The following is a 288,358-nucleotide window of genomic DNA, read 5'->3' on the forward strand; positions in this document are numbered from 1 at the left end:
CAACAGCTTAAAGTGACACTAAAATCAAAATGAAACATTCATTATTCAGATAGAGTATGTCATATAAAAACAACAACTTTGCAGTACACTTCCATTATTAAATCTTGCACAGTTCAGCTCCCACTGAGCACGTACAAAAGTATATGTATGTGAGTCTGTGATTGGGTGATGGCTGTCACATGATACAGGGGGTAGGCTACGTAAGAAATGTTTAAACTTGTTTAAAAATAACTGCTTTTTATTTGAAATTCTGTTGCATTGTCTTTTTATTATGCATTTGTTGGTCATGCAATTCTACTGTATTTAATGGTCCTTTAACTGTCAACCTTAAGACACTATGCGCTATGGGCCAAATTGTGAGTGGCACGCTGTTTCACACAAGCGATATCAGGTTTATTGCAGCTGTCGGAAGAAGTGCTCGTATTACAAGTTGAAAGTAAATGCGAAACCCGTGGTTTACACTAGAATCATTACTGCAACCTCAGAGCTCTGGTTAACTGTTACGCAAGACAAAAATGTGTCACAAAACAAATCAAAATACATTTAACAGTACAGTCACACTCATAATAACACTATCTGATAAAAAATATTTAAAAAAAATAGGGCATACTAAAGTTATAAGGGCTCAATGATATGAGGTACCAGGTGTTAGAAAAAAGGCTACAAAGGGATTTAACATAGAGATATATACATATACATGTCTAATATATATATATGTATATATATGTGTACATACATATGCATTTATATATTTACAGACAAATATACACATATAAACACATACATATACAGGTAGCCCTCAGTTTACGCCGGGATTAGGTTCCAGAAGGAATGTTTGTAAATCAAAACCGCTGTAAATTTCTTACGTAGCCTACCCCCTGTATCATGTGACAGCCATCACCCAATCACAGTCAATGGGAAGTGAGGGAGTTAGGTTCCAGGCCCCTCTCAAAATTGTCATAAGTAACATCTAATACATTATTTTTAAAGCTTTGAAAGGAAGATTTTAAATCCTAAACAGCATTATAAACCTAACAATATAGATTGTATCATCTTCAAACTGTTTAATGAACAAAAACATTTGCTAAACATCACCTAATAAAATAATTACACAACAGACTGCATCATCATCAAACTAAGTTTAATGAACAAAAACGTTTTTTTACTTGCATTTTTCTGCAATCAGTTCTTTGCATTGTTAGCATGTTACATAATATTGGGTCTGCACCTATTCTATGCATTTCAATCTGCAGTGAATAAGCAGTTAGGCACCCTCACCTCAAGCTGCTGGACAGGAAGATAACAGGGAAGTGGCTGCTAGATAGCTAATGTCTGTTCTGTGTACACAGATCAATTTTAGACCTGTTAAGATGCATAACTTTGCTGCAAAACAAGCGGACAGCTCCACCTACTGGCTATTTTAATTAGTGCACATGACTGGAAAAAAAAGGTTGTTATTCTGAAACGGCACAAATTGAACAAGCGTAAACCGAGGGCCACCTGTATATATATATATAATATAGACATATATAAGTGCATTGGAGTCCTTTGCAGTAAAGTAGGTGGAAACATGTAAAAGCATATTTATGCAATATTAATATTTAATAAAGTGTTATACTGTGCATTTACTGTAAATATTTCAATGTTCCTATATATATATATCTATATATATTGTATACCTGCATATATATAAATATATAGGTATAGATATATATGTTACAAAAAAATCATATATATATATATATATATATATATATATATGTATTTATGAATAAATATAACATATTCTGCAATGTGAAGAACATTGGAATGTGAAATATTCATATTTTTATGTTGGGCTAGTGCACTTGTGAAAATACAATCAGGTTTGTACGTGATTAGGGTGCTAGATTTTTCCTACTTTTCTTGCTCCATTGACTTCTATAGGGAAAATATTAACGCGCTTACTTTTACTTTCAAATTGTAATACACGTGCTACCCGACACAAACAAAAAGCTTACTTCTAGCACAGTTAACACAAGAGCAGGAGTGGAAAATGCCGCTCCACTCATAATCTAGCGCTATATCCCACTGCATTATACCCTCATTGTCAGCAAAAATGTAGTCAACATTACTTAAACTGCTTAAGAATTTTCAATAATCTCTCAAGGAGCCTTTCATCCAGCCTCACTGGAGCAGCTCACAGACCAGATGAGCTTTATTGAATCTAACTCAGTATTACATAAGGTCCAATGACATTTTATTTACATGCAGATGCTAAGCAAGTTTGTATATAGCAATTGTTAATACAAAAGAACATGCTACAATTTTTTTCAATAGTAACAACAGTAAAGTTGCTGTATTTGTACATCACATTTACAAAAAAATAGTTCTCATGACGTCTCCCTGTATCTGTGAATCACCATTTCTTTACAATATTTTTCTTTTCTGACACATATATACACACACACATATAAATATATATATATATATATATGTACTGATGGTGCATAACACTATATCTTTTTTCTTTATAGTCCAAGTGAAGGACTCTGCTGCAGTGAGAGTTGTTACTACAAGTCAGAAGGAGAAAACTGTCAGAATGAAACAGAATGCACATTTGAGAATAACTGCACAGGTGTATCTGCTAAATGTCCAAAACCTACTGTAAAAGATGATAATACTTTGTGCAACTTTGGAACAAGAATATGCACTCAAGGGGTAATTTTGTAACTTTTTGCTACCTAGATTACAATAATGTTAAATGTAGATGGCGCAGGTCCTGAAAGATCACTTTGGATATGTAGATATTTCTGCGAACAAAGGAAATAGGCTTGACGTATATATATATATATATATATATATATGCCAAAAGGTGCAGTATACTCACTCCATAAAATCTGTAATGTCGGCCAATCTGAAAGGGAGCCCCTTGGAATATGTAATACAGTCAAACTGAAGAAAAGGGAAAACTCCAATAAAGAAAGGGTAAGGTACTCTGTATATAAACAAGTAGTAACTTACTCCATTAAAATCCAAATTCCAGCGATGTCACAGAAAAGAGCAGACAAAAACAGATAAAGATTGCTATGCTGAGACAAACATTGCTGGTTTGTCATCGAGACAACACATGACAATCATGTGACACACTCAGACCTGAAACGGAACAATTTATATACAACTACCCGATTGAGGACTTAAACATGTAAACATTTTCATTGGTTGTTATTATATTTTGTGATTGGTTCTTTGTTTTTACCCAGGTAATACCGTTCTAATAACATTTATATATATTTAAAGTAGATTGGCGACATAGCTTATTCATTTGAATAATAAATTGGATATTTTTATGGTTAAAAACAAACATACTTTTAATTCTCTAATTTGTGAGTCCAATTTCCGGTTAATCCGGAATTTAGAACATATGCCACCTGTATTTAAACCAGCAATGTTTGTCTCAGCATAGCAATCTTTATCTGTTTTTATCTGCTCTTGAGAAAGACGTTTTATTGTTGAAACGCATTGAGCTGAGCTAAATATTAAAAGTTTTGTTCATTTTTATAGACACCACAGTGTTTTTGGCTGTTTCTTTGCTGTGACATCGCTGGAATTTGGATTTTAATGGAGTTAGTTACTACTTGTTTATATACAGAGTACCTTACCTTTTCTTTATTGGAGTTTTCTTCAGTTTGGCTGTATTACATATACCAAGGGGCTCCCTTTCAGACTGGCCGACATTACAGATTTTATGGAGTGGGTATACTGCACTCTTATTATTTGGCATATATATATATATATATATATATATATATATACGTCAAGCCTATTTCCTTTGTTCGCAGAGATATCTACATATCCAAAGTGATCTTTCAGGACCTGTGCCATCTACATTTCACAAGATTCCCTTTTAAAGTCTTTTGGGAGAGACTGCAAGAAGGCAGCGGTCCACTGTTAAGGAGAGTATCAGTTCTTTGTCATTTTGTAACAGATTTTTTGTTTTAAGATCTAACATTATCTATACATTTCTTTTGCTAGATTACAATAAGTTAGAACTGCTATATAAAACATTGATTATATTGACTCCCATCATTTTCTAAATCATTGTAATCCATAAGGAATGCTACAGTTTTAATTAATGAAGATATAATAACAAAATCTAGTTAGGGACAGTAAACAAATTGTACTTACAAGAAGCTTTTTTTTGTATTGCAATAGAATGTGATTAACTTGTATCTAAGCCTCTCCAGACTGCCCCATTATTTCAGTTCTTCTGACAGACTTGCATTTTAGCCAATCAGTGCTCACTCATTGGAAAATCCACATGAGTGAGCACAATGTTATCTATATGGCACACATGAACTATCGCTGTCAAAATGCACTTAGATAAGAGGCGGCCTTCAAGGCCTTAGAAATCAGTTTATGAGACTACCTATGTTTACCTTTCAACAAAGAATACCAAGAGAATAAAGCAAATTTGATGATAAAAGTAATCTGGAAAACATCATTTATACTTACCTGATAAATTATTTTCTTTCCTGGCATGGAGAGTCCACAAATCCATTCAATTACTAGTGGGAATTCAACTCCTGGCCACCAGGTGGAGGTAAAGAACACCCCAGCAAAGCTTCAAGTATCCTCCTACTAGCCACAACCCCCAGTCATTCTAAGCTTCAAGATCATGTAACCTGTTCCAAAGTGGTCTTCATTATTATCATATATATATAACATCACTTCAATTAGTACATTTAGTTAAAGCTTGAACAACCAATTAAAAAAGTAATTAACTAATCCTAGACCTTAGCTCCTTCTTAATCCCATTAACTCAAATAATTGGGCCAGTAAAATAAAAAAGAAAACAGTGATCTCTCAACCAAGCAGTCTGCAACAAGTAAATGATGTACCCTTGTTGTAAACTTGCTGACAAATTAAATGGTTACTCAAAAATGGGGCAAATTCATTATTATATTTCTTACTGAATAATTAGCTAAATTATCGGATCTGGTAATTATACTCACCTAGATTACGAGTTTTGTGTTACGGTTTTAACTCTGAAAAAATGGCCATTTCAGTGTAAAAACAGTAACACAGCCATTACGAGTCTTGTCAGTATAGCTATACTGCAAGCATTTAAGCCTGTAACGCAACGTCAATCCCACACTCAAAAAAATGACATTTTTGCACTACTAAAAAAAAATTGTCTAAAATTACAAAAAATAACAAACACTACATTTCGAAAAATAACAAACAAAATTATCCAAAATAAAAACAATTACACCTAATCTAATAGCCCTATACAAATAAAAATGCCCCCCAAAATAAAAAAACCCTAGCCTACAATAAACTACCAATAGCCCTTAAGAGGGCATTTTGTAGGGCATTGCCCTAAAGAAATCAGCTCTTTTACCTGGAAAAAAAAACAAAGAACCCCCAACAGTAAAACCCACTACCCAACCAACCCCCCAAAATATAAAACTTAACTCTAACAAAAACCTAAGCTACCCATTGCCCTGAAAAGGGCATTCGTATGGGCATTGCCCTTAAAAGGGCATTTAGCTCTTTTACATTGCCCTGAAAAGGGCATTCAGCTCTTTTAAAAAAGCCCTAATCTAAAAAAAAAACACCCTAAAAAAGTAAAAAAAACCTTAACACTAACCTCCGAAGATCTACTCACAGTTTCTGAAGTCCAGAACTCCATCCTGATCCAGGCAGCGAAAAGTCTTTATCCAGGCGACGAGAAGTCTTCATCCAGGCGGCATCTTCTATCTTCATCCAGATGGCATCTTCTATCTTCATCCCGGCGGCGTCTTCTATCTTCATCCCGGCGGCGTCTTCTATCTTCATCCCGGCGGCGCAGAGCAGATCCATCCTTGAACACATCCGGCATGGAGCGTCCTTTTCATACGGTCACCGCCGTACACTGGATCTTCAATGCAAGGGAACCTTTTCAAAATGGCTTCCCTTGCATTCCTATTGGCTGATTTGATTCTTGAAATTCAAATCAGCCAATAGGATGAGAGCTACTGAAATCCTATTGGCTGTTCATATCAGCCAATAGGATGAGATCTACTGAAATTCTATTGGCTGATTTGAATAGCCAATATAATTTCAATAGCTCTCATCCTATTGGCTGATTTGAATTTCAAGAATCAAATCAGCCAATAGGAATGCAAGGGACGCCATTTTGAAAAGGCTCCCTTGCATTGAAAATCCAGTATACGGCGGTGACCTTATGAAGAGGATGCTCCTTGTCGGACGTATTCAAGGATGGATCCCCTCCGCGCCGCTGGGATGAAGATAGAAGATGCCGCCTGAATGAAGATAGAAGATGCCGCCTGGATGAAGACTTCTTGCCGCAGGATGAAGATGGATGTCCGGACTTCAGAAACTGTGAGTGGATCTTCGGGGGTTAGTGTTAGGATTTTTTTCCTTTTTTTGGGCGTTTTAGATTAGGGTTTGGGCTTTTTTAAAAGAGCTGAATGCCCTTTTCAAGGCAATGTAAAAGAGCTGAATGCCATTTTAAGGGCAATGCCCATACAAATGCCCTTTTCAGGGTAATAGGTAGCTTAGGTTTTTGTTAGATTTAAGTTTTTTTATTTTGGGGGGTTGGTTGGGTGGCGGGTTTTACTGTTGGGGGGTCTTTGTATTTTTTTACAGATAAAAGAGCTGATTTCTTTAGGGCAATTCCCTACAAAAGGCCTGTTTAAGGGCTATTGGTAGTTTATTGTAGGCCAGGGTTTTTTTTTTATTTTTGGGGGGCTTTTTCATTTTTATAGGGCTATTAGATTAGGTGTAATTGTTTTTATTTTGGATAATTTTGTTTGTTATTTTTCATAATTTAGTGTTTGTTATTTTTTGTAATTTAGTATTTTTTATAATTTTAGACTTAAATTTGTTTAGTAGTGTTAGGGATTTTTAATGTGTAATTTAGTTTTTTTAATTGGTAGTTATTTTAATTTTAGTATAATAGTTATGTTAGGTTATTTGTTAGCTTAAACTTAGGTTTTTTAATTTCACAGGTAATTTTTTATTGATTTTAAGATAGGGATATTGTAATTTTAATATAAAGTTAGGGGGTTGTTAGGTTTGGGGTTAATAGTTTAATTTAGTTTTTTTGCGATGTGGGGGGCTGGCGGTTTATTGGTTAATAGGTTTATTTAGTAGTGGTGATGTGGGAGGCCAGAGGTTTAGGGGTTAATAACATTATTTAGTGGCGGCGATGTCGGGGAGCGGCGGAATAGGGGTTAATAGCTTTATTATGGTGTTGGGGTGCGGGGGAATAGGGGTTAATAACTTTATTATAGTGGCGGCAATGTCAGGGAGCGGCGGAATAGGAGTTAATTACTTGTATTAGTGGTGGCGATGTTGGGAGCGGCAGATTAGGGGTTAATAACTTTATGTCGGTGTCGGAGATGTCAGGGCGGCAGAAGGGTGTTTAGACTTGGGGTTTATGTTAGGGTGTTAGGTTTAAACGTAACTATTTTTCCCTATAGACATCAATAGGATTGCGTTACAGAGCTTTTCATTCTGAGCTTCAGGTGTTAGAAAAAAAACTAACACTCTCTCCTCAATGATGTCTATGGGGAAAGTGTGCACTAGCACGTCAAAACACCCTTTGGCTTTTGTGCGGTATGGAGCTTATCGCCACCATATCGCACGAACAAGGCGACTTTTTTAGAAACTTGTAATGGCAGCGATATGGAGGGTGAAATAACGGAACTTTTTTTGCGTTCGCTTCGCACCCTCTATAGCGCAAAACTTGTAATCTAGGCGACTCACTGTGCATTCAACAATACCTACCAACATGATCCTCCACAAAACATGCCACTTAGATCGTGTTACCTTCCCAATACAGCCCCAGCAGCTTGTTCTAGTTTACATAACCTTTATGTTTTATTTTTCCTTTTTTCTTTTAATAAAAGGTATGCCGTCAATCAATCTGTTTAAAGTTTGGTTTAGAGCAATGTGATTGTGAAAGTAATTCCATCTACGAAATGTGTCAGCTTTGCTGTAAGAAACCAGGTAAGATTTTTTTTTGTACTTTTGATTGAATGCATTTTAATTCTGGATTCACTGAAATACACACCATTTCCTTTAGTTGCAGTATTTTTTTCTTTCATGAATCAGATGGAGCATGCAATTTTAAGCAACTTTCTCGTTTACTCCTATTATCCATTTTTCTTCGTTCTCTTGGTATCTTTATTTAAAAAGCAGGAATGAAAGCTTAGGAGCCGGACAATTTTAGATTCAGCACCTGGGTAGCGCTTGCTGATTGGTGGCTAAATGTAACACCACCAATCAGCAAGCACTATCCAGGGTTCTGACTAGGGATGGGCGAATGTTTTGCAACATTTGAAAAATTAAACTAATTTTAACACATTCGTTTGAATGTTTGCACAACATTCTAACATTCGTTTAGTGTAAAAGTATTTTTACTGCTTTCTTTAAATGTAATATTCGATTTGAATTTTTCTAATAATTCGATTAGAATTATGCAATATTTATAGTAACATAGTAGATGAGGTTGAAAAAAGACCGAAGTCCATCAAGTTCAACCTATGCAAATCTAAAATACTTACAAAAAGCTCCAGTTAAAGACGAAAATGTATCCAAGCCATTTTTAAATGTATCTAGGGTATTGGCATTCACTACCTCCTTTAGTAATGAGCTCAACAATTTTATTGCTCTTACGGTGAAAAATTTTTTCCGTTGCAGGAGATTAAATCTCCTTTCCTCCAACCTTAAATTGTGACCTCTTGTCACAAACAATTTTCTTGTAATAAACAGAGCTTCTGCCATCTCTGTATATGGGCCTTGAATATATTTATATAAAGTAATCATGTCACCTCTCAAGCGCCTTTTTTCTAAACAAAACAGACCCAGTTTGGCTAGCCTCTCCTCATATCTTAAATTCTTCATTCCTCTGATTAGCTTTGTGGCCCTTCTCTGAACTTTTTCTAGTTCTGCAAAAAAAAATTTGTGATCGGTCCCCAGAACTGCACTCCATACTCAAGGTGAGGTCTTACCAGGGATTTATATAGTAACAGAATTATGATTCCATCCATCTTCAGCTTGTTATCTATTACTACTCCCAAATCCCTTTCCTCCTCTGTTTGGCTAAGTCTTATCCCATTTAAATAATACGTTGCCTGCTTATTTTTACTTCCAAATTGTAGAAACTTGCATTTTCGCATATTAAATCTCATTTTCCATTTACCTGCCCATACTTTTAATTTTTGCAAATCCCTTTGTAATGAAAGTTCATCCTGCTTTGACCTAATGACCTTACTTAACTTAGTATCAACTGCAAAAATAGAGATGTCACTATTTAATCCTTGCTCCAAGTCATTTATAAAAATATTAAAAAGAACAGTGCCCAGTACTGAACCATAGGGGAATCCACTGATTACCTTTTTACAATCTGAGTATGATCCATTCACTACTACTCGTTGCTCCTTATCTTTTATCAAGTTATTTATCCATGAGCTAACATTTTCAGCTATTTCCAGTACATTCATTTTGTGCATTAATCTCCCATGTGGCACTGTATCAAATGCCTTTGCAAAACCTAAGTATATCACATCAACTGATTCCCCATTATCTATATTTTTACTTACTTCCTCATAGAATCTAATTAGATTAGTCTGACATTATCTATTTCTCATAAAACCATGCTGATTTGAACTCATAATCTTGTTTACACAAATGTGCTCATCAATATAATCCCTTATAATCCCTACAAATATCTTCCCCACTATTGATGTCAGACTAACTGGTCTATAGCTTCCTGGATCATCCCCGCTTCCCTTTTAGAAGAGTGGCACCACATCATCTTTATGGGGTACCATGCCTGAGGATAATGAGTCTTGAAAAATTAAGAGTAGAGGTTTGTCTATAACACTGCTATATTCTCTTAACACCCTTGAGTGCCTTCCATCTGGGCCTGGAGTTTTATTTACCTTAATATTATACAGTTTTTTCCTGATATCCTCTATACATAACCCAGTTAATGGTATGTGCTTGCATGTTCTAGTTTGTTCCAAAGTATTGTCCATTGGTTCCTCTCTTGTGTATACTGAAGAAAAAAACTGGTTTAGTACCTCAGCCTTCTCCCTCTCACTGTTAACCATGCTACCCTCCACCTATTTTAATGTACCTATATTGTCCTTCTTAGATTTTTTGCTATTTATTTACTTAAAGAACCTTTTAGGGTTAGACTTAGAATCCTTTGCAATTCATTTTTAATTTTTTCATTTTTGGCTAATTTAATTGCTTTTTTGCATGCTTTGTTATATTCCTTATAAATAAGGTATGTTGAGTCTGTACTATTTTCTTTGAATAATTTAAATGCCCTACGTTTTTTCCTAATTTCTCTCAACACATTTTTATTTAGCCACATTGGCTTGGATTTTTTATTTTTTATAACCATATGGTATTTATTGATATGTATATTTATTTAACAAAGTTTTAAATGTTATCCATTTAACTTCTGTATTTTTATTAGAGAATACTTTGTCCCAATTTATGTGATTTAATGATTTCCTTAATCTTTGAATTTTGCTTTCTTAGAATTAAAAGTCTTAGTTAAACCTTTAAGACACTGCTTATGAAAAGAGATTTCAAATGTGACCATGTTATGATCACTGTTACCCAAACATTCTTTGACCAATCAGCCACCAGCAGGGGGGTGTCAATCAACCCGATCGTACTCGATCGGGTTGAATTGTGGCGATCTCTGTCCGCCTCATCAGAGCAGGCGGACAGGCTTGTGGAGCAGCGGTCTATAGACCGCTGCTTCATAACTGCTGTTTCTAGTGAGTCTGAAGACTCGCCAGAATCAAGGGCCCTCAAGCTCCGTTCGGAGCTTGATAAATGGGCCTCAAGAAGTTATCCCTGAGAACATTTAAAAATCTATCCCCCTTAGCTGAATTACTAGTTTCATTGGCCCAGTTTACATCAGGGCAATTAAAATCTCCCATAATTACAGCACTGTTATTAGCAGCCTTACCTATTTGCATTAGTAGTTGAGTTTCCTCCAGGTCACTAATATTGGGGGGCTTGTAGCATGTTCCTATTAATATTTTTTTAGGATTTTCCCCCCACTCTTTATTTCAACCAACAGGGTCTCTACTTTCTCACTTGTATCATATCTTCCCTCATTGTAGGTTTAAGGTTAGGTTTACTATTCCTCCACCCCTTTTATTATTCCCGTCCCTCCTAAATAATGTATACCCCTCTAAGTTAACTGCCCAGTCATGTGAATCATCCCACCAAGTGTCAGTTATACTGATAACATCATAGTCCTCTTCTGCAACTAAGAGCTCCAGCTTCCCTATTTTACTTGTCATGCTTCTTGCATTTGTTGTCATACATTTAATTTTCATGTGCTTTCTGCTGCTACTTGGTGTGCTTTCCTCCATATTTTCTAATGTGACATTTCTTAAAGGGACAGTTCACCCAAAAATGTTCTCCCCTTTAAATTGTTCCCAATGATTCATATTACCTGCTGTAGTGTTTTAAATTGTTTACAAGTAGCTCCTGTACCCCTATTTTGGCATTTGAAATAGCTGATTTAGTCTGTGGTATCACAACCTATACTGAAAGTTTCTATACTGGAGTATATTCTATTGAATAGCCTAAGTAAACACAGCCAGCAGAAGAGATTACACTCTCAGTGAGGGGCATGATAAGTAATAAAATGATAATTTTCCATTGTTCTCTCTAAGTATTGAGTTTTGGTTTTCTAGACAAATATAAGACAAGGAAGCAAGTTTGTGTACATAAAAGTGATAACATAATGAGATCTGATATTACCTGCAAGCTCAACCCATTGTAATAGGCTGTGGTTTAAAAGCACAAAACCAGCTACTTCATATACACAAATAAACCGAAAACTGCAATTTCTCATAAATTTTATACTCTGCAGCTGTTATAACAAGTCATTGAAAATACATTCTTATAAAAACAATTTAACAGTGTACTGTCGCTTTAACCCCTTAGTGACCGGACCACTTTTCCATTTGTTGACCGTCTGGGACCAAGGCTATTTTTGCATTTCTGCGGTGTTTGTGTTTAGCTGTAATTTTTCTCTTACTCATTTACTGTACCCAAACATATTATATACCGTTTTTCTCACCATTAAATGGACTTTCTAAAAATACCATTATTTTCATAAAATCTTATAATTTAATATAAAAAAATATATAAAATATGAGGAAAAAATGGAAAAAAAAACACCTTTTCTAACTTTGACCCTCAAAATCTCTTACACATCTACAACCACCATAAAACACCAATGCTAAATAGTTTCTAAATTTTCTCCTGAGTTTAGAAATACCCAATGTTTATATGTTCTTTGCTTTTTTAGCAAGTTATAGGGCAATAAGTACAAGTAGCACTTTGCTATTTCCAAACCACTTTTTTTCAAAAACATAATTTATGTAAGAACTTACCTGATAAATTCATTTCTTTCATATTAGCAAGAGTCCATGAGCTAGTGACGTATGGGATATACATTCCTACCAGGAGGGGCAAAGTTTCCCAAACCTCAAAATGCCTATAAATACACCCCTCACCACACCCACAATTCAGTTTAACTAATAGCCAAGAAGTGGGGTGATAAAAAAGTGCGAAAGCATATAAAATAAGGAATTGGAATAATTGTGCTTTATACAAAATCATAACCACCACAAAAAAAGGGCGGGCCTCATGGACTCTTGCTAATATGAAAGAAATGAATTTATCACGTAAGTTCTTACATAAATTATGTTTTCTTTCATGTAATTAGCAAGAGTCCATGAGCTAGTGACGTATGGGATAATGACTACCCAAGATGTGGATCTTTCCACACAAGAGTCACTAGAGAGGGAGGGATAAAATAAAGACAGCCAATTCCTGCTGAAAATAATCCACACCCAAAAATAAAGTTTAACGAAAAACATAAGCAGAAGATTCAAACTGAAACCGCTGCCTGAAGTACTTTTCTACCAAAAACTGCTTCAGAAGAAGAAAATACGTCAAAATGGTAGAATTTAGTAAAAGTATGCAAAGAGGACCAAGTTGCTGCTTTGCAAATCTGGTCAACCGAAGCTTCATTCCTAAACGCCCAGGAAGTAGAAACTGACCTAGTAGAATGAGCTGTAATTCTCTGAGGCGGAGTTTTACCCGACTCAACATAGGCAAGATGAATTAAAGATTTCAACCAAGATGCCAAAGAAATGGCAGAAGCTTTCTGGCCTTTTCTAGAACCGGAAAAGATAACAAATAAACTAGAAGTCTTACGGAAAGATTTCGTAGCTTCAACATAATATTTCAAAGCTCTAACAACATCCAAAGAATGCAACGATTTCTTCTTAGAATTCTTAGGATTAGGACATAATGAAGGAACAACAATTTCTCTACTAATGTTGTTGGAATTCACAACTTTAGGTAAAAATTCAAAAGAAGTTCGCAACACCGCCTTATCCTGATGAAAAATCAGAAAAGGAGACTCACAAGAAAGAGCAGATAATTCAGAAACTCTTCTGGCAGAAGAGATGGCCAAAAGGAACAAAACTTTCCAAGAAAGTAATTTAATGTCCAATGAATGCATAGGTTCAAACGGAGGAGCTTGAAGAGCTCCCAGAACCAAATTCAAACTCCAAGGAGGAGAAATTGACTTAATAACAGGTTTTATACGAACCAAAGCTTGTACAAAACAATGAATATCAGGAAGAATAGCAATCTTTCTGTGAAAAAGAACAGAAAGAGCAGAGATTTGTCCTTTCAAAGAACTTGCGGACAAACCCTTATCTAAACCATCCTGAAGAAACTGTAAAATTCTCGGTATTCTAAAAGAATGCCAAGAAAAATGATGAGAAAGACACCAAGAAATATGTCTTCCAGACTCTATAATATATCTCTCGAGATACAGATTTACGAGCCTGTAACATAGTATTAATCACAGAGTCAGAGAAACCTCTTTGTCCAAGAATCAAGCGTTCAATCTCCATACCTTTAAATTTAAGGATTTCAGATCCTGATGGAAAAAAGGACCTTGTGACAGAAGGTCTGGTCTTAATGGAAGAGTCCACGGTTGGCAAGAGGCCATCCGGACAAGATCCGCATACCAAAACCTGTGAGGCCATGCCGGAGCTACCAGCAGAACAAACGAGCATTCCTTCAGAATCTTGGAGATTACTCTTGGAAGAAGAACTAGAGGCGGAAAGATATAGGCAGGATGATACTTCCAAGGAAGTGATAATGCATCCACTGCCTCCGCCTGAGGATCCCGGGATCTGGACAGATACCTGGGAAGTTTCTTGTTTAGATGGGACGCCATCAGATCTATTTCTGGAAGTTCCCACATTTGAACAATCTGAAGAAATACCTCTGGGTGAAGAGACCATTCGCCCGGATGCAACGTTTGGCGACTGAGATAATCCGCTTCCCAATTGTCTATACCTGGGATATGAACCGCAGAGATTAGACAGGAGCTGGATTCTGCCCAAACCAAAATTCGAGATACTTCTTTCATAGCCAGAGGACTGTGAGTCCCTCCTTGATGATTGATGTATGCCACAGTTGTGACATTGTCTGTCTGAAAACAAATGAACGATTCTCTCTTCAGAAGAGGCCAAAACTGAAGAGCTCTGAAAATTGCACGGAGTTCCAAAATATTGATCGGTAATCTCACCTCCTGAGATTCCCAAACTCCTTGTGCCATCAGAGATCCCCACACAGCTCCCCAACCTGTAAGACTTGCATCTGTTGAAATTACAGTCCAGGTCGGAAGCACAAAAGAAGCCCCCTGAATTAAACGATGGTGATCTGTCCACCATGTTAGAGAGTGTCGAACAATCGGTTTTAAAGATATTAATTGAGATATCTTCGTGTAATCCTTGCACCATTGCTTCAGCATACAGAGCTGAAGAGGTCGCATGTGAAAACGAGCAAAGGGGATCGCGTCCGATGCAGCAGTCATAAGACCTAGAATTTCCATGCATAAGGCTACCGAAGGGAATGATTGTGACTGAAGGTTTCGACAAGCTGCAATCAATTTTAGACGTCTCTTGTCTGTTAAAGACAGAGTCATGGACACTGAATCCATCTGGAAACCCAGAAAAGTTACCCTTGTCTGAGGAATCAAAGAACTTTTTGGTAAATTGATCCTCCAACCATGATCTTGAAGAAACAACACAAGTCGATTCGTATGAGATTCTGCTAAATGTAAAGACTGAGCCAGTACCAAGATATCGTCCAAATAAGGAAATACCACAATACCCTGTTCTCTGATTACAGACAGAAGGGCACCGAGAACCTTTGTAAAAATTCTTGGAGCTGTAGCTAGGCCAAACGGCAGAGCCACAAACTGGTAATGCTTGTTCAGAAAAGAGAATCTCAGGAACTGATAATGATCTGGATGAATCGGAATATGCAGATATGCATCCTGTAAATCTATTGTGGACATATAATTCCCTTGCTGAACAAAAGGCAAGATAGTCTTTATAGTTACCATCTTGAACGTTGGTATTCTTACATAACGATTCAATATTTTTAGATCCAGAACTGGTCTGAAGGAATTCTCCTTCTTTGGTACAATGAAGAGATTTGAATAAAACCCCATCCCCTGTTCCGGAACTGGAACTGGCATAATTACTCCAGTCAACTCTAGATCTGAAACACATTTCAGAAATGCTTGAGCTTTTACTGGATTTACTGGGACACGGGAAAGAAAAAATCTCTTTGCAGGAGGTCTCATCTTGAAACCAATTCTGTACCCTTCTGAAACAATGCTCTGAATCCAAAGATTGTGAACCAAATTGATCCAAATTTCCTTGAAAAAACGTAACCTGCCCCCTACCAGCTGAGCTGGAATGAGGGCCGCACCTTCATGTGGACTTAGAAGCAGGCTTTGCCTTTCTAGCTGGCTTGGATTTATTCCAGACTGGAGATGGTTTCCAAACTGAAACTGCTCCTGAGGATGAAGGATCAGGCTTTTGTTCTTTGTTGAAACGAAAGGAACGAAAACGATTATTAGCCCTGCTTTTACCTTTAGATTTTTTATCCTGTGGTAAAAAAGTTCCTTTCCCACCAGTAACAGTTGAAATAATGGAATCCAACTGAGAACCAAATAATTTGTTACCCTGGAAAGAAATGGAAAGTAGAGTTGATTTAGAAGCCATATCAGCATTCCAAGTCTTAAGCCATAAAGCTCTTCTAGCTAAAATAGCTAGAGACATAAACCTGACATCAACTCTAATAATATCAAAAATGGCATCACAGATAAAATTATTAGCATGCTGAAGAAGAATAATAATATTATGAGAATCATGATCTGTTACTTGTTGCGCTAAAGTTTCCAACCAAAAAGTTGAAGCTGCAGCAACATCAGCCAATGATATAGCAGGTCTAAGAAGATTACCTGAACACAGATAAGCTTTTCTTAGAAAGGATTCAATTTTCCTATCTAAAGGATCCTTAAACGAAGTACCATCTGACGTAGGAATAGTAGTACGTTTAGCAAGGGTAGAAATAGCCCCATCAACTTTAGGGATTTTGTCCCAAAATTCTAATCTGTCAGACGGCACAGGATATAATTGCTTAAAACGTTTAGAAGGAGTAAATGAATTACCCAATTTATCCCATTCTTTGGAAATTACTGCAGAAATAGCATTAGGAACAGGAAAAACTTCTGGAATAACCACAGGAGCTTTAAATACCTTATCCAAACTTTTAGAATTAGTATCAAGAGGACCAGAATCCTCTATTTCTAAAGCAATTAGTACTTCTTTAAGTAAAGAACGAATAAATTCCATTTTAAATAAATATGAAGATTTATCAGCATCAACCTCTGAGACAGAATCCTCTGAACCAGAAGAGTCATCAGAATCAGAATGATGGGGGGGTAGTTATCAAGCCGTCAACCTCAAATACGCTGGAATTCCGCAGCGTATTTGTGGCGAGGCTGATTCGCCTTAGTTATCAAAGGCTCGAGACCGGCAAAAGTAGAATTTTGTGACGTAAGCTTCGATCCGCCGGACTCAGTCCGACACAGATCGATTCTTACGTCACTCCAGATGTTCCGCACACAAGTGCGGCACATTCTCACTACTTTTGCTAGCTATCAAAAAACTAGCAGGTACGCTCGGCACTTTTACGGCCCAGCGTACCTGGTTTTCAAAGCGCCACCCCTGGAGGCGGCGGATCCCATAGGAATCAATGGGAGTCTGACCATAGCGAAAGTACAAGTTCGCTGCTGACAGACATCCCATTGATTTCTATGGGAGCTGTCTACACCTAACACCCTAACATGTACCCCGAGTCTAAACACCACTAATCTGTGCCCCCTACACCGCCGCAACTAAATAAAGTTATTACCCCCTAAACCGCCGCTCCCGGAGCCCACCGCAACTATAATAAATGTATTAACCCCTAAACCGCCGCTCCCTGAACCCGCCGCAACCTATATTAAATGTATTAACCCCTAATCTGCCCCCCCTACACCGTCGCCACTGTAATAAAATTATTAACCCCTAAACCTAAGTCTAACACTAACCCTAACGCCCCCTAACTTAAATATTAATTAAATACATCTAAATAAATTAACTCTTATTAACTAAATGAATCCTATTTAAAACTAAATACTTACCTTTAAAATAAACCCTAATATAGCTACAATATAAATAATAATTATATTCTAGCTATCTTAGGATTTATTTTTATTTTACAGGTACCTTTCAATTTATTTTAACCATGTACAATAACTATTAAATAGTTATTAACTATTTAATAGCTTACCTAGCTAAAATAAAGAGAAATGTACCTGTGAAATAAATCCTAACCTAAGTTACAATTACACCTAACACTACACCATACTTTAATAAATTATTCCTATTTAAAAATAAATACTTACCTGTAAAATAAACCCTAAGATAGCTACAATGTAATTAATAATTACATTGTAGCTATTTTAGGATTTATATTTATTTTACAGGTAACTTTGTATTTATTTTAGCTAGTTAGAATAGTTATTAAATAGTTATTAACTATTTAATAACTACCTAGCTAAAAGAAATACAAAATTACCTGTAAAATAAATCCTAACTTAAGTTACAATTAAACCTAATACTACACTATCATTAAATTAACTAAATAAACTACCTACAAATAACTACAATGAAATACAATTACATAAACTAACTAAAGTACAAAAAATAAAAAAAGCTAAGTTACAAAAAATAAAAAATTAAGTTACAAACATGTTAAAAATATTACAACAATTTTAAGCTACTTACACCTAATCTAAGCCCCCTAATAAAATAACAAACCCCCCCAAAATAAAAAAAATCCCTACCCTATTCTAAATTACATAAATTTCAAAGCTCTTTTACCTTACCAGCCCTTAAAAGGGCCATTTGTGGGGGCATGCCCCAAAAAGTTCAGCTCTTTTGCCTGTAAAAGAAAAATACAAGCCCCCCCCAACATTAAAACCCACCACCCACATACCCCTAATCTAACCCAAACCCCCCTTACAAAAACCTAACACTAATCCCCTGAAGATCATCCTACCTTGAGTCGTCTTCACTCAGCCGAGCCACCGATGGAACTGAAGAGGACATCCGGAGCGGAAGAAATTAATCCTCCAAGCGGCGCTGAAGAAATCTTCCATCCGATGAAGTCATCATCCAGGCGGCGCTGAAGAAGTCTTCGATCCGGCCGATGTCATCTTCAAAGAGGCGCTGAAGAGGTCTTCTATCCGGGCGAAGTCATCTTCCAAGCCGGGTCTTGAATCTTCCTTCCGCCAACGCGGAACCACCTTCTTCACCGACGGACTACGACGAATGACGGCTCCTTTAAGGGACGTCATCCAAGATGGTGTCCCCTCAATTCCGATTGGCTGATAGGATTCTATCAGCCAATCGGAATTAAGGTAGGAAAAATCTGATTGGCTGATGGAATCAGCCAATCAGATTGAGCTCGCATTCTATTGGCTGTTCCGATCAGCCAATAGAATGCGAGCTCAATCTGATTGGCTGATTGGATCAGCCAATCGGATTGAACTTGAATCTGATTGGCTGATTCCATCAGCCAATCAGATTTTCCTACCTTAATTCCGATTGGCTGATAGAATCCTATCAGCCAATCGGAATTGAGGGGACGCCATCTTGGATGACGTCCCTTAAAGGAGCCGTCATTCGTCGTAGTCCGTCGGTGAAGAAGGTGGTTCCGCGTCGGCGGAAGGAAGATTCAAGACCCGGCTTGGAAGATGACTTCGCCCGGATAGAAGACCTCATCAGCGCCTCTTTGAAGATGACATCGGCCGGATCGAAGACTTCTTCAGCGCCGCTTGGAGGATTAACTTCTTCCGCTCCGGATGTCCTCTTCAGTTCCATCGGTGGCTCGGCTGAGTGAAGACGACTCAAGGTAGGATGATCTTCAGGGGATTAGTGTTAGGTTTTTGTAAGGGGGTTTTGGGTTAGATTAGGGGTATGTGGGTGGTGGGTTTTAATGTTGGGGGGGGTTGTATTTTTCTTTTACAGGCAAAAGAGCTGAACTTTTTGGGGCATGCCCCCACAAATGGCCCTTTTAAGGGCTGGTAAGGTAAAAGAGCTTTGAAATTTATGTAATTTAGAATAGGGTAGGGATTTTTTTTATTTTGGGGGGGTTTGTTATTTTATTAGGGGGCTTAGATTAGGTGTAAGTAGCTTAAAATTGTTGTAATATTTTTAACATGTTTGTAACTTAATTTTTTATTTTTTGTAACTTAGCTTTTTTTATTTTTTGTACTTTAGTTAGTTTATGTAATTGTATTTCATTGTAGTTATTTGTAGGTAGTTTATTTAGTTAATTTAATGATAGTGTAGTATTAGGTTTAATTGTAACTTAAGTTAGGATTTATTTTACAGGTAATTTTGTATTTCTTTTAGCTAGGTAGTTATTAAATAGTTAATAACTATTTAATAACTATTCTAACTAGCTAAAATAAATACAAAGTTACCTGTAAACTAAATATAAATCCTAAGATAGCTATAATATAATTATTAATTACATTGTAGCTATCTTAGGGTTTATTTTACAGGTAAGTATTTAGTTTTAAATAGGAATAATTTATTAAAGTATAGTGTAGTGTTAGGTGTAATTGTAACTTAGGTTAGGATTTATTTCACAGGTAAATTTCTCTTTATTTTAGCTAGGTAAGCTATTAAATAGTTAATAACTATTTAATAGTTATTGTACATGGTTAAAATAAATTGAAAGGTACCTGTAAAATAAATATAAATCCTAAGATAGCTAGAATATAATTATTATTTATATTGTAGCTATATTAGGGTTTATTTTATAAGTAAGTATTTAGTTTTAAATAGGATTCATTTAGTTAATAAGAGTTAATTTATTTAGATGTATTTAATTAATATTTAAGTTAGGGGGGCGTTATGGTTAGGGTTAGACTTAGGTTTAGGGGTTAATCATTTTATTACAGTGGCGGCGGCGTAGTGGGGGGCAGGATAGGGGTTAATAAATTTATTATAGGTTGCGACGGGTTCATGGAGCGGCGGTTTAGGGGTTAAACTATTTATTTAGTTGCGGAGAGGTGCGGGATCAGCAGGATAGGGGTTAATAATTTTAAAATAGAGGGCGACGGTATAGGGGGGGCAGGATAGGGGTTACTAGGTATAATGTAGGTGGCAGCGGTGTCCGGGAGCGGCGGTTTAGGGGTTAATACATTTATAAGACTTGCGGCGGGGTCTAGGAGTGGCGGTTTAGGGGTTAATACATTTATAAGACTTGCGGCGGGGTCTAGGAGCGGCGGTTTAGGGGTTAGTAACTTTATTTAGTTGCGGGGGCCTCCGGGGGCGCCGGTATAGGGGGTAGAACAGTGCAGTTTAGTGTGAGTGCTTAGTGACAGGCTAGCAATAAAGCTGGGAAAAAGCCGAAGGGCAGCGAGATCGGATGAGTGATAACTGTCACAGTCCGCTGCTCATCGCCCCGCGGCTTTTTGACAGCTTTATTTGATAACTTAGGCGAACGTATTCAAGGTCCGCGGCAGCGAAGGTAGGCGAGCTTAGGCGGACGTATTGGGCCGGCGAAGCCAGAAAAGTAGACGGCTTGATAACTACCCCCCTTGATGTTCATTTAAAAATTCATCTGTAGGGAGAGAAGTTTTAAAAGATTTTTTACGTTTACTAGAAGGAGAAATAACAGACATAGCCTTCTTTATGGATTCAGAAACAAAATCTCTTATATTATCAGGAACATTCTGCACCTTAGATGTTGAAGGAACTGCAACAGGCAATGGTACTTTACTAAAGGAAATATTATCTGCTTTAACAAGTTTGTCATGACAATCAATACAAACAACAGCTGGAGGAATAGCTACCAAAAGTTTACAGCAGATACACTTAGCTTTGGTAGATCCAGCACTAGACAGCGATTTTCCTGTAGTATCTTCTGACTCAGATGCAACGTGAGACATCTTGCAATATGTAAGAGAAAAAACAACATATATATAAAGCAAAATTGATCAAATTCCTTAAATGACAGTTTCAGGAATGGGAAAAAATGCCAAAGAACAAGCTTCTAGCAACCAGAAGCAATGAAAAATGAGACTTAAATAATGTGGAGACAAAAGCGACGCCCATATTTTTCGCGCCAATAAGACGCCCACATTATTTGGCGCTTAAATGCTTTTTGGCGCCAAAATGACGCCACATCCGGAACGCCGACATTTTTGGCGCAAAATAACGTAAAAAAAAAAAAATGACGCAACTTCCGGCGACACGTATGACGCCGGAAACGGAAATGAATTTTTTGCGCCAAAAAAGTCCGCGCCAAAAATGACACAATAAAATAAAGCATTTTCAGCCCCCGCGAGCCTAACAGCCCACAGGGAAAAAGTCAAATTTTTTTAAGGTAAGAAAAAATGATTAAATCAAATGCATTATCCCAAATATGAAACTGACTGTCTGAAAATAAGGAAAGTTGAACATTCTGAGTCAAGGCAAATAAATGTTTGAATACATATATTTAGAACTTTATAAACAAAGTGCCCAACCATAGCTTAGAGTGTCACAGAAAATAAGATTTACTTACCCCAGGACACTCATCTACATGTTTGTAGAAAGCCAAACCAGTACTGAAACGAGAATCAGCAGAGGTAATGGTATATATAAGAGTATATCGTCGATCTGAAAAGGGAGGTAAGAGATGAATCTCTACGACCGATAACAGAGAACCTATGAAATAGACCCCGTAGAAGGAGATCACTGCATTCAAATAGGCAATACTCTCCTCACATCCCTCTGACATTCACTGCACGCTGAGAGGAAAACCGGGCTCCAACTTGCTGCGGAGCGCATATCAACGTAGAATCTAGCACAAACTTACTTCACCACCTCCATCGGAGGCAAAGTTTGTAAAACTGAATTGTGGGTGTGGTGAGGGGTGTATTTATAGGCATTTTGAGGTTTGGGAAACTTTGCCCCTCCTGGTAGGAATGTATATCCCATACGTCACTAGCTCATGGACTCTTGCTAATTACATGAAAGAAATTAGCGCTAGTTACATTTGAACACTGATATCTGTCAGGAATCCCTGAATATTCATTCAAATGTATATAATTTTTAAAAGAAGACAACCTAAGGTATTAAACTTGGGGTATTTTGACTTTTTTCATGCAACCAATTTACCACCAATCTATGCTAAATTTTGAGAAAAAAAAAAAAATTGATTTTTTTGACAAAATAGCAATTTTAGAATACATTTACTGAAAATGTTAAGGGTTACTGCCAAATAACACCCCAATATGTCTTCAGCAGCATCTCCTTAGTACAGTGATACCACCTATGTATAGGTGTGTCGGTTTCTCTGGGGGCTAAAAGGCCTTATTTGTAGGGGACACATTCCAGTTTTCCAACTTGAAATTTTCACATCTGTTATCATGCACCCATGTCCTATTTGGGACATTTCTGAAGCCAGCCAATGTAATTTACCCCCATCAAACCATATATTTTTGAAAAGAAGACACCCTAGGGTATTTCAAATGCTGGTATTTTAACACTTTCCATGCACTAATTCAACCAACAGTCTTTATCAAACTTTTGGGTAGTCATTTTTTTGTGTTATTTTTCACACACATTCTACTTTAGGCATGGATTCTCAGTTCCTGTTATGTGTTACTGCCAGAAAACACCTCAATATGTGTTCAACAACATCTCCTGAGTACAGTGATACCACCCATGTATAGGTGTGTTGGGTTCTCTGGGGGCTAAAAGGCCTTATTTCTAGGGGGCGCATTCCAGTTTTTCAACTTGGAATTTTCACTACCCATGCCCCCATGTAATATTTAGGACATTTCTGAAGCCGGCCAATGTAATTTACCCCATCAAACCATATATTTTTAAAAAGTAGACACCCTAGGGTATTTTAAATGCTGGTATTTTAACACTTTGTATGCACTAATTCAACCACCAGTCTTTGTCAAACTATTGGGTATTCATTTTTTTGTGTTCATTTTCACACACGTTGTACTTTAGACATGGATTCTTAGCTCCTGTTATGTGTTACTGCCAAAAAAGACCCCAATATGTGTTCACCAACATCTCCTGAGTACAGTGATACCACCTATGCATAGGTTTGTTGGCTTGTTTGGGGGGTGCAATGCCAAATGTCTGACATGCATTTGTGATTTTTTTTTCACATTTAACATATTTTCTTTGCCTATCGTCTTTTTTGGGGGGTCTTTTTACATACCCCAATTTATTTGTTTTCCATGAATGTGCATATATTTCAAAAGTTGACACCCCAAGGTATTGTATATAGTGTGCTGTGATGTCTTTGAAGCAACCGTTTTAGCCAAAAAAATGGAGAAAATGTATGGTGGTAATTTTTCAATTTTCATTTTTACACACAAACACACACACACACTGCTTTTTGACTATGATTTAGGAGAGACTGTTGTAAGTTATTGCAAAAAAATACTTTAGGTTGTTTTCTGCAAGGCACCCTGAGAACACCTATGTCCCCCATCCATAGGTTTGACAGGGGTTTTTAAAGAAAAGAAAAAAAAAAACAGCCCCAATTTTAGAAAAAAAGTAGTGAAATGTAAAAATCTGGAACAGTAAAAGTAAAAAAAAAAAACAACCAAAAAACAGTAAACATAACCAAAAAACTGCAAATGTATTTATTTTTTAAAAATTGACCATTGTATGGTACCGCTTGAAACAGTCCCCAATGCAGAGTGCAGGCTGTCCAGGGCAATCAGGACAGTGATATATGGTGTCCCTTCTCTACCCCCTCTTGGTACAGACTCTGCATTTTTTTTGTGGTTTCTGCTTTGCGGCAGTAGGGGGGATTTTAAAAATAAAATGGGTAGCCCCAACTCTGCTCTCTCCCATCACCGCCCGGGGAGCAGGTGCATCATGGTACAAAATCCCCGAAATGATCTGGAGCTGAAACTGTAAAAAAGTCTGTTTCATTCTGGGGTTTGCTTTTTTGAACAAAAAAGCATTGTGGGTTGCAATCTGCATTAGGTAAATTGCAACCTTTTTGTACCAGGCCCTTGTCTTCCGCATAATTAGGTAAGGCTGCAGCAGCTGATCTGCCAGATCAACCCCACCCATATGCCGGTTATAAGATTTGATGCATACTGGCTTCCTTATGATCTCAGCTCTGCCACGTACAGAAACCGCCACCGTCCTCTCATTGTGGATGGTGGTAAGAAGGTATACATCCTTCTTGTCTCTGTACTTAAGTGCCAACAGCTCCTCTTGGCGCAGAGCTGAGGTCTCCCCCCTTTGTAGCAGGGTGCGTACAAGTTGTCCTGGGAAACCTGCACGGTTCTTTTTAATTGTACCGCAAGCTACTGTATCAAAGCAATACAGTAGCTTGAACAAAAGGACAATTGTATAAAAATTGTCTAAGTACAAGTGATACCCTTTGTTCATTAGGGGTAATATCAGGTCCCAGACAATCTTGCCAGTGGTTCCCATTTGTTCTGAGCAACCTGGAGGGTCAAGGTGGCTATCCTTTCCCTCATACACCCGGAAGGCCTGAGTATACCCACTGTCGCTCTCACAGAGCTTATACACATTTACCCCATACCTGGAACGCTTGGAAGGAATATACTGCTTAAATCCCAGCCTTCCCTTATACTTCATCAGGGATTCATCAATGCATATATTCCTTCCAGGTGTATAAGCCTCTGCAAACCTGGCAGAAAAGTGGGTAATCAGGGGGCGGATTTTATACAGCCTGTCAAATTGGAGATGCTCCCTAGGGGGGCACAGGCTGTTGTCGCTGAAGTGCATGAAATGCAGAATCATTTCATACCTCTTCCTCGACATAGTCTGGGAGAAAATGGGGGTAGAGCAGATGGGGCTACTGCTCCAGTAGGAGCGAACAGAGGGTTTCTTTATGATGCCCATCAGCATAGTCAATGCCCAGAATTTTTTAAATTCTGGCACATCGACGGGGGCCCATTGCTGCTTTGCCAAATATGTTTCAGGCTTTGCAGCACGGTACTGATGGGCATATAAATTAGTTTGGGCGACAATGTTCCCCAATACATCATCGCCCAGAAACACCTCCAAAAACTGTTGGGGGCTAAAACCTGCCACATCTATATTTATTCCAGCATTTGCTGTGAAGGGTGGGATATCTGGCCTCTGGAGATTAGGCATTACCCACTCTTCAGCGGCAATGGCAGCAACACACCTCCTTCTGGCAGGGGGGCTAGCAGGGGGGCTGGTAGGGGGGGGTAGCAGGGGGGCTAGCAGCCACAGATACATCACTATCAGTTGAGACTGAATCTAGTGATGTATCTGAGCACATGGCAGGGTCAAAATTGGGGTCTGAGTCAGACATAGAGACATCTGACTCTGACGCAAGGATGGCATACGCCTCCTCAACACTATATGTTTTCTGTGACATTATTGTATCTGTCACAGAAAAACAAATTAAATTAATTAGCTAAATGGCAAGCTAGGGGTTAATGGCTCTGAAAATTAAATTAACTAAATGGCCTTTGGGTTTTTAAAAAATTACAACAACAAAATTAACCCCTAAAAAATGCACAGACAGCAAAAAAGTACAGCTATGCTACTGCCAGTGATTTATAGCGATCACTGGCAAGCTAGGGGTTAATGACTCTGGAAATTAAATTAAATTATCTAAATGGCTATGAAAAGAGCCTTTGGTTTTTTAAAAAAAATTACAACAAAAAAATTAACCCCTAAAAAAATGCACAGACAACAAAAAAAGTGCAGCTGTGCTAATGCCAGTGATTTATAGCGATCACTGGCAAGCTAGGGGTTAATAACTCTGGAAATTAAATTAATTAAATTAAATTAACTAAATGGCTCTGAAAAGAGCCTTTGGCTTTTTAAAAAAAATTACAACAAAAAAATGAACCCCTAAAAAAATGCACAGACAGCAAAAAAAGTGCAGCTATGCTAATGCCAGTGATTTATAGTGATCACTGGCAAGCTAGGGGTTAATGGCTCTGAAAAGAGCCTTTGGATCTCAAATTTTTTTAACAAATATAATAAATATAGCTCTCTCTGCTAAATACAGGTCTCTCTCCAACAAAATCGCAAGTGAGGAGAGGGAGGGAGATCCACACTGATCAGTGTCAATATTTACAAATATTGACATGATCAGACAAATGGGGTATTTTATTTTTTTAATGGGTGGGAGGCTCAGATTGGGTGACCCTAGCTTGCCCCTATGATGAGGCAGGCTAGGGACACCCCCAGAGGCCCCATGATGCACTGGGCATCGCCATCTTCGATGTCCTGTGAAGGGGGAGGGGGGGGGGCTATTTAGGGCTGTTTTTATTTTCTTCTGTTTTATTTTTTTATATTTTTATTTTATAACTAAGTGCCTCGACCCACTGAGGCACTTAGCACACAAGCAGAGCATCGGAAGCGTGTCCGATCGCTTCCGATGCTCTGCTGAACTGCCGGGCTCCACTTGGAGCAAAACCGGAAGTGATCACTTGTGGGGGAGTGATCAATCCGGTCCCGGTACTCGTAAACAGTATTGCAGGGATGCTGTAAGAGCGGCTGGAAGCGATCTCGATCGCTTCCAGGGCTCAGTTTAGCCAACGACGTACGCCATACGTCCTCAGGCGTAACTGTATTTTTTTGCAGGACGTATGGCGTACGTCGTCGGTCACTAAGGGGTTAAGTCATCCCTTCCTTGAGATATTATAGGAGTGACATATTCACAGACTGATCTCTCTGTTCTATTGTGTTCTAACTGACCCTCCCCCCCTTTGCCTAGTTTTAAAGATTCTCTAAACGTGCTACCATCCTTTCCCCCAACACACCTGCACCCATGTCATTCAGGTGCAATCTATCCTTACTGTACAAATTGTACCCAAGCGAAAAGTCGGCCCAGTGCTCTAAAAAGTCAAACCCCTGGCAAATCTGTTGGGGTGTACCAGCTCAGAACTGGCCTGTCTCTTCCGCTTACCTTTACTTTGCCCTCTAACTGTGACCCAGCTACATTCTGGAGTCTCCTCATCTGAATCCTCCCCATTACCACTGATAGAACCATTAAAAACCAGCTCAGTCCTATCCATTTCCCTTTCAAGTATCTGAATTTTATGCAGTGTTGCAATTCGTTCCTCCAGAACTCCAATACGAGTTTCTAAAGACACAATATGCTCCCAATTGCCACAGACATATAGTCCCTGAAGTGGCTGCTCCAGTAATGCAAACATGTGGCAAGCTGTACACTGAATGAGATTCTCACACATACTTACTAAAAGGTTTAACTTAAAAATATAAAATAATTATATTTCCCTTCCAAATCCTTGTTTGCCTAACTACCTTGTTTAGCTAACTGCTTACTTAAACAGACAATCTTACTTTAACAGATAATCAAAGCAGCAGACCCTCTCTTTGAAAATTTTGAATTTACATATTTGTAATAGTATTTCTAATGCTTTCTTTAAATGTAACATTCAAATTTATATATATATATATATATATATATATATATATATATATATATATATATATATATGTATCTATTATGAATCAATTTACTAAATTCCCTACCACATGAACTATTGAATTTCTAAATAGTATTTGTTAAATTGAATGTTACAAAAATTTCGAATATGGACATGATTTAATCTAATTATGAACATTCGAAATCGAAAGTGAAATTCGAAAACTGCAAATAGCTTTTGATTATAGAATTTTTAAGAATATTTGTTCACATCAACATTCGATTACGTAAATCAAATTTCTACAAAAACATTCGTTCTAACATTCAAATTCAAATATAAACACAATTGCCCAACCCTATTGATGAACCAAAAATGGGCCAGCTCCTAAACTTTCATTCCTGCTTTTTCAAATAAAGATTCCAAGAGAACCGAGAAAAATTGATAATATAAGAAAATGAGAAAGTTGCTTAAAATTGCATGCTCAATCCGAATCATAAAAGAAAACAAATTGGGTTTAGTATTTCTTTTAGTCTTGTTGGAATTTGGATCAGGCTGCACACATAACTGAACCACAGGGACCTTAGTCTGTGGTCACAAACCTTTCCATTAATAGCATTCAATTTAATTTTAATTCATTTTTGTTTTTTTCACGGATTTTATTGCAATTATAAATCTAAGACATTTTTATGATTTCCACTTATAGGGTCATATAAGATGAGTGTGAACATTTTAAGAACGCATCAACACATTGTTTGCTGAAAAAGTCAGAATCTACACACTACTTTTCTTATCTGTAGAAGGCATTCTGGACTTTTTACTAGACTAGACAAGACTTAACCCTGTCTTTGGTTAGCATTGCTTTGCAGTTTATTATCTTATCTGGTCTCTACTGAAGCCAATTAGGAAAAAATATGTGGTAGAATTAGGCTTATGAAGTCTGAAACATGCACTTCCAGTACTCTTTTTTTACTACATATAATTCAACATTTCATATTACAACCTACAATTGTTTACTATATTTTTAAAGTTGTTCATTTATAAACTATAAACATTAACAGGAAGCCATTTTAGTCTTGTGTAAAACAAATGTACATGTTTTTAAAGGTGTAACGTTCTTGATTTTCAGGAGATGGATATTACTGTAAAAGTACATCTTCTGCAGAACTGGAACATTATTTCAAAAAAACTCTTATTCAACTTCCTCCTGGATCACCATGTGGAAAAAGGCAAGGGTACTGTGACAAGTTTCATATCTGTCGGCTTGTGGATGCAGATGGACCCATTGCCAGACTTAAAAATTCTTTCCTAAAATTAAATGAGATAGACGACATAGCAACATGGATGAAGGTAACTAAGCAGGAATTCATCTAAAATATTTCACTGAGTCTTTTTATATATTAATTTATACGTAATGACCAAGATTACAATACACATATTAAAGGGATAGTAAAGTCCAAATTAAACGTTAATTATTCAAATAGGGCATGAAATAATAAACAACTTTCTAATTTACTTTTATAATCAAATTTGCTTTTGTTGAAATAAGGAGTCTGCAGAAGCTTAGATACAAGGAAATAACAGAGGTAAAAAGTATTTTTCTATAACAGTGTTGGTTATGCAGAACTGGGGAATGGATAATAAAGGTATTTTCTTTTTCTATCTTTTTAAACAATACAATTGTTGGTGTTTACTATCCCTTTAATATGAATGATTTATTAAGAAGTTACAGTCCTGCAGTTATATATTGCTGCTCTCAAGAAATTACATTAGAGGTTCAGAAATTAAAACGTGTTCAAGGCAGATCACAATACATTGGGCTTAATGATCTAAAATTCCTCAGCATGACGATAAATATCACACTGACTCTGACATGGGCAGACTTCACTGAATGATCTAAAAAAAGGTACAGAATCTACATTTGTTGATCCCACTTATTAGGGCTACAAGACTAATTTCACAATAGAAATATAAAGAACCATTTTAATTTTGCGTTCTTGTTTACAATTTTAACTTTTTTTTCCATAAAAGACTATGGGCTAGATTACGAGTGGGGTTCTATTTATCGCTCCCAATTGCACGCTATCTCCGCTAGAAGTAAGCTTTTTGCGCACACGTCTGGTACTGCTCGTATTACAAGTTGAAATTAAAATGTTTTAGCTTGCGCCTGCAAAAGGACGAAGTTAGAATATCGCGACCGCAATAACGTATTTCCCCATAGGCTTCAATGGAGCATGAAAAGAGGGGGGGGGGGGGGGAACGAACACCCAACAAGTCGGACAAACCTGGTCACATTTTCTCAAGTGCACTAACCCGAAATGAAATGTTAATATTTAACATTCCAATGTTCTTCACATAGAATATGTTCTTTTTAATTATAAATACACACACACACATATACATATTATTTTTTGTATATATATATATATATATATATATATATACACACACACACAGTATCTCACAAAAGTGAGTACACCCCTCACATTTTTGTAAATATTTTATTATATCTTTCCATGTGATAACAATGAAGAAATTACACTTTGCTACAATGTAAAGTAGTGAGAGTATACAGACTGTATAACAGTGTAAATTTGCTGTCCCCTCAAAATGACTCAACAGCCATTAATGTGTAAACCGTTGGCAAAAAAGGTGAGTACACCCCTAGGTGGAAATGTCCAAATGGGCCCAAAGTGTCAATATTTTGTGTGGTCACCATTATTTTCCAGCACTGCCCCTTGGGCATGGAGATCAACTAGAGCTTCACAGGTTGCCACTGAAGTCCTCTTCCACTCCTCCATGACAACATCACGGAGCTGGTGGATGTTAGAGACCTTGGGCTCCCCCCACCTTCTGTTTGAGGATGCCCCACAGTTGCTCAATAAGGTTTAGGTCTGGAGACATTCTTGGCCAGTCCATTACCTTTACCCTCAGCTTCTTTAGCAAGGCAGTGGTCATCTTGGAGGTGTGTTTGAGGTTATCATGTTGGAATACTGCCCTGCGGCCCAGTCTCCGAAGGCAGCGGATCATTCTCTGCTTCAGTATGTCACAATACATGTTGGCATTCATGGTTCCCTCAATGAACTGTAGTTCCCCAGTGCTGGCAGCACTCATGCAGGCCCAGACCATGACACTCCCACCACGATGCTTGACTGTAGGCAAGGCAGACTTGTCTTTATACTCCTCACCTGGTTGCCGCCATACACGCTTGACAACATCTGAACCAAATAAGTTTATCTTGGTCTCATCGGACCACAGGACATGGTTTCAGTAATCCATGTCCTTAGTCTGCTTGTCTTCAGCAAACTGTTTGCGGGCTGTCTTGTGCATCATCTTTAGAAGAGGCTTCCTTCTGGGACAACAGCCATGCAGACCAATTTCATGCAGTGTGCGGCATATGGTCTGAGCACTGACAGGCTTCCCCCCCCTTCAACCTCTGCAGCAATGCGTCTATTTGCCAAAGACAACCTCTGGATATGACGCTGAGAACGTGCACTCAACTTCTTTGGCAGACCATGGCGAGGCCTGTTCTGAGTGGAACATGTCCTGTGAAACCACTGTATGGTCTTGCCCACCGTGCTGCAGCTCAGTTTCAGGGTCTTGGCAATCTTCTTATAGCCTAGGCCATCTTTATGTAGAGCAACAAATCTTTTTTTCAGATCCTCGGAGAGTTCTTTGCCATGAGGTGCCATGTTGAACTTCTAGAGACCAGTATGAGAGTGTGAGAGCCAAACTTAACACCAAATTTAACACACCTGCTCCCCATTCACACCTGAGACCTTGTAACACTAACGAGTCACAGGACACCGGGGAGGGAAAATGGCTAATTAGGTCCAATTTGGACATTTCCACTTAGGGGTTTAGACAATTTAGACAATATTGGCTGTGTTTTGAGTTATTTTGAGGGGACAGCAAATATACACTGTTATACAGGCTGTACACTCACTACTTTACATTGTAGCAAAGTGTAATTTCTTCAGTGTTGTCGCATGAAAAGATATAATAAAATATTTACAAAAATGTGAGGGGTGTACTCACTTTTGTGGGATACTGTATGTGTGTATATATGTATATATATATATATATATATATATATATATATATATATATATATATATATACACACACACCTATACATATAAATATATACATATAGTATGTATATATATATATGTATATATATATATATATATATATATATATAGGAATATGTATTTACAATTACTTAGAACATGTTCACTTATGTGAAGAACATTGGAATGGGAAATATTAACAGTAGAAACTCAGATTAACACTTTATTAAATATGAATATTGCATAAATATGATTTTTCATGTTTTCAGCTACTTGACTGCAAAGGGTTCCAATGCCTATTTGTGTGTACATATGCATTTATGTGTTTATATTTGTGTAATGTCTGTAAATATACATCTTTAGACATGTATATGTATGTACAGTCATGGCCAAAAATATTGGCAACTCTGTATTTCTGTCAGATAATGCGCCACTTCGCTCAGAAAATGTATGCAATTGCAAATGTTTATGCATTTTCATGTTTATTTATTTTGTTTGTATTGTTTGACACAAAAAAGTTGAGAAAAAAATAAGCCAAATCTGACACATTCCACACAAAACTCCAAAAATGGACTGGACAAAATTATTGGCACCTTCTCAAAATTGTAAGAAATAATTGCATTCCAAGTTTGTGATTCTCCTGTAATTTGTAATTAAATTCACCTGTATCAATTAACAGGTGCTGACAAAATAGAAATCACACCAGCAACAAGTTCAAATGGTGAAAAATTGACTCAACCTTTCTGTTGTGTGTCTGTGTGCCACACTGAGCATGTAGAAGAGAAAGAGCAGCAAAGAATTGTCTGAGGATTTGAGAACAAAAATTTTGGAAAATCATGGACAATCTTAAGGTTACAAGTCAATCTCCAGAGATCTTTGGAGATCACAACATTGTCAAGAAGTTTACAGCCCATGGCAAAGTAGCTAATCTCCCTAGATGTGGAAGAAAGAGAGAAATTGGTCAAAGATTGCAACAAAGGATTGTTCAAATGGTGGATAAAGAACCTCATCAACTTCCAGACAAATTCAAGCTGCCCTTCAGGCACAGTGTACAAATGTGTCAGCTCGCACTATACGTCGCCATCTGAATGAAAAGGGACGCTATGGTAGGAGACCCAAGAGGACCCCACTGCTGACACAGAAACATAAAAAAGCCAGATTGGAGTTTGCCAAAACTTACCTGAGGAAGCCAAAATCCTTTTGGTAGAATGTGCTGTGGACAGACAAAACAAAATTACAGCTTTTTGGTAAAGCCCATCATTCTACTGTTTCAGAAAAAGAAATTAAGCTTTTAAAGAAAAGAATGCAGTCCCTAAAGTTTAACATGGTGGAGGTTCACTGATGTTTTGGGGTTGCTTTGCTGCTTCAGGCACTGGATGTCTTGACTGTGTGCATGGCATTATGAAATCTGAAGACTACCAAAGAATTATGTGGTGCAATGTAGGGCTCAGTGTCACAAAGTTGGGTCTCCATCAGATGTCATTGGTCTTACAGCAGGACAATGACCCAAAGCACACATCAAAAAGCACCCAGAAATGGTTTAAGACGAAGTGCTGGAGAGTACTGAACTGGCCAGCAATGAGTCCAGATCTCAATCCCATAGAGCACCAGTGGAGAAATCTCAAAACAGCAGTTGGGAAAAGAAACCCTTCCAATCTGAGAGACCTGGAGCAGTTGCCGAAAGAAGAGTGGTCCAAAATTCCAGTAGAGAGGTGTAAGAAACTCATTGATGGTTACAGGAAGCGATTGATTTCAGTTATTTTCTTCAAGTGATGTGCTACCAAATATTAAATTTTGGGTGCCAATAATTTTGTCCAGTCCATTTTTGGTGTTTTGCATGGAATGTGTGAGATTTGGCTTTTTTTCTCCACTCCTTTGTGTCATACCAATACAAACAAAAGGAAAAAAAAAAAAAAAAAGAATGCCTAAACATTTGTAATTTCAACAATTTGTTGGGCGAAGTGGTGCATTATCTGACAGAAATGCAGGGATGCCAATATTTTTTGGCCATGACTGTATCTCAATGTTAAAGCCCTTTGCAGCCTTTTTTTCTCTAACACCTGAGACCTCAACACAAGTATTAACTTTTTTCTCCCCATTAGCAGTATAATTATTACAGTGATTAAAATAAAACTACATAGTAAGTAGACCATGGGCCATGCGATGTGTCCATCTCCAGACACTAGTATGAATGACTATTTCAACTTCTGCCCTTGGAATAGTACTGTGTAAAACATTGACCTATTCCAATATAAGTTAGGTGCATAGTGCTGCAAAAAACAATAGTGTAAGTAGAGTGCAGCATACTTAGCTCATGTACAAGATCTTTATCAGGTATTATTGCCCAGACATGGAAGAAATAAGCCAGAAGACATCCAACAGTTTAGGCAGTGGTAGATGCAGCTTAGGGTTTGAGATGAAGCTTAAGGTTTGCTTTCCACATTACACTTAGAATTTTTAATTTTGATGTATGCAGGTGTTATGCTGTTTTTAGCTTTATAGTTGAATATGGAAGCCTTTGTGATTCGGATAGAGCATGCAATTTTAAGTAACTTTCTAATTTACTCCTATTTTCAAATTTTCTTCATTCTCTTGGTATCTTTATTTGAAAAGCAAGAATGTAAGTTTAGATGCCGGCCCATTTTTGGTGAACAACCTGGGTTGTTCTTGCGGATTGGTGGATAACATCACCCACCAATAAACAAGTGCTGTCCAGGGTCTACACCAAAAATTGTCTGGCTCCTTCGCTTAGATGCATTCTTTTTCAAATAAAGATAGCAAGAGAACGAAGAAAAACTGATAATAGGAGTAAATTAGAAAGTTGCTTACAATTGCATGCTTTATCCGAATCACAACAGAAAAAAAAATGGGTTCAGTGTCCCTTTAAGCACACAACATAAGAGTGTATATTCATTACAAAATGCACCTATATAAAATTGTATTTGTTCATTTTTTCAATGTTCTCCAAAAGTAAAACTCTGTACTTTGCATTTTTAGAATCATTGGTGGGCCATCCTTATTATTATTTTAACAATTTCTGCCATAATGGCTGGAACAGTGTTTATCTTTGGGAGAACCGTGGACTCTGAAATAGGTAACAATGAAAAATAGAATGTTTCTTTGAATTGTCAATTTTTTTTTGTTTTGTTAAGCAAGACAATAGTATATCCTTGTGCAAATTAATTTAATCAGGCAAGTTCAAAAATGTATTTTTAAGAATGTGACAATAAAGCCTGTGGGGCAAAAAGTCCCATTAGAATGCTCCACTTGATAATATCAACTGTATCATAGATTACACCATATACGATGTCATAAATGACATCCTCAAATGAATAACCTATGACGTCATAACACTTACCCAAATGCATAACATGAAATTTCACATATGAAATCAGGCATTTTACAACTTAGCAAGACTACACTGGATTATCAGCAAGGGCTGACCCTGTTTGAAAAACCTCCTTACGGCTAGCCCTAGTCAAAAAGGATGATCTTCCTGGTGTCATTCTGAAGTAATCAATGACTCCAGATTAGTCATAAAAAGCCATTCTGAAGTATGCCCACAGGCTGAAATATTTAAGTGAGATGACTCTAGAGAGTCATTCGCTGGCTTTTCATGCTTGTGAAGTAATCAGTAAAGTGATCTGCTAATCATTCTAAAGTCATCACCCAGAATTGTTTACCTTAGCTAACCACTTTACAAGCCTGATGATTTTTGATGATGTGCAAATTACTTCTAAAATAGTTTGGTGATTATCAAATGACTCCAGGATGGTATCTAAAGTATTCCTTTTTGTCTTGGGAGTGTACCTTATCATTGTGTAATACCACAACAATAAAACATTGCCCTATTTGCATTGGTACTGGCATTTATGCCATAATCATGTGGCACTGACCATTCACTGGTAAAGCACTCTACATGCATTTCTAACTATCCGTCATTTATGAGGTTAAAGTTAACACTATGGGGCCGATTTATCAATGTCTGTCCGACATGATACGCTGTAGCATATTATGTCCGACATTATCGGAGCTTGATAATTCGGCCTCTATATATTCTCTTGATCTAGCAATATAATACATATTACAGTTATTGCTTATAAATATTATTATAATATATTTATTGTCTCCAAAATGTAATCTCATGTGAATTGACACAAAATTAAAATATTGGGTGTAAAAGCTGTCAATCAAAGACAAAGGACTTAGTACTTAAAAAATAGGGATGATAATAAATGGTTAACACAAAAATATGTAACAAGGTTGGGGAGTGGAACTGGTAGAGGAAGTCATCATTTTGTTAATAATTTTTGTTTTTCTTAATTAAAAGCCAATTTGCGCCTTTTTAACTCATTCTTTGTCCTGGCAATGGACTGGTAAAAATAAATGGGTAAATGTATGCTTGTTGACACCTTAGAGCAATCAGGAGGGGTGCTGATTGAGATGCATAAACACGGTTTCTAAATATATACAGAAACCAAATATTTATGTATGTACTATGTTCAGTACCATTCTTTATTCTTTGCATTATCCTGTCTTGATTCATTAAACAAATTAAAAACAAAACAAAAAAAAAACAAAAAAAGGTTTTTAGGTGAAGATGGAAATGGGTAAATTGAAATGGGTAAATTTCTTCTTAGAGAATCTGATGATCACAAGCTCGTTGAAATGAAGAAAAATCACGCAAAATCTTTTAAATTTATTTTTGAACATTAGAATGTAATATGTGTCTTGCGCCAATAACAAAGATGGTGCAGTAGTGTGAGGGGGAGGTGAGGTGGGTGGGTCTGTGTAGAGGGTTCCATACACTACAGGAATTTAAACAATATATCCCTAAACTGCATACTGTCTGCAAGTACCTAAGATGGTGGTGGCCAGTCGGGGGGTGAGGGAGGGAAGAGAGCTATTTTGGAGGGATCAGTTAGTGATCAGGGGATGGAAGGTGTCAGGTGGGAGGGTCATCTCTACACTACAACTAAAATTAACCTTACACGCTACCTAATTAACTCCTTCACTGCCAGGAATTTCAGAAGTGTGGTGTGCAGCTGCAATCAATGGCGTTTAAATCGCCAAAAAAAATGGCAAAGCCAAGCATGTCTGCTGTTTCTAAACAATGCTTTTACAACCATTTGTCTTATGACTGTAGTAGTATAAATAATTTCAGTGAGAAACCTAAAGTCTAGTTAGTTGTTTTTTTTTTGGTTTTTTTAATATCATTGCATTTGGCAGCAAAATGGTGTCATGGAATATACCAAAATGGGCCTAGATCAATTCCTTAGGTTGTCAACTAAAAATAATTATATATGATAAAAAACAAAAAAAAACATGGCTCTATTTCTGTTTAAATGGAGTGATAGCAAAAATGCTAAAAATTATCCTTTACTTTGGTCAAGTTTTTCTCTGAAACTGAAGGGGTTAAAATACTGTTTCACTCTTTGAAACCTCAACAAATTCAAAAGGGCTAAGTTTGCAGACTTCCTTATTTTATCACTATCTATGGACTCAAAATATTCCATATCTTATCTCTACATGTATATACAAAGTCCAAATACTTACATTATATACTCAGAGCTTGATAATCTAAAGCTCTCTGTGCTGGCGAGAATATTAAAGAATGCTCACCAGTACTTCTATTTCACTGGTGGAATGATCTAAAGCCACTTTTTACCCTGAAAACAGGATGTCTCGCTAAGTGCACAATAAAATTCGTATTTTAAAGACCATACAAAAACAAATAATTGAACCAAGCAGGGAAAACCCAAAATTTATGCTTACCTGATAAATGTATTTCTTTCTTGACACGATGAGTCCATGGATTATCTAATTACTATTGGGAAAATCACTCCTGCCCAGCAGGAGGCAGCAAAGAGCACCACAGCAAAGCTGTTAAATATTACCTCCCTTCCCTCTAACCCCAGTCATTCGACCGAAGCAAAAGAGAGAAAGGAAGCAACAAGGTGCAGAGGTGTCTAAAGTTTATAAACATACCAACAACCTGTCCAAGGAACAGGGCGGGCCGTGGACTCATCGTGTCAAGAAAGAAATACATTTATCAGGTAAGCATAAATTTTGTTTTCTTTCTAATGACACGATGAGTCCACGGATCATCTAATTACTATTGGGAATCAATACCCAAGCTAGAGTACACAGATGATAAGGGAGGGACAAGACAGGGAACCTAAACTGAAGGCACCACTACTTGTAGAACCTTTCTCCCAAAAGAAGCCTCAGCCGAGGCAAAAGTGTCAAATTTATAGAATTTTTAAAAAGTGTGAAGAGAGGACCAAGTTGAAGCCTTGCAAATCTTTTCCACAGAAGCTTTATTTTTGAATGCCCAGGAAGAGGAAACAGCCCTCGTAGAATGAGCCGTAACTCTCTCAGGAGGCTGCTGTCCAGCAGTTTCATAGGCAAAGCGAATGATACTCTTCAGCCACAAAGAAAGAGAAGTAGCCGTAGCTTTCTGCCCCTTGCGTTTTCCAGAGAATACCACAAACAGAGCAGAAGAGTGACGAAAATCCTTAGTCGCCTGTAAAAAGAACTTTAATGCACGCACCACATCCAGATTGTGCAAAAGCCGTTCCTTTTGAGAAGAAGGATTAGGAAACAAGGAAGGAACAACAATCTCCTGATTAATATTCCGGTCTGAAACTACTTTAGGGAGAAACCCTAACTTAGTATGCAAAACCACCTTACCCGAATGAAAAGTAAGGTAAGGAGATTCATACTGTAAAGCCGAGAGCTCTGACACTCTACGAGCAGATGAAATAGCAACAAGAAACAAAACTTTCCAACATAACAACTTAATATCTAAGGAATGCATAGGCTCAAATTGAGCCCCTTGAAGAACCTTAAGAACTAAATTAAGACTCCTGGAGGAGTAACAGGTTTGAACACAGGCCTGATCCTGACCAAGGCGTGACAAAACGATTGCATGTCTGGGACGTCTGCCAGACGTTTATGTAACAAAATAGACAAGGCAGATATTTGACCCTTTAGGGAGCTTGCCGATAAACCCTTCTCTAAACCTTCTTGAAGAAAGGATAGGATTCTAGGAATTCTGACTCTACTCCAAGAATAGCCCTTGGATTCACACCAATACAGATATTTACGCCATATCTTATGGTAAATCTTTCTAGTCACAGGTTCATGAGCCTGAATCATGATCTCAATGACCGATTCTGAAAAGCCACGCTTGGATAAAATTAAGCATTCAATCTCCAAGCAGTCAGCTTCAGAGAAACTAGATTTGGATAAAGGAAGGTCCTTGCTAAACAGAAGTCACCAAGGTGGAAGAGATGACATGTCCACCAGGTCTGCATACCAAATCCTGCAAGGCCACGTCGGTGCAATGAGGATCACTGACGCCTTCTCCTGCTTGATTCGAGCAATGACCCGAGGTAGAAGAGCGAACAGAGGAAATAGGTATGCGAGACTGAAATTCCAAGAAACCACCAGAGCGTCTATCAGTACAGCCTGAGAGTCCCTTGACCTTGACCCGTACCTCGGAGGTTTGGCATTCTGCCGAGATGCCATGAGACTCAACTCCGGCTGACCCCACTTGAGAATCAGGCTGGAAAACACCTCCTGATGGAGCTCCCACTCCCCTGGGTGAAAGGTCTGCCTGCTCAGGAAGTCCGCCTCCCAGTTGTCCACTCCTGGAATGTGGATCGCCGACAGACAGCAAATGTGGGTCTCCGCCCACTGAATGATCTTGGCTACCTCTGTCATGACCAAGGAACTCTGAGTTCTTCCCTGATCGTTGATGTAAGCCACTGAGGTTATATTATCTGACTGGAACCTGATGAACTGGGCCGAGGCTAACTGAGGCTAGGCCAGAAGAGCATTGAAGATTGCTCTCAGTTTCAGAATGTTTATGGGTAGAACAAACTCCGAAGGAGTCCATGTTCCCTGAGTCTTTAGAGAGCCCCAGACTGCTCCCCATCCCAGAAGGCTGGCATCTGTTGTCACAATCACCCAAGAGGGTCTGCAAAAGCAGGTCCCCTAGGAGAGATGATCCTGAGACAACCACCAAAGTAGAGAATCCCTTGTCTCCTGCTCCAGCTGTAATCGCAGAGACAGATCCGCATAATCTCCGTTCCACTGCCTGAGCATGCTTATCTGCAGAGGTCTGAGGTGGAAACGGGCGAACGGGATGATTTCCATTGCCGCTACCATCAGCCCGATTACCTGCATGCACTGAGCCACTGATGGCTGAGGAGAGGACTGAAGAGCAAGAATCGAAAATCTTTGATTTCCTGACATCTGTCAGAAAAATCTTCATTGATACGGAATCTATTATGGTTCCCAAGAAAATTACCCTTGTATTTGGAACTAAGGAACTCTTTTCCAAATTCACCTTCCATTTGTGAGACCACAGGAAAGTTAATAACATTTCCGTGTTTGATCTAGCTTGTTGAAGGGAAGGTGCCTGAACCAGAATGTAGTCCAGATAAGGTGCCACAGCAATGCCTCGCAATCGGAGCACCGCTAGCAGGGATCCCAGAACCTTTGAGAAAATTCTGGGAGCTGTGGCAAGACCGAATGGAAGAGCCACGAATTGGAAGTGTTTGTCTAGAAATGCAAACCTTAGAAGCTTGTGATGGTCCCTGTGGATGGGAACATGCAAGTACGCGTCCTTTAAATCCATGGTAGTCATAAATTGACCCTCCTGGACCAAAGGAAGAATGGAACAAATAGTTTTCATCTTGAAGGACGGCACTCTGAGAAATTTGTTTAGACTCTTGAGATCTAAAGTTGGTCTGAAAGTTCCCTCTTTTTTGGGAACCACAGATTGGAATAGAACCCCACCTTTCCTGCATTGGGACAAGAACTATCACTCCCAAGTCGGAGAGGTCCCGTACAAAGTGTAAGAACGCCTCTCTTTTTGTCTGGTCTACAGATAATCTTGAAAGCAGAAATCTGCCCCTGGGAGGAAAGGTCTTGAACTCTAGCTTGTATCCCTGGGAAACTATGTCCACCGCCCAGGGATCCTGCACATCTCGAACCCAAGCATGAGTGAATAATGAAAGTCTGCCCCCTACAAGATCCGGTCCCGGATCAGGGGCAGGCTCTTCATGCTGTCTTTGACTCAACAGCAGGCTTTTTGGATTGCTTTCCCTTGTTCCAAGACTGATTGGGCCTCCAGGAAGGCTTGGACTGCTCCTGCTTAAAGGAGGGAGTGGAAGGATTTCCCTTGAAATTTCGAAAGGAACAAAGATTACTCTGATGTACTTTTTGTTTATTTTTCTTATCCTGAGGGAGGAAATGTCCCTTTCCTCCAGTAATATCAGAAATTATTTCCGTCAAACCAGGACCAAACAAGGTCTTTCCCTTGTAAGGAATCGCCAAAAGTTTAGACATGACACATCCGCAGTCCAAGATTTTAACCATAAAGCTCTGCAAGCCAGAATGGCAAAACCTGAAATCTTAGCTCCCAGTTTAATAACCTGAAGGGAAGCATCTGTAATAAAGGAGTTGGCCAACTTCAGGGCCTTAATCCTATCCTGGATTTCATCGAGGAGAGTGTCTGTCTGAATGGATTCAGACAGTGCATCAAACCAATATTTGGCCGCACTAGTGACCGTAGCGATACAAACTGCGGGTTGCCATTGTAAACCCTGGTGTACATACATCTTCTTGAGTAACCCCTCTAACTTTTTGTCCATAGGATCCTTAAGGGAATAACTATCCTCTATTGGAATAGTAGTTCTCTTGGCTAGTGTGGAAATTGCCCCTTCCACCTTAGGTACCATCTGCCAAGATTCCTTGATAGAATCTTCTATAGGGAACATCTTTTTAAATATGGGAAAAAAGGGATACCCGGTCTCTCCCATTCCTTAGCAATGATTTCTGTAGCCCTATCTGGTACAGGAAATACCTGCGCCATGGAGGGCACATCAAAATATTTGTTTAGTTTACTAGATTTCTTAGGATTGACTACGACAGTGGTGTCGGAGTTGTCCAGGGTAGCTAAAACCTCCTTAAGTAACAAACGGAGGTGTTCTAGCTTAAACCTGAAGAATACAACTTCAGTATCAGGAGGAGGAATTACACTGTCTGAGATTTCACTTTCAGATGCTACCGAAATATAGTCCTCCTCAGGCTTCTGGGAGTGTGTATTTGAAATAGCAACAGCTGTGTCAGTAACCTCACTTACTGATTGTTTACTTTGCCTCTTGCGCTTTCCCTGCAGCATGGGAAAAGCAGACAACGCATCAGAAACCGCAGAGGACATGAGAGAAGCGATGTCTTGCAAAGTAACTCCAGACAGAGTAATAGAGGAAACGGAGGGCACTGGCTGTATGGATGCTACGTTTTGGGACACCTGAGGAGAAAGCTGCGGTATATTTTGAAAATTGTCAGAAGGCTCCTGAACAGCATCCGCCCTGGACAATATTGGCTCAGAAAAAAGTATTTTCCTATAATGTAAAGTCCTCTCAATACATTAGCATAAAAACATAAAGAACATGTAACATCTTGCAGGGCCTCTTGGTCCATCTTTATTCATCCCAAACAACTGAATAATAAGATAGAATTTTGATATTTTAGTAAAAAAATACCTCACAAAAAAACGTTACTGTTCCTTTAAATATTTTAAAATAAACTGCTTTATTTTTTAGCAATAAAATAAAATGACATAAGTAGCAATTAAATGCTCCGGACACCCTTACACCTCAGCTTAACTTTGCTGAGGTGCTTATCTGTCTAACACCGGAGGTTATGGGCTGTTAGATGATCTGGACTCAATCTATTTAATGTGGAGATGAAGTCCACAATACTTGTCAAAAATGAAGACAAAATGTTCTGTGTCACAGAACACTGGAACTATGAGGAGAAAGTGCGCAACAAATTTTTGGCGCTTCCGTTAGCCCCGCCAATCGTGGGCGTTACCAGAAAAAAACTTCCCTCATGTTTTTTAACCATAGTATGCCGTTTAAATGATACGCAAGTTAAAAACACCACCTCTGAGTCTGCTCCTCGTCCCCAGTGCCTGCTATTACTGCCCAAAATAATTATTCTCCAAGTCACAAAAGAATTATTATAATCTGTACCATTATATAATGTGTTTTAAAGTGCCATCTTTAATTCTGAATGTATCCCCAGAAAATAAAAAGTCAGCACTTACCTTTATGCAGCTGCCCGGCAGCAAGGCAGCTCACTAGGTTTGAGAGGCAAGAATAGGGCAGCATCAGTATATGGGAGGCGCAGTGAGAATTATGTCCCACAAGTTCAAATTGCTTGAAAGCCACCACTGCTCTACTGAAGAGACTGATATGGACTACGGCTACACCCTAGAACAAAGCAGCACAATCTTGCACTACTTAAAAATAATAATAAAATATTGCTTGAAGAATCTTTTACTAACACCTAACTTTACCACTTTCTTGCTCTAACGTAGGCAAAGAGAATGACTGGGGTTAGAGGAAAGGGAGGTGATATTTAACAGCTTTGCTGTGGTGCTCTTTGCCACCTCCTGCTGGGCAGGAGTGATATTCCCAATAGTAATTAGATGATCCGTGGACTCATCGTGTCATTAGAAAGAAAAGGAAATTTATGCTTACCTGATAAATGTATTTCTTTTATGATATGACGAGTCCACAGATTTCATCCTTACTTGTGGGATATTGCCTCCTGGTCAGCAGGAAGTGGCAAAGAGCTCCACAGCAGAGCTGCATATATAGACCCTCCCTTCCCTCCCCCTCCAGTCATTCGACCGAAGTTAGGAAGAGAAAGGAAAGGCCAAGGAGCAGATGTGACTGAAGCTAACAAAAAATAAAAAATATAAACCTGTCTTTTGAAAATAACAGGGTGGGCCTTGGACTCGTCATATCATAAAAGAAATACATTTATCAGGTAAGCATAAATTTCCTTTTCTTTTACAAGATATGACGAGTCCACGGATTTCATCCTTACTTGTGGGATATAATACCAAAGCTATAGGACACGGATGAAAGGGAGGGACAAGACAGGGACCTAAACTGAAGGCACCACTGCTTGAAGAACCTTTCTCCCAAAAACAGCCTCAGAAGAAGCAAATGTATCAAATTTGTAAAATTTGGAAAAAGTATGAAGAGACGACCAAGTTGCAGCCTTGCAAATCTGTTCAACAGAAGCATCATTTTTAAAAGCCCATGAGGAAGCCACAGCTCTAGTAGAATGAGCTGTAATTCTTTCAGGAGGTTGCTGTCCAGCAGTCTTGTATGCCAAACGAATGATACTCTTCAGCCAAAAAGAAAGAGAGGTAGCCGTAGCTTTCTGACCCCTACGTTTCCCAGCAAAAACCACAAACAAAGAAGATGTTTGACGAAAATCCTTAGTGGCATGTAAATAAAACTTTAAGGCACGAACTACATCCAAATTATGTAGCAGACGCTCCTTCTTAGAAGAAGGGTTAGGACATAGTGAAGGAACAACAATTTCCTGATTAATATTCTTGTTAGAAACAACCTTAGGAAGAAAACCAGGTTTGGTACGTAACCACCTTATCAGCATGGAAAATAAGATAAGGTGAATCACATTGTAAAGTCGAAAGCTCAGAAACTCTGCGAGCAGAAGAAATAGCAACCAAACATAAAACTTTCCAAGATAATAACTTCATATCTATGGAATGCATGGGTTCAAACGGAACCCCTTGAAGAACTTTAAGAACTAAATTCAAACTCCAAGGAGGAGCAATTGGTCTAAACACAGGCCTGATTCTAGTCAGAGCCTGACAAAAAGATTGAACATCTGGAATATCTGCCAGACATTTGTGTAGCAAAATGGTCAAAGCAGAAATCTGTCCTTTTAAGGAACTTGCTGACAACCCTTTCTCCAAACCTTCTTGGAGAAAAGATAAAATTCTGGGAATCTTAACTCTACTCCATGAGTAACTCTTGGATTCGCACCAATAGAGATATTTACGCCATATCTTATGGTAAATCTTTCTAGTAACAGGCTTACGTGCCTGGATCAAGGTATCAATAACCGAATCAGAGAATCCCCGCTTACATAAAATCAAGCGTTCAATCTCAAAGCAGTCAGCTGCAGAGAAACTAAATTCAGATGATGGAAGGGTCCCTGAATGAGAAGGTCCTGCCTCAATGGAAGCGTCCACGGTGGCAGAGAGGACATGTCCACCAGATCGGCATACCAAGTCCTGCAAGGCCACACAGGAGCAATGAGAATCACTGATGCCCTCTCCTGTTTGATCTGAGCAATCACCCGGAGGAGAGCAAACGGTGGAAACACATAAGCTAGGTTGAACGACCAAGGCACTGCCAAGGCATCTATCAGTTCGGCCTGTGGATCCCTGGACCTGGATCCGTATCTTGGAAGTTTGGCATTCTGTCGAGATGCCATCAAATCCAATTCCGGTCTGCCCCACCTGAGAATCAGGGTAGCAAAGACCTCCGGATGAAGATCCCATTCCCCCCGGATGAAATGTCTGTCTGCTCAGAAAATCCGCTTCCCAGTTGTCCACTCCTGCGATGTAAATTGCTGACAGAAAACAAGAGTCAGCCTCCGCCCACCGAATTATCTTGGATACTTCTGTCATCGCCAAGGAACTCCTTGTTCCACCATGATGATTGATGTAAGGCCCAGTCGTGATGTTGTCCGACTGAAATCGGATGAACTTGGCCGAGGCCAATTGAGGCCAAGCTTGAAGCGCATTGAATATTGCTCTCAACTCCAGAATATTTATGGGAAGTAGAGACTCCGCTCAAGTCCACACTCCCTGAGTCTTCAGGGAATTCCAGACTGCCCCCCATCCTAGTAGACTTGCATCCATTGTCACAATTACCCATGAGGGTCTGCGGAAGCACGTCCCTTGGGACAGATGATCCGACGACAACCACCAAAGAAGAGAGTCTCTTGTCTCCTGATCCAGATCTGAGGAGACAAATTTGCATAATCTCCATTCCACTGTCTGAGCATGCTCACTTGCAGAGGTCTGAAATGAAAACACGCAAACGGAATGATGTCCATTGCTGCTACCATCAATCCGATTACCTCCATGCACTGAGCCACTGATGGCCGAAGAGTGGACTGAAGGGTTCGGCATGTCTCCAGAATCTTTAACATTCTGACTTCCGTCAAAAAGATTTTCTTGGCTACGGATCTATTACAGTTCCCAGGAAAGGAACCTTTGTCTGTGGAATTAGTGAACTCTTTTCTAGATTCACCTTCCACCCATGAGTCCTTAGAAAGGACAGAACCATGTCGGTATGAGACTTTGTCAGTTGAAAAGAGGACGCCTGGATTAGAATATCATCTAGGTAAGGCGCCACTGCAATGCCCCGCGGTCTGAGAACCGCTAGCAAAGACCCTAGAACTTTCGTGAAGATCCTGGGAGCCGTGGCTAGCCCGAAGAGAAGAGCCACAAACTGAAAATGTTTGTCGAGGAAGGCAAACCATAGAAAACGGTGATGATCTCTGTGGATAGGAATGTGAAAATATGCATCCTTTAAGTCCACGGTAGTCATATATTGACCCTACTGGATCAATGGAAGAATTGTCCGAATTGTTTCCATCTTGAAGGATGCGACTCTGAGAAACTTGTTTAGACTCTTGAGATCTAAAATGGGTCTGAACCCCTGCCCCTGTTCCTGAATTGGAACGGGACAAATTACTCCCATAGTGGAGAGTTCTTTTACATAACGTAAAAGACTGGGGGGAAATTTTTGAATTCTAGTTGATACCCCTGGGACACGATCTCTAGTGTCCAGGGATCCTGAACATCTCTTGTCCAAGCCTGAACAAAGAGAGAAAGTCTGCCCCCTACTAGATCTGGTCCCGGATCGGGGGCCGCCCATTCATGCTGTCTTGGGAGCAGCGGCGGGCTTCTTGGGTTGTTTACCCTTGTTCCAAGCCTGATTGGGTCTCCAGACGGGCTTGGACTGTGCAAAGTTCCCTTCCTGTTTAGTCGAAGAGGAAGAAGAGACTCCCCTGAAATTTCGAAAGGAACGAAAATTACTCTGTCTCCTCTGTTTGGACGTCTTATCCTGAGGGAGGAGATGACCCTTACCTCCCGTAATGTCAGAAATGATCTCTTTCAATTCAGGCCCGAATAGAGTCTTTCCTTTGAAAGGGATAGCCAATAGTTTGGATTTAGAGGATACATCCGCAGACCAGGATTTTAACCATAAGGCTCTGCGTGCCACAATAGCCAAACCTGCATTCTTAGCCGCCAACTTGGCAATCTGAAAGGCGGCATCCGTAAGAAACCAATTGGCCAGCTTAAGGGCCTTAATTCTATCTAATATCTCATCCAAAGTAGTCTCAGTCTTAAGAGACTCTTCTAGGGCATCAAACCAAAAGGCAGCCACAGTTGTAACTGGTACAATGCAGGCCGTTTGTTGCAATAGAAACCCTTGATGAACAAACAGCTTCTTTAGGAGACCCTCCAATTTCTTATCCATAGGGTCTTTGAAAGCACAACTGTCCTCAATAGGAATAGTCGTACGTTTAGCTAGAGTAGAAATGGCCCCCTCCACCTTAGAATTCGTTTGCCAAACATCCCTAATGGTGTCAGGTAAAGGATACATTTTCTTAAATATAGGGGAAGGAGAGAACGGTATACCCGGTCTTTCCCATTCCTTAGTAATAATTTCCGAAATTCTTTTAGGAATCGGAAAAACATCAGCATAAGTAGGGACCTCCAAATATCTGTCCATCTTACACAATTTCTCTGGAGGGACTACAATAGAGTCACCGTCATCCAGGGTTGACAAAACCTCCCGCAACAACAGGCAAAGGTGTTCAAGCTTAAATCTGAAGGACAACACGTCTGAATCTGTCTTGGGCAATGCACTACCTGAGTCAAGCAGTTCTCCTTCTGATAAAACCTCCCTAACTTCCCTTTCAGATTCCTGGGAGGGAAGATCAGAGATCGCCATCAAGGCATCAGAATTTGCATGGACTACCTGGGTCTCTATTCTATTACATTTACCCTGTAGTACTGGCAACTTAGATAACACCTCTGTAAGGGTTGAGGACATAACTGTAGCCATATCCTGTAGAGTGAATGATGCAGACACTGATGAAGAACATGGTGTTGCTTGTGTGGGCATTATGGGCTGAGACACTTGTTGAGATTTATCCTGAACCTCATCCTCCTGAGTACAATCATTATTATCATCAGACAAGAAAATTTGTTCTTTACACTGTAATGCCCTAGTTATACATGAGGGACAAAGTGTAACAGGGGGTTCCACAATGGCATATAAACACATGAGGCATTGACTAGGTTCATCCATCATAATAAAGTATTGAGTACTGTATCTTTAAGACTCAAAGTACTTATAAAACCGTCTTTTATTTAAATGACAAATAAATCTGTTTCTTATATTGCAAAGGAGAAGCTCTTAGAGATAAATCTTCCCTCTTACCCGTGTATTATGAATTTGGTATCCACAATAATAAGGCATAAACTGTCTTTAATGCACTATAAAACCGTTTTTTATTTTTTAAAAGCCTCGTCACCCTCTGCTGCGGCTCCTACCTGCACCTGAAACCGGAACAAAAAATTACCACATACGCATCCGGAAGAACAGGCTAGAGGCTGTAGACTATTACACTAACACCAACTGAACTGCGCTATGAAAACGCGTGAAGACTAGCTCCGCCCCTCGTGGGCGTAATGTAACATGCTCCCTGAAACTAAACAACATCCGCCATTAACTGGAGCAAAAAGTACTTGTATGCACTCCGGAATAAACAGATAATATCAACGTACTGTTTACTGATAAGTCTTGTGTCTCCAAACCATCTATTTAGCCTCATAACATATAGCCCCCACACAACTCCCTAGCGCTTCAGGGCAAACACGCCTGAATGTCCAGCAAGCCTATACACAACATTCCCGTTTCTCTCATAATAAACTTTATTCAGAGCACTTGGTGTCTTTATGACATATTGTGTATGTATACCAGCGCTTCTAGGTCATCAGTCTCTAGAATGTCTGGTTCTGTCACTGCTGTATTTACATACCAATCCCCAGCATAAGGAAAATACAGTCCATCTGATTCTGTTTTCTTCCCCAGAAAAATAAGAACTGCACTTACCTTTATTCCGAGTCTTCACAGTGTCTAGAGGTGCCCTTTCATATCCTCCTGAGGTCCTGTGAAGCAGAAAAAGTCTTAGTTAAGATTTTCTAAGACTTTGTACAGTAACGCAGCACAATTCTGGGAGGCACAGTGGAGACAAAAATCCACCAGTTCGCACAGTCTAAAAAGACCACTTGAAGCTGCTCTGTAAGAAAATAGTACACTTTGGAACCATTTAACAACAAAAAAATTCTTGATTGAAGAATCTAAACTAAAAACCTCACTTTACCTCTTCCTATCACTAACACAGGCAAAGAGAATGACTGGAGGGGGAGGGAAGGGAGGGGCTATATATGCAGCTCTGCTGTGGAGCTCTTTGCCACTTCCTGCTGACCAGGAGGCGATATCCCACAAGTAAGGATGAAATCCGCGGACTCGTCATATCTTGTAAAAGAAATTGTATTGTTAAAGGGACAGTCAACACAAAAATTGTTATTGTTTAAAAAGATAGATAATGCCCGTATTACCCATTCCACAGCTTTGCACAACCAACATGGTTATATAAACATACTGTATAACATTTAAACCTCTAAATTTCTGCCTGTTTCTAAGCCACTAAAGACAGCTCCATGATCACATGCTTTTGTATTTGCTTTTCACATAAGGGGAAGCTAGTTCATGTGAGCCATATAGATAATATTGTGCTGACGCCCATGGATTCTAACAACACAGCACTAATTGGCTTAAATGCAAGTCAATAGATAAAGTCATGTGATCAGGGGGCTGTCAGAAGGTGCTTAGAAACAATGTAATCACAGAGGTAAAAAGTGAATTAATATAACCATGTTTTCTGTGCAAAACTGGGTAATGGGTAATAAAGGGATTGTTTATCTTTTAAAACAAGACAAACAATTGAGTTGACTGTCCCTTTAAGGTGCATCAAAAATCATAACAGAAATCATGTTTTACCCAAAATTAAAAATTTGTCAGCAAATTACAAATCATATTAAATATACTCAGCATAAATCGTAATTTTAGTACACTGGATGTGAAAAAATCACTTTAAAATTCGTACTTATAAGTACAAAATACAAAGCGTAATTGTTGTTTTTTTCCATAAAATGGTCTGGACATGGGTGTTCCATGGGCGTGTATGATATTGTCTCTCTAATCCCAGCAAAATTCTGTAAAGATTTTTGCACTAGAGATCTCACAGTTTTTCTCGCAATGTAGAAGAAAATGTAGCAAGCTTTTCTCAAAACACTCAAAATACTTATAACTCTAATTGAAAAACACATGCATATGAAAATATAGGTGATTGTAAGATGCTATACGCAGAAAGCAGCATAATGTGATTTATATTGACTGTTAACTTTCCTCTATGTGCAAAGTATTCCTATCCAGCAAGCTCCATTACTTTAAATAGGAGCCATCTCGCCACTCACAGGGACTGCGCCTTTTTTATGATCATTCTACCAGGGCCGCCCCTGCGAGGGTCGTCAAGAAAAACCATATCTGAACCCATGAAGTTTAGATCATCGAGCCCTTAGGGAGAGCAATTGAAAATGTTAGTACCCTATTTCTTCCACCCATCCACTGCAAGTGTCATTTTTGCTGCTGGCTCTTGTTTATATAATTTTTCTGTAGACATTACTGCAGTATAGAAAAGTTCAGTATAGGAACTATTTGTAATCAATGTAATACCTGCAAGCAGGTAAATAGGATCATTAAGAACGCAATTCTAAAGTACACTCTCTCTTTAAAAATCAGTAATATAAATTCCACATGACATGGATTATATATTTCCATCACATTAACATTTCCACCGGGAATTATAAGTGGCAACATTTTTATGGTGACTTTAAGAGAGTATACCATATATATGACCTCAGTGAGCAATTACTTTCTAGTAAAAGAAACCTTTTATAGCGCTTATATATATGGGTTTTCAATAATTACTAACATAAATAACAGTTCTTACAATAAAGCATTGTTGTTATTTTGTTTATACAATAAAGCAGGGCCGCCATCAGGGGGTGACAGGGGTGACTCCTGTCAGGGGCCCAATGAGCCAGGGGGGCCCCATGAGGCAAGAACTAAAAAAAAAAAATTTAAATTTGGGCAGCCACCAGTGGGTACTACAGCAGAGTGCTAATTGAGCATGGGAAATGTTATTGTAAGGAGTAAAGTATTAGCATTTGAGAGGATTTCTTAGTGTGCACTAAACCACTATGCGCAGTGTGAGACAGACTTGGCACTTTGTACAGTGTGTGCCTGAGTCAGACGGCAGATCACTTTAATTTGCAGAGGAGGTAGGACTTACTTAGCAAATGTTTTTTTTTCTTTGTGCAATTTTGGATTGTAACTTCAGTGTGGTAGTAGTTGTTTGGTGGGGCTAGGGGTCCATAAAAACACATTTTTTTAGCAGCAGTGTATTTATGATTATTTTGACAATGCTGTAGAAATTCTATATTTAAAAACACGCAGAAATGTTTCCTCCTCAATACACAAATGGTAGATGCCCTTTTGGCAGATATGCATTATATATATTACATTCCAGTTTACTGCCCCTTTATGCAAGGACTTTCCAGATGCAAGGAGGCATTTTATCTAAGATTTTTACATCTGCATAAAATTTTATACTCTCAGACTAAGATTGCTCAGTGTTTGAAAAACTGTTCAGTTTACACTACAGTTGACTTAATTTTGAAATACATACCAACAAGCCTAAATCCTGCATTTAACCAGATCTAATGTTATGAGTACCACAGCTTATGGTCCCACCAAGACCATATAGAGTACAGCATTTTCAAAATCCATAAGTACAGCTGACAGCTGGGAAAATTTGTACACTATATTTGAAGTGGTGCTCTTGGTTGGGGAAAATGGGGAAAAAACAAACAAACAAACATATGTCAACCTTTTAAATGTACTTTTCTTCATCTAGCCATCTACCCAGCTCATTAATGTACAATTTTGAATTCACAGAATTATTTTTGTTTGCACATTTACAAATATGATTCTTTAAAAAGTGATCTCTTAATTTCTAAAAAATGTTTTATCATGCATGTCACACACTGTTGATTTAGGGGATGCAAGGTGCATAAATGTTTCCTCCTGTGAGTGTTTCTGTGGGTGTCTGTGTTTATGTCTTTGTGCTTTGGTTTGTGTCTCTATGAGTGTGTATGTATTTTTTTATCTGTGGGTCTCTCTGTGAGGGTGGGTGTGTATGTTTGTCTTTGTGTATTTTCTCTGGATGCCTCTGTGAGGGTGGGTGTGTATGTCTGTGTTTTATGTGGGTGTCTCTGTGAGGGTGTGTGTATGTCTTTGTGTGTTTTCTGTGGATGTCTCAGTGAGAGTGTGTGTATGTATGTCTTTCTGTGTTTTTTATGTGGTTGTCTCTCTGTGTGTGTATGTCTTTGTGTGTTTTCTGTGGGTGTCTCTGTGTGTATGCCTTTGTGTGTTTTCTGAGGCTGTCTCTGTTGGTGTTTCCTTGGGTGTATGTGCAAGTTTGAGTTTGTGTGTGTGTGTCCATTGTCTGTTGCTTTTTAGGACATTTTGACCTTACTACTAATTATTCACATCTTTCTACAGACTTTGAGACTAACAAGACCTTTCCAGAAGTAACCAATCCACCATTTAACCTTTAAATGATTGTTTAGGCAGTTCAGGGCCCTTCCTTTCAACCACTGCATGCTGTTGTCATAATTTAGTTGTCATCTTCCTTTACAAAAAGATAATCAGAACTCCATATTTTGTTTTCTAAATCTCCTTTTTTTTACAAAACTGTAGTTTACCTCATTACTTATCAGGTCAATGTAAACAAGTGCTAAGTGTCTGTTTGGGTGTCTGAGTGTGTTTCTTTGCGTGTCTGCTAGAGTGTCTATATGTGAATCCGTATGTGTGAGTGTGTTTGTGTGTTTCAGTGTATGAGTGTGTCTGTGTGTGTGTGTGTGTGTATGTTACTACCTTTACAACATTTTCAAGTTTAAATAGACAATTAAAAATAAAGTGCATATACGTTTTAGTCACTTGGTCAAAAATTGCAAATGTCAAAGGTGGGGAGGGGGGGCCCTGATCAATGGTTGAGTCAGGGGCCCCAAAATTTCTAGTGTCGGCCCTGCAATAAAGTATTGTTGTTATTTTGTTTATACAATAAAGTATTGTTGTACTGCACAATATAACATATTTGCATTTCTAAATTCCAACAGACCTATCATGTTATTGTTTATTTCTTTTGGTTAAGCATATTTTGTGTACATTTCTTTCCTAGGAAAAGAAAAACAAAAAGAATCACGACGACAACGGAAACCGAAAAAGGAAATTGTTTACTGGGAAACAGAAGTTAACGTTGCATCTGCATATTATCAACAAGAGACTAAAATGTAGAGGAGAATAAGTCAAGATAACATCAGAGGATGAAAATTTAAATTAAACTAGAATGTAAACTGGTCACTTTCTGTTAAAGGGACAGTCTACACTAGAATTTTTATTCTTTTCTTTTTACCTCTGTGATTACCTTGTATCTAAGGCTCTGCAGACTGCCCCCTATTTCAGTTCTTTTTGACAGACTTGCATTTTAGCCAATTAGTGCTGACTTCTAGGTAACCCCACATGTGTGAGCAGAATGTTATCTATATGACACACATGAACTAACACCCTCTAGCTGTGAAAACTGTCAAAAATGCATTCAGATAAGAGGCGGCCTTCAAGGGCTAAGACATTAGCATATGAGCCTACCTAGGTTTAGCTTTCAACTAAGAATACCAAGAAAACAAAGCAAAATTGATGATAAAAGTAAATTGAAAAGTTGTTTAAAATTATATGCCCTATCTGAATCATGAAAGTTTATTTTTGACTAGACTGTCCCTTTAAAGGTATTGGAGCATATTGGTCTATACAATACATTTATTGTAAACATATTGTAAATGATTGTCCGTTCTAAGTGAGGGTGAGACTTAAAGGGACATTCCGGTCAAAATTTAAATATACATAGATGCATTACTTTTTTGAATAGAAACATATTTGCAATATACATTTATTGGCAAAAATGCTTCTAGTAAAAGATATAATTGTTTTAGTGTTAAAAATTTTCTCTGCGTGTGCCTGTGAAGAATTGATAGATAATCTCAGTGCACATGATTTTAAATAATACAGCTGCTCAGACCACCAGTGGAGCTTGTATTATGTCAGTAATTAACAAATTGAGTCATTACAAGATGGAAATACATCAGAACGTAATTTAAAATGTTTTTTTTTTACAGTGTGTTCCCAATATTATATAACACATTCAGAACAGTGAGAATCTTCATGGGCAATAAATAAATAAAACTAGTCGGGGCTACTGTCTTTGAAATATTAATATCAATAACATGAAATCTCACCCCCCCAAAAAAAAACACACCAAAAAGCAAAATACACAATTTTTAAAATCACAAGATGAGTTAAAATACATATAATAGCATTATATAATAAAATACATATAAATAAATCTTTGTATATGCAAGTATAATATGCCCACATCCCCACAGCTCCTATAGGTTTAATAGTAAGGTGTTTTTTTTTATCATTATTAACAATGGAGAGCGCAGACATCACAAGTATATAGGTGTTCCGTGGGAATTTCATGACCAGTCCATAGGAGTAATCTGTATTCTAATGGGGAAACATCACCGTTAGTTTCTAATTTTCAAAGCACTGTCCTCCATGTTAGATGCACCTTTTCAGCCATATCCATCTCGCCAGCTTTTCAATGGCGAGATTTTCCATTGTGAGAAATCTATTGAATGTACAGTGAAATTTTAGCCACCAATCAGCACGTGCAACCCAGGTGCTGAATCTAAAATGGGCCAGCTCCTAAGCTTCACATTCTTGCTTTTCAAATAAAGATAACAAGTGAACAAAGAAAAATTGATAAAAGGGGAAATTAGAAAGTTGCTTAAAATTGCATGCACTATCTGAATCATGAAAAAAAAAAAATTGGGTTTACTATCCCTTTAATCAGAACAGAGAGGGTTAGCCCACTTTCTTTGACTATATCCCCAGACCCACGGATTGCGAGAGTGACAAGGACAAAAATGCACTTTCTCGTGGCTCTGATGATGCTTTGATCATCAGGGCCATAGAGAGAAGGATTTGAATATGGACATTATCAGTAAAGTGTGCATGTGTGCTTCTTAGTTTATGGATTAAATACATTTTTATTAGTGTAAAAGTTTTTTTGATTAACGTCATCCAATATGATGATGGAAAACGTCAGTGTGATTTTTCCAAGAGCAAAGCTAATGTTACATTTGAACGCTTCTGGGGGTACTCGGCCATAATTTGTAAAGTTTTCTCCTGTGTTTATCAGGTCCTTTTAGCTGTAGAACCAATATATTGGTTGCTTACATATAGGTTTGAAATGTGGAAATAATTTTGTTCTAAATTACTGTTAGATACCGATATTGCACTCTGGCTTCATGAACTGTGATGTGTTAACTATAAAAATGATGGTAGCTAGAAAAAAACTTCTAGATTTGAAGAAGCTTTATTTAAGAGACTTAAACAAATGCTAAAAACACCAAAATAAAATGCCTCGCACAATAGTTCATGAGAGGCTTACTTCCATTTTAGGTTGAAGCCATACATTTAAAACAACGCACACAATGGGGGTTTAGTCCAAGCCTATATGGATAAAGAACAAATTCTATTGCCCTGCAAACCTACATGAACTGAGTTTTTGTTTTTAAAATGCTTTCCAAGACCACACCCATTTGAAAGAACAGGAGATTCTATTTCAAATGAGGGGTCTTGGAGGTCTGTAGCTAGTAAGGGAACTAAGATAGAGGGCATTGAACAACTGTCCCCCATACAGCTCCCTTAAATGCCTGCCTCTTCCTGGTGCCGCATCCTCTATGACATCACCATGCACTTTATGGTGACATCATTGGCACAGTAGCCTCAGGAGTGCTGCCCACTATACTACCACAATTGTAAACTGAAGTTAGGGGGATTGCAGAAAAGAGCATTGGATTGTCCATCCCCCTTCAGGATCAGAATGGGTAGTCAAGCACACTCAGAGATCTGCATTCTGACCCATTCTTGACCTTTGCATGGAAGCAGTTTAAGGTACCGTAAAGCAAAATGAATCTTTTAGTATTCAGATAGAGAATGTCATTTTAAACAACTTTCTAAACTACTTCTATTATCAAAGTTTATTTGCTCTGATGTTATCCTTTTTTGAAGAGCATACAGTTAGGATCAGGAGCAGCAATGCACTACTAGAAGCTAGCAATTGATTGGTGGTTGCACACAAATGCCTAGTCATTGGTTTACCAGATATGTTCAGCTAGTTCCCAGCAATGCATTCCTACTGAGCCTACACTTCAACAAAGATACCAATTGAACTAAGTAAATTTGATAACAGAAGTTTAATTGCAAAGTTATTTAAAATGACATGTCTGTCTGCAAGTTTCATTTTGACATCACTGTCCCTTTAATATTAAAGGACCATTACATACACAAGTTTCATAATCAACAAAGTGCATAATAAAAAGACAATGCAATAGCAGGGGGGGCGGAGCGAGCAGCCGACCATAATGGCCGCACTTTATTGAAGCTCTGTGAACGGGCCGGGTGTTTTCACCCATAGGAGTGTTAAAGACCGCACATATGGTGAACTTTTAATAACCTTCAGATATACGAAGCATCCAAGCAGATATCTTTAAAACCTAGAGGCCCATTTCTTAGCCTAACACGTGACCGGGACAACCCGACAGGCCTACGGCCCTCACCGCATCAAACATCACGGCACTCCCAATCCTGGAGCTCTCAACGCTGAACATGGCAAGAGCCGGAACCTTACATACAGATGAAGAGGATTGCGCTTAAGATCAGGACGCCCAGAGACACCAGCTCCGCTGGCTGCATAACCTACCGAGACCGGGTCTAGCTCAGCAAATGTCCGGTAAGACGTAGGTGCTAAACGCATCGCCCTAGGCCTAATTTTACTCCTCACAAGCATTCACTTTACAAACGGCTTACTGAATAGCCTCAACACCGTAACCTCAACACCGCTGAATATTGTCTAATCTACATGCATACATACCTCCGCAGACAAACTGAGGTCCGTTCATATAACGTATTTCTGTATTGAACTCCCATTGCTGTTGAACTATGTGCTGTTATTAATCTTATTAAGTTGATGGACTATCCAAAGGCAGGGATTACTTTTGACAAACAATCCCCTTATATATATATGATACAGGAGAAAAAAAGAAAGACCTATGTCAAGATAAAAAGACACAGAGGATGACGCACCTTTAATGCACATGAAAGTTTTTTTTCCCTGCTTGTTCAAAACGTAGAGAGCACCACTACAACTATTTTTCTGAGTGCAGACCTACTGATAGTGCTTGTTCAGTCACCAATTCAGCTTTATCTACGCTGTCATCACCCTACAAACTTAAGTGTCACAGGAAAAGATTCCTTTTTCTTTTGAATGCTTGCCTGATTTTGCACTCTACTAGCTACTTTGGTGGTGCAGCCTGGGCCTGTTCTGCACTGACTTTCTAATTCTGGGGCTCAGTTTTATATATAAAAAAAAAAAAAAAAAAGAGCAGCGCCTTAGATACTGGGAATACATATCCTTCTATAGGGGCTGCGAAGCAGGTCACTTTGGTCATCTGATCCCAAGGCTATTATATCTCCTATAACACGTCTCAGCACATACCCCTGCTCCCTTTCCCGCCATACCAAGTTGTGGCGGGTCATACCCCACTTCCCTTTTACCGTTATCACCCTGTGAGGGTGTACTCCCCTGGGGGTATTGTGCATTGTGATATCTGAGGATAATTATAGAAGCCTACTATCAACCCTAGACAATATGTCGCAAAGAAAGAACACTCGCCAAGATAAACCACAAAAATCATCACAAGCGCAGTACACGCTTTTTTCAAACAAACAGAACCCCTTTCCACAACCAAATCAACAGAACCCCGGATGGCTACTACTGAAGAGGACCAAGACAGCAGCTCATCTATAACTAATGAAGCTGCAGTCACGACTCTAACCCAAGAAGATGACACACCAATAACCTACAAAGCCATAGCAGCCTTAATTGAACAAGCCAAAACATGCATCAAGGACGAATGTGCTGACTTGAAAAAAAGAGATCAATGACCTTGGTCACAGGGTGGACAAATTTGTCTAACATAGCCACTTTGCACTGGTCACTTATAGATGTAGTATAGCAAATTGGACAATTCTACATCGGTCACTTTTATAAGTGAAATCATCATTTATAGACAGATAGAAATATCCGTCACCTAGACCCACTTCCCATAGCCTTTAGTTAGGCGCTTTTTGATATCCAACTACCACACATGTCTTTCAGGGGCAGCTAGGTACCCCATTATCTCAAAGCTTCTTTGGGATTAGCATGAGCGCTGTGAGATAACATCTAAAACAATTAATATGATTATTGATCGTCATTTTTAAATGCTTTTACTACATGGATCCATGTTTAACTAGATTGTTTAACTAGATTGTTTATATTTAATATTGTAATTGTCAAATAAACCAGCCAAATTTGTCTAACATAGCCACTTTGCACTGGTCACTTATAGATGTAGTATAGCAAATTGGACAATTCTACATCGGTCACTTTTATAAGTGAAATCATCATTTATAGACAGATAGAAATATCCGTCACCTAGACCCACTTCCCATAGCCTTTAGTTAGGCGCTTTTTGATATCCAACTACCTCACAGGGTGGACACCCTAGAAGAACATGAGTATGTTGTAGCACAAAAATTGGCAAATCTCTCAACTAACCAGGTACAGCAAACCCAACACATCACAGAACTGGAAGACAAAATTGACGATTTAGAAAATCGCACCAGAAGGGGGAATCTCCGATTTAGGGGGATACCAGAAACAGTTTTAAACAACGAAATACGTGAATATCTTCAGGCCCTATTCACTGACATACTTGGAGATAATCTCCCGGAGAACACAGAGATCCCTTTAGACAGAGCCCATTGGGCACTGCGCCCAAAACCTTCTGAAGACTCCCCTCCAAGAGACATTGTAGTACACTTTCAGAACTATAGACAAAAGGAGGAGATATACAATACTGCCAGAAAAAGACAAGTTGTACACTTTCAGGACCACAAAATCCAAATCTACCAGGACTTATCTCTTAGGACACTGCAGAAGAGGCGCGACTTCCAACCCTTAACCCTTAACATCTCATCTTCGTACACTCCATATCCCTTACTGATGGGGCTTTCCTACGTCTGTTATTGTCATGAAGAATGGGAAAAAAACAGAGTGCTCCTCACCATCTGACATTAACAGATTTTGCAATATCTTAAATATTTCCACACCAGTTGAATCTACTCTTCACTCGCCCCAAAAGCAGAAAAGTGGATTCCTTAACCCTATGCCTCAACGAAGACCAGGTCCAGATACCATTTCTAGGCAGAACAAAAGAAGACAAATCTCCTCCACTAACATGGACACCATGGACACGAACTCTGTCAGATGAGTAATCATATTATGTTATTTTAACACCATTTGTTTCTCTCTCCTTACTTGTCCTATAATGCTGGTCTTGAGCTTTGAAGATGAGCTCCCCAATATCCTCTCTATAATGATCTCCAGTTATATAATTATAGGTAACCAAATGTTTTTCCATATGTTTTATGTATGTGTTATTCTCTTTTTGATGAAATGTTCTCCACACTCTGTCTAATGTATTGGGACTATTTGTGCTAGAGCTCAGAATATCTATTTACCCTTTCGTGCAACTAAGGGGGGCAGAGAAAAGGACTGAATCGAACCCTGTGGAGCCTACATCTCTTACACGTTATGAGGACATTGTATTTCTATTATACAGCGTTCTGCTATGTTATGCATTTAGTTTAATTTACTGTTAATGTTCAAAGTTGACTAAATCCTGACACAATCATACAGGTTATAGGTTAAAAACTACATACACAACTTTTTTGTAACTGTATTTATAGTCCCATGGACAAGTATAGCGACGTATTTTAATGAAGTTGAGTTCATAGCTATACTACCCATCATAGGTCTGTGACTCCCAGAGATTCCCAAATAGAGCCTGAATTTTCGATCCATATAGAGGGGCATACTAACACACTGTAAGACTGCTTGTTCCAGTATAACAAACAATTATGTCACTGCCATATGACATTATGATGTGTTGAACATTGTACTTTTTAAAACTTGGCCCTCTATTAACAATTTCAGTAATGTGTGCTAGCTTAACCGACCATATTCCCACACCTGGTAGCTAGATAAGGAATCAACACGATACCCCTATTGCTATCTTCTCACCACTGTATATGACACCCTAAAACCTATGGTAGTTCTTGAATCAGACCAATTCCGTGAGACACATACTCCTTACTGCTAAATTAATACCATACCACAATAAATAACTTATACATCACCTTTTATCACACTAACACCCGGCCTGTAACAATAGCTCCCAAACTAGAAGTTAGAAATTAAAATTCTACCATACACTCACATCTAAGTTTTAAAAATTATATTCTATTCTACTGCTATTTAAATTATTGTTGTTATAATCATTGTTATCCGCCCTAATATTGTTTTCTAAAGTCATAACCCTCCTCTTCTCCAATCTTATCTAGATTGTCCCCACCTGATTACTCACACCATCACTACCTGCTCCCTCTAACACTATCAGCAGGTACCCCTTTAAAAACCCTTTCCAATATCCCATCTGGTTTCTCTATATATATATTGGTTCAACAGACCTAGACACTTGACACCATGACGGCACCCTCCTCACGCCACAGGGAAGAAACTTTACACATCGCCACACAAAATGTTAAAGGCTTCCTCTCAGCGGAAAAACGCTCTATCGCGTTTCACGATTTCCATAAAAGGAAAATTGACATCATTATGACACAAGAAACACATTTTAAGAAAAATCATGAACCAAATCTATCTAGGAGATATTTTGACCAACACTTCTGTAGCTCAGGTACACATAGGAAAAACGGAGTCAGCATTTCATTTAGACGCAGCTTTCCCTTCGAATTACTACACAAATACTCTGACAGTGAAGGCAGGATCCTAATCCTAGTCGGACTGTGCTATGGCGCTCCAATTACTCTGGTAAATATCTATGCTCCAAATAGACCCACCCCCAATTTCTTTAAACATCTAACTAACGCAATACTAGATATAGCTAAGGGTCCGATTATTGCAGGTGGAGATCTCAACTTCCCTATGAACCCAATTCTGGACACATCTAGTGGGAAATCCTATCTTCGTAATAACACCCTTAAATCTAACTGTATAGCCTTACGAGCTATTAATCTATTCGATACGTGGAGAATGGTGCACACTGACAGGAAAGATTACACCTTCTTCTCACATCCACAGCACACATATTCTAGACTAGATTATATTCTATGTGATCAAACTCTTCTCTCTGCTCTGGTACACACGAAAATAACTCATACTTCTTGGTCCGACCATAGTATGGTTTCTACTAAATTCAAGTGGGCTAGTAAACCTTGCACTACATACAACTGGAGACTCAATGACCACCTACTAACTGACCAAGCAATAGTTGACGACCTTAAAAAATCCTCAGACGAATTCTTTGCTTTAAACAGACCGGAGGACACGTCGTCCGTGAATAATTGGAAGGCATATAAATGTTTTATAAGGGGGGGTCATAATAAAGCATAATGCAACGCAACGCAAAATACATACCGCCCAATTCACGTCCCTGACTAACGATCTAACGACCTGTGAAGCCGCACTTAAAACAGACCCATCTTCTACTTCTAAACTCGCCAAATTGACTGACGCAAGAAAGGCCCTTAATAGATTTTTAGTACAAAAAGCCCACATGAGAGCATTGACCACCAAATCCAAATTTTTTGTAGAAAGCAACAAAGCAGGTCGTCTACTTGCTAGATCCCTTAAAAAGCAAAAACTTTCCAATTTTATTAGAACAATTCGGCAACCCTCTGGTGAAACCACCCACACTAACGAAGAAATTGTTAACTCATTTGTTTCATACTACACTAAACTATACAATATAGTAGATACCTCACCACAGAATAAGAGGGGACTTTTAGATTCGTACTTAGCCACTGTTGACACACCTTCTATTACAGAGGAGAACAAACAATTCTTAGATTCCCCTATTACCCTTCAAGACATCAACTTAGTTATAAAATCTCTACCAAATGGCAAATCCCCGGGCCCAGACGGTCTCACGACGAAATTTTATCAACTTCTACAACAACAGATAAACCCCCATCTTTTATCACTCTATACCGACATAGACCGTGGTATTGTTCTCTCTGGCTCCCTTCTAGAAGCAGTGATCACAGTTATCCCAAAACCAGGCAAGTCTACAGACTTGGTCAGCAATTATAGACCAATTTCACTTATAAATATTGATATGAAAATATACGCTAAAATATTAGCCAATCGTTTGAATTTGATATTGCCTGATATCATCCACCCTGACCAGGTGGGCTTCATTAAAGGAAGGGAAGCTAAGGATAATACAACCAGACTGATCCACTCACTGCAATGCGCACATCATGACCTTTCACCCCTTAGCCTACTCTCTACAGATGCTGAGAAAGCATTTGACAGGGTGGACTGGCAATTTATGTGGTCCACTCTGTCAAAATTTGGCTTCTCTGAGTTATTCATTAATAGAATAAAGGCACTCTCACAATCCGAGCGCAAAGGTTAAAGTAAATAATATCTCTCAACCTTTCCCCATTTCCGACGGGACTCGGCAAGGTTGCCCACTCTCACCCCTATTATTTGCTCTCGCAGTCGAAATATTAGCATTACAAATTAGAAATTGCCAGGGGGCGGAGCCGGCTGCTGCCATGAGTGCAGCGTAAATCCGGAGCTCCGTGCTGGCTATTCATAAAACTTCACTTATTCCATCACATACATGGCCAAATTAACTCAGCAGTCTCCACTAAGATCATTGAAGAAACAGAGCTGATGCACATCATTTAATATTCGGAATAACAGGCAGAATCTGAGACGCAAACCAGCTGCTAAATCTCATCAGGCACCATAACTGAGCGGATCTCCTTCCGCCATTGACCGAAGCGTACCGACCTCCCAGCAGAGCGTGACAAGTGGTCCCCTGACATCAGATTACATCGAACGGTACTGGTACACGGCAGACCAACTTCCAGACCGGGTCCACAAGGAGCGACACAAAAACTCCCTTAGAAGCGCTGCTTCCGCCATTACCGCCGCATCACATCAGCAGCTAAAGGTACGCACCACATTTTTCACATAATTGCCCCTACCGCTGCCCCAGCCTGTTAACTAACCCCCCGGTCACTTACCCAGAGAGACTCAAACAGTTGGAACACCGTTCCAAGCAATAGACCACAGCGCCCGAGCAGCAGCGGGGGAGGGGGGGGCATCCCCACAGAAGCGGGCTGGCCGCCATAACAACTTCTGCACTGAACTACGCCATACTTGCCAGAGACACTCCTGTACCAAAAACTCACATAACAGTGGCAACGCATGAAAAGCACAGCAAGCTCCTCACTATAGAAATACAAAAAAACCGCTAAGCACTGACTATTAGAGACAAGCAGTTCAGACCAGCCTCTGATCACTCAGACATAGATAATTGTAATAAAGGAAGAGGCCTATTTTTGTTTTAAAATCAAACAACTCACCCCCTATACACTCAAGTGTATACCTGAAATATCGCTGCCACAACAGAAAGTTACCATCTGCACGGTCAGACATACAGATTGACAGCCACAAAACAAGCAGAACTAAAGTAACCATACTGGCTGAGCCTCTCACCTTCTCTTCACTATCCTTAAATAACGAAATCCCAGGATAGGCACTTTCAGACATTTGCATCTGAACAAGCACTAACCACCTTCCAGAAGCAGTACAACAAGACCTTGACCTCAAGTGATCTCCCACACCCTCCCCTCTACTCAGTCCACCATCATGGCATCGAGGAGGCTGAAACATGATAAACCCCTGAAAGCATCTGCATTAAAAACAGCTACCATTTCCTCTTATATGCAAACGACTGAGGCATCTGAAGCAAGGGACAAAAGACTCTCTATAGACCAGCAGGCCCCAAACATACCCACATCACAAGATGAAGACACTAATCCTACCTACCTCCTTAATTCTCCAAGGTCTGCCCTCTAAGCAAGACATTGCGGACATTGTCCGTATGTGTATCCGTGAAGAGCTATGGGGTATGAAACAGGACATCCATACTATTGGTCTCCAGGTAGACGCTCTCGAAACTAATCAAGATGAGATAAAAGAAGATGTCCAGTCCATCACTGATCAAGTAACCTCTCATCAAGAAACAATCACCCTACTCCAAGAGAAACTTGAAGACTTGGAGAATAGGAGTCGCAGAAAAAATATAAAGATTAGAGGTGTTCCTGAGAGTGCCCTCCCACGCGACTATCCAGTCTATCTACAGTCCCTCTTTCAACAGATAAAAGAATCTGCCTGCACCATGGAAATCCAGTGGGTACGAGCCCACAGATCTCTCAGACCTAAGCCCCCGGACACTGCACCTCCAAGAGACATCATAATCCGCTTTAAAAACTTCCTAGAAAAAGAGATGCTCTTGAACCAATCCAGGAAGCTACAACCAATTAGATTCTGTGGCAATGTTCTCCAATTCTACCAAGACCTGGCCTCACAAACACTACAGAGAAGAAAAGAGTTTAGCCCACTGACCACCCTCCTTCGCAACAAAAAAATTCCATATAGATGGGGCTTCCCTACGCAGGTCTGGGTACTGAGAAACAACACCAGACTGACATGCAGATCCCCAGAAGAATCAGACTCCTTCTGTAAACAATTGGGGATAGACCTTCCATCGGATGAAGCTACCACACGGAACAAGTTGGGACCCTCAACATCCAGAGACAACAGAGACTCGCTCACACCAGAGAAGACCGCCTCAGGCAGACAGAGCAGAAACCACACTCAGCCACAGTCCCCTCATGCCCACACAGTACCATCACCCACCCCAAAACAAGGCCATGATACTTATAGAGACTCAACCCACTGAACTTTTGATCGTCTCACTTTGTGGACTGAAGTTGAGATAAGTATACAGTGATTACCTCTATACCTGTTTTCTGTTTATTGTCGTTGTATATTGTTTTTTTAATAGCACCTTTGTTTATCAGTGTTGCTGCTGTTATCAGATTATCCTACATTTTGCCACCAGCCGCCCTTGCGGACTAACGGTGAACTGACCCTTGATCTACATAATCTGTAAATGCAGATAGCCCCAACTCACTAGTGTTCGATCTCTGTATATGCAAACTTACGCTGCACTTATTGAGGGGACGTACAGATCTCACCTCATTAGTACCTCCATCTACTGCATCCACAGAACTTACAGCCTTTACAATGCAACCCTATAGCGAAAATAGGAAACCTCTGAGCCATAAACCCAGAGAGCATCTACAAGCGCTTTAAAACACATGCCTTATACAAAGAGGAAATAGCCTCCTGACATATATGATTATGCCATATTTCAATATTTTCAGGCCTCGCTAAACAATGAAGCCATTGAACACTCTGAGTTTAAAAATCTATGAACTACCATCGCAAACCATGGAATAGATAATTAAGGGTATATTCTCTAGAATTAGCCAACAATTCATCCCTTTATGAATGCTCTCAAAGATTACCTATATTAGGCAGAGAGACGAATGTTTGTTTATTTTGTTCATTATGTTTGATATGTTTGTTATGCTTTGTTCTCAGAAAGAACTGTTTTATTGTTACGAAATTCATATGTACCTCTTTGCAACTTCACCACTAGTTACAATAACTACAAGCACACAGACCACTCTCGAGTCTAGCACCAATCTATGCCTTATCACTCAAACACATCATAAGCACCTACAACAGCACAATGCTAACCCCGACAAGTAGCCCGGCCCCTCAGCTGACCCTCCTGATCCAGAATGTAAAAGGGTTTAACTCACCGATAAAGAGATCCAAAGCCCTATCCGATTTAACAAAGAGACACATAGATATTCTTTTCCTTCAAGAGACACACTTCAAGACACAACATATACCTAAATATTTCGGAAAGCACTTCACCACACATTACCACAGTACTGGCCCTACAAAAAAAAATGGAGTGAGCATTCTAATACACAAATCCACCCCCTTCACTATTATCAAAAAAGTCGCAGATCAAGAGGGCCGTTTCCTAGGCCTGATGGGCCTCCTGTATGGGAGGCCTATAACTCTCATAAATATATATGCTCCAAATACTCAACAGCTTCCCTTTTTCCGCACCATGTTCACAAGGATTCTAGATCTATCCAAGGGCCCAATATTTTTATCCGGCGACTTCAATGTACCTATACAGCCCACCATAGATAGCACCAACACAAACATTCAAATCCCCAAGAAACTGTCCAAAGCCATCTGGCAAGGAATGAAAGACCTGACCCTTTATGACACCTGGAGGTTCATGCATAGAGAGAGAAGAGACTACACCTTCTCCCACCCCAACAAGTCCTACAGCAGATTGGACTACATCTTTACTAACCAGAATGGCCTCTCCCACATAATCAGATGCGACATAATCCCCACTTTTTGGTCAGACCACTCATCAGTCCAACTCAAATTTACTTGGCCCAACACTCCCCTCACCCCTTACCAGTGGAAATTAGACAATAGCCTTCTGGAATATCCGGACTCAATCCCCAAACTCACGAAATCTATCGAGGAATATTTTGCCATAAATTCCCACTCAATCGACAACAACTTTGCAATTTGGGAGGCACACAAATGTGTAATTCGGGGGGAATTAATCAAAATCAGAGCCCATCACACACAGACTCACCGCAAAAGATACCATGCACTCACAACAAGATATGCACAACTCGAACACGCACATAAGAAATCTCCGGCAAACGCTGAGATTCTAACCGAAATACAAACAACTAGAGACGAACTAGATAACTTTTTAGATCTGGAATATCAATCACAACGCAGAAAAACGAACAGCATGTTCCATTTCGAGAACAATAGAGCAGGCAAACTTTTAGCCAGGGCACTAAAGAAAAAAAGGTTCAAATCGCACATTCACGAACTACAAAACCCAAAAGGGAGCCCACACCAATCTACCCCAGAGATCCTCCAGGCCTTTCACAAATACTACACCTCACTATATAACCTACAAAAAGGACTACCACGGACTACCCTACCACACTCGCAGAATACATTACAAAATATCCAACTCCGGAATTGACAAACGACCAAAAGAATCAAATTAACCAGCCAATATCCTCACAGGAAGTCCAAATAGCCATTAAATCCCTGAAAATTGGGAAGAGCCCCGGGCCAGATGGCTTTACAGCCAAATATTATAAGACCTTCTCATCTATACTAACACCCTACTTCACCACAATGTTCCATGAAGTAGCCGAATATAATCCCTTTCCACCCTCCATGCTAGAAGCCCTAGTAGTAGTACTCCTGAAACCAGAAAAACCCCCAGATAAACCTGCAAATTTTTGCCCCATCTCCCTCCTAAATTTTGATATAAAGCTCTTTGCAAAAATCATAGCCACAAGGATAAACCTAATCTTACCATCTATTCTACACACTAACCAAGCAGGCTTTACACCTTTCAGAGAAGCCAGAGATAACACCACCAAAATATTAGACCTTATGGAATACACTTCCATCCAAAAAATCCCGTCAATATTCCTTGCCATGGACGCAGAAAAAGCCTTTGACAGGCTTGACTGGTCTTTTCTAAAACAAACCCTGTACACATTTGGCTTTCCCCAGGAAACTGTCGGCAAAATATTTACCCTCTACAACCACCCACAGGCTAAAATGAAATTAAATGACTATTTCACCTCCCTTTAAAATCAATAATGGTACCAGGCAAGGCTGCCCGCTCTCACCTCTCCTATTTATACTGGCAATGGAGGTGTTGGCCATACATGTTAGACACAATACTGACGTTCATGGAATAGAAATTGGACCCGAAACATACAAAATAACCCTATATGCAGACGATATTTTCTTAACGTTAACAAATATCGAGACGTCGCTACCCCCCTTGATTGAAACATTACACACATATGGTGAATATTCCAACTTCAAAATAAATAACACAAAATCCAAATTATTAGCCATTCACGCACAACCAGAGGTAATAAACAACATAAATCAACGATATCACTTCCATATACAACCCAAGGCAATCAAATACCTAGGAGTCCACATCTCACCGTCCATGGAAACCATAATATCTTTAAACTATAAAACCCTTAAGTCGACAATTCAAACCACTCTTAGGACATGGAACCACAAACACCTTTCCTGGCTAGGGAAAATCAATGCAGTAAAAATGATTATCCTACCAAAAATTTTATACTTCCTACAAACTCTCCCAGTCCCCATCCCAGAACACCTCCTATTCTCCTTGCAAAAACAAATCAATTGTTTTATTTGGTCACACAAAAGACCCCGCATTGCCACTTCCACTCTATACCGTCCGAAGGAACTGGGAGGGATAGGAGCCCCAAATTTAACACGATACAGACAGGCAACCTTCCTCACACGAGTCGTAGACTGGTGCAAACACAGCGCGAACAAAGAATGGATCCAATTAGAACAGATACTTTCGGATACATATTGCCTGTGCGGGAATTGTTGGATTCCCAAAGCCCAGCGCAAACTACTCTGCACAACTCCCAGATTAGTACATGAAACCTTCAAGCAGTGGGACAAAATACTCCAGAAACACCCCAAAATCTCCTCCCCATGCTCTCCCTTGACACCAGTCAGCAAAAACACACCATTCTCTTCCAAAATAAACATGGTGGCTGCAACCCAAACCATTCCCCCTCTACAAAGCTCAATCCCGCACCACCTTTTATATAAAGACAGAGGGATCCAACCGCAACAGGTAATTTGCGACACCCTGGGGACACACTTTCAAAACTGGTACACCTATATACAACTAAAACATTATTTAACCACACACCCCTTCAAATCCCAGCTACAAAGGCCCCTCTCTCAATTCGAGGCAATATGCTTCTATCCCCATCCACAAAAGGGAATATTATCATTAATATACAGAATACTATCACAGGTAGCTCACCTGACACCCCCCACATATGTAGCTAGATGGGAGACAGATTTAGAGACTACTCTAGACCCATCAGAGTGGGCAACCATTTATCAACAGATGACGAAAGCTTCCTCGTCCATCTCGACCTTAGAGACATTAAACTACTGAGCCGATGGTACTACACACCTGTTAGATTACACCACTTATTCCCCAGAACAACAACCACATGCTGGAGGGAATGCGGGGAAATAGCAACTTTCGCACACATATGGTGGACATGCCCGAAAGTAATCTCCTTCTGGGGCTCTCTCAAACCAGAAATGGAGAAAGCTCTAGGCACCCCTCTCTCACTCACACCTTGGGTCTTTCTTTTCAACAAATTTCCTAAAGTCCCCTGCAAATTAAAACAAGCACTCCTCACTGTTATGATAAACTCTGCAAAAAGGCTCATCCCACTCAACTGGAAAAAAACAGATTTACCACCCCTAGCTGTATGGAAAACCAAAGTCACCCACTATCTCCAACTGGAGAAATACCATTACATCTGCACAGAACGAATAGAAGAATTCCAAAATATAACCTTTTTATGGGAAGAATATGTGAACAGCCTATAGAAACCCACTCCCCCCTCCCTACCCCTCCTACACATTTCTTAAGACTGGATTTACACAACGAGACCTACACCCCCGACACATATAGGCTCATCTCATGCAATACACACGTACAGCAGTGTCAGCCTACAACAGAAAAGAGGGTGCCAGGGCCATTTTGCTCCTAACCAATATCTACTTTCAGGCATCGGCAGATTGGTGCTCCAAACCTAATCCACCTATAATTACTGATCTCGAGCTCTACTAGCACGTAAATAACTATTGTAAACATAAACGTGTGATTGTAAGGAAGCTTTATCTTTATCTTTTCTTGTAACCAAAGATGTTGATTTGAATGTTTTCCCTCTGTTCTATCTATGTATACCTTGGAAAATTCTTAATAAAGCATTTGAAAAAAAAAAAAAAAAAAAATTAGAAATTGCCAACAGATCCAAGGCCTAAACTTTGGAGATGTAACCCAAAAATGCCTCTTGTTTGCGGACGACGTGATCTTTACTTTGCGGTCCCCGACTACTTCTTTACCTGCCCTAATCCAAATCCTAGAAAACTATAAACAAGTCTCCAACTTCACCATTAACATGGAGAAATTGGGGATAATGCTGATTAATTCAACTCCTCAAGAAATCCTCAATATAACTCAACACACAAAATTTGTACTAACCGATAAACTCAAATACTTAGGCTTAACGATCCCCAAAGATATGCATAAATTATTTCCCGATAATTTCATTAACCTCCAAAATAACATAAAAATTTTATTGGAAAATTGGCATAGGCAGGGACACTTATCCTGGCTTGGACGGATAAACACAGTGAAAATGATGATACTCCCTAAATATCTATATCTTTTTCAAACCCTGCCCATGGCCATACCGAAACCTTTCCTCCATACGCAACAAAAAATGATTAATTCTTTTATCTGGTCGTAAAAGCGTCCTAGAGTAGCCCAACACACTATGTACCTAAGTAAGGAGGATGGGGGGCTGGGTGTCCCTAATTTATTTAATTATTACAAAGCTACACATTTGGCTAGAGTCGTGGCGTGGAACCACGCCAACCCTTTAAAGATTTGGATACAAATGGAGAGTCATCTATCACAGGCTAATCACATGAGAGACTTGCCCTGGATACCTAAGGACTCTAGACCGCATGTCATACAATTTAATGATTATATTAAAACCACCTTGGCTATATGGGATGATGTGTTGACTCATACAAAAGGAGTTTCCACAACAATATCTCCTTTAACCCCTCTACTCCAGTACCACCTATTTCTCAAACATAGCCGCTTTACTCATACACCTGTTAACAAACTCCTTACGGCCTTACCAATATACTTAGTAACCACCCCCTCAGGTGTAAAGGACAGACTCACGCTTAGCGAAGAACTGGGATCACCCTTTCACTGCTGGTACTCTTATTTACAGATCAGACACGCCATTAACCACAGTCCACATAAGGAAACGATACTAAGACCCTTAACTGCTTTTGAACAGTTATGCACCAACCCAAAGATAGGAAAAGCACATCTATTCATGATATACAAAATTCTCAGAGGCTCTTTCCCTGAGAAAAGACCAACATACTTAAAGAGATGGACAGACGAGCTTCACACTGACCTAGACACAGAGACTTGGAGACGATGCTTCCGTCATACACACTCCTCTTTCATTTCCTTGGTCATTTCCGAACTAAATTATAAAATACTAACTCGCTGGTATTTAACCCCACAACGCTTAAGGGTTATATACCCTACCGCCTCCTCCAGCTGCTGGAGGAGATGTGGAGAAGAGGGTACCCTCATCCATATCTGGTGGTCTTGCCCACACTTAAGTAACTTTTGGAACCAAATAGAGAGGCACATATCTAATCTCTTGGGCATTAATATTACACTATCTCCGCAAATCATTCTTCTTAGTCACATCCCTAAGCTCACATGTGCATACCGCAGGAAACTACTTCTATTAATGTTATCGTGTGCTAAGAGATTAATTCCCCGACTGTGGAAAACACAAGAGATACCTACGGTCGCCCAATAGCAATCTGAAGTAAGTCACAATCTTACACTAGAAAAGATGCATTACTGTTATTTAGGTAAACAAGATATGATATCTAACATTCAATTTATATGGGAACAGGGGTCCCATGACCTTACTTAATACGCTTATCCCACAATCTTCATGTAGAATTAAGAACCATATATTACCCTACCCTTGGGGCCTTTGAGACATATACAGAAATAAAGTGACCAGGCGCCAACTAACGGAGGCTAGGTGTAAACGTTAAGATCTAAAAACAGTTCAAATTTAATAACATAAAAACAAATATAAAATAAACAAATGCTAAAAACAATGTTGATGATGTTAAAAAATCAAGCAATATGCACAATTCCTAGTTCATGGATCCATGAAGGTATAGAACTAAACTTGTTACAGTAATAGTATACAAGATACAAGATATGTGATTTAATATATTATTATGAAGGTACAGAACTAAAACTTGTTACAGTAATAGTATACGAGGTACAAGATATGTGATTACTATTTAAGGCTACAGGAGCTATTAATAAGGATAAAATGGTGCAATGTTGTGCAAAAAAATGTGTCCAAATTCAGTGATGTGGTGTCCAAAGCAAATAAAGTTGATATCTAAACACAGATATATATCTGAAAACAGACAAGTTCAAATCAAATTAATCCAAATATGATCAATGTGGAAAAAAAAAAAAAGTGAAAAAAGTAGGTCAAATGTGTAAAACGTTTACATGGGGTATCAGTCCACAAAGTGTTCAAAAAATTCAATTTTTTTTTTATATATATATTAGTGAACGAAAATAATCCAAGTGATGTGTTGGAACCTTTGGTCCTGGTTCTCCTAGTAGAAAGGGGTGGGATCACAGGATAGGGAAAAAACCATGGTGAAAACAAAAATGCAAAAAAAAGGTCGAAAAAATATGTTGAAAAAACCTGTGGAAAGAAAAAGTCTTGATAAAGGCCTAGAGGGGCCGAAACGCGTAGACTGGTAAGCACATTTCCATTGGGAGTTTTTATCTGTGAACCTGCTACACATTGTTTGTATTTTTCTTTCCACAGGTTTTTTCAACATATTTTTTCGACCTTTTTTTTGCATTTTTGTTTTCACCATGGTTTTTTCCCTATCCTGTGATCCCACCCCTTTCTACTAGGAGAACCAGGACCAAAGGTTCCAACACATCACTTGGATTATTTTCGTTCACTAATATATATATAAAAAAAAAATTGAATTTTTTGAACACTTTGTGGACTGATACCCCCTGTAAACGTTTTACACATTTGACCTACTTTTTTTCACTTTTTTTTTTTTTTTCCACATTGATCATATTTGGATTAATTTGCTTTGAACTTGTCTGTTTTCAGATATATATCTGTGTTTAGATATCAACTTGATTTGCTTTGGACACCACATCACTGAATTTGGACACATTTTTTTGCACAACATTGCACCATTTTATCCTTATTAATAGCTCCTGTAGCCTTAAATAGTAATCACATATCTTGTACCTCGTATACTATTACTGTAACAAGTTTTAGTTCTGTACCTTCATAATAATATATTAAATCACATATCTTGTATCTTGTATACTATTACTGTAACAAGTTTAGTTCTGTACCTTCATGGATCCATGAACTAGGAATTGTGCATATTGCTTGATTTTTTTAACATCATCAACATTGTTTTTAGCATTTGTATATTTTATATTTGTTTTTATGTTATGAAATTTGAACTGTTTTTAGATCTTAACGTTTACACCTAGCCTCCGTTAGTTGGCGCCTGGTCACTTTATTTCTGTATAACCACTCTCTAATAGGCGAAAGCTAGGTTTCGCCTCTTCCGGGCATATAGGTGTTAGTTGGCGCTCTAGTAAGACATACATATCTCTAACATCGGCCTTTGAGACATAATCATAACCCTCCAGCACCAGCGATGCGCCAAACCAGATGGGATAATACCTTCCACTTTAAACCCTTTTACCCCAAGCCCTATCCCATTCCCCCAACTAAATTTCTTTTCGCACCCTTTCCCGACTACCTTCATCTAGGTAGGTCCTTTTATGACTCACCGCTACTTTTAGCTAATCTTAAAAATTTCTAAAAATTAGGTCATTGATTATTGACGATTACTGTTTTAGTGAATTGTTACCTTAATGTTGATAAAAGAAATGTACCTACATTGCTTGTTTATCAGTGTACCTATTCTCAATAAAAATCATTTAAACAAAAAAAGACAATGCAATAGCAGTTACTCTGAATTTTAAATGAGCAATAGATTTTTTCCGACATTTTAAAATTTACGTTTTAGTTTGCTGTCCCCCTCTATCATGTGACAGCCATCAGAAAATCACTAACTAATATACAGTCTGAAAACACCTGCTCAGTAGGAACTAGTGCCTCAGAAAGTGTACATATAAAAATACTATCCACAATTTGTAAATGAAAGAAAATTCCGATTATCCTAACTTAATAACGGAATAATCTAGATTTAATTAAACAGACAGACAAATATTTTGCTTATTTTTTTTCCTTTACTACCCAAACAGCCTTTAAAAGCACAATACATAAAAAGAAAACATCAATATTAGAACTAAAAAAAATTGACCAATAAAAATACAGTTGAAATGGTCAGACATAAAATGACCAATCACCAAATGTTATAAATTGTCTAGTATGTAATCTAGAGTATTCCGTCACAGAAGTCACCTTCCCCAGCAGTTGTTATAAGAAAGAGGTTTCCCTGGCTAGCAGCAGAAGACAAGTATCTGTCTCTGAGGAGGTGCTGTCTGTTCTCAGGGCTGTGAGCATTTAGGGTCACTGATTGAGGTCACACACACCATCTAGTGTTACAAAGAGTCTTCCCTGGGATGTCATTCATAATTAGAGGTGGCAGAAAAGGCAAGCTGCCCTTTAACTGAGCAACAGCAGTCTGGGGTCTCAATGGTCACTGAGGTCAGCGGCCTGGGACTTGAGCATGCTCACTGAGATGTGCTCGCTAAAGACTGGCCTATGCAGAAATGGCAGTATATAGTGTTCAAGGGTCCATTAGTTAGAACTTGTGTTTTAACCTTTTGTCTACCAGAGAGGCCGGCAACATTATAGCCTATCCCTTATTTGGCAAGCACAGCAGCCTAAATAGGACCCCTGTTACCTTTGATTATCTTAGGGAAAAAAAGGAAACTATTTGGTACACTCAGAACTCTCCTTTCAACTTATTGAAATAGAGGTCCGTGCATAGCGGCTGACATCCTCTCTTCACAAGCTTAAACATTCCAACCCTGCTTCCCCACAACATCTTCTCCCCAGCCTGTAAATGCAAAAAAGACAGCTACAGCTAGGCCATGGATGCCGGTTTCTTGTTAGTGTTTTCCGCATTTAAATAAAAGGTGGGCAAGGCATTAAATAGCATCATGGTAGTTTAATAAGCCCATAACTGTGGCCGTTAGGACCCCTCACATATGTCATCAAGGTGCAGATCAGGTACTGGTGTAAAAAAGAATCATCCCCTGGCATTGCCATGCATTAGAAGGGCAAGAGTCCCTTCAATATTTAGCATATCAGTTTTCTCTGGCCAGAACGGTGCCTTTCTGTCATCACTGGGTGATGTCACAAAGGTTACCTTCCCCATCAGTTATAAGCCAGCGCTTTCCCTGGCTAGCAGCAGAGGATACGTGTCCATCTCTGAGGGTGGAAGTGCTGTCTGTTGTGCTCAGGACTGTGAGCTTTTAGGGTCAATGACTGAGGTCACAAAAAGTCACACTCATCGACTATTGTTACAAAGAGTCTTCCCTGGCATGTAATTCATTAGAGGTGGCAGAAAAGGCAAACTGCCTGAGTGGCAGCAGCCTTAACAGGCCCCATGTTACTTTTGATAAGCTTAAAAAAAATTCTTTTTTTTTTTTTAATTGACCTCTCCAAACGATAGGTTAAACATTTTAAATTTACATATACCATAACCTCTTTTAATTTGCCAAAATAATTGGTTTGCCCTCATTTAAAAGTTTATAATTGGGCTTTGAAAGAGTAAACATGTAAAGTAGCCTTTACTTATAGAGAATTATCATATTTAGATTTGCCCAAGCTCAGTGACAAGTAGCGAGAACCAAGCAGCTGGCAAGAAATACTTTTAAGAACTTTATAGTAGATACAGTCATCAATAGTGGGCAGCAAGTTTAAAAACAATAATAGGAATGCTATACACAGTGCCTTGGTCTATTCTAGGTTTGTGTATGTTTTACATTGTTTTCTCCTAGTATTCAAGTTCCGGTGTAAACACTATTAGTAAAAATGAAATCACGCGATCTTTGATGCGACTGCGTGATTTCAAGGTTGGGACTGCCTATGCTGCTAAGCACATCCCCTAGGCCGATCCTTGCCTTAATCAAAGGGGGAAGTTGCAAGACCCCTTATATGGAAGGATGTTTCATGCTGCCCTAAGCTAATTTATCATGCCCGTAAACGGGCAAATTTGCAAGTTTGTTGGTGCCAGATAAATAATCAGCCATTATAAGTGGCTGGTTATTGCTACAGCTAGCTCTCTGTAGCAATAAGCGTTAATAAAATTAACCATAGATCAGATCTCTGGTTAATTATATAAATGTCTCCCAAAATAAAGTTTAATGTTCTTTATTAAAAAATAAAGATAGTAGCATCTTTATCTTTTAATAAAATAACCGCAGAAGCAGTTATGAGGGGCTAAAGTTGGCGAGTGTGGGTTGTTTTAAAAAAAACAAAAAAAAAAACAAAAAAAAAAAACACGGCACTAAAAAGTGCCTTTACATTGCGGTCTATGGGAACTGTTTGTTTCCTGTAAATATATACATATATGCTTATATATTTATGTGTTAATATATGTATATACACATAAATATGCATGTATATATTTATATAAATATATATTTACATTTGCTACCGATTGCTGCATGACTTACCCCCCTCGCTGTGCTAGTTCTCATGCCGTGTTTCTCACGGCATAAGAATGAGGCTCCCATTGGAGCCTATGGAACTCTCAAGAGAGGTCGCATTCACATTGCACATAACTTGTAATAGCAGTGCACATTAGCATGCGCATTACTCATTTGAGCGCAAATATAATTTTAGAGTAAGCGATATTTTGTGCTCAATTTATAATCTGGCCTTTAATCTGTGCTTGACAATCCTGATAGCTGGGGAGCCATGGATTCTAATTTTTTTTTAAATATGCATTGGGGGATATCTATCAAGCCGTCAACTTTGTTGCATTTGACGGCACCAATAAGCTCGCCTAACATCGCGGCCGCGGACCTGAATATGATCTCCATATTTATAAAAAAAAGCCGGCAAAAAGTCATGCACCAAGTACGAGGCGATGAGCATCGGACTGTTGTTAACTAACAGTCATCGAGCTCGCTGCTATTCGGCTTTTTACCAACTTTATTTATACCCGGTCACTAAACGCCGCCACTATACTAACCCCTAGTTTAACCCCTATCCTGCCGCACCCGGACCCAGCCGCAACTAAAGTTATTAACCCCTATTCCGCTGCTCCTGGACCCCGCCCCAACTAAATAAACATATTAACCCCTAAATCGCCAGCCCCCCACATCGCCATAAACTAAATTAAGCTATTAACCCCTAAACCTAACAACCCGCAAACTTTACACTAAAATTACAACATCCCTATCTTATAATAAATTAAAAAAAAATTACCTTTAGACTTAAAATAAACTATATTAAACTATTAATTAACCCGCCCTAACTATTATACTAAAATTACATTAAACTAGCATTTAAATTAACTATATTACATATTAAATAAAAAAACCTAACCCTACTCAAATTATTTAAATATACTAATAAAAATTACTAAATTACAAAAAAATAAACGCTAAATTACAAAAGACAATAAACACTAAATTACTAAAAAAAAAACAGTATCAAAAATAAAAACGAATTACACCTAATCTAATAGCCCTATCAAAAAAACAACAAAAAAAGGAAATTTATGCTTACCTGATAAATTGATTTCTTCTACGATACGACAAGTCCACGGATTCATCCTTACTTGTGGGATATTATCCTCCTGCTAACAGGAAGTGGCAAAGAGCACCACAGCAGAGCTGTATATATAGCTCCTCTCTTCTCTCCACTCCCAGTCATTCGACCGAAGGTATAGGAAGAGAAAAGAAAAGCTAAAAGGTGCAGAGGTGACTGAAGTTTTGAAAACAAAAATATAATCTGTCTAAAATGACAGCGAGGGCTGTGGACTCGTCGTATCGTAGAAGAAATCAATTTATCAGGTAAGCATAAATTTCCTTTTCTTCTACTAGATAAGATGAGTCCACATATTCATCCTTACTTGTGAGATACAATACCAAAGCTACAGGACACGGATGAACGGGAGGGACAAGACAGATACCTAAACAGAAGGCACCACTGCTTGAAGAACTTTTCTCCCAAAAATAGCCTCAGAAGAAGCAAAAGTATCAAATTTGTAAAATTTGGAAAAGGTATGAAGGGAGGACCAAGTCGCAGCCTTACAAATCTGTTCAACAGAAGCATATTTTTTAAAAGCCCATGTGGAAGCCACCGCTCTAGTAGAATGAGCTGTAATTTTTTCAGGAGGCTGCTGTCCAGGAGTCTCGTATGCCAAACGGATGATGCTTTTCAGCCAAAAAGAAAGAGAGGTAGCCGTAGCTTTTTGACACCTACGCTTTCCAGAATAAACAACAAATAAAGAAGATGTTTGACGAAAATCCTTGGTCACATGTAAGAAAAACTTCAAGGCACGAACCACATCCAAGTTATGTAACAGACGCTCCTTCTTAGAAGAAGGATTAGGACATAGAGAAGGAACAACAATTTCCTGATTAATATTCTTATTTGAAACAACCTTAGGAAGGAATCCAGGTTTAGTGCGCAAAACCACCTTATCAGAATGGAATATAAGATAAGACGAGTCGCATTGTAACACAGAAAGCTCAGAAAACTCTTCGAGAAGAAGAGATAGCAACTAAAAACAAAAAACTTTCCAAGATAAAAGTTTAATATCTATGGAATGCATGGGTTCAAACCGAACCCCTTAAAGAACATTTAGAACTAAATTCAGACTCCATGGTGGAGCAACAGGTTTAAACACAGGATTGATTCTGACTAAAGCTTGACAAAAAGACATCCGCCAGACGCTTGTGTAGTAAAATTGACAAAGCAGAAATCTGTCCCTTTAAGGAACTAGCCGATAATCCCTTCTCCAATCCTTCTTGGAGAAAGGACAAAATCCTAGGAATCCTAACCCTACTCCATGAGTAGCCCTTGGATTCGCACCAATAAAGATATTTACGCCATATCTTATGCTAAATTTTCCCAGTGATAGGCTTCCGAGCCTGAATCAAGGTATCAATGACCGACTCAGAGAAACCCTACTTAGATAAAATCAAGTGTTCAATCTCCAGGCAGTAAGCTGCAGAGAATTTAGATTTGGATGTTGGAATGGACCTTGAATGAGAAGGTCCTGTCTCAGTGGCAGTTTCCACGGTGGCAGAGATGACATTTTCACTAGATCTGCATACCAAGTCCTGCGTGACCACACAGGTGCTATCAAGATTACCAAAGCCCTCTCCTGTTTGATTCTGGCAATCAGACGAGGCAGGAGAGGAAAAGGAGGAAACACATAAGCCATGCTGAATGACCAAGGTACTGCTAGAGCATCTATCAGTACTGCTTGGGGATCCCTTGATCTGGACCAGTAACAAGGAAGTTTGGCATTCTGACGAGATGCCATCAGATCCAATTCCGGTGTGCCCCATTGACGAATCAATGCCGCAAACACCTCCGGATGGAGCTCCCACTCCCCCGGATGAAAAGTCTGACGACTTAGAAAATCTGCTTCCCTGTTCTCTACTCCTGGGATATAGATTGCTGATAGATGGCAAGAGTGAGTCTCTGCCCATCTAATTATCTTGGAAACTTCTATCATCGCTAGAGAACTCTTTGTTCCACCTTGATGATTGATATATGCTACAGTCGTGATATTGTCCGACTGGAATCTTATGAATTTGGCCAAAGCCAACTGAGCCCACGCTTGAAGCGCATTGAATATTGCTCCCAGTTCCAGAATATTGATAGGTAGTAGGGACTCCTCCTGAGTCCAAACACCCTGAGCCTTCAGGGAATTCCAGACTGCACCCCAGCCCAAGAGGCTGGGGTCCGTTGTCACTATGACCCATGCTGGTCTGCGGAAGCACATTCCCTGGGACAGATGATCCTGTGACAACCACCAAAGAAAAGAGTCTCTGATCTCTAGATCCAGATTTATCTGAGGAGATAAATCCGCATAATCCCCATTCCACTGTCTGAGCATGCACAGCTGCAGTGGTCTGAGATGTAAGCGAGCAAACGGAACGATGTCCATTGCTGCTACCATTAACCCAATGACCTCCATACACTGCGCCACTGATAGCCGAGGAATGGACCGAAGTGTTCGGCAAGTAGATAAGATCTTTGACTTTCTGACCTCCGTCAGAAATATTTTCATGTCTACCAAGTCTATCAGAGTTCCTGGGAATGGAACTCTTGTCAGTGGAACTAGTGAACTCTTTTGTATATTCACCTTCCACCCGTATATTCGTATATTCCACCTGTATATTCACCTTCCACGATGTCCGTGTGAGATTTGGCTAGTTGGTAAGTTGACGCCTGAATCAAAATATCGTCCAGATAGGGCGCCACTGCTATGCCCCGCGGCCATAGAACCGCCAGAAGGGACCCTAGCACCTTTGTGAAGATTCTGGGAGCTGTGGCCAACCCGAAGGGGAGGGCCACAAACTGGTAGTGTTTGTCCAGGAAGGCGAACCTGAGGAACTGGTGATGATCTCTGTGGATAGGAATGTAAAGATACGCATCCTTTAAGTCCAGGGAGGTCATATATTGACCCTCCTGGATAATTGGTAAAATAGTTTGAATGGTCTCCATCTTGAACGATGGGACTCTGAGAAATTTGTTTAGGCATTTGAGATCTAAAATCGGTCTGAAGCTTCCCTCTTTTTTGGGAACCACGAACAGATTTGAGTAAAATCCCTGCCCCTGTTCTAGTTTTGGAACTGGGCAGATTACACCGATGGTATATAGGTCTTCTACACAGCGTAAGAACACCTCTCTTTTTGTCTGGTCTACAGACAAACGTGAAAGATGAAATCTCCCTCTTGAGAGAAAATCCTTGAATACCCCTGGGTCACGATTTCTAATGCCCAGGGATCCTGAACGTCCCTTGCCCAAGCCTGAGCGAAGAAAGTCTGCCCCCTACTAGATCCGGTCCGGGATCGGGGGCTGCCCCTTCATGCTGTCTTGGTAGCAGCAGCGGGCTTCTTGGTCTGTTTACCTTTATTCCAGGTCTGGTTACGTCTCCAGACTAACTTGGATTGTGCAAAATTCCCCTCCTGCTTTGTGGCGGAGGAGGAAGTAGAGGTTCCACATTTAAAGTTTCGAAAGGAACGAAAATTATTTCGTTTGGCCCTCATTTTAACCGTCTTGTCCTGAAGAAGGGCATGACCTTTACCTCGAGTAATGGTCTCCTTTATTTCAGGCCCGAATAGGGACTTACCTTTAAAAGGAATAGTTTGATGACAAGACTTAAGCCATAACGCTCTACGCGCTAAAATGGCAAAGCCTGCATTCTTTGCCGCTAATTTAGCCATTTGAAAAGCGGCATCAGTAAAAAAAAGAATTAGCTAGCTTGAGAACCTTAATTCTATCCAAAATATAATCTAATGGGGTCTCAACCTTAAGAGACTCCTCTAGAGCCTCAAACCAAAAAGCAGCTGCAGTAGTTACTGGAACGATGCACGCTATAGGTTGTAGAAGAAAACCCTGATGAATAAATCATTTCTTTAAAAGACCCTCTAATTTTTTATCTATAGGATCTTTAAAAGCACAACTGTCCTCAATAGGTATAGTTGTACGCTTAGCCAGGATAGAAATAGCTCCCTCCACCTTAGGGACTGTCTGCCAGGAATCCCGAATGGTGTCAGATATGGGAAACGTTTTCGTAAAAGTAGGAGGGGGAGAGAACTGAATGCCTGGTCTATCCCATTCCTTAGTAACAATGTCCCTTTCAGTACATGAGGGACACATTTTAAGTGGGGGTTCCACAATGGCTTCTAAACACATAGAACATTGACTTTCCTCAATGTCAGACATGTTGAAAAAGACTAGTAATAACCACAGTCTTGAAAACACTTTATTTAGTGAAAAAAACAACAATCTGAAAAACGGTACTGCGCCTTTAAGAGTAAAAAAGCGTACAATTTTTCCAAAACTGCTCTAAAATGTTATAATTATCACAATTTTAGTATATATGTGTCTTATCTTGCCAGCTAAGATTGCACCACAAGTAAGAAATGCTCAACCCTTAATGGAAAAAAAAAAAAAAGTTATGAAATTAAGATAGTAACCCCTTGCAGAGCTGTGGCGCCTACCTGCCCTCAGGGGTCTGTTAAGTCACTCTATCCCTTCGTTTAGGCTAAATCTTCAGTTTAGGCCCGCTGGAGCTTGCTGCTTGCATAGGAATGTCAACTGCGCATCTGAGGCATGAAATTAGGCCCCGCCCATGTATAGCGATGTCTCTCTGCCTAGTAAAAACTGCTGTAAAGCGGTCTAGAACCTAGCCATGTGGGTTTGTCATATACCCAATCAAATTTGTAAGCCATGTGAAACCCTCCAGTGCCATCAAATATAAAAACGTTATGTTGCCCTCTAAACATAAAACCGTTTTGTCTCAAAAACATTATGTTACTAGTGTCAACCAATTTTCAGCCCATAACATACAGGTCCCAGTAATACCCCTTCTATCACATGTAGGATTTCTGCTTACCCCTTCCCTTATGGGAACAATGTCAGCCAGTTCTGAAATAACACAGTCTCTCCAGAAAAAAAATGACTGAACATACCTCAATGCTTGTAGCATGAAAAACGTTCACCACACTGAAGCTTCTCAAGTACTCCTCAGCCATTTTGTGGGAACTTCTCTGGATCTTAGTGACAACTGCTAAGATTATCAGTCTCCAGGCAGAAATCTTCATCCATCTGCTGCCTGGGAAAAAATAGCACTCACCGGTACCATTTAAAATAAAAAAGTCTTGCTTGAAGAAAATAAAAACTATCATATTAACACCTCTTTCACTTTACCTCTTCCTATTACTTAGTATAGGCAAAGAGAATGACTGGGGGTGGAGAGAAGGGAGGAGCTATATATACAGCTCTGCTGTGGTGCTCTTTGCCACTTCCTGTTAGCAGGAGGATACTATCCCACAAGTAAGGATGAATCCGTGGACTCGTCGTATCTAGTAGAAGAAAAACCCAAAATAAAAAAAACCCTAGCCTACAATAAACTACTAATTGCCGTTAAAAGGGCCTTTTGCGGGGCATTGCCCAAAGAAATCAGCTCTTTTACCTGAAAAGAAAAATACAAACACCCCCCAACAGTAAAAAGTGGATCATCGGGGGTAGTGTTAGGTTTATTTAAGGTTTTTTTGAGTGGGTTTTATTTTTAGAGTAGGGTCGGGGCATGTAAAAGAGTTAAATGCCCTTTTAAGGGCAATGCCCATACAAATGCCCTTTTCAGGGCAATGGGGAGCTTAGGCTTTTTTTAGATAGGCTTTTTATTTGGGGGGTTGGTTGGTTGGGTGGTGGGTTTTACTGTTGGGGGGGAGTTTGTATTTTTCTTTTCAGGTAAAAGAGCTGACTTATTTGGGGCAATTCCCCACAAAAGGTCCTTTTAAGGGCCATTGGTAGTTAATTGTAGGTTAGGGATTTTTTTTGGGGGGGGGGGGGTTATTTTGATAGGGCTATTAGATTAGGTGTAGTTCGTTTTTATTTTTGATACTGTGGTTTTTTTTGTTTTTTTTCGTAATTTAGTGTTTTTTTTTGTGTTTTTTTATTTTTTGTAACTTAGAGTTTATTTTTTTTGTAATTCAGTAATTTTTAATAGTATATTTAAATAATTTGAGTAGAGTTAGGTTTTTTTAATATGTAATATAGTTAATTTAATTGCTAGTTTAATTGCTAGTTTGATGTAATTTTAGTATAATAGTTAGGGTAGGTTAATTAATAGTTTATTTTAATTCTAAAGGTAAGTTTTAATTTATTATAAGATATGGATGCTGTAATTTTAATGTAAAGTTAGCGGGTTGTTAGGTTTAGGGGTTAATAGCTTAATTTAGTTTATGGCGGTTTAGGGGTTAATACGTTTACTTAGTTGCGGCGGGGTCCGGGAGCGGCGGAATAGGGGTTAATAACTTTAGTTGCAGTGGGGTTCGGGAGCGGCGGAATAGGGGTTAATAACTTTATTTAGTTGCAGCGGCAGATTAGGGGTGTTTAGACTCGGGGCTTATGTTAGGGTGTTAGGTGTAAACTTTACTGGTTTTCTACCATAGAAATCAATAGGATATCTGGCAGCATCGCACTTAAGCTTTTGCTGCTTTCAGACTCCCATTGATTCCTATGGCATCCGTGGCCTCCAGGGTGGCGGATTGAAAACCAGGTACACTGGGCCGGAATAGCCGCAAGCGTACCGGTTAACTATTTGATAACTTTAAAAAAGTATCAAATAGTGCCGAACGTGTATTCGGAACATCTGTAATGATGTAAGCATCAATCTGTGTCGGATTGAGTCCGGCGGATCGTATGTTACGTCATAGATTTCAACTTTTGCCGGTCTGTAGGCTTTGATAACTAAGTCAAATCAAGCTCGCCACAATTACGCTGCGGAATTCCAGCGTATTTGCGGTTGACGGCTTGATAAATATCCCCCATTGCTGGCTCCAAATATGTGTAACTAGCACCTCAATTTTATGTCTGGCTAATATGTCTGATATCAATTTGTCAAGAATTATATGGAATTTGATTGTTTCAATAATAGTACTATATGTAATAATAGTACTATAATAATATATCTATATGTTGTGTGCAATTCATGCTACTTGCAATCCTAATTTTAAACAGTTTCATGCTTAAAAGAACATTATACACTTTGAGTTACTAATATTAAGGGTCAGATTACAAGTGGAGCACTAATTAATGATCCCGCTCGAGCATTAATAGCGCTAGAAGTACGCTTTTTGCTCTTGTATTATGAGTTGAGAGTAAACTGCTTTCACTCGCATGCTAACCCGACGAGCGCAAAAAGTCAAAATTAAAATATTGGATGCATGTTCACGTATTCCCCCATAAAAGTCAATGGAGCAAACTATAGTGGGGAAAAACACCCCACTCTTGCACAAAGCTGATCGCATAATAATATTAATTTTTAATAAAGGTTTTAATTATGTGTTTACTGTAATTATTTCACATTCTAATGTTCTTCACATAGAAGAATATGTTCGATTTATTTATAAATACATATATGTGATTTTTTTTTTGGTACAATATATATTTATACCTATTTATATACAGATATATATATATATATATATATATATATATATAAAACATAATTTATGTAAGAACTTACCTGATAAATTAATTTCTTTCATAGTGGCAAGAGTCCATGAGCTAGTGACGTATGGGATATACAATCCTACCAGGAGGGGCAAAGTTTCCCAAACCTCGAAATGCCTATAAATACACCCCTCACCACACCCACAATTCAGTTTAACGAATAGCCAAGTAGTGGGGTGAAAAAGAAATGAGTAAAAAGCATCAAAGGAATTTGGAAATAATTGTGCTTTATACAAAAAAAATCATAACCACCATAAAAAGGGTGGGCCTCATGGACTCTTGCCAATTACATGAAAGAAAACCATAAAAATTTAAGAATTTACCTGATAAATTCATTTCTTTCATATTGGCAAGAGTCCATGAGTGGAAGTGGAACTCCAAGAAGTGGAACTCCACCAAGAGTCACTGGAGAGAGAGAGATAAAATAAAAAAAGCCATTTCGCTGAAAAAAATTAATCCACAACCCAAATAAAAAAGTTTATTCTCATAAATGAAAGGAAAAACTTAAATCATAAGCAGAAGAATCAAACTGAAACAGCTGCCTGAATAACTTTTCTACCAAAAACAGCTTAAGAAGAAGCAAATATATCTAAATGATAGAATTTAATAAATGTATGCAAAGAAGACCAAGTTGCTGCTTTGCAAATCTGATCAACTGAAGCTTCATTCTTAAAAGCCCACGAAGTGGAAACTGACCTAGTAGAATGAGCTGTAATTCTCTGAGGCGGGGCCTGACCCGACTCCAAATAAGCGTGATGAGTCAAAAGATTTAACCACGATGCCAAAGAAATGGCAGAAGCCTTCTGACCTTTCCTGGAACCAGAAAGGATAACAAATAGACTAGAAGTCTTCCTGAAATCTTTAGTCGCTTCAACATAATATTTATGAGCTCTCACCACATCCAAAGAATGTAAGGATCTCTTCAAAGAATTCTTAGGATTAGGACACAAGGAAATGACAACAATTTCTCTATTAATGTTGTTAGAATAATGTTGTTAAATGTCCAAAGAATGCATAGGCTCAAATGGAGGAGCCTGTAAAGCCTTTAAAACCAAATTAAAACTCCAAGAAGGAGAGATTGATTTAATGACAGGCTTGATATGAACCAAAGTCTGAACAAAACAGTAAATATCAGGAAGCTTAGCAATCTTTCTGTGAAATAAAACAGAAAGAGCAGAGATTTGTCCCTTCAAGGAACTTGCAGACAAACCCTTATCCAAACTATCCTGAAGAAACTGTAAAATTCTAGGAATTTAAAAAGAATACCAAGAGAATTTATGAGAGAAACACCATGAAATGTAAGTCTTCCAAACTCGATAATAAATCTTTCTAGAAACAGATTTACGAGCCTGCAACATAGTATTAAACACAAAGTCAGAGAAACCTCTATGACTAAGCGTTCAATTTCCATACCTTCAAATTTAAAGATTTGAAATTCTCATGGAAAAAAAATCGGACCTTGAAACAGAAGGTCCGGCCTTAATGGAAGTGGCCTAAGTTGGCAACTGGATATCCGAACAAGATCCGCATACCAAAACCTGTGAGGCCATGCTGGAGCCACCAGCAGCACAAACGATTGCTCCATGATGATTTTGAAGATCACTCTTGGAAGAAAAATTAAAGGCGGGAAAAATATAAGCAGGTTGATAACACCAAGGAAGCGTCAACGCATCCACTGCTTCCGTCTGAGGATCCCTGGACCTGGACAGGTACCTGGGAAGTTTCTTGTTTAGATGAGAAGCCATCAGATCTATTTCTGAAAGACCCCACATCTGAACAACCTGAGAAAACACATCCATCTGGATGGAGGGACTACTCCCCCGGATGTAAAATCTGATGGCTGAAATAATCCGCTTCCCAATTGTCTAAACCTGGGATATGAACCACAGAAATTAGACAGGAGCTGGAATCTGCCCAAGCAAGTATCCGGGATACTTCTTTCATAGCTATGAGTCCCATCCTGATGATTGACAAATGCCACAGTTGTGATATTGTCTGTCTGAAAACAAATGAACGGTTCTCTCTTCAACAGAGGCCAAATCACACGGAGTTCCAAAATATTGATTGGTAATCTTGCCTCTTGAGATTTCCAAACCCCCTGCACTGTCAGAGATCCCCAAACAACTCCCAAACCTGATAGACTCGCATCTGTTGAGATCACAGTCCAGGTTGGAAAAAGAGGTCCCTAGAACTATACAATGGTGATTTAACCACCAAGTCAGAGAGATAGTCGAACATTGGGATTTAAGGATATAAATTGTGATATCCTTGAAAAAACCCTGCACCATTGGTTCAGCACACAAAGCTGGAGAGGTCTCATATGAAAACGAGCAAAAGGGGAACACGTCCGATGCTGCAGTCATGAGACCTAAAACTTCCATGCACATAGCTACTGAAGGGAATGACTGAGACTGAAGGCTGCAACCAATTCATTTAGAGACAAAGTCATGGACACTAAATCTATCTGGAAACCTAAAAAGATGACCCTTGTCTGAGGAATCAAAGAACTTTTTAGTAAATTGATCCTCCAACCATGTTTTCGAAGAAACAACACTAGTTGATTCGTGTAAGATTCTGCAGAATATAAAGACTGAGCTAATACCAAGAAATCATCCAAATAAGGAAACACCGCAATATCCCACTCTCTGAATACAGAGAGTAGGGCACCAAGAACCTTAGAAAAGATTGTTAGAGCTGTCGCTAGGCCAAAAGGAAGAGCAACAAATTAGTAATTTGTGTCTAGAAAAGAGAATCTCAGAAACTGAAAATGAACTGGATGAATCAGAATATGAAGATATGCACCCTGTAATCTATGGTGGACATATAATGCCCTTACTGAACAAAGAATAGTCCTTATAATCACCATTTTGAAAGTTGGTATTCCTACATAATGATTAAAAAAAAAAAAAAAAAAAATCAGATCCAGAACTGGCCTGAATGAATTTTCTTTCTTTGGACAATGAATAGATTTGAATAAAACCCCAAACCCTGTTCCTGAAACAGAACTGGCATGATGACTGAAACTCCAGGTCTGAAACACACTTCAGGAAAGCCTGAGCCTTTACTGGATTTGCTGGAATGCGTGAGAGAAAATATCTTCTCACAGGAGGTCTTACTCTGAATCCTATTCGGTACCCCTGAGAAATCTTAATCTGCCCCCTACCAGTTGAGCTGGAATGAGGACCGCACCTACATGCGGACTTAGGGGCTGGCTTGGTTCCTAAAAGGCTTGGATTTAATCCAATTTGAAGAAAAATTCCAATTGGAAACAGATTCCTTGGGGAAGGAATAGGTTTCTGTTCCTTATTTAGTCGAAAGGAACGAAAACGGTTAAAAGCTTTAGAATTACCCTTGAGTGTTATCCTAAGGCAAAAAACTCCCTTCCCCAGTGACAGTTGAGATAATCAAATTCAACTGAGAACCAAATAACTTATTACATTGGAAAGAAAGAGATAGCAATCTGGACTTAGAAGTCATGTCAGTATTCCAAGATTTAAGCCACAAAGCTCTTCTAGCTAAAATAGCTAAAGACATAGATTTAACATCAATTTTGATGAAAAAAATGGCACAAATAAACTGAATAGCATGTTGAAGCAAGCGAACAATGCTAGACAAATCATAATCCAATTCTTGTTGCGCTAATTTCCCAACCAAAAAGTTGATGCAGCTGCAACATCAGCCAAAGGAAATGCAGGCCTGAGAAGATGACCCGAATATAAATAGGCTTTCTTTAGATAAGATTCAAGTTTCCTATCTAAAGGATCTTAAAAAAAGAAGTACTATCTTCCATAGGAATAGTAATACGCTAAGCAAGAGTAGAGATAGCCCCATCAACTTTGGGGATCTTTTCCCAAAACTCCAATGTAATTGCTGGCAAAGGATACAATTCTTTTTTTTAAAAAACCTTTAAAGAAGGAAAAAAAGAAGTACCATGCCTATTCCATTCCTTAGAAATCATATCAGAAATAGCATCAGGAACTGGAAAAACCTCTGGAATAACCACAGGAGGTTTATAAACCGAATTGAAATGTTTACTTGTTTTAATATCAAGAGGACTAGTCTCCTCAATATCCAATAATCAACATTTCTTTAACAAAGAACGAATGTACTCCATTTTAAATAAATAAGTAGATTTGTCAGTGTCAATATCTGAGAAAGGATCTTCTGAATCAGAAATATCCTCATCAGAGGAGGACAATTCAATATGTTGTCGGTCATTTGAAATTTCATCAACTTTATGAGAAGTTTTAAAAGACCTATACATTTATTAGAAGGTGGAATGGCAGACAAAGCCTTCTGAATTGAATCAGCAATAAATTCTTATAAATTCACAGGTATATCTTGTAAATTAGATGCTAAAGGAACAGCAACAGGCAATGTACTATTACTGATGGGCACATTCTCTGCATGTAAAAGTTATCATGACAACTTATTACAAACCACAACCACAGCTGGAGATATAATCTCCACAAGATTACAACAAATGTACTTAGCTTTGGTAGAACTGTTATCAGCCAACAGGGTTCCAACAGTGATTTCTGAGACAGGATCAGATTGAGACATCTTGCAAATGTAAGAGAAAAAACAACAGAAAAATTATCAATTTCCTTATATGGCAGTTTCAGAAATGGGAAGAAAATGCAAACAGCATAGCCCTCTGATAGAGAAAAAAGGCAAGAGGCATATAGGAATGGGGTTTAAAATAATGAAAATATTTACAAATATTTGGCGCCAAGTATAACGCACAAAAAAATTAATTTTTTTTGGCTCTAACAACATCCGGAAATGACACACTCGCGTCATTGAAGACGCAACCTTGTGAAAGGGCTCGGCGTCGGCAAAGACGCCGGAAATGATGAATTTGCGTCATCGAAGGTAACTTCGTGCCAAAAAAATCTTGCGCCAAAAATGACGCAATATACTTTGGCATTTCGTGCCTTCGCGAGCCTAATTCTGCCCGCGTTTTAAAATGACAGTCAATTGCAAAAAGATTATACCCCAGGTAAGAAATAAATGTTCCTAAAAAATGCATTTCCCAGATATGAAACTGACAGTCTGCAAAAGGAAATATACTGAAACCTGAATCATGGCAAATATAAGTACAATCCATATAATTAGAACTTTATATAAATACATAAAGTGCCAAACCAACCATAGCTGAGAGTGTCTTAAGTAATGAAAACATACTTACCAAAAGACACCCATCCACATATAGCAGATAGCCAAACCAGTACTGAAATGGTTATCAGTAGAGGTAATGGAATATGAGAGTATATCGTCGTCCCTGAAAAGGGAGGTAGGAGATGAATCTCTACGACCAATAACAGAGAACCTATGAAATAGATCTCCCGTGAGGAAAACCATTGCATTCAATAGGTGATACTCCCTTCACATCCCTCTGACATTCACTGTACTCTGAGAGCAATCAGGCTTCAAAATGCTGAGAAGCGCATATCAACGTAGAAATCAGAGCACAAACTTACTTGACCTCCTCCATAAGAGGCAAAGTTTGTAAAACTGAATTGTGTGTGTGGTGAGGGGTGTATTTATAGGCATTTTGAGGTTTGGGAAACTTTGCCCCTCCTGGTAGGATTGTATATCCCATACGTCACTAGCTCATGGACTCTTGCCAATTACATGAAAGTAAACAGAATTTATGCTTACCTGATAAATTTCTTTCTTTTGCGATGTACCGAGTCCACGGATTCATCCTAACTTGTGGGATATTGTCCTTCCTGACAGGAAGTAGCAAAGAGAGCACCACAGCAGAGCTGTCTATATAGCTCCCCCCTTAACTCCACCCCCCAGTCATTCGACCAAAGGCCAAGGAAGAAAAGGAGAAACTATAAGGTGCAGAGGTGACTGAAGTTTACATAAAAAAAATACTATCTGTCTTGAATAGACAGGGCGGGTCGTGGACTCCGTACATCGCAAAAGAAAGAAATTTATCAGGTAAGCATAAATTCTGTTTTCTTTTGCAAGATGTACCGAGTCCACGGATTCATCCTAACTTGTGGGATACCAATACCAAAGCTTTAGGACACGGATGAAGGGATGGACAAGACAGGAACCTAAACGGAAGGCACCACTGCTTGCAAAACCTTTCTCCCAAAAATAGCCTCTGAAGAAGCAAAAGTATCAAATTTGTAAAATTTGGAAAAGGTATGAAGCGAAGACCAAGTCGCAGCCTTACAAATCTGTTCAACAGAAGCATCATTTTTAAAAGCCCATGTGGAAGCCACCGCTCTAGTGGAGTGAGCTGTAATTCTTTCAGGAGGCTGCTGTCCAGCAGTCTCATAAGCCAAACGGATGATGCTTTTCAGCCAAAAGGAAAGAGGTAGCCGTAGCCTTTTGACCTCTATGCTTTCCAGCAAAGAAGATGATTGGCGAAAATCTTTGGTTGTCTGCAAATAAAACTTCAAGGCACGAACCACGTCCAAGTTGTGCAACAGACGGTCCTTCTTAGAAGAAGGATTAGAACACAGAGAAGGAACAACAATTTCCTGATTGATATTCCTGTTAGAAACAACCTTAGGGAGGAACCCAGGTTTGGTACGCAAAACCACCTTATCAGCATGGAAAACAAGATACGTTGAGTCACATTGTAATGCAGATAGTTCAGAAACTCTTCGAGCTGAAGAGATAGCAACTAGAAACAGAACTTTCCAAGATAGAAGCTTAATATCTATGGAATGCATGGGTTCAAACGGAACCCCCTGAAGAACTTTAAGAACTAAATTGAGACTCCATGGCGGAGCAACAGGTTTAAACACAGGCTTAATTCTAACTAAAGTCTGACAAAAAGCCTGAACGTCTGGGACATCTGCCAGACGCTTGTGCAACAGAATAGAAAAAGCAGATATCTGTCCCTTTAAGGAACTAGCGGACAATTCTTTCTCCAATCCTTCTTGGAGAAAAGACAAAATCCTAGGAATCCTGATCTTACTCCATGAGTAGCCTTTGGATTCTCACCAAAAAATATATTTACGCCATATCTTATGATAGATCTTCCTGGTGACAGGCTTTCGAGCCTGAATCAAGGTATCTATGACCGACTCAGAGAAACCCCGCTTTGATAAAATCAAGTGTTCAATCTCCAAGCAGTCAGTTGCAGAGAAATTAGATTTGGATACTTGAATGGACCTTGAATCAAAAGGTCCCGTCTCAGTGGCAGAGTCCATGGTGGCAGAGATGACATGTCCACCAGGTCTGCATACCAAGTCCTGCGTGGCCACGCAGGCGCTATCAAAATCACTGAAGCTCTCTCCTGTTTGATTCAGGCAATCAGACACGGAAGGAGAGGGAATGGTGGAAACACATAAGCCAGGTTGAACGACCAGGGTACTGCTAGAGCATCTATCAGTACTGCCTGAGGATCCCTTGACCTGGATCCGTAACAAGGAAGTTTGGCGTTCTGACGAGACGCCATCAGATCCAATTCTGGTGTGCCCCATAGCTGAACCAGTTGAGCAAACACCTCTGGATGGAGCTCCCACTCCCCCGGATGAAAAGTCTGACGACTTAGAAAATCTGCCTCCCAGTTCTCCACCCCTGGGATATAGAAAGCTGATAGATGGCAAGAGTGAGTCTCTGCCCATCGGATTATCCTGCAAACTTCTATCATTGCCAAGGAACTCCTTGTTCCCCCCTGATGATTGATATAAGCTACAGTCGTGATGTTGTCCGACTGAAACCTGATGAATCCGGCCGAAGCCAGCTGAGGCCACGCCTGAAGAGCATTGAATATCGTTCTTAATTCCAGAATATTTATCGGTAGGAGGGCCTCCTCCTGAGTCCACAAACCCGGTGCTTTCAGGGAATTCCAGACTGCACCCCAGTCCAGTAGGCTGGCGTCCGTCACAATAACCCACACTGGCCTGCGGAAACACATTCCCCTGGACAGGTGATCCTGTGACAACCACCAAAGAAGAGAGTCTCTGGTCTCTTGATCCAGATTTATATGGGGAGATAAATCTGCATAAACCCCATTCCACTGTTTGAGCATGCATAGTTGCAGTGGTCTGAGATGCAAGCGAGCAAACGGAACTATGTCCATTGCCACTACCATAAGTCCGATTACCTCCATACACTGAGCCACTGACGGCCGAGGAATGGAATGAAGAGCTCGGCAGGTGGTTAAAATCTTTGATATTTTCATGTCCACCGAATCTATCAGAGTTCGCAGGAATGGAACTCTTGTGAGAGGAATAAGAGAACTCTTTTTCACGTTCACCTTCCACCCATGAGATCTTAGAAAGGCCAACACTAAGTCCGTGTGAGACTTGGCAAGTTGGAAAGTCGACGCTTGAATTAAGATGTCGTCTAGATAAAGCGCCACTGCTATGCCCCTCGGCCTTAGGACCGCCAGAAGGGACCCTAGCACCTTTGTGAAGATTCTTGGTGCTGTAGCCAACCCGAAGGGAAGAGCCACAAACTGGTAATGCCTGTCCAGAAAGGCAAACCTGAGAAACTGGTGATGATCTTTGTGGATAGGAATGTGTAGATACGCATCCTTTAGATCCACGGTAGACATATATTGACCCTCCTGGATCATTGGTAAAATAGTCCGAATGGTCTCCATCTTGAAGGATGGAACTCTTAGGAATTGGTTTAGGATCTTGAGATCTAAAATTGGTCTGAAGGTTCCCTCTTTTTTGGGAACCACAAACAGATTGGAGTAGAAACCTTGCCCCTGTTCTGTTTTCGGAACTGGGCAGATCACTCCCATGGTAAAAAGGTCTTCTACACAGCGTAAGAACGCCTCCCTTTTGAGGCATTCCCTCAAAGAACGCCTCCCTTTCCAATTGAGAAAGATGGAACCTCCACCTTGTAGGAGAATCTTTGAAATCTAGGAGATACCCCAGGAGTCCTGAACGTCTCTTGCCCAGGCCTGAGCAAAGAGAGATAGTCTGCCTCCTACTTGATCCGGTCCCGGATCGGGGGCTACCCCTTCATGCTGTCTTAGTGGCAGCAGCAGGCTTTTTGGCCTGTTTACCCTTGTTCCAAGCCTGGTAAGGTCTCCAGGTTGGCTTGGATAGAGCAAAGCTCCCCTCTTGCTTTGCAGCAGGGGAAGAGGAAGCGGGACCACCCTTGAAGTTTCGAAAGGAACGAAAATTATTTTGTTTGGTCCTTGTCTTATTTGACTTATCTTGAGGGAGGGCATGACCCTTCCCTCCAGTGATGTCTGAAATTATCTCTTTCAGTGAAGGCCCGAATAGGGTCTTACCTTTGAAAGGGATGGTCAAAAGCTTAGATTTAGATGACACATCAGCTGACCAGGACTTAAGCCATAACGCTCTTCGCGCTAAAATGGCAAAACCTGAATTCTTTGCCGCTAACTTAGCAAGATGAAATGCGGCGTCTGTAATAAAAGAATTAGTCAACTTAAGGGCCTTAATTCTGTCCAAAATATCATCTAGTGGGGTCTCCATCTGAAGAGCCTCTTCTAGAGCCTCAAACCAAAAGGCAGCTGCAGTGGTTATAGGAACAATGCATGCTATAGGTTGAAGAAGAAAACCCTGATGAAAAAAATGTTTCTTTAGGAGACCCTCTAACTTTTTATCTATAGGATCAATGAAAGCACAACTGTCTTCAATAGGTATAGTTGTACGCTTAGCCAGAGTAGAAATAGCTCACTCTACCTTAGGGACTGTCTGCCATGAGTCCTTTATGGTGTCAGAAATGGGGAACATTTTTTTAAAAAACAGGAGGGGGAGCGAACGGAATACCTGGTCTATCCCACTCCTTAACAATGTCCGAAATCCTCTTAGGGACCAGAAAAACATCAGTGTAAACAGGAACCTCTAAATATTTGTCCATTTTACACAATCTCTCTGGAACGACAATAGGGTCACAATCATCCAGAGTAGCTAAAACCTCCCTGAGTCATATCTGAATCTGTCTGAGGGAACATCTTTCCTGAATCAGAAATCTCTCCCTCAGACAGCAAATCCCTCATCCCTACCTCAGATTATTGTGAGGGAATATCGGATACGGCTACTAAAGCGTCAGAAGGCTCAGCATTTGTTCTTAACCCAGAGCTACTGCGCTTCCCTTGCAACCCTGGCAGTTTAGATAAAACCTCTGTGAGGGTAGTATTCATAACTGAAGCCATATCTTACAAGGTGAAAGAATTAGACGCACTAGAAGTACTTGGCGTCGCTTGTGCGGGCGTAACTGGTTGTGACACTTGGGGAGAACTAGATGGCGAAATTTCCTTCTGTCTGAGAATCATTTAATGCCAAATTCTTATAAGTCAAAATATGCTGTTTGTAATGTATAGACATATCAGTACAATTGGGACACATTCTTAGAGGGGGTTCCACAATGGCTTCTAAACAAATTGAACAATGAGTTTTCTCAGTGTCTGACATGTTTAACAGGCTAGTAATGAAGCAAGCAAGCTTGGAAAACACTTTATTTAATAAAAAAACACAATTTGCAAAAATGGTACTGTACCTTTAAGAGAAAAAAAGGCATACACAAACTGCAAAACAGGCTAAAATTGCTTCAAAAATTCCGAAATTTTAACAATGTAACCACTAAGCTTTAGAAGGATTGCACCACAAGTAAAAAAGCAATAGACCCCCAAATGAAAAAACCGGATTGATAATTGTCTAAAACCGGTTAAAAACCCCTAAAGCACCTTGCCACAGATCTGCTGTGGCCCTACCTGCCCTTAGGAAGCGATAATATGGGGTTTAAAGCTTCAATTAGTCCCTCAGAAGACTCTCAGGACCTCAGGAGAAGTTGCTTGCTGCTTGTAAATGTAGGCCCCACCCACCTCACTCGATGTTGCTGGGGCCTACACAAAACTAACAAACCCTGCCTGAAAGCCATGTAGGTGATAAACAACCCCAAAGAACCCTCAAGTAAATGTCCCATAAAACAGAAAACGTTACTCCCAGACACAAAAACGTTTGTCCCAAATTCACATAACAAACTGAGTGCCCACCAAAAATTAACCCTTTATACAAGCTACTAAAAACCTCTGATAACACTAGGATTACCGTTTACCCTTCCCCTAATGGGGACACTGTCAGCCTTTCTGAGTTAACACAGTCTCTGCAGAAAATATGACTGAACATACCTCATTGCTGTATAGTAAGAAAGTTTTCCTGTACTCCTCAGCTCATGTGGGAACAGCAGTGGACCTTAGTTACAAATGCTAATATCATCATCCTCCAGGCAGAAATCATCATCTATGTCTTGCCTGAGAGTAAATAGTACAACACCGGTACCATTTAAAAATAACAAACACTTGATTGAAGATAAAATAAAACTAACAGTTTAACACCTCTTTTCTTTACCCTTCCTGCTTAGAGCCAGCAAAGAGAATGACTGGGGGTGGAGTTAAGGGGGAGCTATATAGACAGCTCTGCTGTGGTGCTCTCTTTGCTACTTCCTGTCAGGAAGGACAATATGCCACAAGTTAGGATGAATCCGTGGACTCGGTACATCTTGCAAAAGAAATTTTATATATATATATATATATATGTATATATATATATAGGAAATATATCTTTATAAATACTTAGAACATATCCTGCTATGTGCAGAACATTGGAATGTGAAATATTTACAGTAAATACATAGGTAAAACCTTTATTAAAATTAATAAAATATAAAATGATTTTCAAATGACTGCAGTAAGAAGTACCTGGTATGGTGTTGATTTATAACACTCAAGTTTCCGGAAGGAAGTGTGGCAGAGGCGAATGAAAGTTGGTCTACCCAGGAGTGAATCTCTAAGTTCAACTTGCACAGTTACGGTGTTAAGGAACCAGACGAGAAAATTGGGTGAGACGGAAGCCGGATGCAAAGTCCCGGCTCACTTTACTTTATGCTTCAAGTTTGTGCCTAAAGATACCCAGTCTTTGCTGCTTGACATCTATCCTCACCTGGAAGAGGTTGTATTTGTTTTCCCTTTTCCTTTTTTGCCATCTTTGGAATAAGCCTGTTATTACTATCACGTACTCATGGTTTACGTTAGCTGACATAGGAGGACGCTCTCACCTCGAACCTGTCAGCTGTTTCACAAATAACGGTACCGTTTATATATGAGCTTGTATGTTGCAATTGCATGAAAGAAGATATCTACATCATTACAGATAAGATCTGTGGAACTTTTGTTACTTTGGGACGTTTTTGTTTCACTTTAATTTCCCATGCTTCTTTCATATTTTGGTTATTGATTTTTTGCAACATTGAGAATGTCATTATATTGTACCCTTTTATCATGAGTCTAGTGATTAGTTTAGGTCTTCCACTGCAGTGGCATATTTAGGTTCAGGATTACCTGCATTAATAAATTAGTTACTTATTAATTGGACCATCTGTGTGTGAGCCTCTGTTTGGATACAATGTTTCAGCTTTTCCTCTACGTATTAGATTAAGAGATGTTTTTCTGAGTGCTGCAATCCCCTACTTTCAACATAGCATCTCGTATAGCTCTGCTGTGTGTATCATATATTTACTCATATAAATATATCTGAATTATTATAAATATTTTTGGGTTCTGCACCAGGACCTGGTCTAGCTAGCGCTATCCAGGTTTTTACTATTGTTTCAGGCAGTTTACCTGTAAGTGATAATCAAGGCGCCTGACTACTATATTTCTCTCCCTATTTTTTTATTAACTCATATATATATATATATATATATATATATATATATATATATATATATATAAAAGAAAATAAGGAACAGGTGATTAGCCCCGTCCTCAGACCTTTAATCACCCTGAAACGTCACCTCATTTTATATCATTAAATATTATTTGGATAAGACCCGGTGAGTGCGTTCCTTATTTTCTTCTATGTGTACTCTTTGAATGCACCCCGGGCCACGTTTTGGATTTAAAGTGTGTGCAGAGCCCTGGGACTATATATATATATATATATATATATATATATACACACACACATATATATACACACACAAACTCAAAAAGGGAGGGCACTCTCAGGATTTGTATATAGAATATCATTTATTTTTCATAGCGAAAACATAGAAAAGTCATAAGTCGACCCGGGAGTAGTACCACCTTCCGCAAGAGGTTAGCCAACCACAAGAGCGCCATCAGAACTGCACTGAAGGATGGCAGCTCTGATCAACCAGTGGCTCGCCACTTTTTGGAATATAAATATTCAGTGTCGGCATTGAAAGCAATGCTCATTGACACAGTGGTCCCGTCCAGAAGGGATGGAAATAGACAAAGAACTATTATGTTGTGAGAGCCGCTGGATCTATAGGCTCAACACTCTGAGCCCACATGGACTGAATGCCCACCTTGATTTTTCTGTGTTCTATTAACTTGATTTATACTTGACATGTAATGTAGGGTTAATGTTTCCTGCCTATGTTAGCCTGTCCTTTTATACATGTACTGTGGCTTATGCGGTATTCCCCTCATCCCCTGGGTCTTGTCTTTAGCTTAACATGGTTGGTGATTGGATGCTACTCCAACTATATGTTGATATTATCATGAGATACCGGTTTCCGTGTTGGGTTTACACACCAGGTAATGGTGTCCAACTATGTGTTTATTCACTAAATTATGGTATTATGTTGATTTGCAGAGTTAATGTTATATACTGTAGCACACTGTAACAGTTGTTGACGTGGTACTGCCTGCCTGGGAGAGTTCTCAGACAATATTCTATGTGATCAGGAGACACTAGCTATTAAGGTGGGTCAATACACCAGGGGATGGCGTTTGACTATGTGCCTATTCACTAAATGATGGTATTATTTTACATGGTAACGAAATGGACCCTAGCACACCATAATAGTTGTTGACTTGGCACAGTAAGTGTGAGAGAGTTCTCTGTTACCATTTAGGTAATATTAGCTATGTTGTAACTTGGCCCCTTTCACTGATTATGGCGAGAGCGGGTAGATGGGATCTCACTACGTGCTCTTTCTGAGTCCCCAGCGAGTCTGACATTTATGCACAGTGATACATGTATCTCTTTAGGGCGGTTGTGTATTATGTCTGAGGCGCTTTGCAAGCAGTTACGCATAACAGCTGGGAGTGCATAATGATCTAACACACCCCTTTAATGGACCAATCAGATACAGGAGGTGTGGGTATAAGAGGCTTCCAGTTTCTGACACCAGCATCTGTCTTATCTGGTGTGTTGACTAGGCACAGGGTGCCGACTGGAGGTAGGTGATTTTCTAACTTTTAGCTATGAGACCATACGGGTTACAAGTTTTATGGAACGGTCCTATTTTTTAAAATAACTGAGGTTATGTTGTAATACGCAGCACTGGTTAGCGCTATATTTATACTAGTATATTGATTTTGGTTTGGTCCATTACGGTAAAGTCTATCAGACGGTATGGTCAAGGGACGGTCCTATGTTTAAACCTAAGGTTATGGTGTAGTACGCAGCACTAGTTAGCGCTATACCTATATTAGTAAATTGATGTTACTTAGGTCCATAATGGTAAAGTGTATGCGGTCCCTTGATACAGGTCTATAATTTGTTAAATGCTCCCCCCTTTCAGCGTTTCATGTCTCCGCATTCTGATAAATGTTAGAGGTGTCTCTGGGTACAGGTGTTGTATTTGTCATTTCCTGCAATTTGCATGTTGGTGTCTGATAAGGTGTATACACTATGACTATGTGGCGGGAGTTCTAATCCATTTAAATGTGTATGTTTGGGCCCTTCATAGGGGCGATACGGTATTTGGGGATGTTCCCTGATATACCCTTAAACTTTGATTTACAGCCTTAAGCTGCTGGTATGTTTACTATTCACACTTGACGTGAATGAGTACCTAAATTGACATTTAGCATAGGTTGGGATGTATTCGGCATTTATTGGCCTACTTGATCAATTGTGTTTTTTCCTGTTAGAGAGATCTACCCGGGGGTGGGTAGCACAAGCCAGCTCTGTTGCTGCAGCCTTTAAGTGACGATTATGATGTTTACGTTATGTTGCAGCAGTATGACCCTCTGGGCACATACCGCTGAGTTGTACTTTGGTGTGGTCAGCAATCCTATGGCAGTGGTGCATGGTGGTTAAATATATAATCCAGGGGGAGCCTATAGGAACTCTCTTCATTGGTTCAATTTAAGGGTTGACGTTGTGTCTGTATCGTTAGGGTGTATCTCGCCAAGCCACATCCATGATGATCTGGGGGTACTGACTTTTCAGTATTGTAGTATTTGTTTTTGTTTTTTCATGGGGTTGCCTGGTTTTTAACTTTAATGTTTAAGGGTGGGATTTTGGTGATGGGTGTATGTATTACTTTTAATTGTATATTGGCAAAATATTGGATGCGTTTTCTTTTCTTCAACAGTTTCTTATCTGTCCTGATGAAGGCTTCTATCTAAGCCGAAACGTCGACTTATGACTTTTCTATGTTTTCGCTATAAAAAATAAATGATATTCTATATACAAATCCTGAGAGTGCCCTCCCTTTTTGAGTTTGTGTCTACATGTCCATAGAGGATTGCACCCAGGTTCTGAATCAAATTACCAACGTTGGAGTGCTGGAACACGTGCGATTGGAGTATATGTGTATATATATATATATATATATATATACATATATACATATATACATACATACACACACATACACATATACATAAATACATATACACACGCATATAGGAAAAATGGTTAAGAAGGTTTTTTTCTTTATGAAAGGCTATATTTAGAGATGCATGTTTAAACACTAGTGCACAATTGTGTTAATTTCAATTTGAATGCTTTGTGCACCATGGTAATAAATGCAAGGATATTTAGTAATATAGGAACAAATCCCCAAACCCGGAATTCCAAAATCCAAAAATTCCGAAATCCAGACTTTTTCATTCATATTGTTTTAAAAATGAAAATATAAAAAATTACAATTTTCTTTGCCAGCAAGTACCAGTCTTCTCTGCCTTATTCTTTGGTTGTTGTGTTCTAAAATGCAAATTTTAGTTTATATTTATTTAAATAATAACTATTGCATTTTCGATTACAGTACTGTACTGTATTTCCTATGGTACTATGTATATACAAGTATGAAACATGAGATTACACCACCTTTAGCTTGCATTTATGAACTGTATGACATGTAAATATTGACTTAATGACATTAATATTGCCGTTTGCATCCCCTCTCCTAGCTTACAGATGCAAATATACAAATAATCCAAACCTTTTTTAGTCCCAGTTTGGATAAAGGGTTTTGCACCTGTTTTCGGAACCTTAGAAACCATACATAGCAGATGTTCCATTACATATTTTTATTGTTTCCAGTCTTTTTTTAGTTAGCTAGTAATTGCATTATCAGATTGTTTCTTTAATTAAATAATTAAAGTATTTTAAACCATTAGAACATATATAAAAGAGAAATGTGTTTTGATATAAGAAATAAAAAACAACAACTGACAAACATTAAAATATAGTTAAAAAGAAAAATAGAAAACTAATCAAACTTACTGTTATTTCAACATTTTGGCAGTAGTCCGTTTAAGAAATGAGGAAATATCATACCATTGCCCATAAAATCTACTGCCTCTAATTCCAACATGTGCCAACTGGTTTTATCAGTTATTGTAAGTAGAGGAGGCAGGAGATTTTTTTTATTTTTTACTTATTCCACTTAAAAGGACTATTTTCACTGATGAGGGTTACCTTAGGGAGCCAAGATAATACATTTGTAAACCTCCTAAAAGAAATAGATATCTTGGAAAAAAAAACAATAACTAATATTTAAGCATCTTCGATTGGGTTCTCTTGTGCATGTGTTCTAAAATGCCTTACAAGACTAGAACGATCACGGTAATTTTTTCTACATTCAGTACAGTTATATGGCCTCTCCCCTGTATGGAATCTTTGATGTATAACCAACCGCGAATGGACACTAAAACTTTTCCCACATGCAGAGCAAGAGAATGGTTTTTCTCCGGTGTGAGCTCTTAGGTGCTTAAATAGTGCAGAGCTATCACAATAACGTTTCCCACATTCTGTACATATGTAGGGTCTTTCCCCTGTGTGAAGTCTTTGGTGTCTTATGTGGTTAGAGCTGTAGCTAAAACTTTTCCCACATTCTGTGCAAGTGTAGGGCTTCTCTTTTGTATGACTTCTCTGGTGTTTAAGTAAACTTGAGCCATCACTAAATGTTTTTTCACATTCTGAGCAATTAAATGGCTTTTCTCCAGAATGAAGCCTCTGGTGTGTTATTAGATTTGATTGAATGCTAAATCCCTTTCCACAATCATTGCAAACATATGGCTTTTCCCCAGTGTGTATTCTCTGGTGGCGTGCAAGATTTGAAATGTGTGCAAAGCATTTTCCACATTCAGTGCAGGTGAATGGTTTTTCTTTTGTATGAATTCTCTGGTGTCTGACAAGTCCGGAACTATCTCTAAACATTTTACCACAATCATTACAAGAAAATGGCATGTCTGCAGTGTGAACTCGTTGGTGTTTAACAAGAAGTGAACTAAAAGCAAATCTTTTTCCACAGTCTGTGCAGGCAAATGGTCTTTCTCCAGTGTGGAGCTTTTGGTGTCTAACAAGATTTGAGACATGGCCAAAGCTTCTTCCACACTGTATGCAAGTGAACGGCCTTTCTTTTGTGTGTATAACCCTGTGTGTAACAAGTCCTGAGCTGTCCCTAAAGGTTTTACCACAATCAGCACAAGAATAAGGCATCTCTCCTGTGTGAGTCCGTTGGTGCTTCAGAAGGTAGGATCTGTTTACAAATGTTTTCCGGCATTCACAACAAGAGTACGGCCTTGCTACGGCATGGCATTTCTCATGTGTCAACAGATGAGAACTATGGCTGAAACTCTGCCCACATTGTATACATACAAAAGGATTCTCCCCTGTATGAACTTTCTGATGTCTTGCAAGGCTTAAATAACTACTAAAATTGATTCCACATACTGAGCATGCATAAGGTTTTTCCTCCACAACAGATTCAGGTGACTGAAAGTCCAAATTTTCTATACATTTTGTCTCGTTATAAGGAGTTTCCACATTATCATTTTTATGGCTAGAAAAAAGAGCTAAACTTAATTCAGGGGATTCATCTTCAGTGCATTTACGAAGACCTGTAGAAAGATTTGATTGGCACTTGTTTTGCTCCTTTCTTTTAAGAGGTCTTTGGAAAAGTTCAGATTTTGATTTAACATTCAATTTTCTTTTACTTCCTACATACCTTGGTTTCTTTAAATCCACATTTTTATTTTTTTGCTTTGTTTTTTGAATAGACCGTGGTGAACGCTGAACAGAAGAATTTGATTCAGAATTCTCTAAAGTGTGGTTTTCCCTAGCACAATATTGTCTTTTACATAAAGAGGATCTATTTGATACTCTTTTTGAATGTATATTTGCACAGCTTTGACTCCTTTTTCTTTCCTTAGTTCCAAGTAAACTGATGTTTTTTTCATTTATTAACTCTGCAGAAAGAGTAGCAATGGGACATTTGTCTACTATAGTTTCACAAGCCGTTGCACCTGCAGAAAAAAGTTAAGATATTGATTAATAAATATTATGGGTCATAATAGCATGTTTTGTAATCTGTATCATTCAAATGGGAGAGATTTTTGAACATCGGTCTTAGCTCTAACATTAAGTGCTAACTGAAGATGCTACTTATGTAGTGCATAAGTTAAAGGGAAATTATAGTAATATTTTGGTTTAAAGACTCTCAACAAGCTTAAAATAAAAAATAAAATTACTATAGAAAACTAGGTGGCTAGATTACAAGAGGATACCTATTTATCATGCACCAGCTGTGCTTGACTTCGGCTTTTTGTGTTCATCGGGTACCGCGCATATTACAAGTTGAAAGTAAAAAACTTTTTAATTGCGCTAACCCAACGCACACAAAATGCTAAAGTTACAATATTGCGCCTGTGTATACGTATTCTCCTATAGACTTCAATGGAGCGTGAAAAGTGAAAAAAAACACAATTTATGCTTACCTGATAAATTTATTTCTCTTGTGGTGTATCCAGTCCAGGGATCATCCATTACTTGTGGGATATTCTCATTCCCAACAGGAAGTTGCAAGAGGACACCCACAGCAGAGCTGTTATATAGCTCCTCCCCTAACTGCCAAATCCAGTCATTCGACCGAAAACACGCAGAGAAAGGAGAAAACATAGGGTGCAGTGGTGACTGTAGTTTAAATGAAAAAATTACCTGCCTTAAAATGACAGGGCGGGCCGTGGACTGGATACACCACAAGAGAAATAAATTTATCAGGTAAGCATAAATTGTGTTTTCTCTTGTAATGTGTATCCAGTCCACGGATCATCCATTACTTGTGGGATACCAATAGCAAAGCTAAAGTACACGGATGAAGGGAGGGACAAGGCAGGTACTTAAACAGAAGGTACCACTGCCTGTAAAACCTTTCTCCCCAAAAATAGCCTCCAAAGAAGCAAAAGTATCAAATTTGTAGAATTTGGAAAAAGTATAAAGCGAAGACCAAGTCGCCGCCTTGCAAATCTGTTCAACAGAAGCCCAAGTGGAAGCCACAGCTCTAGTAGAATGAGCTGTAATCCTTTCAGGAGGCTGCTGTCCAGCAGGCTCATAGGCTAAGCGGATTATGCTTCTTAGCCAAAAAGAAAGAGAGGTTGCCAAAGCCTTTTGACCTCTCCTCTGTCCAGAGTAGACAACAAACAAAGAAGATGTTTGACGAAAATCTTTAGTAGCTTGTAAGTAAAACTTTAAAGCACGAACCACGTCCAGATTGTGTAATAGACGTTCCTTCTTTGAAGAAGGATTAGGACACAAAGATGGAACAACAATCTCTTGATTGATATTCTTGTTAGATACCACCTTAGGTAAAAACCCAGGTTTGCTACGCAGGACTACCTTATCCGTATGGAAGATCAGATAAGGAGAATCACATTGTAAAGCAGATAACTCGGAGACTCTACGAGCCGAGGAAATAGCTACCAAAAAAAGAACTTTCCAAGATAAAAGTTTGATATCTATGGAATGAAGAGGTTCAAACGGAACTCCTTGAAGAACCTTAAGAACCAAATTTAAGCTCCATGGGGGAGCAACAGGTTTAAACACAGGCTTGATTCTAACCAAAGCCTGACAAAATGCCTGAACATCTGGAACATCTGCCAGACGCTTGTGCAAAAGAATAGACAGAGCAGAAATCTGTCCTTTTAAGGTACTAGCTGACAATCCTTTTTCCAAACCATCTTGAAGAAAGGATAATATTCTGGGAATCCTGACCTTACTCCATGAGTAACCTTTGGATTCACACCAATAAAGATATTTACGCCATATCTTATGGTAAATTTTCCTGGTAACAGGCTTTCGTGCCTGTATTAAGGTATCAATGACTGACTCGGAGAAGCCACGCTTTGATAAAATCAAGCGTTCAATCTGCAGGCAGTCAGTCTCAGAGAAATCAGATTTGGATGGTTGAAAGGACCCTGAAGTAGAAGGTCCTGTCTCAGAGGCAGAGTCCATGGTGGAAAGGATGACATGTCCACCGGATCTGCATACCAGGTCCTGCGTGGCCATGCAGGCGCTATCAAAAACATTGATGCTCTCTCCTGCTTGACCTTGGCAATCAGTCGAGGGAGCAGAGGAAACGGTGGAAGCTTGGCGTTCTGGCGAGACGCCATGAGATCCAGTTCTGGTTTGCCCCAACGATAAATCAATTGGGCAAACACCTCCGGATGGAGTTCCCACTCTCCCGGATGAAAAGTCTGACGACTTAGAAAATCCGCCTCCCAGTTCTCTACACCTGGGATATGGATAGCTGATAGGTGGCAAGAGTGAATCTCTGCCCAGCGCATTATCTTTGAGACTTCTAACATCGCTAGGGAACTTCTTGTTCCCCTTTGATGGTTGATGTAAGCCACAGTCGTGATGTTGTCCGACTGAAATCTGATGTACCTCAGAGTTGCTAACTGAGGCCAAGCCAGAAGAGCATTGAATATCGCTCTTAGTTCCAGAATATTTATTGGAAGGAGTGTCTCCTCCAGAGTCCACGATCCCTGATGCTTCAGGGAGTTCCAGACTGCACCCCAACCTAGAAGGCTGGCATCTGTTGTTACAATTGTCCAATCTGGCCTGCGAAAGGTCATACCTTTGGACAGATGGACCAGAGAAAGCCACCAGAGAAGAGAATCCCTGGTCTCTTGATCCAGATTTAGTAGAGGGGACAAATCTGTGTAATCCCCGTTCCACTGACTGAGCATGCATAGTTGCAGCGGTCTGAGATGTAAGCGTGCAAACGGCACTATGTCCATTGATGCTTCCATTAAGCCGATTACTTCCATGCACTGAGCCACCGAAGGGCGCGGAATGGAATGAAGAACACGGCAGGAATTTAGAAGCTTTGATAACCTGGACTCCGTCAGGTAAATTTTCATTTCTACAGAATCTATCAGAGTCCCTAGGAAGGAAACTCTTTTGAGTGGGGATAGAGAACTCTTTTCCTCGTTCACTTTCCACCCATGCGATCTCAGAAATGCCAGTACTATTTCCGAGACTTGGCAATTTGGAAGTTTGACGCCTGTATCAGGATGTCGCCTAAATAAGGGGCCACTGATGCCCCGCGGTCTTAGGACTGCCAGAAGCGACCCCAGAACCTTCGTAAAGATTCTTGGGGCTGTAGCTAATCCAAAAGGAAGGGCTACAAACTGGTAATGCCTGTCTAGAAAGGCAAACCTGAGAAACCGATGATGATCTTTGTGTATCGGAATGTGAAGATAAGCATCCTTTAAATCCACTGTAGTCATATATTGACCCTCCTAATCATAGGAAGGATGGTACGAATAGTTTCCATCTTGAATGATGGAACTCTGAGGAATTTGTTTAAGATCTTTAGATCCAAAATTGGTCTGAAGGTTCCCTCTTTTTTGGGAACCACAAACAGATTTGAGTAAAAACCCTGTCCCTGTTCCTCCTTTGGAACTGGATGGATCACTCCCATAACTAGGAGGTCTCGTACACAGTGTAAGAATGACTCTCTCTTTATCTGGTTTACAGATAATTGTGAAAGGTGAAAACAGAATTTATGCTTACCTGATAAATTACTTTCTCCAACGGTGTGTCCGGTCCACGGCGTCATCCTTACTTGTGGGAATATCTCTTCCCCAACAGGAAATGGCAAAGAGTCCCAGCAAAGCTGGCCATATAGTCCCTCCTAGGCTCCGCCCACCCCAGTCACCTGATTGAAAAACCAGGGCGGGCCGTGGACCGGACACACCGTTGGAGAAAGTAATTTATCAGGTAAGCATAAATTCTGTTTTCTCCAACATTGGTGTGTCCGGTCCACGGCGTCATCCTTACTTGTGGGAACCAATACCAAAGCTTTAGGACACGGATGAAGGGAGGGAGCAAATCAGGTTACCTAAACGGAAGGCACCACAGCTTGCAAAACCTTTCTCCCAAAAATAGCCTCCGAAGAAGCAAAAGTATCAAATTTGTAAAATTTGGCAAAAGTGTGCAGGGAAGACCAAGTCGCTGCCTTACATATCTGGTCAACAGAAGCCTCGTTCTTGAAGGCCCATGTGGAAGCCACAGCCCTAGTGGAGTGAGCTGTGATTCTTTCAGGAGGCTGCCGTCCGGCAGTCTCATAAGCCAATCGTATGATGCTTTTAAGCCAAAAGGAAAGAGAGGTAGAAGTCGCTTTTTGACCTCTCCTTTTACCAGAATAAACAACAAACAAGGAAGATGTTTGTCTGAAATCTTTTGTAGCCTCTAAATAGAATTTTAGAGCACGGACTACGTCCAAATTGTGTAACAAACGTTCCTTCTTTGAAACTGGATTCGGACATAAAGAAGGTACAACTATCTCCTGGTTAATATTTTTGTTAGAAACAACCTTAGGAAGAAAACCAGGCTTAGTACGCAAAACCACCTTATCTGCATGGAACACCAGATAGGGCGGAGAACACTGCAGAGCAGATAACTCTGAAACTCTTCTAGCAGAAGAAATTGCAACCAAAAACAAAACTTTCCAAGATAGTAACTTAATATCTATGAAATGTAAAGGTTCAAACGGAACCCCTTGAAGAACTGAAAGAACTAGATTTAGACTCCAGGGAGGAGTCAAAGGTCTGTAAACAGGCTTGATCCTAACCAGAGCCTGAACAAATGCTTGAACATCTGGCACAGCTGCCAGTCTTTTGTGTAGTAAGACAGATAAAGCAGAGATCTGTCCCTTTAGAGAACTTGCAGATAATCCTTTCTCCAAACCTTCTTGTAGAAAGGAGAGAATCTTAGGAATTTTTATCTTATTCCATGGGAATCCTTTGGATTCACACCAACAGATATATCTTTTCCATATTTTATGGTAAATCTTTCTAGTTACCGGTTTTCTGGCCTGAACCAGAGTATCTATCACAGAATCTGAAAACCCACGCTTCGATAGAATCAAGCGTTCAATCTCCAAGCCGTCAGCTGGAGGGAGACCAGATTTGGATGTTCGAATGGACCCTGAACAAGAAGGTCCTGTCTCAAAGGTAGCTTCCACGGTGGAACCGATAACATATTCACCAGGTCTGCATACCAAGTCCTGCGTGGCCACGCAGGAGCTATCAAGATCACTGAGGCCCTCTCCTGATTGATCCTGGCTACCAGCCTGGGAATGAGAGGAAACGGTGGAAATACATAAGCTAGGTTGAAGGTCCAAGGTGCTACTAGTGCATCTACTAGAGTCGCCTTGGGATCCCTGGATCTGGACCCGTAGCAAGGAACCTTGAAGTTCTGACGAGACGCCATCAGATCCATGTCTGGAATGCCCCATAATTGGGTTATTTGGGCAAAGATCTCCGGGTGGAGTTCCCACTCCCCCGGATGGAATGTCTGACGACTCAGAAAATCCGCCTCCCAGTTTTCCACACCTGGGATGTGGATCGCAGACAGGTGGCAGGAGTGATCCTCCGCCCATTGAATTATTTTGGTCACTTCTTTCATCGCTAGGGAACTCCTTGTTCCCCCCTGATGATTGATATACGCAACTGTCGTCATGTTGTCTGATTGGAACCTTATGAATCTGGCCTTTGCTAGTTGAGGCCAAGCCCTGAGAGCATTGAATATCGCTCTCAGTTCCAGAATGTTTATCGGGAGAAGAGACTCTTCCCGAGACCATAGACCCTGAGCTTTCAGGGATTCCCAGACCGCGCCCCAGCCCACTAGACTGGCGTCGGTCGTGACAATGACCCACTCTGGTCTGCGGAAGCTCATTCCCTGGGACAGATGGTCCAGGGTCAGCCACCAACGGAGTGAATCTCTGGTCTTCTGATCTACTTGAATCATTGGAGACAAGTCTGTATAATCCCCATTCCACTGTTTGAGCATGCACAGTTGTAATGGTCTTAGATGAATTCGTGCAAAAGGAACTATGTCCATTGCTGCAACCATCAACCCTACTACTTCCATGCACTGCGCTATGGAAGGACGACGAACAGAATGAAGAGCTTGACAAGAGCTTAGAAGTTTTGATTTTCTGACCTCTGTCAGAAAAATCCTCATTTCTAAGGAATCTATTATTGTTCCCAAGAAGGGAACTCTTGTTGACGGAGACAGAGAACTTTTTTCTATGTTCACCTTCCATCCGTGTGATCTGAGAAAGGCCAGAACGATGTCTGTATGAGCCTTTGCTTTTGACAGGGACGACGCTTGTATTAGAATGTCGTCCAAGTAAGGTACTACTGCAATGCCCCTCGGTCTTAGAACCGCTAGAAGGGACCCTAGCACCTTTGTGAAAATCCTTGGAGCAGTGGCTAACCCGAATGGGAGGGCCACAAACTGGTAATGCTTGTCCAGAAAAGCGAACCTTAGGAACTGATGATGTTCTTTGTGGATAGGAATATGTAGGTACGCATCCTTTAGATCCACGGTAGTCATAAATTGACTTTCCTGGATAGTGGGTAGAATCCTTCGAATGGTTTCCATCTTGAACGATGGTACCCTGAGAAATTTGTTTAGGATCTTCAAATCCAAAATTGGTCTGAAAGTTCCCTCTTTTTTGGGAACTACGAACAGATTGGAATAAAATCCCATTCCTTCCCATAAAAATGTCTACCAGTTTTTTAGCCCATAATAAGCCCTTTATTCTGTTTGTTTGACTAAGAAAATGGCTTACCGGTCCCCATGAGGGGAAATGACAGCCTTCCAGCATTACATCGTCTTGTTAGAAATATGTCTAGTCATACCTTAAGCAGAAAAGTCTGCTAACTGCTTCCCCCAACTGAAGTTACTTCATCTCAACAGTCCTATGTGGAAACAGCAATCGATTTTAGTTACTGTCTGCTAAAATCATTCCCCTCATCTGAGGAATCATCTTGGGCAATTTCATTATCTGTGGCAGTACTGTCCTTACTTTGTTTGGACGCTATGGCACAATTATCACATAAATTTAAATGGGGAGACACATTGGCTTTCATACATATAGAACATAGCTTATCTGAAGGTACAGACATGTTAAACAGGCTTAAACTTGTCAACAAAGCACAAAAAACGTTTTAAAACAAAACCGTTACTGTCTCTTTAAATTTTAAACAGAAAACACTTTATTACTGAATATGTGAAAAAGTATGAAGTGTCTTAAAGCATTAATAGTATTGCACACCAAATTTCAGAGCTTTAACCCTTAAAATAACGGAACCGGAGCCGTTTATAAATTAAACCCCTATACAGTCCAGGCTATAGTCTTTGCTGAGACACAACCAAGCCCAGAGGGGAATACGATACCAATTGACGCCTTCTAGAAGCTTTTCCAGCAATTCTTAGATCCTCACACATGCATCTGCATGCCCTGCTCTCAAAAAACAACTGCGCAGTAATGGCGCGAAAATGAGGCTCAGTCTACAACTAGGAAGGCCCCCTGACTGGAAAAGGTGCCTAACACAGTGCCTGCCGTTTAATAAACGTTCCCCAAGTTTATAAATGCAAATTGTCAGCATAAATATGAATAAAATGCCCAAATCAAGCAATCGATTTCCAAAAAACTCTTAACCATCTCCGTGGAGATGTTGCCTGTGCAACGGCAAAGAGAATGACTGGGGTGGGCGGAGCCTAGGAGGGACTATATGGCCAGCTTTGCTGGGACTCTTTGCCATTTCCTGTTGGGGAAGAGATATTCCCACAAGTAAGGATGACGATGTGGACCGGACACACCAATGTTGGAGAAATCTCCCTTTTGGGGGGGAAGCTTTGAAGTCCAGAAGATATCCCTGGGATATAATTTCCAGCGCCCAGGGATCCTGGACATCTCTTGCCCACGCCTGGGCAAAGAGTGAAAGTCTGCCCCCTACTAGATCCGTTACCGGATAGGGGGCCGTTCCTTCATGCTGTCTTAGAGGCAGCAGCAGGCTTCTTGGCCTGCTTACCTATGTTCCAGGTCTGGTTTGGTCTCCAGACCGTCTTGGACTGAGCAAAAGTTCCCTCTTGTTTTGCATTAGAGGAAGTTGATGCCGCACCTGCCTTGAAGTTTCGAAAGGCACTAAAATTAGACTGTTTGGCCCTTGATTTGGACCTGTCCTGAGGAAGGGCATGACCTTTTCCTCCAGTGATATCAGCAATAATCTCCTTCAAACCGGCACGAATAGGGTCTGCCCCTTGAAGGGAATGTTAAGTAGCTTAGATTTTGAAGTCACGTCAGCTGACCATGATTTAAGCCATAGCGCCCTGCGCGCCTGTATAGCAAAACCAGAATTCTTAGCCGTTAGTTTAATCAAATGAACAATGGCATCAGAAACAAAAGAATTGGCTAGCTTAAGTGCCCTAAGCTTGCCAAGTATGTCATCCAATGGAGTCGCTACCTGTAAAGCCTCTTCCAGAGACTCAAACCAGAACGCCGCAGCAGCAGTGACAGGAGCAATGCATGCAAGGGGCTGTAGGATAAAACCTTGTTGATTAAACATTTTCTTAAGGTAACCTTCTAATTTCTTATCCATTGGATCTAAAAAAGCACAACTGTCCTTGACAGGGATAGTAGTACGCTTTGCTAGAGTAGAAACTGCTCCCTCCAGCTTAGGGACTGTCTGCCATAGGTCCCGTGTGGTGGCGTCTATTGGAAACATTTTTCTAAAAATAGGAGGGGAAGAGAATGGCACACCTGGTCTATCCCATTCCTTAGTAATAATTTCTGTAAACCTTTTAGGTATTGGAAAAACATCAGTACACACCGGCACTGCATAGTATTTATCCAGTCTACACAATTTCTCTGGCACTGCAATTTTATCACAGTCATTCTGAACAGCTAAAACCTCTTTGAGCAGCACGCGGAGCTGTTCAAGCTTAAATTTAAATGTAGAAATATCAGAATCAGGTATCCTACCCGAGTCAGAAACATCACCCACAGACTGAAGCTCTCTTTCCTCAGCTTCTGCATATTGTGAGGCAGTATCAGACATGGTTCTTAAAGCGTCAGTATGCTCTGCATTTCGTCTAACCCCAGAGCTATCTTGCTTACCTCTAAATTCAGGTAGTCTGGCTAATACCGCTGACAGTGTATTATCCATGACTGCCGCCATGTCTTGTAAAGTAATCGCTATGGGCGCCCATGATGTACTTGGCGCCATTTGAGCGTGAGTCCCTTGAGTGGGAGTCAAAGGATCTGACACGTGGGGAGGGTTAGTCGGCATAACTTCCCCCTCGTCAGATTCCTCTGGTTATAAATTTTTTAAAGACAGAATATGATCTTTATTGCTTAAAGTGAAATCAGTACATTTGGAACACATTCTAAAAGGGGGTTCCACCATGGCTTTTAAACATAATGAACAAGGAGTTTCCTCTATGTCAGACATGTTTACACAGACTAGCAATGAGACCAGCAAGCTTGGAAAACACTTTAAATCAAGTTAACAAGCAAATATAAAAAACGGTACTGTGCCTTTAAGAGAAACAAATTTTGTCAGAATTTGAAAAACAGTGAAAAAAGGCAGTTACACAAACAAAATTTTTACAGTGTGTATAATAAGCTAACAGAGTATTGCACCCACTTGCAAATGGATGATTAACCCCTTAGTTCAAAAAACGGATCAAAAAAACGTTTTTTAACAGTCAAAACAAACTGCCACAGCTCTGCTGTGGCCCTACCTTATCCAATAAATGACTTTGGAAAGCCTTTGAGCCCTTTAGAGATGTCCTATAGCATTCAGGGGACTTCTGAGGAAAGCTGGATGTCTCAGTCTGTAATTTTAACTGCGCAAAAAAAGCGCTAAAATAGGCCCCTCCCACTCATACTACAACAGTGGAAAGCCTCAGGAAACTGTTTCTAGGCAAAATTTAAGCCAGCCATGTGGAAAAAACTAGGCCCCAATAAAGTTTTATCACCAAAGCATATATAAAAACGATTAAACATGCCAGCAAACGTTTTATATTGCAATTTTATAAGGGTATTACCCCTGAGAGTAAGCATGATACCAGTCGCTATTAAATCACTGTATTCAGGCTTAATTTACATTAATCTGGTATCAGCAGCATTTTCTAGCATTTCCAATTCTAGAAAAAATTGTAACTGCACATACCTCATAGCAGAGAAAACTGCACACCATTCTCCAGCTGAAGTTACCTCTCTCCTCAGACATATGTGAGAACAGCAATGGATCTTAGTTACAACCTGCTAAGATCATAGAAAACTCAGGCAGATTCTTCTTCTATTTACTGCCTGGGATAAAATAGTACAACTCCGGTACTATTTAAAATAACAAACTTTTGATTGAAGATAAAAAACTAACTATTTTTCACCACTCTCTCTTACTACCTCCATGCGTGTTGAGAGTTGCAAGAGAATGACTGGATATGGCAGTTAGGGGAGGAACTATATAACAGCTCTGCTGTGGGTGTCCTCTTTCAACTTCCTGTTGGGAATGAGAATATCCCACAAGTAATGGATGATCCGTGGACTGGATACACCTTACAAGAGAAATGAACACCCAACAAGTCGCACAAACCCGATCGCATTTTCTCAATAGCGCTAACCCTGCCATTTTCGGAATCCACCGGGATGCAGCGAAGGCAAACGGAGCATTTAAAAAAAAAAAAAAAACACCGCCCACACGAAGTATTAACACATACACTGCAAACCCACACATCGCAAAATAATAAAGAAATTAACCCTTTTAGCCCTAAACCGTCAACCACCCACATCGCAATAAACCTGATTACCCTATTAACCCCTAAACCGCAAAACCCCCACATGGCAATAAACCTAATTACCCTATTAACTACTAAACCGCAAAACCCCCACATGGCAATAAACCTAATTACCCTATTAACGCCTAAACCGCAAAATCCCCACATGGCAATAAACCTAATTAACCTATTAACCCCTAAACCGCAAAACCCCCACATCGAAATAAACCTATTTAACCTATTAACCCCTAAAACCCCACATCGCAATAAACCTAATTAACCTATTAACCCCTCAAACCGCCAAAACCCACAACGCAAATAACTAATTAAATTACTAAGCCCCCTAACCAAACATCCCCTAAATTAATACAAATTACCTAAACTAAAAAAACAGAATTTATGCTTACCTGATAAATTACTTTCTCTTGCGGTGTATCCAGTCCACGGCTTCATCCTTTACTTGTGGGATATTCTCATTCCCTACAGGAAGTGGCAAAGAGAGCACACAGCAGAGCTGTCCATATAGCTCCCCCTCTAGCTCCACCCCCCAGTCATTCGACCAAAGGTTAGGAAGAAAATGGAGAAACCATAGGGTGCAGTGGTGACTGTAGTTTAAACAAAAAATGTTTTACCTGACTTAAATGCCAGGGCGGGCCGTGGACTGGATACACCGCAAGAGAAAGTAATTTATCAGGTAAGCATAAATTCTGTTGTCTCTTGCAAGGTGTATCCAGTCCACGGATTCATCCTTTACTTGTGGGATACCAATACCAAAGCTTTAGGACACGGATGAAGGGAGGGAACAAGACAGGTACCTTAAACAGAAGGCATCACTGCTTGCAAAACCTTTCTCCCAAAAATAGCCTCCGAAGAAGCAAAAGTATTGAATTTGTAAAATTTGGCAAAAGTATGCAGTGAAGACCAAGTCGCTGCCTTACAAATCTGTTCAACAGAAGCCTCATTTTTGAAAGCCCATGTGGAAGCCACTGCTCTGGTAGAATGAGCAGTAATTCTTTCAGGAGGCTGCTGGCCAGCAGTCTCATAGGCCAAACGGATGATGCTTTTCAGCCAAAAGGAAAGAGAGGTAGCAGTCGCTTTCTGACCTCTCCTCTTACCAGAATAGATAACAAACAAGGAAGATGTTTGTCTGAAATCCTTAGTTGCTTGTAAATAGAACTTTAAAGCACGAACTACATCAAGATTGTGTAACAGACGTTCCTTCTTCGAAGAAGGATTAGGACACAGAGAAGGAACAACTATTTCCTGGTTAATATTCTTGTTAGAAACAACTTAAGGAAGAAAACCAGGCTTGGTACGCAAAACTACCTTATCTGCGTGGAACACCAGGTAAGGTGAATCACACTGTAAGGCAGATAATTCTGAAACTCTTCGAGCAGAAGAGATAGCTACCAAAAACAAAACTTTCCAAGATAACAACTTAATATCTATGGAATGTAAAGGTTGAAACGGAACCCCTTGAAGAACTGAAAGAACTAGATTTAGACTCCATGACGGAGCCACAGGTTTATAGACAGGCTTGATTCTGACTAAAGCCTGAGCAAACGCCTGAACGTCTGGAACCTCTGCCAGACGCTTGTGTAAAAGGATAGACAGAGCAGATATTTGTCCTTTTAAGGAACTAGCTGACAATCCTTTCTCCAATCCTTCTTGGAGAAAGGACAATATCCTGGGAATCCTAATCTTACTCCATGAGTAACCCTTGGATTCACACCAACAAAGATATTTCCGCCATATCTTATGGTAGATTTTCCTGGTGAGAGGCTTTCTAGCCTGAATCAGAGTATCTATAACTGACTCAGAGAAACCATGCTTTGATAGAATTAAGCGTTCAATCTCCAAGCAGTCAGACATAGAGAAACTAGATTTGGATGCTTGAACGGACCCTGTATTAGAAGATCCTGCCTCATTGGCAGTGTCCATGGCGGGACAGATGACATGTCCACTAGGACTGCATACCAAGTCCTGCGTGGCCACACAGGCGCTATCAGAATCACCGAAGCCTTCTCCTGCTTGATTCTGGTGACCAGACGAGGAAGGAGAGGAAACGGTGGAAAAACATAACCCAGATTGAAGGACCAAGGCGCTGCTAGAGCATCTATTAATACCGCCTTGGGGTCCCGGGACCTGGACCTGTAGAGAGGAAGTTTGGCGTTCTGACGGGACGCCATCAGATCCAATTCTGGAGTGCCCCATAGCTGAGTCAGCTGGGCAAATACCTCCGGGTGGAGTTCCCACTCCCCCGGGTGAAAAGTCTGACGACTTAGAAAATCCGCCTCCCAGTTGTTTACTCCTGGGATGTGAATTGCTGAGAGCTGACAGGAGTGATCCTCCGCCCACCTGATTATTTTGGTTACTTCCGTCATCGCTAGGGAACTCTTTGTTCTCCCCTGATGATTGACGTAAGCTACAGTCGTGATGTTGTCCGACTGAAATCTGATGAATTTGGCCGCAGCTAGTTGAGGCCATGCCTGAAGAGCGTTGAATATCGCCCTCAGTTTCAGAATGTTTATCGGGAGAAGCGTTTCTTCCCGAGACCATAAGCCCTGAGCTTTCAGGGAGTCCCAGACCGCACCCCAGCCTAACAGACTGGCGTCGGTTGTTACAATGACCCACTCTGGCCTGCGGAAACATATTCCCTGAGACAGATGGTCCTGAGACAACCACCAGAGAAGAGAATCTCTGGTCTCCTGGTCCAACTGAATTTGAGGAGACAAATCTGCATAATCCCCATTCCACTGTTTGAGCATGCATAGTTGCAGTGGTCTGAGGTGTATCCGAGCAAAAGGGACTATGTCCATTGCCGCTACCATTAATCCGATTGCCTCCATGCACTGAGCTACAGATGGCCGAGGAATGGAATGAAGAACTCGGCAAGTAGTAAAAAGTTTCAACTTTCTGACCTCCGTCAGAAATATTTTCATTTCTACTGAATCTATTAGTGTTCCTAGGAAGGGAACCCTTGTGAGTGGGGACAGAGAACTCTTTTTGATGTTCACCTTCCACCCGTGAGACCTCAGAAAGGCCAATACAATCTCCGTGTGAGCCTTGGCTCTGTGAAAGGACGACGCCTGAATTAAGATGTCGTCCAAATAAGGCGCCACTGCTATGCCCGCGGTCTTAGAACCGCCAGAAGGGACCCTAGCACCTTTGTGAAAATTCTGGGAGCAGTGGCTAAACCGAATGGAAGAGCCACGAACTGGTAATGCTTGTCTAGGAAAGCGAACCTGAGGAACTGATGATGATCTTTGTAGATGGGAATATGCAGGTACGCATCCTTTAGATCCACGGTAGTCATATATTGACCTTCCTGGATCATAGGTAAGATTGTCCGAATGGTCTCCATCTTGAATGATGGGACTCTGAGGAATCTGTTTAGAATTTTTAGATCCAGGATTGGTCTGAAAGTTCCTTCTTTTATGGGAACCACAAACAGGTTTGAGTAAAAACCCTGACCTTGTTCTGCAATTGGAACTGGGTATATCACTCCCATCGTAAGTAGATCTTCTACACAGCGTAAGAACGCCTCTTTCTTTGTCTGGTCTGTAGACAGACGAGAAATGTGGAACCTTCCCCTTGGAGGGGAGTCCTTGAATTCTAGAAGATATCCCTGGGTAACAATCTCTAATCAAAATATGAAATTAATCCAGCAGCAATACTCACTGGTTAGAGCTTCAAGGAGTCACTACAACACTCCCCAAAAATAGTGAAACAATGTAAAATGAAGCTCTCCAAAGTGCCAAAATTTCAATAATTTATTTGAGAGAGTGCAGAGTCAAACAGCCACGACGTTTCGGGGAGCCATGCCCCTTAATCATGTGGTAAGTGATAGTACAGGTACACCTGTTTAAATAGCTCATCTTGGGATTTTAACCCTTACAATCTTGTAATTTACATTCTATAAATGCAACAGCACCATCTGCTGGTGAAAAATAGGTAAACCCTGTACAAAAATTAAAAAACAAACAGCTATGAAGCCCCTATAAAAGAATCACGTCTAAACATACAGAAAACTTCAATTTTATTATTAAATTTCATTCTCAAGTCAATTAGCAACAGAACATTAGTACTGCAGAATGCATGAACACAAGAGCAACACCAGTTCAATAGAACACAGACCAGTCTATCTCTCTATTAAGCCCCCTAGGCTCCAGGCTATCCAACTTAAAAATCCAATAGGATTCACATTGTTTCAAAAGGACATCCCTATTGCCACCCCTACGGGGGACCTTAATCTGTTCGATGACCTGGAACCTGAGTTGGCTAATATGGTGTCCCATGGCTAAGAAATGATAAGCCACTGGTGCAGTAAGTACCTTGCACCTGATGTTGCTCTTGTGCTCAGTAATTCGATCCCGTACCCTCCTAGAGGACTCACCAATGTAGGCTTTCCCACATGGGCATTTGATCATATAGATAACGTAATTGCTATTACAGGTAAAATAGTCCCTATAATGAAATTTATAACCACTGTGTGGGTGTAAAAAATAGGGACTTTTTACTATGGAATTACAATTGCTACACCCTAAACAGGGGAAACAGCCTAAATTCTTTTTGGTGATGTACCGTTGTAACAATGTTCTGCCAGAGCCAATGTCAGCTTTAATTAAAGAATCTCTCAAGCTCTTACTCCGCTTGTATGCTGGCATAGGCATCTGGTCAAATTCAACAACCTCCGAATTGCAATTTTTTAGGATACCCCAATGTTTCCTAATAATTTTCCAAACCTGGTCACTATGTCTAGAAAATTCAGATACAAAAATCATCCTCTTCGAATCTTTTTTGGCAGATAGACCAGGCTTTAACAATGACTCACGATCCAATTGAGACACCTGATTAATGGTGTCTACAATGAGATCTCTGGGGTACCCCCGTTGCAAAAATTTGTCACCTATTTCTGAAAGTCTCATGGGCACTTTAGACTCCTCTGCAACAATGCGCTTTACTCTAAGCAATTGGCTCTTTGGTAATGATTTGATCAGAGAAGGATGATGTGCACTGCTGTACAACAGCAGATTATTCCTATCAGTTTCCTTACTGAAAAAACATAATTTATGTAAGAACTTACCTGATAAATTCATTTCTTTCATATTAGCAAGAGTCCATGAGCTAGTGACGTATGGGATATACATTCCTACCAGGAGGGGCAAAGTTTCCCAAACCTCAAAATGCCTATAAATACACCCCTCACCACACCCACAATTCAGTTTAACGAATAGCCAAGAAGTGGGGTGATAAAAAAGTGCGAAAGCATATAAAATAAGGAATTGGAATAATTGTGCTTTATACAAAAATCATAACCACCCCAAAAAAAGGGCGGGCCTCATGGACTCTTGCTAATATGAAAGAAATGAATTTATCAGGTAAGTTCTTACATAAATTATGTTTTCTTTCATGTAATTAGCAAGAGTCCATGAGCTAGTGACGTATGGGATAATGATTACCCAAGATGTGGATCTTTCCACGCAAGAGTCACTAGAGAGGGAGGGATAAAATAAAGACAGCCAATTCCTGCTGAAAATAATCCACACCCAAAATAAAGTTTAATGAAAAACATAAGCAGAAGATTCAAACTGAAACCGCTGCCTGAAGTACTTTTCTACCAAAAACTGCTTCAGAAGAAGAAAATACATCAAAATGGTAGAATTTAGTAAAAGTATGCAAAGAGGACCAAGTTGCTGCTTTGCAAATCTGATCAATCGAAGCTTCATTCCTAAACGCCCAGGAAGTAGAAACTGACCTAGTAGAATGAGCTGTAATCCTTTGAGGCGGAGTTTTACCCGACTCAACATAGGCAAGATGAATTGAAGATTTCAACCAAGATGCCAAAGAAATGGCAGAAGCTTTCTGGCCTTTTCTAGAACCAGAAAAGATAACAAATAAACTAGAAGTCTTTCGGAAAGACTTAGTAGCTTCAACATAATATTTCAAAGCTCTAACAACATCCAAAGAATGCAATGATTTCTCCTTAGAATTCTTAGGATTAGGACATAATGAAGGAACCACAATTTCTCTACTAATGTTGTTAGAATTCACAACTTTAGGTAAAAATTCAAAAGAAGTTCGCAACACTGCCTTATCCTGATGAAAAATCAGAAAAGGAGACTCACAAGAAAGAGCAGATAATTCAGAAACTCTTCTGGCAGAAGAGATTGCCAAAAGGAACAAAACTTTCCAAGAAAGTAATTTAATGTCCAATGAATGCATAGGTTCAAACGGAGGAGCTTGAAGAGCCCCCAGAACCAAATTCAAACTCCAAGGAGGAGAAATTGACTTAATGACAGGTTTTATACGAACCAAAGCTTGTACAAAACAATGAATATCAGGAAGATTAGCAATCTTTCTGTGAAAAAGAACAGAAAGAGCAGAGATTTGTCCTTTCAAAGAACTTGCGGATAAACCTTTATCTAAACCATCCTGAAGAAACTGTAAAATTCTCGGAATTCTAAAAGAATGCCAAGAAAAATGATGAGAAAGACACCAAGAAATATAAGTCTTCCAGACTCTATAATATATCTCTCTGGATACAGATTTACGAGCCTGTAACATAGTATTAATCACAGAGTCAGAGAAACCTCTTTGACCAAGAATCAAGCGTTCAATCTCCATACCTTTAAATTTAAGGATTTGAGATCCTGATGGAAAAAAGGACCTTGCGACAGAAGGTCTGGTCGTAGCGGAAGAGTCCACGGATGGCAAGAGGCCATCCGGACAAGATCCGCATACCAAAACTTGTGAGGCCATGCCGGAGCTACCAGCAGAACAAACGAGCATTCCTTCAGAATCTTGGAGATTACTCTTGGAAGAAGAACTAGAGGCGGAAAGATATAAGCAGGATGATACTTCCAAGGAAGTGATAATGCATCCACTGCTTCCGCCTGAGGATCCCGGGATCTGGACAGATACCTGGGAAGTTTCTTGTTTAGATGAGACGCCATCAGATCTATTTCTGGAAGCTCCCACATTTGAACAATCTGAAGAAATACCTCTGGGTGAAGAGACCATTCGCCCGGATGCAACGTTTGGCGACTGAGATAATCCGCTTCCCAATTGTCTATACCTGGGATATGAACCGCAGAGATTAGACAGGAGCTGGATTCCGCCCAAACCAGAATTCGAGATACTTCTTTCATAGCCAGAGGACTGTGAGTCCCTCCTTGATGATTGATGTATGCCACAGTAGTGACATTGTCTGTCTGAAAACAAATGAACGATTCTCTCTTCAGAAGAGGCCAAGACTGAAGAGCTCTGAAAATTGCACGGAGTTCCAAAATATTGATCGGTAATCTCACCTCCTGAGATTCCCAAACTCCTTGTGCCGTCAGAGATCCCCACACAGCTCCCCAACCTGTGAGACTTGCATCTGTTGAAATTACAGTCCAGGTCGGAAGCACAAAAGAAGCCCCCTGAATTAAACGATGGTGATCTGTCCACCACGTTAGAGAGTGTCGTACAATCGGTTTTAAAGATATTAATTGAGATATCTTTGTGTAATCCTTGCACCATTGATTCAGCATACAGAGCTGAAGAGGTCGCATGTGAAAACGAGCAAAGGGGATCGCGTCCGATGCAGCAGTCATAAGACCTAGAATTTCCATGCATAAGGCTACCGAAGGGAATGATTGTGACTGAAGGTTTCGACAAGCTGAAATCAATTTTAGACGTCTCTTGTCTGTTAAAGACAGAGTCATGGACACTGAATCTATCTGGAAACCCAGAAAGGTTACCCTTGTCTGAGGAATCAATGAACTTTTTGGTGAATTGATCCTCCAACCATGATCTTGAAGAAACAACACAAGTCGATTCGTATGAGATTCTGCTAAATGTAAAGACTGAGCAAGTACCAAGATATCGTCCAAATAAGGAAATACCACAATACCCTGTTCTCTGATTACAGACAGAAGGGCACTGAGAACCTTTGTAAAAATTCTTGGAGCTGTAGCTAGGCCAAACGGCAGAGCCACAAACTGGTAATGCTTGTCCAGAAAAGAGAATCTCAGGAACTGATAATGATCTGGATGAATTGGAATATGCAGATATGCATCCTGTAAATCTATTGTGGACATAAAATGCCCTTGCTGAACAAAAGGCAAGATAGTCCTTACAGTTACCATTTTGAACGTTGGTATCCTTACATAACGATTCAATATTTTTAGATCCAGAACTGGTCTGAAGGAATTCTCCTTCTTTGGTACAATGAAGAGATTTGAATAAAACCCCATCCCCTGTTCCAGAACTGGAACTGGCATAATTACTCCAGCCAACTCTAGATCTGAAACACAATTCAGAAATGCTTGAGCTTTCACTGGATTTACTGGGACACGGGAAAGAAAAAATCTCTTTGCAGGAGGTCTCATCTTGAAACCAATTCTGTACCCTTCTGAAACAATGTTCTGAATCCAAAGATTGTGAACAGAATTGATCCAAATTTCTTTGAAAAAACATAACCTGCCCCCTACCGGCTGAGCTGGAATGAGGGCCGCACCTTCATGTGGACTTAGAAGCAGGCTTTGCCTTTCTAGAAGGCTTGGATTAATTCCAGACTGGAGATGGTTTCCAAACTGAAACTGCTCCTGAGGATGAAGGATCAGGCTTTTGTTCTTTGTTGAAACGAAAGGAACGAAAACGATTATTAGCCCTGTTTTTACCCTTAGATTTTTTATCCTGTGGTAAAAAAGTTCCTTTCCCACCAGTAACAGTTGAGATAATGGAATCCAACTGAGAACCAAATAATTTGTTACCCTGGAAAGAAATGGAAAGTAGAGTTGATTTAGAAGCCATATCAGCATTCCAAGTTTTAAGCCATAAAGCTCTTCTAGCTAAAATAGCTAGAGACATAAACCTGACATCAACTCTGATAATATCAAAAATGGCATCACAGATAAAATTATTAGCATGCTGAAGAAGAAGAATAATATTATGAGAATCATGATCTGTTACTTGTTGCGCTAAAGTCTCCAACCAAAAAGTTGAAGCTGCAGCAACATCAGCCAAAGATATAGCAGGTCTAAGAAGATTACCTGAACACAGATAAGCTTTTCTTAGAAAGGATTCAATATTCCTATCTAAAGGATCTTTAAACGAAGTACCATCTGACGTAGGAATAGTAGTACGTTTAGCAAGGGTAGAAATAGCCCCATCGACTTTAGGGATTTTGTCCCAAAATTCTAATCTGTCAGACGGCACAGGATATAATTGCTTAAAACGTTTAGAAGGAGTAAATGAATTACCCAATTTATCCCATTCTCTGGAAATTACTTCAGAAATAGCATTAGGAACAGGAAAAACTTCTGGAATAACCACAGGAGATTTAAATACCTTATCTAAACGTTTAGAATTAGTATCAAGAGGACCAGAATCCTCTATTTCTAAAGCAATTAGTACTTCTTTAAGTAAAGAACGAATAAATTCCATTTTAAATAAATATGAAGATTTATCAGCATCAATCTCTGAGACAGAATCCTCTGAACCAGAAGAGTCATCAGAATCAGAATGATGATGTTCATTTAAAAATTCATCTGTAGAGAGAGAAGTTTTAAAAGATTTTTTATGTTTACTAGAAGGAGAAATAACAGACATAGCCTTCTTGATGGATTCAGAAACAAAATCTCATATGTTATCAGGAACATTCTGCACCTTAGATGTTGAGGGAACTGCAACAGGCAATGGTACATTACTAAAGGAAATATTATCTGCTTTAACAAGTTTGTCATGACAATTAATACAAACAACAGCCGGAGGAATAGCTACCAAAAGTTTACAGCAGATACACTTAGCTTTGGTAGTTCCAGCACTAGACAGCGATTTTCCTGAAGTATCTTCTGACTCAGATGCAACGTGAGACATATTGCAATATGTAAGAGAAAAAACAACATATAAAGCAAAATTGATCAAATTCCTTAAATGACAGTTTCAGGAATGGGAAAAAATGCCAATAAACAAGCTTCTAGTAACCAGAAGCAAAGAAAAAATGAGACTGAAATAATGTGGAGACAAAAGCGACGCCCATATTTTTTGGCGCCAAATAATACGCCCACATTATTTGGCGCCTAAATGCTTTTTGGCGCCAAAAATGACACCACATCCGGAACGCCGACATCTTTGGCGCAAAAGGACATCAAAAAATGACGCAACTTCCGGCGACACGTATGACGCCGGAAACAGAAAAGATTTTTTGCGCCAAAAAAGTCCGCGCCAAGAATGACGCAATAAAATGAAGCATTTTCAGCCCCCGCGAGCCTAACAGCCCACAGGGAAAAAAAGTCAATTTTTTAAGGTAAGAAAAAATGATTGATTCAAATGCATTATCCCAAATATGAAACTGACTGTCTGAAAATAAGGAATGTTGAACATTCTGAGTCAAGGCAAATAAATGTTTGAATACATATATTTAGAACTTTATAAATAAAGTGCCCAACCATAGCTTAGAGTGTCACAGAAAATAAGATTTACTTACCCCAGGACACTCATCTACATGTTTGTAGAAAGCCAAACCAGTACTGAAACGAAAATCAGCAGAGGTAATGGTATATAAATAAGAGTATATCGTCGATCTGAAAAGGGAGGTAAGAGATGAATCTCTACGACCGATAACAGAGAACCTATGAAATAGACCCCGTAGAAGGAGATCACTGCATTCAAATAGGCAATACTCTCCTCACATCCCTCTGACATTCACTGCACGCTGAGAGGAAAACCGGGCTCCAACTTGCTGCGGAGCGCATATCAACGTAGAATCTAGCACAAACTTACTTCACCACCTCCATAGGAGGCAAAGTTTGTAAAACTGAATTGTGGGTGTGGTGAGGGGTGTATTTATAGGCATTTTGAGGTTTGGGAAACTTTGCCCCTCCTGGTAGGAATGTATATCCCATACGTCACTAGCTCATGGACTCTTGCTAATTACATGAAAGAAATATCAGTCTTGAAATTACACCCATCCTTCAGAACAGTCACATCCAAAAAGTCAATTGAAATTTCACTGTAAGTAAGTGTGAACTTAATGCTGTTGGTTGAATTATTCAACTCCTCAACAAAGAGTTCAAGGGCTCCAACGTTGCCCAACCATACCCCAAAAATATCATCAATGTAGCGCCACCAGGTGGTGCCACACTGACGAAACAAATCATTTTCAAATACAAATTTCTCTTCAAAGAGATTCATAAAAATGTTGGCATAATTAGGGGCAACGTTGGAGCCCATGGCTGTACCCTGCAACTGCAGATAGAAAAAATCTTCAAATAAAAAATAATTATTAAAGAGTATAATCTCTAACAGTTGCAGAATAAACCAAATCTGTGGACTAGAGTATACACCAGAAGTAAAAAGTGCATGTTTAACAGCTCCCAACCCGCTCTCATGGGTGATGGAGGTATATAAACTTGCCACATCCAGACTGAAAAGAATAAACTTGTCAGTCTGGAGTTGCAAGTTGTTCAATTTGACCAAAAAATCATTGGTATCTTTGATAAAAGTACTTGACTGCTCCACCAGGGGTCTCAAAAGTTTATCCAAGAAGATGGATATCCCAGAGAACACAGAGTTAGTCCCAGCAACAATGGGCCGCCCAGGTGGAGCAGTCAAGGACTTATGAATCTTAGGCAGAACATATAGTACTGGCGAGATAGGATCTTTAACAATCAAGTATTTGGCAGTTTTATCATCAATGATGCCATTGTTAAGTGCAAATTTGACAGTAATTGATATTTCTTTAGTAATCTTAGATAAAGGGTTAACAGAAATTTCCTTGTATACATTCCCAGTACTTAACTGATGGTAAATCTCAGACCTATAATCAGTTTTGTTCAAGATCACAGTAGCACCGCCCTTGTCAGCTTGCTTTAAAATCACCTTATCATTTGATTTAAGTGATTTCAGGGCCAGATGGTCAGCTGCTGTGAAATTAACCAAACCAGGTTTAACTTTAAGTTTCTGTTGAATAACTTTAGTCTGCAATTTATGCACATCCAAAAGAACAAGTTGTTCAAAAGTAGCTATACTGTGGTCAGTAACCATAGGATAAAACGAGCTTTTATTAAACAGCCCCAAATTCTTGATGCTTAAAGGGTTAGTTTTATTCACACAATCACTGACAGGGTCAGAGCAGACAGCAGTAGAACCTATATCGCTATTACACTGTGACAACCTCTTAATCTTATTGCAATGCCAGAATTTTAATCTAATATTCCTAAAGAATCTATCCATGTCTTTATTTAGATTAAAAAAATCACAGTCACTTAGTGGGCAAAACGATAGTCCTTTCTGCAAAACATCCGCTTCCCTTGTGTCAAGCGGGCAATCAGATATATTAACAACTATATCTTTTTGCGTGCCCTGGTAACTCTGTTGGTTAAGGCTTTGTTGGTCTTGGTTACCTTGGTGGTCTTGCTTGTACCTCCGGTGTTTCCGGCCCCTTCTCCTGCACTGTCGGAGGCCTCTGCTTGTAAAAAATCAAGGGATGAATCCGAGCTGCTGCCTGACGTTGGGTTGCGTCGCTGTTGCCTCCTCCTTGCACCGGAAGTGACGTAACGCTCTTTCCCTATAGGATCATACACCCAGCGGTAGACCCGATTGGAGGAATAATCATCAGTGTCCCTTTGGAATTTTAACCTCTTCCTTTCCTCGATCGTTGTTCTCATCTCGGTAAGTAATTCTTTGTTGGAAGATAGCAATTTGTCTCACTCATCTGTGGAAATACTCTGACGGATTTCCTCCTCCAATGTCGCAATAGCCACTTTGATGTTGTCAAGATCAATCTGTAAATATTCAACTGTAAGGACAATCAGGTCAAAGGAGCATTTGTTGAGAATGTGCTCAAACTTTTTACAATATTCCTGATTGTCCTTCAACAGTGTCGGTCTGGTATTCATACGTAGACCCCAATCTCTAATGCCCAGGGATCGTGAACATCTCTTGCCCAGGCCTGAGCGAAGAGAGAGAGTCTGCCCTCTACTAGATCCGGTCCCGGATCGGGGGCTACTCCTTCATGCTGTCTTGGTAGCAGCTGCAGGCTTTTTGGCCTGTTTACCCTTGTTCCAGCCCTGGTAAGGCTTCCAGGTTGCCTTGGGCTGTGAAGGGTTACCCTCTTGCTTTGCAGCTGTAGAGGCTGAAGCGGAACCGCTCCTGAAGTTACAAAAGGAACGAAAATTAGCTTTCTTTCTAGCCTTAAAGGGCTTGTCCTGAGGGAGAGCATGGCCCTTTCCCCCGGTGATTTCTGAAATAATCTCTTTCAATTCTGGCCCGAAAAGGGTCTTTCCCTTGAAAGGGATATTTAATAATTTGGATTTTGACGACACATCGACCGACCATGACTTGAGCCAAAGCGCTATGCGCGCCATAATGGCGAAACCTGAATTTTTTGCCGCTAACTTAGCTAATTGCAAGGCGGCATCTGTGATAAAAGAATTAGCCAGCTTTAGAGCCTTAATTCTATCCATAATTTCGTCATATGAGGTCTCCGTCTGGAGCGACTCCTCCAGCGCCTCAAACCAGAAAGCCGCTGCAGTAGTTACAGGAATAATGCAGGCAATAGGTTGGAGAAGGAAACCGTGTTGAACAAAAATGTTCTTAAGTAAACCTTCTAACTTTTTATCCATAGGATCTTTAAAAGCACAACTGTCTTCAATTGGTATGGTTGTGCGCTTAGCACCTTAGGGACCGTCTGCCACGAGTCCCGTCTGGGGTCAGTTATGGGGAACAAAAGGGACACCTGGTCTATCCCACTCCCTAGTAACAATATCCGCAACTCTTTTAGGGATCGGAAACGCATCAGTGTATACAGGGACCTCTAGGTACTTGTCCATTTTACACAATTTCTCTGGGACCACCATAGGGTCACAATCATCCAAAGTGGCTAATACCTCCCTGAGCAATACGCGGAGGTGTTCCAGTTTAAATTTAAACGCTAATGAATCTGACTCTGCCTGATGAGAAACCTTTCCTGAGTCGGAAATTTCTCCCTCAGACATCAAATCCCTCACCCTCACTTCGGAGTGTTGTGAGGGTACATCAGATAAGGCTACCAAAGCTTCAGACTGCTCATAATCTGTTCTTAAAACAGAGCTTTTGGGCTTTGCAGGAAAAACTGGCAGTTTGGATAGAAAGGCCGCAAGGGAATTATCCATGACTGTCGCTAGTTGTTGCAATGTAATAGGGGCAGACGCACTAGAGGTACTAGGTATCGCTTGAGCGGGCGTAACTGGTTGTGACACATGGGGAGAGGTAGGCGGACTATCCTCATTACCTTCAGTCTGAGAATCATCTAGGGACACACTTTTAAGTGCAACAATATGATCTTTAAAGTGTATAGACATATTAGTGCAATTGGGACACATCTGAGAGGGGGTTCCACCATGGCTTCTAAACACATTGAGCAAGGATTTTCCTTAGTGTCAGACATGTTTAACAGACTAGTAGCATACACAAGCAGGCTTGGAAAACACTTTAATCAAATAAAAAACACAATTTGAAAAAACGTTACTGTGCCTTTAAGAAATAAAAAGAGCACACAATTTTACAAAACAGTGAAATTTTCACAGTATGTACCTAAGGCTTTAATATGATTGCACCACAAGTTTCAGAACGATTAACCCCTTAATGCCCAAACCGGAGCAGCCTAAAGCCAACAACCGGTTAATTAACTACAGCTGCTTGCCACAGCTTACTGCTGTGGCCCTACCTGCCCTTAGGGATCAGTTTTGGGGGAATAAAGCTTCTTTTAGGCCCTCAATCAGCAGCTGGACCCTCCATGTGAAGCAGCATGAAACAGACTTTCAATTCTAACTTCGCATCTGAGGTGCGAAATTAGGCCCTTCCCACTCCGGAGTAGTGAGGCCTACAAAAATCACTTCTAAGTGACTAAATTTATGCCATGTGGAAAATAACCCCAGTAAAACACACCAAAGTGCTTAAAAAGGTGTCTCCAACGAGTATTTCTTAAATAAATAATCAATTGCCCTGCATTAGTGTCAACCAGCCTATTTAGCCCTGTCATGTAAGCATTCAATTCTATACTAAGTCTCAGAACATAGCTTACCCTCCCCACGTGGGGATCTTGTCAGTCTTCTAGCATTATCTCAGTCTTGTCTAGAAATAAATGGCTGAACATACCTCATTGCAGTCAAGCCTGCAAACTGTTCCCCCCAACTGAAGTTTTCTGGTACTCCTCAGTCCTGTGTGGGAACAGCAGTGGATTTTAGTTACAACATGCTAAAATCATTTTCCTCTCAGCAGAATTCTTCATCACTTTTCTGCTAGAGAGTAAATAGTACAAACCGGTACCATTTAAAAATAACAAACTCTTGATTGAAGATATAAAACTACAATTCTAACACCACATTCACTTTACCCTCTCGTAGAGAGACCCTAGTGCTTAGAGCCGGCAAAGAGAATGAATGGGGGGTGGAGCTAGAGGGGGAGCTATATGGACAGCTCTGCTGTGTGCTCTCTTTGCCACTTCCTGTAGGGAATGAGAATATCCCACAAGTAAAGGATGAAGCCGTGGACTGGATACACCTTGCAAGAGAAATACTAAAGTTACAAAAAATAAAAAAGCTAAGATTACAAAAAATAAAAAAGGCTAACATTAAAGAAAATAAAAAAACAAATTACCAAAGTTTACAAAATTAAACCTAAACCCTATGAAAATAAAAAAGCCCCCCAAAATAAAAACACCCCCTAATCTAAGAATAAACTGCCAGTAGCCCATAAAAAGGCTTTTTGCAGGGCATTGCCCCAAGGTAAACTGCTCTTTTACATTAAAAATACACAAAGTCCCCCCTAAAAGTAAACCGCCCCCACAACAAACCCCCCAAAATAAAAAACCTAACACTAAAAAACCTAAACTACCCATTGCCCTGAAAAGGGCATTTGTTGGGCATTGCCCTTAAAAGGGCATTTAGCTCTTTTACAAAATGCCCTCCAGTGGTCATCGGTCTTCAGCTCCTGGAAGAAGAAAGAGGTTGCCGCTTGGAAGAAGACTTCACCACATGGGACAGGACCAGGACAGGTTTGTTGGGTGGGGGGGGGGGGGGTTTACTGTTAGGGGGGACTTTTGTGTATTTTTAATGTAAAAGAGCTGTTTATCTTGGGGCAATGACCTGCAAAAATCCATTTTAAGAGCTACTGGTAGTTTATTCTTAGAGTAGGGGGTGTTTTTATTTTGGGGGGGCTTTTTTATTTTCATAGGGATTAGGTATAATTTTTGTAATTTGTTTTTTTATGTTCTGTAATGTTAGCCTTTTTCTATTTTTTGTAATCTTAGCTTTTTTATTTTTTTGTAACTTTAGTTTAATTTAAAATTAGGTTTAATTTTTTAAATTTTTGGGGATTAGATATAGGTATTTTTTTTGTTTGTTTTCTTAGATTATGGATGGGCAGCAAAATAGCTGAATGCCCTTTTAAGGGCAATGCCCATACAAATGCCCTTTTCAGGGCAATGGATACTTTTGTTTTTTTAGTGTTAGGTTTATTTATTTATTTTGGGGGGTTTGGTGGGTGGTGAGTTTTACTGTTAGGGGGGACATAGAATTTTTGGTAACTGCAAAAGAGCTGTTTAACTTATGGCAATGCCCTACAAAAAGCCCTTTTAAGGGATATTGGTAGTTTAGCATTAGATTAGGGTGTGTTTTTATTTTGGGGGGAGGGGCTTTTTAATTTTCATAGGGATAAGGTTTAATTTTTTTTATTTTTGATCATTTGCTTATTTTTTTCTGTAGTTCAATTATTATTTTTTTTATTAACAACACATAGACTGCCCTCTGGGCAGGCTTACCAACTAGTTTATTCATAAATACATATTTCTATATGTATATATGATGTTTTTTTGGTATCCCCCCCCCCCTTTTGGTGTCCAGCTTGTGGGGCAAGTAACAATTGGAGGAAGCTGGATTCATCATCCATATGCTAAATACAGAAGGAGATGCGGGTGGAGGATCGGCGTTATGTTTACCATAGCGTAAAAGGTAAGTATTTTAAAAAATAAGCGTCATTGTAAACTTTAATTAATTAAAGTGCCCCTGTTTTTAAGATTATTTTTTGATCCTGTGCTTTAATTCATTAAAGTTTACAATCACTTTAACCAGTAATTTATCTAATAATACATTTATAATTAACAATTATTTCCAATCCCTTTGTGGGCTTAAACATATGGGGGTCGATCACAATTAATTAAAAAAGTTTACCAAATTATTTATCTACACAAATCCCCATAAAATTTAAGTTTTAGTTCTAGAAAAATAATTAGATAAATATGTTTAAAGGATTGTGATTGACCTTATAGCTTTAAAGGGACATTAATGTTAAAGTAACATGTTCTAACTAAAACCATTCAGTAAATTAGAAATGTTACTAAGGTCCTCTTTAACTGCACACATGTTGACTATTATAAATGTTTAATTACCGTGAGTGCTGATGGTATCATTCTCCATTATTTCATCCTTGTAAGCATCTCATAGTGCAATATAATTCCAATTCAAAACTAAAAAAGAAATTAAAAGAAAATTATATTAAGCCTACAAAAACAAACAAACAAGAGAGATGAAAGGAGAAAACAAATGTAAATATTTAAAGGGATATAAAGCCCAAAAAATGTCTTTAGTGATTCAGGCAGAGCATACAATTTAAAAAAAGTTTTCAATTTACTTCTATGATCAAACTTGCTTAGTTACCATGGAATTCTTTGTTGAAGAGATACCTAGGTAGGTGTCTGGAACACTACATGGCAGGAAATAGAGCTGCCATATAGTGCTCCAGACATGTGCACGCTCCTGAGCTTATATCCCTGCTTTACAACAAAAGATACAATGACTGACCATGCTGTATTGTACTATTAGGCTCCAACCATTTGTTTATTACTGAGGAGGAGGTTATTCTGGGCTACTAAAATTGAATTGAGCAAATTTAAACTAAAGTATTTTAACACTGCACTATTATGCTGCCGATTTAATAGCACAACTTCACCCCTCAATGTACTCCTGGATTCAACCTCAAATAAATCAGAGAAAAACTCCCATAGCGTAATACTGTTGGTGTTATTAAGAAATAATCTTATTATCGATTAGTTGGTCAGATTATGGCATTATCGGCTTCACTCTAATTAACTACTGCACATGGAATTGTGTTTTAGTGCTGCAACAAATGATTATTTTCATAAACAATTAAAGGGACACTGTAACCAAAAATAAACTTAGCATAAATCAAATAAAAGATTTGAAAAAATACACTTTTCAAATCACTCTAATTTTATTTTAATTTTTTAAAGATTTTCCAAACCCACTCAGTGGGTACTGTTGCTGGGTGTTCAATCCGGACGGAGAACCCAGGTTTGAATATGGCGGCACCTAGCCGCAATGCGCATGCGCAGACATGCGCAACGTCATTAAAGACGTCTATCCCTGGATAATATTGGCTTCAGAAGCAGATGCGTGAGCTCAAGGGCGTAATGCGCATGCGCAAGCCGACAATATAATATTAATGATATGCAACTTGACGGCCGCTGATTGGAGGAAGCAATGAACGATTGCACAGCCCATATTAGTGGGTTGTCGTTCATTACGTCATGACTAAAAATATAAAAACATTTTTTAAAATGCTAAACGGATCGTTTCACATTGAAAGTAAGTGCATATTGTTAGTCTCATATTAAAAAATGTTTTTATATAATCGTTGTACATACAAAAAATCTTTTTACAGTAATCCTTTAATTGACTGATTACTTTTTTTTATCTGATTAATCAAAAACTAAATACCATTTTTTGCACAATACCATGTGCAGGAGTTTATGAGAGTGAAGCAGTTGGTGTCATGTGCAGTCCAACTAATTGCAGACCATTGAAATCTATTTTCATTATCAATTGTATTGATTCATTGTTACAGCTCTACTTTACTGTCATTTTAATAGCAAATATGAGAGATTGATGTGTGATGCAAAGGACAGAATAAGGGTAAATAAACGGATTACAAGTAGAACGCAAAATATTGCTTACACGAGCAGGACATTTGTGCTCCAATCAGTAATACTAGTGCAACCCGGGTAAAACAGACATTACCCAAACGGCTGTGGGTAAAGCCCAATGTACTGCAATTCCCCCATCTACACTATTTTTTTGCCTCCGTCTGGGGGGTTCAAGGAAGGCGCCTAGCTGATCCTCTGGCATCCACCCTATGTGAACCTTGAACTAGGGATAGACCGATTATTAGGGCTGAAATTTGGAATTTCTGAAAGAATCCGTATCGCCAGAAACTTACCGATATTATCGATATGGAGCAAATCAAAAGAAATTTAGCTCTGTGTACTTCAGGGAAACTATGTAGTTTTAAGTGACACAATCATTACACAAATCATCTATAGCACATATAAGCTTGACATAGCATAGCATCTAATAATAAATAGCACTGATAACAGAGTCCCAGCCCAGGTGTTCCTAGGAGCTCAGTTACCAACTACAATACCCCCAATGGCAGGCCTGTAGATGGACTTGCATAAACAAACATATATTATTTGTGAAATTGAAAATATGGGGCGCAATCCGATATAGATCGTAGTTTGCGGCGCAAGAGAGGGAACCCCCGCCGCCCGTAGTTTCAGCTCACAACTCGAGCTATCCCATATACGGCGCCGTCAGATGCTAAAGTGCCGTAAGTCAGATAAACTAACGATGTCCAGAAATCTGCGTAAGTACAAATTTCTGGAGTCGCCAGTGACTTACGGCACTTCATAAACTGCCGGCGCCTACAAAACCTGACTAAGTTATTAAATCTCCCGTACTGTCTAACACGCCTCCCAAACATAGCCCGACACGTATACCCCTCTATCCGCAATCCCCCCTCTCACTCCTAATAATAAAAAATTTATTAACCCCTAAACCGCCGCTCCCGGACCCCGCCGCCACCTACATTAACTACCCCCTAATGTGAGCCCCTTACACCTAACCCTACAAATAGCCCTGAAAGGGGCTTTTTGCGTGGCATTACCCCAAAGTAAACAGCTTTATTGCCAGCCCTTAAAAGGGCTTTTGCAGGGCTTTGCCCCAAAGTAATCAGCTCTTTTACCAGCCCTTAAAAACAGAATTTATGTTTACCTGATAAATTACTTTCTCCAACGGTGTGTCCGGTCCACGGCGTCATCCTTACTTGTGGGATATTCTCTTCCCCAACAGGAAATGGCAAAGAGCCCAGCAAAGCTGGTCACATGATCCCTCCTAGGCTCCGCCTACCCCAGTCATTCGACCGACGTTAAGGAGGAATATTTGCATAGGAGAAACCATATGATACCGTGGTGACTGTAGTTAAAGAAAATAAATTATCAGACCTGATTAAAAAACCAGGGCGGGCCGTGGACCGGACACACCGTTGGAGAAAGTAATTTATCAGGTAAACATAAATTCTGTTTTCTCCAACATAGGTGTGTCCGGTCCACGGCGTCATCCTTACTTGTGGGAACCAATACCAAAGCTTTAGGACACGGATGATGGGAGGGAGCAAATCAGGTCACCTAGATGGAAGGCACCACGGCTTGCAAAACCTTTCTCCCAAAAATAGCCTCAGAAGAAGCAAAAGTATCAAACTTGTAAAATTTGGTAAAAGTGTGCAGTGAAGACCAAGTCGCTGCCCTACATATCTGATCAACAGAAGCCTCGTTCTTGAAGGCCCATGTGGAAGCCACAGCCCTAGTGGAATGGGCTGTGATTCTTTCGGGAGGCTGCCGTCCGGCAGTCTCGTAAGCCAATCTGATGATGCTTTTAATCCAAAAAGAGAGAGAGGTAGAAGTTGCTTTTTGACCTCTCCTTTTACCGGAATAAACAACAAACAAGGAAGATGTTTGTCTAAAATCCTTTGTAGCGTCTAAATAGAATTTTAGAGCGCGAACAACATCCAAATTGTGCAACAAACGTTCCTTCTTTGAAACTGGTTTCGGACACAGAGAAGGTACGATAATCTCCTGGGTAATGTTTTTGTTAGAAACAACTTTTGGAAGAAAACCAGGTTTAGTACGTAAAACCACCTTATCTGCATGGAACACCAGATAAGGAGGAGAACACTGCAGAGCAGATAATTCTGAAACTCTTCTAGCAGAAGAAATTGCAACCAAAAACAAAACTTTCCAAGATAATAACTTAATATCAACGGAATGTAAGGGTTCAAACGGAACCCCCTGAAGAACTGAAAGAACTAAGTTGAGACTCCAAGGAGGAGTCAAAGGTTTGTAAACAGGCTTGATTCTAACCAGAGCCTGAACAAAGGCTTGAACATCTGGCACAGCTGCCAGCTTTTTGTGAAGTAACACAGACAAGGCAGAAATCTGTCCCTTCAGGGAACTTGCAGATAATCCTTTTTCCAATCCTTCTTGAAGGAAGGATAGAATCTTAGGAATCTTAACCTTGTCCCAAGGGAATCCTTTAGATTCACACCAACAGATATATTTTTTCCAAATTTTGTGGTAAATCTTTCTAGTTACAGGCTTTCTGGCCTGAACAAGAGTATCGATAACAGAATCTGAGAACCCTCGCTTCGATAAGATCAAGCGTTCAATCTCCAAGCAGTCAGCTGGAGTGAGACCAGATTCGGATGTTCGAACGGACCTTGAACAAGAAGGTCTCGTCTCAAAGGTAGCTTCCATGGTGGAGCCGATGACATATTCACCAGATCTGCATACCAAGTCCTGCGTGGCCACGCAGGAGCTATCAAGATCACCGACGCCCTCTCCTGATTGATCCTGGCTACCAGCCTGGGGATGAGAGGAAACGGCGGGAATACATAAGCTAGTTTGAAGGTCCAAGGTGCTACTAGTGCATCCACTAGAGCCGCCTTGGGATCCCTGGATCTGGACCCGTAGCAAGGAACTTTGAAGTTCTGACGAGAGGCCATCAGATCCATGTCTGGAATGCCCCACAGTTGAGTGATTTGGGCAAAGATTTCCGGATGGAGTTCCCACTCCCCCGGATGCAATGTCTGACGACTCAGAAAATCCGCTTCCCAATTTTCCACTCCTGGGATGTGGATTGCAGACAGGTGGCAGGAGTGAGACTCCGCCCATTGAATGATTTTGGTCACTTCTTCCATCGCCAGGGAACTCCTTGTTCCCCCCTGATGGTTGATGTACGCAACAGTTGTCATGTTGTCTGATTGAAACCGTATGAACCTGGCCCTCGCTAGCTGAGGCCAAGCCTTGAGAGCATTGAATATCGCTCTCAGTTCCAGAATATTTATCGGTAGAAGAGATTCTTCCCGAGACCAAAGACCCTGAGCTTTCAGGGATCCCCAGACCGCGCCCCAGCCCATCAGACTGGCGTCGGTCGTGACAATGACCCACTCTGGTCTGCGGAAGGTCATCCCTTGTGACAGGTTGTCCAGGGACAGCCACCAACGGAGTGAGTCTCTGGTCCTCTGATTTACTTGTATCCTCGGAGACAAGTCTGTATAGTCCCCATTCCACTGACTGAGCATGCACAGTTGTAATGGTCTTAGATGAATGCGCGCAAAAGGAACTATGTCCATTGCCGCTACCATCAAACCTATCACTTCCATGCACTGCGCTATGGAAGGAAGAGGAACGGAATGAAGTATCCGACAAGAGTCTAGAAGTCTTGTTTTTCTGGCCTCTGTCAGAAAAATCCTCATTTCTAAGGAGTCTATTATTGTTCCCAAGAAGGGAACCCTTGTTGACGGAGATAGAGAACTCTTTTCCACGTTCACTTTCCATCCGTGAGATCTGAGAAAGGCCAGGACGATGTCCGTGTGAGCCTTTGCTTGAGGAAGGGACGACGCTTGAATCAGAATGTCGTCCAAGTAAGGTACTACAGCAATGCCCCTTGGTCTTAGCACAGCTAGAAGGGACCCTAGTACCTTTGTGAAAATCCTTGGAGCAGTGGCTAATCCGAAAGGAAGCGCCACGAACTGGTAATGCTTGTCCAGGAATGTGAACCTTAGGAACCGATGATGTTCCTTGTGGATAGGAATATGTAGATACGCATCCTTTAAATCCACCGTGGTCATGAATTGACCTTCCTGGATGGAAGGAAGAATTGTTCGAATGGTTTCCATCTTGAACGATGGAACCTTGAGAAACTTGTTTAAGATCTTGAGATCTAAGATTGGTCTGAACGTTCCCTCTTTTTTGGGAACTATGAACAGATTGGAGTAGAACCCCATCCCTTGTTCTCCTAATGGAACAGGATGAATCACTCCCATTGTTAACAGGTCTTCTACACAATGTAAGAATGCCTGTCTTTTTATGTGGTCTGAAGACAACTGAGACCTGTGGAACCTCCCCCTTGGGGGAAGCCCCTTGAATTCCAGAAGATAACCTTGGGAGACTATTTCTAGTGTCCAAGGATCCAGAACATCTCTTGCCCAAGCCTGAGCGAAGAGAGAGAGTCTGCCCCCCACCAGATCCGGTCCCGGATCGGGGGCCAACATTTCATGCTGTCTTGGTAGCAGTGGCAGGTTTCTTGGCCTGCTTTCCCTTGTTCCAGCCTTGCATTGGTCTCCAAGCTTGCTTGGCTTGAGAAGTATTACCCTCTTGCTTAGAGGACGTAGCACTTTGGGCTGGTCCGTTTCTACGAAAGGGACGAAAATTAGGTTTATTTTTGGCCTTGAAAGGCCGATCCTGAGGAAGGGCATGGCCCTTACCCCCAGTGATATCAGAGATAATCTCTTTCAAGTCAGGGCCAAACAGCGTTTTCCCCTTGAAAGGAATGTTAAGTAGCTTGTTCTTGGAAGACGCATCAGCTGACCAAGATTTCAACCAAAGCGCTCTGCGCGCCACAATAGCAAACCCAGAATTCTTAGCCGCTAACCTAGCCAATTGCAAAGTGGCGTCTAGGGTGAAAGAATTAGCCAATTTGAGAGCATTGATTCTGTCCATAATCTCCTCATAAGGAGGAGAATCACTATCGACCGCCTTTACCAGCTCATCGAACCAGAAACATGCGGCTGTAGCGACAGGGACAATGCATGAAATTGGTTGTAGAAGGTAACCCTGCTGAACAAACATCTTTTTAAGTAAACCTTCTAATTTTTTATCCATAGGATCTTTGAAAGCACAACTATCTTCTATGGGTATAGTGGTGCGTTTGTTTAAAGTGGAAACCGCTCCCTCGACCTTGGGGACTGTCTGCCATAAGTCCTTTCTGGGGTCGACCATAGGAAACAATTTTTTAAATATGGGGGGAGGGACGAAAGGAATACCGGGCCTTTCCCATTCTTTATTTACAATGTCCGCCACCCGCTTGGGTATAGGAAAAGCTTCTGGGAGCCCCGGGACCTCTAGGAACTTGTCCATTTTACATAGCTTCTCTGGGATGACCAAATTGTCACAATCATCCAGAGTGGATAATACCTCCTTAAGCAGAGCGCGGAGATGTTCCAACTTAAATTTAAACGTAATCACATCAGGTTCAGCTTGTTGAGAAATGTTCCCTGAATCTGTAATTTCTCCCTCAGACAAAACCTCCCTGGCCCCCTCAGACTGGTTTAGGGGCCCTTCAGAACCATTATTATCAGCGTCGTCATGCTCTTCAGTATCTAAAACAGAGCAGTCGCGCTTACGCTGATAAGTGTGCATTTTGGCTAAAATGTTTTTGACAGAATTATCCATTACAGCCGTTAATTGTTGCATAGTAAGGAGTATTGGCGCGCTAGATGTACTAGGGGCCTCCTGAGTGGGCAAGACTCGTGTAGACGAAGGAGGGAATGATGCAGTACCATGCTTACTCCCCTCACTTGAGGAATCATCTTGGGCATCATTGTCATTGTCACATAAATCACATTTATTTAAATGAGAAGGAACTCTGGCTTCCCCACATTCAGAACACAGTCTATCTGGTAGTTCAGACATGTTAAACAGGCATAAACTTGATAACAAAGTACAAAAAACGTTTTAAAATAAAACCGTTACTGTCACTTTAAATTTTAAACTGAACACACTTTATTACTGCAATTGCGAAAAAAAATGAAGGAATTGTTCAAAATTCACCAAAATTTCACCACAGTGTCTTAAAGCCTTAAAAGTATTGCACACCAAATTTGGAAGCTTTAACCCTTAAAATAACGGAACCGGAGCCGTTTTAACTTTAACCCCTTTACAGTCCCTGGTATCTGCTTTGCTGAGACCCAACCAAGCCCAAAGGGGAATACGATACCAAATGACGCCTTCAGAAAGTCTTTTCTATGTATCAGAACTCCTCACACATGCGACTGCATGTCATGCCTCTCAAAAACAAGTGCGCAACACCGGCGCGAAAATGAGGCTCTGCCTATGATTTGGGAAAGCCCCTAAAGAATAAGGTGTCTAAAATAGTGCCTGCCGATAAAATCTTATCAAAATACCCAGATTAAATGATTCCTCAAGGCTAAATATGTGTTAATAATGAATCGATTTAGCCCAGAAAAAGTCTACAGTCTTAATAAGCCCTTGTGAAGCCCTTATTTACTATCTTAATAAACATGGCTTACCGGATCCCATAGGGAAAATGACAGCTTCCAGCATTACATCGTCTTGTTAGAATGTGTCATACCTCAAGCAGCAAGAGACTGCTCACTGTTCCCCCAACTGAAGTTAATTCCTCTCAACAGTCCTGTGTGGAACAGCCATGGATTTTAGTAACGGTTGCTAAAATCATTTTCCTCATACAAACAGAAATCTTCATCTCTTTTCTGTTTCTGAGTAAATAGTACATACCAGCACTATTTTAAAATAACAAACTCTTGATTGAATAATAAAAACTACAGTTAAACACTAAAAGACTCTAAGCCATCTCTGTGGAGATGTTGCCTGTACAACGGCAAAGAGAATGACTGGGGTAGGCGGAGCCTAGGAGGGATCATGTGACCAGCTTTGCTGGGCTCTTTGCCATTTCCTGTTGGGGAAGAGAATATCCCACAAGTAAGGATGACGCCGTGGACCGGACACACCTATGTTGGAGAAAGGGCTTTTGGCGGGGCATTGTCACAAAGTAATCAGCTCTTTTGCCTATAATCTAAATCTTCCTATACCGCCGCCACCTATAATAAATGCATTACCCCCTAATCTAATCCCCCTACACCGCCGCCACCTATATTAACCCTAATTATATTAGGGTTAATATATTTAATCTAGTTATTATATTATATATATTAACTATATTAACCCAAATTATATTAGTGTTAATATAGTTAATATCGTTATTATATTATATATATATTAAGTATAATAACCCTATCTAACTCTAACACCCCTAACTAAATTCTTATTAAAATAAATCTAATTAATATTAATATTATTAATTAAAATATTCTTATTTAAATCTAAATACTTACCTATAAAATAAACCCTAAGATAGCTACAATGTAATTAATAAATTACATTGTAGCTATTTCAGGGTTTATATTTATTTTACAGGTAACTTGATATTTATTTTAACTATGTACAATAGCTATTAAATAGTTAATAACTATTTAATATCTACCTTGTTAAAATAATTACCAATTTACCTGTAAAATAAATCCTAAGCTAAGTTACAAATACACCTACACTATCAATAAATTAAATAAACTAAAAATATCTAAACTAAAATACAATTAAATACACTAAACTAAATTACAAAAAATAAAAAAAGATTACAAGAATTTTAAGCTAATTACACCTATTCTAAGCCCCCTAATAAAATAACAAAGCCCCCCAAAATAAAAAAAATTCCCTACCCTAAAATAAATTACAAAAGTTAACAGCTCTATTACCAGCCCTTAAAAGGGTTTTTTGCGGGGCATGACCCAAAGTAATCAGCTCTTTTGCCTGTATAAAAAAACACAATACCACCCCCCAACATTACAACCCACCACCCACATACCCCTAATCTAAACCCACCCAAACCCCCCTTAAAAAACCTAACACTAAGCCCCAGAAGATCTCCCTACCTTGAGTCGTCTTCACCCAGCAAGGCCGAACTCTTCATCCAATCCGGGCGATGTCTTCATCCAAGCGGCAAAGAAGAAGTCTTCCATCCGGCGATGTCTTCATCCAAGCGGCAAAGAAGAAGTCTTCCATCCGGCGATGTCTTCATCCAAGCGGCAAAGAAGAAGTCTTCCATCCGGCAATGTCTTCATCCAAGCGGCAAAGAAGAGGTCCTCCATCGGGGCGAAGTTTTCCTCCAAGCGGCATCTTCAATCTTCTTTCTTCGGACCTCCAACGCGGAACATCCAGCTGGCCTAACGACTGAAAGACGAATGAAGTTTCCTTTAAATGACGTCATCCAAGATGGCGTCCTTCGAATTCCGATTGGGTGATAGGATTCTATCAGCCAATTGGAATTAAGGTAAGAAAATCTGATTGGCTGATTCAATCAGCCAATCAGATTCAAGTTCAATCCGATTGGCTGATCCAATCAGATTGAGCTTGCATTCTATTGGCTGTTCCGAATCAGATTTTCAGCCAATCAGATTTTCTTACCTTAATTCCGATTGGCTGATAGACTCCTATCACCCAATCGGAATTCGAAGGACGCCATCTTGGATGACGTCATTTAAAGGAAACTTCATTCGTCTTTCAGTCATCGGGCCAGCTGGATGTTCCGCGTCGGAGGTCCGAAGAAAGAAGATTGAAGATGCCGCTCGGAGGAAAACTTCGCCCCGATGGAGGACCTCTTCTTTGCTCTGCTTTGAGTGATCCTCTTGCAGCTTCCTGTTAGGAAGAGATATATTCCATAAGTAATGGATGACCCGTGGACTGACTACACTTAACAAGAGAAAAGCCCTTTTAAGGGCTGGTAATAGAGCTGTTAACTTTTGTAATTTAGTTTAGGGTAGGGATTTTTTTTTTATTTTGGGGGGCTTTGTTATTTTATTAGGGGGCTTAGAATAGGTGTAATTAGCTTAAAATTCTTGCAATCTTTTTTTTTTGTTTTTTTGTAATTTAGTTAAGTGTATTTAATTGTATTTTAGTTGAGATATTTGTAGTTTATTTAATTTATTGATAGTGTAGGTGTATTTGTAACTTAGGTTAGGATTTATTTTACAGGTAAATTGGTAATTATTTTAACAAGGTAGCTATTAAATAGTTATTAACTATTTAATAGCTATTGTACCTAGTTAAAATAAATACCAAGTTACCTGTAAAATAAATATAAACCCTAAAATAGCTACAATGTAATTATTAATTACATTGTAGCTATCTTAGGGTTTATTTTATAGGAAAGTATTTAGATTTAAATAGGAATATTTTAATTAAGAATATTAATATTAATTAGATTTATTTTAATAAGAATTTAGTTAGGGGTGTTAGAGTTAGATAGGGTTTTTATACTTAATATATATATAATATAATAACTATATTAACTATATTAACCCTAATATAATTAGGGTTAATATAGTTAATATAGGTGGAGGCGGTGTAGGGGGATTAGGGGTTAATAATTTTAATATAGGTGGCGGCTTTGTAGGGGGATTAGATTAGGGGGTAATACATTTATTATAGGTGGCGGCGGTGTAGGAGGATTTAGATTAGAGGCAAAAGAGCTGATTACTTTGTGACAATGCCCCGCCAAAAGCCCTTTTAAGGGCTGGTAAAAGAGCTGATTACTTTGGGGCAAAGCCCCGCAAAAAGCCCTTTTAAGGGCTGGCAATAGAGCTGTTTACTTTGGGGTAAAGCCACGCAAAAAGCCCTTTTCAGGGCTATTTGTAGGGTTAGACTTAGGTTTAGTGGTAGGGATATTTTATTATTTTAGGGGTTAATTAATTTAATATAGCTGGCGGTGGGGTAGGGGGATTAGATTAGGGGTTAATAATTTAATATAGCTGGCGGCGGGGTAGGGGGATTAGATTAGGGGTTAATAATTTAATATAGCTGGCGGTGGGGTAGGGGGATTAGATTAGGGGTTAATAATTTAATATAGCTGGCGGCAGTGTAAGGGGCTCACATTAGGGGGTAGGTAATGTAGGTGGCGGCGGTGTAAGGGGCTCACATTAGGGGGTAGGTAATGTAGGTGGCGGCGGTGTAAGGGGCTCACATTAGGGGGTAGTTAATGTAGGTGGCGGCGGTGTAAGGGGCTCACATTAGGGGGTAGTTAATGTAGGTGGCGACGGTGTAAGGGGCTCACATTAGGGGGTAGTTAATGTAGCTGGCGGCGGAGTCCGGGAGCGGCGGTTTAGGGGTTATTAACTTTATTAGGGATTGCGGCGGGGGATCGCGGTTGACAGGTAGATAGACATTGCGCATGCGTTAGGTGTTTTATTTTGCAGGTAGTTTAGGGAGCTACGGGGCTCCAATAGAAAGCGTAAGGCTTACTACGACTGCAATTTGTGGCGAGGTGAAAATGGAGTAGGATTTCTCCATTTTCGCCACGTAAGTCCTTACGCTGTGTATTGGATACCAAACTGCGCTGGTTTGGTATACCTGTCTATGGGCCAAAAAACTACGGCCGAAGGCAGAAATATACGAGCGTAACTTCTATGTTACGCCGTATATAGGATACCAAACCAGCGCTGCATATCGGATCGAGGCCATGATCTTTATGTGCATAGGGGTCAGCAATACATAAAATCAATCTGCTTGCTAATTGCTGTTACAAATAGAACATAATTTGTTGCATTCTGATAAATTTTACACTTTTGCAAACCATTTCACTAAAGCTGCTATATTTGACCATTTTTTAATTTAAACATTTTATTTTCTTTCCCCTTTCATGGGCACGGAAAAAAAAAAAGATTTAAACAAAAAAATGATAGTTCAGGCACATCAATTAAATGTCCACAACAACAAACCTTGAGTAGAAAGCTATAGGAGACTAGTATCAATATTCTCTAGCAGTGGATAACAATGCTCTGACAATTGGGTGGCGCTGTTACACATGTATAAAACTGCCCATAAGTGACATAATATAGAATCTTATAGTCTAGTCCTCAGTACCAGGGAAGATATTTGCAATCCAGTAAATATATGAGCATATTGAAAATTAAAGCAAATAAATAAATCTAGCACTGATATTCCAACATGTCCTTTCTTCCCCTATCAACTGGCAGTAAATATACATTTTTTACTTTACTTTTAACCCTTATCTGTAAAGTGTACCAAGTGAGCGTGTTTTTAGTGAAGTGACAGCAATATATGAAAAAGAAAAGAAGAGAAGCCGTTTAACAGGAGAACATGCTGAAATGTTATGCTTTCTGCACTATAATGTTTTTCTACTTAACTGGGAGTACTAAAGAAATTGTGTAGTGTCTAGCTTTGCAGTAGTGACTTAAGTTAAATTTTATATCTGTGTGCAGTTTAAAAATGGATGTATGCCATTTTTCTATGTTTTGGGAAGCAATGTAATAAGTTAATTTTCAAGCACTTTATTGTTCACAGTTGTTTACTGTAATGTTTAAAATTTTAATAAGCATGCTCAGCTAATACTAGATTTGTGTAGAAATTGTGTTGATTCTTCAAATATTTAAATGTGCAGAATAATCGGCCCCTGTTATCGGCCTGAAAGGCGGCCAATAATTGGTATCAGCCCTGAAAAACGATATTGGTCTATCCCTACCTTGAACCCCCAGGTGGAGGCCAAAAAGATAGTGAAGATGGGGTAATTACAGTGCATGCTATATATGTTTGATGTGGTGACTCCATACTCTGAGGGGATTTATGATCATACATTGGGCTTTGCCCACAGCCACACACAGTTCCCCATAGCCCACAATGTAAAGACACCTGTTAACTTTCATTCTTAATAACTGCTTCAAACTGCTTAATAACTTTCCTACAAACGTCCCAGCTGAACACCCTGAGAGGTCTCCAAATATTTCTGGGGTTTGCTAATTATTACAGGCACTTCATTAAAGAGGGTCACCACTATAGCTTTGCATCTTACTGCTATGACCAAAAAGGTGATATTTGCCACTAAAGTTTCACCCTTTACCGCTATGACCAAGAAGGGGGTAAACTATAAAGTATGGTACTCTGAGGCTGTGTCAGCTTTTCAGCAACTGAAGAAAATGTTTAGAATAGCCCTAATTCTTCAGCATCTTAATCCAGATCTTCAGTATATTGTTGAAGTTGACACCTCTGGAGTGGGGGCTGTCGCTGTGCTATCTCATCAGGAAAAATTTACCCAGTGGCATTTTTTTTCTAAGAAGTTTTCTCCCGCCAAAACCAACCGACAGGAGATGGGGAAAAAGGAAAACCTGCCTTCACAAGGTGATCCGGCATACATCTGAGGGTTACCCCATCGGCATCAGATGAAGGAATTATACTGTCCAAGTCAGGGATTTCACCCACAGAGGCTACCAAAGTATCCTCCTCATCAGATTATGAGGAAGGGCAACCTGAGTAACAGCAGGCAGAATAGAAACCTTGCTATCTGAATCTCAAAATATTCCTCTTGCGATTTTAAGAATAGGAAAAACAGATAATGCCCCAGATACCGCAGAAGAAAATAGGGCAGCAAATTCTACAGGCAAATAACTCCTCCAGGAGATAGAGAGGAACCGCATGGCACTGCATGTGACGCCATTGAGGCTTGGGACGTAAAAGGAAATAACTGTGGCATTACCTAAAAACAGCATCCTCCTAAGAGACATTGACTCATTAACTATGCAGCAAAAAATTGTGTATTTTAAACCAATTGTGCCGCAGGATCTTTATTAAAAACCACAGAGACACTCAAGTCCTGGAATTTAGCTTATATACCAGACAGAAAGAGTATGAGACACACCTTGAAGTTATATATCTTCAAGTAAAAGGAAAATCTTAGGTTTGATTTACACCAATCTATCTATCTCTCTATATATATATATATATATATATATATATATATATATATATATATATATATATATATATATATATATCTATATCTATATATCTATATATATATATATATATATATATATCTATATATATACACACACATACATATATATACACACACATATATATACACACACACACACACATATATATATATATATATATATATATATATATATATATACACACATATATACATATAAAAACACAGTGGAATTTAACCTAATATGAGAGAATTACTAGGGAGACTGTATTAAAATGGCAGTGCCATCTATTGGAAAATATAACAGTATTAGTGCCCTCTATTGGTCCTATCTGTTCAGCCCACCTCCAGGAATAAACATTGAGTTTACATCAAAAACCGTGTCTTTCATAACACAATAACAAGGACAACCACTAGAAAAAAAAATCTTCTCAACTATGAGAAGCATAACTCCATAGCAGTGCTAGCTATAGCAACATCACTCCGATAAAGGAGGCGTGGTCACCTGACCGGCCCAGAGAGAGATGAAAATGGCGCTGCTTCGCCATACATAGGAAGAAGGAGGCAGTACCTAATAACGGCACAGAAATGAAGTGCAAAGCTATAACTAATTTCGCGCATCATTTGGGTCAGCCGATACAGGGCAATAAATAAATAATAATCAAGAATGCTCTCAGTATATGAGCCCTAACTCTCATATTTTTAAGTCTGACACCTTAATCGCTCTGCCACTCACATGTGTTCACATAGCGCGTTCATATCAGCAGACTTCTCTGATAGAAGAATAAGTGCAGGAATCACATAAGAATTAATAATGAATGAGCCCTAGCTCTCATATTAAAGACTGACACCTTAATCGCAATGCCACTCATATGTCTTTGTCACTCTTCACCACTCTGTCTGTTTACAGAGCGTGGTTATAACATCAGACTCCTCTGATAGGAGTATGCAGTGCAGAATTCAGATAATAATGGTAGGGAGTAATTAACCCTTAAAGAGCCAACAATAAAGTCGGGAAATACTTTACACATCAAAATATGAATTCCTAGTCTCTAAGCCACAACAAAATGCCTGCGTCCTGCCTAAAAACATCCTTGTAAAGAATTTCCCAAGAAAGGAACCCTTGTCTGTGGAATTAGAGAACTCTTTTCTAGATTCACCTTCCACCCGTGAGTCCTTAGAAAGGACAGAACAATGTCGGTATGAGACTTTGTCAGCTGATAAGACGACGCCTGGTTCAGAATGTCGTCCAGATAAGGCACCACTGCAATGCCCTGCGGCCTGAGAACCGCTAGCAGAGACCCTAGAACCTTCGTGAAGATTCTGGGTGCCGTGGCCAGACCGAAAGGAAGGGCCACGAACTGAAAATGCTTGTCCAGAAAGGCAAACCTCAGGAACATGTGATGATCTCTGTGGATAGGAATATGAAGGTATGCATCCTTTAAATCCATTGTAGTCATATATTGACCCTCCTGGATCAACGGAAGAATTGTCCGAATAGTCTCCATCTTGAAGGATGGGACTCTGAGAAATTTGTTTAGACTCTTGAGATCTAAGATGGGTCGGAACGTTCCCTCTTTTTTGGGAACTACAAAAAGATTTGAGTAAAACCCCTGTCCCTGTTCCTCTATTGGAACATTACAAATTACTCCCATGGAAGAGATGTCTTTTACACAACGTAAGAACGCCTCTCTTTTCATCTGGTCTACAGACAATCGTGAAAGAAGAAACCTTCCGATGGGGGAGGAATTTTTTGAACTCCAACTGATACCCTTGAGACACGATCTCCAGTGTCCAGGGATCCTGAACGTCTCTTATCCAAGCCTGGACAAAGAGAGAAAGTCTGCCCCCTACTAGATCCGGTCCCGGATCGGGGGCTGCCCCTTCATGCTGTTTTAGTAGCAGCAGCCGGTTTCTTAGGTTGTTCACCCTTGTTCCAAGCCTGGTTGGATCTCCAAGTGGGCTTGGCCTGTGAATAATTCCCTTCCTGTTTAGTGGAAGAAGAAGAGGGGACTCCTTTGAAATTTCGAAAGGAACGAAAATTACTCAGTCTACCCTTTTGTTTGGATGTTTTATCTTGAGGGAGGAGGTGTCCCTTACCTCCCGTAATGTCAGAAATGATCTCCTTCAAGTCAGGCCCGAACAGGGTCTTTCCCTTGTAAGGAATAGCTAAGAGCTTAGATTTCGAGGAAACATCCGCAGACCAAGATTTTAACCATAAGGCTCTCCGTGCTAAGATGGAGAATCCTGAATTCTTAGCCGCCAATTTGGTGATCTGAAAGGCGGCATCCGTAATAAAATAATTAGCCAGCTTAAGGGCCTTAATTCTATCCTGTATTTCCTCTAAGGAAGTCTCAGTCCTAAGAGACTCTTCTAGAGCGTCAAACCAAAAGGCAGCCGCAGTTGTGACTGTTACAATGCAGGCCGTCGGCTGTAATAGGAACCCCTGGTGAACAAAGTTTTTTGAGAAGACCCTCTAACTTCTTATCCATGGGGTCTTTGAAAGCACAACTGTCCTCGATAGGGATAGTCATACGCTTAGCCAGAGTAGAAATAGCTCCCTCCACCCTAGGGATCGACTGCCAAGAATCCCGAACGGCGTCAGCTATAGGGTACATCTTCTTAAACATAGGGGAAGGAGAGAAGGGGATACCCGGCCTTTCCCATTCCCTAGCAATAATTTCCGAAATTCTCTTAGGAACCGGAAAAACGTCAGAATATGAAGGAACCTCCAAATATCTGTCCATCTTACTCAATTTCTCTGGAGGGACCAGAATAGAGTCACAGTCGTCCAGAGTCATCAAAACCTCCCGTAGTAACAGACGGAGGTGTTCAAGTTTAAATCTGAAAGACATTACTTCCGAGTCTGTCTGAGGTAAAGCACTCCCTGAGTCAGACAGTTCCCATCAGACAGGGCCTACCTACCCCCCAATTCAGAACCCTGGGAGGGTACATCGGAGATAGCCATCAGAGTATCAGAAGTCGCAGGGACCCCATGGGCCTCTGTCCTACTACCTTTGCCTTGAAAAACTGGTAACTTAGATAAAACGTCTGAAAGAGTGGATGACATAACTGCAGCCATATCTTGCAGAGTAAATGAAGCAGACGCAGTGGAAGAACACGGTGTTGCTTGAGCGGGCGTTAAAGGCTGTGACGCTTGGGGAGAAAGTTGCGGCATCCCCTGAATCTCATCAGTCTGAGAACATTCTTTAGACATATCTTTACTAAAAAATATTTTTTCTTTACATTGTAAGGCTCTCTCAATACATGAGGGACAAAGTGTAACAGGGGGTTCCACAATGGCATCTAAACACATGGGACATGTACTTTGCTCAATGTCATCCATGATAACAGAAAAAACAAAAGCAAGCTTGGTCGAGTCACAGAAACAGAATTACTAATAAAAAAATATAGTATTGTGCCTTTAAAAACTCCCTCTGCGCTATCCAATAGGCAAAAGGACAGAGAGAAGCTTCCCTAATTAATATCATCCACACTCCCTGTGTCGTTCGTGTCTATAATTAACCCACTGGACAGAAAAAGCAAGAGTCATCTCACCGCAGCTCCGCTGCGGCTCCTACCTGCCTCTACCTGCTCGACACAACCACCTCTCGTACGGCGCACCTAAGGTCACTTGTAAGAATTCACCACAAGCGAACTTAGAGGCGGTGAGGAAACGCTGCCAGCTGGAACCTTACTGCGCGGAAAGCGTGCAAACATCAAGCCCCGCCCATCGTGGGCAAAAAAGAAACTATGTACCGCCATTTACCGAAGCCTAGCAAAGTTTCCAAACTCCGGTACTATCCCCAGCGTCAGCCATATAAGTTACTGTCCAAACTGTCACAGTAAACAAGAACTGCCCAATATATTAAACATACAGTGTCTATCACCGTAATACCCCAACGCTTCTAGTCTCTTGTCTCAGAATGTCTGGGGAAATAAACAAACATACGTCTGATCTCATTCTGTTGTACTTTGATGAGCATATTGAGAGAGGAAGCCTTTAAGCACATAGCCCCTGATAGAAAAAAGTAAAGTACAGTCAGATCTGGGATATGCTGCAGAGCCTCAGAAGTAAAAAACTGCACTTACCTCCATGCTGAGGAACAGCATGAAAACTCACAGTGTCAAGAGGTCCACTCTTCCTCCCGAGGTCCTGTGAAGATAGAGAGGTCTTATTTTAAATTTCTCTAAGACCAGCACATCAGAGCAGCACAATAATGGGAGGCGCAGCGAGGCTAAAACCCCACCAGTTCCCATAGCCAGGAGGCTATAACTTCAGAGGCTGCTCTATAGTAAAATAGTACACATCAGCACCATTTAAAAATAAAAAATTCTTGATTGAAGAATCTAAACTAAACACCTCACTTTACTCATTTCAGAACTTTTTCCACCTTTAATGTGACCTATAAACTATACAACTCAATTGAAAAACAAACTGAAATCTTTTAGGTGAAGGGAAGTAAAAATAAAATAAATAAATAATATGGTTGCATAAGTGTGCACACCTTTAAACTAATACTTTGTTGAAGAAACTTTTGATTTTATTACAGCACTCAGTCTTTTTGGGTATGAGTTTATCAGCATGGCACATCTTGACTTGGCATCTCCTGTGATTTCCCATTAGGTACAGTAGGCATGTGCCTACAGGCGCACTGCAGAGAGGGGCGCTTGTCGGCTGCATGTATGAGAGTAACTGTGACTGCATCTGCAAATTTTTTTTATTATTACAATACACAGCGCTGGCCTGTTACTGCCCGTTTTTTCGGTGGGGAAGGTCCGAGGGAGGTGTCCAGTCAGTGGTCTGCTTATTGATGATTGCAGCGCCCTGTTTGTTTTGTGGGGTCAGGTGATGCCGCGCTCAGCCTCAGAATCAGTAGCGGGAAAGTGACCGTCTGATACCAAAGTGAAGATGAGTACGTGAGAGAGGGAAAAAGACTGAGTGATTTGTGGTACAATCTCATGTCTTGTTCCGTTTTTGCTAATAAGTAATTTATTGTAATTTGGACAAACAATTTTGAGTTGAGCCTTCCGCCCCGCAGCTGTAATGTAGAGCAGGATTTTTCATGTTTGTATAGGTTTACAGAGCAGAAGAGTTGCTAGGCAAGGCAACCTATACAAACATGAAAAATCTTGGCGACATAGCTATAATGTGCACTGGCGTGATGGCGTAGCTAAACTGGGGGAACCACCAGCCTCACCAGCATAATTTTGTGCTCCTTCTTAGGCCCCCAATCATGCTGCACTGTGCGCACTCGAATACTTGTTTGGTGCCGTAATAACAGGCAGGCAATGTCTATCACAAGCTCAGGCAGTACAAAAACATCCTGGACTTTGTGTTTAAGCTGAAAAAAAGTGCCCATTACCAACATATTTGAAAAGCCAGCCTCCACCTCCCCCAGTGTAACTGAAAGCATAGTGCATAACCGGCACCGCTCATTCTAAATTTACTGCATGTCCTCCTTAATTCTGTGGCAGAATAACGATAACAGACACTCTGCTTTTATTGCATAAGTAATGAAGCTCTCTGCACTGTATCCCTGCCCTACTCTTCACTACCCCTAAATTTGTTTTGTTTTTTTCTTAGGCTGTAATTGACAGCACTAAGGGCTAGATTGATCAACGCTGAGGCATACAGGGGGCGCGTATACGCATCAGCTCACCTATGGCGGGGCGAAATTACCCGCAGGTAATTAACATTGCACACAAGCGCAATTTTGCGCTCGCGTGCAATCCCGCCCCCTGCCCGCGCACAGCCAATCACGCGCGGGCAGGAGCTGTCAATCTCCTCGGTCGGACTCGACCGAGGAGATTGAATTTCGCCACAATAGAGGTGGCGTAGATGTTAGGGAAGCAGCGGTTCTTGAGAGAACTTGCTGCCGTAGGGGCTTAATAAATCTAGCCCTAAGCACGGGATAATGAGGAGGTGAGAGATCAGGAAAAAGTGCAGAGAGCATGGGTCAGAGGACAGCAGCAGGCACAAAACTAACATCAAGCTAAGGGGGGTTACAGGGTGATTTCCTATTCCTTTATTATGACCACTACTTGCTATCAAATTATCTGGAAAAGCAACAGTTATTCTCTGGTATGCATGCAGACAAGGGTCCCTGCTATCCCCCTAACATTCAACAAATGATAGTAATGCCCACATCATCTCTGTGCAACATACTCACTTTATTTAGACCTTTTAGCTCTAAATAAAGTGGTTATTTTACAGAGAGGTGCTGTGGACATTACTATCATTTGTGGACCACTTACTATATTACTCATTTCTGCAAACTAGACATCCAGATTGAATATGGAAAGATGTGCTGCTTGTAATATGTCTCTTACAAGAGATGGAAACATGCTCCAAATAACAATAGAAGTGACATAGCATGTCTTTGCTTTTAAATTTCTAATGCGAAGCATAGCCGAGTTAAAATACATTGTTATTGCTATCTGGTGAAAGGTTCCATCTCTTAAGTGACATATTAACATACAGTCTATTTTATATTGTAAAGTGTAAAATATGTTTAGTTGTGCTGTATTGTAATAACCATGTTTATTATGGAAGCAAATTAAGTGTAATTGATAAAATAAAAATATTATTTAGTTTGATGAGGGCATAGTGGCTGTCTATGATGCAAATTGAAAGCAATTAAATGTGTTTATTTTAGTCAATATGGCACTGCTACTGTGAAACTGTAGAACCATGAATCGTATTTAAGATATGTTGTGGCTTACAGCTAGTACCAAACAGCCAGGAAGTGGGGATATAAGTGTTGTTTGGGGTCTAGTGTGGCTCACAGCTGCAAAAAAAAGGATGGGGGGCATGAAGCTGGTGTGAACATGTCTTAGCTGTCACAAATATACACAGTCAATAGACCGTAGAATAATGAGATTATATATATATATATATATATATATATATATATATATATATATATATAGCAAAAAGTCCTGGTCACCAAGCACTCTCGTTTCTCCAGTAACGCCTAGGTGCAGTACATATGTATGTAATATAAGTGAAAAACAGAATTTATGTTTACCTGATAAATTACTTTCTCCAACGGTGTGTCCGGTCCACGGCGTCATCCTTACTTGTGGGATATTCTCTTCCCCAACAGGAAATGGCAAAGAGCCCAGCAAAGCTGGTCACATGATCCCTCCTAGGCTCCACCTACCCCAGTCATTCGACCGACGTTAAGGAGGAATATTTGCATAGGAGAAACCATATGATACCGTGGTGACTGTAGTTAAAGAAAATAAATTATCAGACCTGATTAAAAAACCAGGGCGGGCCGTGGACCGGACACACCGTTGGAGAAAGTAATTTATCAGGTAAACATAAATTCTGTTTTCTCCAACATAGGTGTGTCCGGTCCACGGCGTCATCCTTACTTGTGGGAACCAATACCAAAGCTTTAGGACACGGATGAAGGGAGGGAGCAAATCAGGTCACCTAAATGGAAGGCACCACGGCTTGCAAAACCTTTCTCCCAAAAACAGCCTCAGAAGAAGCAAAAGTATCAAACTTGTAAAATTTGGTAAAAGTGTGCAGTGAAGACCAAGTCGCTGCCCTACATATCTGATCAACAGAAGCCTCGTTCTTGAAGGCCCATGTGGAAGCCACAGCCCTAGTGGAATGAGCTGTGATTCTTTCAGGAGGCTGCCGTCCGGCAGTCTCGTAAGCCAATCTGATGATGCTTTTAATCCAAAAAGAGAGAGAGGTAGAAGTTGCTTTTTGACCTCTCCTTTTACCAGAATAAACAACAAACAAGGAAGATGTTTGTCTAAAATCCTTTGTAGCATCTAAATAGAATTTTAGAGCGCGAACAACATCCAAATTGTGCAACAAACGTTCCTTCTTCGAAACTGGTTTCGGACACAAAGAAGGCACGACTATCTCCTGGTTAATGTTTTTGTTAGAAACAACTTTTGGAAGAAAACCAGGTTTAGTACGTAAAACCACCTTATCTGCATGGAACACCAGATAAGGAGGAGAACACTGCAGAGCAGATAATTCTGAAACTCTTCTGGCAGAAGAAATTGCAACCAAAAACAAAACTTTCCAAGATAATAACTTAATATCAACGGAATGTAAGGGTTCAAACGGAACCCCCTGAAGAACTGAAAGAACTAAGTTGAGACTCCAAGGGGGAGTCAAAGGTTTGTAAACAGGCTTAATTCTAACCAGAGCCTGAACAAAGGCTTGAACATCTGGCACAGCTGCCAGCTTTTTGTGGAGTAACACAGACAAGGCAGAAATCTGTCCCTTCAAGGAACTTGCAGATAATCCTTTCTCCAATCCTTCTTGAAGAAAGGATAGAATCTTAGGAATCTTTACCTTGTCCCAGGGGAATCCTTTAGATTCACACCAACAGATATATTTTTTCCATATTTTGTGGTAAATTTTTCTAGTTACAGGCTTTCTGGCCTGAACAAGAGTATCAATAACAGAATCTGAGAACCCTCGTTTTGATAAGATCAAGCGTTCAATCTCCAAGCAGTCAGCTGGAGTGAGACCAGATTCGGATGTTCGAACGGACCTTGAACAAGAAGGTCTCGTCTCAAAGGTAGCTTCCATGGTGGAGCCGATGACATATTTACCAGATCTGCATACCAAGTCCTGCGTGGCCACGCAGGAGCTATCAAGATCACCGACGCCCTCTCCTGATGGATCCTGGCTACCAGCCTGGGGATGAGAGGAAACGGCGGGAATACATAAGCTAGTTTGAAGGTCCAAGGTGCTACTAGTGCATCTACTAGAGTCGCCTTGGGATCCCTGGATCTGGACCCGTAGCAAGGAACCTTGAAGTTCTGACGAGAGGCCATCAGATCCATGTCTGGAATGCCCCACAGTTGAGTGATTTGGGCAAAGATTTCCGGATGGAGTTCCCACTCCCCCGGATGCAATGTCTGACGACTCAGAAAATCCGCTTCCCAATTTTCCACTCCTGGGATGTGGATTGCAGACAGGTGGCAGGAGTGAGTCTCCGCCCATTGAATGATTTTGGTCACTTCTTCCATCGCCAGGGAACTCCTTGTTCCCCCCTGATGGTTGATGTACGCAACAGTCGTCATGTTGTCTGATTGAAACCGTATGAACTTGGCCTTCGCTAGCTGAGGCCAAGCCTTGAGAGCATTGAATATCGCTCTCAGTTCCAGAATATTTATCGGTAGAAGAGATTCTTCCCGAGACCAAAGACCCTGAGCTTTCAGGGATCCCCAGACCGCGCCCCAGCCCATCAGACTGGCGTCGGTCGTGACAATGACCCACTCTGGTCTGCGGAAGGTCATCCCTTGTGACAGGTTGTCCAGGGACAGCCACCAACGGAGTGAGTCTCTGGTCCTCTGATTTACTTGTATCTTCAGAGACAAGTCTGTATAGTCCCCATTCCACTGACTGAGCATGCACAGTTGTAATGGTCTTAGATGAATGCGCGCAAAAGGAACTATGTCCATTGCCGCTACCATCAAACCTATTACTTCCATGCACTGCGCTATGGAAGGAAGAGGAACGGAATGAAGTGTCCGACAAGAGTTTAGAAGTTTTGTTTTTCTGGCCTCTGTCAGAAAAATCCTCATTTCTAAGGAGTCTATTATTGTTCCCAAGAAGGGAACCCTTGTCGACGGAGATAGAGAACTCTTTTCCACGTTCACTTTCCATCCGTGAGATCTGAGAAAGGCCAGGACTATGTCCGTGTGAGCCTTTGCTTGAGGAAGGGACGACGCTTGAATCAGAATGTCGTCCAAGTAAGGTACTACTGCAATGCCCCTTGGTCTTAGCACCGCTAGAAGGGACCCTAGTACCTTTGTGAAAATCCTTGGAGCAGTGGCTAATCCGAAAGGAAGCGCCACGAACTGGTAATGCTTGTCCAGGAATGCGAACCTTAGGAACCGATGATGTTCCTTGTGGATAGGAATATGTAGATACGCATCCTTTAAATCCACCGTGGTCATGAATTGACCTTCCTGGATGGAAGGAAGAATTGTTCGAATGGTTTCCATTTTGAACGATGGAACCTTGAGAAACTTGTTTAAGATCTTGAGATCTAAGATTGGTCTGAACGTTCCCTCTTTTTTGGGAACTACGAACAGATTGGAGTAGAACCCCATCCCTTGTTCTCCTAATGGAACAGGATGAATCACTCCCATTTTTAACAGGTCTTCTACACAATGTAAGAATGCCTGTCTTTTTATGTGGTCTGAAGACAATTGAGACCTGTGGAACCTCCCCCTTGGGGGAAGCCCCTTGAATTCCAGAAGATAACCTTGGGAGACTATTTCTAGTGCCCAAGGATCCAGAACATCTCTTGCCCAAGCCTGAGCGAAGAGAGAGAGTCTGCCCCCCACCAGATCCGGTCCCGGATCGGGGGCCAACATTTCATGCTGTCTTGGTAGCAGTGGCAGGTTTCTTGGCCTGCTTTCCCTTGTTCCAGCCTTGCATTGGTCTCCAGGCTGGCTTGGCTTGAGAAGTATTACCCTCTTGCTTAGAGGACGTAGCACTTGGGGCTGGTCCGTTTCTACGAAAGGGACGAAAATTAGGTTTATTTTTGGCCTTGAAAGACCTATCCTGAGGAAGGGCGTGGCCCTTAACCCCAGTGATATCAGAGATAATCTCTTTCAAGTCAGGGCCAAACAGCGTTTTCCCCTTGAAAGGAATGTTAAGGAGTTTGTTCTTGGAAGACGCATCAGCTGACCAAGATTTCAACCAAAGCGCTCTGCGCGCCACAATAGCAAACCCAGAATTCTTTGCCGCTAACCTAGCCAATTGCAAAGTGGCGTCTAGGGTGAAAGAATTAGCCAATTTGAGAGCACGGATTCTGTCCATAATCTCCTCATAAGGAGGAGAATCACTATCGATCGCCTTTACTAGCTCATCGAACCAGAAACACGCGGCTGTAGTGACAGGGACAATGCATGAAATTGGTTGTAGAAGGTAACCCTGCTGAACAAACATCTTTTTAAGCAAACCTTCTAATTTTTTATCCATAGGATCTTTGAAAGCACAACTATCTTCTATGGGTATAGTGGTGCGTTTGTTTAAAGTAGAAACCGCTCCCTCGACCTTGGGGACTGTCTGCCATAAGTCCTTTCTGGGGTCGACCATAGGAAACAATTTTTTAAATATGGGGGGAGGGACGAAAGGTATACCGGGCCTTTCCCATTCTTTATTTACAATGTCCGCCACCCGCTTGGGTATAGGAAAAGCTTCTGGGAGCCCCGGGACCTCTAGGAACTTGTCCATTTTACATAGTTTCTCTGGGATGATCAAATTCTCACAATCATCCAGAGTGGATAATACCTCCTTAAGCAGAGCGCGGAGATGTTCCAACTTAAATTTAAATGTAATCACATCGGGTTCAGCTTGTTGAGAAATTTTCCCTGAATCTGAAATTTCTCCCTCAGACAAAACCTCCCTGGCCCCCTCAGACTGGTGTAGGGGCATTTCAGAACCATTATCATCAGCGTCCTCATGCTCTTCAGTATCTAAAACAGAGCAGTCGCGCTTACGCTGATAAGTGGGCATTTTGGCTAAAATGTTTTTGATAGAATTATCCATTACAGCCGTTAATTGTTGCATAGTAAGGAGTATTGGCGCGCTAGATGTACTAGGGGCCTCCTGAGTGGGCAAGACTCGTGTAGACGAAGGAGGGAATGATGCAGTACCATGCTTACTCCCCTCACTTGAGGAATCATCTTGGGCATCATTTTCAGTGTCACATAAATCACATTTATTTAAATGAGAAGGAACCCTGGCTTCCCCACATTCAGAACACAGTCTATCTGGTAGTTCAGACATGTTAAACAGGCATAAACTTGATAACAAAGAACAAAAAACGTTTTAAAATAAAACCGTTACTGTCACTTTAAATTTTAAACTGAACACACTTTATAACTGCAATTGCGAAAAAGTATGAAGGAATTGTTCAAAATTCACCAAAATTTCACCACAGTGTCTTAAAGCCTTAAAAGTATTGCACACCAAATTTGGAAGCTTTAACCCTTAAAATAACGGAACCGGAGCCGTTTTTAACTTTAACCCCTTTACAGTCCCTGGTATCTGCTTTGCTGAGACCCAACCAAGCCCAAAGGGGAATACGATACCAAATGACGCCTTCAGAAAGTCTTTTCTATGTATCAGAGCTCCTCACACATGCGACTGCATGTCATGCCTCTCAAAAACAAGTGCGCAATACCGGCGCGAAAATGAGGCTCTGCCTATGATTAGGGAAAGCCCCTAAAGAATAAGGTGTCTAAAACAGTGCCTGCCGATATTATTTTACCAAAATACCCAGATTAAATGATTCCTCAAGGCTAAATATGTGTAATATATGAATCGATTTAGCCCAGAAAAAGTCTACAGTCTTAATAAGCCCTTGTGAAGCCCTTATTTACTACCTGAATAAACATGGCTTACCGGATCCCATAGGGAAAATGACAGCTTCCAGCATTACATCGTCTTGTTAGAATGTGTCATACCTCAAGCAGCAAAAGACTGCTCACTGTTCCCCCAACTGAAGTTAATTCCTCTCAACAGTCCTGTGTGGAACAGCCATGGATTTTAGTAACGGTTGCTAAAATCATTTTCCTCTTACAAACAGAAATCTTCATCTCTTTTCTGTTTCAGAGTAAATAGTACATACCAGCACTATTTTAAAATAACAAACTCTTGATTGAATAATAAAAACTACAGTTAAACACTAAAAAACTCTAAGCCATCTCCGTGGAGATGTTGCCTGTACAACGGCAAAGAGAATGACTGGGGTAGGCGGAGCCTAGGAGGGATCATGTGACCAGCTTTGCTGGGCTCTTTGCCATTTCCTGTTGGGGAAGAGAATATCCCACAAGTAAGGATGACGCCGTGGACCGGACACACCTATGTTGGAGAAAAGAGACCGCACTCATAGGACTTATTTTCACCACAACTGTGGACTTTTATTACTCAGTAATGTTTCGGGGTTTCCCCCTTTATCAAACATAAAACAAAGTGCAATACATGCCCCTTATATACATATACCATCTCTTACCCCCATGTGTACACGTCCAGCTCTGCCAGCGGCAGGCTTCCGACAGCGTCTACCATGCGCAACTGCGCATGCGCCGGGCGGCACTACGGAAGACCTAGCAGGCCAACTGAACATCGATGTTGAGATGTCGGCTATTATACAATTACAAGTTAATACAAATGTGGGGAAGTGTCATAATCTATTGGGGCATACCGTGTAACGAATCTGACAATACTGTTCTTATGTACGTGATAGAATGTGTTACCGTTGCTTGGTTACGGTAATTTTTTTACTTTGTTTTTTTCAGTTGGCCTGCTAGGGATTGCAATCACTGGATTTAGAAAATAAATTAATATTTATTAAAAACGGTAACCATTTAATAATTATTAAACCTGCTTGGATCTTCTACAATAATTTGACTTTGCACCCTGGTGGAAGACACTTTTGAACTGTGAGTGCAGATACAGAGGAGGTATGTGTATATATATATATATATATATATATATATATATATACACATATACATATACATATATAAACACACACACACACACAATGATGATAATATACAATTCAGGTGCAGTCTGCAGAGTTGCGCTAAAAAAAAATTAAAAAAAAATGTTTTCCATTTATATCTGGGTTCCTTCTGCTTAAATGTCTCAAATGTGTATTTTAAAAACTTTTACTTTTATTTATAATGAAATAGATGTGAAGTAAGAAAATAAAAAATCTATCCTTACCTGATAAATTAATTTCTTTTAATGATGGTGAGAGTCCCCGAACCATGCAATGTGGAATTATACTCCAGTCCACTAGGAGGAGGCAAAACACAGAACATAACAGAACTTGGAATCCCTCCCATTTTCCCATAATCCCTCAGCCATACATGTGGCCAAGAGAAAGGGGGTAGGAGACATAAAGCAGGGTAAGTAAATTGCAAACCAGTACTGTCCCCAACTGTATAGAAAAAAACAAGGGCAAGTCTCATAGACTCTCACAATCATGAAAGAAATTAATTTACCAGGTAAGTAAACGTTTTGTTTTCTTCCATAAGATGGTGAAAGTCCACCAGCCATCACATGTGGAATCCAATACCCAAAGCAGTGTTGTCCACAAAACCACCATGAAAAAAAGGTGAGGTAACGGTTAAGGCAGGAATGGCACAAAACATGCACGGACTATTTTTTGAATCAAAGCTTTAATCCAAGGGACTAAAGGTAACTGCTGTAGCCTTCTCTCTCTTGCAGGGAACAGAGAAATTAATAAGTAAAAAAGACACATTTATATTGTGGCCTAAACCTAGAATTTTAAGACTATGACAACATCTAAGTTCTGACGCAGTCTCTCTTTAGCATTATTTACAGATGGATAAAGAGATGGAACCACAATCTCCTGATCACAAAAATACCACTTCAGAGAGGAAAAAAAATAGTTGGCTCTTAAAACTACCTTGCCCTGATCAAAAATCAGTTAAGGGGAATCACACAATGGGGCAGAAAGTTCCGACACTCTTCTGGCCAAGGAAATGGTCTAAAGAACTTGTTTAAAAGAAAGAAGTTTACTATTAGATACCAACTGACCATAGCATGAGACGTAAGGCTCTTCTATCCAGAACAGTCATAGCAGAACTTTTCCATGGATGAAAGTCGTTTCCATAACTATATCACAAATTAAACAGTTTTTTTTTTTGTTTTTTTTTAATATTTTTTATTGAGATTCAATTTGAGGCAGATATACAGTGTATGACAATGCAATCAACTCAATAATACATTTTCAACAGATACATTCTCAAATAAGGAACAAATGAGGAGATGAACAAAATAACTTAAACATATTTGAGCAATATTGTGTATGAAAAGAATTGAACAATTAATGTGCCAATCAAACTATCTACCCTCTGAATGTGTTCTATGAGGCCACTCTTGGGTCTCTCAGTACAACCTTAAGACGTTACAAAGGGTATTCACGAACAGAAGGAGGCCACTCTTGGACCTCAACTGATGAATCTCAGTTTTTCATTTTTTAACACATATATCAGCTATGATTGTGACAAGAAAAATTGAATAATAAACTAAGAAGAGAACACTATGTCACATGAAAAAATATATATACTGTTATAGTAGTCGTTTATAATCCTTCATCCTCTTATAACACCCTACTGTCATCAAAGGGCCCTTAAAATAGTGCCTTTATCATGAGAGGATTTTCAGGAGAAATATAGAAAAAATATAACGAGGTTGCTATGAGATATAGTTTCTTTTGCTTATCTAATAAGCCGATAGGAGTATGTGGGGGGTATCATATGGTCTGTGGTACACTATGAGTGATGGGGGTGCTATGAAATATTAGCCACCGGTGCATCTGTGTAGTGTCACAAAACTGTCAATTAATGATCATGAACCACTATAAGACTAGAGGTATATAAGGTTATGCAGTATAGGTGTTAGGGATCATAGATATATTAATATAGTTGTCTCCGTGTCCCTGACAACAAAGTGCAATAGGACTTTCTTAAATGTAAAGTAAGCTATAAACCTGTCTGTAATATCATGAAATAACCCCATCATCTAGGATCAGGTTAGAGGGTAATGTAAGTTCAATGGTCCTAATGTTAAAACCTGCTAGCATGTGTACATAATGCGGATGGACACAGCTGTTTAAAGAGCATAACTAAGCATTTGTCACTTCTCGCCACCTTTTTAAGGGAGGTATTAAAGTGTTGTGAATAGCTATTACCTGAACTCCTTAGTGTAGTCTGTCTTTCTTGAAACATATTGTCCTTTATGTGCCCAGTGTCAGCTAATGTGTTGATATACTACATCCCAACTATTAGGCATGGATTGCATCCAAAATGTCATATGGGTAATAAAATAAAAAAAATAAAAAAAAATAAAAAAAAGGTAAAGCATATACCCTGAGGTATAGGATTCTGGTTATGCTTGAGCTCCAGACTAGAGTATCAGGTTAAAGCAATATTGAATATTATCATAAAGTACAATCAATCTATTGAGCACATCTATCAATGCATAACTATGTATAGGATTCTCGTGGGGAATTGGAGCAGTGAAGCTGCATAGCCATAGTGAGGCACTTCTCAACTCAATATTCACATACACTCAAGTCAAAGTAGAAGAAATAATAACAGATTAATCGTAGACCAAAGGTAGACATACAGATAAATAATGCAGTGGGTTAGTATCATAGTTATTGCAGAGTCAGCATAAATATCCATCGACTCCGTTTTCAGGAACCCAAAAAGCTGAAGAACAGCACTTGTGTGCGATAACAAATTAACCTACACTAACAGAGTATAAGTATAAAACGAGTCAGCATAACTGTGTCATTAGGGTTAACTGATTAAACAAATAGAAGTCCTTAATGTGTTCATATTTGGGTATATACATATGGGCTATATTGAACAGTTATTAGAACATTTAACACATCATAAACAAAATTCTCCGGGTCATTAGCTAAGATGAGCAATTTCTCTCATATGCTGTATTGTCCTCCCATCTGAAGCAAACCTTGTTACCCCATGCCGGACTTGTACCATTGTAAGACTCGTTCACCAAGGTTTTGGGGGATAAAACAAGTGCGTGAGGTATTCCCACTAATGGTGAAAATATGAGTCAGACCTGTTTGTTGCAGATAAATCCGTCTGATATCACGGGTGTGAACACTCTGGACTAGAGTCCCATCCAAATTCCCCACCGCTACTGTCTCAAAGGTAGGTATAACATTTATGCATGCTAGCGCTGTAGCGGTTAGGGGCCGAGGAGAAGTGATACCCTTAATAAGTGACTCGTTGTCTCCATCACACTGAGACAGCTGCACTCTGCTGGTGTGAGATGGTATGTCGGGAGGCTCATCGGCGTCTGGCAGGATAAATTCTAGCCTGTGTTGGAGCTTAAGTTGCCCTTGTAGATGTATATGTAGTGCCGTAGAAACCCTTACATGTTCCTTACGTTCAATGTAGACACAGTTCTTAGTGTCGTTCTGTTCCGGCATAGCAGTATTACTGAGCTGTGGTCTGGCGCCATCTTGGATTGTATGTCGCACTTCCACATTATCTGACCACTGCGCAAGCGAGTTGCATATCCCTGAAAAGTGTTCTCTCACCAATGCACAAAGTCTATCTTCAAGTGTTCCCACTACTATTAAAATGGGATGTAGTGGGCATATCTTGTCGCCAAAATTAGCTGCTTCTACCTGTTCTGCTACTGCCTGTTGAGCCATGTAGGTAGTTACCCGGATAAAAATAAGAATAGAAAATTGATTCTTGGACCTGCCGAGACTGTAGCAATTACCCTTAGTTAGGGGACCTTATGAAAAATCAGCAGTATGTCCACTATTGAGGTCAAAACCCCTAAAAAACAGTATTATATCCAGGAGCTTCTGCAATGTGCATCTAGTCGCTTAGGCAGTTAACTCCGCCCCCACAAATTAAACAGTTTGAAGTCTTGACCAGCCTCAAGTGATTCTGAAGATTTTGTGAAGTAAATTCAGAAATTTTGTCACACCAAACTCCAGTAGCTGCAGCAACACATGCTACATTGACAGCTTGAAGGATCGCCTGCAAATGATTTTTAGCTTTCTGTCCATTAGATCCTTGAATGAGGTGCTGTAATTTAAAATAATGCTAGTCTACCAAGCCAGATATGAGCTAGCACCACCCACCTTGGAGTAATTTCCCATACCTCCAATTTTTCAGAGGGAGAATGTTCTTTAATTTGGCAGAGAGAACAAAAGGAATGCCTGGTTTGTTCCATTTCTTGGTCAGAACTGAATCAAGCACATGGAAGGTAGATGGCTTTACAGAGATAGCCTAAATAATTTATCATTCTTCTTAACAGATTGTTTGTTATGTAGTTGGAGGATCTTCTAACTCCAAGGTTATTGAAACTTGCAGAAAGAGGTCATGTATGTGCTCCACCTGAAATTTAAAGGACACTTTTTCTGCTACTTCATCATCAGGGAGGTCCTAGGTTTCTGAATAATCTTCCTCAGAAGAGGAGGATTCTGATTCCACTGTACACCTGATTTGTGCAAGGTACCTAGACAGTTCACTTCTGAGAGATGTCCTTGATGAGCCTAAAGCCTGTGAAGGGATCCTTTCTGCACCTTGCAAGCCCTTGCTTTTAACTGGTGGAGGTATGACAGCCATCAGCTCTGAAATTGCAGAGAGGACACATACTAACAAATCAAAAATTGTTGTGAAGCGGTAAAATATCCCTTCCAAACAGGTCAGCATGATATTCTAAGACATTAGCTGTACCAGTTTGCTCCATAGAAGATAGTAAGGGTCGACAAATTTGTTTAAAATTTAGGAGCCAGACATGATTTTTTTTTTAGCAGTCAGACAGTGCTATTTAAATATATAGATTTATGGACAATGAGCCAAACACTTAGGAGCCCCTGGTATATATTAAGGATAGGCAAGTATTGATAGCAGTTGATAGCAACATAGAAATACAGTATAAAAAGGCACAGAAGTGCCTAGAAGGAAATCAGAAAAATTGGACAGTGACTCTTTATATGGAAGAGTATGTAATTTAAATAGTAAAAAATGACAGAGTCATACAAAAAAAGGTTTACAAAAACACATACAATTAACCAAGCTCTGGAAATAAAGGGTGCTCCCTGCTCCTAATGTCCAGCAGGAATTAAACTGCCTGTAAGCAAGATGGCCACCAGTCAGTGAGGAGAAGGAGAGTTAAGGTGCAATATTTTCACGCCAAAAGTTAGCCCCTGAGTTCTCCATTGCAGTATTAGCCCCTTAAAGGGCCACTAAACCCAAAATCTTTCTTTCATGATTCAGATAGAGAATACAAATTTAAACAACATTACAATTTACTTCTATTATTTATTTTGCTTCATTTTTTAGATATCCTTAGTTGAAGAAAAAGCAATGCACATGGTGAGCCAATCACACAAGGCTTCTATGTGCAGCAACCAATCAGCAGCTACTGAGCATATCTAGATATGCTTTTCAGCAAAGAATATCAAGAAAATAAAACAAATTAGATAATAGAAGTAAATTAGAAAGATGTTTAGAATTGCATTCTCTTTCTAAATCATGAAAGAAAAAATGTGGGTTTCATATCCCTTTAAGTAAAAAATTATTCTAATATAGCTAAAACAGAATTTATGCTTACCTGATAAATTTCTCTCTTGTGATGTATCGAGTCCACGGATTCATCCATACTTATGGGATATTCTCCTTCCCTCCATATAGCTCCTCCATTAGCTCCACCCCCCAGTCATTCGACCGAAGGCTAGGAAGAAAAAGGAGAAACTATAGGGTGCAGTGGTGACTGAAGTTTTTTAAATAAAAATATACTACCTGTCTTAAATAGACAGGGTGGGCCGTGGACTCGATACATCACAAGAGAAAGAAATTTATCAGGTAAGCATGAATTCTGTTTTCTCTTGTAAGATGTATCGAGTCCACGGATTCATCCATACTTATGGGATACTAATACCAAAGGTTTAGGTCACGGATGAAGGGAGGGACAAGACAGGTACCTTAAATGGAAGGCATCACTGCTTGTAGAACCTTTCTACCAAAAATAGCCTCTGAAGAAGCAAAAGTATAACATTTGTAAAATTTTGAAAAAGTATGAAGCGAAGACCGAGTCGCCGCCTTACAAATCTGTTCAACAGAAGCCTCATTTTTAAAAGCCCATGTGGAAGCCACTGCTCTAGTAGAATGAGCAGTGATTCTTTCAGGAGGCTGCTGGCCAGCAGTCTCATAAGCCAAACGGATTAAGCTTTTCAGCCAAAAGGAAAGAGAGGTAGCCGTAGCCTTTTGACCTCTCCGTTTACCAGAATAAACAACAAACAATGAAGATGTTTGACGGAAATCTTTAGTTGCTTGTAAGTAGAACTTTAAAGCACGAACCACATCAAGATTGTGCAACAGACGTTCCTTCTTTGATGAAGGATTAGGACACAGAGAAGGAACAACAATCTCCTGATTGATATTCCTATTAGAAACAACCTTAGGAAGAAACCCAGGTTTGGTATGCAAAACCACCTTATCAGCATGGAAAACTAGGTAAGGTGAGTCACACTGTAAAGCAGATAACTCAGAAACTCTTCGAGCCGAAGAGATAGCTACTAAAAACAAAACTTTCCAAGATAGAAGCTTAATATCTATGGAATGCATAGGTTCAAACGGAACCCCTTGAACATTAAGAACCAAATTTAGGCTCCATGGTGGAGCAACAGGTTTAAATACAGGCTTGATCCTGACCAAGGCCTGACTAAAAGCTTGAACGTCTGGGACATCTGCCAGACATTTGTGTAAAAGAATAGACAAAGCAGATATTTGTCCTTTTAAGGAACTAACTGATAATCCCTTCTTCCAATCCTTCTTGGAGAAAGGACAAAATTCTAGGAATCCTAATCTTACTCCATGAGTAACCCTTGGATTCACACCAACAAAGATATGTGCGCCAAATCTTATGATAGATTTTCCTGGTGACAGGCTTTCTAGCCTGAATCAGGGTATCAATGACCGACTCAGAGAAACCACGCTTTGATAGAATCAGGCGTTCAATCTCCAAGCAGTCAGACGCAGAGAAGTTAGATTTGGATGCTTGAATGGACCTTGGATTAGAAGGTCCTGCCTCATTGGCAGAGTCCACGGTGGAACAGATGACATGTCCACCAGGTCTGCATACCAAGTCCTGCGTGGCCACGCAGGCGCTATCAGAATCACTGAAGCTCTCTCCTGCTTGATTCTGCCAACCAGACGTGGGAGGAGAGGAAACGGTGGAAACATAAGCCAGATTGAAGGACCAAGGCACTGCTAGAGCATCTATCAGTACCACCTGGAGATCCCGGGACCTGGACACGTAAAAAGGAAGTTTGGCGTTCTTGGCGCCTCTGTTTTTTCTTTTTTCAGTTATCTTACATCATAGGAAGACCATCCTACAACCGAGAGCTGCCACACTTATTTGGACTATTGTATATTGGAAATTCTTTTTCACATATCTCCTATGGACATTGTTTGGTAGATATAGTGCTTATAGAGTTGTATATTCATTTTTTCTTTTACACAATTTTTTTTTTTTTTTTTGTCATTTGTGTTTGGAGGCGCCCCCTAAGGGTGTGGTTTATGCTGGGTTATACCACACTCTCAACATCAATATGGGACGCCATCAAATCCAATTCTGGTGTGCCCCATAGCTGAGTCAGCTGGGCAAATACCTCCGGATGGAGCTCCCACACCCCCGGATGAAAAGTCTGACGACTTAGGAAATCCGCCTCCCAGTTCTCTACCCCTGGGATATGGATTGCTGAGAGATGGCAAGAGTAATCCTCCGCCCATCTGATTATTTTGGTTACCTCCATCATCGCTAGAGAACTCCGTGTTCCTCCTTGATGATTGATATAGGCTACAGTCGTGATGTTGTCCGACTGAAATCTGATGAATTTGGCTGCAGCTACTTCTTTTTTAGAAGAACGTATACCACTAGCTCCACTTTGGAGGAGAGAGGGCCCAAACACCCCATACCAACAACCAGGGAAAAACAAAAGAACACACACAAACGGGGACACAGGGGAAGGGGAGCTACCACCAAGAAAAATAAGTTACAACAATTAAGCAAAGGCATATTCAATTTATCAGACAGAATACTGTCTAATGATGAGATCAGAATTTTAGGAAAAGGTTTGAGTTTTTGCCCCTCCAACTCCCATCAGATGTTCAAACTGTTTGTTGATTTAAACAAATATACAAGAAAACTAGCTTTGCAACATTTTTTTGTTAATAAACAATTAAAATCACAGAAAACTGTAGGCTATCTTATCCTTACAGATAATATGACAGCACAAAGAAATATGCCAGTTATATATATAGACCCTGAAGATCTCTCCGAACAACTGTTTGAAGGAGTAATCCACACTGATCTAGCCCCCCGCCCCTCGTCATTTAATCCCAATAGAGACAATTTAGCTTATCTGGACGTATTCCAAAATTTGATGTTAGAGGATTTTGAGAAACTTCCTCTTCATAAACACAGTAATATTTGGCCAAATGAACAAAAGGCTTTACGTAATCTCACAAAAGACAACACTATCATAATTCGCCAAGCTGACAAAGGCAGTGGCCTTGTAATACAAAATTATGAGGATTATATATGTGAAGCAAACAGAATACTATTGGATAAGGATTATTATAAAAAAACTTAGAATTGATCCCACTAATTCATTTACCAAGGAGCTTATAAAACTAATCACTTATGGATATGACCATGGTATTTTGACTAATAAGGAAAGAAAATTTCTGATTCCTACAAACCCTAATATTCCATATTACTACCATTTACCAAAAATTCATAAACAGATTCAGAACCCACCCGGTAGACCAATCATCGCAGGGATGAATAGTCTAACCGATAATCTTTCACTATACATTGATTTTTTTCTTCAACGATACGTAATTCAATTAAAATCCTATATCAAAGATACTACTGATCTTTTGCTCAAATTATCTAATATTAAGAAAGAACAACAGTTTTTTTGGGTATCTTGTGACGTAAGCTCACTATATTCAAATATTAAACATAATATAGGTATTAACTCCATAGACAGTTATCTGAGTGATGATCCATATATGCCTGATATACAAAAGAATTACTTGCTCGAATTGATTCACTTCATACTAACTCATAATTATTTTACATTTTTAGATAATTTTTTTCTTCAGATCAAAGGAACGGCCATGGGGACCAGATTTGCTCCCAGCTTTGCAAATTTATTTATGGGAACTTTTGAATCCAGATACATCTATAATGCAGAGTGGGAGCAAAATCTGGTCTTCTATGGCCGTTATATAGATGACCTGTTATTTGTTTGGAGGGGATCATTAGAGTCACTTACCTCTTTTCAAAATAAACTCAATAATAACAACATGGGTATCCAATTTACTTGGAATATCCAAAGAGATAAGATTGATTTTCTAGATGTCACCCTAATGTGGGGCGAGGATAATTGTGTTCAGACGTGTACTTTTTTAAAAAAAGTAGACAGTAACAATTTTTTAGATTACTACAGCAATCATTACACAAGTTGGAAAACAAATATTCCATATAGCCAGTTTCGAAGAATCCAGCGCAATTGCACCGATATCAACACATATGACTCACAAAGTCTTATTCTTATGAACAAGTTTAAAGAAAAACATTACCCAGATGAACTAATAGAATTTGGCTTTCAAAAAGCACATTCTCTCAATAGAGAGGACCTATTAAAACCTGAAGTTAATAATAGGGCAACTAATGATGATGTAAATTATGAATCCTCATTCATCACTAGATATAACAATAATCACAAAGAAATTAAAAGAATTTTGTCAAAACATTGGCCATTACTCAAACGAGACCCTATATTTAAATTCATTCTACAAGATAAGCCTAAATGCACTTTTAAAAGAGCACCTACAATTAAAGAAAAGTTGGCACCTAGTAAGGTGGTTATGTGCAAATGTGTATTGAAAACCCCCAACAAAAATTTATCAACTCCAATTATGTCAAATATAGGAACCTTTAGATGTAACAAAAATATTTGCCACATGTGCAAGTATATCACTAATGGCTCAAAAAACATTATATCCAACAGTACAGGGGAATCCTTTGAGATTACTCAAAGAATAACATGTAATTCCAACTATGTTATTTATTGCATTGCATGCTTGTGTGGCCTACAATATATAGGCCGCACCTGTAGAAAAATCAGACAGAGATGGTCAGAACACTTGAGATGCATCTTGAGGGGATCTGACAAATATAGCACTTCCAGACACCATTTTTCCATACATGGCAAAAACAAATGTGTCATGACCATTACCCCATTAGAAACTATCCCTGCTGTTAGCTCCCAGAATAGAATGACTAAGTTACGCCAGAGGGAAACCTTTTGGATATATAAGTTCAAATCCCTACATCCTGAAGGTCTTAATGAAGTTATTGACTCCGCTGCCTTCTAATTTCATATCACTTATGGCCATATACATGATATAGACACACTTCACATATATGTAATTTTTTCCCCCCATTATATCTTTATCACATTGTTAGTCAGTCACTTAGATTCAATGTATGTTTATTAGCACGTTCCATCATATAGTTATCTTTTTGCCTTGGGGCCATTAAAATAGATGTTTAATTTATGTTATCACTATCAACAGACATATTATTTATGTCTCGGTACACATCAACCGCTTATTTTTTCATTCAGTTTCTTCTCTAGAGCACACATTTACACAACACTCCATAACTATTATACGCTATCTCCCCCTCACGGAACACGCACTTTAGATTTAGAATTACATTCACTCCAAACAGTTTTGTTATAGGTATAACATTTATCACATATCTTAAATATCCCGACACAGTTGGTTTAATAGTATTGGATCACTTATTATAACTACATTTCTTAGCATCTCACCACTTTCTTTCTGCCACTAGTTACGTTTATACAACCATCAACCATACACGCTTCACACTTTAGTTATACACAGCCTTCATTCACACCACCCATTTATACAGCACATTTCTAGCTCTATTTTACATATTTCTTTCCATTTTAGAATTCCTATCATATAAGTTCACATTACATGTACATACTCCATTAGCCCATAGATGTAGCTCACACGTCACAGGACACACACTCTGTATTAACCAATAGATGAGCTTTCCACGCTCTATAGTTACATACTTCATTTTAACCAATGCAAGCAATTAGTAAAAATCAGTTATTTTTTTCCAGTTATTTTTCTTATATCTTTTAGCCTCTTTAACATCCGAGATTAGATATAGTTTCCTAATAAATCCAATTCATATAGTATTAGGATCACAGCATTGCACTATATCATTGATAAAGACGAAAAATTGATAATATCGCCACATCTCGTTAATACATTGTAATATAAAGGTCTAATGTGTACACACTTTTAAGTAATATATATAGAACATGACTTATCTAATCATAATATTTTAATGAAGAAACGATCAATGTATCAAGCTCAGAGGAATTCATCAGAATGTTCCCATTGGTTGAGTTTCACACACCCCCTTTTTTTCATTTGTGAACATTTTTCACCCGTCAACCTTTATAATTTTATGTTTTCGTGACATATTTTATAGCGATGTTACTACTATTTCTAAGGTCTTTTCACCAAGTATTGGTATTTGTGAAACATTACAGCTCACTATGTAGATATACTCGATACACATTTCTCAATATCGCATCGAACACTATATGTTAATACTATATGTTTGAAAGCTAGATGGCTCATAATATTTATAATTAATTCATTGTATCATTTTTGCCATATTGTTAAATCTTTAAATTGCAGTTTTGAATATGTATTAGTTTTTAAAAAAAATGTGTTTGTAAATTTCCAACTTGTTATTAGCAACTATTGTGGCTAATTAATGTAACACCTGTTTAATCGAACACAGCTGCCTATCACCAAATGTGCATGGGTATATATGTAGGAGACTCCAGTTCAGCTAGTATCATTTGCCTGAGGAAAAAGCGCGGTTAGCGCTTAGAAACGCGTAGCATTCAACACAGGTTTATTGCCAGATCTGTGTATTTTAAAAAAACCCTGTTTTTATTAAACCTTTTATATTCATTTCTACACTGGAGTCTTCTTCTTTTCGGTCCTGACTTTCATCAGCAGTTCACTTGGAGTTCATCTCCCGTTGCAGCAGCACTACCTTGGTTTAAATGTGCACTAGGTCACCATAATATACCTAGTAAGCTTCATTTGCACTACAGTGTGCAATACAATTTGTGAGTATTCCCTTGTTACTAAATAGATACTCATTATATCTCCATAATTGATTTGCACTAGGGGTCGCCCTCTTTTTTCACATCTTTAGCTGAGGCCATGCCTGAAGCGCATTGAATATCGCTCTCAGTTCTAGAATGTTTATCGGGAGGAGGGATTCCTCCCGAGACCATAAGCCCTGTGCTTTCAGGGATTTCCAGACTGCACCCCAGCCTAGCAGGCTGACAACTGTCGTTCCTATGAGCCACTCTGGCCTGCGGAAACACATTCCCTGAGACAGGTGGTCCTGAGACAACCACCAGAGAAGAGAATCTCTGGTCTCTTGGTCCAGATGCAGTTGAGGAGATAAATCTGCATAATCCCCATTCCACTGTTTGAGCATGCATAGTTGAAGTGGTCTGAGGTGTAGGCGGGCATAAGGAACTATGTCCATTGCCGCTACCATGAGTCCGATTACCTCCATACACTGAGCCACTGATGGCCGAGGAATGGAATGAAGAGCTCGGCAAGTTTTGATTTTCTGACCTCCGTCAGAAATATTTTCATTTCTACCGAGTCTATCAGAGTCCCTAGGAAGGAAACTCTTGTGAGAGGGATGAGAGAACTCTTTTCTATGTTCACCTTCCATCCGTGAGATCTCAGAAAAGCCAACACGATGTCCGTGTGAGACTTGGCTAGCTGGAAAGTCGACGCCTGAATTAAGATGTCGTCTAGATAAGGCGCCACTGCTATACCCCGCGGTCTTAGAACCGCTAAAAGGGACCCTAGCACCTTTGTGAAAATTCTGGGAGCCGTCCCGAAAGGAAGGGCCACAAACTGGTAATGCCTGTCCAGAAAGGCGAATCTGAGGAATTGATGATGATCTCTGTGAATAGGGATGTGTAGATACGCATCCTTTAGATCCATGGTAGTCATATATTGACCCTCTTGGATCAGAGGAAGAATAGTACGAATAGTCTCGATCTTGAAAGATGGTACTCTGAGGAATTTGCATACAAAGAGAGAAGCGCTCTACCAGGAACGAACAACAGCTCAGTGGCTTGTTCTATGGCGATTTACCACCCGGAAGCAGCCTCTTTTAGACCAGTGTGCTTTTCACAGAAGAAAACTTTCCTGAAGTATATCAGTCTGATCCCGCCAAGTAAGGTCAGTCCAGCCCCGAAATACCAGGCAATTCTCCTCTGAACAAGGAACATGACAACCCCAGACGATCGTTTCGGCCTCCTATGGGCCTCGTCAGTGAGGTGCAGCCACATTCCTCTAAGCACACTGGGCAAGGAGTCCACGTCTGGTTTCCCCCATCACCCATAGGGAGACTTCCCCAGGGTCATAATAATTTGCATACAAAGAGAGAAGCGCTCTACCAGGAACGAACAACAGCTCAGTGGCTTGTTCTATGGCGATTTACCACCCGGAAGCAGCCTCTTTTAGACCAGTGTGCTTTTCACAGAAGAAAACTTTCCTGAAGTATATCAGTCTGATCCCGCCAAGTAAGGTCAGTCCAGCCCCGAAATACCAGGCAATTCTCCTCTGAACAAGGAACATGACAACCCCAGACGATCGTTTCGGCCTCCTATGGGCCTCGTCAGTGAGGTGCAGCCACATTCCTCTAAGCACACTGGGCAAGGAGTCCACGTCTGGTTTCCCCCATCACCCATAGGGAGACTTCCCCAGGGTCATAATAATTTGCATACAAAGAGAGAAGCGCTCTACCAGGAACGAACAACAGCTCAGTGGCTTGTTCTATGGCGATTTACCACCCGGAAGCAGCCTCTTTTAGACCAGTGTGCTTTTCACAGAAGAAAACTTTCCTGAAGTATATCAGTCTGATCCCGCCAAGTAAGGTCAGTCCAGCCCCGAAATACCAGGCAATTCTCCTCTGAACAAGGAACATGACAACCCCAGACGATCGTTTCGGCCTCCTATGGGCCTCGTCAGTGAGGTGCAGCCACATTCCTCTAAGCACACTGGGCAAGGAGTCCACGTCTGGTTTCCCCCATCACCCATAGGGAGACTTCCCCAGGGTCATAATAATTTGCATACAAAGAGAGAAGCGCTCTACCAGGAACGAACAACAGCTCAGTGGCTTGTTCTATGGCGATTTACCACCCGGAAGCAGCCTCTTTTAGACCAGTGTGCTTTTCACAGAAGAAAACTTTCCTGAAGTATATCAGTCTGATCCCGCCAAGTAAGGTCAGTCCAGCCCCGAAATACCAGGCAATTCTCCTCTGAACAAGGAACATGACAACCCCAGACGATCGTTTCGGCCTCCTATGGGCCTCGTCAGTGAGGTGCAGCCACATTCCTCTAAGCACACTGGGCAAGGAGTCCACGTCTGGTTTCCCCCATCACCCATAGGGAGACTTCCCCAGGGTCATAATAATTTGCATACAAAGAGAGAAGCGCTCTACCAGGAACGAACAACAGCTCAGTGGCTTGTTCTATGGCGATTTACCACCCGGAAGCAGCCTCTTTTAGACCAGTGTGCTTTTCACAGAAGAAAACTTTCCTGAAGTATATCAGTCTGATCCCGCCAAGTAAGGTCAGTCCAGCCCCGAAATACCAGGCAATTCTCCTCTGAACAAGGAACATGACAACCCCAGACGATCGTTTCGGCCTCCTATGGGCCTCGTCAGTGAGGTGCAGCCACATTCCTCTAAGCACACTGGGCAAGGAGTCCACGTCTGGTTTCCCCCATCACCCATAGGGAGACTTCCCCAGGGTCATAATAATTTGCATACAAAGAGAGAAGCGCTCTACCAGGAACGAACAACAGCTCAGTGGCTTGTTCTATGGCGATTTACCACCCGGAAGCAGCCTCTTTTAGACCAGTGTGCTTTTCACAGAAGAAAACTTTCCTGAAGTATATCAGTCTGATCCCGCCAAGTAAGGTCAGTCCAGCCCCGAAATACCAGGCAATTCTCCTCTGAACAAGGAACATGACAACCCCAGACGATCGTTTCGGCCTCCTATGGGCCTCGTCAGTGAGGTGCAGCCACATTCCTCTAAGCACACTGGGCAAGGAGTCCACGTCTGGTTTCCCACATCACCCATAGGGAGACTTCCCCAGGGTCATAATAATTTGCATACAAAGAGAGAAGCGCTCTACCAGGAACGAACAACAGCTCAGTGGCTTGTTCTATGGCGATTTACCACCCGGAAGCAGCCTCTTTTAGACCAGTGTGCTTTTCACAGAAGAAAACTTTCCTGAAGTATATCAGTCTGATCCCGCCAAGTAAGGTCAGTCCAGCCCCGAAATACCAGGCAATTCTCCTCTGAACAAGGAACATGACAACCCCAGACGATCGTTTCGGCCTCCTATGGGCCTCGTCAGTGAGGTGCAGCCACATTCCTCTAAGCACACTGGGCAAGGAGTCCACGTCTGGTTTCCCCCATCACCCATAGGGAGACTTCCCCAGGGTCATAATAATTTGCATACAAAGAGAGAAGCGCTCTACCAGGAACGAACAACAGCTCAGTGGCTTGTTCTATGGCGATTTACCACCCGGAAGCAGCCTCTTTTAGACCAGTGTGCTTTTCACAGAAGAAAACTTTCCTGAAGTATATCAGTCTGATCCCGCCAAGTAAGGTCAGTCCAGCCCCGAAATACCAGGCAATTCTCCTCTGAACAAGGAACATGACAACCCCAGACGATCGTTTCGGCCTCCTATGGGCCTCGTCAGTGAGGTGCAGCCACATTCCTCTAAGCACACTGGGCAAGGAGTCCACGTCTGGTTTCCCCCATCACCCATAGGGAGACTTCCCCAGGGTCATAATAATTTGCATACAAAGAGAGAAGCGCTCTACCAGGAACGAACAACAGCTCAGTGGCTTGTTCTATGGTGATTTACCACCCGGAAGCAGCCTCTTTTAGACCAGTGTGCTTTTCACAGAAGAAAACTTTCCTGAAGTATATCAGTCTGATCCCGCCAAGTAAGGTCAGTCCAGCCCCGAAATACCAGGCAATTCTCCTCTGAACAAGGAACATGACAACCCCAGACGATCGTTTCGGCCTCCTATGGGCCTCGTCAGTGAGGTGCAGCCACATTCCTCTAAGCACACTGGGCAAGGAGTCCACGTCTGGTTTCCCCCATCACCCATAGGGAGACTTCCCCAGGGTCATAATAATTTGCATACAAAGAGAGAAGCGCTCTACCAGGAACGAACAACAGCTCAGTGGCTTGTTCTATGGCGATTTACCACCCGGAAGCAGCCTCTTTTAGACCAGTGTGCTTTTCACAGAAGAAAACTTTCCTGAAGTATATCAGTCTGATCCCGCCAAGTAAGGTCAGTCCAGCCCCGAAATACCAGGCAATTCTCCTCTGAACAAGGAACATGACAACCCCAGACGATCGTTTCGGCCTCCTATGGGCCTCGTCAGTGAGGTGCAGCCACATTCCTCTAAGCACACTGGGCAAGGAGTCCACGTCTGGTTTCCCCCATCACCCATAGGGAGACTTCCCCAGGGTCATAATAATTTGCATACAAAGAGAGAAGCGCTCTACCAGGAACGAACAACAGCTCAGTGGCTTGTTCTATGGCGATTTACCACCCGGAAGCAGCCTCTTTTAGACCAGTGTGCTTTTCACAGAAGAAAACTTTCCTGAAGTATATCAGTCTGATCCCGCCAAGTAAGGTCAGTCCAGCCCCGAAATACCAGGCAATTCTCCTCTGAACAAGGAACATGACAACCCCAGACGATCGTTTCGGCCTCCTATGGGCCTCGTCAGTGAGGTGCAGCCACATTCCTCTAAGCACACTGGGCAAGGAGTCCACGTCTGGTTTCCCCCATCACCCATAGGGAGACTTCCCCAGGGTCATAATAATTTGCATACAAAGAGAGAAGCGCTCTACCAGGAACGAACAACAGCTCAGTGGCTTGTTCTATGGCGATTTACCACCCGGAAGCAGCCTCTTTTAGACCAGTGTGCTTTTCACAGAAGAAAACTTTCCTGAAGTATATCAGTCTGATCCCGCCAAGTAAGGTCAGTCCAGCCCCGAAATACCAGGCAATTCTCCTCTGAACAAGGAACATGACAACCCCAGACGATCGTTTCGGCCTCCTATGGGCCTCGTCAGTGAGGTGCAGCCACATTCCTCTAAGCACACTGGGCAAGGAGTCCACGTCTGGTTTCCCCCATCACCCATAGGGAGACTTCCCCAGGGTCATAATAATTTGCATACAAAGAGAGAAGCGCTCTACCAGGAACGAACAACAGCTCAGTGGCTTGTTCTATGGCGATTTACCACCCGGAAGCAGCCTCTTTTAGACCAGTGTGCTTTTCACAGAAGAAAACTTTCCTGAAGTATATCAGTCTGATCCCGCCAAGTAAGGTCAGTCCAGCCCCGAAATACCAGGCAATTCTCCTCTGAACAAGGAACATGACAACCCCAGACGATCGTTTCGGCCTCCTATGGGCCTCGTCAGTGAGGTGCAGCCACATTCCTCTAAGCACACTGGGCAAGGAGTCCACGTCTGGTTTCCCCCATCACCCATAGGGAGACTTCCCCAGGGTCATAATAATTTGCATACAAAGAGAGAAGCGCTCTACCAGGAACGAACAACAGCTCAGTGGCTTGTTCTATGGCGATTTACCACCCGGAAGCAGCCTCTTTTAGACCAGTGTGCTTTTCACAGAAGAAAACTTTCCTGAAGTATATCAGTCTGATCCCGCCAAGAAAGGTCAGTCCAGCCCCGAAATACCAGGCAATTCTCCTCTGAACAAGGAACATGACAACCCCAGACGATCGTTTCGGCCTCCTATGGGCCTCGTCAGTGAGGTGCAGCCACATTCCTCTAAGCACACTGGGCAAGGAGTCCACGTCTGGTTTCCCCCATCACCCATAGGGAGACTTCCCCAGGGTCATAATAATTTGCATACAAAGAGAGAAGCGCTCTACCAGGAACGAACAACAGCTCAGTGGCTTGTTCTATGGCGATTTACCACCCGGAAGCAGCCTCTTTTAGACCAGTGTGCTTTTCACAGAAGAAAACTTTCCTGAAGTATATCAGTCTGATCCCGCCAAGTAAGGTCAGTCCAGCCCCGAAATACCAGGCAATTCTCCTCTGAACAAGGAACATGACAACCCCAGACGATCGTTTCGGCCTCCTATGGGCCTCGTCAGTGAGGTGCAGCCACATTCCTCTAAGCACACTGGGCAAGGAGTCCACGTCTGGTTTCCCCCATCACCCATAGGGAGACTTCCCCAGGGTCATAATAATTTGCATACAAAGAGAGAAGCGCTCTACCAGGAACGAACAACAGCTCAGTGGCTTGTTCTATGGCGATTTACCACCCGGAAGCAGCCTCTTTTAGACCAGTGTGCTTTTCACAGAAGAAAACTTTCCTGAAGTATATCAGTCTGATCCCGCCAAGTAAGGTCAGTCCAGCCCCGAAATACCAGGCAATTCTCCTCTGAACAAGGAACATGACAACCCCAGACGATCGTTTCGGCCTCCTATGGGCCTCGTCAGTGAGGTGCAGCCACATTCCTCTAAGCACACTGGGCAAGGAGTCCACGTCTGGTTTCCCCCATCACCCATAGGGAGACTTCCCCAGGGTCATAATAATTTGCATACAAAGAGAGAAGCGCTCTACCAGGAACGAACAACAGCTCAGTGGCTTGTTCTATGGCGATTTACCACCCGGAAGCAGCCTCTTTTAGACCAGTGTGCTTTTCACAGAAGAAAACTTTCCTGAAGTATATCAGTCTGATCCCGCCAAGAAAGGTCAGTCCAGCCCCGAAATACCAGGCAATTCTCCTCTGGATCAGAGGAAGAATAGTACGAATAGTCTCGATCTTGAAAGATGGTACTCTGAGGAATTTGTTTAGAATTTTGAGATCCAAGATCGGTCTGAAAGTTCCCTCTTTTTTGGGAACCACAAACAGGTTGAAGTAAAAACCTAGCCCTTATTCCGCTCTTGGAACTGGGCGGATCACTCCCATGGTATGTAGGTCTTCTACACAGCGTAAGAACACCTCTCTCTTGTCTGGTTTGCAGACAATTGAGAAATGTGAAATCTCCCCCTTGGGGGGGGAGTCTTTGAAGTCCAGAAGATATCCTTGGGACACAATTTCTAAAGCCCAGGAATCGTGAACATCTCTTGCCCAAGCCTGAGCGAAGAGAGAGAGTCTGCCGCCTACTAGATCCGGTCCCGGATCGGGGGCTACCCCTTCATGCTGTCTTAGAGGCAGCAGCAGGCTTCTTGGCCTGTTTACCTTTGTTCCAAGCCTGGTTAGGTCTCCAGACTGATTTGGATTGGACAGAATTCCCCTCTTGCTTTGCTGCAGGGGAAGCTGAAGCGGGACCACCCTTGAAGTTCCGAAAGGAACGAAAATTATTTTGTTTGGTCCTCATCTTATTTGTTTTATCCTGAGGGAGGGCATGGCCTTTCCCTCCAGTGATGTCTGAAATAATTTCTCTTTCAGTGTAGGCCCAAATAGGGTCTTTCCTTTGAAAAGGATGTTCAACAACTTAGATTTTGATGACACATCAGCAGACCAGGACTTAAGCCATAACGCCCTGCGTGCTAAAATGGCAAAACCTGAATTCTTTGCTGCTAATTTAGCTATTTGGAAAGCGGCATCTGTAATGAAAGATTTAGCCAACTTTAAGGGCCTTAATTCTATCCATAACATCCTCTAATGGAGTCTCCACCTGGAGAGCCTCTTCTAGAGCCTCAAACCAGAAAGCAGCTGCAGTAGTTACAGGAACAATGCATGCAATAGGTTGGAGAAGAAAACCTTGATGAACAAAAATTTTCTTTAGGAGACCCTCTAATTTTTTATCCATAGAATCTTTGAAAGCACAACTGTCTTCGATAGGTATAGTTGTACGCTTAGCAAGAGTAGAAATATCTCCCTCCACCTTAGGAACAGTCTGCCACGAGTCCTGTATGGTGTCAGATATGGGAAACATTTTCTTAAAAACAGGAGGGGGAGCGAACGGAATACCTGGTTTATCCCACTCCTTAGTAACAATAGTCACAATCCTCTTAGGGACTGGAAAAACATCAGTGTAAACAGGAACCTCTAAGTATCTGTCCATTTTACACAATTTCTCTGGGACCACTATAGGGTCACAATCGTCTAGAGTAGCTAATACCTCCTTGAGCAATAAGCGGAGGTGATCAAGCTTAAATTTAAAGGCCGTCATATCAGAATCTGTCTGATGGAGCGTCTTTCCTGAATCAGAAATCTCTCCCTCAGATAACAAATCCCTTACCCCTACTTCAGAACATTGTGAGGGTATATCGGATACGGCTACTAAAGCATCAGACGGCTCAGCATTTGTTCTTAACCCAGAGCTGTCACGCTTTCCTTGTAAACCAGGCAGTTTAGAGAAAACCTCTGTGAGGGTTTTATTCATAACTATGGCCATGTCTTGTAAAGTAAATGAATTTGACGCATTAGAGGTACTTGGCGTCACTTGTGCGGGCGTTACTGGTTGTGACACTTGGGGAGAGCTAGATGCTAAACCCTCATTTCCTTTTAACTGAGAATCATCTATTGCAATATTTTTAAGTGCTAAAATATGCTCTTTATAATTTATAGACATATTAGTGCAAGTGGGACACATTCTAAGAGGGGGTTCCACAATGGCTTCTGAACACATAGAACAAGGATTTTCCTTGGTGTCAGACATGTTAAACAGGCTAGTAATGAAACAAACAAGCTTGGAAAACACTTTAATCAAAGAAAATAACACTTTAAACAAAAACGGTACTGTGCCTTTAAGAGAAAAAAAAGCTGTACAAACTCTGCAAAACAGTGTAAAAAAGCAGTAAACAAAACAAAATTTTTACAGTAGCATCATAAATCCTTAGTAACTTTGCACCACTACGTAAATAAATAATTAACCCCTTAATGTAAAAACCGGATTGAAAAAACTTCAAAACCAGTAAAATAACGTCCAGCACCTTGCCACAGTTCTGCTGTGGCGCCTACCTGCCCTTTAGGAACGATTTGTGGGGAAAAAAACCCTCTTTACAGCCCTCAAATACAGCAGGAGTCTCTGGAGAAGTAGTTGGATGCTTCTGAGGTAAATAAACTGTAAATAGGCCCCTCCCACCTCACTCGATGTTATGGGGCCTAAAAGAAACACCACAGAGTGTTACTTAAACTAGCCATGTGGGTTAATAACCATTAAACAAGCCACAAAGACCCCTTAAAGTCCCTCAAAAAACGTTTTATTTGTAATTAAACCAAAACGTTTTTTCCTATTAGTGTCACCAGTAACTATGAGCCCTTTATGCAAGCTTGGATTCCTCTTTTACTGAATACAGCTTACCTTTCCCTCATGTGGACATTGCCAGTCTTTTCTAGAAATAACACAGTCTGTCTAGAAAATAATAGACGACTGAACATACCTTAATGCAGTTTAGCCTGCAAACTGTTCCCCCAACTGAAGTTTTCCTGTACTCTTCAGCCCTTGTGAGAACAGCAGTGGATCTTAGTTACAAAATGCTAAGATCATCATCCTCCTTGCAGAAATCTTCATCCCTTTTCTGCCAGAGAGTAAATAGTACACACCGGTACCATTTAAAATAACAAACTTTTGCTTGAGAAAATAAAAACTAACATTTTTGTCACCACACTCCCTTTGCCATTCCTAGCAGTTAAGCAGGCAGAGAGAATGACTGGGGGGTGGAGCTAAGGGAGGAGCTATATGGACAGCTATGCTGTGGGTGCTCTCTCTGCCACTTCCTGTAGGGAAGGAGAATATCCCATAAGTATGGATGAATCCGTGGACTTGATACATCTTACAAGAGAAAAACATAATTTATGCTTACCTGATAAATTCCTTTCTTCTGTAGTGTGATCAGTCCACGGGTCATCATTACTTCTGGGATATTACTCCTCCCCAACAGGAAGTGCAAGAGGATTCACCCAGCAGAGCTGCATATATCTCCTCCCCTCTACGTCACTCCCAGTCATTCGACCAAGGACCAACGAGAAAGGAAAAGCCAAGGGTGAAGTGGTGACTGGAGTATAAATTAAAAAATATTTACCTGCCTTAAAAACAGGGCGGGCCGTGGACTGATCACACTACAGAAGAAAGGAATTTATCAGGTAAGCATAAATTATGTTTTCTTCTGTTAAGTGTGATCAGTCCACGGGTCATCATTACTTCTGGGATACCAATACCAAAGCAAAAGTACACGGATGACGGGAGGGATAGGCAGGCTCTTTATACAGAAGGAACCACTGCCTGAAGAACCTTTCTCCCAAAAATAGCCTCCGATGAAGCAAAAGTGTCAAATTTGTAAAATTTGGAAAAAGTATGAAGCGAAGACCAAGTTGCAGCCTTGCAAATCTGTTCAACAGAGGCCTCATTCTTGAAGGCCCAAGTGGAAGCCACAGCTCTAGTAGAATGAGCTGTAATTCTTTCAGGAGGCTGCTGTCCAGCAGTCTCATAAGCTAAACGAATTATGCTACGAAGCCAAAAAGAAAGAGAGGTAGCGGAAGCTTTTTGACCTCTCCTCTGCCCAGAGTAAATGACAAACAGAGAAGACGTTTGTCGAAATTCCTTAGTTGCCTGTAAGTAAAATTTTAGAGCACGGACTACATCCAGGTTGTGCAGTAGACGTTCCTTCTTTGAAGAAGGATTTGGGCATAAAGAAGGAACAACAATCTCTTGATTGATATTCCTGTTAGTAACTACCTTAGGTAAGAACCCAGGTTTAGTACGCAGGACTACCTTATCCGAATGAAAAATCAAATAAGGAGAATCACAATGTAAGGCTGATAATTCAGAGACTCTTCGAGCCGAGGAAATAGCCATTAAAAATAGAACTTTCCAAGATAACAACTTTATATCAATGGAATGAAGGGGTTCAAACGGAACGCCCTGTAAAACATTAAGAACAAGGTTTAAACTCCATGGTGGAGCAACAGTTTTAAACACAGGCTTAATCCTGGTCAAAGCCTGACAAAAAGCCTGGACGTCAGGAACTTCTGACAGACGTTTGTGTAACAGAATGGACAGAGCTGAGATCTGTCCCTTTAATGAACTAGCAGATAAACCCTTTTCTAAACCTTCTTGTAGAAAAGACAATATCCTAGGAATCCTAACCTTACTCCAAGAGTAACCTTTGGATTCACACCAATATAGGTATTTACGCCATATCTTATGGTAAATCTTTCTGGTAACAGGTTTCCTAGCCTGTATTAAGGTATCAATAACTGACTCAGAAAACCCACGTCTTGATAAAATCAAGCGTTCAATTTCCAAGCAGTCAGCTTCAGAGAAGTTAGATTTTGATGTTTGAAGGGACCTTGTATCAGAAGGTCCTGCTTCAGAGGTAGAGACCAAGGTGGACAGGATGACATGTCCACCAGGTCTGCATACCAAGTCCTGCGTGGCCACGCAGGTGCTATTAGAATCACTGATGCTCTCTCTTGTTTGATTCTGGCAATCAATCGAGGAAGCAACGGGAAGGGTGGAAACACGTAAGCCATCCTGAAGTCCCAAGGTGCTGTCAGAGCATCTATCAGGACTGCTCCTGGATCCCTGGATCTGGACCCGTAACGAGGAAGCTTGGCGTTCTGTCGAGACGCCATGAGATCTATCTCTGGTTTGCCCCAACGTCGCAGTATTTGGGCAAAGACCTCCGGATGAAGTTCCCACTCCCCCGGATGAAAAGTCTGACGACTTAAGAAATCCGCCTCCCAGTTCTCCACTCCCGGGATGTGGATTGCTGACAGGTGGCAAGAGTGAGACTCTGCCCAGAGAATTATCTTTGATACTTCCATCATAGCTAGGGAGCTTCTTGTCCCTCCCTGATGGTTGATGTAAGCAACAGTCGTGATGTTGTCCGACTGAAACCTGATGAACCCCCGAGTTGTCAACTGGGGCCAAGCCAGGAGGGCATTGAGAACTGCTCTCAATTCCAGAATGTTTATTGGCAGGAGACTCTCCTCCTGACTCCATTGTCCCTGAGCCTTCAGAGAATTCCAGACGGCACCCCAACCTAGAAGGCTGGCGTCTGTTGTTACAATTGTCCAGTCTGGTCTGCTGAATGGCATCCCCCTGGACAGATGTGGCCGAGAAAGCCACCATAGAAGAGAATTTCTGGTCTCTTGATCCAGATTCAGAGAAGGGGATAAGTCTGAGTAATCCCCATTCCACTGACTTAGCATGCACAGTTGCAGTGGTCTGAGGTGTAAGCGTGCAAAGGGTACTATGTCCATTGCCGCTACCATTAAGCCGATTACCTCCATGCATTGAGCCACTGACGGGTGTTGAATGGAATGTAGGGTGCGGCAAGCACTTTGAAGTCTTGTTAGCCTGTCCTCTGTCAGGTAAATCTTCATTTCTACAGAATCTATAAGAGTCCCCAGGAAGGGAACTCTTGTGAGTGGAACGAGTGAACTTTTCTTTTCGTTCACCTTCCATCCATGTGACCTTAGAAATGCCAGCACTAACTCTGTATGAGACTTGGCAGTTTGAAAGCTTGAAGCTTGTATCAGAATGTCGTCTAGGTATGGAGCTACCGAGATTCCCCGCGGTCTTAGTACCGCCAGAAGAGCACCCAGAACCTTTGTGAAGATTCTTGGAGCTGTAGCCAATCCGAATGGAAGAGCCACAAACTGGTAATGCCTGTCTAGGAAGGCAAACCTTAGGTACCGATAATGATCTTTGTGAATCGGTATGTGAAGGTAAGCATCTTTTAAATCTACAGTGGTCATGAACTGACCCTCTTGGATCATAGGTAAAATTGTCCGAATAGTCTCCATCTTGAACGATGGAACTCTTAGGAATTTGTTTAGGATCTTTAAGTCCAGGATTGGTCTGAAAGTTCCCTCTTTTTTGGGAACCACAAACAGATTTGAGTAAAACCCCTGTCCCTGTTCCGATCGTGGAACTGGATGGATTACTCCCATTAACAAGAGCTCTTGTACGCAGCGTAGAAACGCCTCTTTCTTTGTCTGGATTGTTGACAATCTTGACAGATGAAATCTCTCTCTTGGAGGAGAGTATTTGAAGTCCAGAAGGTATCCCTGAGATATTATCTCTAGCGCCCAGGGATCCTGGACATCTCTTGCCCAAGCCTGGGCGAAGAGAGAAAGTCTGCCCCCCACTAGATCCGATCCCGGATCGGGGGCCCTCAATTCATGCTGTTTTAGGGGCAGCAGCAGGTTTCCTGGCCTGCTTGCCCTTGTTAAAAAGGAAATGTAAACTGGCACTACACACATATGCTAAGTAAGGAAAAGAATCTGTGAAACAGATTCCGGTGCTGTCCCTTAAATTAATATTAACAGGAGAGAGACAGAAAAGACAGGGGCTTAAATAGCACTCATCCTTACTAATTATTCGATATAAAATTAATATACTTTAATATTAGAAGTTAAAAATAGGGTAGTACATCCCTAATAAATCCTAAACCCACTACCATAGATACAAAAAGCAAAAACAAACACCAAACCGACAGTCACTTTTCTGTTTCCTGGCCGATAACAGGAGACGTCGGCATCAGGTGGCTGAAGTGACTGTACAGTATTGGAGTAAAGTAATTAAAACAAACGCGTTTCGGCTAATATATAGCCTTTATCAATGCTATACTTTACAGTGTCAAATCGTTTAAGCCGAAGCTCAAGCGTGTATGGCCTTATATACTGGTCTATAGCTTCACAAACCGCCAATCCAAAGTGTCAAGAGGGAAACGCATACGTATTGTCCAATTGTATTGTGCGGCCAGAAAACACCCTCCGTTTTGACTACTGTGTATGGCTAAGGAGTGTTACTTCCGCTATAATCTACACGCTCATTGGATGACTAAAAAGACCTATCACATGTGCCTGATTCTATGGTACCAATGTTGCGATCATAATGTCCTGTCAGGGAAACAAAAATATGCTTTTAAACACGATCGGTTATTTATAAAGCATCACTATGTGACACAACTGTATCATGTGGATGAATTAATAACGATCGTGATAAGCATAACAGTACACTGATGCGGACGTCTTAAAAACAACCAAATTACATCAGGATCCAACTGAACACACTATAAGTTTGTCATATACAGGAACATACCAATTATAGTTATTTATATATTACTGGAGTATCCTATATCGTAAAAAGTGCGACTTAGTATTATATTAATAAATTACAATTGGATTTCAGGTTAGATGGTAAGTATTAAGACTATGATCATATGTCTGAGCAGCAGTGTCAGTATGTAACATTAAAGCTTTTTTATAATTGACATTTTTCCACTAAGAACACAGTATCATTCCTACTTTTAACAGTAATGCAGATAATTGTGTACATCCCTTTATACTCGTATCCATATAAGTAGTATTAATGAATTTACGACCAGCCCTTGTTCCAGGACTGGTTAGGTTTCCAGCCTTGTCTGTAGCGAGCAACAGCTCCTTCCTGTTTTGGTGCAGAGGAAGTTGATGCTGCTCCTGCTTTGAAATTACGAAAGGAACGAAAATTAGACTGTCTAGCCTTAACTTTGGCTTTGTCCTGAGGCAGGGCATGGCCTTTACCTCCTGTAATGTCAGCGATAATCTCTTTCAACCCGGGCCCGAATAAGGTCTGCCCTTTGAAAGGTATATTAAGCAATTTAGACTTAGAAGTAACATCAGCTGACCAGGATTTTAGCCACAGCGCCCTGCGTGCCTGAATGGCGAATCCTGAATTCTTCGCCGTAAGTTTAGTAAGATGTACTACGGCCTCCGAAATGAATGAATTAGCTAGTTTAAGGACTCGAAGCCTGTCCGTAATGTCGTCCAGAGTAGCTGAACCAATGTTCTCATCCAGAGACTCAATCCAGAATGCCGCTGCAGCCGTGATCGGCGCAATGCATGCAAGGGGTTGCAATATAAAACCTTGTTGAACAAACATTTTCTTAAGGTAACCCTCTAACTTTTTATCCATTGGATCTGAAAAAGCACAGCTATCCTCCACCGGGATAGTGGTACGCTTAGCTAAGGTAGAAACTGCTCCCTCCACCTTAGGGACCGTTTGCCATAAGTCCCTTGTGGTGGCGTCTATTGGAAACATTTTTCTAAATATCGGAGGGGGTGAGAACGGCACACCGGGTCTATCCCACTCCTTAGTAACAATTTCAGTAAGTCTCTTAGGTATAGGAAAAACCTCAGTACTCGTCGGTACCGCAAAATATTTATCCAACCTACACATTTTCTCTGGTATTGCAACTGTGTTACAATCATTCAGAGCCGCTAAAACCTCCCCTAGTAATACACGGAGGTTTTCCAGTTTAAATTTAAAATTTGAAATATCTGAATCCAGTCTGTTTGGATCAGAACCGTCACCCACAGAATGAAGTTCTCCGTCCTCATGTTCTGCCACCTGTGACGCAGTGTCTGACATGGCCCTAATATTATCAGCGCACTCTGTTCTCACCCCAGAGTGATCACGCTTACCTCTTAGTTCTGGTAATTTAGCCAAAACCTCAGTCATAACAGTAGCCATATCCTGTAATGTGATTTGTAATGGCCGCCCAGATGTACTCGGCGCTACAATATCACGCACCTCCCTCTGAGCGGGAGATGTAGGTACTGACACGTGAGGCGAGTTAGTCGGCATAACTCTCCCCTCGTTGTTTGGTGAAATTTGTTCAATTTGTACAGATTGACTTTTATTTAAAGTAGCATCAATACAGTTAGTACATAAATTTCTATTGGGCTCCACTTTGGCATTGCAACAAATGACACAGGTATCATCCTCTGAATCAGACATGTTTAACACACTAGCAAATAAACTTGCAACTTGGAAATACAATTCAATTAGAATAATATTAAAACGTACTGTGCCTTTAAGAAGCACAGAAGATCTATGACAGTTGAAAATTAATAAATTGAAACAGTTATAGCCTCAATCCTTGTAAACAACACAACTTTAGCAAAGGTTTAATCCCATTAGCAAAGATAACAAATTCTGAAAGCAGGAAACAAATTACAGAATAAACGTTTTTTATCTCAGTCAAACTACAATTCTCACAGCTCTGCTGAGAGAAATTACCTCCCTCAAAATAAGTTTTGAAGACCCCTGAGCTCTGTAGAGATGAACCGGATCATGCAGGGAATACAATGAGTTGCTGACTGAAATATTTGATGCGTAGTAAAAGCGCCAAAAAACGGCCCCTCCCCCTCACACACAGCAGTGAGGGAGAACAGAAACTATCAGAAAACAGATTAAGCAACTGCCAAGTGGAAAAATAGTGCCCAAACATTTATTCACTCAGTACCTCAGTAAATGAAAACGATTTTACATTCCAGCAAAAACGTTAAACATAATCTCTAGTTATTAAACAGCTTTATGTATTTCTTACAGTGTAATTCTAGTGAAGTACCATTCCCCAGAATACTGAAGTGTAAAGTATACATACATGACATTATATCGGTATGGCAGGATTTTCTCATCAATTCCATTATCAGAAAATAAAAACTGCTACATACCTCTATGCAGATTCATCTGCCCGCTGTCCCCTGATCTGAAGTTTACCTCTCCTCAGATGGCCGAGAAACAGCAATATGATCTTAACTACTCCGGCTAAAATCATAACAAAAACTCTGGTAGATTCTTCTTCAAACTCTGCCAGAGAGATAATAACACACTCCGGTGCTATTTTAAAATAACAAACTCTTGATTGAAGATAAAAACTAAGTATAATCACCATAGTCCTCTCACACATCCTATCTAGTCGTTGGGTGCAAGAGAATGACTGGGAGTGACGTAGAGGGGAGGAGCTATATGCAGCTCTGCTGGGTGAATCCTCTTGCACTTCCTGTTGGGGAGGAGTAATATCCCAGAAGTAATGATGACCCGTGGACTGATCACACTTAACAGAAGAAAATCCTCTTAATCATGAGCCTGCTGCTTAAAAGGACTGGACCTCTAGTATGTGCTAAAGCCAAACACAGTACATTTAAATAGACAATACCTAAATTTGAACTTTTTTTGTAAAAGTGCCTAAAAATGTATATAGTGTTAAATAGTGGCTAAGACTAATGTCCCCAGGCTATGTGAAACGTGTTAGGTGACTCCTATCAAATGATGTGAATATCAGCACTTCATGTTTCCCCTCACTCCTTCTTGGAGGGAAAAAAATTGTGGAAGGGATTAAGGTCTATTATGTTGGGTGTTTTGCCTCCTCTTTGCATACTGGAGTTTAATCCCACACAATACAATACAATAAATGTTATAATAAAGAAATAAAGGATATACTCCTAATGGTAAACCAATTAATCTATATGACTGTGAGGCTTTTGTAAAGGGACACTAAACACATTTCATGCACCTCCCTCTGATCATGGGTGCCGCCATTATGGAACCTAGGTTACACTGTATGTATCTGAAGGAAAGTTGCTGCACAAGTGCAAACATGTCAGCACTGGAAGATAGTGAAAGATAGATTTAAACATGGTGGCACCTATGACTAAAGGGACACTAGAAATAACCTCAATACCATGAATATAAAATATATTTATAGGACCCCATTTATGAAACTGCAAATGCAGCTTTTGGGTCAGAGGGTTTCAGGGTTGCATGAACGAGTCTGAACCGCTAGTTTAGTAACTGGGATCTTCAGACGTAGCTATTTTGCCTCTCAGCCACCTAAGTTGTCATGGAGTTAAATCATCCCGATCAGATCCGGATTGACATTAGCACACGAGTAGGGGGTGGCTTGTGCAATGTTAAATGTGTGCCGCAAAGCCGGGAAGACAAGTTCCAGGGATCGAACCTTGTCCCCCTGACTTTTAATAAAATGAAGCTCTTAGTATTTCATATCCCTTTAATGCTGCTTATGGCAACCTGTTATTTAACCCAGAAGGACTGCACACTACTCTGTTTCAGTGGTGCAGGAGGTACGGAATGTAATAGGGTGTACTGACTAAAGACTAATATCTTACAAAAATGCTGGCATCAGATGGGTGGTCAGCTGAGGCTCTAAACTTGCACCTATAGGGGTTAAAATACAAGGTTACCTTTTATTTTAAGAGTTCTTGTGAGGATTGTCTATACTTTGCACTGCTATGGCTTAAAGTGAAGGTAAACTTTGATGAATGAAAGCCCGGTTTTTAAAAATACTATTAAAAACAGGGGCACTTTTATTCATCAAAGTTTAGAAAGCAGCCGTTTTGTTTAAAACCTTACCTTTCTTCTTTTCACAGCCGGAGCAGCTTCCCCCACCCGGAGATCCTCTCTTCACACGTCAGCAATGACTAATCCGGCTTCCTCCAATCATGGAATGGCCTCAGGCAATGATTCCCCTGAGGTAAAGCCGTGATTGGAGGAAGCCGGATTAGTCATTGCCGACGTGTGAAGAGAGGATCTCCGTGCGGGGGAAGCTGCTCTGGCTGTGAAGAGAAGAAAGGTAAGATTTTAAACAAACCGGCTGCTTTCTAAACTTTGATGAATGAAAGTGCCCCTGTTTTTAATAGTATTCTTAAAAACTGGGCTTTCATTTATCAAAGTTTACCTTCACTTTAAATGCAGTGCAGATAGACAATACATTTACTATCCCTTTTCTGAGTTGCATGGTTACATTTCAGAAACAAGCAATGTTAAAGGGACAAGAAACCCACATTTTTTTCTTTCATGATTCACATGCAATTTTAGACAACTTTCCAATTTACTTATATTATCTAATTTGTTGTGTTCTCTTGGTATTATTTGTTAAAAATACACAGGTAAGCTTAGGAGCTGCTGATTGGTGGCTGCACATACATGCCTCATGTTATTGTCTCACCCATGTGCACTGCTGTTTCTTCAACAAAGGATACCAAGAGAATGAAGCAAATTAGATAATAAGAGTACTTTAAAATTATATTCTCTACCTGAATCATGAAAGAAAAAATTTGGGTTTCATGTACCTTGAACTCGGGAGCTACCTCTTTGGGATATGTTCCAGTTAAGTAGTTTTAAAACAGCTTTGTAGAAGGTAAGTATTGAAAAAAAGTCTCTGCTTGTCTTTTGGTGAGGAGGCACTGAACATATGAATGTATTATTGCCTCTGGTTATAATGCAAAATAGTGGGAGTGAGAGGAGTCAGTTTACCTTTTGTGGTCGAGGTTAGATGTATTCATCCTGGTGAACTGTGAATTTTCTGTACTTGTTTAAACATGAAGCTTTGCATCATTATGCAGAATCCAATGTGCTATAAGAAAATTATAATGATAAAAATGAATATGCTTAGTCAATTAAAGGGAAAATAGTTTGGATCGCTGAATACCAGTGAAAACAAAATCATGCATTTGGCTACTATGCTAAATATCTAACATTTTTCAGTGTCTAATGCCTTTTTTCATGTGCAGTAGTTATACTTTATCTTCTAGGTGTGTTCTTCTATTTTACCTTCCAGCCTCTATAAAATACAACTGCACCTAAGTGCTTTATCTTTCCCCCCAAAAAACTAAGGCCTAGATTTGGAGTTCGGCGGTAAAAGGGCTGTTAACGCTCCGCGGGTTTTTTTCTGGCCGCACCATAAAATTAACTCTGGTATCGAGAGTTCAAACAAATGCTGCGTTAGGCTCCAAAAAAGGAGCGTAGAGCATATTTACCGCAAATGCAACTCTCGATACCAGAGTTGCTTACGGACGCGGCCGGCATCAAAAACGTGCTCGTGCACGATTCTCCCATAGGAAACAATGGGGCAGTTTGAGCTGAAAAAAAACCTAACACCTGCAAAAAAGCAGCGTTCAGCTCTTAACGCAGCCCCATTGTTTCCTATGGGGAAACACTTCCTACGTCTGCACCTAACACTCTAACATGTACCCCGAGTCTAAACACCCCTAACCTTACACTTATTAACCCCTAATCTGCCGCCCCCGCTATCGCTGACCCCTGCATTACACTTTTAACCCCTAATCTGCCGCTCCGTAAACCGCCGCCACCTACGTTATCCCTATGTACCCCTAATCTGCTGCCCTAACATCGCCGACCCCTATGTTATATTTATTAACCCCTAATCTGCCCCCCACAACGTCGCCGACACCTGCCTACACTTATTAACCCCTAATCTGCCGAGCGGACCTGAGCGCTACTATAATAAAGTTATTAACCCCTAATCCGCCTCACTAACCCTATCATAAATAGTATTAACCCCTAATCTGCCCTCCCTAACATCGCCGACACCTACCTTCAATTATTAACCCCTAATCTGCCGACCGGAGCTCACCGCTATTCTAATAAATGTATTAACCCCTAAAGCTAAGTCTAACCCTAACACTAACACCCCCCTAAGTTAAATATAATTTTTATCTAACGAAATAAATTAACTCTTATTAAATAAATGATTCCTATTTAAAGCTAAATACTTACCTGTAAAATAAATCCTAATATAGCTACAATATAAATTATAATTATATTATAGCTATTTTAGGATTAATATTTATTTTACAGGCAACTTTGTAATTATTTTAACCAGGTACAATAGCTATTAAATAGTTAAGAACTATTTAATAGTTACCTAGTTAAAATAATAACAAATTTACCTGTAAAATAAATCCTAACCTAAGATATAATTAAACCTAACACTACCCTATCAATAAAATAATTAAATAAACTACCTACAATTACCTACAATTAACCTAACACTACACTATCAATAAATTAATTAAACACAATTGCTACAAATAAATACAATTAAATAAACTATCTAAAGTACAAAAAATAAAAAATAACTAAGTTACAGAAAATAATAAAATATTTACAAACATAAGAAAAATATTACAACAATTTTAAACTAATTACACCTACTCTAAGCCCCCTAATAAAATAACAAAGCCCCCCAAAATAAAAAATTCCCTACCCTATTCTAAATTAAAAAAGTTACAAGCTCTTTTACCTTACCAGCCCTGAACAGGGCCCTTTGCGGGGCATGCCCCAAGAATTTCAGCTCTTTTGCCTGTAAAAAAAAACATACAATACCCCCCCCCCAACATTACAACCCACCACCCACATACCCCTAATCTAACCCAAACCCCCCTTAAATAAACCTAACACTAATCCCCTGAAGATCTTCCTACCTTGTCTTCACCATACCAGGTTCACCGATCCGTCCTGGCTCCAAGATCTTCATCCAACCCAAGCGGGGGCTAGACATCCACTGAAGAAGTCCAGAAGAGGGTCCAAAGTCTTCCTCCTATCCGGCAAGAAGAGGACATCCGGACCGGCAAACATCTTCTCCAAGCGGCATCTTCTATCTTCTTCCATCCGATGACGACCGGCTCCATCTTGAAGACCTCCAGCGCGGATCCATCCTCTTCTTCCGACGACTAGACGACGAATGACGGTTCCTTTAAGGGACGTCATCCAAGATGGCGTCCCTCGAATTCCGATTGGCTGATAGGATTCTATCAGCCAATCGGAATTAAGGTAGGAATTTTCTGATTGGCTGATGGAATCAGCCAATCAGAATATAGTTCAATCCGATTGGCTGATCCAATCAGCCAATCAGATTGAGCTCGCATTCTATTGGCTGATCGGAACAGCCAATAGAATGCGAGCTCAATCTGATTGGCTGATTGTGTGTGTGTTGTAGGAGTGTGACTTGTGTGTGTGTTGTAGGAGAGTGTGTGTGATGTGGGTTTAATGAGTGTGGTGTGTGTTGTATGAGTGTGTGGTGTGATTGTTGTATGAGAGTGTTGTGGTGTGTGTGTTGTAAGAGTGTGTGTGTTGTATGAGGGTGTGTGGTGTGTGTGTTGTATGAGAGTGTGTGGTGTGTGTGTTGTATGAGAGTGTGTGGTGTGTGTGTGTTGTAAGAGTGTGTGTGTGTGGTGTCTGTGTGGTGTGTGTGGTGTCTGTGTGGTGTGTGTGTGTGGTGTATGAGGGTGTGTGGTGTGTGTGCGTGTGTTGTATGAGAGTGTGTGGTGTGTGTGTGTGTTGTATGAGGGTGTGTGGTGTGTGTGTTGTATTAGGGTGTGTGGTGTGTGTGTTGTATGAGGGTGTTGTGGCGTGTGTGTTGTAAGAGTGTGTGTGTGGTGTCTGTGTGGTGTGTGTGTGTGTTGTATGAGGGTGTGTGGTGTGTATGTTGTATGAGAGTGTGTGGCGTGATTGTTGTATGAGAGTGTGTGTGTAACGTTTATAATACTTTCAAGTTTGACTGCAATCAGGAATAAAGTATGCACACATTTTAGTCACTTTGCCAAAAATTGCAGCTATCTTGTTGTATGTTACTTAAAAAAAATTCAGACTAAGCCTAAAAATAGGGTTGTGAAAGTATGTGATATCATGGCACTGGGTCTTGGGAGAAAAAGTTTGAAGAACCCTGCTCTAATTTATTAGAGCATGTGATTTTAAGACTATTAACCCTGAACTACTGTTTATAACCCCTGCAAAGGATTTAAACATAGATTATAAGTACAGCTCGGGACCCACAGAGCACTGCTGGTCCAAAGTTGAAAACGCAGCTGATCAGCAGCACTAGTTGCACAACTCAGACATTAAACAAGCATTGATGATTGGGTCAGCAGTGCTCTGTGAGCCCTGAGCGGTACTTCTACCCTGTGTTTTAACACTTTGCGGGGGGGGTTAAACAAACAATAATGCAGGGTTGATGATCTTAAAAAGGACAGTCAACACCAAAATTTTTGTTGTTTAAAAAGATAGATAATCCCTTTATTACCCATTCCCCAGGTTTGCATAACCAACACATTTATAATAATACACGTTTTACCTCTGTAATAACCTTGTATCTAAGCCTCTGCTTAGCTAATTTTGTACCTCTCTTAAAAAAGAGTGTGCATTGCCTCGAGCAGGGGAGAAGCCTACGTGCAAGGTACATGGGGCCCCATCCGATATGCAGCGTCGCCCGCAAAAGCCGGCGACGCCGGTTTTTGCGCGGGTTTGGTATCCTATATACAGCGCCGCATATAATTCACCCGTCGGACGTAGTTTTTTTACCCATAGACTAACATAGAAAAGCCGCGCAATTTGGTATCCAATATCCAGCGCAAGGCCTTTCAAATGCGGAAAATGGAGAAAACTTACTCCATTTTCACCTCGCCATAAAATGCAGCCGTAGCAGGCCTTGCGCTGAGTATGGGAGCACCGTAACTCCCTAAAATGCCTGCAAAAAAAAAACTAACACCTAACGCATGCGCAATGTCTATCTACCTGTCAACCGCAATCCCCCACCGCAATACCTAATAAACTGTATTAACCCCTAAACCGCCGCTCCCGGAACCCACCGCCACCTACATTATATGTATTAACCCCTAAACCGCCGCTCCTGGACCACGCCGCACCTAAATAAAGTGTTTAACCCCTAAACCGCCGCTCCTACATTAAATTTATTAACCCCTAATCTGACCCCCCTACACCGCCGCCACCTACATTAAATATATTACCCCCTAAACCTAAGTCTAACCCTAACACCCCCCTAACTTAATTATTATTTAAATAAATCTAAATAATATTAATATTATTAACTAAATTATTCCTATTTAAAACTAAATACTTACCTATAAAATAAACCCTAAGATAGCTACAATATAATTAATAATTACATTGTAGCTATTTTAGGGTTTATATTTATTTTACAGGCAACTTTGTATTTATTTTAACTAGGTACAATAGCTATTAAATAGTTAATAACTATTTAATAGCTACCTAGTTAAAATAATTACAAAATTATCTGTAAAATAAATCCTAACCTAAGTTACAAATACACCTAACACTACACTATCAATAAATTTATTAAATAAATTAACTACAATTATCTAAAATAAAATACAATTAAATAAACTAAACTATAGTACAAACACTAAATTACAAAAAATAAAAAATATTACAAGAAGTTTAAACTAATTACACCTAATCTAAGCCCCCTAATAAAATAAAAAAGCCTCCCAAAATAATAAAATTCCCTATCCTAAACTAAATTACAAATAGCCCTTAAAAGGGCCTTTTGCGGGGCATTGCCCAAAAGTAATTAGCTCTTTTACCTGTAACAAAAAAAAGAACAATCCCCCCCAACATTACAACCCACCACCCACACACCCCTACTCTAAAACCCACGTGATCCCCCCTTAAAAAAAACTAACACTACCCCATTGAAGATCACCCTACCTTGAGCCGTCTTCATCCGATGGGCCAGAAGAGGACATCCAGACCGGCAGAAGTCTTCATTATATCCGGGCAGAAGAGGACATCCGGACCGGCAGACGTCTTCATCCAAGGAATATTAAAGGAATATTCATTTGTCGTTAGTCCGTCGGCCTAGAAGGATGTTCCGTGCCGGAGGTCTTCAAGATGGAGCCGTTCCTCGTCGGATGGATGAAGATAGAAGATGCAGCTTGGATTAAGACGTCTGCCGGTCCGGATGTCCTCTTCTGCCCGGATATAATGAAGACTTCTGCCGGTCTGGATGTCCTCTTCTGGCCCATCGGATGAAGACTTCGGCCCGGCTGGGTGAAGACGGCTCAAGGTAGGGTGATCTTCAATGGGGTAGTGTTAGGTTTTTTTAAGGGGGGGGATCAGGTGGGTTTTAGAGTAGGGGTGTGTGGGTGGTGGGTTGTAATGTTGGGGGGGGGATTGTTCTTTTTTTTACAGGTAAAAGAGCTAATTACTTTGGGGCAATGCCCCGCAAAAGGCCCTTTTAAGGGCTATTTGTAATTTAGTTTAGGATAGGGAATTTTATTATTTTGGGAGGCTTTTTTATTTTATTAGGGGGCTTAGATTAGGTGTAATTAGTTTAAACTTCTTGTAATATTTTTTTATTTTTTGTAATTCAGTGTTTGTACTATAGTTTAGTTTATTTAATTGTACTTTATTTTAGATAATTGTAGTTCATTTATTTAATAAATTTATTGATAGTGTAGTGTTAGGTGTATTTGTAACTTAGGTTAGGATTTATTTTACAGATAATTTTGTAATTATTTTAACTAGGTAGCTATTAAATAGTTGTTAACTATTTAATAGCTATTGTACCTAGTTAAAATAAATACAAAGTTGCCTGTAAAATAAATATAAACCCTAAAATAGCTACAATGTAATTATTAAATCTATCAGCCAATCGGAATTTGAGGGACGCCATCTTGGATGATGTCATTTAAAGGAATATTCATTTGTCGTTAGTCCGTCGACCTAGAAGGATGTTCCGCGCCGGAGGTCTTCAAGATGGAGCCGTTCCTCGTCGGATGGATGAAGATAGAAGATGCCGCTTGGATGAAGACGTCTGCCGGTCCGGATGTCCTCTTCTGGCCCATCGGATGAAGACTTCGGCCCGGCTGGGTGAAGACGGCTCAAGGTAGGGTGATCTTCAATGGGGTAGTGTTAGGTTTTTTTAAGGGGGATTGGGTGGGTTTTAGAGTAGGGGTGTGTGGGTGGTGGGTTGTAATGTTGGGGGTGGGTTGTAATGTTGGGGGGGGTTGTTCTTTTTTTTTACAGGTAAAAGAGCCGATTACTTTGGGGATCTTCAATGGGGTAGTGTTAGGTTTTTTTAAGGGGGATTGGGTGGGTTTTAGAGTAGGGGTGTGTGGGTGGTGGGTTGTAATGTTGGGGGTGGGTTGTAATGTTGGGGGGGTTGTTCTTTTTTTTTACAGGTAAAAGAGCCGATTACTTTGGGGCAATGCCCCGCAAAAGGCCCTTTTAAGGGCTATTTGTAATTTAGTTTAGGATAGGGCATTTTATTATTTTGGGGGGCTTTTTTATTTTATTAGGGGGCTTAGATTAGGTGTAATTAGTTTAAACTTCTTGTAATATTTTTTTTTTTTGTAATTTAGTGTTTGGTTTTTTTGTACTATAGTTTAGTTTATTTAATTGTATTTTATTTTAGATAATTGTAGTTAATTTATTTAATTAATTTATTGATAGTGTAGTGTTAGGTGTATTTGTAACTTAGGTTAGGATTTATTTTACAGGTAATTTTGTAATTATTTTAACTAGGTAGCTATTAAATATGTATGCTTAACAGATAAATTCCTTTCTTTCCTGGCAGGGAGAGTCCACAACTTCATTCCTTACTGTTGGGAAATACAACACCTGGCCACCAAGAGGAGGCAAAGACACCCCAGACAAAGGCTTAAAAATCCCTCCCCTTCCCCTATTCTCCCAATCATTCGGCCGAGGGAACAAGGAAAAGTAGGAGAAACATCAGGGTATAAAGGTGCCAGAAGAAAGTATAAAAAGCGAGCCTCGAAAACAAAGAATAACTAACGGGAGGGGTCGTGGACTCTCCCTGCCAGGAAAGAAAGGAATTTATCTGTTAAGCATTAATTTTGTTTTCTTTCCATAAGGCAGGGAGAGTCCATGACTTCATTCCTTACTGTTGGGAAAACTATACCCAAGCTCCAGAGGACACTGAAGGAATAACGGGACGGAACAAAAAAGAGGCTGTTGTCCCGCTGTCTTGTAAGCTAGGGGGATGACACTCCTCAACCAGAAAGACAAAGAAGACGTAATGGCCTTCTGACCCATACGTTTACCTGCAAAGATGACAAACAAAGATGAAGATTGTCTGAACTCCTTAGTAGCCTGAAAGTAAAAATTTCAAGGCACAAACTACATCTAGATTGTATAGCAAATGTTCCTTCACTGAGGAAGGATCAACAATCTCTTGATAAATGTTCCGATTTGACACCACCTTAGGAAAGAAACCTAACTTAGTATGTAAAACCACCTTATCGGCATTAAAAACAATTTAAGGGGGATCACACTGCAAGGCAGAAATCTCCAAGACCCTGCGAGCAGAGGCAATAGCCAACAGAAACAGAACCTTCCAGGATAACAGTTTAATGCCAACAGTATGGATTGGCTCAAACTGAGTCTGCTGCAACACACGAAGAACAAGGTTGAGACTCTAAGGCAGAGACACCCTGCTAAACACAGGCCTGATCCCAGTCAGGGCCTTAAAGGACTGCACATAGATACAGAAGTCTCCTCCAGGGAACCACTAAAACATCTATTAGTTCTGCTTGAGGATCCCTCGATCTCGACCCGTACCTGGGTAGTTTGGCATTTAGACAGGAGGCCATGAGATCCATCTCCGGCATCCCCCATCTGGAGCATATCTCTGCAAATACTTCTGGGTGGAGAGACCATTCCCCCGGGTGAAAAGATTTCCTGCTGAGGAAGTCTGCTTCCCAGTTGTCCAGACCCAGGAATGTAGATTGCTGACAGCATACAGTTGTGGGCCTCTGCCCATTTCAGGATCTGAGAAACCTCTCTCATCGCTAAGGAACTCATTGTTCCTCCCTGATGGTTGATATAGGCTACCTAAGTTATATTGTCCAATTGGAATCTGATCAACTGGGATGAACCCAAAAGGGGCCAAGCCTTCAGGGCATTGCATATTGCCCGAAAGTTCCAAGATATTGATCGGCAACGTGGACTCCTCCTGAGTGCACAGACTCTGTGCCTTCCTGGCACCCCAATTGGCTCTCCAGCCGGATAGACTTGTGTCCGTGGTCACAATCTCCCAGGACAGTCTCAAGAAGCACGTGCCTTGGGACAGGTGACCTTGACAGAGCCTAAAGTGTTGAAAGTGGCGGCGCTGTGTCAACTCCAGGGAACCAAGCTGCCCACATCCTCTGAGTCAACCTTATTGCATTCACCTCCAAAATAAAAGAGCTCACAATAGTGTAGAAGATTTCAGACAATGTGGTAGGCACACAAACTTGTTATACTCACGAGATTGCAGTTAAGATAAGCCTTTTATTGAAATCACAAAGGTGTCTTCAGGTGCAGTTTCAGGTTTTATTTAAACTACAGCACAATGCATTTCGGCTAAAAGAAGCCTTTATTAAGAGCATGAAGTTAAAACAATTTCTGGAACAAATGGTTATAGCCTAGCAATATTCACAAAAAAAATGTATAGTCTCAAAACCCTGCCTGCCTTCTTCAAGACACACCCATCCACAGGTGTGCTGAATTCAGCTTACATCAGGGCTGTATCCAGTTCCTATATTTTTCTGTCAGGAAGTGTAGAAATATATCTCACTAAATAATCTGTATCAAAAACAATCTGTGCTTGGAAACGTGTTATAAAACATTCATTTGTGCAGCATAAATTAAACTATACAAATGATGATGAACCACATTAGCTATTGGTACAAGGCAAAAGTGGTTCCAAAATAAACATCTTATTATTGCGATCTCTGTTAACATCAATATGAAACGTTAAAATCACTATAAAGATAGCGACCAATCTACAAAAATAAACATCGGTCAAATGTCCTTGTGTCAACCAATGAAGAAATCGGTAGTCCCACTCGGTCTTGTTCCCAGGACCTTGTGCATGTCAAGCGACGTGATAACCACTGCACTATCACAATTATTGGGAGAAAGAGGACTTAAGATTTTGATAGTCTGCTACACTATTGTGAGCTCTTTCATTTTGGAGGAGAAAGCAACAAGGTTGACTCAGAGGGCAGCTTGGTTCCCTGGAGGTGACACAGTGCCGCCACTTTCAACACTTTCTGCTTCTATAGCACCTGAAGGGTGCTAACATTGCTTCATACTTTATCCTTTCTAATACGATCTTGACAGAGCCACCAAGAGAGCAAATGTCTCAACAGGCTGTCCAGCATTATCTGCTGGGACAGGTCTGAATGGTCGCCGTTCCATTGTCTCAGCATGTATAGTTGTAAGGGTCTGAGGTGGAATCAGGGAATGATGTCCATACAAGACACCATGAAGCCAATTACCTCCATACACTGGGCCACCGAAGGACTTAAGGAGGCCTGGAGGGCAAGGCAAACTGATGTTAGATTGCAACGTCACTGATCCGTTAGAAAGATCTTCATGGATACAGAGTCTATAACTGTACCCAGGAAATTCACCCTGGTATATGGAGTAAGAGAACTCTTTTCCAAGTTTATCTTTCATCCATGTGACCAAAGAAGACATAGAAGGAATTCCGAGTTCTCCCTTGCTAGACGAAAAGGTGGTGCCTGTACCAAAATATTGTCCAGGTAAGTTGCTACTGCGATACCTCGTGTTCTGGCAACCACTAGGCGAGCTCCCAGAACCTTCATAAATATTCTTGGAGCAGTAGCTAAGCCAAACAGAAGTGCTATGAACTGGAAGTGTTGGTCCAGAAATGCAAACCTCAGGAATTGAAAATGTTCCCTGTGTATCAGAACGTAAAAAGGTATGCATCCTTCAGGTCTATGGTAGTCATAAACTGTCCTTCCTGAACCAGAGGAAGGATTGATATTATTGTCTCCATCTTGAAGGATGGGACGCTTAGAAATTTGTTTAGGCACTTCAAGTCCAGAATTGGACAAAAAGTTCCCTCCTTCTTGGGAACCATGAAGAGGTTTGAATAGAACCCCAGACCTCTTTCTGATGCAGGTACCGGGACAATTACTCCTAAAAAAAAAAATAACTAGGTCCTGTAAGCAATCTAAAAAGGCAGTCCTCTGGTCTTGTAGACAATCTGGATAGAAGGAATCTGCTCCTGGGCGGCTGGGACTTGAATCCTATCCGTATCCCTGAGATACGACCTCCAGAACCCAAGGGTCCTAAACATCCTGAAACCAAGCGTCTGAGAAAACCGACAATCTGCACCCTACTAAATTCAATCCCGGATTGGGGGCTGCCCCTTCATGCCGACTTTTTATCGGCGGGCTTCCTTGTCTGTTTGGACATGTTCCAGGACTGAGCCAGCTTCCAAGTACTCTTGGCCTGCTCGGACTTGGATGAGGATTGAAATCGTTGGGACTTGTCTGAACGAAAGGAAGAAAAATTTTACGACTGTCATCCCTTAGGTCTGTTCTTCTTATCCAGTGGCAGGAAGGCTTCTTTCCCTCCGATAACCATGGAAATAATGGAGTCAAGACCTGGTCCGAATAAGATCTTCTCCTTGAATGGGAGAGAAAGTAACCTGGATTTAGAAGTCATATCCACAGACCAAGACTTCAACCAGAGAGCCCGGCGGGCTAGAACCGCAAAGAAAGGAGTTAGCAATTCTTAATGCCTTAATTTTCTCCTGAATATCCTTGAGGGGAGATTCCACTGCAATAAGTTCAGACAGAGAGTCGCACCAGTAGGTAGCTGCTCCCACCACCGCAGCAACTGCTGCCGCAGGTTGGAATAAAAATGTGTATTGGAACATTTTCCTCAGGAAAGTTTCCAACTTCTTGCCCATAGGCTCTGCAAAGGACGAATTATCCTCAAGGGGGATAGTAGTACGCTTTGCTAGCGTCGAAATGGCGCCATCCACCTTAGGTATGGAACCCCACAATTCAATTTAAGAGTCAGGGACCGGGAACAATTTCTTAAAAGTTGCCAAGGGAGAAAAGGAAGTTCTGATTCTTTCCTATTCTTTATTAATAATGTTCGCCATACGAACTGGTACAGGAAAAGTCTGAGGGACCTTCCTGTCTTCGTAGACCCTGTCTAACTTAGGGATCTTAGGTTCCTCAGGTAGCATAGCCTCTGGAACCTCTACCGTAGACAGGACCTCCTTTAGTAAAAATGCAAATGTTAAATTTTGAATCTAAAAGGAGGGTTCCTCCGCTGGAGGAGACTTGGTAACAGATGTCTTCGACTCAGAAAGTTCACCCTCTGATGCTACAGAGGTTAACTCATCCTCGGATAGCTGAGGAGCTAAGAACGGCGATCAATTAAAACAAATAAAAGGAGCTTTCTACATGAAGTATCTTATACTTCATGAATGAAAGTCCCCTTTATTTGTTTCAAAAGTCAAATCGCTAGGATTTACTTTCACTTTAAAGGGATACTGAAACAAAAAAATGTCTTTCATGATTCGGATAGAGCATGAAATTTTAAGCAACTTTCTAATTTACTTCTGTTATCAATTTTTCTTCGTTCTCTTGATATCTGTATTTGAAAAAGAAGGCATCTAAGCTAAGGAGCCAGCAAATTTGTGGTTCACAACCATGGACAGCATTTGTTTATTGGTGCTGTCCAATCAGCAAGGACAACCGAGGTTGTTCACCAAAAAAGGGCCGGCATCTAAACTTAAATTCTTGCTTTTCAAATAAACATACCAAGAGAATGAAGAAAATTTGATAATAGGAGTACATTAGAAAGGTGCTTAAAATTGCATGCTCTACCTGAATCACAAAAGAAAAATTTTGGGTACAGTGTCCCTTTAAGCTAATATGAGCTGCACAACACTCAAAAACGAAAGTGAAACCTGTCTGTTCCAAGCCAAAAGCACACAGTCTTATGAGCCCAAACCTAATGCAGAACATAAAAATCCCCATAACTGTTCCCAATAATCTCCCTAAAGGACATATTAACCCCTGATCCTATTGAGGTATAGAGGAGTCACAATGTGACCCAATACAGGAGTCCATGCTATAACAATAAAGGAGACTTACCTTCTAGGATCCATGCTGTGGAACAGATACAGCCTCTCAAGTGTAACAGCCTTGTAGCAACGCTCCGACAGGGACCTGAGTGATTAAAAGCAAGTAGTGAAACTCGTCAACACCGATTGCTCAGGAGTTGTAAGCTAACAGCCTGGATGGTTTCACAGAAATACTTTTTTAGTTTGTGCCTTGAAATTTTTACTTTCAGGCTACTAAGGAGTTCAGACAATCTTCATCTTTGTCTGTCATCTTTGCAGGTAAACGTATGGGTCAGAAGGCCATTACGTCTTCTTTGTCTTTCTGGTTGAGGAGTGTCATCCCCCTAGCTTACAAGACAGCGGGACAACAGCCTCTTTTTTGTTCCGTCCCGTTATTCCTTCAGTGTCCTCTGGAGCTTGGGTATAGTTTTCCCAACAGTAAGGAATTAAGTCGTGGACTCTCCCTGCCTTATGGAAAGAAAGATATGTATACATTTTGGAGCAACATATGCTGCCATACAGACATCATCTTTTCTAGGGATGTCCCTGCATTTTCCAGCAGGACAACACCAAACCACATTCTGCCTGGATTACAAGCGCATGGTTGTGTAAGCAGAGAGTGCGGGTGCTAGCATGGCCTCCTAAAATCTACAATTGAGAAAGGATGCAGATTTTAATACACAAAGAGTATGACTTTAGGAAATATGCTTTCACCCACTAAAATACCAAAGTTAGAAATAGTAAACTCCTGGCTAACACACAAGGGAACATTTAAATGTGGCAGTTCGCTTTGTAAAGCATGTGAATATATTCAAGTAACAAAATATTTTGAATCATTTGTTACAGGGCAGAGATTTGAAACCTCACAATGTGTGAATTGTTCGATGGGATATGTAATATATTTGATCTCTTGTTAATGCTGTAAACGTCAATATGTAGGTCTCACAACAAGAGAGGTGACATCAAGAGTTAGAGAGTTTAAGTAATATCAGATGTAAACGAGAGTGTTCTGTCCTTGCATCCTATTTCATCCATGAGCATGGTAGGGATGTAAGTTCATTTAGATGGTAAGCAATAGAGTTTGTTAGACAACCAATCAGAGTGGGAAACAAGTTACTGTATAAGAGATAAGCATTTTGGATATTTAAGATCTGTACAAGATTACCCAAAGTGTTTAATTCCGAATGGGACCTGATAAATCATTGGGAATCTTAACCATAATGAATAAAAAATAGATTATTTTTAAATCCATGTGGTGTCTAACATACTCTATTGTTGCTCAATATATATATATATATATTTATATATATATATATATATATAAAAAAAACACGGAAGGGAACTGCACTCTCATACTGGACCGGGTACACATCCCATGACCCTGCGACATGCTCAGCCCTGGGTGCCACTGGCACTCACAGGAAGCTGTGCTGTTCCCAGAGTCATAGGCAGTTAACCCCAGTCAGGTCTGGGTGCAAGAACCATAGGGAAAATTACAAAACAAATTAATACAACACACAGAGAAAACCCAGCACTCACTTACAAGCTCTTAGCTAAGATTTAAAAGTATATATATATATAAAAAAACCATATGTATCATTTATGCTTAACCGCTGTATGTATTGATTATATTGCTATATAAAAGGAGGCGGTACTACCAACAAACTATCTATGAGTACGGGTATAACTGAAACGAAACGCGTCAGATGTAAGGTGTACCTTACATCCACTTTCTATTTTTGTAATGTATAATTGTAGGTGCACCTGCAGCCGTTTTTAACTGTGTGCTATATGTCTTTTATGACCGCAATAAAGTTTTGCTTTTTTACTGGATGAGCCGTTCTGGGTTTCTAATCTGTGAGGATTGAACTGCCTGCAGTCCTGACCTGTCTACGATTGAGAATGTGTGGCGCAATATAAAGAGCAACAAAGGCCCCGTACAGTTGCGCAGCTGAAGACATGGATAATGGAGGAATGGGGGAAAATTCTGCTTGCTAAACTTAACCAACTGGTGTCTTCAGTGCCCAAATTCTTAATAAGTGTTATTAAAAAAAAAGGTGATGATACACAGTGGTAAACAGTCTACTGTCCCAACTTTTTTGGAACGTGTTGCAGTCATTAGATTTAAAATGAGTGTATATTTTAAAAAAATACATTAAATTCACAAAGTAAAACATCAAATAATGTGTTAATAATGTGTTTTCAATATAGTACAGGGTGAATTCAATTTTCAATGAAATTGTTTTTCTTTTGTGTGCATTTTCCATACTGTTCCAACTATTTTGGAATTGGAGTTGTATACCAGTCTGATAAGGGGTTTGTTTTTAACTATATTATGACAGGGGGGTCAGGAATGGGTTTCCAGTGCAAAAATGGGTCCCAGGTGAAAAAAGTTTAAGAAGCTCTGCTCTAGAGACATTTGATTGAGACCACTGTGAGGCAGAGGTAACATTACAATATCAGGACTCATGGGTGGAGAAATTATTTAGACCAGCGTTTCCCAAACCCATTCCTCAGGACCCTTCACAGGCCACATATTCATTATATCTTAACTAGATCACAGGTGAAATAATGAGTTCACCTATCAGCTGATTAGATCACATGTGCTCTAGTTAACCCCTTAGTGACCATCCTATTTTTTAATTTTCTTACCGTTAAGGACCAGGGATAGTTCTACATTTCTGCGGTGTTTGTGTATAGCTGTAATTTTCCTCTTACTCATTTACTGTACCCACATGTTTTTATCACCATTAAATGGACTTTCTAAAAATACCATTATTTTCATCATATCTTATAACTTACTTAAAAAAAAAAAAAAAAAAGATATAAATATGATGAAAAATGTGAGGGAAAAGAAAAGAAAACACACTTTGTCAAAATTTGACCACCAAAATCTGTTACACTTCTACAACTACCATAAAACACCCATGCTAAATAGTTTCTAAATGTTGTCCTGAGTTTAGAAATACCCAATGTTTACATGTTCTTTGCTTTTTTTGCAAGTTATAGGGCAATAAGTACAAGTAGCACTTTGCTATTTCCAAACCATTTTTTTTTTCAAAGCAATAGTTACATTGTAACACTGATATCTGTCAGGAATCCCTGAATAACCCTTCACATTTAAAAATATTTTTATTTAGTAGACAACCCAAACTATTGATCTAAGCCCATTTTGGTATATTTTATGCCACCATTTCACTGCCAAACAGCTTGAGCAATCATGGCACAAATGGTTGTAAATGCTTCTCTGGGATCCCCTTTGTTCAGAAATAGTAGACTTATATGGCTTTGGGATTGCTTTTAGAAGGCCACTAAGCGCCGCTGCACACCACGGGCTCCATTACATATGCGGTGTCGCCCACAAAAGCCGGCGACATGGTTTTAAAGCGGGTTTGGTATCCGATATACAGTGCCGCATATAAATCTGGCACGTATATTTCACCCGTCGCCCGCAATTTTTAATCCCATAGGCTAACATGGGACCGAGTCGCAAATCGGTATCCAATATTCAGTGCAAGGACTTACGTGATAAAAAAAAAATGGAGTAATCTTACTCCATTTTAACCTCGCCATACAAGACAGCCGCAGCAGGCCTTACGCTGAGTATGAGAGAACCGTAACTCCCGAAAATGCCTGCAAAAATAAACTAACAGCTAACGCATGCTCAATGTCTATCTACCTGTCAACCGAAATCCCCCACCACAATAACTAATAAAGTGTATTAACTCCTATATTCGCCATCAAACCTACACCGCAAGTAATAACTAAATTATTAACCCCCAATTCGCCATTAACCCACAATGCATACTACCTGTTAAAACTGTTAACCCCTAAACCGCCAAAGCCCACAACGCAATAAACCTATTAAAGTATTAACCCCTAAAACACCAAAGCCCCCAACGCAATAAACCTATTAAAGTATTAACCCCTAAACCGCCAAAGCCCAGAACGCAATAAACCTAACCCCTAACCTAACCATCCTAACCTAACACTCCCTAAATTAATCCAAATAACCTAAATTTACAAAATACTAAAGTTACTATTAAATTAAAAAAACCTAACACTACTTTAAAAATACAAATAAACTAAGTATACATTAAAGGGACAGTCTAATCAAAATTCTGGAGTAGACTGTCCCTTTAAGCTACAATTACAGAAAATAAAAAAAATCTAAGATTACATAAAAAAAAAGAAAATGACCACATTTTAAAACAAATTATACCTAATCCCTATGAAAATAAAAAGCCCCCCCAAATAAAAACACCCCCTACTCTAATAAACTACCAGTAGCCCTTAAAAGTGCTTTTTAAAGAGCATTGCCCCAAGATAATCAGCTCTTTTACAACAAAAAACACCAACCCCCCCCCAACAGTAAAACCCCCCCACCAACCAAACCCCCCCAAATAAAATAACCTATCAATAAAAACCCTAAACTACCCATTGCCCTGAAAAAGGCATTTGTTGGGCATTGCCCTTAAAAGGGCATTTAGCTCTTTTACTGCCCACCCTATCTAAATAAAATAACCCCCCCAAAAAAAAACCTTAGTCTAAGCCCCAGGTTGCTACTCACTGTTCCCGAAGTCCGGCGGAGAAGGTCCTGTTCCAGGCAGTGAAGTCTTCTTCCAAGCGGCGACCTCTTCTTTCTTCTTCCTGGAACATCCTTCACGGAGCGGAGCTGAAGACCGCAGAGATGAAGACTGAAGACCGCAGAGATGAAGACTGAAGACCGCAGAGATGAAGACCGGCGACCCTGGAACTGAAGACTGGCGACCATGGAGCGTGGAGGATCCTCTTTGTACGATCTTCGCCGCACACTGGATAGAGAATTCAAGGGACACAATTAAAAATGGCGTCCCTTGAATTCCTATTGGCTGATTTGATTCTTCAAATTCAAATCAGCCAATAGGATGAAAGCTACTGAAATTCTATTGGCTATTCGAATCAGCCAATAGAATTTCAGTAGCTCTTATCCTATTGGCTGATTTGAACAGCCCATAGGATTTGAGTAGCTTTCATCCTATTGGCTGATTTGAATTTGAAGAATCAAATCAGCCAATAGGAATTCAAGGGACGCCATTTTTAATCACGTCCCTTGAATTCTCTATCCAGTGTATGGCAAAGATCGTACGAAGAGGATCCTCCACGCTCCATTGCTCCGCGGTCGCCGGTCTTCAGTTGCAGGGTCACCGGTCTTCAGCTCCGCGGTCTTCAGTCTTCAGCTCCGCTCAGGATGTTCCAGGAAGAAGAGGTCGCTGCTTGGAAGAAGACTTCACCACCTGGAACAGGACCTTCTCCGCCGGACTTCAGGAACGTGAGTAGCAACCTAGGCTTAGACTTAGGGTTTTTTAATTTTTTTTTGTTTTTTTTAAATTTTATTTAGATAGGGTGGGCAATAAAAGAGCTAAATGCCCTTTTAAAGGGACAGTCTACACCAAATTTTTTTCTTATTTAAAAAGATAGATAATCCCTTTATTACCAATTCCCCGTTTTTGCGTAACCAACACAGTTATATTAATATACTTTTTACCTCTGTGATTACCTTATATCTAATCCTTTGCAGACAGCCTCCATATCTAAGTGCCTTTGACAGACATGCAGTGTAGTCAATCAGTGAAGACTCCTAAATAACTTCACGGGAGTGAGCACAATGTTATCTATATGACACATGTGAACTAGCACAGTCTAACTGTGAAAAACTTTCAAAATGCTCTGAGCTAGGAGACGGTTTTCAACTGTTTAGAAATCAGTTTGAGCCTAGCTAGGTTTAGCTTTTCAAAAATACCACCAAGGGAACAAAGCAAATTTGATGATAAAAGTAAATTGGAAAGTTGTTTAAAATTGCATGCCCTATCTGAATAATGAAAGTTTAATTTTGACTAGACTGTCCCTTTAAGGGCAATGCCCAACAAATGCCCTTTTCAGGGTAATGGGTAGTTTAGGGTTTTTAGTGTTAGGTTATTTTATTTTGAGGGGTTTGGTGGGTTGGGGGGGTTTTACTGTTGGGGGGGCTTAATGTATTTTGCTGTAAAAGAGCTGATTATCTTGGGGTAATGCCCTGCAAAAGGCCCTTTTAAGGGCTACTGGTAGTTTATTAGAGTAGGGGGTGTTTTTATTTGGGGGGGGCTTTTTTATTTTCATAGGGATTAGGTATAATTTTTAAAAATTTGGTAATTTTCTTTTTTATTTTATGTAATCTTAGATTTTTTTTATTTTCTGTAATTGTAGCTTAAAGGGACAGTCTACTCCAGAATTAGACTGTCCCTTTAATTTATACTTAGTTTATTTGTATTTATAAAGTAGTGTTCGGTTTTTTTAATTTAATAGTTACTTTAGTATTTTGTAAATTAGGTAAAGTGGGTTCATTTAGGGGGTGTTAGGTTAGGATGGTTAGGTTTATTGCGTTGAGGGTTTTGGCGGTTAAGGGGTTAATAGTTTTAATAGGTTTATTGCGTTGTGGGCTTTGGCGGTTTAGGGGTTAATAGTTTTAATAGGTTTATTGCATTGTGGGTTAATGGCGGATTAGGGGTTAATAGTTTTAATAGGTAGTTTGCGATGTTGGGGTTGGCGGATTTAGAGGTTAATAATTTAGTTATTACTTGCGGTATGGGTTTGATTGCGGATATAGGGGTTAATAGTTTAATTAGGCTTATTGCGTTGTGGGGGGTTGTCGGTTTAGGGGTTAATACATTTATTATTAGTAGTGAGAGGGGGGATTGCGGATATAGGGGTTTTTACGTGTCGGGCTTATTTTTGGGAGGCGTGTTAGACTATTACGGGAGATTTGATATTTTCTTTACTTTTCTTAGGCGCCGGCAGTTTCTAAAGTGCCGTAAGTCACTGGCGACTCCAGAAATTTGAATTTACGCTCATTTCTGGACATCACTAGTTTATCAGACTTACAGCACTTTATGAGCTGCCGGCGGGGTATATGTAATACCCAGATGTGAGAGGTGAAATTACGGGCGGCGCGGGTTGCAGCGATTGCGCTGTATATGTACTCTCGCCCCACACTTATATTATGCCCAGCAGTGAAGGGGTTAATTAGGTAGCTTGTAGGGTTAATTTTAGCTTTAGTGTAGAGATCAGTCTCCCACCTGACACATCCCACCCCCTGATCCTTCCCTGACCCCTCTCAAACAGCTCTCCCCCCCAAGGGTCACCCCGATCTTAAGTACTGGCAGAAAGTCTGTCTGTATAAAAATAAGGGTTTTTTTTGTGTTTTTTTTTATTATATATTTTCTGCAGTATAGAATCCCCTCTTACCACCCAACCTCCCTAACCTATTTGCCACCATCTTAGGTACTGGCAGCTGTCTGCCAGTAGCCAGTTTGCTCTAAATTAAGTTTTTTTTGTTTGTTTTTTTAAATAAAATAACTCCCAGATCCCTTTCCAAGCACGTATCCCACATAGGATCCCCCTCCTCCTCACTCACTGCCGGTGTTGTAGCGTGGCACAGCGGTCCAACCCGCTCCCACCCCGCTTCCTGCCTTCTCCAGCGATGGGCCGTCCACCCACCTCCCTCCAAGTCCTCCCATCACACCAACGATCGGCACCATTGCTGGCCGATGCAAAGAGGGCCACAGAATGGCCCTCTACATCGGTTACTGCCTAAAGGGTATTGCACGATGCCTCAATATCAAGGCATCGCTGCAAAAACCTGAGAGCAGCTGGAAGCGATCACGATCACTTCCAGCGCTCATTTTACATGCTATGTACGTCCTTGGTCCTTAACTGTTGTTTTTTTGAGGACGTACATAGCACATCCTTGGTCCTTAAGGGGTTAAGATATAATAAATATGTGGCCTGTTAAGGGTCCTGTGGACTGGAGTTGGGAAACACTGATTTAGACGCGCAAACCTTTTAGCTGAAGTGCCCTTTTGAATATGGGTGCACAGCTTTATGTGGGATGGGTATGGCACCCACAGGTGCTATAATTCTGGTAATAAATAATGTGTTTATTTGTGCTGGAGAAACTGGTTGCTGTGGGGGAGTTTATAAAGGCTGTTGCAGTGAAGGAATAGCAAAGTATTAATTTTGGGTGGGTTGCTTTTAGATAGATGAATTAAATGGTATTGTGGTTTTACTGGTTAATGGACAATATTTCTTAAATGCTATTAAAACAGTTAAGGGGTTAGTTGACAGAGGGGATAACTTTAGCAGTGTGTGGATATTGGAGTTGGTTAATTACTTCTCCACATAGTCAAATACAAAGAGTATTTATTTTCTCTAAAACTAGATCATATGTGTCTCTTCTGGGTATGGATGCAACATGCATGTCTCTAATACACTGGCTTGTATGTAGGTTTATGACAATTATTTAGTAAAATACTTTTTTTTTAAAAGCTTACTATATATTTTTAATGATTTGCAATGTTCTGTATAATTTTGCACATTTTATTTTTTACTGGTTTGTCTTTATTCCCCATTAAAGGGACATGAAACACCAAATTTGAATTAAAATGATTCAGACAGAGCAAACAGTTTAAACAGCATTCCAATTTACTTCTGTTATCAAATTTGCTTAATTCTTTTGGTATCCTTAGTTGAAGGAGCAGCAATGTACTACTGGGAGCTAGCCGAACACAATGGGTAAGCCAATGACAAGAGAAATATTTGTGGCACTACCAATAACCAGCTAGCTCCTAATAGAGCATTGCTGCTCCTGAGCCTACCTAGGTATGTTTTGCAGCCAACGATATTAACCCCTTAATGACCACAGCACTTTTCCATTTTCTGTCTGTTTGGGACCAAGGCTATTTTTACATTTTTGCGGTGTTTGTGTTTAGCTGTAATTTTCTTCTTACTCATTTACTGTACCCACACATATTATATACCGTTTTTCTCGCCATTAAATGGACTTTCTAAAGATACCATTATTTTCATCATATCTTATAATTTAATATAAAAAAAATGATAAAATATGAGGAAAAATGGAAAAAAAACACACTTTTTCTAACTTTGAGCCCCAAAATCTGTTACATATCTACAACCACCAAAAAACACCCATGCTAAATAGTTTCTAAATTTTGTCCTGAGTTTAGAAATACCCAATGTTTACATGTTCTTTGCTTTTTTTGCAAGTTATAGGGCCATAAATACAAGTAGCACTTTGCTATTTCCAAACCATTTTTTTCCAAAATTAGCGCTAGTTACATTAGAACACTAATATCTTTCAGGAATCCCTGAATATCCCTTGTCATGTATATATATTTTTAGAAGACATCCCAAAGTATTGATCTAGGCCCATTTTGGTATATTTCATACCACCATTTCACCGCCAAATGCGATCAAATACAAAAAATCGTTCACTTTTTCACAAACTTTCGGTTTCTCACTGAAATTATTTACAAACAACTTGTGCAATTATGGCATAAATGGTTGTAAATTCTTCTCTGGGATCCCCTTTGTTCAGGAATAGCAGACATATATGGCTTTGGCGTTGCTTTTTGGTAATTAGAAGGCCGCTAAATGCCACTGCGCACCACAAGTGTATTATGCCCAGCAGTTAAGGGGTTAATTAGGGAGCTTGTATGGTTAATTTTAGCTTTAGTGTAGTGTAGTAGACAACCCCAAGTATTGATCTAGGCACATTTTGGTATATTTCATGCCACCATTTCACCGCCAAATGCGATCAAATTAAAAAAAACTGAAATTTTTTCACAATTTTAGGTTTCTCACTGAAATCATTTACAAACAGCTTGTGCAATTATGGCACAAATGGTTGTAAATGCTTGTCTGGGATCCCCTTTGTTCAGAAATAGCAGACATATATGACTTTGGCGTTGCTTTCTGGTAATTAGAAGGCCGCTAAATCCTGCTGCGCCTCACACGTGTATTATGGCTAGCAGTGAAGGGGTTAATTAGGGAGTTTGTAGGGAGCTTGCAGGGTTAATTTTAGCTTTAGTGTAGAGATCAGCCTCCCATCTGACACATCCCACCCCCTGATCCCTCCCAAACAGCTCCCTTCCCTCCCCCACCCCACAATTGTCCCCGCCATCTTAAGTACTGGCAGAAAGTCTGCCAGTACTAAAATAAAAGGGTTTTAAAAAAATAAATACATTTTTTTTAGCATATTTACATATGCTACTGTGTAGGATCCCCCCTTAGCCCCCAACCTCCCTGATCCCCCCCAAAACCGCTCTCTAACCCTCCCCTCTGCCTTATTGGGGGCCATCTTGGGTACTGGCAGCTGTCTGCCCGTACCCAGTTTGCAATAAAAAGTGCTTTTTTTTTGTTTTTTTGTTTTTTCTGTAGTGTAGCTTTGTAGCTTTCCCCCCCCCATACACAGACAAACCCCCACCACCTTGCTGATCGTTTTTTTTTTTACATTATTTATATTTTTTTTTCCATTTTTTATTTCAGCATTTTCTGTAGTGTAGCGGTTCCCACCCGCTCCCTTCCCGTGCACGCGCCCGCCCCCACCCTCCCGTGCACGCGCGCGTGCCCCCAGCCGCCCACGATCCCACCCCCCTTCACACAACCAGGGCCATCGATGGCCGCCACCCGCCTTCGGTCCGGCTCCCACCCACCAACGCAGTAAGCCACCGATCTCCGGTGCAGAGAGGGCCACAGAGTGGCTCTCTATGCACCGGATGGCTTACAAAGGTTATTGCAGGATGCCTCCATATCGAGGCATCACTGCAATAACCGGAAAGCATCTGGAAGCGAGCAGGATCGCTTCCAGCTGCTTTCCACACTGAGGACGTGCAGGGTACGTTCTCAGGCGTTAACTGCCTTTTTTCTGAGGACGTACCCTGCACGTCCTCAGTCGTTAAGGGGTTAAAGGGATATGAAACCTATTTTTTTTTCTTTAATAATTCAGATAGAGCATGACATTTTAAGCAACTTCCTAATTTACTCCTATTGTCAATTTTTATCGTTCTCTTAGTATCTTTATTTGAAAAGCAGTAATGTAAGCAAGAAAAATTGATAATAGGAGTAAATTAGGAAGTTGTTTAAAATTGCATGCTCTGTCTGAATCATAACAATTTTTTGGGGGTCTCATATCCCTTTAAGAGAACAAAGCAAATTAAATAATAGAAGTTACCTGGAAAGCAGTTTAAAATTAATTGTTCTGTCTGAATCACTTAAGAGGCCACTCTTGTACCCCAGGGTTCACATTGACATTATTTTTGAGAAATCAATTTTGACTCTGTGATAAATATATATATATATATATACCTTATAATTAGAGACCACTCTCGGACCATGACAGTCTTCTCCACAGAAAATGTTGCCAACCTGTTGGCATTATAAACTAGTCAGATGGGGGCAGTGTAATACTTTATAATATAACTTTTTCTGCTATCCAAAGCACAAATTAATTGTCATATTTCATCATACATTTATTTAATGATAGTTTGAGCAATAAACATTGAAAAATATAAATATTTGCTAATTTTAGCTTCTTTTTGGTGAAAATTTAGCCGGTGGTTAGTAAAATCAGCCGGGTGGTGCACCTATTAAAAAGGCCCTGGGGAGAACACTGCATTCACAAATACAAAAGTGATAGAAGGCAATTTTAAGGGGAAAAGGACTACTCATGGATCATTACATGGTAACAAACTACTGGTTTATACAACTAGAGCAGTGGTTCCCAAAGTGGGCAGTACTGCCCCCTGGGGGGCAGTTGGATTATTGAGGGGGCACTAATAGGCATGAGAAATGGAAGAGGGGCATTTGGTTTACCATAGGGGCACAAGTAGGTAAGGAGTGGAAGGTTAATGCTAGTGGGTCTTTTCAAACTCAATGTTCATTGTTAGTTGTGCTTTAGTCTAGATGTCCGAAGCAAAACATCTTTCTTGCTTTGTATTTGACCATATACAGATCTCTAATTTTAGATTAGAGACTGGGAACAACTTTTAAAACAAACAAAAAAAACTTGCAGGGTTTCCTATCTGGAAGCATTGTATCCTAAAAGGTGTGAACATAGAGGATTTGACCGTCTTTTTGTGATTAAATACCTTTGTGTATATACTATGTACTGTATAGAATTCACATTCTTTAAATAATATTGAGGGTATATACTGGAAGTGGCTACTAGGTGGCACATTTTATTTTAGGCAACCTTTTGGAAGGTGATATATGGTCTGGTACTTTCTACTCTATTGAATATTATATAGTTATATATTGGAGATTGTGTGTAAATTATGGCATGATTAGAGTTGAGTGCATGAAATGTCGCCTATTTCTGTAGACCCTATGTTTCAATAAAGAGTCATACAGAAGACTGCACTCTTGGAGTGAATTGATAAGTACTTTGGGTTTTGTGCAGTAACCCTCTCCAAAATTGCTGTAAAGATGGTTTTTGTGTGTTGATAAATCCAGTTTGACACCTTGATCACTTTTCAAACTCATCTATCACATGAAACTTTTTTTTTTTTTAATACTAAAGTAAATACTAAGGGCTAGATTACAAGTGGAGCGCTAATTTATCGTACACCCACAAACGGGCAAATTAGCCAGTTTATTGGCCTGATAAATAGCCAGCCATTACAAGTGGCTGGTTATTGCTACCCCAAGCTTGCAGTAGCAATTAGTGCTCAAAAAATTAACTAGACGTCAGACCTCTGATAATACAATTTTAATTACTCTAAAAAAAATTAAAAAAAAAGTATTTAAAATTTGAATAAATGTTTAATATTTTTACAGGTAAGCTAGGGGGGGGGGGCGCGTTGATGATGAGATTATGGAACCAAGGGGGCAATAGCTGGAAAATGTTTGGGACCACTGAACTAGAGCACCAAGGACAAGTTAAGGACTCAAAGAATATATAAGATATACAAAATAAAGAAAAAAATAAAGAAACAGTGTGGTCTGATTTGTATATATCACATATTGCTATGCTATACTGACTAGAGCCCAAACAAAATGACAAACTGCTTTGAGTATACATATATCCCTGGGGATTACCAGATAGCTAAATACAAACTTATATGATTTACAATTAAAGCTTAGTACTCACAACTAATACAGAAACACATGATAATAGACAAAAGTCTCCTGCATGAGGCAATCATATAGCCTAGAGCTCATATGTAAAAAAAAAAAAAAAAATTATATATATATATATATATATATATCTCAATCTGTACATTCACTATATGCTTTATTGGTTATTCATCCTAAATGGGAACCTATAGGAACTAGACTATCAATAGATATGTCTCAAGGGTTGCAGGCCCATCCACCATCGTGTCGAAGCAGGCCTCAACAGTCCAGATGGACACGTTAAGACACCATCCATCCCTATTTTTCATCACCTCCCCAAGGTGCACAAAACCTTGGAGGAGGTGAGAGGGAGGCCTATTGTTTCAGGCATTGGGTCTTTATTCGAGAGGATTTCTTCCTTGGTTGAGTCCCTCCTGCAACCTCTGGTGATGCAGTTGCCCTCCTACCTGAGAGATACCACCCATCTGTTGAACAGCCTTGATCGAGTCAATTGGGAAGCTAACTGTTCATGGATTACGGTGGATGTGGTGGGCCTCTATTCGTGTATACCTCACGAATTTGGTCTAGAATCTATTAGGTTTTCACTAGACAGGTACAATAATTATGATGAGAACTTGAAGGCTTACATATTGAGAGTACTTCAATTTCTCTTGAGTCATAATTATTTCAAATTTGAAGATCATTTCTTTCTCCAGAGGCGTGGGACCGCGATGGGTGCTAAATTTGCCCCAGCCCATGCGAACTTATTCATGGGCTGGTGGGAGAGGTCCCACGTCTTTGGAGAATTGAACACACAGAGAAGCAAGATTAAGTCTTACAAGCGGTATATAGACGACTTGCTTTTCGTGTGGACTGGGTCTGAGGAAGAAGCAGTGCAATTTCACGAGTATTTAAATAAGAACACAGTGAACTTGCAATTTACATTTACTTGGGAGAAGGTGTCAGTTCCTTATTTGGACGTTATTCTTACTGGTGATATCATCAACCAGAAGATAATAACGACTTTATATAGGAAGCCCATCACATCGAATACCATTTTGCACGCCAAATCCAGTCATCCGAGACATACTGGGTTTGGAGTGGCAAAAGGGCAAATGATTAGATTAAAGAGGAATTGCTCCCGTGACTCTGACTTCCAAAAGGAAGCTATTACCCTTAAGGCACAACTGTTGGAAAGAGGCTATCACCCTAAAACTGTAAAGCGGGCATATGTAGAGGTTAATAGAATGGAGCGGTCCAGTATGCTCCTAAAGAAGGATATAAGTCAGAATGAGTCTTTTAATTTAAACAGACCCACTTTCACTACTACCTTCAGCCCACAATTCAGTGAAATTTGTGGTATTATAGAGAAACACTTTGCAGTGCTTATGGGTGATCAGAGTCTCAAAAACATTGTGGAGGAGGGCTGCAATTTTGTCCCTAAAAGAGGTTGAACCATTGGTAACATCTTAGCCCCCAGCGTGCTTAAGAAACCACAAACGAGTGGGAGTAGCTGGCTTTCAGTAAAAGGTCATTTTAAATGCCATTTCACAGCCTGTATTGCTTGTAGCCACACATATGTGACCAATCGTTTTCAGTCCAGGGTCACACAAAGGGTGTTTCTTCTCTCTAATTGCACAAACTGTAGAACCACATATGTTATATATGTAGCAGAGTGCACTGAGTGTAACAAACAATATGTGGGGTGTACGACCCGTGAGGTAAGGTTCCGGATCAGAGAACACCTGAACAATATCGAAAAAGATATAGATGTCTCTGATCTGGTCCATCACTTTATAACAGTACATCATAAAGTGGTCAAAACTTTTAGATGGCAAGTTATTGAATTCATCAGAAATACTCCGCGAGGGGGAGATAGAACTGCTAAACTATTACACAGGGAGGCTGGATTTCCATTATTATATATATATATCTCAATCTGTACATTCACTATATGCTTTATTGGTTATTCATCCTAAATGGGAACCTATAGGAACTAGACTATCAATAGATATGTCTCAAGGGTTGCAGGCCCATCCACCATCGTGTCGAAGCAGGCCTCAACAGTCCAGATGGAGGAACTTGTTTAAATCACAAAATAGTAATACCCAGATGAGCAGAGAAGATAATTGAAATAAACTATGATAAGATTAAAGCTTGATATCTTATGATGAGACCACTAAGCAACAGATTTAGAAGCTTTAGACAGACCTCAATATTGCTGCCAGCCATGTCAGCCGCCCAGACATGCCCCCCCCCCCCCCTTTAAAGTGATGGTAAAATCTAGCATTTTTTGAAACACTAGGATTTACCAGTACTACAAATAAAGAGGACTTTCAGTCATGAAGTATAAAAAAAAACTTTATGTTGAAAGTACATTTATTTGCAGCGAGTTTATGCTGAGCTGAGAACCTCCGGCCGCCCTCAGCAAAAATCTATTTATTCAATGAGGTGACGTTTTCACCTCTTGGCCAGTAGCTGTGGGGGCCAATCGGCATTATGCTGTATGGCTAGCACACTATTGGCTAACAGGACATTACTGACAAAAAGGAGTTTTGCCATAAATTAGCTACAAATAAAGTAACTTTCAGCATGATGTTTTTTTTATACTTCATGACTGAAAGTCCCCTTTATTTGAAGCACTGGTAAATCCTAGTGTTTCAAAAACTCTAGGTTTTACCATAACTTTAAAGGGACATTAATCATGAAATAAATGATAGATAGAATGATGCATTCAAAGAAAAGTTTAGTCTGAGAATAACATGTAGATGTATTTTTTTTACGTTTGATTAGCTGTTTAAATATTGACAAAACAAGTGTAAAGTTTTAATGTCTATAAAGCAATGGGAGCTGCAATGTTGTAACTTAGGTTACTTTCTCTGCTGTGACCAATTAGGGACAGTTATAAATAGGTCACCAGAGTCTGTAGCCAATGGCTGTTTGAAATATAACAATGTTCAGCACTTCCATTTCTAACAGGAACAGAAAAGCTCACAATTTCTGTATGAAATTACAGGAAAAGGGCACAAAATACATAATGAAAGTATATTGCAGGTATGTATGTATATATATATATATATATATATATATATATACATGCTTTATCATTTTATATTACCATCTGAAAGTGTTTATTGTCCCTTAAAGTATTTTATATTACAGTAACAGTGGGTGGGTGGTCTCAAAATATTAATTAAATAGTTAATTAAAATGGCAATAAAAGTGTTGCTTCTGATGTTGGGGGAGGGGTTTCACACATTCAATTGCACTATATCCCATTCAATCTTGGGTGATTGATAGCCTAATCCCAAATTCATTTTTATCATTAAATTTACCGAATAAAGCTCCTTATCTACATATACTATTATACACCTGCACCCGATCACCCTGATAGTTGAATTAAATGTTGGTGAGAATACTATCTGACACCCTGAGTGCAAAATAAATTGCATTTGAAGGATGATGTCTGGGACATGGGAGGTTAATATCTTGAGGGCAATAGTCAATCTGTATTTTGTGGGCGAACACACATGTAGGAGGTACACAGTAGTTACGCACAGAGGGGAGCTGTTACGGGTAAAGGAGTGTCAAGGTTGATGGGTTCCAGTCATTTCCTTAAATCCAAGACACAGAGGGGGGGAAGCAGGTTATACCTCCAAATCTCTGACAAACATGCAGGACAGTTGTGACGTACGCAAGGTAACTTCCACCAACACATGCTGCATCACTAGTTGCAAACATGGAAGTACTGGTTCCCTGCCTGGGAACATTGTCCGCCTGCCCTTCCTTTTATTGGTTCCAAAATGTTTTTATCAAAGTTAAAAAAAAAAAATCTTGGTTTTACCAAGTGTAAATAAATACACTTTTAAGAGCCGTATAAGCCCCCTAATTTGATTATTATACTTGCGTAGTTTGTTTCCCAGTACCCAGAGCTATGCATTAGCCATATTTAAAAAAAACTAAGTGTCTAGACCATAACGCAATTGAATTAGTTAAAAAAAAAGGTTGCAATAACTCAAACACAGCCCCATTTTGCTCAAAACTTTATTGATGCAGCACAGATTATATCAATATATCTCGAACTTTGGAAGCTTAGATATTAAAATAGCAAATCTTGAATAGAATTTTTTTTTTATTTTGTGAATAAACATAACATGGTGGTCAAGGGACAAAATGGTGAAAATTAAAAACTATACATGAGTGAATTTCAGTATTGATTAGAGGACGTACTAAAGGGAATGACAAGGGTGAATGACAAAATGGAATGCCATATACTTTAATGAGAAGTCATTCCTTTTAGTACATCCCTTGGTTAGAAGCATGTTTGAAATACACTTGCAGTGACAAAAAAAGCTTCTAATAAAATATATTACTGTTTCAATGAAGTTCTTGAGGAGCACCAGTGTGCATAGCATGGATACCCCAGTATGTATACAAACACTGTGTCCACACACAGTAAAGCTATCACAGCTATTGCTTTTACTAAAAGCACTTTTTTTCTAATAAAAAAGAGTGCTGCAAATGTGATCCTATTCAAACTTGAAGCACATCATTTGCATTTCAATTTCGATTATTATGTCCCTTTAAGTAATAGCTTGGATAAGGATAACACCCTAAGTTTCTATCAGTTTAAACCTGGGTCCTACTGTATATATATATATATATATATATATATATATATATATATATATATATATATATATATATATATATATATATATATATATATACACACACACACACTATATCAACGATATATAAGAAAAGAGATGAGTTGTCAGCACATACCATGCCAGAGCGAGATCGCTAACATATAATAAAAAAAATAAAATCATTAGTAACACTTCTTTTACACTTTGTGAGACAAAAACGATGCAGTGTATAAAGCTGTCATTAAGCTCAGCTGACGTATAACATAAACATCAATAAGTAGTATAATGATATACAGCTGCTTTTCAGATCCATTGCTCTTTAACACCAATCTCGCCTAGGTTTGTTTACGGAAGGAATGAGTTAATAAACAGAGGAGTGAGGTAATAAAGACACTCTTACCCAGCCTGACATTCCACCCCGCACTTTTTGGTCTGATCCCCGCCTCCATGCTGCCTGACGTCACTAGGTCATAAAGCAGATAGGGGGCAGCACAATTTCCAGATTTCCTGTGTAGTGGCTACATCCAATCCTTCTAACGTACCCTCTGACGTAACGGCAGTCATGTGACTCTGCAGTGATCGTCACATGGTAGATGTTGAAGAGAAGGGTGACACTCAAATTAATAGGAGTTTGTTGTGCTTTTTTTCTGCATCGTTGAGCGTGACGTTTGCATGAGATAATAAGCTGGGAACTTAGATACTTTATAACAGACACACAGTAATTGTAGTTTGTTTTACAGAACTGAATAGTGGAAACTTTATTTGTGGCTTAGATCTTTACTAGACACACGAAGAGTCAGGTGTGACAGTGTAGGGTAGGGTGACCATATTTTAAAAAAGAAATCCGGGGACATTTTTTTTATTTATTGGCAAATGGTAAAAAACTATTTTATTAGCACAGGATAGATATATACACACACACAATATATATAAATATACACACAGTGTGTGTATGTATGTGTATATGTATATATAATATATATATATATATATATATATATATATATATATATATATATATATATTATATATAATAAAACAACCTTGGGGACAAATAGATGTTTTGAAACATGTAAATAATAAACATAAGGCTATTTCACTTATTGTCCCACAGCTACATTTGAAGTGTGTGTATTTGAGCATCTATAATCTGACACACATTTAACACTGATCACTGCAGATAAAGCAGGCACAATGCACACTTGTTTTATGTGACCTGCAGTGGGGAAACCAAGGAATTCCCAATTTGCTTCTTTATCTGTGGCTGCCAGGATATAAAGCACAATAGGGAAGGGATACTACTCATATACATTGGTTATACGGAAGTGTTTTCAGAAACTTACTTCTGCCTTCCCTCTCACTGACTGTTAGCTTCTCCCAGCACTTCCTGCAGAGGTCTGATGATGTCATCATCTCACTTCAGCTCAGTAGTAAGTGGGCTAGCAGGAGGAGGGTCAGTGCAAGTCCTAGGTTAAAGGGACACTGAACCCAAATTTTTTATTTTGTGATTCAGATAGAGCATGAAATTTTAAGCAACATTCTAATTTACTCCTATTATCAAATTTTCTTTATTCTCTTGGTATCTTTATTTGAAATGCAAGAATGTAAGTTTAGATGCCGGCCCATTTTTGATGAACAACCTGGGTTGTCCTTGCTGATTGGTGGATAAATTCATCCACCAATCAAAAAGTGCTGTCCAGAGTTCTGAACCAAGAAAAAAGCTTAGATGCCTTCTTTTTCAAATAAAGATAACAATAGAACAAAGAAAAATTGATAAGAGTAAATTAGAAAGTTGCTTAAAATTGCATGCTTTATCTAAATCACAAAAGAAAAAATTTGGGTTCAATGTCCCTTTAACTGTGAGAGCACCAGCAGGGAAATGCAACTTTATTTGTTATCTGGTTGTAAATAGAGGAGAGTAAAGAGATCAGCTGGGCCCTCCTAAGTGGCGGATCTCCAGGGTCCAGTGGCTGCAAATGGTTTATGCAACATTTGGGACTCTGGACGTTCCGTCACTTTTATAATGTAAAAAAAAAATAAAAACATTTTTTTTTTGTTTAAATCACTTCTTTTGCCCTGGGGGGCACAGCATTCCATTTGGGTGGGCATTGCCCCCCAATGCCCCCCCTTAGAGCCGACCCTGCGCCAGCAACGAGTGAGGCAATAAGATAGACCTGAAATATGTGCACCATGAGAGGGTATTGTATTTAAATAGTCAGGATATGAGCTGTGTATGTGAATACTTATGAGCAGTGTCTACTATAAGAGGCCCATTTATCAAGCTCCATATGGAGCTTGAGGGCCCGTGTTTCTGGCAAGTCTTCAGACTCGCCAGAAACAGCAGTTATGAAGCAGCAGTCTAAAGACCACTGCTCCATAACCCTGCCCGCCTGCTCTGAGCAGGCGGACAGGAATCGCCACAATTCAACCCGATCGAGTACGATCGGGTTGATTGACACCTTCCTGCTGGCGGCCCATTGGCCGCAAGTCTGCAGGGGGCGGCACTGCACCAGCAGCTCTTGTGAGCTGCTGGTGCAATGGTGAATACAGAGCGTATTGCTCTCCGCATTCAGCGAGGTTTTGCGGACCTGATCCGCACTGTCGGATCAGGTCCGCAAGACCTTTGATACATAGGCCCCTTAGCCTAGATGGTGCTGCGTATTTAGTCGTTTCTGCTGTATATGTCTATGCTTCTCAGACTAGATACCTAATGATTTGCGTCGGCAGCTCCGAATCTGTGGTCCGTCCAAATTTGAGCTGTGTTCCTGTCGTGCTGATATAGTTTGAAGAAGCGGTGGGAGGTAATCCCTAATTTCTGCTGCTGTTATCTGTGTGAGTTGAGATCTTCTCTTGTGCTGCGTGCTCATCCGGCTTGGCAGTAACCGCCATCTTAGGAAATGTGGCGGCATGTAACTCTTTCATAATGTCCTGCTCTGTTATATGAAATTTAGCCTGAGTGGCATGCCACAGCAAAGTATTCACTGCATTTCTTCTATCCTTTAGAGTTGTCAGCCGGAGTGGTATTGAAGTACAGGCATTTGGTTGATTAGTTGTGATATCGTTTAGCATAATGGTTGGACCGTTCTCTTTGATATCCAAAGCTAAAGCAAGCCCCTCTGTTGTAGCGCATCTCAGCATGGTGACCATGTTCCCCATGTTTGTTGTTCTTTCTATTAGCCTTTGTAGGTCCTAGTCTGATGGTGCTTTGTTTATCAAAACTTGGAATAAGGATTCTATTTTAGCCAGTTGAGGATCTTAGGTGATACAGTAGTCGTCGGTCTGCATATTTGATAATCCGTTCCTAGTATAGCTCATACTATTCATCTGCGTCACTTGAGATGTTGTATCCGATTAGGAAGGTGTTATTTGTTTTATAGGAGCCAAGGTTCTGCAATGTTTAGAATGTCCAGATCTGGCAAAGTACCTCAGGGGTTTCCTGAGGGGGGAATGCTGCCTGTGTAGTAGCCGCTGCTTCAGGACTCAATTGTCAATTTTTAGCTCAGGGGTCATCAATACAGCTGCTGAAATATGGGTATTAATTGCTGATCTGAGTAAGTACAATGGCATATGTGCTAGTGAGAAAATGCTGTGAAATAATAGCAATAACCGGCGGATTAAGTGCTTTTCTCCCGGAGCTTTGAAAAGTGCGACTGCTCAGAGCCGCTGTTTGGACACGCCCCTTAATTTAGTGTTTTTGCGATATTCGGGTTAACGCTAGTGCAAAAGTTTTTTGGAACTTGTAATACGAACACAAACAGACAATCGCAAAAAAAGAAAATCCGAGCAGAGTTTTTGCGATAGTGAAAAAAAAAAAAAATACCATGCCACTTGTAATCTAGCCCATAATACACAAAGGGCCAGATTATGAGTGGAGCACAAATTAACACTTCCGCTTGAGCGTTAATTGCGCTAGAAGTAAAATCTGAAGTTACAATTATTCCCCCATAGAAGTCAATAGAGAAAAAAAATAGGATAAATGCACTACAGTACAAATAATCCCAGAGGGGGCGCTACCCACCTAATACTAAAGCATACACAAAATAGCATATAGCAGAATGTCCATAAACTCCAGATAAAGGCAGCTCTCTGTCGAAGGACGGTCAAATCCCTGAAAGTGATGATCTGTGAAAAAGAAACAGAGGCACCACAATAGCCTAGTACCACCAAAATAAATGATAATGATAAGGACAAGAAATTTACTCACAGACGTAGTGCACCCAAATGATGCTAATGGGGCGGGCTGGAACTTTGCAGTAGTCCAGCTCACCGTGACCAGCCAACTGTAGTGTACGGTCCGGACTTCTCAAGGAGACACTCCCACCACATATTGTAAGGATGAAGAGCAAGCAACCATAGCCCAATACTGTTTTATCAGGGGCAAGTAAGTAAGGTGTGATTGTACTTACAAGATAGGAAGCACCTCCAGGTGCAGTACAAACAAACTGGGACTTTAACAGCCGCCCAGCTGACTGAACTCCACAGTGAACAGTTGGATACACTCCAAAAGGTCCCAAAATAAAAGTGGCAAAAATCCACCACAGCAGCAAGTGTATGAATAAAATCAGATTCTTTATTAAATTGCGACATGTTTCTCAGCCTCCAAAGGACTGTTTCCTCAGGCTATACAAAAAACATTTAAAATACACTTGCTATATAAATGGTAACCACATTTCTGATAAGTTAATCCATTAATCAGATTCTTCTGTGTGTGTTAACAGTTGATTGTTAGTTGACATGGTAACAACAGTAAACAATTGCCCCAGAGCAAGGATAAACAAGAATTACCCATATAAAATAAAACACTCTATCTGTATGATCTCCCCCCATAACATACAACATATCACTAGTTTTTGATACCAATATACAGGGTCAAGCATTATACTATGCTTGTATATTATTTATGACATTTCTATGAATATAATTATATATAAAATCCTATTTGTAAAATATATGATATTGTAAGGCCTAATCGTGACACCAGACCAGATCTACCTGCCTGTATTTAGCGTGATGAAATAGCTGATCTCCCAAGGAAAAAAAAAAACTTTATAAACTTGAACAAAAATGTTGAGAACAATCGTGGCGAACCGCCAACCAGACACCGCATCCTCTAACCCTCCGTATACTGAAAGTTATGTATCGATATCACCAATAGGAGGCGAAGGTAGGCCAGATAGGGGCGGGGCCAAGGTCGCTCCAACATAAACAGAGACGTCATTACCAGATCCTACAGATGCTCAATAGGAATGTGTAAAAACCGATCCTCTACATGAGGGAGCTAACAAGACAACGATCTTGTAGGTGGCAGTGTAAAAACAAGTGGTCCTTCCTGATTGTCAGGTACTTGTCAGTCAGGTTGTACCTTTAAGCAGATTCTATATAAGGCTACTCCTCCCCCTTCCACCTGCCAATTAATTTAGTTAGAGTTCTGACCAAGTTACCTGGATACAGCTCTCTTACTCGTGGCTAAAATCTATACTTTCAAAGCTATTGGATTACAATTATTGAATACTTCTTGATCCGGAATCTGTTGTGCTAAAACATCGCAAAGCAAATACCTTATCCAGCTATTTGTTCCTATCAAATCTCCGGAGCAAGCTCTTATTACATGTTGTGGCGATATTCTGTTACCATCCTATCATCACAAAGTCAGTTTCCTCTCAAGCCTGTTCAGCTAAAACCACCTCACTGACCTACTGAGCTTTCTAACCGCTTGTCAGGCTTCCAGCGTTTACTTATCTTTACCGCTCCTGTTGTTTGCAGCTTCTGTGTACTCAGCGTGTTCTCAGCCTGTCAGCGGATTCAGCGTGCTGATTGGATATTCCGCACACACCCTCACAACCGCTGCTGCTGCAGCTACGGAGCACTTCTCCCTACACTGTTCAACCGGACAGTATTGTTAAGCTGATTTGCGACTGCCTCTCACTGTCTACAACTGTTTGATTACTCAAGTCTACTTACCACTACTCCTGATATCTATTTAAACAGTACTGTTTATGAAGTAAAGTGACTTTGTTTTCTTTGTGCATCTTATATAAGGCAACCACTGACTTTCATTATCAACCTGACATATTACTACCTACTACAGCCTTTGGGTTTTCATCATACTCCTGTAACAAGATAGCAGGAGTCAGCTCTAAAATCTCCTTGCATTACTACCTAATTATACAGTCTGCAGTTGAGATCCACTCTTTAAAGAACTTTTCCTCCTTGCTACCTGACATATTAATTGGCCCCTCATGGATCCAGCAGACCTTCCCAATGTGGTCTATACCCTCACACAGCGGGTTGATCAACTCTCACAGGCATTCAGAGATCTTCAATTACAAAATGATAACTTGAGGGCTGCTCTAAGAGACAACACCCCAGAACCTCAGGTTTGTCTGCCTGAAAAATTCACGGGCGACAGGAAGAATTTCAGACAATTCAGGAATGCCTGTTATCTCCTTTTCCAGATGCGCCCAAGGACCTACCAAACCGAAAGAATCAAGGTCATGACAGTGATATCCTTCTTGTCTGGTGAACCCAGGATATGGGCTGATAATCTATTTGAGAATAATGATCCAACCCTCACCTCACTTACTGATTTCTTCGCACAAATGAGTCTCCTATATGAAGATAAGCAAAAACAGCTCACTGCAGAAGCCAAGATGCGTTCTCTCAGACAAGGCAGACGTCCCGTGGAGGAATACCTTACAGAATTCAAACTTTACATAAAAGACTCTGAATGGAGTGAGGTTGCTCTACGTAATCAGTATCGCTTGGGTCTATCTGATATCCTGAAGGACGAGCTAGCCCGTACAGAATTACCCGCCACACTTGAAGGTATCATGAACCTTTCAATACAGATCGATAGGAGGGTCAGGGAGAGACGCTGGGAACGCCAACTAACAGAAGGAACCCCAAGATTCCCGTCAACTTCTCAGGGCATAAAAGAATCCACTATTCCCATGGAGATTGGCTTCAATAAAGGCCCACTCACATTGGAAGAGAGACATCGTCGCCAGCAGAAAAACCTCTGTATGTACTGCGCCTCTCCTACCCATCCAGTAAAGGAATGTCCCTTGCTTCAACGTCAAAAAAGAAGTAAGTTAACAGTTACTAGTAATTGCTTAACAAACAAGGTCTTTGACGTTGCTTACTGTACTCTTCCTTTATCCATACAGTGGGACCTCCAGGCTCTCCAGGCGGAAGCAATCATTGATTCAGGAGCTTATGCAAATTTCATTGATTTATCTCTTGTAAATAAAAATAAAATTCCATTGTGTGTGAAAGCAGTTCCAGTCTCCATACGAGTCATTGATGGTACTATGGTCAGTTCTGGCCCTATAACGCACCACACCATTCCTCTCAAGGTCATGATAGGTAAGGGGCACACTGAGTTGATATGTTTTGATGTCATACCTTCCCCATTATTCCCAATAGTATTGGGATTATCCTGGTTACAACAGCATCAACCAACAATATGCTGGCAGTCCCTCCAAGTGCAACTGGACTCTGCATACTGTACGGAGACTTGCTATCCTCAACAGAACATACTACACGTATCTAATCCAGCAATCCCTGCTGAATACCAAGATTTCCATGATGTCTTTGACAAAAAGCAGGCAGATTCCCTGCCTCCACACCGCATATATGATTGTCCAATTGAATTGCTACCAGGATCTAATATCCCCTTTGGACACATATATCCGCTCTCAAAGCCTGAATTGGATCATCTAAAGGGATACCTAGAAGAAAATTTAAAGAAGGGGTTCATCCGACCCTCTACCTCCCCGGCTGGTGCCGGGATGTTCTTCGTAAAGAATAAAGACAACTCCCTACGTCCAATAATTGACTATCGTGAGTTAAATAGGAGGACCAAGAAGAACAGATACCCCCTTCCTTTGATTCCCGAGCTGGTAGAACGTCTCGGTAAGGCTACCATTTTTACCAAGCTAGACCTTAGAGGTGAGTACAACCTGATAAGGATCAGAGAAGGGGATGAGTGGCTCACCGCCTTCCGCACCAGATATGGTCTTTATGAGTATCTGGTGATGCCATTTGGGCTTTGTAACGCCCCTGCTACGTTCCAGTACTTTATTAATGACATCTTCAGGGATTTACTGGACGTATGCGTTGTGGTCTACTTAGACGATATCCTGATCTACTCTAACTCCATAGAAGAACACATTAAACATGTTCGATGGGTCTTAGGGCGACTTAGGACCCATCAATTGTATGCTAAATTAGAAAAGTGTTCTTTTCACAACCATGAAATAACCTTCTTAGGTTACAACATTTCATCTTCTGGGATTGAGATGGAAAACGGTAAGATAGATGCCATCCTCAATTGGCCTAGACCTTCCAGCAAAAAAGACGTCCAGCGGTTCCTTGGATTCGCTAATTTTTACCGAAAGTTCATCAAAGGATTTTCCAAGATTGCAAAACCCCTCTGTAAGCTTACAGGCTCCAACACCCGTTTCCAATGGAATCCAGACTCAGAGGATGCTTTCTGTTTTCTTAAACGTAGCTTCACTACTGCTCCCATTCTTCGTTTCCCAGACACGAAGCTCCAATTCATTCTAGAGGTTGATGCTTCTGAGTATGCCCTTGGAGCTATCCTATCACAGCGGACTACACCCTCAGAACCTCTGCATCCTGTAGCCTTCTACTCTAGGCTTATGACACCTGCCGAACAAAACTACGCTGTCGGAGAGAAAGAGCTTTTGGTGATTAAGTCAGCCCTGGAACATTGGAGGCACCTCTTGGAAGGCACCATCCTCCCAATTCTCATATATACCGACCATAGGAATCTCGAATACCTCCAATCCTGTAAAACACTTTCAGCTCGACAAGCTAGGTGGAGTTTGTTTTTTACCAGATTTAACTTTTTGATTACTTACCGACCAGGTAGTAAAAATGGTAAAGCTGATTCTCTTTCACGGCACTTACAGGGTCCTAGTTCGTCCACTCAACCTTCACATGTCCTGAGTCCCCAACATTTCCTAGGTATCTCAAAACTTGCCTCATCCACTCTCCGTTCGCACCAACAAGCAGACACCAGCCTATCCAAAGACATTCAGCACCTCGATTCCAGAGGTATCTCTCATGTGCATGGAAAAATATATATACCTCCCACTTTGAGACAAGAGATTCTCCAAGAACACCATGACTCCCCACTCGCAGGCCACCCAGGCATTCACAAAACCACTGATCTTGTATCTAGAAACTATTGGTGGCCGAATCTTCAGCGAACTGTGGACAGGTACATTAAGTCATGTCATGTATGTGCAATTTCCAAGTCAGAAAGATCTAAACCTTTTGGCAGACTCCAGTCATTGCCAATACCCGAAAGGCCTTGGCACACAGTTGGGATGGATTTCATAGTAGAACTTCCTTCATCAAACCATTTTAACACCATCATGGTCGTGGTTGATTATCTCACTAAAATGGCCCACTTCATCCCTCATCATAAAATTCCCACAGCCACCGAAACCGCAGCTCTCTTCCTAAAACATGTTGTACGACTACACGGCTTACCTTCAGTCATAGTGTCGGACAGGGGCTCGCAATTTACGTCCAGGTGTTGGAGACATCTCTGCTCCGTTTTAAAAATTGACCATCGTTATAGTACTGCTTTCCACCCACAGACGAATGGCCAAACGGAGAGAATTAATCAATGGATAGAGCAATACATACGTTGTTATTGCTCCCACCAACAGGACGATTGGGAAAACAATATATACATGGCAGAATATGCATACAACAACACCTTAAACTCTTCTATTAAGTGCTCTCCATTCTATGCTAATTACGGATACCACCCAACATTCCATCTATATCCACATCTTAACTCCGCATCACCTCAAGTAGATGATACTTCCAGAACACTATCTGAGATCGTCGAATTCCTCAAGGAGAACATCCATCTGGCTCAACAAAAACATAAGCAGTATTATGATTCAAAAAGAAGGAAACCCCCTGTTTATCGCTTAGGTGATAGAGTATGGCTCTCAACGAAACACTTAAAACTGAAGACTCCGTCGAAAAAGTTCTCACAACTTTTCATAGGACCCTACGAAATAATCAAAGTCATAAACGAAAATGCTGTCACTTTGGATCTACCTGCGGAGATTCCTGTACACCCCACATTCCATGTCTCTCTTTTGAAGCCCTACCTCCCTACTAGACAACAGACATCTGGTCATACGACCTCTCCCGTGGTGGTTGAGGAGAATGTCTATGAAATCTCTTCTATACTGAATTCCAGGTTATATCGAGGACAGCTGCAGTACTTAATAAGATGGAAGGGATGTTCATCGGATGAGGATTCTTGGGAACCTGTTGGCAATGTCAACGCCACTCGCCTCGTCGCCCGATTCCATAGGGATCATCCTGATAGGCCACATGCTGGTACTGCAGTGCAGCACCTTTGAGGGGGGGATCTGTCAGGTACTTGTCAGTCAGGTTGTACCTTTAAGCAGATTCTATATAAGGCTACTCCTCCCCCTTCCACCTGCCAATTAATTTAGTTAGAGTTCTGACCAAGTTACCTGGATACAGCTCTCTTACTCGTGGCTAAAATCTATACTTTCAAAGCTATTGGATTACAATTATTGAATACTTCTTGATCCGGAATCTGTTGTGCTAAAACATCGCTAAGCAAATACCTTATCCAGCTATTTGTTCCTATCAAATCTCCGGAGCAAGCTCTTATTACATGTTGTGGCGATATTCTGTTACCATCCTATCATCACAAAGTCAGTTTCCTCTCAAGCCTGTTCAGCTAAAACCGCCTCACTGACCTACTGAGCTTTCTAACCGCTTGTCAGGCTTCCAGCGTTTACTTATCTTTACCGCTCCTGTTGTTTGCAGCTTCTGTGTACTCAGCGTGTTCTCAGCCTGTCAGCGGATTCAGCGTGCTGATTGGATATTCCGCACACACCCTCACAACCGCTGCTGCTGCAGCTACGGAGCACTTCTCCCTACACTGTTCAACCGGACAGTATTGTTAAGCTGATTTGCGACTGCCTCTCACTGTCTACAACTGTTTGATTACTCAAGTCTACTTACCACTACTCCTGATATCTATTTAAACAGTACTGTTTATGAAGTAAAGTGACTTTGTTTTCTTTGTGCATCTTATATAAGGCAACCACTGACTTTCATTATCAACCTGACATATTACTACCTACTACAGCCTTTGGGTTTTCATCATACTCCTGTAACAAGATAGCAGGAGTCAGCTCTAAAATCTCCTTGCATTACTACCTAATTATACAGTCTGCAGTTGAGATCCACTCTTTAAAGAACTTTTCCTCCTTGCTACCTGACACTGATAGGCCAAGTCTTGCATCTGGCCACAATAAGATGCCCCATACATAACAATTCACAAAGGGAACAATTTGCGGGCCTCAAAAAATACAATTCTGGGATCCCTCTAGATGTTATGGGGTCTGTATATGAGCATGCCTATGGCCTAGATTTAGAGTTTGGCATTAGCCGTCAAAACCAGCGTTGGAGGCTCCTAACGCTGGTTTTTACCGCCCGCTGGTATTTAGAGTCAGTCAGGAAAGGGTCTAACGCTCACTTTCCAGCCGCAACTTTTCCATACCGCAGATCCCCTTACGTCATTTGCGTATCCTATCTTTTCAATGGGATCTTTCTAACGCCGGTATTTGGAGTCGTGGCTGAAGTGAGCGTTAGAAATCTAATGACAAAACTCCAGCCGCAGAAAAAAACCAGGAGTTAAGAGCTTTCTGGGCTAACGCCAGTTCATAAAACTCTTAACTACTGTGCTCTAAAGTACACTAACACCCATAAACTACCTATGTACCCCTAAACCGAGGCCCCCCCACATCGCCGCCACTCTATTAAAAATTTTTAACCCCTAATCTGCCGACCGCACACCGCCGCTACCTACGTTATCCCTATGTACCCCTAATCTGCTGACCCTAATACCGCCGACACCTACATAATATTTATTAACCCCTAATCTTCCCTCCCTAACATCGCCGCCACCTAACTTCAAGCATTAACCCCTAATCTGCCGACCGTACCTCACCGCTACTCTAATAAATGTACAAAGAAACAGGTGTATATATGAAAATATACGGTAAAGCGCTATATACTCGTTCCAAATAGTATGATGTTACAAAACACCCAGTATGAGATTAGTAAACATAAAGGTAAACATCAGGGTACACTGGTGACTGGATTTATCATATAGCCAGTACACAGGTACTCACATAAGTCCAGAGTCAAAGTTACTGGTGTTTAAGTCCAAGAGATATCTCCCAAATCACAGAGAGAAATAAAAAGATGTGTGTGTGGTCTCGCTGCTCCTCCAAACAGGACTTCCGAATTTCCCAAGAAACTGTATAGAAAAGAAAAAAGCAGAGGAGCGCCGACTCAAATGTAGGGATAAAACAATTTATTAGAACAAAAAATGCGGTTCAATAACACTCACAAGATAAGAGGGGTATAATGCATATCTGGGCCGTCTGCCATGAAAAATCCCCCTGCGGTCAGTACACAGTTACTCCGATGTTAGGAGGTACAAATTCCGGCTGTTAGAATCTCCCGCTTAGTATTCGGTCCTTACCACACCGCTCTGCAGTCGCGGGTGGTGACGTAAAATTCAGCGTGCAGTATTAGTGGTTGAAGGTAGATCAATACACTACGGATCCCTTGTAGGGACAAACGAAGTTGCGAGCCTGGATCTTTCTTCTACGCGTTTCGTCCTGATCGACAGGACTTTGTCAAGAATACTTGAACGGCTCTGCTGGCACCTTAATATACCAGCTTTTAACCAATGCGGTTCAGGCTCTGGATTAGTGTGACTTAAACAGGTCAAGTATATTCACTAACTTATTAGCGATTATTGTTACAGAGCTATATGCCTTGCAAATTTGTGATCTGATAATATACATGATGCTAAAAAATATAAATATAACAGTGCATATAGATGAATATAGACTTAAAAGGCGAACTAATTGGATATAAAACTAAATATATAAATGTCACAAAATACCAGCGATTGTATACATAACCAGTATTAGATTTGCTATATATACTGCATGAAGTATTAGTATAAAATCATTATATAATATACAAATACATACCTATGGTTCAAATATTAGATCATAGTTTCTCATAAAAACAAGTTTCATAGGAATTTCTATATATTCACTGTAAAATAGAATTGTAGAAAAAATAAACTATAACACTTCAATAAAAGCTGTGTATCATATTACTAAAACAGATATATATAGAGCCATTAAAACTGGATATACATATAAAGAGAACCAAGATAAAAATTACTTCTTAAAAAATAAATAAATTATTTCATAAAAACGCTTGTATATCTAGTTCAATGTTTAACCCCTTAGGTTCTAAGCAGTCTAGAGTTTTAATCCAATAGGTTTCCCTTTGTCTTAATTTCAACAGTCTATTAGTGTCCCATTTGTCGGGTGCTACCCATTCAATGATTTTTATACTAAGATCTTTTGGATTTTGATTATGACAAACTTTAAAATGATGTGAAACACTATGATTGTCGAAACCTGACTCAATATTTTTAACATGCTCTCTGAGTCTGTATTTGATTTTTCTTTTCGTCCTACCTATATAGATTTTTCCACATTTACAGCTCAACTGATATACAACATAAGTGGTATGGCAAGTGCATCTGAATTTGCACTTGTATGTCCGTTTGCCATTGTAATTGTTAAATGTAGTATGGTTACTATCAATCAAAGGGCACATAATGCATTCAGAGACCTTGCATGGATACAGGCCTACCTTACTACCACACCAACTAGTAAGAGTACCATTTACTGTTTTTTGTCGAAGTTTGGTGGGTGCTATGTAGTTTTTAAGATCCTTATTTTTCCTAAATATGACCTCAGGCTTATCACTAAGTGCCTTCTGTAATACTGGGTCCAGTTTTAACACATTCCAGTGTTTATTGATAATCTTTTTAATGTGGTGATGTTGATTGTTGTATCTTGTAATAAATTTAACAGATCCCTCTTGGAGATTATTTCTATTGTTCTTCTTTTTATTCACATGCTGGTTAGTGAGAAGAGCTTCTCTATCTATATTTAGGGCTCTAATTCTGGCGGTATTAAGAAGTTCTCTATTGTAACCTTTCTCTAAGAATTTATCTGTTAGAACATCAGCTTCTTTGTTATAGTCCTCTATATGTGTACAGTTGCGTCTGATTCTCTGATATTGCCCTATTGGAATGTTGTTTTTCCACTGTTTGTAGTGGCCACTTTTGGCATTTAATAAACCGTTTCTGTCAGTAGGTTTATGATAATTTTTTACACATACTTTATTGGTATGGTTATCACAGTATATCACTAGATCTAAAAAAGATATGGATTCGGGTGAGCATTCATATGTAAATTTTAAATTTAAAAGATTACCATTAATATGTGAAATAAAATCATCTATTTGATCCCTAGGGCCCTGCCATATAATTAAAATATCATCTATATACCTGAAGTATTTAAAAATGTTATTAAAAAATGGATTATTGTTCCATATATATCTGTCTTCGAACTGGGACATGTAAATGTTAGCATACGATGGGGCAAAAGTGGTCCCCATCGCCGTACCCTGTATTTGATGGTAGAAGCAACCCTCAAATAAGAAGTAGTTATGTGTTAAGACAAATTGTACAGCATCCACTATAAATTTACGTTGTACCTCAGGGAGATGACTATTACATAATGTATCGCTAATTGCCATGGTACCTTGTGAATGGGGGATGCTAGTGTAAAGAGCAGCAGCATCGCAGGTAATCCAGATATAGTCTTCCTGCCAGTCTAAACCCTCCATTTTATTAATAACATCAATGGTGTCTCTGAGATAGGCTCTTGAGGATATAACAATAGGTTGTAGGTAAGAGTCCACATATTTGGATAAATTATCACATAGAGAGCCTATCCCAGAGACAATGGGTCTACCAGGAGGGTTAAGAGGATCCTTGTGGATCTTGGGTAAGTGATAAAAACATGAGATTTTTGGGGCCACTTCATATAAAAATTGATATTCTTCTGTATTTAAAACGTTCAAGGCCTTAGCTTCATTTAAAAGTATAAATAATTCTGTTTTGAATTTCTCAGTAGGATTAAAGGTTAGAAGAGAATACGTGTCCCTATCGGATAATAGGCGTTGTGCTTCTGCTATATAATCTATCCGATTCTGCACTACTATGCCACCGCCCTTATCGGCAGCTCTAAATATGATATCATAATTTGCACTCAGTGTTTTTAGGGCTATTCTTTCTTCTTTGGAAAGATTATCATTTTCTAATTTCTTTCTATTTACAGTTTTATGAGAAAGATCCTCAATATCCTGGCATACTAGTCTATTAAATATTTTGATGTATTCTGTTTGGCTGTGAATGGGATAAAAAACAGATTGACGTTTCAAAGGACAATGTTTCACAGTGAAGTCGTCCATGTCCTCATATACTGATAAATCTGATAAATTAGGATCTATTCCAATCGGACTGTCATCTAAACTGGCCCCTAAATTTTCTAAGATGAGGAGATCATCAGTATTAACATTATTTAAATGTTCATGTGTACTGATGTATTTGGAAAAGTGTCTTTTTAGTGTGACTTTTCTCACAAATTTTTGAACGTCTATATATAGATCAAAATAGTTAGGTGTATTATTTGGAGAAAAATTTAAACCCTTAGTTAATAGTTTTAATTCACTAGTGGAGAACTCTTTATTAGAAAGGTTAAAAATCATCTTGCTATTAGCTTCTAATATCCTCTCTCTTTGTTTCTTTTGCCTAGATTTGAATCCTCCCCGATTCCCTCTTGATCTAATTCGTCTATGGTTCTTTTGGGGTTTCTCTGGTTTAGAGTTTTGTTTAGAATATTCTCCCTCCCTGAGTAGTGCCCTTCTAAGTGGTGATTGGACTGTGTCTGTTGTTTGTATTGCTGTTGTCCCTGTTTGTGCCCCCCCCCTTGTAGTCTCCAGGGGGGTATCTCTAAAAAATGACGATTTTCTTGGACTTGATTATCAGTTCGATAATTAGCTCTAGGTGTATATGTAGACCTATTATTAGAGTCCTTTTTATTGTGATTCATAGTTTTGGGTTTAGCTCCTTCATATTGCCACCTGGGTGATTGTGGTTGTGTATCAAGGCCAAAAAATCTATTTTGTGTGGGGACATCATGCCATACATTTTCATCTCTATATTGATAATGAGTCCCTACTCTTGAATTGGGGTAATCGTGACTTCTATTGTAATTTCCATTTTGTTTATTTTTCATTTGAAAATTCGGTTTATTCCAATCTCTTCTCGGTGTTTGATAAACACGAGTATTGGTTATATGTGGACCTGTAGAGGTTCTATAGTTGTTATTACTATTACTATTGGATCTTTCAGGAAGTGGTTCCCTATTAGAACTAGACAGGGACTCCGGTTGTATGGCTCTATTTGACTCATCCTGACCCCTATTTCTGTGTGATGCATTTTTTCTATATGAGTACACCTGGTCTGTTTTGAAATCCTCCAAATCTCTTTGCAATTTTTTGGTTTTATTAATTTGTAATTCACTAGAAAAAGAATCTACCCTTTGTTGGATGTTTTTATTAAGCTCCTTCCATTTCTGGATGTGTTCAAAGGGTTGTATCTTTGTCACTAGGGTATCAATCTCTAATTTTAAAGATTTTAATTTATATTCTCTATATTTGATAAGTAATTTGATGAGTGCCTTAGAGCATGTGTGCAAGATCTGTTCCCACTCAAGTTGGAATTCAACTTCATCTAGATTGAAAGCTGGAAATTTGAAAATCCTAAGTCCCCTAGGAATGATATCATGGAGGATGTAGTTATCTAGGAGTATTAGATCCTGCCACTCCTTTGCATCTTTCATTAAAAGTTTTTCTAGATCTCTGAATAATACTATAGGATCTATTAGGGAGTCTTTGACTATACTGTTATTATCCAATAAGTTAGATGACCTTTGTCTATTGTTACGCCAGTTATTATCCCCAAATTGGGTATGAGCCTCAGAAAAAACCTGGACAGGATTGGTTTCAATACTAATTCCTGATTCAGTGTTATCCATTATATAGTATAGTAAAATGTAAAACAATAATAAAATATGATGAAAATAGTTGAATACTATAAATATTATAAATAACAGTGAAAGTTATAAGCTGCTCTACCTGGAACTAAAAAACTACAAAGAAACAGGTGTATATATGAAAATATACGGTAAAGCGCTATATACTCGTTCCAAATAGTATGATGTTACAAAACACCCAGTATGAGATTAGTAAACATAAAGGTAAACATCAGGGTACACTGGTGACTGGATTTATCATATAGCCAGTACACAGGTACTCACATAAGTCCAGAGTCAAAGTTACTGGTGTTTAAGTCCAAGAGATATCTCCCAAATCACAGAGAGAAATAAAAAGATGTGTGTGTGGTCTCGCTGCTCCTCCAAACAGGACTTCCGAATTTCCCAAGAAACTGTATAGAAAAGAAAAAAGCAGAGGAGCGCCGACTCAAATGTAGGGATAAAACAATTTATTAGAACAAAAAATGCGGTTCAATAACACTCACAAGATAAGAGGGGTATAATGCATATCTGGGCCGTCTGCCATGAAAAATCCCCCTGCGGTCAGTACACAGTTACTCCGATGTTAGGAGGTACAAATTCCGGCTGTTAGAATCTCCCGCTTAGTATTCGGTCCTTACCACACCGCTCTGCAGTCGCGGGTGGTGACGTAAAATTCAGCGTGCAGTATTAGTGGTTGAAGGTAGATCAATACACTACGGATCCCTTGTAGGGACAAACGAAGTTGCGAGCCTGGATCTTTCTTCTACGCGTTTCGTCCTGATCGACAGGACTTTGTCAAGAATACTTGAACGGCTCTGCTGGCACCTTAATATACCAGCTTTTAACCAATGCGGTTCAGGCTCTGGATTAGTGTGACTTAAACAGGTCAAGTATATTCACTAACTTATTAGCGATTATTGTTACAGAGCTATATGCCTTGCAAATTTGTGATCTGATAATATACATGATGCTAAAAAATATAAATATAACAGTGCAAAAATTATCATAAACCTACTGACAGAAACGGTTTATTAAATGCCAAAAGTGGCCACTACAAACAGTGGAAAAACAACATTCCAATAGGGCAATATCAGAGAATCAGACGCAACTGTACACATATAGAGGACTATAACAAAGAAGCTGATGTTCTAACAGATAAATTCTTAGAGAAAGGTTACAATAGAGAACTTCTTAATACCGCCAGAATTAGAGCCCTAAATATAGATAGAGAAGCTCTTCTCACTAACCAGCATGTGAATAAAAAGAAGAACAATAGAAATAATCTCCAAGAGGGATCTGTTAAATTTATTACAAGATACAACAATCAACATCACCACATTAAAAAGATTATCAATAAACACTGGAATGTGTTAAAACTGGACCCAGTATTACAGAAGGCACTTAGTGATAAGCCTGAGGTCATATTTAGGAAAAATAAGGATCTTAAAAACTACATAGCACCCACCAAACTTCGACAAAAAACAGTAAATGGTACTCTTACTAGTTGGTGTGGTAGTAAGGTAGGCCTGTATCCATGCAAGGTCTCTGAATGCATTATGTGCCCTTTGATTGATAGTAACCATACTACATTTAACAATTACAATGGCAAACGGACATACAAGTGCAAATTCAGATGCACTTGCCATACCACTTATGTTGTATATCAGTTGAGCTGTAAATGTGGAAAAATCTATATAGGTAGGACGAAAAGAAAAATCAAATACAGACTCAGAGAGCATGTTAAAAATATTGAGTCAGGTTTCGACAATCATAGTGTTTCACATCATTTTAAAGTTTGTCATAATCAAAATCCAAAAGATCTTAGTATAAAAATCATTGAATGGGTAGCACCCGACAAATGGGACACTAATAGACTGTTGAAATTAAGACAAAGGGAAACCTATTGGATTAAAACTCTAGACTGCTTAGAACCTAAGGGGTTAAACATTGAACTAGATATACAAGCGTTTTTATGAAATAATTTATTTATTTTTTAAGAAGTAATTTTTATCTTGGTTCTCTTTATATGTATATCCAGTTTTAATGGCTCTATATATATCTGTTTTAGTAATATGATACACAGCTTTTATTGAAGTGTTATAGTTTATTTTTTCTACAATTCTATTTTACAGTGAATATATAGAAATTCCTATGAAACTTGTTTTTATGAGAAACTATGATCTAATATTTGAACCATAGGTATGTATTTGTATATTATATAATGATTTTATACTAATACTTCATGCAGTATATATAGCAAATCTAATACTGGTTATGTATACAATCGCTGGTATTTTGTGACATTTATATATTTAGTTTTATATCCAATTAGTTCGCCTTTTAAGTCTATATTCATCTATATGCACTGTTATATTTATATTTTTTAGCATCATGTATATTATCAGATCACAAATTTGCAAGGCATATAGCTCTGTAACAATAATCGCTAATAAGTTAGTGAATATACTTGACCTGTTTAAGTCACACTAATCCAGAGCCTGAACCGCATTGGTTAAAAGCTGGTATATTAAGGTGCCAGCAGAGCCGTTCAAGTATTCTTGACAAAGTCCTGTCGATCAGGACGAAACGCGTAGAAGAAAGATCCAGGCTCGCAACTTCGTTTGTCCCTACAAGGGATCCGTAGTGTATTGATCTACCTTCAACCACTAATACTGCACGCTGAATTTTACGTCACCACCCGCGACTGCAGAGCGGTGTGGTAAGGACCGAATACTAAGCGGGAGATTCTAACAGCCGGAATTTGTACCTCCTAACATCGGAGTAACTGTGTACTGACCGCAGGGGGATTTTTCATGGCAGACGGCCCAGATATGCATTATACCCCTCTTATCTTGTGAGTGTTATTGAACCGCATTTTTTGTTCTAATAAATTGTTTTATCCCTACATTTGAGTCGGCGCTCCTCTGCTTTTTTCTTTTCTATACAGTTTCTTGGGAAATTCGGAAGTCCTGTTTGGAGGAGCAGCGAGACCACACACACATCTTTTTATTTCTCTCTGTGATTTGGGAGATATCTCTTGGACTTAAACACCAGTAACTTTGACTCTGGACTTATGTGAGTACCTGTGTACTGGCTATATGATAAATCCAGTCACCAGTGTACCCTGATGTTTACCTTTATGTTTACTAATCTCATACTGGGTGTTTTGTAACATCATACTATTTGGAACGAGTATATAGCGCTTTACCGTATATTTTCATATATACACCTGTTTCTTTGTAGTTTTTTAGTTCCAGGTAGAGCAGCTTATAACTTTCACTGTTATTTATAATATTTATAGTATTCAACTATTTTCATCATATTTTATTATTGTTTTACATTTTACTATACTATATAATGGATAACACTGAATCAGGAATTAGTATTGAAACCAATCCTGTCCAGGTTTTTTCTGAGGCTCATACCCAATTTGGGGATAATAACTGGCGTAACAATAGACAAAGGTCATCTAACTTATTGGATAATAACAGTATAGTCAAAGACTCCCTAATAGATCCTATAGTATTATTCAGAGATCTAGAAAAACTTTTAATGAAAGATGCAAAGGAGTGGCAGGATCTAATACTCCTAGATAACTACATCCTCCATGATATCATTCCTAGGGGACTTAGGATTTTCAAATTTCCAGCTTTCAATCTAGATGAAGTTGAATTCCAACTTGAGTGGGAACAGATCTTGCACACATGCTCTAAGGCACTCATCAAATTACTTATCAAATATAGAGAATATAAATTAAAATCTTTAAAATTAGAGATTGATACCCTAGTGACAAAGATACAACCCTTTGAACACATCCAGAAATGGAAGGAGCTTAATAAAAACATCCAACAAAGGGTAGATTCTTTTTCTAGTGAATTACAAATTAATAAAACCAAAAAATTGCAAAGAGATTTGGAGGATTTCAAAACAGACCAGGTGTACTCATATAGAAAAAATGCATCACACAGAAATAGGGGTCAGGATGAGTCAAATAGAGCCATACAACCGGAGTCCCTGTCTAGTTCTAATAGGGAACCACTTCCTGAAAGATCCAATAGTAATAGTAATAACAACTATAGAACCTCTACAGGTCCACATATAACCAATACTCGTGTTTATCAAACACCGAGAAGAGATTGGAATAAACCGAATTTTCAAATGAAAAATAAACAAAATGGAAATTACAATAGAAGTCACGATTACCCCAATTCAAGAGTAGGGACTCATTATCAATATAGAGATGAAAATGTATGGCATGATGTCCCCACACAAAATAGATTTTTTGGCCTTGATACACAACCACAATCACCCAGGTGGCAATATGAAGGAGCTAAACCCAAAACTATGAATCACAATAAAAAGGACTCTAATAATAGGTCTACATATACACCTAGAGCTAATTATCGAACTGATAATCAAGTCCAAGAAAATCGTCATTTTTTAGAGATACCCCCCTGGAGACTACAAGGGGGGGGGCACAAACAGGGACAACAGCAATACAAACAACAGACACAGTCCAATCACCACTTAGAAGGGCACTACTCAGGGAGGGAGAATATTCTAAACAAAACTCTAAACCAGAGAAACCCCAAAAGAACCATAGACGAATTAGATCAAGAGGGAATCGGGGAGGATTCAAATCTAGGCAAAAGAAACAAAGAGAGAGGATATTAGAAGCTAATAGCAAGATGATTTTTAACCTTTCTAATAAAGAGTTCTCCACTAGTGAATTAAAACTATTAACTAAGGGTTTAAATTTTTCTCCAAATAATACACCTAACTATTTTGATCTATATATAGACGTTCAAAAATTTGTGAGAAAAGTCACACTAAAAAGACACTTTTCCAAATACATCAGTACACATGAACATTTAAATAATGTTAATACTGATGATCTCCTCATCTTAGAAAATTTAGGGGCCAGTTTAGATGACAGTCCGATTGGAATAGATCCTAATTTATCAGATTTATCAGTATATGAGGACATGGACGACTTCACTGTGAAACATTGTCCTTTGAAACGTCAATCTGTTTTTTATCCCATTCACAGCCAAACAGAATACATCAAAATATTTAATAGACTAGTATGCCAGGATATTGAGGATCTTTCTCATAAAACTGTAAATAGAAAGAAATTAGAAAATGATAATCTTTCCAAAGAAGAAAGAATAGCCCTAAAAACACTGAGTGCAAATTATGATATCATATTTAGAGCTGCCGATAAGGGCGGTGGCATAGTAGTGCAGAATCGGATAGATTATATAGCAGAAGCACAACGCCTATTATCCGATAGGGACACGTATTCTCTTCTAACCTTTAATCCTACTGAGAAATTCAAAACAGAATTATTTATACTTTTAAATGAAGCTAAGGCCTTGAACGTTTTAAATACAGAAGAATATCAATTTTTATATGAAGTGGCCCCAAAAATCTCATGTTTTTATCACTTACCCAAGATCCACAAGGATCCTCTTAACCCTCCTGGTAGACCCATTGTCTCTGGGATAGGCTCTCTATGTGATAATTTATCCAAATATGTGGACTCTTACCTACAACCTATTGTTATATCCTCAAGAGCCTATCTCAGAGACACCATTGATGTTATTAATAAAATGGAGGGTTTAGACTGGCAGGAAGACTATATCTGGATTACCTGCGATGCTGCTGCTCTTTACACTAGCATCCCCCATTCACAAGGTACCATGGCAATTAGCGATACATTATGTAATAGTCATCTCCCTGAGGTACAACGTAAATTTATAGTGGATGCTGTACAATTTGTCTTAACACATAACTACTTCTTATTTGAGGGTTGCTTCTACCATCAAATACAGGGTACGGCGATGGGGACCACTTTTGCCCCATCGTATGCTAACATTTACATGTCCCAGTTCGAAGACAGATATATATGGAACAATAATCCATTTTTTAATAACATTTTTAAATACTTCAGGTATATAGATGATATTTTAATTATATGGCAGGGCCCTAGGGATCAAATAGATGATTTTATTTCACATATTAATGGTAATCTTTTAAATTTAAAATTTACATATGAATGCTCACCCGAATCCATATCTTTTTTAGATCTAGTGATATACTGTGATAACCATACCAATAAAGTATGTGTAAAAAATTATCATAAACCTACTGACAGAAACGGTTTATTAAATGCCAAAAGTGGCCACTACAAACAGTGGAAAAACAACATTCCAATAGGGCAATATCAGAGAATCAGACGCAACTGTACACATATAGAGGACTATAACAAAGAAGCTGATGTTCTAACAGATAAATTCTTAGAGAAAGGTTACAATAGAGAACTTCTTAATACCGCCAGAATTAGAGCCCTAAATATAGATAGAGAAGCTCTTCTCACTAACCAGCATGTGAATAAAAAGAAGAACAATAGAAATAATCTCCAAGAGGGATCTGTTAAATTTATTACAAGATACAACAATCAACATCACCACATTAAAAAGATTATCAATAAACACTGGAATGTGTTAAAACTGGACCCAGTATTACAGAAGGCACTTAGTGATAAGCCTGAGGTCATATTTAGGAAAAATAAGGATCTTAAAAACTACATAGCACCCACCAAACTCCGACAAAAAACAGTAAATGGTACTCTTACTAGTTGGTGTGGTAGTAAGGTAGGCCTGTATCCATGCAAGGTCTCTGAATGCATTATGTGCCCTTTGATTGATAGTAACCATACTACATTTAACAATTACAATGGCAAACGGACATACAAGTGCAAATTCAGATGCACTTGCCATACCACTTATGTTGTATATCAGTTGAGCTGTAAATGTGGAAAAATCTATATAGGTAGGACGAAAAGAAAAATCAAATACAGACTCAGAGAGCATGTTAAAAATATTGAGTCAGGTTTCGACAATCATAGTGTTTCACATCATTTTAAAGTTTGTCATAATCAAAATCCAAAAGATCTTAGTATAAAAATCATTGAATGGGTAGCACCCGACAAATGGGACACTAATAGACTGTTGAAATTAAGACAAAGGGAAACCTATTGGATTAAAACTCTAGACTGCTTAGAACCTAAGGGGTTAAACATTGAACTAGATATACAAGCGTTTTTATGAAATAATTTATTTATTTTTTAAGAAGTAATTTTTATCTTGGTTCTCTTTATATGTATATCCAGTTTTAATGGCTCTATATATATCTGTTTTAGTAATATGATACACAGCTTTTATTGAAGTGTTATAGTTTATTTTTTCTACAATTCTATTTTACAGTGAATATATAGAAATTCCTATGAAACTTGTTTTTATGAGAAACTATGATCTAATATTTGAACCATAGGTATGTATTTGTATATTATATAATGATTTTATACTAATACTTCATGCAGTATATATAGCAAATCTAATACTGGTTATGTATACAATCGCTGGTATTTTGTGACATTTATATATTTAGTTTTATATCCAATTAGTTCGCCTTTTAAGTCTATATTCATCTATATGCACTGTTATATTTATATTTTTTAGCATCATGTATATTATCAGATCACAAATTTGCAAGGCATATAGCTCTGTAACAATAATCGCTAATAAGTTAGTGAATATACTTGACCTGTTTAAGTCACACTAATCCAGAGCCTGAACCGCATTGGTTAAAAGCTGGTATATTAAGGTGCCAGCAGAGCCGTTCAAGTATTCTTGACAAAGTCCTGTCGATCAGGACGAAACGCGTAGAAGAAAGATCCAGGCTCGCAACTTCGTTTGTCCCTACAAGGGATCCGTAGTGTATTGATCTACCTTCAACCACTAATACTGCACGCTGAATTTTACGTCACCACCCGCGACTGCAGAGCGGTGTGGTAAGGACCGAATACTAAGCGGGAGATTCTAACAGCCGGAATTTGTACCTCCTAACATCGGAGTAACTGTGTACTGACCGCAGGGGGATTTTTCATGGCAGACGGCCCAGATATGCATTATACCCCTCTTATCTTGTGAGTGTTATTGAACCGCATTTTTTGTTCTAATAAATTGTTTTATCCCTACATTTGAGTCGGCGCTCCTCTGCTTTTTTCTTTTCTATACAGTTTCTTGGGAAATTCGGAAGTCCTGTTTGGAGGAGCAGCGAGACCACACACACATCTTTTTATTTCTCTCTGTGATTTGGGAGATATCTCTTGGACTTAAACACCAGTAACTTTGACTCTGGACTTATGTGAGTACCTGTGTACTGGCTATATGATAAATCCAGTCACCAGTGTACCCTGATGTTTACCTTTATGTTTACTAATCTCATACTGGGTGTTTTTGTAACATCATACTATTTGGAACGAGTATATAGCGCTTTACCGTATATTTTCATATATACACCTGTTTCTTTGTAGTTTTTTAGTTCCAGGTAGAGCAGCTTATAACTTTCACTGTTATTTATAATATTTATAGTATTCAAACTATTTTCATCATATTTTATTATTGTTTTACATTTTACTATACTATATAATGGATAACACTGAATCAGGAATTAGTATTGAAACCAATCCTGTCCAGGTTTTTTCTGAGGCTCATACCCAATTTGGGGATAATAACTGGCGTAACAATAGACAAAGGTCATCTAACTTATTGGATAATAACAGTATAGTCAAAGACTCCCTAATAGATCCTATAGTATTATTCAGAGATCTAGAAAAACTTTTAATGAAAGATGCAAAGGAGTGGCAGGATCTAATACTCCTAGATAACTACATCCTCCATGATATCATTCCTAGGGGACTTAGGATTTTCAAATTTCCAGCTTTCAATCTAGATGAAGTTGAATTCCAACTTGAGTGGGAACAGATCTTGCACACATGCTCTAAGGCACTCATCAAATTACTTATCAAATATAGAGAATATAAATTAAAATCTTTAAAATTAGAGATTGATACCCTAGTGACAAAGATACAACCCTTTGAACACATCCAGAAATGGAAGGAGCTTAATAAAAACATCCAACAAAGGGTAGATTCTTTTTCTAGTGAATTACAAATTAATAAAACCAAAAAATTGCAAAGAGATTTGGAGGATTTCAAAACAGACCAGGTGTACTCATATAGAAAAAATGCATCACACAGAAATAGGGGTCAGGATGAGTCAAATAGAGCCATACAACCGGAGTCCCTGTCTAGTTCTAATAGGGAACCACTTCCTGAAAGATCCAATAGTAATAGTAATAACAACTATAGAACCTCTACAGGTCCACATATAACCAATACTCGTGTTTATCAAACACCGAGAAGAGATTGGAATAAACCGAATTTTCAAATGAAAAATAAACAAAATGGAAATTACAATAGAAGTCACGATTACCCCAATTCAAGAGTAGGGACTCATTATCAATATAGAGATGAAAATGTATGGCATGATGTCCCCACACAAAATAGATTTTTTGGCCTTGATACACAACCACAATCACCCAGGTGGCAATATGAAGGAGCTAAACCCAAAACTATGAATCACAATAAAAAGGACTCTAATAATAGGTCTACATATACACCTAGAGCTAATTATCGAACTGATAATCAAGTCCAAGAAAATCGTCATTTTTTAGAGATACCCCCCTGGAGACTACAAGGGGGGGGGCACAAACAGGGACAACAGCAATACAAACAACAGACACAGTCCAATCACCACTTAGAAGGGCACTACTCAGGGAGGGAGAATATTCTAAACAAAACTCTAAACCAGAGAAACCCCAAAAGAACCATAGACGAATTAGATCAAGAGGGAATCGGGGAGGATTCAAATCTAGGCAAAAGAAACAAAGAGAGAGGATATTAGAAGCTAATAGCAAGATGATTTTTAACCTTTCTAATAAAGAGTTCTCCACTAGTGAATTAAAACTATTAACTAAGGGTTTAAATTTTTCTCCAAATAATACGACCTAACTATTTTGATCTATATATAGACGTTCAAAAATTTGTGAGAAAAGTCACACTAAAAAGACACTTTTCCAAATACATCAGTACACATGAACATTTAAATAATGTTAATACTGATGATCTCCTCATCTTAGAAAATTTAGGGGCCAGTTTAGATGACAGTCCGATTGGAATAGATCCTAATTTATCAGATTTATCAGTATATGAGGACATGGACGACTTCACTGTGAAACATTGTCCTTTGAAACGTCAATCTGTTTTTTATCCCATTCACAGCCAAACAGAATACATCAAAATATTTAATAGACTAGTATGCCAGGATATTGAGGATCTTTCTCATAAAACTGTAAATAGAAAGAAATTAGAAAATGATAATCTTTCCAAAGAAGAAAGAATAGCCCTAAAAACACTGAGTGCAAATTATGATATCATATTTAGAGCTGCCGATAAGGGCGGTGGCATAGTAGTGCAGAATCGGATAGATTATATAGCAGAAGCACAACGCCTATTATCCGATAGGGACACGTATTCTCTTCTAACCTTTAATCCTACTGAGAAATTCAAAACAGAATTATTTATACTTTTAAATGAAGCTAAGGCCTTGAACGTTTTAAATACAGAAGAATATCAATTTTTATATGAAGTGGCCCCAAAAATCTCATGTTTTTATCACTTACCCAAGATCCACAAGGATCCTCTTAACCCTCCTGGTAGACCCATTGTCTCTGGGATAGGCTCTCTATGTGATAATTTATCCAAATATGTGGACTCTTACCTACAACCTATTGTTATATCCTCAAGAGCCTATCTCAGAGACACCATTGATGTTATTAATAAAATGGAGGGTTTAGACTGGCAGGAAGACTATATCTGGATTACCTGCGATGCTGCTGCTCTTTACACTAGCATCCCCCATTCACAAGGTACCATGGCAATTAGCGATACATTATGTAATAGTCATCTCCCTGAGGTACAACGTAAATTTATAGTGGATGCTGTACAATTTGTCTTAACACATAACTACTTCTTATTTGAGGGTTGCTTCTACCATCAAATACAGGGTACGGCGATGGGGACCACTTTTGCCCCATCGTATGCTAACATTTACATGTCCCAGTTCGAAGACAGATATATATGGAACAATAATCCATTTTTTAATAACATTTTTAAATACTTCAGGTATATAGATGATATTTTAATTATATGGCAGGGCCCTAGGGATCAAATAGATGATTTTATTTCACATATTAATGGTAATCTTTTAAATTTAAAATTTACATATGAATGCTCACCCGAATCCATATCTTTTTTAGATCTAGTGATATACTGTGATAACCATACCAATAAAGTATGTGTAAAAAAATTATCATAAACCTACTGACAGAAACGGTTTATTAAATGCCAAAAGTGGCCACTACAAACAGTGGAAAAACAACATTCCAATAGGGCAATATCAGAGAATCAGACGCAACTGTACACATATAGAGGACTATAACAAAGAAGCTGATGTTCTAACAGATAAATTCTTAGAGAAAGGTTACAATAGAGAACTTCTTAATACCGCCAGAATTAGAGCCCTAAATATAGATAGAGAAGCTCTTCTCACTAACCAGCATGTGAATAAAAGAAGAACAATAGAAATAATCTCCAAGAGGGATCTGTTAAATTTATTACAAGATACAACAATCAACATCACCACATTAAAAAGATTATCAATAAACACTGGAATGTGTTAAAACTGGACCCAGTATTACAGAAGGCACTTAGTGATAAGCCTGAGGTCATATTTAGGAAAAATAAGGATCTTAAAAACTACATAGCACCCCACCAAACTTCGACAAAAAACAGTAAATGGTACTCTTACTAGTTGGTGTGGTAGTAAGGTAGGCCTGTATCCATGCAAGGTCTCTGAATGCATTATGTGCCCTTTGATTGATAGTAACCATACTACATTTAACAATTACAATGGCAAACGGACATACAAGTGCAAATTCAGATGCACTTGCCATACCACTTATGTTGTATATCAGTTGAGCTGTAAATGTGGAAAAATCTATATAGGTAGGACGAAAAGAAAAATCAAATACAGACTCAGAGAGCATGTTAAAAATATTGAGTCAGGTTTCGACAATCATAGTGTTTCACATCATTTTAAAGTTTGTCATAATCAAAATCCAAAAGATCTTAGTATAAAAATCATTGAATGGGTAGCACCCGACAAATGGGACACTAATAGACTGTTGAAATTAAGACAAAGGGAAACCTATTGGATTAAAACTCTAGACTGCTTAGAACCTAAGGGGTTAAACATTGAACTAGATATACAAGCGTTTTTATGAAATAATTTATTTATTTTTTAAGAAGTAATTTTTATCTTGGTTCTCTTTATATGTAATATCCAGTTTTAATGGCTCTATATATATCTGTTTTAGTAATATGATACACAGCTTTTATTGAAGTGTTATAGTTTATTTTTTCTACAATTCTATTTTACAGTGAATATATAGAAATTCCTATGAAACTTGTTTTTATGAGAAACTATGATCTAATATTTGAACCATAGGTATGTATTTGTATATTATATAATGATTTTATACTAATACTTCATGCAGTATATATAGCAAATCTAATACTGGTTATGTATACAATCGCTGGTATTTTGTGACATTTATATATTAGTTTTATATCCAATTAGTTCGCCTTTTAAGTCTATATTCATCTATATGCACTGTTATATTTATATTTTTTAGCATCATGTATATTATCAGATCACAAATTTGCAAGGCATATAGCTCTGTAACAATAATCGCTAATAAGTTAGTGAATATACTTGACCTGTTTAAGTCACACTAATCCAGAGCCTGAACCGCATTGGTTAAAAGCTGGTATATTAAGGTGCCAGCAGAGCCGTTCAAGTATTCTTGACAAAGTCCTGTCGATCAGGACGAAACGCGTAGAAGAAAGATCCAGGCTCGCAACTTCGTTTGTCCCTACAAGGGATCCGTAGTGTATTGATCTACCTTCAACCACTAATACTGCACGCTGAATTTTACGTCACCACCCGCGACTGCAGAGCGGTGTGGTAAGGACCGAATACTAAGCGGGAGATTCTAACAGCCGGAATTTGTACCTCCTAACATCGGAGTAACTGTGTACTGACCGCAGGGGGATTTTTCATGGCAGACGGCCCAGATATGCATTATACCCCTCTTATCTTGTGAGTGTTATTGAACCGCATTTTTTGTTCTAATAAATTGTTTTATCCCTACATTTGAGTCGGCGCTCCTCTGCTTTTTTCTTTTCTATACTCTAATAAATGTATTAACCCCTAAAGCTAAGTCTAACCCTAACACCCCCGTAAATTAAATATAATTTAAATCTAACAAAATAAATTAACTCTTATTAAATACATTATTCCTATTTAAAGCTAAATACTTACCTGTAAAATAAACCCTAATATATCTACAATATAAATTATAATTATATTGTAGCTATTTTAGGATTAATATTTATTTTACAGGCAACTTTGTATTTATTTTAACCAGGTACAATAGCTATTAAATAGTTAAGAACTATTTAATAGTTACCTAGTTAAAATAATTACAAAATTATCTGTAAAATAAATCCTAACCTAAGTTACATTTAAACCTAACACTACACTATCAATAAATTAATTAAATACAATACCTACAAATAAATACAATGAAATAAACTAACTAAAGTACAAAAAATAAAAAAGAACTAAGTTACAAAAAATAAAAAAATATTTACAAATATTAGAAAAATATTACAACAATTTTAAACTAATTACACCTACTCTAAGCCCCCTAATAAAATAACAAAGACCCCCAAAATAAAAAAAATGCCCTACCCTATTCTAAACTTAAAATAGAAAAGCTCTTTTACCTTACCAGCCCTGAAAAGGGCCCTTTGCGGGGCATGCCCCAAAGAATTCAGCTCTTTTGCCTGTAAAAAAAAAACATACAATACCCCCCCCCCAACATTACAAACTACCACCCACATACCCCTAATCTAACCCAAACCCCCCTTAAATAAACCTAACACTAAGCCCCTGAAGATCTCCCTACCTTGTCTTCACCACGCCGGGTTCACCGATCGATCCAGAAGAGCCTCCGATGTCTTGATCCAAGCCCAAGCGGGGGGCTGAAGATGTCCATGATCGGGCTGAAGTCTTCTATCAAGCGGCATCTTCAATCTTCATTCTCCCAGATCCATGGTCATCCCGCCGACGCGGAACATCCATCTTCACGGACGACTTCCCGACGAATGACGGTTCCTTTAAGGGACTTCATCCAAGATGGCGTCCCTCGAATTCCGATTGGCTGATAGGATTCTATCAGCCAATCGGAATTAAGGTAGGAAAAATTCTGATTGGCTGATGGAATCAGCCAATCAGATTCAAGTTAAATCCGATTGGCTGATCGGATCAGCCAATCAGATTGAGCTTGCATTCTATTGGCTGATCGGAACAGCCAATCGGATTGAACTTGAATCTGATTGGCTGATTCCATCAGCCAATCAGAATTTTCCTACCTTAATTCCGATTGGCTGATAGAATCCTATCAGCCAATCGGAATTCGAGGGACGCCATCTTGGATGACGTCCCTTAACCCCTTAACGACCGACGACGTATGCCATACGTCCTCAAAAAAAAAGCACTTAACGACCGAGGACGTATGGCATACGTCGTCGGTTTAACAGAGCACTGGAAGCGATCGGAATCGCTTCCAGCTGCTCTAACAGTATTGCAGGCTTGCCTTGAGGTCTAGGCATCCTGCAATACTGTTCCCGAGTGCCGGGACCGGATTGATCACTCCCCCACGAGTGATCACTTCCGGTTTCGCTCCACGTGGAGCCCGGCAGTGTTTCAGAGCATCGGAAGCGATCGGACACGCTTCCGATGCTCTGATTGTGTGCTAAGTGCCTCGGTGGGTCGAGGCACTTAGTTAGTTATAAAATAAAAGTAATAATAAAAAAAAAAAAAAAACGTATATTAAAAAAAAAGCCCTAAATAGCCCCCCCCCCTCCCCCTTCACTAGGGCATCCAAGGATGGCGATGCCCAGTGCATCATGGGGCCTCTGGGGGTGTCCCTAGCCTGCCTCATCATAGGGGCAAGCTAGGGTCACCCAATCTGAGCCTCCCACCCTAAAAAAAATAATAAAATAAAATACCCCATTTGTCTGATCATGTCAATATTTGTAAATATTGACTATGATCAGTGTGGATCTCCCTCCCTCTCCTCACTTGCCATTTTGTTGGAGAGAGAGAGAGACCTGTATTTAGCAGAGAGAGAGATTTATTTCTTTTATTTGTTAAAAAATATAGAACCAAAGGCTCTTTTCAGAGCCATTAACCCCTAGCTTGCCAGTGATCACTATATATCACTGGCAGTAACATAGGTGCACTTGTTTTTTGCTGCATTTTGCTGTCTGTGCATTTTTTTAGGGGTTAATTTTGTTGTTATAATTTTTTAAAAACCCAAAGGCTCCTTTTCAGAAACATTTAGTTAATTTAATTTAATTTTCAGAGCCATTAACCCCTAGCTTGCCAGTGATCACTATATATCACTGGCAGTAGCATAGGTGCACTTTTTTTTTTGCTGCATTTTGCTGTCTGTGCATTTTTTTAGGGGTTAATTTTGTTGTTGTAATTTTTTTAAAAACCCAAAGGCTCTTTTCAGAAACATTTAGTTAATTTAATTTAATTTTCAGAGCCATTAACCCCTAGCTTGCCAGTGATCGCTATAAATCACTGGCAGTTGCATAGCTGTACTTTTTTGCTGTCTGTGCATTTTTTTTAGGGGTTAATTTTGTTGTTGTAATTTTTTAAAAACCCAAAGGCTCTTTTCAGAAACATTTAGTTAATTTAATTTTCAGAGCCATTAACCCCTAGCTTGCCAGTGATCGCTATAAATCACTGGCAGTTGCATAGCTGTACTTTTTTGCTGTCTGTGCATTTTTTTAGGGGTTAATTTTGTTGTTGTAATTTTTTAAAAACCCAAAGGCTCTTTTCAGAAACATTTAGTTAATTTAATTTAATTTTCAGAGCCATTAACCCCTAGCTTGCCAGTGATCGCTATAAATCACTGGCAGTAGCATAGCTGTACTTTTTTTGCTAGTTAATTTAGTTAATTAATTTAGTTAATTTAATTTAATTTTCAGAGCCATTAACCCTAGCTTGCCAGTGATCGCTATAAATCACTGGCAGTTGCATAGCTGTACTTTTTTTGCTGTCTGTGCATTTTTTTAGGGGTTAAATTTTGTTGTTGTAATTTTTTAAAAACCCAAAGGCTCTTTTCAGAAACATTTAGTTAATTTAATTTAATTTTCAGAGCCATTAACCTCTAGCTTGCCAGTGATCGCTATAAATCACTGGCAGTAGCATAGCTGTACATTTTTGCTAGTTAATTTAGTTAATTAATTTAGTTAATTTAATTTTTTTTTAGTAATTGTTTTCTGTGACAGATACAAAAATGTCACAGAAAAGATATAGTGCTGAGGAGGCATATGCCATCCTTGCGTCAGAGTCAGATGCTCTATTTCTGACTCAGACCCCAATTTTGACCCTGCCATGTGCTCAGATACATCACTAGATGCAGTCTCAACTGATAGTGATGTATCTGTGGCTGCTAGCCCCCCTGCCAGCCCCCCTGCCAGCCCCCCTGCTAGCCCCCCTGCCAGAAGGAGGCGGGTTGCTGCCATTGCTGCTGAAGAGTGGGTAACGCCTCATCTCCAGAGGCCAGAAATCCCACCCTTCACAGCAAATGCTGGCAAAAAATATAGATGTGGCAGGTTTTAGCCCCCAGCAGTTTCTGGAAGTGTTTCTGGGCGATGATATATTGGGGAACATTGTCGCCCAAACTAATTTATATGCCCATCAGTTCCGTGCTGCAAAGCCTGGAACATATTTGGCAAGCAGCAATGGGCCCCCATCAATGTGCCAGAATTCAAAAAATTCTGGGCATTGACTATGCTGACGGGCATCATAAAGAAACCCTCCATTCGCTCCTACTGGAGTACTAGCCCCATCTGCTCTACCCCCATTTTCTCCCAGACTATGTCGAGGAAGAGGTATGAAATGATTCTGCATTTCATGCACTTCAGCGACAACAGCCTGTGCCCCCCTAGGGAGCATCCCCAATTTGACAGGCTGTATAAAATCCCGCCCCCTGATAACCCACTTTTCTGCCAGGTTTGCAGAGGGCTTATACACCTGGAAGGAATATATGCGTTGATGAATCCCTAATGAAGTATAAGGGAAGGCTGGGATTCAAGCAGTATATTCCTTCCCAAACGCTCCAGATATGGGGTAAAGGTGTATAAGCTCTGTGACAGCGAGACTGGGTATACTCAGGCCTTCCGGGGTGTATGAGGGAAAGGATAGCCACCTTGACCCTCCAGGTTGCCCAGAACATATGGGAACCACTGGCAAGATTGTCTGGGACCTGATATTACCCCTAATGAACAAAGGGTATCACTTGTACTTAGACAATTTTTATACAAGTGTCCTTTTGTTCAAGCTACTGTATTGCTTTGATACAGTAGCTTGCGGTACAATTAAAAAGAACGCGCAGGTTTCCCAGGACAGCTTGTACGCACCCGGCTACGAAGGGGGGAGACCTAAGCTCTGCGCCCAAGAGGAGCTGTTGGCACTGAAGTACAGAGACAAGAAGGATGTATACCTTCTTACCACCATCCACACAGAGAGGACGGTGGCGGTTTCTGTACGTGCAGAGCTGAGATCATAAGGAAGCCAGTGTGCATCAAGTCTTATAACCGGCATATGGGTGGGGTTGATCTGGCTGATCAGCTGCTGCAGCCCTACCTAATTATGCGGAAGACAAGGGCCCTGGTACAAAAAGGTTGCAATGTTACCTAATGCAGATTGCAACCCACAACGCTTTTTTGTTGTTCAAAAAGCAAAACCCAGAGTTAAAAAGACTTTTTTACAGTTTCAGCTCCAGATTATTACGGGGATTTTGTACCATGATGCACCTGCCTCCCCGGGCGGTGATGGGAGAGAGCAGAGTTGGGGCTACCCATTTTATTTTTAAAATCCCCCCTACTGCCACAAAGCAGAAACCACAAAAAAATGCAGAGTCTGTACCAGAGGGGGAAGAGAAGGGACACCATATATTACTGTCCTGATTGCCCTGGACAGCCTGCACTCTGCATTGGGGACTGCTTCAAGCGGTACCCATACAATGGTCAATTTTTTAAAAAATAAATACATTTGCTGTTACATATATATATATATTTTTTTGGTTATGTTTACAGTTAGATTTTTTTTTTTTTTTTTACTTTTACTGTGCCAGATTTTTACATTTCACTACTCTATTTTTTTCTAAAATTGGGCCTGTTTTTTTTTAACCAAAACCCCTGTCAAACCTATGCATGGGGGACATAGGTGTTCTCAGGGTGCCTTGCAGAAAACAACCTGAAGTATGTTTTTGTAATAACTTACAACAGTCTCTCCTAAAATTATAGTCAAAAAGCAATGTGTCTGTAAAAATGAAAATTGAAAAATTACCACCATACACTTTCTCCAATTTTTTGGGCTAAAACGGTTGCTTCAAAGGCATCAAAGCCACACCATATACAATACCTTGGGGTCTGTCAACATTTAAAAAATATACACTTTGAATGCAATAAATAAAAGTGGGGTATGCGATAGGCCCCAAACTAAAGATAGGCCTATCAGAAGAAATACTCTCATTTTTAATAACTAAAATCACAAGTCATAAAATTGTAACATAACCTTCCCAAAATCCTGGCAAACCTATGCATGGGGGGCATAGGTGTACTCAGGGTGCCTTGCAGAAAACAACCTGAAGTATTCTTTTGCAATAACTTACAACAATCTCTCCTAAATCATAGTCAAAAAGCAATGTGTCTGTAAAAATGAAAATTGAAAAATTACCACCATATACTTTCTCCAATTTTTTGGGCTAAAACGGTTGCCTTCAAAGGCATCAAAGCACACCATATACAATTACCTTGGAGGTGTCAACATTTAAAAAATATACACTTGAATGCAATAAAAAAAGTGGGGTATGCGATAGGCCCCCAAACTAAGATAGGCCTATCAGAAGAAATACTCTCATTTTTAATAACTAAAATCACAAGTCATAAAATTGTAACATAACCTTCCCAAAATCTGGCAAACCTATGCATGGGGGGCATAGGTGTACTCAGGGTGCCTTGCAGAAAACAACCTGAAGTAATTCTTTTGCAATAACTTACAACAATCTCTCCTAAATCATAGTCAAAAAGCAATGTGTCTGTAAAATGAAATTGAAAAATTACCACCATATACTTTATCCAATTTTTTGGGCTAAAACGGTTGCTTCAAAGGCATCAAAGCACACCATATACAATACCTTGGGGTGTCAACATTTAAAAAATATACACTTTGAATGCAATAAATAAAAAGTGGGGTATGTGATAGGCCCCCAAACTAAAGATAGGCCTATCAGAAGAAATACTCTCATTTTTAATAACTAAATCATGTAACATAACCTTCCCAAAATCCTGGCAAACCTATGCATGGGGGGCATAGGTGTACTCAGGGTGCCTTGCAGAAAACAACCTGAAGTATTCTTTTGCAATAACTTACAACAGTCTCTCCTAAATCATAGTAAAAAAGCAATGTGTCTGTAACATATGAAAATTGAAAAAATTACCACCATATACTTTCTCCAATTTTTTGGGCTAAAACGGTTGCATCAAAGTCATCAAACCACTCCATGTATAATACCTTGGGGGGTCAACTTTTTAAATATAATCACATTTATGGAAAACAAATAAATTGGGGTATGTTAAAAAGACCCCCAAAAAAGACAACAGGCAAAGAAAATATGTTAAATGTGAAAAAAATCACAAACACATGTCAGACATTTGGCATTGCACCGCCCAAACAAGCCACCAAACCTATGCATAGGTGGTATCACTGAACTCAGGAGATGTTGGTGACCACATATTGGTGTCTTCTTTGGTGAGTAACACATAACAGGAGCTGTGAATCCATGTCTAAAGTACAATGTATGTGAAAAATAACACAAAGAAATGAATGCCCAATAGTTTGACAAAGACTAGTGGTTGAATTAGTGTATGGAAAGTGTTAAAACACCTGCATTTGAAATACCCTAGGATGTCTACTTTTCAAAAATATATGGTTTTTATGGGGGTAAATTACATTGGCCGGCTTCAGAAATGTCTTAAATAGAACATGGGTGCATGGGATGTGAAAAGGGGAAGTGTAAAAAATGGAATGCGCTTCCTAAAAATAAGGCTTCTAGCCCCCCAGAGAACCCAACACACCTAAACATGGGTGGTATCACTGTACTCAGGAGATGTTGTTGAACACATATTGAGGTGTTTTTAGGCGAGTAAACACATAACAGGAACTGGGAATCCATGCCTAAAGTACAATGTGTGTGAAAAATACCACAAAAATAATGACTACCCAAAAGTTTGACAAAGATGGTGGTTGAATTAGTGCATGGAAAGTGTTAAAATACAAGCATTTGAAATACCCTAGGGTGTCTACTTTTCAAAAAATATATGGTTTGATGGGGGTAAATTCATTGACCAGCTTCAGAAAATGTCCCAAATAGGACATGGGGTGCTATGATGACCAGATGTGAAAATTCCAAGTTGAAAAACTGGAATGCGCTCCCTAAAATTAAGGCCCTTTTAGCCCCCACAGAACCCGACACACCTATACATGGGTGGTATCACTGTACTCAGGAGATGTTGTTGAACACATATTGAGGTGTTTTTTTGGCAGTAACACATAACAGGAACTTGGAATCCATGCCTAAAGTACAATGTGTGTGAAAATAACACAAAATAATGACTACCCAAAATTTTGACAAAGACTGGTGGTTGAATTAGTGCATGGAAAGTGTTTAAATTACAAGCATTTGAAATACCCTAGGGTGTCTTACTTTTCAAAAATATATGGTTTGATGGGGTAAATTCATTGACCAGCTTCAGAAATGTCCCAAATAGACATGGGTGCATGATGACCGATGTGAAAATTCCAAGTTGAAAAACTGGAATGCGCTTCCTAAAATTAAGGCCCTTTTAGCCCCCAGAGAACCCGACACACCTATACATGGGTGGTATCACTGTACTCAGGAGATGTTGTTGACACATATTGAGGTTTTTTTTTTGGTAGTAACACATAACAGGAACTGAGAATCCATGCCTAAAGTACAATGTGTGTGAAAATAACACAAAATAATGACTACCCAAAAAGTTTGACAAAGACTGGTGGTTGAATTAGTGCATGGAAGTGTTAAAATACAAGCATTTGAAATACCCTAGGGTGTCTACTTTTCAAAAATATATGGTTTGATGGGGGTAACTTCCATTGACCAGCTTCAGAAATGTCCCAATAGGACATGGGTGCATGATGACCGATGTGAAAATTCCAAGTTGAAAAACTGGAATGCGCTTCCTAAATTAAGGCCTTTTAGCCCCCAGAGAACCCGACACACCTATACATGGGTGGTATCACTGTACTCAGGAGATGTTGTTGAACACATATTGAGGGTTTTTTTTGGTAGTAACACATAACAGGAACTGAGAATCCATGCCTAAAGTACAATGTGTGTGAAAATAACACAAATAATGACTACCCAAAAGTTTGACAAAGACTGGTGGTTGCATTAGTGCATGGAAAGTGTTTAAAATACAAGCCATTTGAAATACCCTAGGGGTGTCTACTTTTCAAAAATATATGGTTTGATGGGGGTAAATTCCATTGACCAGCTTCAGAAATGTCCCAAATAGGACATGGGTGCATGATGACCGATGTGAAAATTCCAAGTTGAAAAACTGGAATGCGCTTCTAAAATTAAGGCCTTTTAGCCCCCAGAGAACCCGACACACCTATACATGGGTGGTATCACTGTACTCAGGAGATGTTGTTGAACACATATTGAGGGTTTTTTTGGTAGTAACACATAACAGGAACTGAGAATCCATGCCTAAAGTACAATGTGTTTGAAAAAATACAAAAATAATGACTACCCAAAAGTTTGACAAAGACTGGTGGTTGAATTAGTGCATGGAAAGTGTTAAAATACAAGCATTTGAAATACCCTAGGGTGTCTACTTTTCAAAAATATATGGTTTGATGGGGGGTAAATTCCATTGACCAGCTCAGAAATGTCCCAATAGGACATGGGTGCATGATGACCGATGTGAAAATTCCAAGTTGAAAAACTGAATGCGCTTCCTAAAATTAAGGCCTTTTAGCCCCCAGAGAACCCGACACACCTATACATGGGTGGTATCACTGTACTCAGGAGATGTTGTTGAACACATATTGAGGTTTTTTTTGGTAGTAACACATAACAGGAACTGAGAATCCATGCCTAAAGTACAATGTGTGTGAAAAATAACACAAAATAATGACTACCCAAAAGTTTGACAAAGACTGGTGGTTGAATTAGTGCATGGAAAGTGTTAAAATACAAGCATTTGAAATACCCTAGGGTGTCTACTTTTCAAAAATATATGGTTTGATGGGGGTAAATTCCATATACCAGCTTCAGAAATGTCCAAATAGGACATGGGTGCATGATGACCGATGTGAAAATTCCAAGTTGAAAAACTGGAATGCGCTTCCTAAAATTAAGGCCTTTTAGCCCCCAGAGAACCCGACACACTATACATGGGTGGTATCACTGTACTCAGGAGATGTTGTTGAACACATATTGAGGTTTTTTTTGGTCGTAACACATAACAGGAACTGAGAATCCATGCCTAAAGTACAATGTGTTTGAAAAATAACACCAAAATAATGACTACCCAAAGTTTGACAAAGACTGGTGGTTGAATTAGTGCATGGAAAGTGTTAAAATACAAGCATTTGAAATACCCTAGGGTGTCTACTTTTCAAAAATATATGGTTTGATGGGGTGGTAAATTCCATTGACCAGCTTCAGAAATGTCCCAAAAAGGACATGGGTGCATGATGACCGATGTGAAAATTCCAGTTGAAAAACTGGAATGCGCTTCCTAAAATTAAGGCCTTTTAGCCCCAGAGAACCCGACACACCTATACATGGGTGGTATCACTGTATCAGGAGATGTTGTTAAACACATATTGAGGTTTTTTTTGGTAGTAACACATAACAGGAACTGAGAATCCATGCCTAAAGTACAATGTGTGTGAAAAATAACACAAAATAATGACTACCCAAAAGTTTGACAAAGACTGGTGGTTGAATTAGTGCATGGAAAGTGTTAAAATACAAGCATTTGAAATACCCTAGGGTGTCTACTTTTCAAAAATATATGGTTTGATGGGGGTAAATTCCATTGACCAGCTTCAGAAATGTCCCAAATAGGACATGGGTGCATGATGACCGATGTGAAAATTCCAAGTTGAAAAACTGGAATGCGCTCCCTAAAAATAAGAGCTTTTAGCCCCCCGAGAACCCGACACACCTATACATGGGTGGTATCACTGTACCCAGGAGATGCTGCTGAAGACATATGAGGGTGTTATTTGGCAGTAACCCTTAATATTATCAGTAAATGTATTCTTAAATTGCTATTTTGTCAAAAAAATCAAATTATTTTTTTTTCCCCCCCAAACTTTGGCATAGATTGGTGGTAAAATGGTTGCATGAAAAAAGTCAAAATACCCCAAGTTTAATACCTTAGGTTGTCTTCTTTTAAAAAATATATACATTTGAAGGGTTATTCAGGGATTCATGACAGATATTGGTGTTACAATGTAACTATCGCCAATTTTGAAAAAACATGGTTTTGAAATAGCAAAGTGCTACTTGTACTTATTGCCCTATAACTTGCAAAAAAAGCAAAGAACATGTAAACATTGGGTATTTATAAACTCAAGACAAATTAGAAACTGTTTAGCATTGGTATTTTATGGTGGTTGTAGATGTGTAAGAAATTTTGGGGCTCAAAGTTAGAAAAAGTGCATTTTTTTTCATTTTTTCCTCATATTTTATATTTTTTTTTATAGTAAATTATAAGATATGATGAAAATAATCATATCTTTAGAAAGTCCATTTAATGGCGAGAAAAACAGTATATAATATGTGTGGGTACAGTAAATGAGTAAGAGGAAAATACAGTTAAACACAAACATCGCAGAAATGCAAAATAGCCTTGGTCCCAGATGGTCAACAAATTGAAAAGTGGTCTGGTCACTAAGGGGTTAAAGGAACCGTCATTCGTCGGGAAGTCGTCGGTGAAGATGGATGTTCCGCGTCGGCGGGATGACCATGGATCCGGAAGAAAGAAGATTGAAGATGCCGCTTGATAGAAGACTTCAGCCCGATCATGGACCTCTTCAGCTCCCGGCTTGGATGAAGACTTCAGTCGGATCATGGACATCTTCAGCCCCCCGCTTGAGCTTGGATCAAGACATCGGAGGCTCTCTGGATCGATCGGTGAACCGTCGTGGTGAAGACAAGGTAGGGAGATCTTCAGGGGCTTAGTGTTAGGTTTATTTAATGGGGGTTTGGGTTAGATTAGGGGTATGTGGGTGGGGGGTTGTAATGTTGGGGGGGGGGGTATTATATGTGTTCTTTTTACAGGCAAAAGAGCTGAATTATTTGGGGCATGCCCCCGCAAAGGGCCCTTTTCAGGGTGGTAAGGTAAAAGAGCTTTTCTATTTTAATTTTAGAATAGGGCTAGAAGGCATTTTTTTTATTTTGGGGGTCTTTGTTATTTTATTAGGGGGGCTTAGAGTAGGTGTAATTAGTTTAAAATTGTTGTAATTTTTTTCTAATGTTTGTAAATATTTTTTTATTTTTTTGTAACTTAGTTCTTTTTTATTTTTTGTACTTCACTTAGTTTATTTCATTGTATTTATTTGTAGGTATTGTATTTAATTAATTTATTGATAGTGTAGTGTTAGGTTTAATTGTAACTTAGGTTAGGATTTATTTTAAGGTAATTTTGAAATTATTTTAACTAGGTAACTATTAAATAGTTAACTATTTAATAGCTATTGTACCTGGTTAAAATAATTACAAAGTTGCCTGTAAAATAAATATTAATCCTAAAATAGCTACACTATAATTATAATTTATATTGTAGCTATATTAGGGTTTATTTTACAGGTAAGTATTTAGCTTTAAATAGGAATAATTTATTTAATAAGAGTTAATTTATTTCGTTAGATTTAAATTATATTTAATTTAGGGGGGTGTTAGTGTTAGGGTTAGACTTTGCTTTAGGGGTTAATACATTTATTATAGTAGCGGTGTGGTCCGGTCGGCAGATTAGGGTTTAATAATTGTAGGTAGGTGGAGGCGACATTGGGGGCGGCAGATTAGGGGTTAATAATATAATATAGGGGTCGGCGGTGTTAGGGGCAGCACGATTAGGGGTACATAGGTATAATGTAGGTTGCGGCGGTGTACGGAACAGCAGATTAGGGGTTAAAAAAATATGCAGGTGTCAGCGATAGTCGGGGGCGGCAGATTAGGGGTTAATAAGTGTAAGGTTAGGGGTGTTTAGACTCGGGGTTCATGTTAGAGTGTTAGGTGCAGACTTAGGAAGTGTTTCCCCATAGGAAACACTGGGGCTGCGTTAGGAGCTTAACGCTGCTTTTTTGCAGGTGTTAGGTTTTTTTTCAACTCAAACTGCCCCATTGTTTCCTATGGGGATATCGTGCACGAGCACGTTTTTGAAGCTGGCCGCGTCCGTAAGCACAGCTGGTATCGAGAGGTGCAGTGGCGGTAAATTATGCTCTACGCTCCCTTTTTGGAGCCTAACGCACTGAAACCCCAGCCATTCTGTGAACTCTAAATACCAGCGGTATTTAAAAGGTGCGGCCCAAAAAAGCCAGCGTTAGCTACGCGGGTCGTACAGACAAAACTCTAAATCTAGCCGATAGTGTCTAAAAACCCAATGCCCACATCGAGAACCAACCTTAAAGACTGGCAATCTAAAAGAAAAAAATACGTTAGTTCTGTTACTGGCAGTATTATCTCAGCCAGAGTGAGTTATAATGTCCATGCAAAAGTCTATGCATGATGCAGAATAATGCAGGAAAAGTTGCATTCAATTGTCAGATGCAGGTATCATATACCAAAGCTACATATACTGTATATGTTACACAGTTAGCTCACAATCAATGCGTTCTCACCCCTCTCCGGGGCTTTTCAAGGGGATTGCTTCTATATATTAGCCCTACCCAGAATAAAGGCATTTTTTTCTTAATACTGATGTCTACCCACACATACATACTGTAAGATTGTATTTAATGGATATTGTAGAACTATACTATCTACAAGACTGAACACATTCATTGCCCTCCTATTTTGTGATCTAAACTCACTATATTTTGTGATCCAACATAGTAACCAACAGTATATCAGTAATATCTGTATATTATATCCTTCTGTTTTTAGCATTTGCATGTGTATTATACATGTAGTATTTGCAGTGGTTTTTTATGTATTAAAATTTGTACTATTGTAATCTGCTTTTTTGAGCTCATCCTTAGTAGCACTTTTTGACACATTGAATAGACTACTATAACACACCTTATCAATAGTGCATTTACACATATTTGTCATTATCACAGATATTGTCATACTGTTGTCCTGCTGTCCCTAGCTTTGTAGTGCCAGTACTCTATCCTCATTTCACTTTCAGCTACATCTCAGCAGTGCATCATTTGCATCTTCAGAAAAGGATAATAAGAGAATGAAGAACATTTTACAATAGAAGTAAACGGTAAGTTTTTTCAAATGTAATTGGAAAGGATTTCATGTCCTTTTAAAGGACCAGTCAACACAGTAGATTTGCATAATCAACAAATGCAAGATAACAAGACAATGCAATAGCACTTAGTCTGAACTTCAAATGAGTAGTAGACAATTTTAAGTTATGCCTTTTTCCACTCCCCTGTACATGTGACTGCCATCAGCCAATCACAAATGCATACACACTTATTCTTGCACGATGCTCAGTAGAAGCTGGTGACTGAAAAAGTTTTAAATATAAAAGACTGCTATTTAGTTAATGGAAGTATATTGGAAAGTTGTTTTAAAATGGCATGCTTTATCTGAATAATGAAAGTTTAATTTTGATTGAGTGTCCCTTTAATTAAAAACTGTTAGTTTAAGATTGAATTGTTTGCAGGGGTGTATTTTAGCCTAGGACAACAAGGCGTTGCCTAAGGCAGCAAGTTATGGGGGGAATAGCACATGTTAATGGATAGTTCTTTGGCATGCTTTCTTCACACAACTAAACTCTCAGCATGTTTTATTTACTGATTTTATACAAATTTATTATACCTGTTGTCTAATAGGGCGCGATGAGCCTCCTATGTGTCCATGACCTCCATTTCTGAAAAATATATAAGGCAAAAATTAGCTAAATTGTGGGTGAGGAGAATGTGGGGCATTGAATATCCCAGTGCCTAGAGCAGCACAAAAGCTTAATACATCCCTGACTGTATGTAATGTTCCCTTACATATGTGTGTGTATAATCCGAGTATATGAACTGTAATTAGGGTTGCCAGGTGTCCAGTATTCAATCGGACAGTCCAGTATTTTAGCAAGCTGTAAAACCCTTCACAAAAATACTAGACACTTAAATGTCTAAATAATTTTTTAAGCATCCAGAAAAGCCTCCTATGGCTCAACATTTTTCATGTAAGGAGCTGTAAAAAGTGAGGGTAAGTCAAGGCTTCAAATCTCTTCTATGTGTGTGTTACTGGCAACCAAAGAGGTAAAATAATTGATATTATTAATTTTGTGTGTTACTGGCAGCTGAGGTGTAAAACGACTGCTCAATTACTAAAAATATACATGGTGGGATCAATAGTGTGGGCTCAAGTAGAGCTTTTGGTGGGTGGGGCATTGTGTGACCCCCACCAACCATCCTACCATTGGGATCAGTTGTGGACAAAATGTCCATTATTTTTGTGGATGACAGCTGGCAACCATAACTGTAATGACTCCCATGAATATAATGTACCTTAGATTAGCTCTATGCTTTACAAAAACAGATAACAATAACAATAATGACAATAATAATAATAAGATTTTCTTAACATCCCCAAACCCCTAAGTGCAAATCAGTTGAACCAGGTGCATAGAAAGAGATTAAGACTCATAGCAAATAATACATTCGTAAACACTTGACATGTAAATTGTTAAGGATACACTGTTTGTAATTAACCATAATGGGATTTGTCAGGAACAGAAGGGACATAATTCTTTTGGGATGGGAATAAAAGGAGACATTATAAATAGTCAGCAAATAAAGAAAATTAATTCTTAAGGCTCCTGATTCTTGAAACCAGTTTATAATGGTGCATCTTGCTTAAAGATTAAACATTAAAATATTTATCTGACTTGAAATGTAAAGGTAAGATGAAAAAAAAAAAATCTACACTGATTTATATTGATTCTCAAAATAGAAATTCTACAGCAGAAGAGAGTAAATTATATCAAAATGAGAAACAACCTCAGAGAACATATTTCTGCCTAAAATTGCCAAAATATTTCTTCTAATTCCGGAATGTACACCATCTTTATCAAGAGTCACAAGGATTTTCTGATTTCTGTGTAGTGCAGAGATGCAGAATCACTTTTTCTCACGTTTGAATCAATCAATAATCCTGCTCTATTCATTTTAACACTATAGGCTGTAACAATTGTTATTGCAATACAATATTTTCAGATTGGCTCATTAATATGAAAGAGTTTATTGGATGATGTCAAAAGACAACAATGACAATTAAAAACATTTGCTTCTTTTCTAGTCATTATTTGAGTACTCTCTAAGTAGTTAGAATGTACTTCAGGTCATTATAGGGCATTAAACACTTCAAGATTGTGATATAAAATGGTAAATTCTATGTAGTAGAGCAATTTCTTTTTGTGAGTCCCTTTTTCCTGCATTTAATTCTATAAAATGGTGGCCTTTCCAATTCTTTTAAAGTGGAAGTGCAGAATCCATACTTATCATTGCTATAGTCCTCACAGTCATTGGCTGCACATTTCCAGTGAACTGGGTGGCGTCCATTGAATTATGGACATTAAAACTTATTTTTTCACGTTTTAAACAATGATATAATTAAAAAATTGCATCATCATATTATGCTCTTTGTTTTAAAATGCATCATTATAACTAGCTTTACTTATAAAGTAACTATCATGATTTCAGATAGGACATGCAGTTTTAAACCACTTTCCAATTTACTTGTATCATCAAATTTACTTTGCTCTCTTGGTATTCTTTTTTGAAAGCTAAACCTAGACTCAAACTGATTTCTAAACATTGAAAACTGTTTCCTATCTCAAGGCATTTTAAAAGTTTGACAGTTAGACAGTGCTAGTTCATGTGTGTCATATAGATAACATAGTGCTCACTCAGTGGGAGTTATTTATGTCAGCTGATTGGCTTAAAATGGATGTCGGTCAATAGCACTGAGATAAGGGGGCAGTCTGCAGAGTCTTAGATCCAAGGTAATCATAAAGGTAATAAGGGTATTATTATCACAGTGTTGGTTATGCAAAACTGTGGAATGGGTAATAAAGGGATTTATCTAGCTTTTAAAACAATCATATTTTTAAAAATAGACTGTCCCTTTAAGGCAAAATTTATTATGAGGCAAATGCCCGATTGGTTGCAGGTTCACTCTGTTGAGCATACAATTTATATTTATGAAGCAGCAGTATAAACTACTGCTTCATAAAACCCTCCCCACCAAAACTGTAGTGGCAGATGAAAATCACCCTGGATTCATTCGACCAGTGTGCAAGTAAGCACTATTCTCATACAATTGGTTGCTTGACGGTAGGGGGAGTGGTATTCCCTCATTCAATGATAAATATTGGGGATATATTCGCCCCACAATTGCGAAAAGATGCGGACAGGTTAACTACATGTGAATACTGTCCTCTAACAAATTGATAAATCTTGCCCTAACTGTCCCTTTAACATAATTAAAACAATGTTTTTGTTAATATATGTAACCAATAATAAATACCATAGACAAAATGTATGATTAGCACATATTTTGTGATAGCTTTACTACCTATTACAAAATATCCTCTTGTTGGGGAATAATACTAAGCAAGTTCAGTAATGTGTAACTGACAATAGGGAGGGGCAAAAATTAAGTTTAATTTTTATTACACAAAAGTCACAAAAGTATTAAAGGGATAGGAAAGTTAAAATTAAACTTGCAAGAATCAGATAGAGCATATCATTTTTAAAACACTTTTAAATTCACTTCTATTTTCAAATGTACTTTGTTTTCTTGGTATCCATTGTGCAAAAAGAATATGCAAATATCCTACCACAAGTGTGAGCTAGCTGTTAATTGGTGCCTGCACACATTTGTTTCTTGCAACTGGCTGGATTATATGTGTTAATATATGTGTTCAGTTAGCTCTCAGTAGTGGATTGGTACTCCTTCAGCAAAGTAAACTCAAGGAAATAAAGCACATTTATTATAGAAGTAAATTGGAAAGTAATTTAAAATTGTATTATCTGTTCTATCTGAATTAAGAAAGAAAAAAAAAGAAAAATAAGTCATACATATCACCATACAAATATATTGGTTGGTTTTGCACTACCGGTAGCATAAGTTTACTTATATATATGGAAATACTTATAATGAAAAATGTGTCACAACTGCAGAAAATACTGCAGATATATTTATCTGCTTATACTGTGAATGACAAGTATTCCTTCCACTCGGTAAATCACTTAAGGTGTCTTATGTGTCAAGATAACAAGAGATTGCTACAAATATATTAATCTACTAGTAGCAATCTCTTGTTACCATGACACATAAGACACCTTAAGTGATTATAAGTATTTATATATAGTATATAATATATATATATATTATATATATATAATATATATATATATATATATATATAAATAAATAAATAAAGTAAACTTATGCTACCGGTAGTGCAAACCCGACCAATATATTTGTAGGAATTCCTTGGATTCAGGGTATACGAAACAAGATTTACTTTAAGTTATACCATTAATATCTATAGAGAAATGCAACATACTGTAGATTAAAGTTACTATATATTTGATATCAAAGAATTAATGAATGTTAGCAAATCGCTACATTTAGCAACTAATAAACCTGTACCAAAACTAGTATGTAACACACGATAGAACTATATAATAGTGATTACTTTTGTGCTAAGCCACAGACGTTTATTAGCAATAGGGACTCTACTTAAAGTGACGAATGTACTAATTTCTCTATATTAAGTTGAACCTTATTTTTCCTTTATATTTATTACAAGCCACAATATTTACGCTACCACTGTCCCTAATACAAATTAGAAGGTGACATACAGTATATATCAACTATGGATCCTTTCATCCTAGGTTGAAGATTCAATCCCATATACAATTACCCACACCAAAATACATTTAGTGCGCTGAATATCACAACCTGACAATCACCCTGTGTTTTTAACCTTATCGAATTCCTAATAAAGGTTTATTTTAAGTAATCAGTGCCTACTGCCTCCACAAATATAATTCCTATTTCCATTGTTCTAACTCAAAGCCACCCTTTCTTAGGATTATGAGTGCTATATAGGTGTACACCACTATCAATACTAGGATTGATTTTTTTTCTTTTCAGAACAAATCCAGTACACAGCACCTATGCCCTGCCAACCATAATGAGATTCTGACTAAGTTCAGACTATAACCTATTATCGATAGGGAATCCTAAGCTCATCCTCCTAGTAGTGCCATTAGTACTTTTGTTTTTTTTTTGTTGAATATTCCTACAATTACTTTTGTTGGCATTTCCCCAATGCAAACTGGGTCTTCCATCAGTAGAATTATCAGTTTCAAGAAACAGTCTTCTTTGATTTCAATCATAATCAAATCTTTTATCTGTCAATGGACTGGTTATGAGATGCAAGTAATTCTGTAACATCTTCAGGCTCCACGTCTAGTTCCAGTTGTCTAGCCATGTCCACAATGCTAGCATTGACTTCCCTCTACCGAAGTTTCAAAGCCGGGACAATCATCCATAAAGGTGGGGATTAACATTTTCCCACAACATGTCTCAATGCTGATTCTGAAACTTCATTCCAGGAATCTCTAATTGCTTTTAATAGCATCTAGAATTGTACATCCTTTCCAGAAGGTTTTTTAATTTGTTCTGTGTAGACCCATCAGATGCATCGCTATCTAAGCAGTTATAGCAGCAGTAAATGTCTTCTTCAAATAATATGCTTTGAAGGTTGCAATCACTCCCTGATCTATAGGCTGAAGAATAGATGGGGTGTTTGCAGGCAAGAAAACAAACTTAAATCTCATTGTACATTTCCATTAAAGAGAAGGTGCATTGTCAGTAAGCATTAAAATGTTTTAAAGGATTTTTTTTCCCCTTGCAGTAGGCTTCAACTGTGGGTTTAAATAATCTGCAACCAATGTTGTAAATAGACTTGCAGTCATCCAGTCTTTTAGTGTTTGATTTGTAGTTAACAAGCAGGATAGATTTAGCATAGTTTTTCAGAGCCCTAGGGATTCTCAGAATGGTAAATCATCATAGCTTCAGCTTAAAATCACCAGCTGCTTTAGCACTAAAAGCAGTGTTAGTCGATCCTTTGCAGCTTTGCATACTGGCCATTAACTTTCCCCCCTTTGCAATGAATGTCCTAGATGGCATTTTTTCCAGAAAACCACCATCTTCTATAATTTTAGCCAGACTCTTCTGGAAAAGCCTCTGCAGATTCAACATCTGCACTAGCTGCTTCCCCTTGCACTTTAATGTTGTGCAGATGACTTCTTTCCTTAAACTGTTAAACCAACCTCTGCTAGCTTCAAAATATTCATCTTTAGCACCTCTCACCTCTTTCAGCCTTCATTGCATTAAACAAGGATAGTGCCTTGCTTTGGATAATGACTTGGCTTAAATACAAATTGTGGCTGGTTTTATCTTCTATCCAAACCCTTAGCAGGTTCTCCATTTCAGCAATAAGGTTGTCTCTCTTGCGAATCACTTTTGTGTGCACTGGAGTAGCCACTTTTTACTTCTTTTAAGTATTTTTTCTTTAGCGTTCACCACTGTGCTATTTGGCGAGCCAAACCTAACTTGCGGCCTATATCGGAGTTGAACATGCCTTGCTCCACTATCTTTATCATTTCCACTTTTGATTCAATGTAAGAGGCTTATGGATCCTCTTTTTGTCACCCCGGAGCCAGGGCCATTGTAGAATAAAATAACAAAGACTAAATACAAAACACAGATGATACTGGGAGTGAATTTTGAAAAAAAAAAAAAGAAGAAAAAAAAAAAGGTTGTCTGCTCCTATTGCAATGATTGGCTTTACCTTTGTGCTTACCTTGAATAGTACAGGTAAGAATCTCATATGCCTTCTTCATCTCATATGTCTATACCATACCATACACCTTAACCTAATGTACTCTACTGTACCTGCATTGTATGCCAGATCCTTATTTTATGTGGAGATCTGACACCATACCATACAGTACTGTACAGTACTAAAGTAGGTCATGTTTTATGGTATGGTATAGGCATATGAGATGAAGGAGGCATATGAAATTTCTTACCTGTCCTATTCAAGGTAAGCACAAAGGTATTATAACAATAATATACAGTACAGTACATATACAGTAACACTGCATATACTGGTGCCTGTACCTTTAATGGCAAACAAAAACTGTAGTGCTTGTGAAAAACTTGTGTGTACAGTACAAATGCACTTACCAAATTATCCTGCGCATGAGTAGGGTGTTCGTTTTTTTCCCCCCACTTTTTTTACACAATATTCTAAGTTTGTCTTTTTACGTGCGTCGGGTTAGCAAGCCGAGAAGCAGAAACAGTCTTACTTTTAACTCATAATACGAGCGCAACCCGACAACACACAAAAAGCAGTTAACGCTCGAGCAGTGAGCGTTTAAATAGCACTCCACTTGTAATCTAGCCCTAGAAAATGCTAGACAGAGTGATTCATTCAAGAAATGATTAGTCCTGAGAATAACATGCCAGATGTATATTTTAAAGTTTCATTAGCTGTTTAAATATTGATAAATATAAGTGTAAAGTTTAAGGGCTAGATTACAAGTGGCGTGCTAAATTATTGCGCTCCCACAAACAGGCAAATTTGCCCGTTTAAGTGAGTGCAATAATTAACCAGCCATTACAAGTGGCTGGTTATTGCTACTGCAAGTTTGCGGAACAATTAACGCTTATTAAAATTAACCAGAGATCGTTATTCTGGTTAATTTTATAAATCTGTCCCTATGCCCCACAAAATACAGCTTAGTGTAGTTTAGTAAAAAATAAAGATGGCAGCATATTTATTTTTTAATAAAAGTACTGCGCTAAGCAGTATTTTGGGGTTAAAGTTGGTGGGAGTGAGTGTGTAAAAAACAAACCAGCACTGAAAAGTGCCTTTACATTGCGGTCAATGGGGAACTGTGTGTTCCCTTGTAAATATATATGTATATGTTTAATATTGTATATATATATATATATATATATATATATATATATATTTATATATATATATTATATATATATATATATATTATAATATATATATATATACACATATATATATATATATACATATATATATATATATATATATATATATATATATTATATATATATATATACACATACACACAGGGAGTGCAGAATTATTAGGCAAGTTGTATTTTTGAGGATTAATTTTATTATTGAACAACAACCATGTTCTCATGAACCCAAAAAACTCATTAATATCAAATCTGAATAGTTTTGGAAGTAGTTTTTAGTTTGTTTTTACTTATAGCTATTTTTAGGGGGATATTGTGTGTGCAGGTGACTATTACTGTACATAATTATTAGGCAACTTAACAAAAAAAAATATATACCCATTTCAATATTTATTTTTACCAGTGAAAACCCAAAATATAACATCTCAACATTCACAAATATACATTTCTGACATTCAAAAACAAAACAAAAACAAATCAGTGACCAATATAGCCACCTTTCTTTGCAAGGACACTCAAAAGCCTGCCATCCATGGATTCTGTCAGTGTTTTTATCTGTTCACCATCAACATTGCGTGCAGCAGCAATCACAGCCTCCCAGACACTGTTCAGAGAGGTGTACTGTTTTCCCTCCTTGTAAATCTCACATTTGATGATGGACCACAGGTTCTCAATGGGGTTCAGATCAGGTGAACAAGGAGGCCATGTCATTAGATTTTCTTCTTTTATACCCTTTTTGCCAGCCACGCTGTGGAAGTACTTGGACGCGTGTGATGGAGCATTGTCCTGCATGAAAAATCATGTTTTTCTTGAAGGATGCAGACTTCTTCCTGTACCACTGCTTTAAGAAGGTGTCTTCCAGAAACTGGCAGTAGGACTGGGAGTTGAGCTCGACTCCATCCTCAACCCGAAAAGGCCCACACAAGCTCATCTTTGATGATACCAGCCCAAACCAGTACTCCACCTCCACCTTGCTGGCGTCTGAGTCGGACTGGAGCTCTCTGCCCTTTACGAATCCAGCCACGGGCCCATCCATCTGGCCCATAAAGACTCACTCTCATTTCATCAGTCCATAAAACCTTAGAAAAATCAGTCTTGAGATATTTCTTGGCTCAGTCTTGACGTTTCAGCTTGTGTGTCTTGTTCAGTGGTGGTCGTCTTTCAGCCTTTCTTACCTTGGCCATGTCTCTGAGTATTGCACACCTTGTGCTTTTGGGCACTCCAGTGATGCTTGCAGCTCTGAAATATGTCCAAACTGGTTGCAAGTGGCATCTTGGCAGCTGCACGCTTGACTTTTCTCAGTTCATGGGCAGTTATTTTGCGCCTTGGTTTTTCCACACGCTTCTTGCGACCCTGTTGACTATTTTGAATGAAACGCTTGATTGTTCGATGATCACGCTTCAGAAGCTTTGCAATTTTAAGAGTGCTGCCTCCCTCTGCAAGATATCTCACTATTTTTGACTTTTCTGAGCCTGTCAAGTCCTTCTTTTGACCCATTTTGCCAAAGGAAAGGAAGTTGCCTAATAATTATGCACACCTGATATAGGGTGTTGATGTCATTAGACCACACCCCTTCTCATTACAGAGATGCACATCACCTAATATGCTTAATGGTAGTAGGCTTTTTGAGCCTATACAGCTTGGAGTAAGACAACATGCATAAAGAGGATGATGTGGTCAAAATACTCATTTGCCTAATAATTCTGCACTCCCTGTGTGTATATATATATATATATATATATATATATATATTATATATATTTATGTGTTTATATGTGACACATCTCTTAGTCAATCACAAGAGACAAATGTGTGCAGGCACCAATTAGCAACTAGCTCCCACTAGTGTAGGATATGTGCGTATTCTTTTTCAATAGGGCGTACCAAGGGAACAAAGCGCATTTGAAAATAGAAGTGAATTAATAGTGTCTTAAAATGACATGTTCTATCTGGATCATGTAAGTTTAATTTTGACTTTCCTATCTCTTTACTGTCCCTTTAAATGTATAGTCCATGATTGTTAGCTAAATATAAAAGGCTGTTAGCTAAATGTAAAAAGCCTCATTTGCCTAAATGCATTACAACTATGGAGCAGAGAGAAGTGAGGGCCAGTTAAGACTAAGGGGGCCTATTTATTAATGTGCGGACGGACATGATCCGATATAGCAGATCCTGTCCACCGCACATCGATAAATGCAGACAGCATACGCTGTCGGCATTTATCATAGCACCAGCAGTTCTTGTGAACTGCTGGTGCAATACCACCCCCCTGCAGATTCGCGGCCATAGGCCGTAAGCAGGGGGGTGTCAATCAGCCTGATCGTATTCGATCAGGCAAATTGCTGCCCGCCACCTCAGAGGTGGCGGACGAGTTAAAGAGCAGCGGTCTTAGGACCGCTGCTTCTTAACTTCTGCTTCAGCCGAAACTGAAGCAGAGTGGGTCGGAGGCAGCATCCGCTGCTTCATAAATAGACCCCTAAGGGGGACAAATTATTTCTGTTTTTGTGTGCTACTGGCAGCCAAATAGGTACAATTATTGATTTGTATGTTACTGGCAGCCAAGGGGTAAAATGACTGCTTAGTTGTGAAACATATACATTGTGAAGGATGAGGTAGAGCTTTTTGTAGACAATGTGTGACCCACTTATCTACCATTGCGTCCAGTATTTTTGTGGATGACAGCTGGAAACCCTACTCACCGAGCAGGGGCAGTGTTTCAATGCATATACTCTGTATGCCCCTTAAACAGTAAAATCTATTACTAAAAAAGTGATAGATTTAATTAAATGCAATTTAATGGTATCATGTTCATCTTAGGCCCTTAAAGGGACAGTCTACACTAAAATTGTTATTGTTTAAAAAGATAGATAATGCCTTTAACCCATTCCCCAGCTTTGCACAACCAACATTGTTATATTAATATACTTTATAACATTTATACCTCTAAATATCTGTCTTTTTTCTAAGCCACTACAGACAGCCTCATATCACATGCTTTTTTATTTGCTTTTCACAACTGGAGACTGCTAGTTCATGTGGGCCATATAGATAACATTGTGTTCATGCCCATGGCGTTATTTAAGAGTTAGCACAACACAGTACTAAATGCAAGTCAATAGATAATAAATAGTCATGTCATCAGGGGGCTGTCAGAAGATGATTAGATACAAGTAATCACAGAGGTAAAAAGTATATTACTATAACTGTGTTGGTTATGCAAAACTGTGGAATGGGTAATAAAGGGATTATCTATCTTTTAAAACAATAAAAATGCTATTGTAGACTGTCCCTTTAAGGACAGGTGCCATACTGTGCACATTTGTCACTTCCTGTAGAATCCCTATAACTTTTTAAATTCAATATTATGTTAATACATTTATTACATAGTCTATATATGACTGCAACATTTTATTTTATTGTATTTATGTTGTGCTTCGTGTAACTTTTTGTTTAGCCCTAACCCTTTAGATGAGAACTTCAACCGTGCTAACCTGAAGAGCGCAAATTTAGTATGCACTTGTGTGGTCGCATTTGCTTTCAACATGAGCACAAGTTAGTGCAGGTACAGTATTTCAATACTGCAGGCATGCTAACGTTAGCTCACCACTTGTAATCTAGCCTTTACACAGCAAACATTTTTAAGAGAATTTGCAATACCTCAAACCTGTTGAAGATGTAAGAGTGACGCAGGAATCACAAGTACGTCTAAAGCACTGGTTTTCAAACCTGTGCTCAGGCCTCCCCAACAGGTCTGATTTTCAGGAATTACCTTGGATGAGAGCAGGTAAAATAACCATGTTTCAGCTCACCGAGTCACCTATTCCCAGCGAAACTGGAACTCTCCAAAGGACCAGGAGCAATTGGGGCTAATATCAAACACTCACAATTTACAGGAACTCTTTAAAGGGAGCACTTTGCTATGCCCCATACACTCTTATTCAGCTTTTTAAAACTTGTTTTTAATCTGGTTTTATTAAACTTGTTTGTAAATTTACAAGCAAAGGGTTAAAGAGGTGTCTTGATATTAGCACAATTGCTCCTGGTCTTTGGAGAGTTCCAATTTCGCTGGGAATAGGTGAGCTGATACACCTCAATCTTTCAGCTGGCGTCTACTAGCACATAAGGGTGCGCCAACCAAATGTGAGTATCCACTCTCATTTATTGCACTTTGTGTTCTGTGGAAACTTATTGATACACACACGAGGCACCCCTCTATCTTTTGTTACTTAAAGGGACAGTCTAGTCAAAATTAAACTTTCATGATTCAGATAGGGCAATTCAATTTTAAACAACTTTCCAATTTACTTCTATTATCTAATTTGCTCAATTCTTTAGATATCCTTTGTTGAAAAAATAGCAATGCACATGTGTGAGCAATCACACAATGCCTCTAGGTGCAGCAACCAATCAGCAGCTACTGAGCTATCTAGATATGCTTTTCAGCAAGTGATATCAAGAGAATGAAGCAAATTAGATAATAGAAGTAAATTAGAAAGTTGTTTAAAATGATATGCTCTTTCTAAATCATGAAAGAAAAAATGGCTTTCATGTCCCTTTAAGAACTGGGCCCTTTGAAGTGTGAAGAGGAGAGCAGCTGACCATTACAGCAGAGGAGATTTTAAGGATACCCTTGTATTGGGGACTTTTAACCATTCTGTGTTTTTGTGTTTTTGTCACTTTGATACCAGTCTGTTTACTATTTGAATATATAGGCCTATAATTTGTGGCTTCATAGAACAGAATACCATTGTATGGGGAGCGCCCCTATTAGCTGCAGTTAGCTTGTTTGTTTTCTTAAAATAACCATGTTTACTAATTAGCTGATTATTTCACCTGTGCTCCAGTTCAGATTTCCTCAAAATGTGGCCTGTTAGGGAGGTCTGAGGTAGGGATTTTCGAATGTAGAACGAATGTTATTACCAAAATTCGAATTCTAAATCCGAATGTCGATAAGAACGAATATTCTTAAAAATTCGAAAATCGAATGTTATTTACAGTTTTCGAATGTCACTTTCGAATTTGAATGTTTATAATTATATCGAATGTCCCACATTCGAAATTTCGAATTTAACATTCTATTTAACCAAAATACTATTCAGAAGTTCAATAGTTCATGTGGTAGGGCGGTGAATCTAGTAAATTGATAGCATAATAGATACAAATATCTTCATTTTCGAATGTTTCCATATAGAATATTGCATAATTCGAAATATTACTTTTAAAGAAAGCATTAGAAATACTATTACAAACATATAAATTTGAATTTTTCGAATTCGAATATAAATTCGAATTTTTTGAATTTGAATATAAATTTGAATTTTTCGAATTCGAATATAAATTCGAATTTTTCGAATTCGAATATAAATTCGAATTTTTCGAATTCGAATATTGCATAATTTGAATATTACATTTAAAGAAAAAGCATTAGAAATACTATTACAATCTAAATTCGAATTTTTCGAAAATAATATTTTCGAATGTAATCGTAAAATTCGAAACCGAACATTCGAAAAGTGAATGTTAGAATGTTATGTAAACATTCTAAATTTGATTCGAACGAACGAACGTGTTAAAATTCGTGCTGTTTTTCGAATGTTGCGAAACATTCGCCCATCCCTAGTCTGAGGACAAGTTTGAAAACCAATGGGAAATGTAGTTCCAAAACATCTGGGGGCCCAAGGTTGAGTATGCTGCACAAGCTTCTGTAGTATGTTGTGCAGAATGGATGCAGGGGATTCCTATAAAATGCTCTGCTATATGGGTGCAATATATGGCTACCAGGATATTATGCAGAAATAATCACATAGAGACCTAATAAAATGCCAAGTAAAACGTTATGTTTGTGTGAAAATTACCAAAGGGGATCAGCAATTTTGGGAATACCCCTTAGAGGTTTTAAAATATAAAACACCTTAAAAGACTTCTTTTATCCCTTAGTAACCAGACCATTTTTCAATTTTCTTACCCTTAAGGACCAGGGCTATTTTTTAATTTTTGCAGTGTTTGTGTTTAACTGTAATTTTCTTCTTACTCATTTACTGTACCCACACATATTATATACCATTTTTCACGCCATTAAATGGACTTTCTAATGATACCATATCATATAATTTGCTATAAACATTTTTATAAAATATGATAAAAAAAAATAATAAAAAAACCCACACTTTTTTTAACTTTGACCCCCAAAATCTGTTGCACATCTACAACCACCAAAAAAATCTCATATGCTAAATAGTTTCTAAATTTTGTCCTGAGTTAAGAAATACCCAATGTTTACATGCTCTTTGCAAGTTATAGGGCAATAAATGCAAGTAGCACTTTGTTATTTCAAAACCATTTTTTTTTTTCAAAATTAGCCATAGTTACATTGTAACACTGATATCTGTTAGGAATCCCTGAATATCCCTTCACATGTATAATTTTTTTTTTAGTAGACAACCCAAATTATTGATCTAGGCCCATTTTTGTATATTTCATGTCACCATTTCACTGCCAAATACGGTCAAATAAAAAAAATTGTTTACTTTTTTACTAAGTTTTTCACAAACTTTAGGTTTCTCACTGAAATTATTTACAAACAGCTTGTGAAATTATGGCTCAAATGGTTGTTAATGCTTCTCTGGGATCCCCTTTGTTCAGAAATAGCAAACATATATGGCTTTGGTATTGCTTTTTGGTAATTAGAAGGCCGCTAAATGCCACTACGCACCACATGTGTATTATGCCCAGCAGTTAAGGGGTTAATTAGGTAGCATATAGGGTTAATTTTAGCTTTAGTGTAGAGATCAGCATCCCACCTGACACATCCCACCCCCTGATCTCTCCCTGACCCCCCTCAAACAGCTCTCTTCTCTCCCCCACCTCACAATTGTCACCGCCAAAAAGTCTGCCAGTACTAAAATAAAAAGTATATATATATATATATATATATATATATATATATATATATATATATATATCTATATATATATATATATTGATTCTGCAGTGCTGGATCCCCCCTTAGCCCCCAACCTCCCTGATCCCCCCCCATACAGCTCTCTAACCCTCCCCCCTCTACCTATTTGCTGCCATCTTGGGTACTGGCAGCTGTCTGCCAGTACCCAGTTTGTTTTTTTCTTTTTTAATATCTAAATAAAAGTTTTCTGTAGTGTTGCTGCCCCCCCTCAATACCCTATCTCCCCCCCTCCCAGATCCCTTGCCCAACATTAAAACCCCCTCCCTCTGTATCATTTACACATAATTGAAATTATGCAAATGCGTGCCCACACCCGCCCCCCAGCACGCTACCGCAAATGTACGCGCTATTTCTGATCAAGGAACAGGAAGTAACCATCAATGGGCCGTCCTCCCGCCTCCCAGCAGCAGCTCCCACCCACCAACGATCGGCACCATCGATGGCCGATGCAGAGAGGGCCACAGAGTGGCTCTCTCTGTATCGGATGCTTAAAATAGGGTATTGCAGGATGCCTCAATATTGAGGCATCACTGCAATACCCTAAGAGCTGCCGCTCAATTAGACTGAGGACGTCACTTACCAGGTACGTCCATTGTCACTAACTGACAGTTTTTGCAGGATGTACCTGGAACGTCCTTGGTCATTAAGGGGTTAAAGGGACATAATTAAACTTTCATGATTATTAAATAGTATGCCATTTTAAACAGATTTCCAATTTACTTCTGATATTAAATTTGGTTTGTTCTCTTTATATGCTTTGCTGAAGGTAGGTTTATAAATAGCAATGCTCTACTGGGAACTAGCTGTTGATTGGTGGCTATACTCATATGCCTCTTGTCATTGCTCACTCAATTTGTTCAGCTAGCTACCAGTAGTGCATAGCTGCTCCTTAGTTTACCTAGGTATGTTTTTCAACAAAAGATTACCAATAGAGCAAAGCAAATTTGATAATAGAAGTTAATTGGAAAGTTGTCTAAAACTGAATGCTCTCTCATATATCCTCAAACTTGGCCCTTCATAGGTTTTGGAACTACATTTCCCATGATGCTCAGCCAGCATATCAGCTGGCTGAGCATTATGGGAAATGTAGTTCCAAAACCTCTGGAGGGCCAAGTTTGAGGTTGTCTGCTCTATCTGAATCCTAAAAGTTTATTTTTGACTTTATTGTCCCTTTAAACATTGATTGTATCTAATAAATATGATTTCAACCATTGCCTTGCCGCACTGGAAATATTTTTTATCTGACTGTTTATGGTGTGAAGTCAGGCAATTTCTTAATGTTTCATATTCTTATTTTTTGTTCTTGAATTAAAGGGACATGAAACACAGAATTTCTCTTTCGTGATTCAGATAAAGCATGTACTTTTAAACAACTCTTCAATTTACTTCCATTATCAAATTGTTGAAAAGCAGGAAGGTAAGCTCAGGGGTGTGCACGTGTTTGCAACATGAAATAAACATACATAATGTTATGCATTTGACAGCACTTTTCCTGCCATGTGCTTGCTACCTATTTAGATATCTCTTCAATAAAGAATACCACTTACTTGAAAAAGTTTTTTTTTTTTTAAATTGCATGCTCTGTCTGAATCACAGAAGAAAAATCTTGGGTTGTAATCGTCTTTAAGTGACTATTAAAAGGAGTTATTAAGACAATTTATATATCCTTTAGATAAAGGGTTCCCAGCTATCCTCCACTAAAATACTGGACAATCAGTCAGAGACTGGGCGCAATGGTAGATGGGTGTCAAACGATGCTCCTCCAAAAGCTCTATGTTAGCCCCCACAATTTATATTTTTCAAAGCTAAGTAGTCATTTTACCATTTGGCTGCCAGTAACATACCAATCAATAATTCTATCTCTTTGGCTGCCAGTAACTCTTGTAAACAAAACTGATTTGACCTCTTTGACTTCCCCTCACTTTTTGTTCTGCTCTATATTTGTAATGAGTTTAGACACAGGAGCCCTTTTACATTTAGCAAACACTTGGAGATTTTTTTTAAAAACTGGACATTTAAGTGTACTGGACTGTCCGGTTGAATACTGGACACCTAGTAACCCTATCAGTGAGTGGTGTATGCCCAACACACTCTAAATACTCTCACTTTCTTTGAAAACATTTGTTTTTGTTTGCCAATACAAGTGTATTACAAAACTACAATATCCCTTTAAACAGTATGAAGCTATATGCATGTAATATTGTCAATATTATTTTGATATGAACTATTTTCTATCTCCAGACAATGGGTTATCAGAACCAGACTACAATCACTGAATTCATACTCATTGGATTTAAGAACCTTCACAAACTCAGATCTTTTCTATTCATTTTCTTTCTTATAATTTACATTATAATATTAACCGGGAATCTATTTATTATTATTTTGGTACCAAGTACTGGCCATCTTCATTCTCCTATGTACTTCTTCCTGAGCAGCCTTTCAATATCTGATGTTCTGGTAACTTCAAACATTGTACCCAACATGCTCAAATTACTATGGACTGAAGAAGGCACCATTTCTATATCTAACTGCATATTACAGTTCTATGTTTTTGGTTCTCTTACAGCCGTTGAATGTTTACTTCTTACAGTTATGTCTTATGACCGTTATCTGGCCATATGTTTCCCCTTACAATATTCAACTATCATGAATCATCAGCTGTGTCGTTTCTTAAATATTTCTACCTGGCTAATTGGATTCGCACCAACTCTACCTGTTTCTATTTGTTTATCCAGAATGCAATTCTGTGACTTAAATGTTATTGATCATTTCTTTTGTGATCTCGCTCCTTTCTTAGAACTTGCCTGCTCTGACACATCAACTGTTAAGATGTTATCCTTAATGCTATCATTCCTAGTTACTTTCTTCCCATTTCTATTTATTATTATGTCATATTCTTATATCATTAGAACAATACTTGGGATACGTACAGTAAAAGGAAGGAAGAAGGCATTTTCCACCTGTAGCTCTCATCTTGCTATTGTGTCTATATATTATGGATCACTCATTATTCTATATGTAATACCTCGAAAGAAACATTCATCAGATCTCAATAAGTTTGTTTCTCTCCTATACACCATTGTTACTCCTTTACTTAATCCTGTTATATATTCCCTAAAAAACAAAGAAATCAGTAGAGCAGCTCAGAAACTTTTCAAAGGACACAATAAGATGAAATGAACAACCATTTAGGGCAACCGTCAACTGTATTTATGTTTTCAGGGTTAAAAGTGAATTAAAATATATTTATTTTTCATTGTTCTGAAATTACAACAAAATGGCTGGCAGATCTCAAGGGATATGAGATTGGATAGTTATCTTATGCAGCAGTTATGTAAGTACTTGACAACACATTTTCGTAACTGCAATATCACAATTCAAACTATTACAAATAAATGCAAAGTAAATGCAATATTCTAGAGTTTTTTCCTGTCTGCTGAACATTATTCACAACCTGAAACCTATGCTAGTGAAGTCCCTCCCATTGGAGAAAAGCAAAGCTAATTAAAAGTGTTTTTTTTTTTTAAATTAATCTATCATAAATCTTCATATTGTTGATAAATTAAATATTTTGAAGGGTTCTAAGAGCCTTTTAGTACTAGAAGGAACTACTAGGGATTTTACAGAGGTATAGTGAAGGTGATGAAACACGCAGGAGGTGGCGCACTGAAAAATAACTAGTGAAAAAAAAGGGGAATTGATAGAAATGTTGGTAATGTGAAAAAATGTTACAAAATTTTTTTTTGGTTTTAAAAGGTGTATGAATAATAAGTGGACTCTCAGGAATGAGTAAAAATTAGTGAAATGGTAAAATATTATTTAACATGATAAAGTAATACATTCTTGAGACCAATGTGATATTGGTTAACCTTAATAAATGACAAAAATAGTGTTCATGTTAAAGAAACAAAAGTTCAGTTGCTGAATTTTTTTTTCAATCCAAGTAAAGAAAGGAGTGTATCAGGCAGCTCCGCTTGGGGGAATGATCTCTGTTCACCTCAATGATCTAGGTTAGAAAGAAAATGGGCGCCTCATAGTGAAATCCATATGTGATATATAATAAAGAAAGAAAATAGTAAAACTCACAATTTTTGAAGGCACTAGATAGTGCAAACAGGCAGGCTGACACTTGCAGTCGTCAGCTAACTGGATACTGATCCTGTATCAAGGTTGAGACCAGATCTCAGGTAACAGGTAAGATCACAGGGAAGTTTGAATCCAAGTATAAACAACAGGCTGAAGATATTGTGCAGGCAAACAAATTGTGATGTAATGGTTTGTAAAGTTCTCTGTGCAGATAGAGCAAATTCAATCTGAATAATCAGGCAGAAAGACTCCTCCGTATATAAGTATTAAAAGACAAGGTTAATGTTGCTGCAACGCGTTTCTCGACCACACAACACGGTCGTTTCATCAGGCATAAAAATAAGATGAAAATACAAGTAAAAAAGCGCTTTTTTAAGCTGCCACAATGTGTTTCATTGGTTATCCAGCACTTTCAAATCATCCAATGGACAACGGAGGGTTAAGGTGTCAAGTGTGGAATCAATTATTCACTAATAATGTGTATTTGCAAACAGGCAAAGAAATCTGTGATGAGACTTTTTTAAGAAAAAATATCTAGGAAATTGCATGTAATGGTTTAAAAGAAAAAAAGGGGGGTTTTGTTATGAAAGGAATGGTATTAATAAATATGTAATTAAGGATATTTGTAAATTCATAAGATATACTATGAAACACATGTGTTACAATGAAATAGGATAGTATACACTTTGTTGCATCAATAAAAAATATATACATTTGTTGTTATTTCAAAAACAACTGGGAGAGTCAATATATATAACACAATACCGGTATATACCATTTTTTGTGACAATGTTTGGGATAAATCATTGTCTCCAATGAAAAGATGATGAAACAGCAGTTTGTGCAATAAACCCAGTAACTTGAATAACAGTAAATAAGTGTAACAACTGTCTAAAATAAGGTGTGTAGAACAATATATGAACAAAAAAAGGACAAGAGCAGTAGAAATTCCTGATCAACATCATATATATAAATAAATAAATAAATATTCTAAACAAGATTTATTCTTAAAATTATATATATATAAATGTTTTTAAATTAGTGGGTGCTAGCTGAAACATGGCCCAAAATATTAATATTTGGTAATAAAATATTTTTTTTAATAATAGCCTAAAATGCGAAGAGACTAGATAATTGTATGAGAGATACCTGTATAAAAAAAATCTATTTTAATTAAATCAAATATATATATAAAAACTATGGTGTTCTCGTCTGGGCAATAAAATATATATATATATATATATATATATATATATATACTATTAAACCTCACTAAGTATAAACAAACGGCTTGGTGTATAAAATGAATTAAGGATAGTTTTTTTTTTTTTATAAAAAAGTATAATTAATTATGCTCAAATGTTAGTGGGAGCTAGCTGAGTGGCCCTAAAAAGTAAATGTTTGAACAAAATGTTTTTTTTATTTATTTAACCCATGTTGATAAATGTATATAAAACATGGAATGAAATAAAAAAGTGGCATGATATGAAGTTGCTGAAAGCTATATTAAATATAAGAGAGGTATGTAAATAAAAATCTTTGTCAAAAAGCAGAACATATTTAAAACATCTGTGTTTTCATCTAAACAGAAAATATGAACTAATGAACCTAAATGTGTGTAGATGATAATGATGTACATGGTGATCAGACTGTTTGATTGTGAATATGAAGGTGGTATGGAGAATGAGTGAAAACATGTTAATGCAGAAGAAATAGTGAGGAATAAGTGAGAGTCGTGTTAATGTTAGAAGAAAGTGAATCAGAAAAAGTGTATTCAATTGAACGCTGCTAAATCTACATTAGAATTTAAACCAAGGAGGGAACAAGGTCTGCAATTTAATGAATCCCAAAGGTTTCTCTCTGACGAAGTCTTGACTAATCGATTATAATCAGAAAATTTAGATATATGATCTATGGGCATTACATTGATATATATAAGATTATTAGAATGATGGGTATTGCAATGATTAGGATTCAGGAATGCTATGTTTAATTTTTTTCTTTTTACAGTTTTTAACAATTTCTGAAATGTTCACTCCCATCTAGTTCTCATAGCTCTTGATGTACGCCCCACAGTATTGCTGGCCACATAAACAATCTATATAGATAAACTACATAACTGGAGTCACAATTGAAAATTTGTGTGATTTTGAAAGTTTCCCCTGAATATTGGACTTGAAGCTTTTGCTCCTGCTTTAATGTATTTGCAAGCATTATAGCCTCTTTTGTTGCATTTGTAGACCCTCAAAACCAAATGGACTTTTCTTGGGGATTTACCTGATTTGCATGACTTATTGAAATTAATGTGTTAAAACCCTTTTAACTGGGTACTCAAATATATTCCGAAGGGGGTAGGTGCTCTTTTATATACTGTCATTGGTCGATTTGTTTACAATACTCTTCATGATGGGATCATCTTTGAATAATGAGTCCAATGTTTGTTGATAGGTGTGATATATTTTTTTTGTGATTTACATTATATTGGGTAATAAACATGGTTTCATCACTAAGGTTAGATTTAATACGTTTGGGTTGAGTATCAAGAATACTGTCTCTATCTAGATCAATGGTTTTTTGCAGGGCCCTATTAAGGAGATCTCTTGGGTATCCTTTTTCAATAAATCTTTGATATATTATATTGCTCTGTTTGATGAATACTTCAAATTTAGAACAGTTTCTCCGTATTCATCTAAATTGGCGAAACGGAATGTTGTTAATCCACCCTCAACGATGATTACTATTGTATTCTAAATAGCTGTTACTATCAATGGACTGAAAAAAAGTTTGAGATTCTATACCTGTATCGTGGTCCCAGCTAAGGGTTAAATCTAAATATTCAATAGTTTGAGTTTGAATGTTAGCCGTAAAGGATAAACCTAGATGGTTATTGTTGACGTGTGTAACAAAAGCCTGTGCTGATTCAGTGTCTCCTCTCCATACAAAGAGAAGATCATCTTTTAACGGCCATAGAAAACCAAGTGCGCCCCCCCGTTTGTATGAATAAATATACTGTTCTTCAAAGAAACCCATAAACAGGTTTGGCAAAACTGGGGGCGAACTTGGTTCCCATGGTCGTCCCCCTGATCTGGAGATAAAAAGTGTCCTGAAATAGGAAATAGTTGTGTTGCAAAATAAACTGAATGCTTCCAGGATGAATTTTCTCGGTCTGCAGGCATATACATATCTTGTTCAAAATAATGGGATATGGGCTATTGATCCCATGGTGTGTGAAATGTTGGATTATAAAGCATTCACAATCACAACTGATCCATATGAGATCTTTTTTTTGTATTTTCTATGTTTCTTAATTTGCTTAAAAGGTCTGTGCTGTCTCTAATGTAAGACTGTAAGGAGACCACAAATTTTTGTAAAAAATGATCAATATATGCAGATAGATTTGTACATTAGATTGCCTATGCCAGCAATAATTGGGACGCCCTGTGGGGGATTTGTGTATGCTCTTATGATTTTGAGCAAATGATAATAATGCGCTATGGTGGTCTCAGTGATTTTCAAAAAGACATTTTTCTTCTTTGTCCAAAATTCCAAGAAGCCCCTCTGTCTATTAATGTTGGTATTAACTTTTTAGAATAGAAGGGTGTAGAATCTCTTGGAAGAGTTTTATAATATTCTAAATCTTCAAGAAGTCTATTGCCTTCTATTAGATAATCTTCAATGTTTTGGACCACAATACCCCCACCCTTTGTCTGCATCACATATTAATATTCTTTTTTTGTAAATTTCTTAAAGCTTTCTTTTCTCCTATACTCATTTAATAGCTTTTTTTTCTGAGCTTTTTTGTTCAATTTCTCCAAATCTTCTATGACCATGTTTTGATATAATTCAATGTAATGATTAGAATGACCAGGGGGATCGAAATTTCATTTGTTTTTTTTAAACCAGTGTGTAAAAAATCACTGTGTAGATGCAATGTTAAACTGTCTATATCAGTCAAAATATTTTTGGAATGAGAAAAGGCAGGATCAACCGTGATAACTTGTGTAAGTATGGGTTCAATTTGCATGCTTTTTAATTTTTTCTCTGCAAAATACTTTTGTAGAGCCAACTTTCTGGTAAATCTATTGACATCCACAAAAATGTTAAACATATTGTGGGGTTAGGAGGGCAGTAAGAAAGGGCCACGTTGAACACTCTCTTTTCATCAATGATAACAGATGGTTGCAAATGTTAAAGAACCCCTTGTCTAGTCTTGAATCATTTTTTCTTTCTTGGAGGTAAGGGCTCTGCCTCTTGAACCTCATTTTCTGTTTGATGTGGCCTTTTGCCTGGTCTTGAAAAGGTGTGAAGTTCTGTGTTTGGGCCTCTCTCTAAGAAGAGATCCAGAGTACCAGGAAATTACTGTTCTGATGTGGAAAAAGGTAGGAGATTTGAATTTCTAAAGACTGGAATCTATTGGGTGTGAACAATGACACAGGTGCAGAATGAGATGATCTATGTTTGTAGTGTGTCGTGGGATTTTGCCTATAACGGTTGGCGTTGGGACATTGGAGTGATGTGTGCAATTGTTAAAGAATATGAGTTAGAAGGGGTTCCAAAACAGGTCTGTCATGTTCTGTGTATCTTGTGCTGATATGTGGGTTTGTGTGTTTGAGAGTGTCTTTGATAGCGATGGTGTGTAGTATCATCTACTAACCTATGGGCATGATGATTGTTGAGTTGAGAATGGTGGTTTGTTTGGTGGACAAAAAATCTGTTGGTGATGCATCCTCTGGGGGGCATATTGATGTTCATCAGAATGATAGTTAGGTATGATAATATCTAGTGTAGATTGTGTATGTGAGAAAGTAATGAATTGGCACGATGTGCCAGTTGTGGTGGGTTAGTATATTTCTGATGAGATAGGTGAAGTGTTAACAGAATCAGATTGATTGTAATTATATTTGGTAGATCCATTATATCTAGTATTTTGTTGGTGTTATTAATTGATACCTTATTCCAACTTCTTTGTTTGTGTATTGTTTGTGTTTCTTTTTGGTTCTCTTTAGAACTTCTTTTA

At 39.5% G+C, this 288,358-nt stretch overlaps 3 protein-coding genes across 3 annotated transcripts in view; 2 read left to right on the forward strand and 1 right to left on the reverse strand.

Annotated features, from left to right (window-relative positions):
• Window positions 1–53,567, forward strand: part of LOC128648022 (disintegrin and metalloproteinase domain-containing protein 10-like) — a 140,100-nt gene extending 86,533 nt beyond the window's left edge. The window contains exons 12-16 of the mRNA XM_053700709.1: window positions 2,517–2,700; window positions 7,899–7,998; window positions 29,040–29,260; window positions 34,981–35,077; window positions 53,284–53,567. Coding sequence (XP_053556684.1) covers window positions 2,517–2,700; window positions 7,899–7,998; window positions 29,040–29,260; window positions 34,981–35,077; window positions 53,284–53,399 — 718 coding nt within the window. The 3' untranslated portion in view covers window positions 53,400–53,567. The remainder of the gene's footprint in view (window positions 1–2,516; window positions 2,701–7,898; window positions 7,999–29,039; window positions 29,261–34,980; window positions 35,078–53,283) is intronic.
• Window positions 53,568–101,510: 47,943 nt separating this feature from the next.
• On the reverse strand, window positions 101,511–221,268 carry LOC128649620 (gastrula zinc finger protein XlCGF57.1). Its single transcript, XM_053702983.1, has 4 exons — window positions 221,151–221,268; window positions 190,964–191,063; window positions 131,778–131,855; window positions 101,511–103,749 (listed from the first exon to the last, which is right to left on the reverse strand). Exons 3-4 carry the CDS (start codon window positions 131,803–131,805, stop codon window positions 101,999–102,001), a joined length of 1,779 nt encoding a protein of 592 aa, XP_053558958.1. The 5' UTR covers window positions 131,806–131,855; window positions 190,964–191,063; window positions 221,151–221,268; the 3' UTR covers window positions 101,511–101,998.
• A 19,923-nt stretch (window positions 221,269–241,191) lies between these two features.
• On the forward strand, window positions 241,192–282,435 carry LOC128647276 (olfactory receptor 11A1-like). Its single transcript, XM_053700068.1, has 2 exons — window positions 241,192–241,689; window positions 281,494–282,435. The coding sequence occupies exons 1-2, from the start codon at window positions 241,192–241,194 to the stop codon at window positions 282,433–282,435; spliced, it is 1,440 nt and encodes a 479-aa protein (XP_053556043.1).
• Window positions 282,436–288,358: the final 5,923 nt, after the last annotated feature.

This window comes from Bombina bombina, chromosome 2, assembly GCF_027579735.1.
Source record: "Bombina bombina isolate aBomBom1 chromosome 2, aBomBom1.pri, whole genome shotgun sequence".
NCBI lineage: Eukaryota > Metazoa > Chordata > Amphibia > Anura > Bombinatoridae > Bombina > Bombina bombina.

Excerpts from the sequence above, each read along its gene's own strand:
- LOC128649620 (XM_053702983.1), bottom strand. The coding sequence starts at position 131,805 with ATGGAGAATGATACCATCAGCACTCACG. Across the intron at positions 103,750-131,777 it reads TGATACCATCAGCACTCACG|GTGCAACGGCTTGTGAAACT; the intron begins GTAATTAAACAT and ends TTTTTTCTGCAG.
- LOC128647276 (XM_053700068.1), top strand. The coding sequence starts at position 241,192 with ATGGATAACACTGAATCAGGAATTAGTATTGAAACCAATCCTGTCCAG. Across the intron at positions 241,690-281,493 it reads ATAAAAACATCCAACAAAGG|ACAATGGGTTATCAGAACCA; the intron begins GTAGATTCTTTT and ends TTCTATCTCCAG.